This window comes from Anabrus simplex, chromosome 10 (genome assembly GCF_040414725.1).
Source record: "Anabrus simplex isolate iqAnaSimp1 chromosome 10, ASM4041472v1, whole genome shotgun sequence".
In the NCBI taxonomy this organism is placed as follows: domain Eukaryota; kingdom Metazoa; phylum Arthropoda; class Insecta; order Orthoptera; family Tettigoniidae; genus Anabrus; species Anabrus simplex.
The window spans coordinates 49,995,571-50,283,928 of NC_090274.1; the positions used below are offsets into that span (position 1 = coordinate 49,995,571).

Here is a 288,358-nt window from a genome sequence, read left to right on the forward strand (position 1 = left end):
ACCACTTATCAACCGGTTGAGGGAGATCATGTTAAACACTTACTGAAATGGGGTAAGTATTATTGTTTTTCTATCGGACTGTCCAGTCGTCAAAGTTGAGAGGTTTCCTGTAGACTTATGGAAACGGTGTGATGGCAACCGCGATCTCATTTACCAATACGCAGCATGCAGCAAGGACAGCAACACTTGTGGATGCCCTTATTAACCTTTTCACTCCAGTGAAACAAGAACGAGCGCGAAGCCTCGGCAACTAACTGTGCCCGCTGTACGGAATAGTTCCGGATCTCCACAATCTCTCGCATTTGTTCACATTATTGAGACATGGCAGGTGTATTTGCGCATGCATTATTCATTTTCATTCATGCAAACCTTCCCATTCTTCCTTTAGATCCATGGCTTTGGACAAAGCATTGGTAGTGCTAAATATTTTCAGTCTTTATTTTCTTTGCGATCATTACCCGAAATGAGGATAATTGGTATACAGTTTCTCATGCATTACGAAGTACGGTACAACAATCCATTGTAGCTACCTGTAGGAGCGTTAATATATTGGCAGTGAACAGCAATTACGCGTCAAATGACAAGCGTGAAAGTCACTCGAACCTTGCCCGACATCTGATGGTCCTATGAGTAAGCATAGGACTTGCAAGACACCCACTGGATATTATGACAATCGAACTTCTCCAGCAGTCTAACGTAGCGGAGCACAAAACTGCTTCATGCAGAAATGGCCTTAGTCTAAGTTTTCTGTGAAACATTAAAATAATATTTGGAACAAATATATGACCCAAATCACATTTAAAACAGGTACATTAGGTAGGTTGCTGGTCCTGCAATGTATGGGTAGCGTGTCCACCTCTTACCTGGAGGTCCCGGGTTCGATTCTCGGCCCGGTCAGGATTTTTTTACCTGGATCTGACAGCAGGTTCGAGGTCCACTCAGCCTGCGTGATTACAACGGAGGAACCATCGGACGGTGAAATGGCAGCCCTGGTCTAGGAATCCAAGAATACTGGCTGAGAGCCCTTCAGGCTGAGCAATGATCGCTTGGCAGGCGATGACACTTCGGGGTGTTGCGCCATGGGGGAGGGGCATTACATAAGTTACAGCTCAGTTATGATTGTGTAAGAGTATGTAGACGTACAACTATGTAATTTCCATTTAGGGGCTGTAAAATTCACTGGCCCTTTCTGTACAACTCTCAGACAGTTATAGGCAAACAGTAAAGAATATTACAGAAATGTCATGGTTAACACAACCATGTATTTTAAAATGCTAATTAGATAGATTAAATATGATTTCCAGTTACTGTAAGTTTTCAAGTTCCCTGAGTCACTGTACAAATCATAAACATATGCAAACAGTGAAAATATTACAAATATATCAAAGTTAACTCCTTGTATTTTAAAGGACTAATCAGATACATAAAATATGTTTCACAGTTAGAGTTATAAGCTGCAATGTCCGGAATGTGGAAGTCTGAAATATCTTGGCTTGATTGTCTCAGAGGGAAGGAGTGCCTTACACAGCTATCAACAAATGGAGAGAAATAACTATTGCACTGAGATATTATACCTAACCTGTCATAGTGAACAAAACAATTGGTTTCTATTATGTACATCTGCTGATAGGTAGATAATAATGTTATTTGCTTTACGTCCCACTAACTACTCTTTTACGGTTTTCGGAGATGCCAAGGTGCTGGAATTTAGTCCTGCAGGACTTCTTTTATGTGCCAGTAAATCTACCCAAATGAGGCCGACATATTTGAGCACCTTCAAATACCACCGGACTGAGCCATGATCGAACCAGCTAAGTTGGGGTCAGAAGGCCAGCGCCTCAACCGTCTGAGCCACTCAGCCCGGCTAAGAGAGAGAGAGAGAGAGAGAGAGTGAGTGTGTGCAGCACCTTGGTTTTATGGACAACAGGCTTCAATTTGTGACTGAGAGCTTTTTTCCTTGAACAGTGCTCATCAACTCCTCGTTTATTAACTACCGTGAAGTTGGACTGAAGCCTCTTTGACATGAATGCTTGCATTTAGGAGTGTATAGCATGCTGATATGAATCTTGTTTTTGTAATTATAACAAAAAGTGGACTGAGGCCCTTTATGCATGAAGCAATTCATTTATAATGTTAGGAAAGATTATAAATTGAAAAATACTGTAAATGGGTCTGGCACTGAGAAGATTCATTAAACAAATCTTTTCTGAGCTATTTCTGACCTGCACGAATGAAGGATTTGGACTGGGTTGTCCTTTTTAGCTTCCTGACTTTGTGTTGTGTGCATTTTGCATACAATATTTGAGTCATAAAGAAGCTGTCCAGGAGATAAACGTTGGCCACAGAGTCATTTCACGGCTGTGGAGAAGATACCAGGAGGGAGGAAACATTCGACGGTAGTGTTATCCGTTAATTTCTTTTTGATCTTTGTTGAAAGCTTTGATTCTGATAGTTTCCGTCTACTTTGTTTCCTTGCTTATTATAGAATAGTACTGGACCCAGTAGTTGTTGATGAAACTTTCAAATAATTCAGTTTAGTACTTACAAAAATTTTACAAACCGCACAATCAATAACCCATACTTAAAAGCAATAATTTTCAGGTTAATTTTAATGTTATAATAAATAATAATGCAGGACATATGTTGAACTAGTCTGGAATGCTTATGGTTATTATACAGCATAAAGAAAAAATAGCACACACGGATCATGCAAAGCAATTAAGGAATCAACTTTAAGAAAAAGTTTATCTAGCAAAATAAATTTTGGTGTATTAGAAAACACAATTAAGCAAAGAATGACCTGGCAACACTGCTGCAATGTGCACCACATCGGATTATAAGTAATAACGTGCATCATGACATGAAACCACAGCGGCTACAGTAGCTTGGTGAGTAGGCTGCTTAATCAGCAAACCAACCGAAATTTTTCCACGTTTGTTCAGTTCACTGGTTAGGTCACGTCATTAACAAAAGTACAGAAATTTATTACATCACACGAATACCTCAACCGTCTGAGCCGCTCAGCCCGACAAGTACTGGGAAGAATGCTTCTGGGTCCTTACTTTTTGCCAGACAAGTTAAATCTGCCACTTTATCATACATTTCTTTGCAACCATTTGCTGGACGCACTAGAAAATGTGCCACTTAATGTTTGGTGATGACTACAGTTTCAAAATAATGGTGCACCCCCACATTTTGGAATGAATGTGCACAGATATTTAAATAGAAGCTTACCAGGGAAATGAATTGTTCATGGGGGTCAAATGTTCTGGCCTCCATGTTCTCCAGACCATAATCCACTAGATTTTTATTTGTGGAGACACTTAAAGGAGCAAGTTTATACTCTTCCACCTAAGAATGTACAAGACCATATACATGCTACTTCGGTAATGGTGGATGGAGATGTGTTGGCGAAGTCCAGCAAAGCATGATTCAGCAAGTGGCCAAATGTTTGGAAATGCAGGAAGGTCACTTTGAACATCATCTCTAAACAGATTGTTGCTCATAAGCATAGGTAGCGTCTCAATGAGAAAAATCTGGACTTCTAAAATAAAGAACAGAATTGGACTGTACAGTATGTCTCCATTTGTGCAATGTGCCTAACCTACCATACTCCATTTTTGTACCTTATTTTATACAGTTGATGTTACTGTATACCCTCATATTCTCCATTGGATTTGTGTTATGAATGAAAAAGTGTCTTCGTTTATATCTGTAGCACGTTAATCTTATGTTTCAGTGCTGAGATAAAGGTAAAACCATAAAAATACTGCATTGTACATCATGAAATTCGATATACTGTAATTCGATGTGTTAGGGGTAATAAAAAGTCAAAAAGCACATGTGCTCACGAGGCTCAATACTGGTGCTTTTGTTTACTGCTTCTCTGCATCCAGCACTCATCTGACCGTGCTAACCAGACAGCTCCGGTATAGCCTTGTTTACATGATATCTGTGTTTAGCCATGCCACACGCAATTACAGTGTTCCCAGCCCCTCTGTTTATAAATCCCTGTTCTACTAAACTTGTGGGCCAGACAATATTTTGCTAAATCACCTTTAGTTTACAGGGTAATACAGAATTACATATTGTATTCCAGGTGCACCGACTTTTATTTACTTGCATATCGTTCCTGCCATCTGTCGCTTCAGTTGAGAACATTATCCTTCGAACTTTGAAGCCAGATATTTTTCAAACTATATTACACTATGCTAGATCATATTTAATAATTTCTAGAAAAACCAATAAAGGTGTTTCATGAATATCAGTATTTTAAATTTCAGTGTACATCTTGTTACAAGGTATTTCCTGTGAAGATTCTTTGATTTTAGGTTGTCATCAAAGTACTTGTAGATGGTATACATCAAGCGGTGTGGAGTAAAACTCTGCATTTGGGAGATGCATGGGTTTGAACTCCATCTTTGGCTGTCCCAAGTGGTTTCTTATTTTCACTTCTGGGCAAATGCCAGGATGTTTCCAATTCATAGGTCACAGTCTATTCCTTCCAGCTTCTTACCAAATTTAATTCACAATCATTCATTAGTTCCTCATTTGAGGATACCATAAGAAAGGGCATCTGGCTATAAAACATGATATATAAATTCAACCCATCCCATATCAAGAAACAGGATTAAGGGGTAGACAACAAACTCTTAGGTGGTATACACTAGTCCTTATCAATAAAGTATGACTGAGCAGATCACTATGGTGCAACTTTGCTCTAGGGAGGTGAGTGGGTTTGAACCCCACCCATTGGCTGTCCTGAGAATGGCTTTAGTTTGTTTTCTATTCTCACCTTCCAGCAAATAGTGGGACGGATACCATTATAGGCCACAGCTAATTCTTCTCCTTCACTGTACTGCAAATCACCTCACACACAGCAACTGGCCCCCTTATCCCTCAGGATAAGGAATGAAAGCATAAACAGGAGTTCGAATGAGCTTTGCATTTGGTAGGCTGTTCTGAGAATAGTTTTCTGTGCTTTCTCATTCTTACCTCGATGCAAATGCCAGGACAGTTACTATTAAAGTCACAGCTGATCCCTTCTCACCCTTCATTGCAGTTCATATCACCACCACACATTCACACATTTCTTGGCCAGAGAGAGAGCATCACCTTTGAAGTGGCCCACCTTCCCCTTTATGATAAGGAAGAAAATCTTCATAAAAATAGTAGATACATAAAGATATAATTCAATAAAGTAACAAGGGTGGATACATTCATTGTAATACCAATATAAATGGTCTGTTATTGGTATTATAAATTTGCTCATTCGGGACAAATATTTCAGGTTCCCTACGGGAATCAACATCTATACATTAATTAGGGTCGAACAAAGACAGTCGTATGCATCTTGTCTATAATGGTGGATGACACTTGTATGGAAATTAAAATACTCACATCTTAATAAATGCCATTGTAGGCTTATTGCAGAATATATTATTAAAGATCTGTTATTATGAAGATCCTTGTCCTACTTTATAACCTTACGATTTCTGCAAACTTGATTGGTTCATAGATAGTAATGCTATTTTTTTCACAACTGCTTATTTTGTTAATGGTACTTTTAATCAGAGCTACCAGATAACCATTCAGATTGCTTGGCAGAAGCCTTCTTTTTCACCTACATCTTTCAAAACGACCTTCTTGAGAGCACGCTTGTTCATACGCTGGGCATTGGTCTTTGCCCATTATTGTTGCATATTTTCCAGTGTTGCTTATTTCTTTCCTCTGAACAGGGAGTTCCTTTCTATATAAGAAGATTTCCTTGAGAATTACAGACCTCCTTTAGGATCTGTCTCACAGCCTGTCTGTTTTGTAAGTATGTAAGCCCCAGTTCTTTTATATCCTCAGCCTGTTAGCTAGGTGGTACAGGCACTCTTGTTTCACCACAGAGTGAATAAGCAATTGGTCAGTCTGTTGGGAGACAATCTTGCCAAATACCACTCCTTGTCATGGCACAGTCTGAGACCCTCTCCATCTATAAAGCAACCTTTACCAGTTCCGATTCAAACTATCAGGTGAGAACTAGTTATTCAACTATGTATTTGATGGCTTGTCTTGTTGCCTATGTTAGCCCAACTGGACAGTCTTTTCTACAAATAACTTTAAAATGAGTAATGTCACCTTACTACAGGTAAGAAACAGGTGAGCGTCCAGTTTATTTGCTCCCACAAAACCGATCATGTTTTTTCCCCTTCAAAATTCACACTGCAGTTCTGGCAGTTCTCTGCTCTAGTGTTAAATACAGCACTTAAACAGAGCACCATTTCCTGCATGAAAGAACTTAAGGAGCCTAAGGTCTGACAGGTGACCAAATTTCATCCCGTAACCTTGATAAGAATAAAGTTTAGGTTTATGAGTAGTGTTGCCACCTTCTAAGGAACTGATGCTCAGTCAGCGGGTTTTGATATTGCACCTCCGAACTCCAGTTCAACTGTAATTTTTCTGGGTGAAATACTTAATGGTGTTAGACATAAAATAAAGCAACCTCACAAACAGCTGGAAACCGCATATTGTCATTGCACCTAGAAAAACCGCTATGTCATAATATTACAGCTTAGAACTTGAACCAGAAAGATTCTGTCATCTAAGGTTCAGTACTGCATAAACTTTATCAACAAATTTTTGTCCTAAGCAAAACGTGCAATATTTTTGTTGCTGCGTGGAAAAGAAACTTGCTCACTTCGAACATTAATATAGGAATTAAAAGACATTTTTTAAGACTTTCATCTGGACTGTGGCATTGTATGGAAGTATAACATTCGATAATGTTGATTGGACCAAGCTGTTTGAGTATTTGAAGGTGATCGGGATCAGATACCGAGAAACGAGAATAATCTACAATCTATACAAAAATCAGTCTGCAGTGATAAGAATTGAGGGCTTTGAAAAAGAAGCACCAATCCAGAAAGGAGTCAGGCAAGGCTGCAGTTTTCCCCTCTCCTTTTTCAATGTTTACATAGGACAGGCGATAAAAAAATCAAAGAGGAATTTGGAAAGGGAATCAAAGTCCAAGGAGTGGAAATCAAAACCCTTTGATTTGCTGATGATGTTATTTTATCTGAGACTGCAAAAGATCTGGAGAAATTGCTGAATGGTATGGACAGATTCTTGGAGGAGGAATACAAGATGAAAATAAATAAGTCCAAAACACAAGTAATGGAGTGTGGTCGAACAAAGTCAGGTGATGCAGGAAATATTAGATTAGGAAATGAAGTCTTAAAGGAAGTAGATGAATATCGTTACTTGGGTAGTAAAATAACTAATGATGGTAGAAGTAAGGAGGACATACACTGCAGACTAGCACAAGCAAGGAAGGCCTTTCTTAAGAAAAGAAATTTGTTCACCTCGAACATTGATATAGGAATTAGAAAGATGTTTTTGAAGACTTTCATCTGGAGCATGGAAGTGGAACATGGATGATAACTAGGTCAGAAAGAAAGAGAATAGAAGCTTTTGAAATGTAGTGTTACAGAAGAATGCTGAAGGTGAGATGGGTGGACAGAATCATGAATGAAGAGATACTGAATCGAATTGGTGAGAGGAGATCGATTTGACTAAATATGACCAGAAGGAAAGACAGAATGATAGGGCACATTTTAAGACACCCAGATCTTGTTCAGTTAGTTTTTGAGGGAATTTTAAGCAGTAAAAACGGCAGGGGTAGGCCAAGGTAGATTAGATTAGAGTAGATGTAGTGGTTATGTAGAAATTAAAAAGTTAGCACATGATAGAGTGGCATGGAAGCTGCATCAAACCAATCAAACAACATACGCTCATAATGATAAGTTGACTGTCATCATCTTAATAGTACTGAAATTGAATTAGTAAAGTTGAGTACACTCAACATAGATATGGTGCATTTTGTCAGAACAATCTGGTACAATTTTATGAAAACTGATGGAACAATTCATCACTAATTTTAGAAAGTTATATTCAACTTTATATTTTTAGGTTAAGAGCACCAAAATAGATAGAGGAACAAATGAGTAATTTTTCCATTTTTAATATTATTGCTTTGGTGAAAACCAACTTTATAAAGATTTGTCAGCGAAGATACATAACTTTTCTGAAGAATGTTGTAGGTGAAATATCCAATTTTCTGTAATCTTGTTGGAAAAGAAACAAAGAAACCCACCCTTAATAGCAGGGACACCATAATTTCATAAAAGCAGAAACCAATTTCTTACATATTTTATGCAGAAGAAAAAAAAATACATCACAGTCAAAGAACTTTCAAAAATGTGTCCTGGCATTAATCATTAACACAGTTCCAGATGTATAGATGGTGACATAAATATGAACTCTTTGATGTAGATTTATTCACTTATGTATTTATTGATTTATTTTATTTATTTATTTGAAGAAGTACACTGTGGGCATACAAAAAGTGAACATTTTCTGGAGAATATTCTTAGACCAATATCTGTGATGGATTGTTTCTTAGAACTTGGTGTAAATAACAGTTATACAACTCTATTTTCAGTTTTGGTTGATATTCCAAACTAGGGAATGAAAAGGTCTTTCCAATTGCAATAAACTATTTCAATGCCAAAAATGGAATACAAGGCAAAATAATAGGAATAGTAAATGAGAGCGCATGTCTCGAATTTCTAAATGCTTTTCTCATAAAGCATGCCTCATGAGACACTCTGAAACACAAGCACATTTCTTACCTGAGAAATGAACAGAAGTTTGGCCTTCTATTCACAGGGAGTAATACATGAGCAAGCTAGAGGAAGGTCTGTAAAATCAGTCAATACACAAGGAAACATTCGTCATTTAATTTGAGTCTAATCATTCAACCCGCATGAATGCAATACTTTCAGTGCATATTGATCGCTATCAAGGGGAAATTATGGCCCCAGGAATGTTTCAAGGATATCCCAGAAAACGAACTGCAATATTGTGTTTGTTCCTGGTGTATTAGTTTTGAATACCAAAATACAATAAGTATGATTCACAATTTAAAGAGCCATGAGATATTTCAAGGCAGTCAGGCATCGGCTGGTGGCTCTTGTGTCTTGCCCCAGTATCCTGCTAGTGCAGATATGACTACTTACAACAGGAGATAACACTTTTTCTGGGGTTGAAAGATTTCTTTTAATATATACTGTATATATGCTCAGGACAAACCCATTTGATGGTATCATAATATGAATCCAAATACATTCTTTCTTTCATTCTACTCACTTCCCTATACTATTTTTGAAAACTTAACTTATAAAAAGGGTGCAAAATATACAGTGGTGTAGTTGCGCCTGGCTGGTGCCACAGCACATTTTTGTGAAACTTCCTAGTGTCCAGCATTTTCATATCCATTGAGCAAGCAGGATTTGTTGCAGGAAAAGGAACACTGAAGCTGACTTTTAATATGAGGCAAATAATTGAAAAATCTTGTGAGTCTTTCTCCCTGTGTTAAAATGTTTTCTTGACTACAAGAAAGCTTTTGACTGTGTTGTCTAGAACAAACTATGGCAGGTTTCTGGTGAATTTGTCATTCTGCAACATCTAATACCATTACTGAAAAGTCTGTACAAAAACAGCATTGCAGCTATAAAGGTATATGGCAACATTTCAGAATTTTTCAGTATTTCACAGGGTGTCTAACAGGATTGCATATTATCAGCTATTCTATATAACATCTATGCTGAACATAAGATGAAGAAAGCCCTCAATGACTGGACTGGAGGCATATAAATTGGTGGATGAAAAATCAGTAACCTGTGCTAGCAGTGAAGATGAACTTGCAGAATTATTAGCAATGGTAAAAGATGCAAGTTTAGAATATGGGCTAGAAATCAACCTCAGCAAGTCCAAACTAATGGTAATTGACAGAGTGGCAGAGATCCAGCTGACAGGTCGATTAAGGGAACTGGAAGTTGTAAATGACTTTATATACCTTGCCTCAACCATCTGTGATACCAGGCGTTCTGACAAGAAGACATTACCTTAGGGCACATTGCCATTCACAAAAATATGACAGAGCAGAGCAATAACAAACCATACAAAAATTAGACTAGTTGATTCACCTGTGTTCTCTGTCTTCCTTTATAGTTCTGAGACCTGGACCCTCAAGGCAAGAGATAACTACCATTCGACGCCTTTCAGAAGTGGTGTTGGAGAAGGATATCCCTTGTATCTTGGATGGAAAAAAGAACTAATGCATCTATTATTCAAGAACTGAATATCTCCGAATGTCTCTCTTGTCCAATTCATCGGGCATAGTGTAAGATGGGATAGTGAAAATCTGGAGAAGTATATCATGGAAGGCAAAGTTATCGGCAGAAGACCGCGAAGAAAGACATCGAACAGGTGGATTGATCAAGTTCTGCATATCACTGGTCTGACTCTTCAGCAGGCTTCAAAAGAAGCAGAAAATCATCAAAGTTGGTGCTGCTTAATCGAGAATATTGTGTGAAGTCAAATGGGATCATAATGCTCAGCAATGAGTTACATGACTCATGAGAATGAAAGTACCTGTTTATATTAATTTATGAGAAAGGATTAAAATGGTTAAATCAAGGTGGCCTGCAACTGTGTGTGTGTGTGTGTTCATATAATTCTTTGTATAGAGGAAATGCTTGGAAACAGTCATGTATGATTAAATTGTTTTCATTAAAAGCTGCATTTGTAGTGTAAACTATATTCTACTTTGTTAAGCTAATTAATTTTAATAATAAATACAAAGTTCAGAAGAAAGAAAAGATAAATTGCCTAATTAAAGGGAAGAGCAAATACACCTTCACTCAAAGGGAAACAATACATTGTGTTTGTTTCTGAAGGCTATGTAAAACTAAGTCTGTTCTGTAATTACTTTTTGTAAATGAGCAGCTGTATTCATATGAAGTGAAATGTAAGGTCAAAGCAAATGTGTGTTCCATGGCACATCAACTAAAAATGCATTGAAAACAACCTAAAGTTGTCTATTGAGAGCCAAAATATACCAAGGAGAAATTATAACTGTATGATACACAGTGTTGGAGAAATGCATTAAGGCACTGTTGTATAAATAAAAAAAAAAACACAGAGTTGAAAGTTTAAGTTTTCTAATTCATAAAAGTAAACTGGGGAGAATTTTATTTTATACAGGGTGGACAAAACATTCATTTACATTATATACAGTCAGGTGCAGACAAACCTCTGTATCTACAACATTTGTGTTCTTTCCTCCATATTCAATGCAGAGGATGATTCGTTGACATGTTCTATTGTACACCTGCGGCTGGATAACAGGGATAATAATTCGATTTGCTACACAAACTTGTCTTTTAATGTGGATTGTCTTTCACCAAAACAAAAGCAATAAGTAATATAACCAATAAATAATATGACTGCATGAGCTGTAAGAAACTGCACACTCATCACAGACCATCTTTTGCACACAGTTGCGGGTGACTATCATTTGTTATAATATTAAAATATCAATATACACTGACTTAGTAAATGTCATGGTATAGTCACCTAATAGCGTGTGGGGCTCCCTCTGAACCTGTGAACTGCAGTGAGACGCCATGGAAGTGAGTCGACAAGTCCCTGGTAGTCCTCTGGATGCAGCTGACACCAAATTGTTTGCAGAGCGGCCGCCAATGCTGGTTTGTTTGTGGTGCAAATTCCATGGCACGGAGCCTGTGTTCCAGGACATCCAAGATATGCTCCACAGGGTTCATATCAAGGCTCCTGGGTGGCCATGGCAGTCGTTGGACCTCCGCTGCATGTTCCTAGAACCATTCCCGGGTGATGTGGGTGCGATTTGGCGTTATTATCTTGATAATGAGACAAAGTCTCTTAGTGCATTGGCACTGCCGGTGGCTCCAGTTAGCCTACGCAGTGGCCTCCACGGTATGCACTAGCCAGCGTATTGGTAGGTGTGCTAGGTACCAACTGATAAGCCCACCCCAGCACACGAGGACGAAACGCTGGCAACCAACAATGAGTTAGCTGGAAAATTTATAATGTCCAATAACAGACCATTTATATTGGTATTATGAATTTACTCATTCAGGACAAATATTTCAGATTCCCTATGGGAATCAACATCTATATCATCTGATGGCCAAGCAGGCATCAATTTTTGATAATGAGACAAAGTCTCTTAGTGCATTGGCACTGCCGGTGGTTCCAGTTAGCCTAAGCAGTGGCCTCCACGGTATGCACTAGCCAGCGTATTGGTAGGTGTGCTAGGTACCAACTGATGAGCCCACCCTAGCACACGAGGGTGAAATGCTGGCAACCAACAATGAGTTAGCTGGAAAATTTATAATGTCCAATAACGGATCATTTATATTGGTATTATGAATTTACTCATTCAGGACAAATATTTCAGATTCCCTATGGGAATCAACATCTATATCATCTGATGGCCAAGCAGGCATCAATTTTTGATAATGAGACAAAGTCTCTTAGTGCATTGGCACTGCCGGTGGTTCCAGTTAGCCTACGCAGTGGCCTCCACGGTATGCACTAGCCAGCGTATTGGTAGGTGTGCTAGGTACCAACTGATGAGCCCACCCTAGCACACGAGGGCAAAACGCTGGCAACCAAGAATGAGTTAGCTGGAAAATTTATAATGTCCAATAACGGACCATTTATATTGGTATTATCATCTTGAAACACCGCAGAACCATCTGGGCGCTGGAAGGCCAAAAATGGGTGAAGATGGTCTCCGAGCAGCTCAACATACTACATTCCATTCAAAGTCTCTTCCAGAACAACTAGGGGGCCCATTTCATACCAGGAAAATGCACCCCAGACCATAAGAAACACCAGTGCCCTGGACCACACCTTCGAGGCAGATGGGATCCATCGCTTGATGTGGTCTGCGCCATACAAGGTGCCTCCCATCGGCGTGGTGCAGTTGAAATTGTGATTCATCCGACCATATCACGTTACATCATTGTTCCAGTGTTCATCCCTGGTGACTGGCAACAAATATGCGTCGTTGTGCCTAATGACATTGGGTTAACAGTGGCACCCGTGTGAGGCGCCGGCTCCCATACCCCATAGAACCCATGTTCCTACAGAGTGTCCACTGGGAGACATGTCAAGTATGGCCTGTATTGAATTGAGCTGTGATTTGTTGCACGGTTGCCCGTCTGTCACTACTGACAATCCATCTCAGATGTCGCCGGTCACGGTCATCGGGGAAGGCTGAACGGCTGGTTGTTCATCTGTTGTGGATGGTGACACCCGCATTCAACCATTCTCGATATAACCTGGACACAGTTGAATGTGTGAAGCCGAATTCCTGCACCTCATTCAAAATCGCACTTCCCATCCATCGGGCACGACCACCATACGCCATCCGAATGGTGTCGGCTCACGACGACATTCCATGTTACACCTGTCACTGCTCACAAGGTCTCCTATACAACTGCCGCCAGCACAGGGGGCGTGTGATGCGCAGACAACACACTTGCGCATCAGTGCTCCACTATCCCATGACATTTGTTCAGTCAGTGTATTTTTAAAAGCATTCCACCTGTTCAATACAATATATTGTTTCTTATAGTTAGGATTTTACATCATTCTCAACATCCTTATTGGGACCTGTTTCGCCCCATATATTAGGCATCATCAGCCAATAACACACACCTCAAAATCATGAATAATCAGGATCCTGATTATATTTTAATGACCTGCATTACTTTTATAGTACAATGGATGTTGATTAAAAGGTACAATTTCATTTAGTGTTTTTATTTGACTATTTAAAGATTGCTTTCTTGGTTATAAAAATGCATAAGATAAATATTGAAAACTGGTGTAAATAATTATTGGAAACAGATTAAAATGTTCTTAAATTAAAATTGTTTGACTGTATTATCAGGTTCTTATACTTGATCTTGTTGTCCATTAATTAATATTTAATTCACATTTGAACACTTATACATGAAATAACAAAATATGTTACACAGTATGATCATTTACGAAGTTAAGAATCTGGTTAAAATTTCATAATTTTGTTTACTGTCGTAATTAAATGCTATTGTCGTCTTGAAATATTCATATAACTAAGCTTTTTTGTTGCTTGTTGATGTTTGATTGTCAAATATAACAGACCTATGTTTAAGGGTATGCCCTAAATTGTGGTTTGTTTGAAAACTACAAGTAATTATGGAAAATGTGAATGGTGTAATTTCTTCCACGTGTTCTTGCATGGTTGATCACATGCTGCCTATCTCCACAGAACATTTAGAAGTTGATTTCATTAGCAATCGTTCAATTGATTCTTCCATAGCAACACAAGTCTCAGTGCAAGTACTTCATCTCCCACTACATGGTGCATGATGAACACCTCCCATTGCAAAGGCTTTCCTTTTCTATTTGAATAACTTTGCCAGTATGGCTATGGTTTTCCAGCAATGCCTTATGCATAACTTGATGTTTGTGAACCCAAATGCAAGCCACCAAACACTTCCCAACACTGAAATCAGTGGTATCCTCCATTGCGCTACTGTCCCAAATAAACTGAGCAGGTATAATGAAAGCTGCTTTGTACTTATTTTATGATGGGGTAGTGCAAAAGTGACATTTTGTCAACCCTATATGAAGACATAGTTACCACATACTTGTCCTGTTTAAATTACATACTGTAAAATTTTATTCTGTTGAGTAAGGAGAATGTAACTGTCATCAGTATGTGTGAATTCATGAAAACCATATAAAATATATTGGGTGATGTAAGTGGAAGATTGTATCGCTGAGTATTAAATATATATAGTTCATCATTATATCGGCATCTAACAGACATTTTTTGTTGAAACTAGAAACTAATTCCTTCAGAACTTCAGAAGTCAATTTGGTAAGTACTAAAAGCATTACTTGGCACTAGATTAAATTATAATTATTTGGTAGTAAAGCTATGTCTATTGAAAATGATGTAAGTGGAAATGAAAAGGCTAACATTTCTTCAAGAAACTTCTCAAGTTGATCAAAATACCTTAAATTATTTAAATAAATACTATGAGCTTGAAAACTTAACTTTACAGACTTTGCAATAATAAGGTGATTAAAAAATCGGACTAAAGGGTATATGCATATACATAATTTTATTCAACACAAGTATTACAAGGAAATGTACGTGAAGATAGTCTGTATAATATAATCATCCTTTTAAATGTGGATTAAAATACGACATGGTGTTAAATGTTGTTGAAAATAGTTCAGAGCTATTCCTCAACTTCCATAGGTACTGAACAAAGTGTCCAGACATACTAGCAATGCCTGTGTTCTATTTGATATACAATCTGTGTAAATGAGATAAAATTTTAAATGTAAACATACAGGAAAATGATGCATTTTGATATGCTGGCAATTTGCAGAATATTTAGACCAGAATGACCAAAGAATCTGTGCAAACTGTTGTCAACAGAATAAATTCAAAAGGAAAGCAATGTGAAGGCAAGTATATTTCACAAATAATCAATTCTACATTTGAGAAAGTATTGAGAATAATAAAAGGTAAGTGGTCTTTCTAGGGGCTGAGGAAGTCACCCTATTAACGAATTCTCAAGTGCCTCTTGAGAGCAGGTCAGAAAGTCTGTATGACAAACTGCATCTGATCCAGAAAATCCTTCATGGAAGAATTCATTGATTCATATGAAGTAAAACATGAGCTCTCAAGGTATGCTTCGTTTTAAATGCTCTGCCACATGTTGCACAGGAATAAGATTTCTCGGCTACGTGTGTTGAGGAATGTCTTTGAAGAGATATCTTACTCCGAAAAGCTTTACTACATGTAATACAAGAAAATGATAAGCTATCATTATGAATTAGTATATGCTGATTCAAATTGGAACGGCTGGAGAATGCCTTACCACAGGTGGAACATTGGTGTGGCTTCAGACCTTTATGGATATAAACCTTATGTCGTTTAAGGTCGAAGGACCGTGCAAATGCTCTATCACACATGTTACATTGGAAAGGTCTAAGTGCAGTATGTATTGATAGATGATCTATTAATATTTCCCGGTTCCTAAAAGCACTGCCACAAGTAGAACAAGAGAATGGCCTACTATCTGTATGGGTGGTTTGGTGTCTTCGGAGGTGCGACGACTGTCTGAAAGTAGCACCACAAATCGAACAGGAGAACGGCCTAACTTCTGTGTGCCTAATCTTGTGTTTTCTCAAGTAAGATGCCGTTCGGAAGGTTTTCTCACAAACTGAACACCGATAAGTCTTCACTGCTGAATGAGTTAACAAGTGAGTTTTAAGATGACATTGTTGGGTAAACAACCGTGGGCACAGCGTACAGGAGAATGGCCTGCTATCTACATGAGTAGCTTCATGTCTTCGGAGGTGCGACGCCTGCCTGAAAATACTGCTACAAATTGAACAAGAGAACGGCGTAACTTCGGTGTACCTAACTTGTATGTGAGATAGCAAATGACGCTTCAAATCATTTCTTCGATTAAATGTCTTACAGCAAGTATCACATGGATACTCCGTCGCTCCATCTAATAGTGCAGTATTTTCCGCACTGAAATATACATAAAACTTAGTCCATTTCAGAGAAGTACAGAACATAAGCATAAGTTCACAAGAGAAAGTCAACATAATTAACAGTAAAAAGTGATTCTAGATTGATAATATACCCTAAAACACATACCTCCTAGGTCAATACTTTGAGTTACAGACATTACAATGCTGTACTGGAATTATTGTCTATAGCCCTACCTGACAAATTCTATGCAGAGTAGAAGTAATGTTCAAAGAGCATCAACATTTAGTGGATTTTCTGGTAATGAACACTAAATTTTAAAAATTTGTTGAGAATGGTGCATAGCATTGTCAATCCAAGGATCTTCTCTTATTTCTGGCATTGAGAAATTACAGAGATTACAGAAACTGTAATAAGCAGATAGTAAATTAAACAGTAGGACATTTCAAGACTGAAAAATTAATGCAAAATTTCTTTCTATTCCAGGCGATAATATAACATTTTATAACCTGTATATAATCAACCTTATGATGCAGATCCATGGGGCCACTTTTATTTTGAAGTGCATAATCTATACCTTTACTACTTCCCACACTTTTGGGAACATGCTGCATGTTTCTGATGTTAGTTTAATATACAGTAGTAATGAAAAGTAAATTGATCATAATTTACTATAGACCCATTTCTTTCAGGGTACTATAGCATATTATTTATTGTTGGTTATATATATTTCACTGGGGTTTTGTCAAAAACACCTTGATATGCAGCATGACATTTTGAAGGCAGCCTAAAACAGTATGAGGCATAATGAACTAAAATCAAAACAGGAATATTTTAGTTCTTCTTCTCTGATCCTCAATCAAAAGACAATTTTTTCTCTTTACTGCCATTTTTCTTCCCATAGGTGTTTCCTTTCTGCATGCGATTTTGCATTTACATATTCAATGATTTTGTTAATGAACTGAAATCTTAGCACGCTTATTCCTACTTTGCCCGCTCTCAAAACATTCAACTAAAGGCTTTGTGACTGTACAGGAGTCAAAAAGAGTGTAATGTATCTTCAGATGGCATTTTTCTTCGATATTTTCATATTTGAGCAGTCTCTGATGGATCTAGTGGGTCTGATCTGAAGCAGTGACAATTGAGCTGTTGTCTTATGGTTCACAAGTTTGCTAGATAGAATTTTAAACCATTAACAAAATCTTAAAATAACAGCAGAAGGGGTTCCTTTTGCAAAAAATAACTATGACATAGTCTTTAACATATTAACCACCACAATACTAGGTAGAAGTTAGTTCCTGGGGCTTAAAAATTATTTTGGACAATGTCAGGTATGGCTTAATTTTACAAAGAATAACATCAAAATGGTAAAACTGTAAATCTTTGCCAGAGTCTTTTTTGAGAAATGGCTTACAGTTCAAGTGGCCTGACTGATGCAAAACACTCACAAGGCCACTATACTCATACTGTGTGTTTCAATAATGCTACATGTTGTGGTGCCTGTATGTTATTGTCAGTCTTACTGCTGGTTCCAGAGTTAGAGTTTTATAGGCTTTATATGAAAACTTATGAAGAAGGGCAGTGCAAAACTAGATAACTGAAATATTGGCCAAGGATTCCTCTGGGATTCCAAATCCTCAATCCTCAGATGATGATTAAGAAAGAAGTTTTGAAATTTAGGAAAGTGGGAAAATATATCTAGTTGCTGGGCCTTATGGTGTTTGTCTGACTGTAGAAAAACCACTAGACAGATTCATGTGTTGGCTTCCAGACTACAATAGATGGATGTGGGTTTTATAAATAGTTAACAACAGACAGAATAAGTACATTCTTACCTCCCTTCTGGAATTGTATTCAATTTAATATAGGGGAGTATTGCGTAAGGGCCAATTTCAGAGTGCTAGAATTTCTCAAACATGATCTCAGAATGTGGTTGCCTTTTTGTCAGATTCACAAAAATATACTTGTGTGTGAAATTTCATGGTATTATTTCAATCAAAACAGTACAAGTCTAAAGGACTGAATGTCAAGAATGGAGTAGTGGACTCTTATGCCTGTTCTACATACAGTGCAGGATAGATTGTTAAAAATAATAATAATCTGCTATCACATTCAGTGCCAAAGTGTGGTTCTCGACCAAAAGCTAAATAAACCAACGTCAAATATCAGCCAAGGATGAAAAGAAGGCTATAGCACATATATTTGAGGAATCTTAACTGAAACATGATAAGAAGGCAAAGAAATGGAATACATGTTAAATGTCCAGAAAAATAAAGTATGCATGGGCAAACAGCATGCAATAAGAGCTGATGATCTCTCTGCTCATGAAGCTGGGAAGCAGATAGGAGATGTCAGAGGCTAAGAAGAAATGGTTCTGATGAGGGAACTGTCAACATCTTTCAAGATGGCAGGGTATGGAGATGAGGAACTTGCCTGTGTTGTTTTGGGCTTTCAAGTTTTTCCTTATCTGATCTTCCTGGCATTGCCTCATTATCCTTGAGTTTTTCCTATTATGCGTCTCCTTTCAGGCTTGTGTCTTTCTATGTATGACTGCCTTTATATTGTCTACATGATATCAATTACAGAATTAGGCTTACAACATAAAGTAAATTCATTGTCACATAGAGCTTTAGTGACTGAAACATGTGGTGTGTGTAAAGCAGGAGAGCTTAGTAATTAGAAAAGAGATCCACAGAAAATAATTGGGCATAGTGATAATGGGGGCATTAAAAGGTGCCCAGGAACAATATGACTCATGACACAGGGTTACTCATACCAGGAATACGGGAAAACCAGACATGGACAGTAGGTAGCTCTCAGCATGTGGTGTCTCTTCGCCAGTGGTGCACAGCACATCAATGCGGGGTGTGATGAACTTGCAAGGCATTACAGGATGTGCAACAGCTCCCCATACTCTGGATCAGACCGTCCAGCATGGCTTGCAGCAACACATCCCATTGGTGGACAACCTTACTTTGGAGGTCAACATTGGTTCCTGGTGGTGAAGTCAGGGCTGCAATCCTTCAGCCTAGAGCGTCCCATGCATTTTCATTGGACTTATGTCTGGGGAGTGAGATGATCACTCTAGATATGTGATACCTCATATTGTAGGTACTCATTCACAAGGTCAGCAGTGCATGGGGGTAGGGCATTATCATACACTAGATGGAACCAGCTCCATGTGCACCATGAAAAAGCTGCATATACTGTTGCAAGATGTCATTCCTACAGACAGCACCCATCACAGAACCCCTAGAAAATGCATGTAGTAGGGTATGTGCTCCCAACATGATGATGCCCCAGATGAGAACTTTGGTGTTGCCATATTAGTACCTTTCCACAATATTAGCAGAGTTGTAATGTGTCACAGGGATATTCCAGATGAACAGACTGGAGTTACTCTCCACGATAAACCCAACTCACCTGTGAAATGGACACTACCCCATCATTCCTGGGTCCAATCACAATGAGCAACACACCATATTTGACAAACCACGTGGTGTCTTTTTGAGAGGGGAATGTGTCTGGTGGTTCGCCGAGCATACAGACCAACCTTTCAAAGCCAACAATATGCAGTCTGACGGGAAGTCTGTGACGTCTTCATGCACTTGAGGCAAGAAAATGACCCTGGTGCTGAGATGCAGCATGCCCGTACTACCATCGAATGTTTCCTCCCTCTTGGTATCTTCTCCACAGCCGTGTAATGAATCTGTGGCCTACATTCATCTCCTGGCTCACACGGTGTTGACTGTGGTAAGCCTCTAATCTGCTGATGATTCGACCATGCGTAATGTCATCCAGATGTGTTCTCTATAACATCCAGCTTCTTTATGACTCAAATATTGTATGAAAAATGCACCGAACACAATGTCAGAACAGCTGTGTCCAAGATTAACACACACACACACACAGTTTAAGGCACACTAATTAGTCTTGTACTGAGATAACAGGTTTGTCATGTATTTTCATATTATCCAGTCACAGTTCAGTCCTTACATCATTACCATAATGCAACGATTTCTCATGGATCTCAAAGATCTCTTAATTTATGGACATGAGTGTATATATGAATATATTTCATAGAAATAATATACTGTATGTATATACTGTATATAAAGATTCATAGCCAGTAGTAGGTCCATTATCTCCTTACAGATATGCACAGGATATTCAGTACACTGGCATCATAAACAAAACTTGCCATACCAAAGAACAACACAGAAATATAATTTGTGCTTTGCAAACTTTTTGTTCTAAACATATGCTCATTAATTTTCTTGTACATTAATTACTGTTACAAAAATGTCCATTCTCTAAAAGGCAGGAAAATCCTTGGAGTATTGGATGGAAGGTATCCACTAAGTTCGCTAGAGTAGTTATTTGTCCCCAGAGATTGACCTAATACTAATTTGTGGTGTAGGATTGGCGAACCTCAATAATGGCAACATGCCTCTCCAGAAAACAAAATATTTATTTCTAAAGTTAGTAATTTCCTAATAGTGGACTGAATCCATACCCTTCCAGATAAATTGACAAAGTCAATACCACCTTGGTTAGGATACCAGAAATTTCTGTAAGACACTTCTAACTACCAAATGTACAAATCCTGTGGGCTGATGGATTTAAATTTAAGCTGAATACTGCATTTAACAACATGACCATCTACTGCCCTCTATATGGATGCTTTAAATTTTATTATAGAAGTCACTTACTCCTGTAGTGAGTCCACCAGTGTGTTGCATGCTTCATCCTGTTTTTCTATCTTCACATCCTGTAGGAAAAAAATATATTCACTACATTCTAGCACAAATTCATAATATAGATTTTTAAAGAACTGAGAACAATATGTGATACTTGGAAGAGCTGGATACTGATGTAAGATGTTGGTGGCAGTAATTATTTTTTTTCAAGATACTAATGCAAGAAGAGCTACAATATGCATCAACATACATTAACTTCAATATTGCTACAAACAAGAGTACATGGAGAGCACATGGCACAAATTGAGCTGATTAGTTAAGGTTCTTTATTATTTTCACAGACCTTCATAACATGCACTCATTGTTAAGGCAACACTCCAGAGATAAAAGTCGATATTTTGGTCAATTTGGTGAAATTTTTTAAATCAATGAAATTGAAAGGATTGAGTTTCTTTATTCTTGTCACGAAGTTATTCTGCTGAATTCAAACAATTTACCACTGTAATAATGCTTTGTTTGCCAATTGTAATTTTACATTTAAATCCTACTTTCTCCTATAATATTCTGGCAAATGTAACAAAATTTGTATGGTACATGTATCACAGTTATATTAAGAAACCTGTGTATAGAATTTTTGATTGTAGAATTTTTTAAGTAGTATGGATTTTTAACTCCAAAATTTTAGAACGTAAAAATTACACAAACATTAGTATGATATATCTCCTCATATAAATTATGTACAGAAAAATCGATAAGTAGTGCTTTTAAACGACGTATTATCTACCTAATTACAAATTTACATTAACATATTCATTACATTTAATGAAAACATCACCCGTCCACCTCCCGAGTCCCAGACTAGCATTTATCTCAGGGGTGTCGGTTCATTATTTAAGTCATCAAATATATATATAACGGCATAAATAGAACACGGGGATGAACGGAGCAATTTAAAATTAAAATGGGGAAGGCTCGATTGCAACTTGAATTTAAGGACTCCATGATAGGACTAGGAAGTGACTGTTACTTTAAAAAGGGCATCATCTAACTACAATAAAAAGATTATGAGAGTGGTTTCCTTTGAATTAATTTGCCAGAAGGGGCGGTTTATTACGCCATCTGACGTATGAAACTTTGATACATTTGGCAACGACATTTAAATTTCCACACATGTTACATACACAAATCACTTGCCATACCGCAAGTGGTATCAATATCTTGCTGGGTTGCTTCTGAAATAAAATGACATTTTGGAGGTATAATTTACGGATCGATTCCATTTGAATCGAACCGTTGTTCAAAGATATAGCTTCCTTCTATCGGGAGCCCGAGCATAACCCATGTTACGGTCGGCTTCCCGATTTAACTAAGATGACGTACTCCGGCTATATACATTTTTCCGAGACCGGTGCTCGGACTGGGTAATGTTTCTCGTGAAATGCGAAAACTGGATTCCACGGACAGTTCCTATCTTACGATATCCAGCTGATGCCATACCACTGAATCAGCATTTATATTTTATTTACATGTGATTTGAAATGTTGCAAAGTAGCCTCAACAGACTACTGACACAGATGAGATAACGAGAAGCAGTTGGGAAATACCGTGGCAATGGCCCCCCCTCGCATCGCGAGCGAAGTAAACAAACACGCAAGTATGACTGTAACATCGTCCCATACGGAAACCGTACAATAACGAGGTACCAAATGACTCTAATATTATCATTCTCATTATTCAACATACGAATAGAGGGATGTTGTCACCAAATAATTAACTCCACCGTCGTCACAATATTCATGAAATTATCATCCTTGAAATTATTATTATTATTATTATTATTATTATTATTATTATTATTATTATTATTATCAACGGTTCCTGGCACTGTCACGTTTGATTAATATCGTCATTATTATGCGGGATGCAAACACAAATGGTTATTACTGTTATTATTAGTATATCCCTCTCGTGGTTATTATTATTATTAATGAATAGGTGACTCAAGATTTTATTATTATTATTCACGTCACTTAAGAGGTTATTATTATTAATGGACCGGTCACTTCCGCCAAAATATATACAGATATCGGTCGCAATTACAAATATTTCACTGATCAACCAACGACATCATTACTGATATTATTATGACAATTATTATTAATCTGACCGTGATGATTTAACATCGTCCTTACATTATTATTATTATTATTATCGGTTGCATATTATCATTTAGATTCCCGTTTAACATCTTTATCAACGCTCAATTAATTACGGCGGTCCAATCCTTTATCTGCAATATTTATTATTATTATTACTACGACATCATGATTATCATCGCTCGTCATTACAATGATTACAACATACGATCATTTATGTGGAATCTGAACTCTCCTTATCCTTAGATCCGTTGTATCTCAACGAATAGCTGTGCAGTCTATTTATTTCGTACATGCTGTCACGGGTTCGAATTCTCCCCGCTATGTAACTCAGTCTTTCTCTGTGACACTGCCCGTACATTTTACACTCATATCAATATCCTAAGTGTCTCTCGTACGGAATTTATTTTCCTTTCTATCTCAATATTCCTTGATTCATTTATTTATTCCTCACAGAATTATCAACTGACTTATTTATTCCACTTTTGACATCGTACGACCTTTTATTATCTGACTGCAAATTCTTTAACATTTTCTATCTCATTCTGATCTACGCTTTAGTTCATTCTCCACAAATAATCGTAACATCTTGAAATTATATTTACCAAAATTTGACAATCATGGTTTCGTAATATTAGTCCTACGTGTTCCGGCTAATGAATCGCAACTTTAAGACACGACATTTATACGCAAAAAAAATATTGGACCGTAATTTAAACCACACGTTCATAACATGTACGGATTATTAGCACCGATCTACATTTCAATATTATTAATTGATCAAATTAAATTACCACGCACTTTAATTCCGAATTAAAAAACGACATCCCGTCATTAAATGATTCCCAATAAACTCAACACCGGATCACATAAATTTATTATTACGCACTGCTCACTAAATAATCCAATATCACATGAATTATTATTATATCCAAATTATATAAAAAATATCTTCTTCAAAAAAAGTAGTTATATTATTTATTTATTATTATTAATAAAAAAATAATTATTTTCGCCTGTTACACGGTAGTCCACTCTTAATATGTTTAACGCATAACCCCTTTCACAAACTCGATTTATTCTGGCACTAATCAATCCCAGATATGATTTACTTGGAAATTATTATTATAATCGCTTCTCACAAATTTAACAACTTCACTTTGAAAATATGACCATATTAATTACAACAAAACACAACTGGTATGGCGAAGCTGGATTTTCCTTCAATGTCATTACATAGCTCGTTAAAATGATAAAACAGAAAACACATATCGGGTCTTATTTAACTACCATAACCAAAATCAAACGTAAAGAAAATTATTGACTACAAAGAAATATGAATGCATGCATGACTTAACGTACTACACTATATATACAAATTTACATCTCCAACAAACTGAATACATAAAAGACCCGATTATTTACATTATTATTATTTACTACTGTCCGTGCTACAAATTTAGGATGGGGTCGTTAAGCGACCCATCTTGTTACAGAAGGTAACCAAGTATAATCAAATTATTCCCATTTTCCCCATCACGATAACATTTCCCAAATATTATTTACAGTTTAGTACTCATCTTAGTTATCGGTATTCCATTACAGCTTTGCAGATGAGAGGCTCCTCCGGCCCCTCTCTGCGTTTTACTCCTCCATTCTTGATGGCGTAGTTCCACAAAAGATTTCCTGGCACATTACCATTTTACACTCGTATCTTAATTTCCACAAACCTTCACCATTTACAAAGTTAACACTGAATACTTTAACTTTGATACAACAAATTACTATCCTAGACCCAAGAATTTAATATTTACACTCTTTAATCTTCGTCCAACTACCGCACAATGGACCTGGACACGTACGACGAGGTGTCAACTTTTACGCCCGTCGCGATACGCCCGATTCATACGGCATTCTTGACGTGTTCAAGATATCGGTTCGATATAGCAAAGTACAGGCTACTATTCCCTGAAAGTACTGTTCGTCACACAGTCTGTTATGTACGTACTTATGGTGATATACTTTATACTACTCTCTTGCAGTGTAATTACTTTACATCACTGATATTCATAAATGACAAACACTGTCCTACGTTAACTATTTCTAGTTCATTTTGCTTGAGCGCGATCACATTTTACAAACACTGGCGGATGCTCGCGCCATTAAATGACTGTACATCCGTAGAATTCTAAGTTATCGGCGACCAACAGTTCAGCTCCCGATATTCAATTCAAGTGTACCGCGACCGTCAATTCAGCTCCCGAGATTCACTTCAAGTGTGTTGGCGAGGATCCCTTGCCCCGTATATATGGATGAAGCCTTTTTCCCGCGGATTCGTTGACGTCATACCCCTGAGGGAGGGGGTGGATTTTTAATATCGGTGCTTGCACTCCGAATTGGAAGTTAAAATTTACATCAAATTAATCCACTCCGCTAGCATATCTGCTGGATTAAATATGAACTCCTGGTGATCACAGATTTAGGAGATACGGGTGGATTTAGCTCCTCACATTTCGCGCCTTCGTAAGCGTCCCTTACAACGTGGTCTTTGTCCAGCCAATGAGATTCAAGCTGTCTGGTTTCCAAGAAATCCAGCCTTCAATTTATTTAATTTGCCAATAATTATTGATTATTTTTCCATGCGTGACATCTAATAAATTCATTACATCCATCCGTGTACTCACAATAATTTATTACTGAATACTTTTGTAGTTACGAAAATATCTCATCCATCATTCCTTAAGATGGTATCCCTGAGCCTTCCATTAAATTTTTACGATTGGCCGGCAAGCGGTCACGTGATTTAAATCTCCACCTGCTCGAACTTAGGCTAGCGAACGTACACGCAGCCGCTGTAATTTTCCACGAGCTCCCGGAATTTCCGTCCTGCCAAAAATATCCCAAGGTATTACTCATGTGGTGAGTTTCCTTTGTATGACTCTCCCCCTTCCTCTTTCTGACCAAGACTTATTTGTGGACTCTGTATTTCCTTGTTCGCCAACTAATGATATTCCCTGCTGTGAAGTAGCTAAAAGTTGTCGTGTTGAGCTAATCCGTCAGGCTCCAGTCTGTCGTCCTTCCTTCGCTCCGATTTCGACATTACATAAACGAAATATTTTCAACTACACTCCTGTATTCCAATAAATGTACCATATATCATTTTATCAATCAAATCATGACTGACTATGGGCCTAAGTCACTCGGGTTCAGTATTATCTACCTAATTACAAATTTACATTAACATATTCATTACATTTAATGAAAACATGGAATTAAACGTTCAAAAGAAAAAACATTTTGAAAATATAACTGTATATGAAAGAAATGTTCGTGATATTTCTACTTTTATGTAGGTGAGATTCCCACAAAGTTTCATGAAAATCTATGCATTTGGTAAAAGTATCTTTTTATATCCGGAGTGTCACCTTAAGATAAAGCATGCTCCACAAAAGAGTTTTCATAATTGCATGGAACTTGACGTGGGTGAGTCGTATGTTGACGCGAGTGGTTAAAATATCATAATTTTTATATTGTTGTCGACAGGGTAGCTTCTTGTGATGAAGATCAGAGCGGAGGTGTTCTCTGTGACGATTCCCCTTCAGTGATGATTGTGCTTTTAACCTTTTCACGGCCGGGTTTTGATGAACAGAAGCACTTTTACAGATAATTTTTCACTGATACTTTTAATGGAATGCATATCATCCCCTTAGCCCAATACGGAGTCGGGGATGATGTGAGATTATATCTTACAGCGTATTTTTACAGCCTGATGCCCTTCCTGATGCCAAGCTCAGTTGAGAAGATAATGAATGTCAAATTAATGATGGGGAATGAAAGCAGGTAAGAAAATGGAAGGAATCCGCCTGTGGCTTATGAATAGGAACTGTTCCGGCATTTTCTTGGGAGTGAAAAAAGGAAACCACAAAAAAACTTTTGCTGGGACAGCTGACGGTGGGGTTCGAACCCACTCGCCTGCTGAGTGCAGAGCTTGGCTCCATAGCGGTAGCATGTTAATACGCATGGCTATTCCGCTCGTTGATACTATTACTGAAATATAATGAAAATAATTGTTGATTCAAGAACTGGTATTATCAAAATCATTGACATTCAGGGAAAAATAATTTAATAATAATAATATTAATAATAATCTTATTTGCTTTACGTCCCACCAACTACTCTTTTACGGTTTTCGGAGACGCCAAAGTGCCGGAATTTTGTCCCGCAGGAGTTCTTTTACATGCCAGTAAATCTACCGACACGAGGCTGGCATATTTGAGCACCTTCAAATACCACCGGACTGAGCCAGGATCGAACCTGCCGAGTTGGGGTCAGAAGGCCAGCGCCTCAACCGTCTGAGCCACTCAGCCCGGCACACGAATTTCTAAAAAAATCACTAAAATGAATTTACTTAACCTCTATAATTTTGTATCCTTATTGATAATTAAGAACTAAATATTACTGTTTTTTTACGTTAGTGAGATCTTTTTTTACAAATTTGAGTACTATATTAAACATTTCCCTTTAATGAGCCTCTGATTGTGTATGCCTCTAATTTTCGCTGGGATTGAGTTCCAGACATGTATGGTAGCAGGTATGAATGAGTCATCGTACAAGTTACTGTGATGAATGGGAATGGACAAGAGGGAACGTGTGGATGATCTTGAGCGAGCTCTATTGGAAGGGGAGAGGTATTTAAAGTCTGTTCCAAGATAGTCTGGTTTGCTTGTTTGCAGAATACTTTGGAGAAGGGAAACAGCGTGGTATTTACGCCGTTCAGTTAATCTTAGCCATGACAGCTGAGAGACGAAAGGACTAATATGAGCTTGGATTGGGATATTTAATACAAATCAAGCACAAGCATTGTAGGCTCACTGTAGTCAACATGAAAGTGTTTTGCTCATTATAAACTACATCTCCGTAGTCAAATATTGGAAATATTAGAATCTGAACTAATAATTTTCTTTTGCTTCTTGGAAGGAAGTCCCTCATCTTTTTTGCAGAATGTAATGAATAGAATACTCTTTAACAAATTTTTGTGACAGGTCCCAACCAACTTAAATATTTATCGAATATTCCAAGGTTCATTTCATGATCGCTAAATGTTACTGGTATTCCACTGAGCATAACACTGGGTAGAGATGTGTTTTGTATTTTAGCATGAGACTTATACACACCAATTATGATAACAATTATGGTTGGTGGTGTAGTGTAGTGTGTTGTCTGAATATGAAGAGAAAAGTGTTGTGACAACACTGACACCCAGTCCATGGGCCAAAATAACTAATCAGAGGCGATTAAAATCCCCCACCCATCCTGTAATAAAGTCTCAATGCTAACCATTCAGTCAATGAGTTGGACAGCAGTACAAAATGTTCATTGCAAATTAAATGTAACGGAAGACAGGTATGCTATGAAACAAGTTGTGTACTTATTAAAAACACTTCATACATTTATACTAGGGATATTTGACAACCACATTAGAAAAAATAACAATCTCGACAACCAGGGTCAAATGGTGTAATGGGATTTCCAGACTACCAGGTTAAATTGTTATTTCATTATTATGGGGCTTAATTCATTCATGATAACCAATAAGACATTTCACTGAAATGGGTGTTATTTTGCCTAGTTCCTTTATATAAATTAACATTTAATAATATTTTTACATTCTTATATACTTATTTTATCATTATTACAATTAAACTTATGTTATACAATTCACTATACTGTATACAAAAGAAATAGTACATATTGCACGTTCGAATTTGGCCCACTTATATATGGACAACTCACTCTAGTGAGTGCGCTCAGTACACTTTGGTGATGTCATCGGGGAACTGATTCCTCGCATGCGACATTGAATGCGACCGCGGAGTTGTAGGAACCGATTCTCACGATTCCAAGACTCATTCGCGCACATCACTCTCTTAAACTGTTTGAGAGTTACCTGAGGTGGATATCTTAGCTCAATAACCCTGTATAATTTGTTAATAAGTTTAGACAGGATGTACACCTACCTGGACACCTCGGAATTGTTGTCAATAGGGTAGCTTTTTGTGATGCAGACCAGAGCAGAGGTGTCCACTGTGATGATTCCCCTTCAGTGAAGATATGTGTATTTATGTGCCGGTTCATCCCAGAAGTATTTCTGCTGATGTATTTTACTTCTTTTGAATAAACAACGCAGCAGACTGAACTATGCAACATCTCTTCAAGTGGTGTTGGAGATAGTCTACTAATTGTGAAAAATATGAGGGTTATTTATGTGACTTACTTCCTCGCTTTCTGGGCTGGTTGCCTGTGACCCTGTTGGAGGTGCTCTGTGTACTGCTTCCTCCTCGACAAGGGGTGATGTTGGGAGCAAGGAATTGGAGGCTGGAGGGGAAGTTTGGAAGGGTAGAGTGGATGGGAGGGGGTTTGAACCTGGGGGTGTTCTGAGTACATGTTTCTGATATTATCTTTCAAATACTGATTACTGATTAAGGGAATAGTTGCATCATAAAGAACGTTATACTCCGCACGGCTCTACTTCTAAATTGGTGTTTTAGCAGATTTTGGCTGTCTGGTGATTATGCGCTGAAGCATAGGCATCCAACCAATCCCAATCTGCCATTCATATCGATTTATATCGGCAAAGCACGATCTCGAAACCCAGCTGCCAACTCTAATATTAAATTCGCCACGTGGTTAACCTATCTCACACGAAGCCCATCAAATTATCAAGACAAGACAAGACAAGGCAACCTATCTCGCTCAGCGTGTATGGTATTTGGTATGCTTCGCGATCTTTTGGATTTTCCTTCAGTAATTAGTGTGTTTTTCATATTGTTGGAGGGTTCTAGTGACTGAGATCAGTGGAGTGTTCCCTCTGTAGGCCATAACCTCCTTTCTGTGCCAGCCATTAGCGGTGAGTGATGTTTTATTTCCTCAATCTCTTTTATTCTTAATAGTATATTCTCTTATTAGTGTCAGATGTTGTTAGTAAGTGTAGTTTTTGTTTTCAATCCATATTCATAAGTTTTTCTGAGTATGGTATTACATTTTACAAGGGCTGTTTACCGCGGTCGTATTGCATCAGCTGTTCTCGCGGGCGTAGCGCGCTGGCAACAGAGGAAAGGCGATGCTCATTTGTTTTGCGAAACTTCAATTTAGAAGTAAGGCCGTGCGGAGTATAGTTTCTTCTGTTATTTCAATAAGGTTATGGTTTAGCTTGGTGTACTGTTCCAGATGTATGTAGTGTTCTTCATTGATGTTGAGCAAGGTACTTTTGGATGTTATTTTGAAAATTTTCAAGTCACCTTCGATGTAGGAAAATTTGTTTAGAATCGACAATGTGTTGCCTCATCAAGGGGCCAACATCAGCCTTTGTCAAATGAGCAGTACACAGGGCACCTCCAACAGGGCCACAGACAACCAGTCTAGAAAGATGAGAGAGTGAGTCATGTAAATAACCCTCATATGTTTTTCACAATTCAGTAGACTATCTCTAACACCACTTTTATCTTCTTTCATTTTAGACACCCAATGCTACCACTACCAACAGATCACAATCAGCCAAATTACTTGAATTAAGGGACGTTCTCTCCTAATCAAAGTCACATAAATACAGTAATAGTCCACATGAGGCAATACATCAATGAGAGGACACACTCAAGTTTTATATCAATGTAGAGCTTCTTTTTGAAGTGATTAAAACAAATTTTAATTGTGATGACAACATTACTCATTTACCAATTTTAAGTATATTTTTTTATTACAGATGCTGATCTAAGCATGCGCACATTTGACTGGCACAAACACATTAAAAAATATATATATATTTTGATATTTCTCACCAAATCCTGACAAACAGTATTAGCATTCAAACATAAGACTATGCATGTGAACTTCAAGTTAAACATCATCTAGTGTAACATCATTATTTGAATATAAGATTGTGCAAGTGCACCTCAAGCAATAATTTTAGGCATGAAATTCACCATTCCAATCTGTTATTGTTACATTTTACTTTTAGGATTTAGAACTGCTTATGAATCTTGGATAAAGTAATGTTTCATATTGGTGTATCTGCTATGTTGACAACTGATCTTAACCCATGGTTACTCGCTAGGTGAGCGCGGTGCTCACCTCCGTAGTATATTGCTTGTTGTTGGAATGATACACGACCTTTTCTTTTGAAACTCCCTATACCTTTCAAACAGTCTGTTCGGAAGTGAAGGTGCCAGTTATTTCAGTTATATATGTAAACAAAGACCCTCAGCCCATTATTAGATGCGACAGTGCATGTCTGGTGAGCGGAGCGCTCAGTAGCGAGTAACAGTGTTACTCAAATTTTTCGCATTGTAGTAAGTCGAGTTTTGTCTTAAGCTTGTGTTAGTGTGAAATATTTATACTGTAACTGTTGTTGGTGAATTTATACAAGCTATAATGGCGTCCACTGAAGATACTTTCGTGGTTGAGTGAAACGGAGGAGGAAGTGGACTTGAACAATGAAAGTGATGGTAGTGAAACAGATGATGTTTACGAAAGTGATCATAACTCTGAAACAGAAGTGTCTGCATGTTCTGAGGAAGATGAAGCAGTTTCGTTGATTGAAGACCACATTCCATTCGTTCTCGGAAGGGATGGAAGTACCAAGTGGGGCCTCCATGCACTCCCTACAAATATTCGAACATGGAGACATAATTTGGTGTCACATTTACCTGGAGTGAAAAGGAAAGCCCAATGTGTCAAAACACCTATTGAATCGTGGCAATTGTTTTTTCCTACGGAAACTCTGCAGAATATTGTCACATATACGAATGCATATTTAGCTAAAATGAGGGTAAATTATGCTAGACCTAGGGATGTTCCGGATACAAATATTGACGAAATTAGGGCTTTGATAGGCTTACTGTATATGGCTGGCGTGTTGAAATCGTCACATGTCAACCTGAACGATCTCTGGGTAAATGATTCAACTGCTCCATTATTCTTTCGCACTGTGATGTCCAAGAATTGGTTTTGCACACTGCTTCGTGCTCTGCGATTCGACAGTATCTATGATAGAGAAGAAAGAAAAAGAACTGACAAACTTGCTCCCATCCGGAAGTTGTTTGATGATTTTGTCTTCCGCTGTTCAGATGTGTACCAAGCTGGTGAATATTGCACTGTAGATGAAATGTTGGAGGGCTTTCGAGGGCGATGTAGCTTCCGGCAATTTATGCCTAGAAAACGTAATAAATATGGAATTAAGAGGTTTGCTTTGGTGGATTCCAGGGTGTTCTATACCCTGAAATTGGAAATTTATGCAGGACAGCAACCTGATGACCCATATAAAATGGATAATAGCGCAAGCAGCGTGGTGAAATGACTAATTGAGCCAATTGCCAGCACAGGGCGTAATATTACAACAGACAATTGGTTTACCTCTGTGCCATTAGCCATCGATCTTTTGGAAAATCACCGTACGACGATTGTCGGCACACTCAGGAAGAATAAACGTGAGATTCCCCCTTCGTTTCTTGATGTCAGAGGGAGACCAGTTTATAGCAGCATGCTTGGGTATGGAGAAAAGTGTCTCTTGGTGTCGTATGTTTCAAAAAGAAACAAAAATATTCTCATGCTTTCTACAATGCACGATAGTGACAAAATTGATCCACATATTGAAGATATGGAGAAATCGGAGGTGATAACTTTTTACAACCTTACTACAGGCGCAGTTGATGTTGTCGATGAAATGAAGAGTCTATATTCAGTAGCTCGAGTAAGTTGTAGGTGGCCCCTCACTATTTTCTTTTCACTGTTGAATATTGCTGCTATAAATAGCCAAATCATTTATCGCAGCAACACAGATCATACGGCGCGAGTATCTGAAATGTTTGAGCAGAGAGCTGGTAAAATCACACTTAGTTACATGATCATCAGTTGTAAATCTGGATACAATTTTGAAAATGCAGATAAGAAGAGAAGCTGGTTTGCCTGAAGTGGAACAGCAGCAACAGCAGGGTCCTCATGGGGTAGAACGTCAAAAGTGCATGTATTGTCCATGCAAGAAGAACAGAAAAATGACCGCTCGATGTGTGCAGTGTGCTGCGGCCATTTGCAAAGAACATACTGTAATAATGTGCAAACAGTGTTCCAAAAATGGTGCTGAGTTCAACGAAAGTGATGAGTGAGTGTAGTTCGAATGTAAAATGTGAAATGATGACTAAGTGTGTAAAATATTTGTTTCCTGTTATGTTGATTTATATGTTTGAATAATTTATTTTGTACTAGCATAATCCTCCTACGTCAAATTTGTTTAATTTAATTATTAGGGTTTCTAAATAAATAACTGTTTGTTCAAATTTAAGTATTCGTGTTCCTAGCGCTGTGCTCAGACGGTTCAGGAACTGGCGCTCCGACCCCAACTTGGCAGGTTCGATACTTATTATTATTATTATTATTATTAGACAGAGGTGAAATGGTTTTGAGAAGTGAGGTTGGACTCAATTTGATGTATTAAAAATACCTCCATCTTTATATGGGCAAATTTTGGCCTTTTAAAATGAAGGTGAGCGCTGCGCTCACTAGCGAGTAACGGCGCTTGTAAAGACCTAGCGAGTAATGCCGGGTTAATGACATGTTCAGCAGCTGAAGATGATCCCCAGCAGGATCAAAACTAGTGCTGTGATTGTAATGTATTTTTAAATTTAAATACATACACTTGTAATTATAACAAGTATTGATTAGGTGGAGACTCTCAAACCTGTAATTCTGTACCTTTAGATGTAAGTTTTCCAACTGCAGCTATTGCCACTTAGAACAACAAACTAATGCCCACCTCTTGATGTGTACTCTTGCAGCAATATAAGATTTATATGAAAAGGATTGCTCATTTTGTAAGACTGTAATGTGATAAACCACAAGTACAATAAATTTTCTACTTCAGCTTATAAGCCAATTTTGCAATATGGCTGAAAAAAAAAAGGTATGATATTGACAAACACATAACATTGCTTAAAAATGTAGATAATATGGTTTTTAATACTGAACTGCTTGAATGTGAAAGTGATGTCACATGTAAAAGTGTGGCATTATGACATTTTGCTTTAACCCTAGAACTGGCATTGTTAAATCTTGTGGTGGCAGCCATATTTGGCAGCTTTTACTTATTTAACTAAAATACAAAATATCCACAAGATACAAAATAAATCTACTAAGCTTTATATATCCATGTATAGCTAATACACTGAGGATTTCGTGGTGACACAAAATTGCAAAAATGTTTTGACAAGAAAAATATACAGTCTGTTCAAAAAGTGTAATTGCTACATTCAAAGTAATACAATTTTCAATCATACAGTATGCACACAGAACCGGAACATGTCGCAAACAAACTGAGATATACAGATCGTTAATAATATATCTGTAATACACTAACAAAAGTTTTGTTACTCTGAGAGGTATATTCTTGGAAAAATTAGGGAAAATGTACTGGCACACATTCATTTTGAGGTGTGCCCTTATACTATGTTGCCATGGTAGGTTCGTCACCACTTTCAATTTCCAATATGCGATGCAAAGAAATAACTGATAAACATTCCAAATCTGACTCTGAATATGTTGGTTCATTCTCAATAACCTCAAATTCAGATACGCTATTCAATCTTCTAATAAATTTTGCACTACTTCATTACTAATTTTTCATAATGAAGATGTCATATTTAGACACACCTGTACTAACAATGTATATAATCAATGAAATACAAATATATAAATCCCACCAAATGGAAAACTACGAAATAAAAGGAAATAGAATAGCAAAACATAGCCTGTTAAGGTTTGTTTAAAAACACTACAAAAAATGGTTCACAAACAGTTCGTCAGAAAACTGCACTCATTTTTTCCTGTGAAATTGCGCACAAAGAGATCATAAATATGAATGAAACTGAACTCACGGCTGCTGTGGACATCGAAAACGAGAAGTAGACTGTCACGACATCTGTTGAGTAATAAGGAAATTGCGAGAAGAAATATGAACATGCTGAATATTTGACAGTGGCACTAAAGCAGGGACCAAAGTGTTGAATATTCAACAGTTTCCAGTTCTAAGGTTAACCACTGCATTGAAATATCATTCCTACACTTTAAAGACTAATAACATCACTATTGGGTCAGTAGAACAAATGTTTTATGTATCACATTAGAGGTGGACAAATCTGAAATAATACTGATTTTTAATTTTTTCAATTAAAAATTAACTCTTCAAAGCAAACGCTTATTTCAACTCACCCTAGAAGTGGAATTATTGCTATTTTCGTATGCACCTGCAGAAATAGTAGACATGGCCACTGAATGCATTTGACAGCTTTTCATGACTTTTTAGCAAATTACTTGATAATTTTTAAGCTTTTCACTGCTGCGATTGAGTATACTTGAGCTACCTGAAATGGCCCTCGAGTGCTGCAATAGAGTATACTCGAGCTGGACTGCGCCGCCAGTGCTGCAGTCGAATATACTCGATCTAATACCAATATAAATGGTCTGTTATTGGACATTATAAATTTACCAGCTAACTCATTCCTGGCAGCGTTTCAACCCAGTGTGCTAAGTTGGGCTCATCAGTTGGTAAATAGCACACCCACCAAGATGTATGGCTAGTGCATACCGTGGAGGCCACTACGTAGGCTACTTGAAGCCATTGGGAGTGCCAATGCACTACGAGAGACTTAGTCTCATTACCAAAAATTGATGCCTGCCATCAGATGATATAGGTGTTGATTCCCATAGGGAACCTGAAATATTTGTCCTGAATGAGTAAATTCATAATACCAATATAAATGGTCCGTTATTAGACATTATAAATTTTCGAGCTAACTTATTCCTGGTTGATAGCGTTTCACCCAAGTGTGCTAAGTTGGGCTCATCAATTGGTACATAGCACACCCACCAATTTGCCGTATAACTGTGTTATACGCTTCTGCCATCTACTAGTCACACTTTAAACTAAGTGGTATATATTTTTTCTGCAAGTAGTTCTGCAGGAAATTTTTTTCTTTTGTCATAGTTGTAAACATCATGTTTGAATGATAGCTGCCATGTACGAACGTAAGATGCACCCCAAGGAAATCTTACACTCTTAGAGGAGATTGAGTCTGATGTGCATTTCAACAGTGACGGTACTGTTATTGAAGATATTAGTGAAGTGACAGGGAGTGATGATAACGTTGATAGAGATGATGATTTGCTGCCAAAGAGAGGAAGAAATAACACTGACCTAGGTGTGCTCACATGGTCGGACGACGAGTTTATGCCGAAGGAGCATGCATTTCAAGTGAGAAACCTAGCTACTTCAAATAATAAATAGATTTTTGAATGCCCTGAAATGGATTACTTTGAGGTATTTTTAAATGATGTCGGCGAGGGTAGCGGACAAAGCAAACAGATTTTATAAACAGACAGTTGATGCTAAGTTTATGGCAAGTTCCGCTCTATTATGATCAATCTTGTGTTTAAATAATCTTTCTGCTGTTAATTGTGTGTATGGTTTGGTATTGTGTGTAAATATAGCAGGCATAGCTCATAATGCAAATGAAAATTTCTATGCATCTTCCTAATGGACAAAATTTTTGCCACCTCATGAGGATTCAAGCCACGGATCCCGAACACGAACTATCTCCAAGAGTGTATAAATAAGGGAGTAAATTAAAATATCGTATTACTTCTTTAAAATATCGTCTCAAAATATTATTCTGTAGTTAGTGTTTGTATTTCGTTTAAATTGGCAATAATATTTGAAGAGTTGTTGGCTGAAATAATCCAGCACTGGGGACCAGCCTGACTGAGAATTCAGCAGTGAAAAGGTTAAAATACATTTCTTAAAAAAAAAAAAAATTCTTATATTGGACCAACTGATCCAAACAATTCAAATGTAAACCACACGCATAAAAACTAGTGATACCAGGACACGTTTTGACCTAACATGGGTCACCTTCAGCTAGTATACATGGGAACAAGACAACTTAACATATCTGAAGTGAGAAATATGGATGAAAATAATAGATGGAAAAATGCAGTGTGACATATTTTTTTTTTTTAAATTACCACACATTCTGTTTAAAATCATCTTCACGAATACCACAATAAACTCTTCCAGCTGAGCGTTTTTAATTGTTTTTATCAGTATTGGACTGTAGGCATCTAGACAGACTATAATGATCATCATCCCCTTGTTGAACTCATTTTAGAATTTCATCAAGATTGTAAAACAATGCATTATGTTCCCTTTCAGTATTAAATTATCTATTATTATTATCAAACATTTTTGGTAGGTTGTCTTAGCTATCATGAATATGTGATAACAGTTCTTGAACTCGGAAAGCTAAAATAAAAGATTTTATTGAACAGAACAATCTTGGTACTTTAAAGTATCATCAAGCCTGTAGGTAATTATCTAACAACACATTTATAAAACAATACATCTTTTTTTTTCTGTTCATTAGTTTCTTGCTCACAACAATGCATACTTGCACTAAACAACATGATGTTAAGCATGATGATAATCATAAAAACAATTCTTTTTCTCATTTACACACAAGTGTATATTGCAAAGAGAGCATTTTGAGTGAGGCTTAGACTGAATTTTATTTGCTGCACAAAATTCACACCTTCTTCTGATTGCTTCAAAAACAGGCCAATGAGCTCCTCTGTTCTGAAGCCTAATGTCATTTGACACAGAAAATCTGCCTTTTCTTCTCAGCACTGGTGGTAATGCACTGGCAGCTCCTTCGGTTTCTTGTGGCCATTCTCTTTTTCTTTGCAGCACCCTTGCTTTTGTGAGTAGCCCTTGGGTAACCTGACGTTTGAACTGAAGCATAGAAATTTGACCATTCAATTCATGATACACAACAAATGCATTCACCAGAGCCATTTCAACAAAAGCAAAAAAGAGGTGATGCCACCATTTCATGGCCTTACGATCTCTATCATAAAATGACCTTAATATGTCTCCCTTGTTGATACCACCCATTTCCTTGTTATAATCCAGTACTGCAGTAGGAACCTCTATTTCTAAGTTAGAACCATCCTTTTGTGTCCTACTAACATTCGTAACTTCAGTTCCATGATAGTTTGATAATAAATGCACACAACGGTTATCTTTCCACTTGAAAAATATAAGGCCTTGATCTGTCACACTGTAATAAAATTCACCATGTTTCAAGTCCTTATCACCACGAAGAGTTGGCAAATCATTGCGATTCGAGCATACTGTACCACAAGCATAAATTTGAAGAGTTTTTAAATACTCAAACAATTTCACTGACGTGAAAAATCTATCCATAAAAACAATGTGATTTTTACCACTCAGATCTCTAGTCAAAGTTTCAACCAAACTTCTGCCTAAACCAAATTGTCTTTTAGAATCCTCAGAGTAGTGTGATTTCCTTTGGTAGACAGAAAATTCGTATATATAACCTGACTTGTCTGACCGACACCATAATTTATATCCTTGTTTGATTGGCTTCTTCGGATTGCACTGGTTAAGAGTTGAGCGCCCTTTGAATAACACTATACTTTGGCACTGATTTGGAAGTCTGCATTTCCGGAACTTATCATTCAGGTCAGTAATCAATGGCCTAATCTTACAGAGTTTATCAGTATTATTGAGTGGAATGGAAGAATTGTCACTGATATGAAGATTGGAAAGTATCTGGCGAAATCTGTCTCTCGGCATAGTCTGAGGCACAATCGTCACTGAATAATCAATGTCATTAGACCAATAATTCACCAAATGCGGTAACTGATGATAGTCAAATAAGAACTGCAGGCCAATGAAGCCGTACATCTCCTGCCTTGTTACTGGCTTCATACTTCTTTGCTTCTGCTGAGAATATAAGTTTGTCTGGAACACTATTTTATCCAGGATGTCATCACTTAGGAATGTTAAGAATACATCTGAGAAGGTAGACTTATCCCTGAACATATGCTGTACAGGTCCTTGCTGTAATGAAAAAATAGGTACAATAGTCTGTACTGGCCTTTTTCTCCAATTCCGTTGTTGCAAACTGGAAGATGCAGTTTCTTCGTCATCATCTTCTTCTTCTTCTGAATATCTATTACTATCATATATGTCACTGAAACTGGAAGCAGGTACACTTTTGGGCTGAGAAGAATTGTTGGAAACAATAGATGATCCTGACAAGCATTGTTCTGATTGCTGATGTGGTATGTCATCATCGCTTTCACTGTCTTCTATGGGTGTATCTATTTCAGAAGGATAATCATCCAGCAGCGTAGCTATTTCTTCATCTTCTAATGTTTCTACAGCTGCCATTTTCTGGAATGAAATAGATAAATTTCTGTCTGAAATTTTCCTGGTGAAGGAAGTTATAGCTGAATTTATTAAAGTAAACAAAACCTAAACTGCATGTATAAATGCAAGACATGAGTAGGTGGATTTCATTTTGAAATATTCTCGAATGTATCACTAACGAACGATTCATCAGTGCTTCTAAGTACCGGTCTACATTTTGTATTCTGAGATGGTACTTGCCAACTATAAACAGAATAATACTGTACAGAACACATCTCTGCACTGTTAACTACCAAGGAAAGAATATACTGGACACTTACCACGTGATATAGACATTAATTTGCACCTAAACTGTGACCCTGTAATTTATATTGATATATATACTGTATATATTTATATTGACGTTGATGATCAACCCAACCTGAATAACCATATATGGGGTTGGAGAAAAAAAGAGAATACCTGATCAACATTTTTATTCCTCACTGAAGAAATTCGGTGCTTAAATTTCACTCTGTTCTGACTCCGATGACCCGATAATATTTGACATTTCCATTGTAAACAGTCCCACTTGATTTCAGCGGTACTCCTCCAGTCAACTACTTTTTGTTCGACTCTGGACTTATTTCTACTCAAATCAGCAATAATTTCGATCACAACAAGACTAGAGAATGGTAATTTATTATTAAACTGAGTTTTTATTGTATACTGTTAAATTCTTTCTTGTTAATTTTATTATCATTTGCTACTGTTTTATAGGTACTGTATGTATGTCTTATTTCTTGTACATCACGGTGAAGATGAACTTAACACAGGTCAAAACATGTCCTTAGATATAATCTTTGGATAGGCCATTTGATTTAAGTGGTAATATTGTATTAACTCTTACAGTGCCAAGATGCCAATGCATTCTTACATTCTGTAGGAAAAATGCCAGGATGCCGATTCGATCGGCACCCTCTTTTAAGTGGTGTAGTGATACAGTAAGGTGCTAGATTGCGCTACAAATCAAGCAGAAAGAAGGTAGAATGTTTGTAATTCCTTCTTATGTCATTAGATGGCACTGACATAGCTTCATTTCTGCTAGTTTACTCATCAATTGTGAGTGTATGATCTGTGAGCACTTGACGTCTCTGATCCAATATGGCAGCCTCCTTGTTTGTTTATGTCTGCATGTTGTGATTTTTTCAATCATTTTACGTTCTAATTGACACACTTTAGTTATTTATCATAATATATTATGTTTATTATTATTTCTACTGTAGTTATAGTTATATAGCAATTTATTTAGGCCGTAAAGTTGTATATAGTACATTTATCACAACAAGGCATGACGTCACGTAGGCCTATTTCGGGAGAGGAAACTGAGGAACTTTGAAGATGTAAGCGACTGTAATTTTAGTAAAAATGATGATTATGATGTTTCTGGGTCTTCAGATAACGCACCAGAGAATGATGGAGCCGTGTCATTGGCCAATGGGCTTACAACATTTCGTGAAATGTCAAAGATTTATCGTAACAGTGCTAATGAAAATGACAGTGACAGTGAATTAGATGATTGTTGGACTGAATGCATATTCCCTGCAAATAATGCTGTCCATCCCCATAATTTTTATGAAATCCCAAGGCCAAAATATGTACCTCAACCTGACACTCCACCCATAGAATATTTCATTCTGTTCTTTACACTTTCATTCCTGACACTGTTAGTTGATTTTGTATGTTGTACTGATCTTCTGAACTGTTCTGTAGTAACAAATACGGCTACTACACAGAGTCCTCTGAAATAATTACTATTACTCTCCAAAATTTCATAAAATATCCAATCATTGACTGTTAGTGTCTTCCCCTCCACATCTTCAATGTTTTTTGGACCAACATTAACAATATAAATTGTTACATACGATCCCAGACAAGAGTTAAGATTAAATATCTTCACATCTTCACTTAGTCACTTTGTATTTAGTGTAAAATGTACTAATTAATTTCTAATTATGATTTTTCCTTTTAAAAAATAAAAAAGAATAATATTTTTTGCACAGTAATCCACGAAATTTTGTTTTTTGAAATGCAAGTCACATGTTTATATTCCTTGGAATATATCAAGCTCACATACCAAATTTCACCTCCATATCTTTTAAACTGAGACGTAAATAATTTCTTTTATATAGTGATGCAAAATCCCTTGAAACAAGCTTGGCATTTCATGCATATGATGCCCTATTATGGGTCGGCATCCAAAGGGTTAAACAAGTGAAGAATATATGTAAATTCTTTATTAAGAATTTTAAAAATATATTTGTCAATGCAGAACCAAAAATGAAAGTTATCACATGTATTCACAACATGTAATACACATACAACTTCCAACTGTCCAATTCTCCCCCTTCACCTCTTTCACCGTTTTCCCCTCACAAACAACAGCACAAGGCAATTGCCAATCAGTGCTCCTTTCAACATCAACTCAACTTGAGTAGCCCACTCAAGGGGCTGGAGGAGAGAGAACGAGTACTTGCCTTGGCATTTTGACTACCTTACTGACTGAAATAAGTTTCTCGTTGTCATCCTTTTTCAGATCAACTTTAATTTTCACAGCAGAGGAATAACATCACGGTACATAAACTTCATACTCGTTTTCCATGTTGATGGCCACATTTTACCACACACTCTCTTTGAAAAAAGGAAGTCCACAAATACCACAAGAAACTCCTCCAGCTGGGTATATTTTAATTATTTTAATCAGTATTGGACTGTAGCCTTCTAGATGGACTATAATGTTTTAACAATCCTTCTATGTTCTTATTTTAGAATATCATTATGACTAAAATAATGCATTATGTTTAATTTTTTTTAATGTGTCACAATGAATTTTTCCATCAATCATTTTCATCCATATTCCTCACTTCAGATATTTTAAGGTGTCTTGTTCCCATGTATACTAGCTGAAGATGACCCATGAGGTCAAAACATGTCATAGTCTCAATAGTTTTCGTGAGTGTACAATCCATATAGTTTTACTGATTTATATCTGAACTGTACTGAACAGATGGACCAATATAAATTCAACTAAGAATTGTATTTTAAAAATTAGGTAAATTCAGAGCCAAGTACGAAATTCATCACTTGTAAAACTACTTACAAGGGACACCTTTGACCTCGAACGCTTGGAACTACATGAAACCATGCTTAGAATAACAAGCAATCATAAAAAAAAACAGTGTGTGCTTCATTTCAATGCAAAACTCCGCACTTGTCTGCTAGCGCCACTAGACTGTGGCATAGTGTAGCTGCACTAACCAGTGCTCCAGTTGCGTGAGAGTTATAGCTGCAGTACGTATTTGTCTCTGGGAGTGTTCGGAAGTGAGTTATTGTGTAAACTGTGTGCAGTGCAGTGATATCATGAAGAGAATTAATCCTACGCATGTGGTCCAAATATTAGGGACCAAGCTGCGACGTGCTGAATATCGAAATGACATCGGGGCCAAGGATATGGAGTTCGCGGATATATTATATAACATAATAATTCAGAAATATAATGGCGATGACACAGAAATACACGACATTATGCTGGATTTTGAAGGACAGGAGGAACCTGAACCTGGCTCTTCAAGTAGTACATGACATTCATCTCCAGAGCAACAGGAACAGTCAAGTCAAAGTGAGTACAAACTCTCTCCACCCAAAAAGACGATGTCCAGTATATTAAAAGATACTGAGGACAGCTTACTAGAGAACATTTATGAAGACTATTACAATCGTGGCTTCAATTCCTATAGCAAACTAACGAAGCACCATAATTGCATCAAAAGTAAATCAAATTGCATATTAATTCTAAATTATGTGTCTAGGAAATGGGGAGCAGGTGCTCATTTCAAAGGAAACAGACTGTTGCAATTACAAACTATAAAAGAGTATGTAATATCGCAATTTGATGGTGCAAGGAGGTATGGATCTACAGTTCACTACTGGCATCTGCAGATATGGGCTCTAGAAGGGGCTAAAATGGTTTGGCTTGGTCAATTTCAAAGCTTCCATTTCCTTTATCGACCATCTCAAGGCTTAAAAGATATTGATGACAGCCTACTAGAGAACATTTATGAAGACTATTACAATCGTGGCTTCAATTCCTATAGCAAACTAACGAAGCGCCATAATTGCATCAAAAGTAAATCAAATTGCATATTAATTCTAAATTATGTGTCTAGGAAATGGGGAGCAGGTGCTCATTTCAAAGGAAACAGACTGTTGCAATTACAAACTATAAAAGAGTATGTAATATCGCAATTTGATGGTGCAAGGAGGTATGGATCTACAGTTCACTACTGGCATCTGCAGATATGGGCTCTAGAAGGGGCTAAAATGGTTTGGCTTGGTCAGTTTCAAAGCTTCCATTTCCTTTATCGACCATCTCAAGGCTGAATATGGCATTTCATCCAGGCATATTATTACATTTGTCACATGTAAGGACATAGTAGACAATAATATTATACGTCAGAAGGCACAACAGTTTGTGGATGAAGTGAACATGTTTACAACAGAGGAGGGTGTGGAGAAAGGTAATGTTTGGAACAGTGAACAGAGTCAATTCCAGTATGAAATGTCTTCAGCATCAACACTGCCCTACAGAGGAGAGAAAACTACAGGTAGTGTGTTGCAGCCTGTACATAGCTCTACCCAATGCTACACAATTGATGTGGCTTTATCAATGGCAGGCAGATTAGCAAACAAGTTGTACATCTGTTTTCAAGAGACACAAGGCACTTTCGGTCCAAATATTTTAAAGAAAATTGAAACCACCTGTCCACGAAACATTCATGTGGAGGCAAGCAAAAGTGGAAAAATGACTAAAGAACACATGAAACGTTTTCTAACGTCAGTCCTTGGCAAACATGTAACAAATTAAAAGAGCCTATTGTTGTGTGATTCTTGGGCAGGTCATACAGATTGTACCCTTCTACATGCAAGTCTTCCAAACAAAGATGTTACGCTGAAGATATCACTACCGAAAACAACAAAATATTGCCAACCCCTTGATGTTTACTTCTTTCGGCAATATAAACTCTATATCAGGATTACTGATTTTTGTAAGACTACAAGGTGCCAAACCACAAGTGAAGGTACATGATCTTTATTTCATCGTGAAACTTCACTCTGTGATTTACAATTAATTTGCTACACCTACGAGTAAGCCCATGTTGCAATATACTTGGTGAAAGCCAGGTTATGACACTGACATACCATCATCATTTAAAAATGTATTTAGTGTGGCTTTTGATATTAGACTGCGTGAATGTGATTTGGAATGTGATAACATGGCTTTAGTGAGGTGTGCACATTGTTCTCTCCCACTTTGTTTTAACCATTTCATGGAAATCCCACACCTGCACTTTGAGGACTAATACAAGCACTTCAAGTGTGCGGTACTGCTGTATATGTGTGTTTTGCGCTATTATAAATACTTTAAGCAGAGAGGTTTTGGCGCTGCTGATTCAAAATGTAATGATACACTGACACCATTAAATTACATGTAATTTCCTTCCTATGGTATTGATATCTTGTTACTTTGTTTCTCTCTAATACAATGTTACTTGAGGTAGAATGCAATGTTTTTCATGGAAATGATGCACACCACTCTTTTGTTTATTATTGCTTGTTATTCTAAGTATGGTTTCGTGCAGTTCTGAGTGTTCGAGGTCAAAGGTGTCCCTTATTAGCATTTTCTCTTCCTGATGTTGAATGTTTCCTTATGTTATCTTCGAGAGTGTGCACTGTATTTTTGTGACATAGGAAGCATCAAGAATGTGAAACCTTTTAATGTTTATTATTGTTTACTTCAAAGTACTTCAGTGATTGTAGCTGTTATCAGGAGTGTTACACTTCTTGTGTGTTTAAGCACAGGAAGAATGTGGCGGAAAGGAAAATTAACAACGATACCAAATTGTGATGTACTCATGGAACCAATAAGCACTTCTGCTAATTAAAAAAGGCCTGACAGAAGTATAGAGATATCTTCTAGCAAGAAATTGAATGGACACGATAGATTTTGTGGGAATGTGAGAGACAGTGGTAATATTAATACAGTATTGAATATTGGATTGTTTTCTTCTCTGTTGTAAGAACATGTTTCATGCAAAATGTGTACAAGTTTAAGAGTGGTACAGAGAATTCTACAGTACTTTGGTTTATTGTATGACATGAAAATAATCTCTACATGATGTGAATATGAAATACTACATAGCACTCTTTCTGGTAAAGATAGGCAATCTTAAGTGTTCAATGTGAAATTGACTTGTGTATGGTCTGTAATCCATCAGAAAAGGATCCACTGCTGGCAAGCTCTTTTGTGGTATCATGAACTTTTCATCACCTCCAATCAAATTTGGATACTATTGTGAGCTGGTAGGATCCTCTATTGAAGATATCACTCTGCAATCAATTAAGGTAGCAGTGAAGGAAGTTCTAGAAATGAATGATGGTTGTAGGAGTGTAGAATGCACGAATCTCCAGTAATGGTTAAGCACTCCACCAAGTATGTATGTTGGTTATTCAGCCCGAAGGCTGGTTCGGTCCCCCACAATTCAGCCAACAGCTGTCATCACTCAAGAGGCATACTAGGGAAATGAGGAGTGAGGTAGTTTCCCGTTGCTTTTCTCACTGAGTCAGAAGTTGCTATTACATATCAGCCTGCCAAGCTCACTGAAATGCATGCACCAACCGACCCTATGAGTGATATTTTCACAGCATTCATAACAGGAACTGGCAGCATAAGGAATGGTACAAATACTGGCATCACACATATCTCAGTCATTTTCATATTGTCAAAGCCAAGGATGAGACTGAGACAGATCAATGATAGTAACAAATTTATTCTAGCCCATACCAAAAGACATAGTGCACTGTAAACACTACATCTTGCCAGCAAAGGCAAGTGATCATTAATAATTCTGAAATTATTTACACAAAATTCATATTGGAAAACATACTTTCAAACACATATGCTGATGCAAATATTGTTGGAATATATTTCAAAATGTTGCAGAATTTAGCATTAGAATCTCTAACAAGAGAGGACCGGAATGACACATCAGCCTTCCTTGCCCCTTCTCCTGTCGTCCGGTTCCCTGGCTAAATGGTTAGAGTGCTGGCATGGTCGGGAATTTTAACCATAATTAGTTAATTCTGCTGGCATGACTGCTAGGTGTATGTCTTATCTTCATCATAATTTTATTCTCCTCATGACATGCAGGTCGCCTGTGGGCATCAATTCCAGGGACCTGCACCTGACAAGCCGAACCTGTCATTGTACACTCCCGGCACTACAGGCCATTTGTTCTGTCAACTGCAACCGTATCATTTCCATCTGTGATTCTGTCATGTCAAAGTTTTACAACTGAGTTGCTTTCATACATCATTCTCTCCTCAAGAATCGACGAAAATGGTTTTTCGACAGCCTGAAAAATGTCTTCCAGTTTGTTGAAGTGCATGAATTGCTCCTCAAATTCTGTCGTCAGTTGGTATAAAAATGAACAGTTTTACTACAAACCTTCATTATAAGATACTGAAGGAAATTCGGGAAAATGAATTCTTTCCTCCAAGTCTTGAATAAAGGCATCTAAGCAAGTTTTAGCTCCGCACACAAATTAAAAAATAATGTTAACTACTAACTGGAACACGGAGGTGGCCGGAGGCTAGAGTAAAAAACAAAACAAAAAACAAGTAAACACTCACTGTCATTTTTGGAGCAAATAAAATTTACGTTCACTCTCATATCTTCAAAATACAGTATTGCCATCTACGAAGAAAGTACTGTTCTAGGCCACGGGATGTACAATTTGTATATTACTACATAAAATATTTCTGGTATTTTAATAATAATTTCTATCTTATTCTTGACATTGTGTACAGTAAATCGAGCAGGTCCGTTCGGGTCCAAACCTAGATCGGACCCACTATTTGAAGACTTCTATGCTAGAATGAACCACTATATATGTTAAAATAAAATGTTTCTTTGTGTCTAAATTTACACTTACCATGTCATTTAATAAACACTTTAAAATATAATCATTTTCAACTTTTAAAATAATAAAACCATTAAGTTATTCACTATATGTTGATTTTAAAATATTTTCTGCTCTCTTCTTGAAATTTCTCCTTTTTAGTCTGTTATATTCCTCTGAGACCTTTCACATAAATCGGAAATTTCTCCTCTTAATCCCGTCCAACCATGCGAGCCATTTTAACAGTCAATCTCTTCAGTTTCAGCTGGTACCAAATTCATCCAAAAATTAAAATAACATCACACCAGTTTGACCTGAACGAACATGCCCTTGCTCCTTTGCTTGCTGTCAATGACCTTACAAGGCTAGCTGCTACTTGTCACTCTTTTATTCATTTTATATTATATTTTAAAGTTTTTACTAAATTGACATAGTCATTATTTTAGGTGTAAATAAGGATTTAAGTTCCAAGAGCAGAGCAGATTTTAAATTTTAGCACATAGTGGCTAATTTAATAGGTTTTATTTATCTTAGGATTTGAAATTATTATATTTTAACTTTTTTAACTAAATGACATAGTAAGTAAACAGTTGAGTCACAAAGAAATATTTTAATGATTTCAAGCTTTATATATAATTGTTCTGTTGATAACTGTATTTGTACAAATGTATCAAGTCCAAAGATTTAGTTTGATATTTTTTTTTTGCTAGGGGCTTTACGTCGCACCAACACAGATAGGTCTTATGGCGACGATGGGATAGGAAAGGCCGAGGAGTTGGAAGGAAGCGGCCGTGGCCTTAATTAAGGTACAGCCCCAGCATTTGCCTGGTGTGAAAATGGGAAACAACGTAAAACCATCTTCAGGGCTGCCGATTGTGGGATTCGAACCTACTATCTCCCGGATGCAAGCTCACAGCCGCGCGCCTCTACGCGCACGGCCAACTCGCCCGGTAGTTTGATGTTTTGGCACTGCTGAAGAAGAGAGTAGTTGGCTTCCAAAACATGTACGGTAATTAAGTATAATGACATGTAAAGTCTTGACAAGGCAAAAAAGTGTTTTATAGAAATAAATTATCCATATACAGTTTGTTAAATATTTGTCCTAATCTAAACATGCGGTCAGTTTGGAAAGCGCCATCTTACCCACCACATAGCTCTTTGAACGACGTACACGAGGTCGGAAAACTAAGAAAATGAAGCATAAAACAGAAGAACAAAAAGTAAAGGTAGCAGGTAGGTAAAGATATACACCCTTCAAAACAACATGAAATCTGTATAAGTTGCTGTACACTACTTGACCGATGTCATTGCTACACAACTTATCAAACCAGAAAACATAATTAGGACTCCTTCAGAAGGTTTCCAGTAAATGTTATCACAACAGTACAAGGTTAGGGAAGCCAGGCTCATTTGATTCTATGCATGTACTTTTGCATTAAGTTGCTCAGGAAATGGCTAGGCACAGGGGATGGGCAGTGTGAGGAGCATCTGGTCAGCAACAAACAAAATCTTCAACAATGAGATTTGTGATTATAACAGTCTTGACCACTATCTAGTTTCATAGGTTCCAAAATATGTCACTGAATGTACAAGTCTTATCAACATGAGTTAACTTGGGAACCGTCTTAAACATCCAACCAGCCAAACACAAGTAGACTTGGGTCCCGTCTGTAATGTATTAAGCAAGGGGTTTGTGACACTCTTGATGGACAACGTAACATCGTACTCACAGTATTGAAATATGTGTTTTTTCTTCATATATATATTTATATTATGTTTCCTTGCATTAATAAAGTTCCTTTCTTAGGACTTGAATAGACTGTTATTCAGAAGTCTTTTGAAGTGGAATGCACTTTTTTTGCATTGAGATAGCTCAGTCCACTGTTATTGTTGTGAAAGATGACATTTAAGTGTTACTTTCTGTAAAACAAATGTACTGATTTCACATTATTTGTCACTAGGCTATTTATGTATTTACAATGTTTTGATAAATAATGTACGATGTTTAAGTGATATTTAAGTGTTACATTTTGTTTTCATAATTCCCTAAAATTACTTTGACTGAAAGATTAATACGTTATCGATATACAGTAAAACTGTCCAATTAGTTGCTCAAGAAACAAAAATAATGATCTATAGTGAAATGATTTCTCTATTTAATTTTACTTCAATATTATCTTTAAACTGAATTTAACAATTCTTTTTGCTACTGGTTTTATGTTTCTCCAACACAGGTAGGTCTTATGGCAGTGCTGGTATAGGACAGGGTGAGGACAAAAAGGTATCAACCATGGTTTTGACTAATGTACAGCTCCAGTACTTGTCAGGTGTGAAAATGGGAAACTATGGAAATTTGTCTTCAGTGGGAATTGAACCTACCATCTCCAAAATGAAGGTTTACATCTTCATTCATGAATTTTTAAAATTTATGTCAGTTGTATCTTAGTGCGTTTTGAGGAGAGTACGTCTCAACTGGGCCACACAATAATTTTGGCCTTTTCATTTTCTTTGGTAGTCTATCAACAGCTTGTGTAAAAAGGATATGAAACTTTCTCCAGATTTTTGTATGAAATTAGGGACTCAGCTAAACTAATGGCCGACATCAGTCTACTAACAGTCTGGTAATGACTTTGAGGGGTTTAAATAAACATATCACTAGTGATCATAAATCCTAAAAATGGTGAGCCATCCTGATACTGTTTTAAAAGTGCAGCAGTTTGGCTTTAAATGTTGGATTTCTGTTGTAATTACTCCCAACAAACTAGAATGCTTTTTATTGTTCTACAGTATATCTTTGTATTATCAAAGATTAAATACCGACAGAACTCATAATTTTCTTGAGGGAATTTTGCTACATTCTGCTCACTTTCATGAGCTGGTTTTCTATAGGTGAGGATTCCTGTTTATATGTCATGAGCACAACTACACCCAGGTTACTAAATTTTTCAATGGCATTCTTCTTCTTATTTCCTGGTCGTGTGTTCACAATGGACACTTCCAAGTATCAGTCAGGGTCGGCTCTTCTGATCCTTAGAGAGTACTCCCTGTGGTTGGATGTCTTTGCCACTGGAATGCCATTTCTTTAAAGGCCTTTTTGGCTGTACGCCACTATGTTGTTCTCAGATGCCTGCGTCCTCTCCTTTGTTCCTCTATTCCAAAGAGCTCTCTTAATGGGATGATCTTCATCTTGATATTGTATGCGTGTCTACCAGTGCAACTGCCGCTCTTCCGATTTCTCACTGATAGGGACTGTATCCTCGTATATGCTCACTGTGCACTCGGTCCAAGAGGGTGACACCCGCTGACCATCGCAGCATCAGCATTTCCGTTACAGGCATTTGCTGATCATGTTTCTTTTGCCTTGTCAAACATTCGGAGCCATAAGTGAGGGCAGGCCAAACAACAAACGTGTGTATCTATCCTTTGAGCTTTATAGGCATCTGACTGTCACATAAGACGCCTGTCAGCAAACACCATTTCGTTCATTCAATGTTGATGCGATGCATCACGTCATCATCAACTGTCGTATCGGTGGTAATAACTGAACACAAGTACTTGAATTTATTCATCATTACCAGTGGTAGACCCGCTAAGAAAATTGTATTGAGTGGACCTTGAACTTCTGGCTTGGCAAAATTACAGAACATATACTTGGTCTTCTTGCAGCTTGTTCTGAGTCCATTTCTTTTACTATGAGTTTTTGTGGAATTTTAATTCCCAGCCTGAAGCAGTAGATTCATAGTTCACCAGACCTGGCTCTACATGCAATCTTCAGGGCTGTCAACAGTGGGGTTTCAATGCACTATCTCCCAAAAGCAAGCTGACAGCTAAGTGACCCAAACCATGCAGCCACTCACTCTGTGAAAGTGAAAATACTGTCTTGATTTCACACAGACAATGAACCTGATGAAGTATTTACTTAATTAATATTGTGTTTTATTTCACTACCCATATCACCTGGCTTTAAGTAATAATTTGTTCCTGTTTTTGGTGATTTTCACCTAATTTAACTGACTTGTTTTCACATTGTGAAGGTTCTTCGTTAACGTAGCAGGTTTCCTCTTGAAATAATGATGTAGTAATTCGCTACAAATTTATACGAACTATGAGTACATCAGCTACATTAGTCACATAAAAGAAAAAGCAGAGTATACATAAACTAAAATTTAAACGTACCACACAAAAATGAAAATCATGCACCTCTGTTAAAAATCTCACTATTTACATCTGTACAACTAGAGCTTGCAATGACCTACGTATGAGCAGATACCTCTACAGAACATGATACAGCTGTCTCATCCCCCAACTTTTCTAACACCGATTAAGAGGCTTTTGCTACACACTCTTAACAAAATCCCATTTTTAACGAACTTCAGAGTCCTTGCTACCCATTAAAAGCACAAGGTTAAGTAAACCTATTTGTAATGAATTCCATTTAAAGGAAAACTCTGCTTTTCAGGAAAAGATCTGACATAGATTTCAACATGAGTGCATTTTACTAATAGAAATCTGAGAATTATTTAAATAATTGATTACAGTATATTTTTCATAAGCTGAGGGATGATGATGGAAAGATGATGGTAGAGCCATCTCTGAGCAGGATTTTGCTATGTCATAGCTAGTCTCCGTACTGATGAAGGAATAACATCATGCATTCTGTACAGTGTACAAGCATAATATAAAGCTAATGGCTCATATATAACCTTGCCAAAACATTGAAGAAAGTGTGTTCACAGAGCACTGGTATATTTATGCTACTGCTCTACAAGTAAACTTGATTAATATAGTATCCTCACAAACATGTGACATTACAGGGCAATGAGTTGTGGAACACAGATTGACAGCTACTGATTGTGGACTTCACTCATCCAGGATGCTCATGAAAGTACAAAACTGCGTACCAGTACAACCTTTCAATACAACATCACAGGACCAATGAAAACACCGCACTGAACATGCACTCTCCAGGAGACCAAGCCCTTAATACTGCACCTTCTATCAAAAGGTTGAGAAGTAGGTCATCATAGTGGATGTCTGAACCATGATAGCATAAAACTGGGTTTGTACTGTCCGGAGGAGGGAGCAGTTTATGGACGACATTGTTGGTTATATCCTTCAGAATGTCAAATTTGGACTAGAATGAAAAGACATTTGCTGGCCTAGGCAGCTTGGATTGTAGAGCGCTGGCTTTCTGAGCTGATGTTAGTGGGTTCAATCACGGCCCAGTCCGGTGTCATTTGAAGGCGCCCAAATATATCAGCCTTGTGTCGACAGATTTACTGGCACATAAAAAACTCATGCAGGGCAAAATTCCAGCACCTCGGCATCTCCGAAAACCATACAAGTAGTCAGAAGGACACAAAGCCAATAACATTATTATTAAAGGACTTTGCCGAGCGAAGTCCAATATACAAGGCATACTAAGTTCATTGGAAGTCCTTACAGGATGATGACTGCCTGCTGACATGTATAATGGAGACTGCTGATAGCAAGGAGGTTGCCCAGCTGGTAATTATCTGGAATAAATGGGTGGAACTAGTGGCTTAGGTACATGGAGGCACCATGGCAGGCCATCTTGGGATAATACCTTATATCAGGTTTTGCAAAGCTATTATTGGGTGTATCAGCAAAGGATTGCCAATACAAGGTGACAAATACAGGATCTCTGTTATAAACCAAGACCAAACGCACGGTGGTTGTGCTCAGGGCTACGGCAGCTGCAGTATGAGAGGTACGTGCATAGTTCTTGACCTTGCAAGCAGCCTGCACATGTGCGACCTGGCAAACATGAGTCACGAGTCTGAATCTCAGCTGTTAACATGGTGAGACAATTATCATTGCAGCACCATATTTTTGTGTGTAAAAGTTCTGGTTACATCTTAATGGTCGTGTGAACAGTGCAGGAACTCCTAATGGTGTTTATCAAGTCCATCATTATGATAGGAAGATTGGTGTTCGGTGTGCTGTTAGTGCAAGACAAATGATTGGGACTACTTTCTGTGTTGAGATAACAGTAAATGCACAGAGGTACCAAGATGATACTTTGATACCTTTCTTCCATCAGTTAACGGAAGAAGAAAAATCACATGGGTGGTTTCAACAAGAATCAGCCCCCGCTCATAGAGCAGGAGATTCCCTTCTTACAATCTCGGAAGTCTTTACAGACAGAGTGAGCAGTGATCCCCCTCATTTTCCAGATCTAACAATGTGTGATATTTACTTGTGAGGTAAACTGAAAGAAAAAGTGTATCAAACAAATCCTCACACATTGGAGGAAATGAAAGAAAACATTACGAATGAAATCAGAAACATTACATTGGCAGAACTCACTCGTACCAGCGAGAATGTGGTTACCACATATAATGCCGGTATAAAAAAGGAAGGAGTAGAACCACAACAGATAACAGTCACCGTAATATAACAAAGTCCACAAGGTTTCGTAGTAGCAGTCTAAGGGATGCACCATCATTCAAATATTATGAAAGAAATCAACTCCTCAAGATTTTGGATTGACGTACCGTTTGACTAAATACCTCATAAATACAAACTACTAACAACGGAAAATCTGATCGTAAAACCAAGACTAGTTCGATGAAACTAATTCAACATTTTACTGCCCAAAACTATTAAAATTACAGTAGCAAGCCTCAAAATTAAAACAAGAAGCTGAATTCCAAACGGATCCAAGATTTTAGTCTTAAGACACCAATAAGTTTTAACTATAATTACGACTAAAGTTTTAACATAGAAGTCAAATTACAATTGTTTTTAATAAACTAGAACTTTGAGAAAACAATTTTAGCCAAATTTTCAACATTTGAAGAGACTGTGTTTTGGATGTCAATATCTTTAGAATTAATGGCTATTCCAATTTTAGTATAGCCATTCATATTGTTAAACTATTAATGTGTTCATAAATTCCTATGTTTATATATTTTATTACTTTATTGTTAGAATTATAATTAAGCACAAATTTGTCAAAACTAACCAAATACGACAGGTCTTAACCTTGAGATGATTATATAGGCTGAGGATGCTTGAAATTCAAGTGAAACATGTCCCTATAAAACAGTGTTGTAGCATTATGATCTAACAACATACAACCAATTGTATTGAAATGGTGGGATATAAAAAAATCAATCACAATATTGTAAGCATATTATAGCAAATTCAATACGGGTCTAATCATGAGATTGGTTACATGTAATAAAATAAAAAAGGAAGGACAACACTTCCAGCATCTTTCATAAGGTAAGATTTCATGTAGGACTGTATAAATACTTAAAGCAGAGCAGCCACACGCGACATAAGTTTGGCTGAGGCTGGTGACGTAGCGTTGAGTACAAACACTGTGTGTTCGGTTTGGGTTTATGAGAGAGAGAGAGAGAGAGAGAGAGAGAGAGAGAGAGAGAGAGAGAGAGAGAGAGAGAGAGAGAGAGAGAGAGACACACACACACACACACACACACACACCGACCCTGTATGTGACAACTCGACAGTCAGCTGAGGCCTGCAAACCCAGAATAGGGGCAAGATGGAACAGTACAGTTTTTTTGAAGAGGATAACCACTGGCATCACAGGACCATTTCTATAGTTGGATAGTGGAATTTGCTAAGTGCTTCCAGCCATGGATTATTTCACCAATTTGCCTGAGGTGTACAACACTCCCACTTAGAAAGAATCAACAGCAGACAATGCCCTTGTGAACAACTACTTCTCTTGCTCTGGCATCCCGAGAGAGGTGCACAGTGAAAAGGCATGTCCGAACGACGTCTTTCATGCACAGTTGGAGAGTATGCTAGAGTGTTTTGTGAAGACTATTGAAGAGCACCTGAGGAAGATGGTGTTGGCACAGCATGGAGACTCGGATGGTCATCTCTGTGATGGCCTACTGTGCATTAACTGCGAAAATTACATCCTGAAGCTGGCAGAAGAACTTCGTATGGAGTACGCGGGATCAAAACTGAAGTCAGTGGGAACAGGACTGTAATTTGGAGAGCATCCAAAAGGAGATAAACTAAGGTGGTATGCCAAATGAAGAAATGTAAGAATAAGGCATATTTAACCTGCAGTAAGTGCAAACAGCAAGAGTGTTGCTCTTGCTTGAAGGAAGTAACTAAGGTTGTTTTATGTAGTTCCTGCATCTAAAGAGACAGGATTTATATAAAATGTGCAAAGAATGCATTTGTATACTTCATGCACAAAGAAGAAATAATACAACAGTTGTGTAACTGTGACTGTGGTTTGTAGTTCCAGCATATAAAATAATTTAATCAACTGAATATTTCACGGCTTAGTTTGCAGTAAATGAAATCATACAGTGTTTTTTTTTTTTTTAAATACTGAGTGACAGTTACATTACAGTTGAGATTCACACCAGGTGAGTTGGCCATGTGGTTAAGGGCGAGCAGCTGTGAGCTTGCAACGAGGAGATAGTGGGTTCGAGCCACAATGTCGGCAGCCCTGAAGATGGTTTGCTGCGGTTTCCCATTTTCACACCAGGCAAACACTGGGGCTGTATGTTAATTAAGGCCACGGCCACTTCCTTCCCACTCCTAGTACGTTCCTATCCCATCGTCGCCACAAGACCTATCTGTGTCGGTGCAATGTAAAACAAATTGTAAAAAAAAAAAGAGAAAACGCTGAGATTCATGGGCATTGAAAAAAATGTCTTTCTGTTTAGTAGATACTATCTTTTTGGTGAAAAATTGCATTTGTATTTCTAATAAACTAGGAAAATCTTACATTTTGAACAAAATAAAATAACTTCTCTCCCACTGAGTGTTACATTCCATAGTTAACGTATTCTAAACTTAGTAATACACATTTCAATCAAGAATAATTTATAACTATGCAATTTGAGAATGAAAATATAATTTCAACAGCAATCAAAACAACCACATTGGTGCTTCTACGTATATAATAAATTCCAGCCATTGTAGTGTTAATACTTTTCAGCACCATTTCCTACTATATAATAACTACACCTCGTACAATATGATAGTGATTTCTACACAGCAAACACCAATATAAAAGATTTTAAGTTAGGTAATAAAATCCAGAATAGAGCTGCAATACCGGTAACAACACAGCCACCTAGGTTCCAGATATTTAAAAAAAAAAAAAAAAAATGCCAAGAAGCAAATGCTGTGGATCACCAGTACAGTGATAATCTCTCAACTGAAGGATTGTGGGTTGAAACCAATGGAACCAAAGGCTATGTAGTTTGAGTCACATAGTTGTGAGCTTGTATTCAAGAGATAGTGGGTTCAATCTACTGTAGCACCTCTATAGAAGGTTTTTTCTGGTTTCTCCACTATCACACCAGGCAAAAACTGCTGCTGAATATTAATTTAATTAAGGCCACTATGGCTTTCTTCCCAGTGCCAGCCCTATCCTATCCCATCACTGTTGTAAAACTTATGTATGTTGGTGCGATGTAAAAATAAACAGTTTAAAAAGAAATTCAAACCAGGTAAAGATAACAGGATTTTTGAACAATTGGAAATAAATTCATAGCATATATACTTGTAGGCCATTAAGGCCTCTAGCCTGCCAAGACAACTGCTGCTCAGCCTGATAACCTGAAGATATTAGAGTGTCATGTGATTTGTGAGACGACATCCCAGCTGTATTGCTTGGCCTCCATGTTCAGGGTTGCCTCTCTGATCAGACCACACCTCCGTAGTCTCAAGAAAATGAATAAACTTTGCTCTCGCCATCCGTCCAAAAATAAATCTTTTGAAATGCTTGGATTCTATCTGGATTTTTGAAGGTTTAGAACATCCTTGGCAGTCCATGTGACATGAAGTTGACAAACAATATATTTGGTGTTCATCCACAAAACTAATTAAAATTCACCAATAGAACATCAATAGTGTTTAACCCTAGAACTAGCAATGTTAATTCTTGTGGTGGCAGCCATATTTGGCAACTTTTACTTGTCTAAATAAAATACAAAATATCCGCAGGATATGAAATAAATCTACTAAGTTTTATATATCTACGTAAAGCTAATACACTGAGGATTGTCATGGTGACACGAAACTGCATAAATGTTTTGACTAGAAAAATGTAAAGTCTGTTCTAAAATAATCTTTCGAATCATGTGCACACCAAATTGGAAATTGTCACAGAAAACTGAGATATACAGATTGTCAATAATATATCTGATGCACTATCAACAGTTTCATAACTATGAGAGGTATATTCTTGAAAATATTAGCAAAAATGTACTGGTATGCGATCATTTGAAGGGGCGCCCTTAGACCACACTACTATGATAGGTTGCTTTATGAGAGATTCGTCTTCACTTCCACTTTCCAATATTTGATGCGAAGAAATAGCTGATAAACATTCCAAATCTGACTGCTCTGAATCTGTCGGTTCATTCTCAATAACCTCAGAGTCAGATCCGTCACTTTCATCTTCCAACAAATTTTGCACTACTTCATTACTAATTTTCCCTAATGAAGTGAAGATGCTATATTTGGACGCACACTGTACTAAAAATGCCTATAATCAAACAAGTAATAAATAGGTATATACAGAAGTATATAACTCGCACAAAATGGAAAACTACAAAATAAAATAAAATAGAAAAGCAAAGCAGAGCCTGTGAAGGTCTGTTTACAAACACTACAGAAATAGCGCTCAAACAGATGGTCAGAACACTGCACTCATTTATTTCTGTGAAATTGCACCCAAAGAGGTTGTAAATATGAATGAAACTGAAATCACAGCCGTTGTCGACATCAAGAACTACAAGATGAAGACTGTCATGACATCTGTTGAAGAAATGATGAAATTACGAGAAGAAATACGAACATCTTGAATATTCAACAGTGCCACTACAGCAGGGACCGAAGTGTTAAATATTAGACAGTAGCCAGTTCTAGGGTTAAGTTCCTCTGCCATTTGCTCGAAGTTAATAAAGAATGCAGGCCGCATAACTGGCGTTAAATCAAAATGCCTGCATGCCAAAGCTGGACCATACATGATTGTAATTATTACTGGGAAAAAATATTCACCTGGATTTCATATTCCTCGTTTACTGTGCTTGCTTCAGCATCATCAAAATTTCCATCAGGAAACACATGGCATGGTTCAACCTTTATTTCAGGTAATGTGTCATCAGCAGTAGGAAGCAGAAGATTTGGCACCTGAAAAAGTTTGATAAATATAGGATCAATATAAGAATATAATCTTCACAGTGACCTAGAAAAGGTAAAAATGACACATCTAAAAGGGTGTAACAGGAAACAGTCTGTAAATTTATTTTATGAAGAAATAAAAATATATATTACACTTAAAATCATATAAGTGTTTGTATAAGTTCCAGTATGTGGAGACCCTCCAGGCAGAGGAAATGGGCAGCTACCCAAGCATTATACCAATGTGTGAGTTTGTAACTAGTGATTTATCATCACTGCGCTCTGAATATTTAATTTGCATTGCCTTCTGTTCCTAACGCTATCATGAGCCAATAATATCTCGCCCACCATATATTAAATATGACAGATGAGTGATGACAAACATAAGTACAACCTAAATCAATCTGCCACTTTATGTCTTGTTTGACCAGGCTTTGATACAGTAAATATTATGTGATTAACTATCTTTAATACGTTATTGTATAAAGTACTGAAAATCAATTTCTTAGCTTCTTTTTTTTTTTTAACCCTAGAAGTGCCGAGTGTTTTTCCCTAAATGCCAGCCATTTTCGCATGTATTACACATTTATGTTTTAACAAATGAAAGCACGTTTAAATGCAGAAACTTTAGGCATGCAGCACACCATATTACTCAGAAAGCTGTATTTAAGATGCTTGTATAAGTATTAAATCATTCACTTGTTTATCTGACGCGTATCAGGCGATCAAAAATTTGGAAAACTAGAAAAAAAAGTTTTTCATATTTTCAAGTTCACCATTAGTAATAAATAACCACTCATTTAAAAAAATCACTATATACAAAACACGCGAAATTTCTTCTAATTTAAAAAAATATTAAATTCTCAAAAGTAAAAACAGAAATAAAATCACAAAAGAATAAACATTTCCGGGCTGCACACAGTTCCGTCAGACGCCGAGCACTACTGGGAGTCATTCTCGGAGAGATATATTTTCCTGCCGTGCCTCATAGGCCTCCAGAAATGCTGCAATTTATGAAAACATTCACGGTGCACCGTATATTTATTAGGATGGCAATTTACTTTTTTCATTTCGGAGACAGTTACATCAAACCAGGTTTGCATACGAGAAAAGGCCGCCTTTTCTCCAGAATGTCTTTTAGTTGTTTTTTTTTCGCCGCATAGCCATTAGTTTCTTTCACTAAAAGCTTCCAAATCAAATCCGTAAAGAACAAGTAGAAATACATAATAGGTGTACTGTTTCGGGGCGGACAGATCCTAATGCCAGGATCCCTTACGTGGAACTTCTCGGAAACATCGAACTCCGGTTCGGGTGGATAAACCCTGCACCACTTTGGTGTTACGGAAACAGTGTCATTCAATGAAACGTCGTCAGGCCTGCTCTCTTCATCGGAATCACTTTCAACTTCAGATTCTGGAATATATTCTTCTCCGCTCTCAAAAGTATCATCAACTAAAGAAAATATATCGCTGGAAGAGGAAGCATCCCAATCATTTCAAGAACTTTGAGAATATCACTTGAATCACTTAGTTCATCATCCATGATGAAAGTTTACACTTCAAAAGAAACAATTTAAGAATAAACTCAATAATATGTTGAAAGATAACGATATATATTCACAGAAACAGAAACAGCGAGCGAGCAACTGAGATCACAGGGGGATGATGAAATAGTAGGTGACTTTATACCTACCCTGACCTTGACTGAGTCATTTCCGGCTAGTGAGGAATGTGTGATGGAAGACTTGAAGCTTCTTCTTCAATGTCTTACTTATTAAAATAGCGTAAGTGAAAAATAAATGATGTTATGACTGATTAAGCGAATGCATGTACTATGCGTGCGACGTTGGCATTCTAGTGACACTCTATTGAGTTTGGCAGTTATAGGGTTAATCTGCATGAAATTACAGAGTGATCAAGGATTCAGAATCTCAAATTTATAAATTAACCGTCTACAGCAATTATGAACAAAGTTAACCGGCATTACTCGCTAGGTCTTTACGTGCACCATTACTCCCCAGTGAGTGCAGCCCTCGCCTTTATGTTTAAAAGCTGTAATATGCCCATATAAAGATGAAGGTATTTTGAATACATGAATTTTAGATAGTTATATATTTCGGATCATGAGCGAGTGGAGTGGCCGCGCGTGTTAACGCGCCATGGCTATGGAGCCAATCTCTGCATTCGGGAGATGCGTGGTTTCGAAGCCCACCATCAGCTGTCCTGAAAACTGTTTTCTATGACTTCCCGCGTACACTTCCAGGCAAATGCTGGGTCAATTTCTATTCAAAGGTCAGAGCTGATTCCTTCCACCTCCTTTCTCAATCTTATTCACCATCATTCATTTCATCTTCATTTGCTCCTCAACTGAGGTTGGCAGCAGGAAGGGCATCTGGCCATAAAACATGCAATATAAATTCACCTCCCTTTAACCCAGACCACGTATAAAGGAACGGGACTAAGGGATAGACAAAAAATTCCTTTAGGAACACAAATACTTATTTACAGCTTATAATTACTTAAATTTAAACAAACAGTCATTTATTTAGGAACAAAAATATTTAAATTTAAACAAATTTGAGATAGGGGGAGTATGCTCAGTATGAACATAAATCCAGCACAATAGGAAACAAACATTTTACACTGGCAGTCATCACTTCTGTTCCTGTCAGCATCCTTCCTGGAACAGTTTTCGTGTTCGAAAAATTGTAGCGGGAGCATTGAGCCTCATTTGGTAATTTCATCCTTTCCTAAAATGAATGGAATCAGCAAAAGCGCCTCTTCATCCTCAGAACTTGCAAACACTCTGTTTCATTACCATCACTTTCGGTGTTCAAGTCCACTTCCTCCAACGTTTCATCACAAACACGTAATTATCTGATAAGTGGATGCCATTATAACTTCACTCACTAAATTCACTAACAACAGTCACAATACAAACATTTAAAATTAAACACAAGCATAAGACAAGGCATGACTTATTACAATGCACAAAATTGAATAGCACTGTTGCTTGCTACTGAGCGCATCACTACACAAATATGCACTAATAATGGACTGAGGATCTTCACTTTCAAAGATAATGGAAATAACAATCTGTTGGAAAGGTATATGGAGTTTCAAAAGTAAAGGTATTGTAATATTCGAACAACAAGTAATATACTATGGAGGTGAGCACTGCGCTCACTATGCGAGTAATCATGGGTTAATGAAAAACAAACAAGAAAAAGGAACTTTTGTTATTTGCGATGTAACGGATCTGTTAATGTGAGGATGAATGTACCTACTCATGCCATTTCTATTCCTACCCTTCAGAGGTAAGTATAATATATAGGCCTATGTTTGTATTGTTATTTCCAAAAAAGCTGCAATAATTCAAGCTTTTAGAAAGGAAGAAGTTGAAGATAATTCGCTGCATAGTGAAGATGTAATGGGGAGTAAAGAGAACTGTATTGCTGTATTTGCAGGATAAAGTGCAACAAGACTCCAGTGAAAATTTTTAATTTGTTACAACTGCTGTAAGTAACAAGGAAATTTATGTATGCAATACTGAGGCTATGTCTGCAAGTAGTTCACCATTCGCACTAAGCACATTAGTAACCAGCAGGGAATTGTTGCACAGAAATTAAGGACCTTGAAAATTGAAAAATTGATGCCATGCGTCATTAAAGAGAACTTCAGGCTTGAAGTGTACAGAAAAAGCTCAGGATTCTGGCTGACAGAAGACTCGTGTCACATAAAAGTCAATGGAGGAATATACAAATTGCAGGTGAGAAATTGGACAACCACGATGACTGTATGTGCGTGCCCACAGCACTTGGGAAGCTGATACTAACCTCCCCAACTTGAACGAGGACACCATCCACTGTCACTGCTTGGTGGGAACAGTTATGTGAGGGCGACATATCATTACAATTCTGGGAGACGGCAACTAATTCTTAAAGCAATTACCACCCTTACGCAGTGACTTCTACATAAGTAAGCTCTGGATACTGGAGTAGGACTAGTTACCCATTCACAGGCCTTGTCAACACAATGCTAGCTGGAGCACAATGTACCCAATACAATACCACTCACAGAAATTCTAACAATATTCTTTGGTTTGCCAAATTTACCAAATATTTTATAGGAAAAGGCCTGCTCTAAACCCCATCAAAATACAGTCTTTCAAAGATGATATGATGAATTTAGCAGCCTACATAATGCTACCAGTGTTTGTGCAGCGATCAACAAGTGGGCAGTTGCTTGATGAAGTGTGGGTGGATATTCTGAGTAATTTTTGTATGGTATGTGCAATAAGTAACATACATGTAGTTGTCATTTTTCCATGCACTACCTGCCTTTGTATGAGGGACAGAACTTATCATATGGCTAGGTGCATGGTACCTCAATATCCAGAAGGATTCTTGTGACAACTAAAACACAGATGACATTTTACCTGATTCTGAGAATATTGCAGAAGTCATTGAAGGTGGTTGTATATTTTCCCTTTGTTGACTACTACTGGTAGTGTAGCACTAGTTGGGAATCACATGATTTGAACAACTATACAATCAACTCTTGTTTTCTCAATGAAGGAGATGATGTCTATAAGTAGTGGATATGCCAAGAACTTTTGTGGAAAACTGTGCTGGAAACCTTCAAGCCTTGACAGGAGATATGAGAGAGCATTTTGATTTTGTGTGACAACATTATAAAAATATAGTCAACAGCAATAAACTACTTAATATTTTAATTCCATCAGTAGGACTAAGTGCATCTCCATAGTGTAACAGCACTAGCAGCTGCCGTTCTTTGAGGATCGGGTTTAATTCTGGATAGTACCAGGAAGTTTAAGATTGGCAGATCTGGTATGTGGTTAAAAAGGTACATGCAGCTGACCTCCATTGTAGGGCTGTCAAGAAAGAGTTGCAGAGGATGGGGACTCAAATTTCCATTAGTCACATAAGAAAAAAGGTCCTCTCGATGGGAGGTTTTACAGTTCAGACATGTCTCTAATTAGATGTTCACTTACACAATTAGTAGTCTCTTCTACCTCAGCCGGCAATCCTGGCTCACATTTGATAAAATGTGGCTCCTGCATGCTGTCTCAGTAACCTATAAAAGAAACACCACCTTTAATGATATATATATTAAACAATTAAGCAGCATCTTGAATAATGTTATGCAAGCCTTTTCTTTTACTGAATTAAGATATGAGAACAATACACATTCACAAATGACTGGATTTCTAATGTATACGAAACAAGACAAATTAGCCAAAATATCCATTATTCTTGAGACTTCACAAATATGTAAATGTAAAATTAATAGCCCTTCAGTCTGTTCAACACACAGGTTAAATATAATACCACAACATACCTGTAAAAAACATTATTAGACAAGGGATAAAAATATACACTATTAAACAAAAATGACATGTTTCGTTCTTAAAACCTCTATGAAGTCACAACAAAATATTTGGAAAGAATATTTATGTTTATCTCTGGTTAATATTTAGGAATTTAAATTCTAGAACTTGTCGTAATAATGTCCTGTTTTATCTCCACTCCACCATTAACTGTGAGGTGTTTGGATAACCGCTGTTCTGTCATTGGCATGGGTTCAAGCTGTAGTCAATTGACCTACTTTTGCCACACGTCACATCCCTTTACTTCTCATTTTCTAATTAACTCCACTATTACACATAAAATGCATATTGCAGAAGTTGCCTGGCTAGTCCTCAGCCCAAAAGCTGTTCAAACGCCCAAGAGTAAGTTCACTCACATATTTAGTGGCAATCTTGACTCACATTTAATAAAATGTGACTCCTGCATGCTGCGTATTTCTGTGTAAGAGTAGGATGACCAGACATCCCTTATTTTACGGGACTGTCTCTTATATCTCAAAAGTGTCCCATTGCCCCAGCAAAAAATATATGGGATGTATATTGTCCAGTTTTTGGTGAATCATCCCATATATTTCGAAATACTGTGTTTAAACTGTATTGATCACAAAGTTCTGATGTATATTTCTCATTGTGTAAAGTAATTACAGTTTGATTGCTTGGCACTAAATGTGACAAACCAGTGACACATGTATATAAAATGTACAAATGGCAACTTACAATCCTGCATAGCGACAAAATGTGTGACGGACCGTAAGTCTTGGGCCTGAAATGCTCTGTGAAATGATTCAAATAAATAGTTTGTTATCAATATTTGAGTTTCATATTCATGATCATTAGCTTTTTGCCAAGGGAAAAGTGTCTTTTCTTGCAACAATTTATGTACTGGAATTGGGCTGCCTCATTAATATTATATATAATTCGCTGGGGCCATCAAGGACCACATTAAGTCTTGTTGCATTTGACACTGAAATTGGCCTTCTTTGGAGTCCAAATTTCCCTCATTCTTTGTGGGCTTGCTTACACTCCCCTGTCCAAGGGACACCGTGTCTTCTCTTTGGTTGCTCGTCTCGGTTTAGCCCGTTCGTCAATATTTTCTTGCGGAAGCGACCTCTGTTAAGGGCTGAGATATGTAGCATTTGCAAGTTTTCTTTGGTATTTCTAAACCAGGGAATTGTGGTCTTAGGGTTTGAATCAAAAAAGTGAAAGATCTCTTCAGTTAACTTTCTTCCGGCTATTCTTTTCAGATGACCGTAAAATTGTGCATGTCCTTTTTGGATTGTCATCAATATTATTATTATTTTCTGTAAAATAAATGGTACTCTTTGTTAGGCCTGTGGCTCATGTTAAGAAATTCGAAGCTTAATAGGCTAGGATCTAATAATCAATGAGAGTCTAAGTGTCCTGTATGTTCATGCTTATAATGCAGTCACCCTATGTTAGAGCGAATTCCCAGCAGTCGGATGAGTGTGAAAGGTCTCTATATCACAGCAGGCTTGGGTTTCCTACATATGTGCCTTGGCTGCCTGCTAAGTGATTCATTTAAATTGGGCAGCCAGGGATAGCAAATGAACCATATTTGAAGACGTGATATTTCTACTGGAGATTCTTGACAAACTTCAGAAATAATCACATACCTGAATTTGCAATAACCAGAACTCATTAAAACTTCCATTGACCATTTGCTAAATATAGGTTAGAGATCCGAATATGGCATGGCACAGACTATGTCACATGTAATAAACAAGGCTTGACAATGTTGGCAAATTAAGAGCCGGCATGGCAAAGCAGCACATTCCCTGTTTGAGAGTGGACAAAAGTGGGAATTATTTCTTGCACTTTCTAAATGTGAGAAACACTGACAGTGAAAAGGGCACAACCATTAGTCTGAGGGCAACCAAAGGTGGGTTGTGGTCGTTTGCCACCAGATGACTGCTGGAAAGAGGCCTATGGACCTCTAGCATCTCCTGGAGACCTGCTAAAATGTTACTTTTTATCACTTCATTACTTTTTGTAAGGTAATGTTGCAATCATGTCTAGTGCAAACCATGGCAACTCCTAACCATGCAGATTTATGATTTTCACTAAATGTGGCAGCCCTGCAGCACAAAATGATGTGAACACCATCAAACTGCTCTTCATCATAGTCGGACAACAGCAAACTGAAAATGGTCACATTTCTCAGATTTACAGAATCTCCATTTTAATTCTTCTCTGTAAGAATGCTTCTGCAGCTGGGTTGGTGGGTCCCTGGAAAAAATAAAGGAAGGACCCTTCTTCTATGCTACTTCAGCCATCATTTTACATAATTTTTCTGTGTTTTTCCACTTTCCAGAGCACTGCATAGTTAATGGAGGTGCCACAAATTACTCTCAAAGCTATGTGGAGAAAACAGTGTTCTTCTATTAGGAAAACAAAGTTAATATGCCAGTTATATCAAAGTTATTATCACAGCAGATACCGATAGCACTGGTGTAAAAAAAAAAGCCTCATTTTAATAACAGGAGATAAAATTATAATTTTCTAGACCATTTTTTCATATGGATTACATTTCTTCATATCACATATGCATTGAGTGGCCAAAGTCATGGGAAGACATTAAATGTAATGTTAACAAGAAGTTGCTCCTCTGCAAGCCCACAAATGGCAGCAATATAAGGCATGCACTCTACACGGTGTCCTGTTGAAACAGGGCAGCTCCATCACGGTCCTCTAGGGCCAGAAAGGGATGCAGATGATCTGAAAGAATGTCCGCATAATGTGCACCAGTCAACACTCCCTGCAGGCAGACAATGGGGCCTAATTGCGACCATTAGAACACCACGCGGACCAGAACTGAGCCACCTCCTGCCTGGACACAACTGTGTTGATATGCAGGATCCATAGCTTTATGGGACATACACAACACACTGCCACTGTTTGATGGTCCATTGTTGATGTTCGTGGGCCCACGCACGTTGTTGAGCTCTGTGTCAAGGTGTCAGCAAAGGGACAGGAGTTGGTCGTTGGCTGGTAAAGCCTATGTGGTGCAGTTGCCTCCTTACAGTAGTGAGCATAAGGCAGTAGCAGTTAGTGAAAAATTGATGTTTCAAACAGGTGGTGGTAGTAGTAGTAGTAGTAGTAGTAGTAGTTTAGCTAGTCTCATTAAGCATTTCAGTGAGAAATATTAAGTAATAAGCATCTTCTTCCTCACTGGGACATTCTATGATAAATAAATACATAAATCAATCCATCATAATACAATTATTATTAAAAATAATAACAGGCTAATGACAATATTAGATGATGATCATGAATTTAGGAAAAGAATTAGAACCAAATGGGGGAAGAAAAACAAGTGAGAATTTTTTTAACAGAGCCTCAAATTACAGACCCTCAGTTGCCTTATCTGCTAATGTGTACTACTGAGAATGTAAACCTTTTACATTACTTAGGATGAGTTTTACAGATATAGCCCACGCTATGTCAGGGTTTAAATCCTAAGCACAGAAAAACTTGGAAGAGAACAATATTTCACGCTGGTGTTATTCCGGAGTGCTAAGAAAATCAAATCAAAATAGTAAGGCACACACAAAAAAAATCTACCAGCTAACACAGAAAACAATTACTAAAAATTTAAACAATTAAAATAATGGGTACATATCGTCCCATCTCTAGCAAACTAACAAATCTGCAAATTGTCAAAAAATTAGGGCTGGGGCTGTACCTTAATTAAGGCCATGGCCGCTTCCTTCCCACTCCTAGCCCTTCCCTGTCCCATCGTCGCCATAAGACCTATCTGTGTCGGTGTGACGTAAAGCACTTAGCAAAAAAAAAAAAAAAAAATTAGGAGAGCTGAAAGAAGTGATTATTCATGTAAAATCAATTTTTATATTTAATGATTGGTTTTATGTATTAGCCATACAGAATGAGCTGCAGATGCGAGACTTTGCCAGACGGTAGAAATTATAAAATTAATAAAATCTAGACCAAAACTTCAGAACTAAAGATTTCCTAGTTTTTCACTTTCGCTAGTTTACCATAGTGGGGACGATATTACCTGGAGACATTCTGAAGTCCAATTTTCACATTTTTATATTAGGTAGAAGTTTTGAATTGTGGCTTATATGACCCTTGAACTGTTTGATTAACAATCTTCTCGACAGTTCCCACACCCTATTATACCAGCACGTGCTACCCACTTCTGTGCTTAGGCAACAAAGTCCACTGGTCCATGTGAGCATATGAGGCTCTATGTGAGCATAAGGCAGTAGCAATTAGTGAGACACTGATTTTCAAGCGGACAGTGTCCGTCAACATGGGTAGGTGTAAGGATGTGACAGAGTGGCAGAAAGGGGCAATCGTGTTTGGCTGTGCCCGTGGCCGTACAGTGCGTGAAGTTGCTGGATTTGTTAGTGTTTCACAGCAGACTGTTCAGCATGTCTACAAGCATGTCTATGGTATACTACATGCGGCCATAAAACACATCAGAATTATTGTGGGTCAGAAAAGAATCCTCACTGAGAGGGAACGGAGATGTGTTTCACGGCTTGTGAATCAAAATCGCTTCCAAACCAAACAGGATTTGCTGCAGTCAGTGAATGAAGGTCTGTCCCAACCTGTTAGCAAGAGAACATTGCAACGGGAACCACATGCTATAAACATTTGGACTCTGTCACCTCGCAAGAGGTCATTGTTCACAAAGGCATGTAAAGCTGCGAGTCTTCAATGGGCTAGAAACCATCGAACGTGGAAAGTAGCTGACTGATTTTATGAACACTCCCCCACCTTATTACATCTCAATTGGCCTGCAAAATCACTTGACTTGTTTACATGTTGGAACAGCGGGTAAAACGCCGATTCAGCATCTCCGCAATTTGGTGGAACTGCGCAATCAAATCCTCAATAAGTGGCTTAACCTGGATGCGGCATACCTGAAGAACCTTGTGGACTCACTTCCTATCCGTATCCAGGTGGTTAAGTTGTCCAGAGGTGGAGTTTCATGGTATTAAATGATGCTTATAATGATTTCTCCAGGGAATGACTAATATTTTGTCCGGTGTGTTGCAATTGTGCGTTTTTTTTTGTCATCGTTATCGACTACAAAAATACGCTTCTTTGTCGCCAGCCCGACCACTTCTGTAGTTCAGTATAACCACATTTTATGGCTAAATCCAGTGTCAAAATATGGTCCGGCCAGCTTCACCGCGTATGGAGTATATTTATTATTATGCCGTATGTATGAATAGTGCTTAACGTGATTAAAATAAACAAATATGCAACGAAATAAAGAGCATATAAATGACAAGAGAAAATCGCCATATATAGTAGGTACGTAGATATGAAGTTAACATAATTATATATTACATATCCGAAGTGATCATAAACCGATGGTTCCATTCGCTTCTATGTGGCTGTGACTTGAGTGCGACTGAATTCAGTCGACTTGTTTTGTGCTGACTGGACAGTGAAACGTGGAAAGATGCGTGGCGGGAATGCGACTGAATTCAGTCGACTTGTTTTGTGCTGACTGGACAACGAAACGTGGAGAGATCCGTGGCGGGAATGCGACTGAATTCAGTCGACTTGTTTTGTGCTGACTGGACAGTGAAACGTGGAAAGATGCGTGGCGGGAATGCGACTGAATTCAGTCGACTTGTTTTTTAAAGCAGTCGACTATTACGATAGTTTAAACTATCGACTAGTTCGATAGTTATCAGTCGATAGTGCCCATCTCCACAGCGCACAATAGGCCAAATTCGTCCATCTTTTGTTGCAATAGGGAACATGCATGATCCGGGGTTTTAATTAAAAGTATGCTAATTTGATTCAAAATTGCATGCAGAATTCAAAAATGTGATCAGAATGTACAAATAATAACTCCAAACATGATAAAAATCTACGAAAATGTCACGTCACGCAAGTACGCGATCTCATTGGCCTGACGTCATCGTACAGGTTGACTGAATTAGCAGACGAAATAACACAGTGTGCTGTGAGAAGCAGGATACACTTCGCGTATTTCTACTTTACGTTAGTGTCTAGTATGGTTAAATTCGAGGTCTATACATTGGATAATAATCTGAGTGGTATATTTTAGACTTAAAATGAATCCTGCGCAGACAGTGAGGCAGAAAACTTATAAATGGTGTAGAGTTCTGATGTGCAATAGCACATCGCATACCATACCAAACAAATTGTTTATAAACGTTCCAAAGACGCTAAAACTAGGGAGAAATGGATTTTGGTGAGCTGGAGAAATGCTGGTGATATATCGGAAAAGTCTACAGTTTATTTGTTTGAAGATTTTTTTTTTGCTAGTTGTTTTACGTCGCACTGACACAGATAGGTCTTATGGCGACGATGGGACAGGAAAGGGCTAGGAGTGGGAAGGAAGCAGCCGTAGCCTTAATTAAGGTACAGCCCCAGCATTTGCCTGGTGTGAAAATGGAAAACCACGGAAAACCACCTTCAGGGCTGCCGACAGTGGGGTTCGAACCTACTATCTCCCGAATACCGGATACTGGCCGCACTTAAGCGACTGCAGCTATCGAGCTCGGTTTTGAAGATTTTAACGTAAGATGAATTTGTTTGAATTTTCAAATCACTTTTCCATGTCAGCTGTTCTAGTGGTAAAACTTAAAAAAAATGTTAATGTATGATGCTTTATTTAAATGCTTCAATTACATCTTGGAATATGAAAGTAATAAAGAGTGCATTAAATAATGCTGATTATTAAAGTATTCTCCAAACCTAACCTATGTTTTGGGTGATCCATGTCAAGATAATAAATCAAAGGGGTTATGAACCATTTTGACAGCTCTAATTCTACCAATATATCTTGGCATGGGACAGTTATGTATGTCTTTATTGAAGAGCTTCATTGGTAAAGAAATTTAAGCTATATCTAAATACTCTATAATGTAACAAAGAATAGGCGTGTACATCATGAAAGGGAACAACGTGAATTTAACAAATGTATAACTCTACACAAAACCAATGCTTGTCTGTTGGGGTCTTATAAGTTAACAATGCTCAATTATAATAATTATCATAATATTAATGAAATAAATAACATAATTGCACACAGGTGAAAATAGTGATGTAGGTGTTTAAAATATTATCCAACTTAGCCTAAGTTTTAGGTTATACAAGCCAAGTCAATAAACCGAAGGGTAAAAATACCGCGCGAGTTGGCCGTGCGGTTAGGAGCGCGCAGCTGTGAGCTCGCATCCGGGAGATAGTGGGTTTTGAACCCCACTGCCGGCAGCCCTGAAGATGGTTTTCCGTGGTTTCCCATTTTCACACCAGGCAAATGCTGAGGCTGTACCTAAGACCATGGCCGCTTTGTTCCCATTCCTAGGCCTTTCCTCTCCCATCGTCGCCATAAGACCTATATGTGACGGTGTGACGTAAAGCAAAAAAAAAAAAAAAAAAAGGTCACAGCACCCAAAGACATTCCTGTATTGAGCGACTAAAATGTCACCAGAACACTTTTCTTTCCTGATATGCTCAGCTTGTTAAAAGCCAAATGTAATTAATGTTACTGGCTTCACGTCCCGCTAACTACTTCTACGATTTTCGGAAACGCCGATGTGCAGGAATTTAGTCCTGAAGGAGTTATTTTACGTGCCAGTAAATCTACCGACACGAGGCTGACGTATTTGAGCACCTTCAACTACCACCGGACTGAACCAGGATCGAACCTGCCAAGTTGGGGTCAGAAGGCCAGCACCTCAACAGTCTGAACCACTCAGCCCGACTTGTGAAAACTAGATGAAGTCATATTTATCTTTATCATGTTTAACTTTTTCCCTCCGCAAATATATTTAATTCTCTTTCATGGGCCCCAGAAGTGGGTAGGCCAGTTGTCCCAACCATAAATATATATATTTTTTGGGAATGATAGTACTATGATTTTTCTTTCTTTCCTTCTTTCTTTCTTTCTTTCTTTCTTAATCAGTTTATCCTTCAGGGTTGGTTTTCTCTCGGACTCAGCGAGGGATTTCACCTCTACCACTTCAAGGGCAGTGTCCTGGAACGTGAGACTTTGAGTATGGTGATGAAACTGGTGAGGAGGGCCATTACCTCGCCCAGGCGGCCTCACCTGTTATGCTGAACAGGGGCCTTGTTGGAGGATGGGAGGATCGGAAAGGGTAGACAACGAAGAGGGAAGGAAACGGCCGTGGCCTTAGGTGCCTGGAGGAGAAGTAGGAAAATGCGAAAAACCACTTCGAGGATGGCTGAGGTGGGATTCGAAACCCTTCTACTCAGTTGACCTCCCGAGGCTGAGTAGACCCCGTTCCAGCCCTCGTACTATTTGTTTTCAACTTTCATGGCAGAGCCGGGAATCAAAACCGGGCCTCCGGGAGTGGCACACATTAACCACTACACCACAGAAGCGGACTAGTACTATAATGCTACCTATTTGTTTATGTTAGTGCTGAAATCCGATTTCTTACTTTACTAATGCTGAAAGCCCGAAAATGTAATGTTATTCTTTAACAGGGGAATCAGTCTAGAAGGAAATGTTGAAAGTGATGTGATATCTATCCAGGTTCGTTGTTATCCTAATACTATGGGTTACAGTACATTGCACGTATATAAAAGACGCCACTTACAAACTTGCTTGTTAATATCCGCGAATTTCTGCGGCCACAAAAGTCACTATTTTTCAAGAATGATGACATTTACACATGATAGATTGTCTGATTGTGCTGTTTTGAACCTTTCTTCTGTCATTTTGAAGTTATTCGCGATCATGAATAATAAACAATCGGCTTTTAGCAACGGCTGATGCACAACGGCTGGTAGAGCTCCGTGCGGTACTGGATCGTGACGTCACAGCGCGCCGCTTACGTCAGAGGCCGTTTCACTCGCCTTGCGGAAAGGCACTATTAAATATTTTTTTAATGGTAGAAAACAAGGCAACATACCACAATGTAATACGTTTACGTACTATTTCATTGGTGTACTTTTCAAAAAAAATATTTTTGAAAATGATGCATGTTCCCAATTGTGCGTTTTTCTTGTCATCGTTATCGACTACAAAAATACGCTTCTTTGTCGCCAGCCCGACCACTTCTGTAGTTCAGTATAACCACATTTTATGGCTAAATCCAGTGTCAAAATATGGTCCGGCCAGCTTCACCGCGTATGGAGTATATAATTTCGTTCGGCAATTGGAACTTCAGTTGTTCACAGTATCGTATGAATTCTTACTCCCAACAAAGATATCAGGCTGAAAATTGCACCAGGTTTGGGGAAAAACGAGCCCATTTTCCTCTGTTTTGGAGCTACAGACAGCAAACACGTTTGTGCAATAAAACCAACGGAGAGTGGGTCATTACTTTTTAATTACAAACATTTATTTTCTCTAACCATAACATTTTACAGAGAACGGAATTACATTTTTTTCACTTACCCTGCATTCCTGAAATAGATTTTAATAGTGGTCTTCTTTTCACAATCTCATGCATTTATTTTTTTTATTAACGCATTTCACGTTCCACACGGGAGGCACTCAAATGTAAGCAACCGAGGGAAGCCACGTCTACGAAAGATTGTAAACCTGTAGCGTATTATAGATCGCATAGTTCAAAAGAGATATCACATTATCAAATGATAAAACTCGTAGCACATGCATAACATTTCAGGAACTCAATCAAATCAGTCATAATGATCTGTGTTTAGGGCTGTCACGCAGGTGGGAAATACGCTGTCAATTGTTTACCTAGCTTTTTCTTAAGCGTTTTCAAATAACTTTGAAATTTCTCGAACATTTCCCCTGTTACATTATTCCAACCCCTTACTCCTCGTCCTATAAATAATTATTAGCCCCAATTTGTCCTCTTGAATTTCAACTCTATACCTTCATATATTTTCTAAAGTAACTTTTAATACTTGAATATGTCTGTTAAGTCCTGAGCCTAGAGGCTGGTTGGATCCTCAAAGTTTACATGCGTATAGGGAAACCGTAACAACCTAAGGCATTGGCGGTAATGGGGCTTACAAGACATGGTGAGGTAGATTCAGTATGAATTACATTACTTTTATAGCATGATAAGGATGTAATATGTTAGAAATCTTAAGTGGAATATGTTGTAGAGGAGAGATGTGTTCACTGCGACAGCTAAAGACCTATCCGCCATCCCCCAGAAGTAATTTGCTTTTATAACCTAATGCAATTTATCACACGCCATTGTCCATCGCCTAAATACGTACCAGCATTTCCATTGGGTGAGAGACAATGGGATATGACGTCACTCCCAGCAATGAATTTCGTTACCAACCTGCGCACAAGAAATACACAACTTTGTCACTAACCTACCCTAATGTATCCAGATCAATGGAGGTGACGTGGGATATTAGAGGTCTAGGGCCGCTTCGCGGTTTCCCTTTCTTGATCCAGACCAATGGCTTTATCACTGACCTACCCTAACCAATCCAGACCAATGGCTTTGCCACTAAGCTACCCTAACGTATCCAGACCAATTGTTTTCTCACTAACCTACCCTAAAGTATCCAGACCAATGACTTTGTCACCATACGAGATTAGTAAATTCAAAAGTAGCGCCGCTGCACTAGGACTAGTTCTTTAGATGAATAGTTAGCAGCCCTGTCCACCACATGATCACGACCATCGTGAGACGTGAGTGAGAGAGAAACAAATGATAGTGCAATCACGCCTAGATGCATGCGCTGAAAAATGGTAAGTCTTACTGAACCTTTGCGCATGGCGAGGAGTGGAGTATTTTTCCAGTACTTTCTGTACTGGCCCAGAAAGTGCAATTGTAGGACTACTGGCCTCATGAGTAACATCTTTCATAACACACCACATAGATATATTAGCCATGCACAGAATGTTATTACTCAGCCCCATCAATTCCTCAGCATCTTCCATATTGTCACAATCGCAAAGGAGGCTGGGTCTTCTGTGGAAACTATACTTCTTTATTTTTCCTATTGATTTTAGGTCACAATGACACAGAAAGCTCTTTGCGATAGTATTGTACAGGGTATTTTCCATAAATTAGACTGAATGCACGGTGTTCCTAATCTGCGCTGCGGCAGCTGTCTCAGACGTACTTAAGTTACACGCGGCCGCCCTGCTTTAAGCATGTATACAATCTTAAACGAAGTCTTACTATATAAAAGATGCTAGAAGTGTTGTCCTTCCTGGGTTGTACAGGCACTATATCTGGTAACCACATTCTGGCTGTCGCGAGTAAGTTCTGCCACTGTAATGTTTTTGATTTCATTCGTTGATATGTGGCCCCAGGATTACCACATTCAGTGAAAAGGAGGAAAGAGTGGTAGGCTATTTGATTCCAGCATTTTAAAGAGATCTTTTCTTGATGGACAAATGGAGCAAAATTTACACAACCTCGTGAAACTACTGAGGTGTTGTGGGATGAGTGAGGCAGTGAACCTGGTCATAACCCTTGCTAATAAAGGTAAGGTAAGGGTGTATTCTGCCTGAAGGCAGGTCCAAACCTCCGCAGAGGTGTGCCTGAGCCGGAGTTTACGTATGGCAGGGTGGCCAATTCCTTTCTGCTCTTCCATTCCCTTACCCCCCACCAACAGCGCATGGCAAGGCATCCAAATATTGACCACGCCCAATGTTGCTTAACTTCGGAGATCTCACGGAATCCGGTGTTTCAACACAGCTATGGCTAATGGTGTGCAGAAAATCTTAATGGGGTTTATAAAGTCCCTTATTATGGTAGGAAGATTGGTGCTTGGTGTGCTGTTAATGCAAGACAAATAATTAGGTTTGTCTCTTAAACAGCTACCCCTACACTGCATATCACACCCAAACGATGTCCTGGAATATATACCTCTGATCATAGCAGTAGGAAGCATCAGCTTTGGCACCTGAAATTTTGAAGAATTTAAGAATTAACATTATCTCCACCTTGACCTATAAAAGGTAAGAAGTCCACATCTGAAGATATGTCAGAGATTTTTACTTTGTTCTGAGGGCTGGTTTGAAGTCTAATATGCCTATTTGGTTACTTTTGACGATCTATCTAACGATGACATGGTGGCCCCGGTCTAGAAAGTCAAGAATAATGGCTGAGAGGAGGTTGAGTCTTTGGTGGAAGCTACACTTCTGTTTTCCTATTGATTTCAGGTCGCACTGACTCAGAAAGCTCTTAATGATAGTAATGTACAGGGTCTCTCATATAAACTAACCACACGACACCTCATAATCTGTACACCCACGGGCTAGGTAGTGGTGTGAGTAGGCCAAGACCTTCGGGGCTGTTGCATCAAGGGGTGCAGGTGTGAAGTTGACAAGCAACGCATTTGGTGTTCATCTAACAAAACCAATTAAAATTCAACAATAGATCTTCAATAGTGTTCAAGTTGCTCCGCCATCTGCTCAAATATAATAAAGAATGCAGGCTTTGTAACTGGCATCAAATCAAAATGCCTGCATGCAGTAACTTGACCATTGTTATTTTACTGGGAAAAATATTCACCTGGATTTCATATTCCTCCTTTACCGTGCTTGCTCCAGCCTCATCAAATTTTCATCAGCAAATACATGACATGGTTCATACTTTATCTCAGTTAATATATCATCAGCACCACCAAAGGCTATATAGTTACAGTGGCGGGTCTGGGCATTGCCTGTGGTTAGTACCAATATGTGTATCCCACTGAGACTGGGGGTGGGGTGGGGGCACTCGGTTGTGCGGAGTAATGTCCATGCTGTGTTGGAATATGTCGGATTCTCTGTGTTCAGAATGGGTCTGCATTATCTATGAGTAGTATTACTTTATGAGAAACACCATGGGTCTATGTTGGCTGTGATTAGTACCAGTATGTGAGAATCACCACAGGCTTGGTTGGTACCCGTGATGAGTACCATTATGTGAGGAAAACCATGGGCCTGCATTACCTGAGAGTAGGAATATTATGTGAGGAACACCATAGGTTTTTGTTGCCTGAGGGCGTTACCATAATGTGTCAAACACTGCGGCTCTACATTGCCTATGATTAGTACCATTATGTAAGCAACACCATGAGTATATGTGCCCTGTGATTTGTTCCACTATGTGAGGAATACCATGGGTCTCCATTGCTTGTGAGTAGTACCCTCATGGGTTTGCATTACCTGTGAATGGTGTCATTGTGTTTGACATACCATGGGTCTACAATTACATGTGATTAGTACCACCATGTGAGAAACATCATGGGCATACATTACCTATGATTAGTACCACCATAGAAGGAACACTATGGTCCTATTTTACCAGTGATGAGTACCGTTATGAGGGGCCGGTGACCTGGATTGTGGATCCCTTTAGATAATATGCATCATCCCAATAATCATGGCACTGTGAATTGCATCTATTGATTGTTTTTATTTCACGTACCCTAATTAAGGCCACAGCCGCTTCCTTCCAACTCCTAGCCCTTTCCTATCCCGTCGTCGCCATAAGACCTATCTGTGTTGGTGCGACGTGAAGCCACTAGAGGAAAATATTAAAAATTGCAATGTATATTTTAATAACTTCTCCACTATGGCAAACTAGTGAAAGTGACAGATTAGGAAACATGCCTTTCTAAATTTTTGGCCTAGATTTTATTATTTAAATAATGCCTACCCTCTGACAAAGTCACACATCTGCACATAAAATCAATCATTAAATATATATATTAAAAAAAAAAGATTTTTCATGAGTAATCACAATTTCTTTCAGCTATCCTAATTTTTTGACAATGTGCACATTTGTTAGTTTGACAGAGGGGGGACGGAATACAAGGAAAATTAATATATTTTTACAAAACCAGATCTGAAAGTTCAGATCCCATTGTTAAAGATAACATATGGAATATACTCAGAATGTATGTGCTTACAGCGCAAATAATGTCTGCCTCCATAGCATAACGGTTAGTGTTATTAGCTGCCGTCCTTGGGGCCGGGGTTCCATTCCAGTACTGCCAGAAATTTAAGACTGGCAGGAAGACTGGTATGTGGTTGAAATGATACATTCAGCTCACCTCCAATGAGGGTGTGCCTGAAAAGAGCTGCACCATCTCGGGATGAGGACACGAGTTTACTTTAGTGCAAATAAGGCAACTGTCAATTTTAGAATTCTTCTTCCCCTGCCCCCAAATTGTCTACTTATATATTTATCGTATGGATTTTAAGTGCCGGGAGTGTCCGAGGACATGTTCAGCTCATCTGGTGCAGGTCTTTCATAGGCAAACTGTACATCTGAATGTGGGATGATGATGAGGTAGCCAAAGGGTGAAACCCAGAGGGGGGACAGTATCAATAAAGGAATACACAGAAAATAATATATTTTTACAAAAACAGATCTGAAAGTTCAGATCCCATTGTCAAAGATAAAATATGGAATATAGTCAGAATGTATGTGCTTACAGTGCAAATAATGTCTGCCTCCATAGCGTAACGGTTAGTGTTATTAGCTGCCATCCTTGGGGCCTGGGTTCAATTCTGGTACTGCCAGAAATTTTAAGACTGGCAGGAAGACTGGTATGTGGTTGAAATGATACATGCAGCTCACCTACAATGAGGGTGTGCTTGAAAAGAGCTGCACTATCTCGGGATGAGGACATGAGTTTACTTTAGTGCAAATATGGCATCTGTCAATTTTAGAATTTGTCTTCCCCTGCCCCCCAAATTGTCTACTTATTTAATCGTATAGATTTTAAGTGCCGGGAGTGTCCGAGGACATGTTCAGCTTGTCTGGTGCAGGTCTTTCATAGGCAACCTGTGCATCTGAATGTGGGATGATGATGAGGTAGGCAAAGGGTGAAAGCCATTGCCAGCATGTAGCCTTCTCTTATCGAATTATACCAAGGAGTCTGCCCAAAGCATTATGTCCCCACTCAACGGACGAATCACCATTGACAGTGTCATATAACCTCACTCCATATAAACACTACACAGAGGATTGGAATTTAATGCAGGTGTTTGGCATGCAATCTAGTAATTAGAAATTATATTCCACCATCTCCGCTATCCTGCCATCCAACATTCTGATATTACATTTTTTTCGATCAACAGGATTCGAACCAGCTAACAGTTAGCTTGCCAGACCATATAGAGTTCAACACCTTAATGATCATGGCTACCAGCAGGGCTTGTTGTGTACTGAAAATTGAAATATATTAAGAGCAAATTATAATTGTTTGATAAGACACAATAATGGTAGAAATGCATGTAAAATATTGCTATACAACATACACACAAAAATTGGCGCTCAAAGTGTTCTGTAAGTTCTCGAAAATTTTTTTTTTACAAGTTGCTTTATGTCGCACCGACATAGACAGGTCTTATGGTGGCAATAGAATAAGAAAGAGCTAGGAATGGGAAGGAAGTGGCCGTAGCATTAAGTAAGGAGAGCCCAGCATTTGTCTGGTGTGAAGATGGCAAACCATGGTAAACCATTTCAGGGCTGCCGACAGTTCAAAACCGTTATCCCAAATGCAAGCTCACAGCTGCACGCCTGTTACCACGTAGCCAACTCACTCAGTATTCTCAAATTCATCAATGAATTGGGGAGAAATATTAAATAATGGGGTAAGAATTTCAACTTTTGCAGGTTGGATAAACTGTCATTTTACAGTGTATACTGTTAGGTGCAGACAAACATTTTTGTGGATATATACAACATCTGAGTACATCTCTCCAGGGTCAATGCAAGGGATTATGCACTGCCGTGTTTTTATACATCCAATACAGGGGCCTGAAATTCTATGCAAACTTGTTTTCAGTGCAATGTTCTTTGGATTCAGGCAAAACCACTGCTGTCAGAGTAAACTGTCGTTGTATATGGTACAATGAAGATGGATGGTCACTGACAGCTCGCTTGCATCATAAGAACTGAGAACAATTTAAAATGAACTTAGAAAAGGGTGAGGAAAATTAGGTTGAGTGCTCTGTTTTAAAACAAGTTGGGGCAGAAGATATAAACCACAAACACCAAAACACACTAGCACAATTCGAAGGAAGAAAAATATTGTATGCATAACAATTACCTTGACCTACCAAAATAACATATACCGGTAAATTATAAAATACATAGTTTTATTTATATTGCATGTATTTACATTACATGGGACTAGTTTCAACCCAACTCGGGATCATTATCAGCCATATTTAAACAATACATAGTATTTGACAAAATCCTAAAACATGTTTCTAATGAGCAGTAAGAACAGTATGAAACAAAATATATAATTAACACTAAGATGTGTGGTTGAATTAGGCGAAGTACCCTATGGTGCTAAAAATGTTGCATATGAAAGTGAAACATTACGTGTGACAATAGGTGAGCAATATATACTACAAGTACACAAATACGTTGAAAAGTCTGGGCATAGGAAGTACAAATGAGACTGCGCACCGCGCAAGGTCCCATTTCGTTCTGCTATGATCTGAGAGTTCCATCCATTCATATCACCATGCGCAGTGTCTACTTACAACTCCAGAAGAATTCTAAAACTACATATTCAGTCTGCACAGTTCCAACAATCAATCCTGCAGTCATATCAACATAGCTTGGTTACCTAATACACCAAGTATAAAAATTTCTGCTTAAGCTGATATAGTGTATAATCTATTCCTCATAGATTGTTCTAGAGGGAATCATGTACACATTTATTACTCAAACAGTTGTACATACTTGTATACTTTTATTATAAGTTTCACGATATATTGTGTTCAGTCTTAGTACCGTAACACTCGGTCCACAATCGTAATGTATTGCCAGGACCTACTGAATTGTATCTGAAACACCATGCGTCTAATAAATTTGACTCAAGTTGATCCACATATCATTTTTACTTCTATACCCAGACTTTTCAATGTATTTGTGTACTTGTATTATATATTGCTCACCTATTGCCACATGTAATATTTCACTTTCATGTGTAACAGTTTTAGCACCATAGTACTTTGCCTAATTCAGCTACATATCATAGTGTTAATTATATATTTATTTCATACTGTTCTTACTGCTGTTTCTAATAACATGGTTTAGGATTTCTTCAAATACTGTGGATTGTTTAAATATGGCTGATGATTACCCCGAGTAGGTCTGAAACTAGCCCCATGTAGTGTACATACACACAATGTAAATAAAACTATGTATTGAATAGGTGGAAAACTTTTTATGTTTATAATTTATATGTAACAAAGGCTTTTCAGACTGTCAAACACACAGCAAATACAATGTAAATTAAAACACTAGAAACATATCTGTAAAACACACACTAACATACAAAGAATGACATGTTTCATTTTACAAGAACATCCTCAGATTCTATCAAATCACTTAAAAACAAGCTTGTATATGTACAGTATTGTTTACGTTTATTGTTTACTAGGACCATACAACCTTCGACATCCTTGCACTTCTCCTTCAGCCAGTCTTCCTTAGCTTCCTTGCACTTTCTATCCATTTCATTATTTAATTGCCTGTTTCATTATGGACATGACAAGTATATACAAACTCGTCTTTACCGCTAATATCTCCTGGGTATGATGAGCTACATTATGCGTCGTGTATTGTTGTCTTAACTGATGTTTTTCGTGCACGATGGCAGCAAGTACCACATTCACGCTTCTTAAAGCTTTTTTGACTTTATTTTACAACTGTGCAGTGCTACTTGTCCGCAGTAGGGCAAATATGGCAGCCTCTAGTTCAAAGCGTAAGTCCAAAATGCTCGAAAAGATGACATTATTCAACACTTAGATAACGATTGTGATGATTTAACTTCTCAGAAATCCAAAGATGAGTGGATTGATACAGATGAAGGTGAGTCTGGTAGTGAAAGTGGTTCAGAGAATGAGAATGAAGAACAAGATGAACAACATGACGAACTGGATGAGGGTGAAGTGCTAGACATGTTTCAACCTTTTCCGCCGCATGGTATTTCACATCAGAAATTTGTATTTTCTGGCGGTAGTGGTGTAAATGTGGACTTTGATAATGAATCCAATGTGCTGGAATATCTTGTACAGTTCATAGGTGATGATATGTTTCAACTCATTGCCAAACAGACCAGTGTGTATGTTAAACAGTTTTTAGAAGCCCATTCAAACCTGAAACCACGGTCATGAGTGAGAGATTGGAAGGATACAAATCCAACTGAGATAAAAACTCTAATTGAACTTCTAATGCTGCAGGGGATAGTAGATGATGATGATGCTTTTTGTTTAAAGGGGCCTAACATCAAAAGTCATTGGCTCACAGGGGATAGTTCATAAGTCAGAAAACAGTATGTACTTCTTAAAATGGGAAAGTATCACAAACCCTTACTTTTCAAAAATTATCTCTGAGACAAATCACTGCAAGTTCTAGTGAGGTAAATTATGTAACTGACCATAAAGTTAATGTAAAATATTTCACAATGTCACTAGCATGATGTGTAATTCGTAAATATTGCTTTCTTTTATTTGTTTTAATTTTACGTGCTAACATATGAACATATGACCAAAATACTCAAAATTCAACCAGGTAAATGACCTTGCAGTTAATGAAAAATGGTTCAGAATGTCACATGCATGATATGATATTTATAAGTACCCCTTGCTTTTATTTGTTTCAACTTTTGTATTTAAAATATGGGCCAAACTCTCAAATTCTAACAAGGTAAATTACCTTGCAGTTGGTGTAAAAGTGGTTAAAAATTTCCCTAACATTAAAATTAATTAATTAAAACTCCTTTATTTTACTTTTTGTATCACAAATGAATAATATTAATGATATTACTAACTTTTCTGCCTAACATGCCATGCAACAACAATCTGCCAAAAAAATATACAGGGCAGGTTACACCAAGCACATCATTAATAACCAGTTAAGAGGTTAAATTATGAATCTTCAAATTATTTACAGGCATTAAGAATTAATGAATTTATTATAGAAAATCAAAAGACTTATGAATTAAGAATATTATCAGTTATTGATGATGATGATGATGATGTTTGTTGTTTAAAGGGGCCTAGCAACTAAGGTCATCGGTCCCATTATCAGTTATTAATTACGTTGTAGTTTACACTCAGTCATTAATATTTAATACGTTCCTTGCAGCATTGAATTTTGATGACTTAATTTTATGTCGTATCGGCCCACCGGTGACCCGATGCTGCCTTTGGTTATTATCGATTCAGGTCAACGGTGACCTGACGAATTTGACCTTGGTTAGTCCCTGCTATGAAATCCAAAACAATGCTGGAGCACTTGTTGTGCATGTTATTGTTGAGGAGACATTCTGATGTATTTATCCCTGTGACAGTTTTCCGATTCAAGAAGTGTGACCCAGAAATGACACCAGAAGTAAATGTTAGCTTTTCGTTCATTGATCTGTTTTTATGGGAGTATTATAAGCGTATGTTAATTATTTTCATATTATGCTTGGTAACAAAATAATAGCACAAAAGAGGAGACTGTACTTAGGGTCATCATCAGATACTGGAGAGAAATCACCATCACTGTCATCACTTTGTTTCAAATCACGAGCAATTCGTCCGGGATCCAGTGCTGCCTCAAACCTCTTTCTTTTCCATGCCATCGGTGTGTCAGAATGTGAAGGTTCCATGCCTAAAAAGGATGAGAACTTGCTTGTAAATATTATGTATGGAAGATAATAAACATATCAGTAACTACCCCAATAAATAAAAATCTGAAATCTTATATCCGCTTACCTGAAAGCAATGTAGAAAGGAATAAGTTACAGCAGATATCCGAAGGGTGGTACTCCTCGTATTAAGCAACAATCTGCAATCTGAAGGCAGTAAGATTGTAGGCTTCATTCACCATAACCGTGCAAGCGATTCCTGCATAAAAATATAGGTCAGACAACAATCTGAACACATGGTGACCCGAAGCGTTATGAATGGAAGATGCAAAAAGATTCCTTCGGGTCACCGGTGGGCCGATCGGAACTAGCGGTATGCCTCGATCCTTTACTTCAATAGGAACACTATGTTGCCATTAGTTATCAGAAATTAGTAACTAGGATGTAGTTATTTACACCACAATTTTGGAAAGTTCGCACTGACGGATAAGAGTAACATATTCGGGACACATGGTGACCTGAACTGCAAGGAATGTGTTAAAGAGAAGAATTCATGAAGAAAATAGTAATTCAGGAATAATGTATGCATGCCAGAAAATAATTAGCAATGCCCATTAGAAACATACCAGGAGAAAAAAAGCAAGTTACAACAAGGCATGAATAATGACTTACACAAATAGTTCTTCTAGGATACCTGTTTTGCAATGTCTTTCAAGGTACTAATAATTCTTGTACGAGACATTTTTTACTATTCCATAATTATCACTTAAAAACATTAACAGAAAAGGAAACATTAAATAGAACACACTTCCAATACCATACTTGAAAATAACTTACAATACCAAGAATTCAAAATTAAATAATTTATTATAGAAGATAAGTGAATTATCTCACAATCCACAAACAGTTTTGACCTCTGTTATAATCCTGATCAGCAATTAACAAATCCTAAATGAAGGATACTATGTTGATAATAATCATGTATGATTCAAGAACAAAAATCTTTGTAATTATTCTTCCCTATATTAAAAATCCCCTAACTAAATATTAATACAAAATTTTAAAACACGAATTGAGAAGTCAGCAGCAATGACATTAATACAATATGTGAGGGACTAAAATGCGGCAATATATAAGGGCAGAGGGAAACAAGTAATAGCCCATCACCAATTAATTATAATTACAATACATTTTTATATGATAGTACAATTTGGTGAAGCCTTTCCAAAAACTATAAATAATTTAACAATAGATAAGCTATTTGTCTCAATCTTGACCTTTACATTGCTGCGCTCGCAATATTGTGAGCGCGGAGGGTGACCGCTGCTCTGCTGCGCCTGTAATATTGCGAGCGTGACATTCTTCTGACTTTATCAACGCAATACTTCCGATGTTGACATAAGAAGTCGTTCAAACTCCGTGGGCAGATACATGCATCTCTCTGCAGTAGATATGAGCTCACGAAATGACAATCTGTTGATTCTTTCATGAGTTATTGAGATAAATATGACACTCTGCTTTACGAGCTGCTCTGCGGTATGCAAGCTAGCAGTGAGGCCTGCGTCAGGGATGAGTAAGTTACAGTATGTCGATCGCCAGTAAAGCGAGTGATCTTACCGAATCCGAGGTTGTAAGAGTACTATCCACATTAGAATCGGAAGATGAATATTCCGATTTTAGTGTTTTGGAGAATAATGATGATAGTGATGACACCGATTATAATGAAAGTACAGAAGTTGTCCAACCACTTGTGCAAACCATGAGAAAGAGAAGCTGTACCTGTTCTCCTATGTTGAAATGGCAGGATAATGTATTTACTCCAGTTGTGCATGATTTTGATGATGCAAACAGTAGTATTATTCTAGGTCTCTTACAGAACGAAACAATAGCTTTGAACAATTTTCAGTTATTTTTTACACCAGTTCATTTTAGACACCCCTGAAGTTAATGTCTTCAATTTAGTTACATATCGGTGCTTGGAAGTGGACAGCTAGGACCACCTGTAGCCACTGAAATATGTAAGTTGAGATTTTTACTGTTATTTTTAATTATTAGTTCGATTTTTGTTCAATTGTTGGCCTTTTATGTTGGACAACCTTGAATTTCCTGCACAACATATAGCTAATTTTGTGTTAGAAAAATCAGTTTAGGACCTTCCATATTTAGTAGAAAAATATATGACAAGCAGGCAAGAACCCTCTGTTTTTCCCATATTATTTCTGACTTTTATATATTGAAGTTAATTATTAAAAATAATTCTGCACAGGGCTTTTACAAAAGAGAATTTATCTCAGCAATGAAAAGGTTAATGAATTTATAAGTCAAACACCACATAACTAAAATCGTGTAGAGAAATGCCACCATCTACCATATTTAATATTTGCAAGTAGTAAAGAATTTTATCACAATAGCACCAAAATTCTCCTAGATGAATCCAAAACTGGTACAAAAATAATACATAAACAAGATTTGCTTGATAGGTGAGTAAGAATTAATAACATCAAGATAATATGATAATGCAGTTTACAGTTCAGCTGTGATTTGTAAGAAATTATAGAACGTTCATTCCATCCTTTTGATTGAATAATTATTCTGCAGAGGATAATGGACAAAGTGACGTCTTCAGCCATGGTATACCGAGACCCTTATGTTGATTAACTTTTCCTTCCTAGGAATAGATAACATGATGCAGAAGAAATACATCCTACTTGCAAAATGACCTAACAACTGATGATGTTTCATTATCAAGCTGTGCTAACAAATAAATTAGATTCTGTGCACATTAACACTTGCATATTACCAAAGAAAGGCAAGAGATGGCACATAAGACCTATCCACTGCCCAACAGGATACAAGTCTCACAATAAACAAACTGACCAGCAAAATTCATGATCACTTGAATTTTCAAAGGGTAGCAACAACAGACAGATAATATTACTTGAATAAGTTTTTCATGAATAATCAAAGTAAAGAGAAAACCAAATGCTTTTTCCCATTGAAAATTTAAGTGATCCATTTGTAGCACTTAGAGCAATTAAAGCCGCATTTACCCCAAGTGACAGCACCAAAGGTCTGACCATGCACCAAAAGCACGGTTCAGATACATGGAAACGTGCTAGACTAACACTTTAAAAGGAAGAAAGGCACTTACCATAAGAAAAAGAACAGAGCCCCCAGAGGAGCGGATAAAGTGCACCTGGTCATATCAAATTATCACCCCTTTAAAGGAAAACACCAACACCTTGGGGAACAAAGAGATATTTAATCAGCAAAATTAAGTAATTAACGAAATTGAAAGGAATATCCTTGCTGGAAAAATAAAATAAAATATAAAAACTTAAACTCAAACCAAAACCCTACGGTCGACCGTTAATAAAGAAAATATTTATTTAATTATTATTTAGGACTTAGTAAGACTACGTAGATTAATGAAACACCTCATCAACTCAGAATGTTTCTTACAAACCAAAAGGTTTCTTTGACCAGTACCTAAGTTTTTCAAACATCTTTTCAACCTTGAAAAACAACCTTGACAGAAAGAGCTTTTTTTAAAATTGATAATGAAAACCTTGTTTAGGATGTATCCAAATGAGCCCTTACAAGGATGGGTAGGTATCACGTACACTTTTCTCGAAATCAAAATAATAATAATAATAATAATAATAATAATAATAATAATAAAAAGGTGTGAGACACCGGGAAGAAAAAACTGAAGGAAAAATTAAAATGCCCAAGAAAAATTAAAGGGACCAAGGTAAACCACCCACAAGGCAGAATTCATAACAGGCACACCAATACAAGTCATCAATCCCATCACAACCACATCAACAATCTTAGCATTGCCATGGCAACGAGCAACAATGGGTCAAGGGAAGGAAGGGGCCAATCACAAGCCTCAAAACAACAATAGGGGAATACTTACAAAGGACAATAGAAAACCGGACCCAGAAAATTACCCAAATATCAATAAAAGAAAAATTTAATTTAGAAATTAAAATTAAATAGAGAAGCAAGAAAAGAAGAAAGAACCGGAACAGAATATACACGTAACCCCCACATCCCTGGAGCGACTCGCTTGGTAAATTATTCCAGTTAAATAATAGCCTTTAACCACAAAACTTTTAGGCCTAGAAAGCCATTAATAAACATCAAGTTTCCAAATTACGATTTCGAAGAATCCAAAAAATTCGTTCACATAGCATGTAAGTCCCAAGTTGTGTATGTATGTTTAGTCCTCAGCCCGAAGGCTGGTTGGATCCTCAACAGTTCCGCCATCAGCTGTCATAGATGGCCTAGGCATCACTGAAGAGGCGTACTAGGGAAATGAGGAGTGAGGTAGTTTCCCGTTGCTTTCCTCACCGAGCCAGAAGTTGCTATTACAAATCAGTCTGCCAAGCCCACTGAAATGCATGCACCAACTGACCCTATGAGCAATATTTTCACACCATTCATAGCAGGGACTGGCTGCAGAAGGAATGGCATTACTAGCATTACTCATACCTCAGTCACTTTCATTTTGTCAAAGCTACGGATAAAGCTGAGACAGATCAATGAAAGTAACAAAATTGCTCTAGCCCATACCAGAAGACATAGTGCACTGTAAACACTACGTCCTGCCAGCAAAGGCACAGTCCCAAGTTAACAGACGTAAATTACACATGCTATAAGTTCCAATTAACAAGCCAAAAATTTGAAATTCCACAAGGCAAGACTTAGTTTTTAGATGACGCAAATTACATCGTGTCGCACACACTTGGTGAAGCCTTTCCAAAAACTATATTGAAATTTTCAGGTCTTTCACAATAAATCAGGAAAAGTTTAGTTGGAACAACACTTACAGTTTCATCTAGATGAAGTTGTGAGGATGCATCGGTAGTACATTTTACTTACGTATTTTGCATAAAATACAATTTCCAGGCAAGGAATATTAAACAAAAATAACTTGCAGTTTTTACCAGGGCAAAGCCCTACCAATGTCACCTTAACCAGGCTCGAACATTTTAGGAGAAATCATCTCACTAGGGAGAGAGAATTCCCACACATCCATCTCCTTCTTCTCACAAAACAGCAATGGCGTCTTCCCGAGATTCCACAGTGCATAGCCACAGTGATCACATGTACACAGAGGGTGAGCGACCGAGTGGTAACGTACTTTGCGAGGTAGTACATACCTATGCCACTAGAGTGCAGGAGAATACAGTAAGGCACAGACAGGACGTGCATACAGTCAGCTGGACAACAAATAATCTTTTCAGCGGCGAAGTTTCCAGATTATAAGTTTTGAAAAGAAGGAATAACGAAGCGGCGAACCACTTTTAAGAACACAGTTTTTCTACAGCCATGTGGCTAGTTCAAAAATATTTACCGAGAGGGAAAAATTGTTACGCAGGTAACACATTTGTTTTGCCTGTCAGTGTATTATAGCAGAATACAAGCTATTTCAGTAGCTGGCAAATTATAAATACTAAAAATATAAAACAAGATGATACAATTTTCAAATTAATGCTGAAAAGCAGCCAGTCTGCAACATCATTGAAGCAATTGTCACAGAATGGATCAACAAGCCACAGTGCAGTGGAACAATTATCAGTTCAATCTTGACAAAAATGTGTAAATAACCATAGCATCCAGAATCATCATCTCGCAATGGGGTACCAGTTAAAATGTCCCACAAGGGTATCTCTCATATATATCCAACACATGGCACAGTGACTGACACGGGAAAAGGAATACCACCAATGTCACTGGACAGATGAGTAGAGATACCAGCTATACACACCAATGACCAGGTACAAATCCATCATCAAGTACATGAGGCAATGGAACACCCTTGTCAATAGGTTACACTTCAGGCCAGTGGTAGTGGTACCTTTGTATGGAGATCATTTACATGGGATGAAATGGGACTCTGGGTATATCTGAACATGTTCCTCAAGAGGCAAACATTACAGGAACCTGCTGGCAAATCATGTTTACCCCTTTCTTCATCTTGAATTCCCTGCAGGAGACCTGTACCTACCACAAGACTATGCTCCAGTCAATTGCTTTCAAACTGAGGCTGACTGGTTCAATAATCACTGCACTGATGTGAAAAACATGCCTGGCTCCCAAGGAGCCCTAATTTCATTACCAGATAGATAGATAGATAAATGTCTTTATTGGCATAGTTAAGGCCATTGGGCCTTCTCTTACACTAAACCAATTGGTATACATTAAAGTCATAAGTAATACTACCATAATTAATACTACAAGACACAATTTAAACACAATCAAAATATTACTGAAATAAAATTTCACCACAGTGAGACGTACATACAACAGCAATAATAATAATAATAATAATAATAATAATAATAATAATAATAATAATAATAATCGCCAGCAGAACTGGCTTAAGAATTTCTCCAGAAAAAACAAAATTTTTAACAAATATTTGGGATGCACCAAAATTTCTGAAAACAGATATTGGCCAAATAGAGAGGGTAAAAAAATTCAAATATCTAGGGGAAAGAATCCAAGAAAATGGTTTAGAAAAATCTGCAGTAGAGGACAGGGTACATAAAATGGAGAGAGCTTATGGTGTCACCAAAGATATCTACAATAAAAGATGCCTATCCAAAAATAAGGCATTACAACACAGTAGTGAAGCCAAAATGCCTACATGCAAGCGAGTATCTGGCATTAAACTATAATTTAGATAAACTAGAAATACTAGAAAGGCGAATCATGAGGAAAATATTAGGCCCACAAAACACAGCAGAAGGTTGGAAATTATGAAGTAATGCTGAAATATATAAAAAAATAGAAAATATATCAGATGTAATAAGGAAAAGGAGACTTATGTTTTTTGGACATTTATATCGAATGCAAGATAGTAGGTTAACCAGTAAGATTTTCAGATATTTGTGGAGTAAGAAATCAACAACAAGCTGGGTCAATGAAGTAAGAAAGGATTTAGAAAAAAACAATATAACAACAGAAGAAATAAATAATAGAGAAGGCTTTCAGGAAAAGTAATGAAAATAGAAGGATTCCAAGGTAGGAAAGTAAAAAAGACTGGTACAAAGTGGTCTGAAGACAGAAAGAAGAAACATAGTGAACAGATGAAAGCGTACTGGAAGAAAAGGAAAGAACAAAGAAGAAGGAATTGAAATTGGCACGTGGTCCTCTGGTGACCCATTCGAAAGAATAATAATAATAATAATAATAATAATATTGTAGCAGCACGATCACTGAAGGGCCACTCGCATCTTGCTGTACCTCTTAACGCTCTTTTAAATGACACTATAGTTGTTATTCCTATGACGTCGTCTGATAAACGATTCCCCTGTGATGATGTGGAGAGGGAAATGTGCATGCCCACAATGCTGACAATGCTGCTCCAGACAGTATTAGTCAATTATGGGAAGCTCTGCACAATCACATATCACTGTGGCTCCCCAATGCTTCCAGAGTCTTGTGGAGTCCATCGCATGCCAGTATGCCACCCACATAATGGCAAAACTGGGTGCTATATGCTAATGGCCAGTCACCACTTACAAAATAGTTTACAAGCGTAGGTGTAGTTTGAAATTTTCCTCAGTGTCAGATGTACTTTGTTCATTATATCGCTATATCAGCATGTTACATACAATTAGAAAATAATAACTTGACCATCTTGGAAGTTGATTTGGTAGTGGAAGAAGTGAAAACCAAACTTTGCTCAAGATTACCATTTTCTTGGAAGGAAAGCTATGTCCATCCAAAAATTTTAAAATCAAAATGAAGAGCAAACACATCTCAAGTACATCAGTGGTCATTGAGTTATAATAATTACAATTTAGAAAACCTTACATTCATGATTTCTAATAATAATATTGTCTAATTCATACAATAGATTATTACGAGTGAATGTGTATCAAGGCAGTCTTCATGATGTTATCACCCTCTTAAATAGAGTTTTCATTCCTTAGAATATGGGTAAAAAACAGTTCTAAAGCTGCAATTTCCACATACACTTAGTGTGCATTAATTAGCGATGACTATGGTCAACATATATTATTTATGATGTCCAAACTATGGACTGACAAGAACATTTTTAGAATTAGCATATATAATGAAATATAAAGGATTAATCTGAAGTATAAGGACCGGATTGTGGCGACGTTTAGTAAATTCTCGGTGGCTTGCAGACTGAATGCTGAAAGGCATAACAGTCTATAATGATAATGTAATGTATGTATGTATATATAAGGACCCAATATGAAGAATATCCATACCATAAAGATCAAACAGACCTTCAGAAATGTTGTTGAAGGAATCAGTTCAAAAATAGCATAAGGTGAAGGCTACTGTTTTTGCTATCAATAAGTTTGCAATTGTAAATATATCGAGAATATTAGTTAAATTAATTTTCTCGGGGATGAGGTCACCTCATTACTGACAAATCAGAAACCGGTTAAGGGCAGTGATAACAATTTTCTTGAAAAACTGGACGGTCAAACTCCACCTGATCCAGAATAATCTTGTTGCATGGAAAAGATCACAGCTTCATATGAAGTAGCAAGTGAGTTTTCAAAGAATACTTCAATTTGAATACCTTACCGCACGTAGCACAAGAAAATGATCTGTCCGCCACATGACGTCTGAAATGTCTTTGAAGATAGGCATTATTTTTAAAGGACTTACCACACATAGTACAAAAGAACGGCAATTCATCATTATGAACGAACTTATGCTTGTTCAAATTAGACCGACACGGAAATGATTTACCACATATAGTACATTCATACGGCCTGAGTTTTGTATGCATAGACACTTTGTGTTGCTTAAGTGTAGCAGGTCGAGTAAATGCTTTATCACAAATTTTGCACCGGTATGGCTTTTGAGCTGTATGCGTTTCGATGTGTCCAATGAGTACTTGTCTCTTTCTAAACTCAGAACCACAGATAGAACAAATATACTGCCCATTATCAGTATGTCTTTTTCTAGGTTTTCGATGGTCTGAGGACTTGCTTACTGGATTACTTTTGGTATGCGTATACTCGTGCTTTTGAAGATGTGTTAGCTGTTTGAACGTCTTTTCACAAACCGAACACTGATGGGGCCTAACATTGGTGTGTCTAATTTCATGCCGTCGTAAATAGTTCGGTGTATGAAAAGCCTTCCCACATTGTGAACAGGTATACTGTTTCTCTGCTGAGTGAGTTAGCATGTGCGTTTTGAGGTTACCTTTCTGCGTAAAAGATACCTTGCATACAGGACAGGAAAACGGTCTTCCTCTTTTGTGACACCACAAATGGCGAATGAGATATTTCCTTTGATCGAATCCCTTACAGCAAATATCACACCAATACTCCGTCGGTCCACGTAACACTGTAGTTTTCTCCACACTGAGATATACAGAATAAAAAACCTTAGGAACAATGGGAAATAATCAAGAACAGATTCACAAGAGAAAATCTATATAGGTACCAATACAGTGCTCCCTGAAAAATGTGGCAAGTATCCGGGGCATGGTTCGTTACCCTAAAACATAGAGCAAGTTTGTTAGCACACATCCTGTGGCTCAACGGGGAGTTATGGACATTGCAATGTGGTACTGATTTATTTGGAAAAGCCTCCCCTGAAAGAAATGCAACTTCGACTAACTGTAGCAGAAATTGTGCAGAAATGACCAAAACCTGATAAAGGTTTGAGAGTATTCTGCTAGTAAATACAATATGAATCATGTATATGATATTCTTACATTCATTTTGGAATGGAGCAATTTCAATAATTTGGTCAAAAATTAAAAGATGGGGGACTTTAATCCATATCCATATCTGCCCACTGTCAACATAAATATCTGAATACTGTTAATTTCAACAGGAAGAATAATTCTGAGGTGCGCTTCCTGTTAGTCGCTTACTGCACATCATGTAAACACGAGACACTAAATTTCATGATGTGATAGTGTGAAATATCATTCCTTATACCGCACGCAAGATGCTTCCTGTCACAGCAAGTGGTTATGAATTTCTTACTTTTATACGTAAAATTGGACTGCTGTGTTGAATGTAATAACTGAATATGAATTTAAAATATTTTTTAATTACTTTGTGTCATATTGATAGCTGTCTCTCTCGATCAGAGAAAAAATGTTCGACATCAACATATGTTGACAGTGGATGTGAATGGGATTACCTCAGTAATTATTTAAAAAAATTAATTTGTTCTTTTCAGATTGACTGTCAAACAGATCGTTGGCATCCTGAAAGATTCAGAAGATATCATGGATCCTAATACATACAAAAACACCTATAAGTGCTTTTCATGGTGACAGGGATAGCAATGGTTATAAGCCATGTAGGGATATAAACAGTCTGACTGGCAATCATTTCGATGTGGTGCTGAACTAGCACAATAAAATTGAAAATGGTACCGTACCATTTATGTGTGGGATGGTATAATGAGTGAAAAGTAAGTCATGTTTGTAAAGAAGCAGCTAGTTCAGTACCATATTCATCATCAAGTTATTCCCATGATGGGCATTCCAAACATAAGCAGAAATAATCAGCAAACAAGGTCACGTATGTCTCATCACATGAAATCAAAACTCTTTCTCTGTGTGTGTGTGTGTGTTTGTGTGTGTGTGTGCAAGGCATAGCACTGTGAACAATCTAACCATAGGAGTTAACTGAGCTTTCAAAACAATGAGTATTTTCCAACCAAATTATTTGAACTTTTAATTGACAATGATGTATTTAATTATATCATTCAGAGCACAGATTAGTGCTCTGTTGAGAAAGAAAATATCTCATTTTCAATGGAAAAACTGAGCTTTTGCTATTCTTTGCAATAATGTTACCCTCCTATTAAAATGTGATGGTGACAATACAAAACTAGATTTTAATGACAGTTTTAAAAATATTTATCTTATTTGGACTATGGAAAATGAACCCTTGCTACAGTACTATTCTGATAATACATATCTTTATGTGGACAAGCAAATGATCCCTTATTATGAAGATATGGCTCCAGTCAACATATTCTTGGCAAACTGATACATTTTGGGAATAAAGTCCCATCCCTATCAACTTGATTGGGTATCTATTTAAAGGAGAACCTTAAGAAGAACTGGCTCCTGGAAAGAAAATATCAGAGCTAGGTACCTCTATAATGTTCCCTTCCATCATCAGCTTCATTAAAATTATTTTGAGAATTGTGTTAAGTTCTGTAAATGCACACTAAGGCAGGATAACCAAATTTATCATGTAACATGTTTAGTTATGATGCAACTGCAGATTAGAAGAAACATGTGTTATCAGCAAGATGGCTGTCCAGCACATAGTGCACAATGCACTACAGCCTATCTTCACAGAATGTTTCCAAATCATTGGAATGGATGAAGGAAATCTGTACCTTGCCCACCTCATTCAATAGATTTGACCTTTTAGATATTTTCTCTGGGGATAGCTGAAAGTCACTGTTCTTTGTATTTCAGATAATGTCTGTCAGAGATCTGTCCTGTTGCCTTCTTTCCATTCTTAGCTGATATTTGAATATGGTTTATTTGTTTTTTGTTGAGAACCAAATCCTTGCCACTGTACATAAGAACATGCAAGACACAAGTGTCCACTTCACCACTCTTGTGTTAAGCGGAAAATTGTGCTTTGGAAGAAAACCAAGTGATCAGTACTTGCTCTCAGCAAAGATAAGGCAATGAACTGTCATATACATGGAATGTCCGGAAAAATGAAGCATGTGTGGGCACACAGCAGTCAATGATTGCTGATACCCTCTCTGTTCATGATGCTGGGAAGCAAATGTGAGGTCATCGGGAGTTAAGAAGAGATGAGTCTGAGGGCAAAGCCAATCTCTTTCAAGCCAGCGGGGTATGAAGATGTGGAACTTGTTCGTATCATTTTGTGCTTTCAGGTTTATCCTCAACTCATCTTCCTGACATTCCTATCCCCTGTGGGTGGGGGACGCAGATGAAGAAAACACCCACGGTATCCCTACCTGTCGTAAGAGGTGACTAAAAGGGGCGACCAAGGAACGATTGAATTAGAACCACGAAACTACATGTGATTAGTACCATCACACGGGGAACACCACGGAATGAGTGCCTTTACTTGTGAGTTGAACCACTGTTAGGTACACAATAGGTTTGTGATTAGCAGCAGCAGCAGCAGAGAGTGGCTCACTGTGGGTTTACAGTACCTGCTATTAGTACCAATATATATATGGAACAGCCTGGGCTTACATTGCCTGTGATTAGTACGCAGTATGTGAGGAACACCACGAGAATACCTGCGCCTGTGATTAGTACACCTAGGTGAGGAACACCATGGGTTTGCGTTGCTTACGAGTGGCGACAATACGTCTATATTACCTGTGTGATATACAATATTTGTGAGTAGTACCATAATGTGTGGAATACCATAAGTCTACACTACTTTTGTTTAGTACCGCAACATGAGGAATACCACAGCTATACTTTACCAACGATAAGTACCATTCGAGGGGCCGCTGACCTGGATTTTGGACCCCTTTCGACAACAAGCATCATCGATTCACGATTGTACTTTGAAAGTAGTCCCTTGGTTAGTAATATTATTGATACCTTCTGAGAATGTGGGGCATTGTGGGTAGGATCCACTGATTGTTTCAAGTTCGTAATTTTTGTTCACCGTTGTTATTTTGAATTGATAGTCAGTGGATCGATTTTGGAATTACTTTTAACTTTCAATATTTTGCATAGGATCTGCTGGTTATTTTAAATTCATATTCATCCATTCATTCTTCACCATCATGTTTTGAATTCTTGTCAGGATATGAATTTTGGACTTTTAAATTGATATTATATTTCGTCTCATTTTGCACCATTAGGCACTAATGACCTAGATGTTAGGGCCTTTTAAACAACAAGCATCATCATCATCATCATCTACATCATCACCACCACCACCACCACCAGACATTCCCTCATTTCACACTTACCTGTCATCGAGTTTGTCCTATCATGTGTCCCATTTCAGGCTTGTCTTTCTCTGCCTTTATAATATCTACGTGACATACATGATACAATTATGCTTACAGAAACATCTCCGTGATATATTGACACATAAAGCTTTCTGACTGAAACACGCGTTAAGCAGCAAAGCTTAGTAATCAGCAAAATCTTGGTAACATCCTTATTCTGGTTAGTGTTCTGTCAGGATAGAAGTTGTAGAAAATCAAAAGGAAGGAGAAACACTGAACCATATGGAGCCCAACACATAGAAGGGAATGAAAAATTGGGTTTTAAATGTAAAAGAAATATATAGTTACAAGTATTCCTGCCAGAAAAGGAAATGCAATTTTTTTGCCCCCACCCATCCAAAGCACAGAATAAGAAGTAATGGATAAGTTACTACTTTGTCTAACTTACATCAGTGTGTGATGTTTACGTTTGGAATTCTACTGTCATTAACTGAGAATATCAAACTCATACACAACAAAAATGGTGCTAGTATGTAGGGATGTACTGTGAGAAACACACACACATATATATATATACAATTTAATAGCACATGGTACATCCATGATATTTTCCCACATAATGTAGGATGTAAAATATGCTAACATCATTAATAAGGTTTGAAATACTAAGGAACAATGCACAAATTGCATTTTCATGAATACACAAATTTTCATCAAAGACATTTCCTTTGTACACAGGGTGCTTGTGATTCTAAACACAACCTTCCTACTTTTCTGGGGCATTAATTACCATTGCAATAATACCCCCTCTCTAATGGTCATGAAAACCCTTGGAACAGTGGAAGATGAAGGCTAGTTATTGTTGTATGCTGGGTGAAACTCAAAGGTCATGTTCCTTTCCAGAAAACAAAATATTTTTCTAAAAATATTTCTGACAGTTAATTGAATCATGCTTTTTTACTAACTGTTTTACATTGCACCGACACTGGTAAGTCTTTTGGCAATGACGGGATATAAAAGGACTAGGAGTGTGAAGGAAGCAGCTGTGACATTAATTAAAGTACAGCCTGGTGTGAAAATGGGAAACCACAGAAAACCATCTTCAGGGCTGCTGACAGTGGTGTTCAAACTCACTACCTCCCCAATGCAAGCTCACAACTGTGCGACCCTAATCGTATGGCCAACTTGCTTGGTGTTAATTGAATCAACGTCCTTGCAGGTGTACTGACCAAGTCTGTACCACCTTGGCTAGGATTCCAGAAATTTCTGTTAGACATCTTGTAAATACAAAATGTAGAAATCTCATCAGCTAAATGACATTTAATTTAAGCTCAACACTGTGTTTATCAGTATGCTTCAAATGTTAATTACAAAAATCACTTACTCTTGCAACGAGTCTGTCAGGGTGCTGTGTTCTTCATCCTGTGCTTCTATCTTCATATCCTGCAGGGAAAAGGATATTGACTTCAATTGCAGGGTACCATCTAGCACAAATTCATAATAGCTGTTAAAGTACTAAGAATGATATTTGATATTTGGATGTGCTGAATATTAATGTAAGAGGAGCTACAACGTATCTATTGACTGTTATACATTAAATTCGACACTGCTGTAAACAAAAGCAGATGGAACAAATTGAGCTGAATGGCTAATGTTCTTTCTTGTCTTCATACACCAACATAACATACATGCATTGTTAAGACAAATCATGCACCACAAAAGAGTTTTCACACCTGCATGAAACTTAACACTGGTGATTCCAATGTTCACGTAGGTACATGATTGCTATTTGTTTTTATACTGATAAGGCAAGAATGAAATAGGACATATCTAGGACTGGGAAGGCAGCCAAAAGTAAGGTACATCCTCAGCTTTTGCCTGGTGTAAAAACATGAAACCATGGAGAACGAACAACAAAGTTGCAGACAATGGATGTTTGAACCTATCATCTCCCCAAATGCAAGCTCACAGCTATATGACCCACTTTGCACAGTGAATTTACTTGGTGATCACAATATCAGAGCAACGGTGGCGGCACATGGGAGTGTGTTGGTCCTTCATTTTTTTGTAAAATGAGTGGAAATAAGTGCGGTTTGAACAAGAAGCCTCTGAGAAATGGTGTACAGTGTAGACTTTGTTCTAGATGGTATCATTTGGAATGCATTTCAGTAGATAATGATAGTGTAAATAGTAACGCATGGGTTTGTCAACACTGTGTGGACGAGGCATCATAAGACATGTTGGATGCTACAGATGGCGCGTGTACAGCGTGTGAATTGCTATTAGACTGTGTAAATAAGGCAGTGATAATCAAGGTAATGGAAGAGGACTTAAACACTGCACAAATGGAAATCGTTTGACTGCAGGCAATGAACAACGATCTTACACAACAGGTTAGTGAACTTCGTAGGGAGACCGAATTGAGGCCTAGGTTAAGCCAGAAAATTAGGCCCACGACTCTAGCTACAGTGGACTCAAATCCAATTAAACTTTCAAACAGATTTGTGGTCCTTAGTGTGACAAATATCGAACAATTCATTTTAGAGGACAAGAAGACGACAACGACGATGACAACTTCGACAAAGAAAGGATGGAAAACATGCTACCGAAGGAGCCACCAACTACAGCGAGAAATACAACCCAGATGATGAAGATCTTGCTGCTCGTTAACAGTCACGGACGGGAATGTAATGGAATTCTCTATTCCCAAATTAGTCCCAGGTAATGAAGTCCAAAGTATTGTTAAACCGAATGCACCTTTAAGGGAACTTGTGAAAAACAATGAAAGTAAGACAGAAAACTTAGGAGAGAAGGATGTGCTAGTGATAATGGGGGAATAAATGATGTAGGCCTAAATGAAAATGTAATTACTGAGGAACTGGACCATGCCATAAGTCATTTACTAAAATTAACACACAAAACCAACGTAATTTTGCATGCTATACCACACAGACATGTGAGCCACCTTGCATTGGCTATTATTGTGTTGACATGTCAGTTTGGTTTATTCTGAACAAAGTATTACTGTAATGGTGTCTTGCCACTTCACTTGATATGAGTTTAATAGTACCATGTGTGTATGAGAGATGGCGGATATCTTGGTATTCATCGTCGGAGGACTTCCTGCTACGTGGGAATCTTTTATCTCCTTGACTGTTTTGGTGGTTGTTATTTTGGGGACTGGAAAAAAATGGCTTCCTTGCACATAGGAGCAGCAATTTTGACTTATAAGAACATTTTTAAACATTTTAAGTACAACTGTAACTACTTTTCATTTTCCTGTTTGAGTTCTTGATGATGATGCTTGTTGTTTAAAGGAGCCTAACATCGAGGTCAGTGGCCCCTAATGGTACGAAATGTGACAAAATGAAATGACAAAGTAAAAGTCCAAAATCCTCCACTGACCAGAATTCAAAGTGTGAGGATGAAGAATGAATGGATGGATATGAATTTAAAACGATCAGTGGAACCAACCCACAGTGCCTCAAATGCACAGAAGCTGGCACAAAACAATAGTATTACTGACCAAGGAACACTTCTATAGCACGATGCTGAATTGATTATGCTTGTAGTCAAAACGGGTCCAAAATCCAGGTCATCGGCTCCACATAATGGTACTGTACTTATCGCTAGGAAGGTGGAACCATGCTATTTGTCACGTTGCGGTACTAATCAATATTTTTTTGCCAGTTGTTTTACGTCGCACCGACACAGATAGGTCTTATGGGGGCGATGGGACAGGGAAGGGCTAGGAGTGGGAAGGAAGCGGCCGCGGCTTTAATTAAGGTACAGCCCCAGCATTTGCCTGGTGTGAAAATGGGAAACCATGGAAAACCATTTTCAGGGCAGCCGACAGTGTGGTTCGAACCTACTATCTCCCAAACACTGGATACTGGCCGCACTTAAGCGACTGCAGCTATCGAGCTCGGTCGGTACTAATCAAAAGTAGCGTAGACTCGCGGTATTCCACACTTGATGGTACTATTCACAGGTAGAGTAATACGCACATGTAACACAGACCTATGGTGTTTTGCACATTGCGGCGCTATTTACAGAGCATAGGCAAGGCAGAACCATGGTGTCACCCATATAGGGGTACGAATCACAGGTACTGTAAGAACCTCATCCTGATTCACACACCGTCGCTACTAATCACAAACCTATTGCGTACCTAACACAGTGGTACTACGCGCAAGTAAATGCGACCCATGGTGTTCCCTGCGTGAAGGTACTAATTACAAGTAGTCTCATGGTTCTAATTGGATCATCCCTTGGTTGCCCCTTTTAGTCACCTCTTACGACAGGCAGGGGAAACCATTGGTGTATTATTCATCTGCGTCCCCCACACACAGAAGGGCCTGTTTGAGTCCTTGATAGCTCCAGGTATTAGTAAGTTATCTTAAATTTAATATCGGCCCTTTTTTTATTTTCCAAATACAATGTTTACTCCGTTATTTGAACGGACTGTGTGCATGTGAGTTTTAGTACTTGGTTGATATGCCTTTTAATTACAATATGGTCCAGTGTATACTGTATATTTGTCAGTCTTCTTGCTTGCCTTAACCATCAGATTGTGATTGCCATTTGTGTCATTGCGAGAATTCTCTTGCCTTGTACGAATCACGGTCGTGATGGAAATTCTTTGGTGCGTTGTACTACACGGTCTTGTTACCGTATTCTTTGTGCATGCACCATATGCATGTTCCTGTGCCCATCTGTGTAACCCTTGGGTGACCTTGGGGCCACGGTAATTATGAAATTATGTTACTATTGGACCTGTGTACCCTGCCTAATATTTACATATCAGTACTGAAATGTATGGTGGTGTGGATGAGTGCTTATGTGTACTGGAGGACATGTGTCATAGTTAGACAATTAGAAATAGGAAAGGATATCCACGTATCAATACTTATTTATACATGTATACTTATTTATAAAAAAATAAATAAATAAAATAAATAAATAAATGTATACTGTCAAGGGAATTTAGGATTGATAGGTAGAAATCCTTTCCTATTTCTAACTGTGTAATTCGTCAATATGGAAATGAAGATTATAGATTACGGACATGTGTCATATCGATTGCCTGTTTTGTTTATTCATTTCTATTTCATCTGTGTTTGATGCCGGTTCGAGGCTTGTAGTTTCGTACCCGTGTTGGCTTCTTACTATATTATTCATTTTTATTGCCTACATGTTTAATTTCTTCGATCCCTACGTTGTTCGCACAGTTTTGACCTCAGTCATTTATTTTGCTTTGTCTTTGCTGAACGAGCTTGCTTACCCCTTTTTAACTTCCTGGAGCTCTCGGAAAAAATATTACTTTTTCTTGGTCTTTGGTGTGCGGGCGGATAACGACGGGGATAGGCTGAAGTAATGGCTATAGGACTGGTGCCAAAAAAGCTTATTAAGAGGGTCACACAAGATAAGAAATTGTACAGGAAAACTAAAGTTGAAGAATTCGGGGCTTACCTTAAATCACAAATCAGTTGTTGGATAAGTGAAGGGAGTAATGTGGATATACATAGGGCAAATTTTAAAGGAATTATTTGGGAAGGACAGAGAGATTTGTACCTGTTAAGAAGGGTAAAAATGACCTCAGAACCTGTTCATTATACAAAGGAAATAAGGAAATTAAAAAGAAAATATAAAATTGTAAACAGGAAAATCAAAGAGGGTAGGTAGAATAGAGAAACTAGAAAATAATGGAACTTAAGAGAGTGAAGAAGGAAGCAAAAGAGAATTACATGAACGGCATACTTCATGAGAGTAATAACCATAAAGTGAAATGGAAAAAAGCTGTATTCATATATTAGGAATAAAAAAGGAATAGGAATCCAAATCCTTACAATGATGGGAGAAGGGGATGAACAGTTTTTAACAGATAATGAGAAAGCAAATCTGTTTAGTAGGGAATTCATAGACTCAGTAGAAGATTGTCAGGAGTTGGAAACCAAAACAGAAGATAGAGAAGCAGACACACATAAGGAAACAAGATGCTTCTCATTCACAAATGAGGATATTTTCAGAGAAATCCAACTGCTTCAGCAAGGAAAAGCAGCAGGGAGTATTCACATTACTGGGGAGATATTAAAGACAATGGGGTGGTACATAGTGCCTTATTTAACATTTCTCTTTGTCTATGTCATAAATAATAATGCAATACAAAAGGAATGGAAGGAATCTATAACAACACCAATTTATGAAAGAAAGGGTGATAAAAGGAAACCTGAGAACTACAGACCAGTCAGCCTGACCAGTAGAGTTTGTAAAATAGTGGAGAGTTTAATAGCAAAATATATTAGAGGGGTATGTGAAGATAAAAATTGGTTCATTAGGAGCCAGTATGGATTTAGACAGAAATTTTCTTGTGAGGCACAACTGGTGGGATTTCAGCAGGACATATCAGATCAGTTGAATTTGGGTGACCAGTTGTATTCAGTAGTGGAACATGGAATATTATTAGAGAAACTGGAGGGAATAGGATTGGACATATGGGTTATATGTTGGATAAGAACATTTCTAAGTTCAAGGGTTCAAAAAGTCAAAGTAGGAAATTATGTACCACAGGAAGAGAAAGTTAGGAAGGGAATTCCACAGGGTAGTAATATTGGCCCATTACTATTCTTTATACATGCAAATGATTTAGGGAACAATATAACATAAAAATATGATTGTATGCAAATGATATAATTGTTTATAGGGAAATAAATAACATAGAGGATTGTACAGAATTACAAAGGGACATTGACAGTATCCAGCAATGGATTGAAGAGAATAATTTGAAGATTAATGGAAGCAAATCAATTGTCACAACACTTACAAAGAGGAGCTTAAAAACTGAATTTAATTATATTTTGGATGAGGTAATTGTCCCAAAATATGGCAAGTGCAAATACTTAGGTGTGAGATTTTAATGTAATTTACACTGGAAGGGCCATGTTGGTGACATTGTTAGGAAAGCATACAGATTGTTACATGTCATAATGGGGCTACTTCAAGGATGCAACAAAGAATTAAAATAGAATAGTTACTTAAGTAGGGTTTGTCCATGATTGGAATATGCAAACAGTGTTTATGATCCTCACCAGGAATACCCAATAAAAGAAATAGATGGTGTGCAGAGGAAAACAGCAAGATTTGTAACAGGAGAATTCAGGAGAAAAAGTAGTGTATCTGAAATGTTACAGAAACTTGGGTGGGAAGCTTTAAGTAAGAGAAGGGACAAAACTAGACTTATAGGTTTATATAGAGCCTATACAGGAAAGGAAGCATGGGGAGAAATATGAGAGAGGCTTCAGTTGGAAAATAATTATATTGGCAGGGCTGATCAAAAGTATAAAATTAGACAGGAATTTACGAGAGATGATTGGGGTAAATTTTCATTTATTTGGAAGGGCGTGAAGGAGTGGAAGAGTTTACCTGGGGAAGCATTTGATCCTTTTCGAAAATCTGTACAGAGATTTAAGAAAAGAATAAATGGCAACAGAAAAAAGAAACGTTAGAGGGCATTTGACCTGTGTAGGTTACTGTAATAAAGAAATTTTGTGAATAAATTAATTCCATCCCCTTGTCTATGGAGACTGAAATAGGGGACTGCTTGTAGGGGTGAAGTACAGTGGGGACGTTGAGGGTCCTGGGACCGCTACGGTAGCTGTGAAGGCCCTTCAGGAACTCTGAAAAGCAGTGTCAAAAGTGGCTCTGGTTAAGACGCAGCAGGTTGTTATGCACGTTACATACCAAAATGGGGGAGGAAAAAAAAGCAATGTACATTTAAATGTTATAGCAATATTGTATAGTATATTTGATGTGATTCCACATACTGTATATGAGTTGATTATGTGTGTAAGTACAGGAGATATTATGAGTAGAATTTTGTAAATAATATAAATTTATTAAGGATAAGTTGTGTGTTTAATAGAAAAAAATGTTAATGGATTCTTTTCTTTTTAACTTAAAATGTAGTTATTGTCACCAAGGTAGATACCTTGCAAATGTGCAAATAAGGTATTTTGATTTGATTTGGATAGTCCACTGTTGACAACTTAACACTTCATGGGATACCTTAATACACTCTAGGTACATAAATGAAAGAAACAGAGTGAAACAAATAGTTGCTGAATCCAAAAAGAAGTCGTGGGAAGATTTTGGTAGTAACCTAGAAAGGCTAGGTCAAGTGGCAAGGAAACCTTTCTGGACCGTAATAGAGAATCTTAGGAAGGAAGGGAGGGAAAAAGGAAATTAGTAGTGTTTTGGGTTATTCAGCTGAATTCATAATAGATTCCAGGGAATCACTGGACAGGTGAAAGGAATATTTTGAAAATCTTCTCAACGTAAAGGGAAATATTTCTGGTGATGTCACGAACAACCAAGCTCATGGGGAGGAAGACAATAATGGTGGTGAAATTATGCTTGATGAAGTGGAAAGGATGGTAAATAAACTCGATTATCATAAAGCAGCAGGAATAGATGAAATTACAAATGAAATAGTGAAATATAGTGGGAAGGCAGGGATGAAATGGCTTCAAAGAGTTATAAAATTAGCATGGAGTGTTAGTAAGAGATCTCCTGATTGGACAAAGGCAGTAATTGCACCTATCTACAAGAAACGTAACAGGAAGGATTGCGACAACTATTGAGGTATCTCAATGATCAATATACCAGGTAAAGTGTTCGTTGGCATCTTGGAAAGGAGGGTGCGATCAGTGGTTGAGAGGAAGTTGGATGAAAACCAGTATGGTTTCAGACCACAGAGGGGCTGTCATGATCAGATTTTCAGTATGTGCCAGGCAATTGAAAAATGCTATGAGAGGAATAGACAGTTGTTTCGTAGATCTAGAGAAAGCATATGACAGAGTACCAAGGGAAAAGATGTAAGGTTTTCTAAATTGTAATTATTATAACTCAATGACCACTGATGTACTTGAAATGTGTTTGCTCTTCATTTTAATTTAAATATTTTTGGATGGACATAGCTTTCCTTCCAAGAAAATGGTAATCTTGAGCAAAGTTTGGTTTTCACTTCTTCCACTACCAAATCAACTTCAAGATGGTCAAGTTATTATTTTCTAATTGTATGTAACATGCTGATATAGCGATATAATGAACAAAGTACATCTGACCATACTCAGGGACTATGGCAATGAAGAGTAGATTCACCAAATTGGAAAGAGCTTATCATCTTTGCAAGAACATATACAAGTCTAAATCCTTCTCGTTGAATCTTAAACTTAGCCACTACAACACCGTAGTATGACCATCTATACTGTAAGCCTCAGAATGCATAAACATGACCTGGAAAGGACAACTCAGAAAACTGGAACTGAAACAGCGAAAGATCCTCAGAAGGATTATGGGTCCCATTAAAGAAGGAAATGGGTACAGAATCAGGCACAACAAGGAACTGTACAGTAAAATAGTGAGCATTACAACAACTATGAGGAAGAGAAGATTAATGTTCTATGGTCACATAGTCAGGATGGACAGCCAGAGATTCACTTCAAGGATCTTCAACAATGAATCTAGAGGGAAAGCAATAAATGACGTGTGGATGAATTTAGTTCGGAAAGGCCTATAATACACAAACATTGATCACACTGACATTTACAACTGAGATAAATTCAGGAAGTTAATCAAGGCATTTGAATTTTCTCCAGTCACTAACAGCTAAATCACTGTGTCAAGGAGTAGGAGTGAAATGGACTCAAGGAAAAAAAAAAAAAAAAAGACATCCATAGTGCTAGAATGAATACTGGGCTAAGAAGAAAAAGCTCACCAGATTTAATAACCACGTGGTCCATTGTAGGCCTAAACAAATAATAATAACAATAATGACATGTGCCCTATGGAGAGGCCTCGTGCAGGTCTTTCGAGATGACGATGGTGTCCTAAAAATGAATTCTAATGATGAAGACAGCACAAACACCCAGTCCCCAAGCCAGAGGATTTAGCTAATTACAGTTAAAATCCAACCCGGCCGGGAATTGAAGCTGGGCAACATGCTAACCATTAAGATGTGGAGGTAGACAGTAGGGAGACTGATTAACAATGAAAGATCCACTCAAAATGATCTGAAAGTAGAAACTAACTACAAGAATCTTCTACAGACCTTCATAGAGCAAACTTGGCAAAACAAATCAGTCTTGGGTGAGTCAGTGCTGCATCGGTCATGAGCGAGCGAAAATAAGCAGACGGATGCCTATATAAGCATGGCCTGCTGAATAAACCTGGAAGGGTGGTTCAATAGAGTTCAAGTTCATCTGCCCATCCACTCAAGTTAAATAAAAAAGACAGGCAGCCTAAATTACATCAAATTCAAACACCTGGCTGCCACAGTTGAGCAATACAATATTATATATACTGGGAAAAATATTCACCTGGATTTCATATTCCTCCTTTACTGTGCTCGCTCCAGCCTCATCGAAAGTTTGATCAGCAAACACATGACAGGGTTCAACCTTTATTTCAACTAACGTATCATCAGCAGTTGGAAGCAATGGATTTGGCATCTGAAATATTTTTGTAAGAATCAACATTATTTCCACATCAACTTTACATTTACATTTGAGTGTGTTACAGAGAAAAGTGTAAACTTAATTGTACTGAAATATAAGGGGCAGTCAAATGAAAACCAAACACCCATCATAATACACATTCTGCACGAAAGGTAGTAACACTTGTTACTTTCTGATACTGCCATCGCTGTGGTAGGAGAACTGCATAGTGACAACTCTCAGGTGCGCATAGTTGTTGGGTTATGTCTTTGTTGGTGCATGGACTAATCTAGTGTCTTCTTCCAGCTGTAGGAATGCAGGCAATCAATGTAAAGCAGAGAAGTGTAGTTCGTTTTCTGATTGCGCAGTGGTATGAAGACACTGTACAGGAACTGCTACACGTCATAAAGTCAAAACTGCCTGCAATGCTGTAGGATGGAGTCATCCTGTTGCATGATAATGTTTGCTCCCATTCTTCCAACCTGGCAAAGCAATTTGGTTGGGAAACACTTCAACATCTTCCGTACAGCCCAGATATTTCACCTTCTGATTTTTCACATTTTTGGCAATCTGAAGAAAGCCATTCATGGACGTCAGTTTCATTCGGACGAGGAAGTGCAAGAGGGAGTGTGGTTGTGGATCCATCAGAGACCTACCTTTTTGTACAAAACTGGTATTGATTGTCTCATCTCCCAGTGGGATAAATGCATTAATAGTAGTGTTTGGTTTTGATTTGACTGCACCTCATCTATAAATCAGATAACATCATACAATATACAAGTTTCCACGAAAGTTCCAATAAATGGAGATGTACTAACCAGACAAATGAGCAGCTACAAAGGCAATATTTTGCGAGTGTTTGCAACCAATGATTTACAACCAAAACCATTTAATTTTTAAGACCACTTGAAATTAAATTTTGATATGTGAAATTTAATTTTGAGTACAATGTGTTAGTGAAAATTAAATATTTCAATGAACTGGCCAACATCACGATTTGTAGGCACTCTATAGTTTTGACAGCTAAAATGTCAGACTTATTTGTTGTTTTGGGTAGGAGACAAACTATATGAAGTAGCCAACACAGCTCAATGGGTAAGAATATTTGAAGTTAAATAGAAAGGATCGCACTGGGGACTAAATGCCATTGAGTTGTCTAATTAACATCTCCGCAATATAACATGTTGCAAAACTTTGAATCACAACTCCTTGTTGTTAACCCGATCCTATCATGATCATGTATTTTTCACCCACTCTACACTAAATATGACAGATCAGCGGTGATAAATAAATATATGGACAACCTAATCGAACTGCAACCTTCTGACACTTTTGAATAGGTTTTCCATAACTAAGTGACATGTAATAAGCAATCATCAACAAATTATCGCAAAAGTTTGACAAGTTGATATTTCTTGCAAACCATTTCAGAACCTTTTTAATGGCCCAGCCGTTTTTACAGACCGCCCAGGTAACCTAAGCTAGCTATGTGCTATTTACATAATATTAATACATATCTAAGTCAGTGGGTGCTCCAAATTAAGAAGTAACATGACAATTCTCACCACTCACTGTGGATGGTGTTGTCCTTCCACTTTGGGGGGTTAGTATCAGTTTCCTGATTGCTGTGGCCATGTACCCAATCATTATGATTGTCCAGATTTTCACTTGCCATTTTAAAATTTCTGCGACAGTCTTATTTTTGCTTGACATTCCTGTTCAGTATGGAAATGTATACAAACTGATTCATTTTTGTGTCAATGAAGTGCAGATTACCCAATCCAGAGGCAGACATGCAGCCCCATACCATTACAGAACCATCACCAAGTTTCACAGTCAGACGTACCTTGCATTTTTTTTTTTTTTTGCTAACTGCTTTACGTCGCACTGACACAGATAGGTCTTATGGTGGCGATGGGACAGGAAAGGCCTAGGAATGGGAAGGAAGCAGCCATGGCCTTAATTAAGGTACAGCCTCAGCATCTGCCTGGTGTGAAAATGGGAAACCATGGAAAACCATCTTCAGGGCTGCCGACAGTGGGGTTCAAACCCACTATCTCCCGGATGCGAGCTCACAGCTGCACGCTCCTAATCGCACAGCCAACTCGCCCGGTCATGCCTTGCATTCTTCATAGGCTGTATTAGGTTGCTGCCACATGTAACAACGGCCATCTGATCTGAAGATGTTACATTTACTCTCATTGCTAAAAAGCACAGAGTTCCAGAAACCACCTGAACAATTGCTGTATTCTTTAGCGAACCTTAGTCTTTTCCACCGGTTCATCTCACTAAACAATGACTTCTTCCTTGACACTCATCCATGGAAGTTTGCCAGTCTTAGTGTCCTTCTAACGGTCTCACATGACACTACCTCAGACATCAATTTGGAGATACTTGCATGTGGGGTCTTTGCGGAGTTGTTGGTTGATGATATGTTTGTCTCGATCCTGTAACACTGGTTTCCGTCCTTTTCCTGATTTAGTGTACACCCTTCTTTTGCATTTATATCTGTCGACAATACCTTGGATTTTTTATCACAGTCTTCCTATTACATGTGCAAACATGTTCCTTGCTTCTGCATAACTGGATATACTGGGAAAGCAATCTGTCATGTACGTTCAATTTTGTGGTGTATGGAGCAGGGTGGGTCCTGGACAGAGGAATGGGATTTCTGTTGAGACAGATAGTACGGCAAAGCTTACTACTAGATTTCCTGGTATGTCAGTAATACGCCACTTGTCAAGCTTGGTCTTTATCTTTGACAGTACTATTTACTTTCAGGTGTACACTCAATTCTGTGAGCAACTGTATATCGAATCATGGCTTATGCAGTAATAATATATGTGTTTTTAAATTTACAAATACTTTTTGTCATCCAAAACTAATGGAAAATATATCAAATTAAAGAGAAAACACCAGATAATTATTTTTCGTAAAAAACTAAAAAAAACCCCACATTTTACCAATACCACATTTTGTACTCCCCTTAAAAGCAGATCTGTGAAGGAAGCAGTTTCTACAATGCTACAAGTGTTTCCACAGTGATGAATAAGTGGCTTGTTGCTTGAGGAAGTGTGTGGGTGAATAATTTAAGTAAATTGTGTATGTCATAATATGAAGGGGTAATTTCCAAAGTAACGGATGAGTTAGCCATGCAGTTAGGGGTGCGCAGCTGTGAGCTTGCATCCGGCAGTCCTGAAGATAGTTTTCCATGGTTTCTCATTTTCACACCAGGTAAATGCTGGGGCTGTACCTTAATTAAGGCCATAGCCGCTTCCTTCCCACTCCCAGCCCTTTCCTATCCCATCGTTGCCATAAGACCTGTCTGTGTCGGTGCGACGTGAAGCCACTAACAAGAAAAAAGAAAACGAAACTTATTTTCAATATGACACATCTCCAAGAAATGAAATTTTTCAGGAAACACATTGTTTAATAAATGGATTCCTAATAAGAGACTTCACTTTTTCCATGCAGCTACAACACTTTAAACAAAATATGCTTGCCATGGTGGCTAAAATCCCAGTGCAGAGAATACACTGAAAATGGAGAGGGGAGGGTCTTGAATTTACGTCACTTTGGAACTAAAGCGGGGCTGGCAATGCAAATTATGCAGAACGGTGTAGGCTAGGTTGCATTTTAGGTGCTAAAACTTCCAAATATAATGCTTAATCAAATACTTCACAAAAATGCTGTATTTATTCACAACTAGCTGATATACCCGTGATTTGCTATGGAATTCTACATTGTATACATAATTCTAGGTTAGGTAGCTTACCCGTTGTGAGCAAGACTGTATTAAATAGCATAGCTCTTAACGTTACACTAGAAATGCGACAGGGAAGTCACCAAACGTCTTTTCTCATATGAAGACTGGGTTGGGGAATTTTCATTGCAATGGTAGGCTCCTTCCACACCATCAGTCACAATCAAGTTGGGGGTGTTTTCATTATAATGGCAGACACTCACTCACCACCTGCCTTTTTACATTCTCATAAAGACTGTCTTAGTAGTCCCAACTGAAATGAACATACGTCATTACAATGGCTTCAGTAGGAATGGCACAATTAAAAGCAATGCTTTCATATGAAATAATCAAATGGAAAACCACACATTTTCTCACTTTTAACGAACAGTACTACGCTGCTAATCTTAACAGTCCAAAGTTCCAAACCTGGAAATACCAAGCCGCAGACAGCCGTGATCCGTGAACACACCTCGTCTTATTTCGGTGAGTGGGGGAGTGGAGAGTCCCAGGGCAAAATCTATGTATGCCTTTTTAATAATCTGTTTCCTAAGAGTACCCGATGAGTCGGAAAATTTCAATTCACTCCACTGGGGGATGGGGGGAAACTATCTGACGTGGAGGCAAATTTTTCCTCCACGCCAGAGGAGAAACCCCGTCTTCGCTGTAAATTTAATAAACGGCTCTTTTCAGGGTTGAATTTTGGGTCATTTAGTGAACTGTGGTGCTATAATTTGAAATAGGCCGAAATTGTAATTCTAGACCAGGCCATACATCTACTACTACTACTACTACTACTCGAGCCTCTGCCAAAAGTGTGCACACTGCTCATTCCAATCTTCGCGTCAGAGTAGGGATTGAATAGCAGGAATACTATGATACTAAAGAAGAAAGTTATCCAATTCCCCAGCTATTTCCCGACAATTATTGTCAGGCTGTTATACTTGGTATGCCGCAATAATCCCATCTACCGGTGTTGAGTGGCGGCACATCACAACAATCAATGGTCAATGTAATGTTATTGTTGATCAATTTTATGTGCTTTCATATTGTAGGCCTTCAGATTTAGTTATAGTCGGTATGGTAAAACTGAATAAAACATAAATAATTGGAAATTGTATTTTCTATAACTTTTGTTATGTAGTACTTTTCGATAGGACCAATAACATAAGTATTTAAAAATTAAATTTTTGTTGCCTTCCCCTAAAATACCATTTTATACCGGGTGAATAAAATTGTTTATAGCTTGAACTGCATTTTCTTATTCCCCAACTCTGTATACTGATATTCATTACATTCTGTTTACCTATTTTCTCGTGGCTCGGCGTTGATATGGACTTAGCAACAAAAATACAAAATCATAAATATCTGTGTTATCATAGCTGGTATGGTAAAAATGTATGACATAAATGATAAGAAATTTAATTCTGTATAATTTTAGTTATGTAGTATTTATTGATAGGGCCATCAATAATATAAATATTTGAGAATTAAATTTTAGGCCTTCCCCTAAACTACCATATCACTCAGCGTGACTAAAATTATTTATAGCCTAGATTGTAGAGGTTCATCTCCCAACTTCACACACAGATTTTCATTAAATTCTCTTCAGCCGTTTTCTTGTGATGCGTGTACGTACAGACAGACAGAAATTACGGAAAAGTAAAAAGTGCACTTCCTTGTTACTGTGGACATGACCGATACAGAAATACCATTCTTTTTAAATTCTGAGCAATGTACAGACAAAACTCTTATTTTATATATATAGATTTACAAATTTCAAAATGCGTGTAATATGAAGAGCACCACTTATTATGATTACACATGACCACTGGCTGCCGACCGTCACATCCACACCTCTAATTTTGTCCTGATTTTTCTCCCATTCTGCTGGTATTTGTTTCCTTTTCTGCCCGTAATGATTTGCCTGTCACTTAATTTCTTCATAAAACGTCACCATTTGCACTAATATTTAGCACTATAACTGAAAACTGCAGAGAAATTATGAAACGAGTGAAAGAGCAGAATCCTGCCACAATTGGCAAGCGGTAACGCGATACGTGCATCCCGGGCTATTGGTCGTGTGGAGTTGTGGTACTTTGCAAATAAAAACAGTGGGAAGCTGTATCACTTTGGAAATAAATACAACTTTTAGAGGCCATTTTAACCAAGATATACTCCACCTTGATAATAAATACATTTCCACATGATAAAGAACTATTGTGGGAATAGATACCCATGTTCAGCTTGAAATCAGAAAAATGTGGAGTTGCATCACTTTGGAAATACGCCCTTCGTATGTGCATTCAGTAATGAATAAGTAACTTAAAAGAATTTTTTATTTTCTACAGGCTATCTGCCTTTGTATGAGGGACAGAACTTATTACATGACTAGGTAGATTGTGTTTCAATATACTGAAGATTTCTTTTAACGGCAACAATACTGGATTCTGAGAATGTTTCAGAAGTCATTAAGTTGGTTTTATATTTTCTCTTTGTTGACTTCTATTAACTATGCAGCACCAGTCCGTAATCATATGGTTTTACCAATTGTACGCTCATTTTTGCTTTCTTGTTGAAGATGGTGATATCTATTGAGTGGTACCAGTATTGGAGATGCCAATAACTTCTTGGTGAAAAATCATGCTAGAATTCTTCAAGCTCTTCAAGATGGAGTGAAAGCTGTTATTTCAGGCATCAATTAGAGTTCAGCCATATGTGCAGTGATAGAAGACATGAGAGATGACTTTGATCTTGTTGGGACAATTTTAATATAGTTGATACGAATTAACACACAAATATGTACGTCTATCAGTAGCACTAAGCACATCTCCACAGTGTATTAGCAATATTAGCTGTAGTCCTTAGAGGACCTACTTTTTTTCCTGATGCTGCTAGAAATTACTAGACTTTACAGCAAAAACTTGCTATGAAGACTCATCTGAATTCAAAGCCAACTCTGTAGAGAAATGCGACAATGGTTGTTTAAACACTGCTAAAAAGTTTAGACTAGGAGGTTTAAAATGTGTTTAAGGTGCTACATGCAGCTCACCTCCACTGTAAGTGTACTGGAAAAGGACTACTCTACTGCAGGATGGGAACGCAAATTTATATTAGTCGCACTATGAAAGAGTTTTCTCAACTGTACATTTTTTAACATTCAGACATACCTCTAATTAAGAGTTAACTTACAAAATCCGTAGTATCTTCTTCGCCTCCTGGCAATTCTGACTCGCACTTGATAAAATGTGGCTCCTCCATGTTGTTTCAAAAACCTACACAACAAAAACATCACCTTCAATGATTCAAGCCTTATTGATTATTACATTCACAAATGAGAACTGTAAACAAAACTGGCATTCTTATTTATACGTTATGAAACAAGAAGAATTTGATAAAAATAATCATTATTCTTGAAACTTTACAAAGTTCTTTGGTTCAATTTATATTCTCCACAATTACACAAAAAATGAAGAGGATACCTCGTTTCTAGCAAAATAATTTCCTTCAATATGCACATGTTTGTTTGGACAGTCCTTGGCCCAAAAGATTTTTGGATGCCCAGTAGATGAACCATCGAACATCATAGTGTATTTACATGCACATTAGAGCCATTTCCTGGCTGTCGGATGAGCATTAAGTATCTCTGTATTTTAGAACAGGTCTGGGATTCATATGTAACATGTGCTTTGGCTGCTTGCTATATGATTAATTCTAATAGGGCACTCACAAAGAGTGCACATGAAGCACATCTGAGGATGTAACATTCCCCCCCACAGATTCTTGATGAACTTTAAAAATAATCATGCCCCTGTCCAGAACTCGGTAAAACTTCCACTGACCATTCAAAAAAGATAGGTTAGAGATTCAATATGGCACAGCACAATTGATGTTGCAGGTAATAAACAAAGCCTGCCAATTTAGCAAATTAAGAGGCAGCATGGCAGAACAGCCCATTCCCCCATTTTAGAGGAGACAAAAGTGTGAATTATTTTTTGGACTCTCTCAAGATGACAAAAAGTGGTCTGGATAGGTTAGAACAAGACCACTGGTCCAAGGGCAAGCGAAGGCTGTCTAGCATCCCCTGGAGTCCTGCTAAAATGTTAAAATTTTTTTACAAAATGATGAAAAGTAAGGTTATGGAGCATACACATCCAGTTCACACTATTACAACTTCAAATGGTGCAGTTTTCTGATTTGTGGCAGTCCCGTGGTCAGAAATGATGATGATCGTGATTTAAGCGGGCCGTGCAGTTAGAGGCGCAGTTGTGAGCTTGCATTCAGGAGATATTTGGTTCGAACCCCACTGTCGGAAGCCCTGAAGATGGCTTTCCGGGGTTTATCGTTTTCCGATCAGGCAAATGCCGCCGATGTATCTTAATAATGGCCACGACTACTTCCTCTCCGCTCCTACCCCTTTCCTATCCCATCGTCACCACAAGTCCTATCCTTGTCGGTGCGGTGAATCAACTTGTAAGAAAATCTAGGTCATCGGCCTCGTGGCCAGAAATGATCTATGCTCTATCAGAGATAGGAACAAACTGATCTTCCTTCGTCACAACCGGCCAATTGCAGCACTACGAATGGTCAAATTTCGCAGATATAGACAACTTCCGTTTTAACTGGTCTTTCTAAGTAAGAATATTTCAATACCGGGTTGGTGGGACCCCGGCAAGCATGGAGGATGTGGCTACTTCAGGTATCGTTTCACGCCATTCTTTCTACGCTTTTTCTTTACTCATCGGGCGAATGGTCAACGGAAGCGCCACCAATAACTTTTAAAGCTATGTGCAGAAAATATTATTTTATCAGAAAAACAAAGTTAATACTCGGCAGATACTGAGTCGGGATAAGTACAGCATGTTCTATTCTGAGCCCCTACGTAACATTACCAAGAACGAAACTTAAGATTTTTGAATTATCTTTAATGGTTTACGGGTAATTAGAAATAAACATTTTAGCTCACTCACCTTGTACACCTGAAATAGATTTGATGGTGATCTTCCTTTCACAATCGCATGCATTTGTTTATTAATACATTTCACTTTCCGCAAGCACTGGAACTGAAGGAAGCCACGTCTGCAAAAGGTAAAAGTACAGGTAGCTGTCCTCACAAATCGCATAGTTCGAACGAAGAAATACCTTATCACAGGCATGTCGAGGCGAAACTGGCTGACAGTTTTGCGTGCACGAGAAACAGCTGTTACGACCGCTGGTCCGGATAGCGCAAGCCTGGAGGGATGCACATTTCACTCTCATAACTACGATACACCGTAGAATACATGTGTATATTCTTTCATATAAGGAGGAACATAATTAAATGTGTTCAATACGGCGTTTATATAAAATTCACGAATCATGCTTTGTAATCACCGTGTGCCAGGAAAATAAATAATTACTCTAAAAGTTGCCATAAGCAATGGTAATTTAAATATTAGGGGCTTTATATGCTCAACTCTCGTATGAATAATTATCAGTCAGCATAATACCCAATATTATGCCGTTGCTATATCGCTCGTATGGCAAAATGTCATGCTTTTAAAACCTTAAACAAAGTAAAATAGGCTACGATAAAAATTCATCCCCTCAAGTAACCGTGTTGATCCAAAAGTACACAAATACAAATACAAACACACACTAACAAATTATTGGGTCAATCCGTAAGCCGCAGCTGAAAGTTTCAACCATATCTTGTAGACCAAAACGGGTAACTTGAGCCTATCAACGATAGGCGTACTCAGCCCTGACTCGGCAACGTGGGGAAGTACAAGCAAATACTTTAATACACCAATACCGGACAGCTGTATCTCAACAGCATTGAGTGGAGTGCGAACAGCGATGGTGGTGACATCTAGCGTGTTGGTGTGAACTGCATACTCGTCTATGCTACAGCTGAGAGGAATGCACTACACTCATTGGAAATATTTTTGTTAAAATAATTGAATAATCACAATAATTAAGAATGAAATCTTAAAATATGAAATTTCTCCTTCATAAACCTTCAAACGAGCATTATGTTAGCCGTGCCTTTCGCTATGTCTTAAAAATTATAAAGCAGAATCTGTTTGAGGATCCACCCAGCCTCTGTGGAAATACTTAATAATTACACTCTCCTCTTCCTTCTAACCTTTTCTCAATTACCTAGCGCAGGATTTTGTATGGACTTAGCCTAGTTTTCCGGCCGGATGCCTTTCATAACAGCAATCATATGTGGAGGGATATATACCGTACTCACTAGTATTTTTGTGGGGTTTTTTTGCATGTGTTGTATATACTTGAGGATGCGTATGAATACGAACACAAACCCATAGCCCTCGATCTACAGGAATTAACAGACGCGATTAAAATCTCCGACTTAGCCGGGAATCGTACCAGGGCCCTCTGAACCGAAGGTCAGTACGCTGACCATTCCGTGGTGGTGATTATTTTAAAAGGAAGTACAACTGGACAGTCATCCTCTATTAACACTAATCAGAAGGGAAATGGGCCGGCCCCGTGGTGTAGGGGTGGTGTGCCTGCCCCTTACCCGGAGGCCCCGAGTTCGATTCCCGGCCAGGTCAGGGATTTTTGCCTTTACCTGAGGGCTGGTTCGAAGTCCACTCAGCCTACGTGATTAGAACTGAGGAGCTATCTGACGGTGAGATAGCGGCCCCGGTCTAGAAAGCCAAGAATAACGGCCGAGAGGATTCGTCGTGCTGACCACACTACACCTCGTAATCTGCAGGCCTTCGGGCTGAGCAACGGTTGCTTGGTAGGCCAAGGCCCTTCAAGGGCTGTAGTGCCAAGGGGTTTGGTTTTAGAAGGGAAATGGAAGAAGTCCAACACTCAAAAGAATGAAGGTATCATAAATGGGGGGGGGGGGGCACGAAGAGCTAACCAATCAGCCAAAGAGCCAACGGGGACAGATAACCTAACAACATCCATGATTTATTAAGATTTTGGGAAAGAGAAGAAGCTGTAATTAAGAAACAGTAGTTTGGTCCATTATGTTGACTTCTTTCTTCTTCTTCTTCTTCTTCTTCCTCTTCTTCTTCTTCTTCTTCTTCGGTACGGCCGATCTTTCCGAACTCTACAGAGCAACTCAACCTCACGCTGCCATCTCGCTTTTGCCGTTCTTTGAATTTTCTGTTTTACCTCTGAAGACAAAAATACATACCGGTAATATATAACACATATTGGGGTTACGTGAGTGAACTACGATGTTCCTGACAAGGATGAAGGGTCCAGAATTTCCTAAAGTCTCTTTCACAAATTAATGCATGAAGAATTAGCATACACACGTTTTAAGTTAATTGGACTGGTGCTCAAGCCTATGCCAATAATGCACTGAAATAATTTTCTTGCGCCGGGCTGAGTGGCTCAGACGGTTGATGCGATGGCCTTCTGATCCAATTTGGCAGGTTCGATCCTGGCTCAGTCCGGTGGTATTTGAAGGTGCTCAAATACGTCAGCCTCGTGTGGGTAGATTTACTGGCATGTAAAGGAATTCCTGCGGGATTATATTCCGGCACCTCGGCGTGTCCGAAAACCGTAAAAGCACTTAGTGGGACGTAAAGAAAATTATTATTATTTTCTTACAGTAAAAGAAAAGGTGACTGGATTCGAAACTCATGGCTTTAAATTTTCAATTTCAAGACTACCACGATAACCATTACGCTACAGATCCGCAAGTTTTCGATTGAGAAATTTATGGCACTATTTAACAAGCTTCAGTATACTAGAGTTGCATATTTGTTAATATTATTGGTTTTACGTCCTACTAACATTTCAGTAGGGTATTTGATTGAATTTCTTAATATAAGGGGCATAGAATGTAACCTCAACACAGATGGAAGGTCATTACTTTTTGTAATACTTGCGGTCCTTATCATTTCCCAAGCCCATTATCTTGCTGGGTAATTTTTTTCAGCGCATAACACTTTTCTTGGAATATAACTGCAATGTAAGATTATTTAGTGACAAACACCGATACATTATAAACAACACGGCAGTGCGCCAAGAATCATGCAGATGGCAATATGGTTTTGAAGAGTTGGTCACACCAAGCCATGTAGGTAGCAGCACTATCGGCTTTCTCGCTGAAAACAGCAAGCTGTCCGGTATTATCATATTAAAGTATTTGGTACAAGCCGACTGAGTGGAAGCGAAGTGCGCCTTAAGGCCATCGTCGTCGTCGGCAGTTACTCGTTTCCGAATTTACAGATTTCCTGGTTAATAGCTCATTTCAATTCTCAGCAGTTTGTAATTATACTTCCGGTGGCTGTAGAGGCCAATTCTTGTGCAGAACATACGTTCACACATCGCGCAGCTGAGGGAGATCGGGGCTGGGTTTGGCGAAGATTGCGTTCCTGTCGCTTATATCTTCATGTCTGCGGCGTTCTTGTTCGAAGTGTTGAGCTGAGGCACAGTCACTCTGTCGCCAAAGTAAATGGTCCTTGGCAAGTGTTTCCAGGTTTGTGGGTTTATTTCTGCCATCTTTAATTTTTGTTTCAGTTGGTCTTTGAAACGTGGTCTTGAACCGGAGCTAAGTTCACCATAGAGGATTTGGTGCGGTAGCCTGGTGTCATTCATAAGCCGCACATGCCCTGCCCTTCTGAGGCGATGGTCAACGACGAATGCTTCTAAACTTTTAGCACACTCTAAAGGGCAAATGGTTGGAGATAAGTGTTACCGTGTTTTAGCGGTAGGTAGAGGTGAAAGAAGGTGCGGGTGTGAACGGGTCTCAAGCTACGAAAGTAAAATTAATTTAAAATTTAACAAGGTTATATTTTCTTTTCAAAATAAGGAAATAACAAGCATGGCAGGTACAAAGTAGCAAGTCAAAAAGGGTAGTTACAATATTTACAGGCTTTGGGCTTCGCGCCCTGACTTCACAATGCTTGGGCAATCAGCTCAGTTTTACCCCAAACACAAGTTTCAACAGAGGGGCAGAAAACCCCATTCATGCCTAGGAGCCCTTGCTCCAAATTACACTGAAAAGCCTCCACGAGGCATACAACACTCAATTTTCAAAAAGAGCCACTCGCTCTCAACTTTAAGCCTCTCAAAGGCCACACCAAACTCCACCTTCGAGTTGTCCTCACTGGACATAGACACAGGGGTAAAATACCCAACCTACTGAGGTCTATTAAATGAAAAGAAGGTTGATTACATGACCTCCAAAATAACAATTTGAGAGGAGGCGATCTGCACTCCTAATACACTTTGTTTTTAAAACCTAATTTGGCTCTTAGGCCACTGATGCAAGGGCTAATCCCATACTACGGAGGTGACTTTAGAAAAGAAACAAATTTACATAATGTTAAGGAAGAATAGGTTGAGAAAAAAAGTTCACCTCAAAACAATATGAGTGGGAGATCGAGAGGGTTAAGCACTCTCTATCCCAATACGTAGTTTAAAAGATAAAATAGATACCAGATTCTTTACATTTTTAAGGAAGGTTACATAACGGAAAAACTTCGGACCCGCCCCGAGAGTTAAACTGCTGAGCTAGCAAAGAAAGAAGTTATTAATTGGCCATTACCTGGTTGTTGACCGCAGCCGGAGAAAGAGGCGCTTCCCGCCCCCTGCTATGTACTATACACACTGAAAGATGGAACAGAAGTGGCCCGGAGACCCTAAAATCAGCAGTTTATATCCTCTCGCGGAAGGTTCGAGGCGTTAGGGGAATGAAAACACCCTCCCACAAAGTCTTTATTGGGTAGGATACAGCAACATATTCAAGTTGGGGGAAGATACCTCGGATTGGTCAGCAATTAATAAAAGAAATTCGGGATTGGGTAAATACAAAACAAGGGGAAAGAGAGGGGTATACAGCCAACTTAAACAATAACAGAAGGAAATTTAACAAGAAACAAACTTTTGAAATAAAAATTTCTCCAAAAAACAGTTCTTTCACTCCGCACTAGGGTGCACTATTGTTGATCTTCAGTAGTGTCCTCTAGAAGAGAAAGTTCACACTTCTTACTACAAGCAAAACAAAAATACGTCGAAAATGACACAGTTCAAAAACTCCAAAATTTCCAGGTAGTGACATCTTCTGAGAAACTTGAAAATTAATACCGTCAATAAAGTTCAGACTTCCTCCAGCAGAGGAGTTTCAACAGGTGCAACTTTTAAATTAGCGGCGTGGAGGTGTACCGCCCGGTACAATAAGAATATGTCCTCGCGGAATTTTCTTGCAGAGCTTGAATAGCTCTACATTTCGTATGCTTACACTTGGGGTCTACTGATGATGGTTCAGACAGCGTAAGCCATAAATGGACTACTTTCTACTTATTCCGTATATTTTTCGAGAAAACATTTTCATTTTTTATTCAATATCCATAGCCGTTTTCAGTTTAATCTTCTGAAATATATCTTTCACTGTTAATCTCGTGAAGTTTGCAAGAGACCTTCCGGCTAATTTTTTATCTTTACCGGTACTGAAGTTACTTGTGTCTCCCGGCATGTACGCCTATGTCAGTCTTGCCTCTAGTCCGTAGAGCTAGTCTCACCGGAAACCAGTTGCGGTGATTAGGAGGGGGGGGGGGGCGTGGGGGGCAATCTCCCCCACCTACTTTTTGGAGAAAATATTATATTTTTAATCGTATTTTAGTCGGCTAAGAATAGGAATTATTTTTAAAAAAGTAATTCGTACAAGCCCTGTTGTCTTATCCGCTAATTCTTTCCTTTATTTTCTTTTATTATTAACAAAATTATTAGCGGAAATACGCAAAAAAAATGTCCGTATCGGCTAACGAATTTGTATAGCACAACAGCAAGTAGTGGAGACTTCGCACGTGCTGTGAGGAAGGGTAGTAGTATATACATTTCTCTATACCAAGGTCATGGACACTGATTTATCCAATTGCCGCGCGCATTCATCAGTCTGGCATTCTCTTTAGTGTCTTCAGGGTCTTAGTGAGTAGTCAAATACTGAATGATTTTTATTGTATATTCACGCTGTATTTCTATTTAATTGTAATAAATGTGTAATAATGTCCCTTTGGTGAAAGTTTTATTGTGTAGTATTGAATCAAAGTCTTAAAAAAATATTACTACCGCACTTAAATTGGTAAACTATCAACCTTCACCTCTCTGTCGAAATTAACTCAGAAAGCATCAGGAAACTTACCATTTTGGCTTGTTTCTTCAGTTTTAATGTATACACCTCACCACTACCACCCCCGGCCTCTATATACCACAAACCCGGGTTTGTGCTTCACAATATTGAATATCTTGTTTTTCAATCCAGCGTGCAGCATCTGGAGTTACAAGTAGGAAGTCTTCATCACCGTGATGGGCTTGAATCTTGCATTCCTTGCCGATATGATGAATAGTCTGATGTGGAGCTCCGTAGTCAACAAACTCGGGTTCTGATTGTTCTCTGCGTATTTTTTTGCCCCAATCGCCGCTACTGCCGGAAACCGCACTTCGCTCCCATATAGCTGTCATTCCAGTGTCACCTACAGTTCAACAACAGTGTCTAGCACGACACTGGTTGCTACTTGCCGGTATCAGTTCAGAGGCCGCGGCGGTTACGCACATAGCTAAAGGAGCGCTTTCATGTAACGCGTTAACTTCAGACTAAGATTACATGAAAACTGAAGTCAATTACCGTAACTTTTAAAACAAGTTTAGAAAAACTATCTTAACGCAAATTTTTATTACAACGGGATGTGCGATTGTAATTTATGTGAAATGTATTCCTTAGAAGCGGACCTTTCCTTAAAACGGGCTTCGTTAAAAGAGGGTTTAAATAACATTGTGCTTATAGCGATTTGGTCGGGCCTTATAAGTTATGAATTTCATTATGATCCGTATTGACAATCGAACCATATCAAAGGGTAGAGAAAGGTCCACCTATTCACTACTATTAAATTAATATTGTATCTTGTATTATTGGTACTGGTTTCAACCTTGCTACATTAGGTCTGTCGTCCATTTGCAGAAGGGAACAAGCCCAAAAAATCCACTTTTCTAGGTGTTTGTGCCATCTTGTTTGTCTTTCCAAGACGGACTGAAGGATATATCGAGATGCTGCAAATCATAATAAGTCTAGCTTTAAATTCACTTAGAAATTTACAAAAAAATTGCGGGATGGGACAAGTCCACTGCCAATTCTGATGCTGAAGGGGACAAGCGCACACACAAAACATCTAGGCTGTAAATACAGATAAGTCCTTGGATTAGATGATGTATTCTTAGAAGTGAGGATGCAAAATGGGACAAGTGGGCCGATGCCCTTCGATGTTAGGCCCCTTAAAACAACAAGCATCATCATCATATGGGACAAGTTTATAAGCAAGTCCACTATAGTGAATCCAGATTATTATTTGGAAATGTACAAAACAAAAGGAACCACCATACTACAGTCTCATCTGAATGAAAATGTCCTGTGTATGATTGGAAAACAGCTGTCAAATCAGTTATCAAATCCCCAGCTTCGTATCTTTTTCAGTTCGCTCTCTGCAAGAGGTTTAAACTGATTAAAGGTCCTCATCCAAGGTGTAGTAAATTATTGCCTTGCTGTTGGCGTCCCCAAATCTGTATTGAAACGTGGCGTTTCACTCAATTCTCTTCAGCCAACGAAAGTTAATACCAGAGTGGTGACGCAAAGCAGATAAGAAAAAAGATGTTTGCAGATTTACTTGCTACATATTTAGGAGAAAATTGCGCCTCACTACCAGAACGTTATTATTGTAAGAGAGTTGTGCAAGAACCACAGAACAATGTAGTAGATGATCGTCTTTCTGACTTTGAGAAAGTTATTGAGGGTGAGCCTAGTGGTATTCTTTCAGTCTCTGGTCAACTTACTGTAAATAGGAGATTTAATAGTGTTCGTGCATAAGTGTTGAATTTTGAAGATTTTGTGTGTGGCAATGGAACAACTATTAGCAATTAAATAAAATGTCAGAACAGTGTTAATCGAAAGTAATACTATACTATATGTTCGACTTTAATTTGTATGTTAACATAATAATTTGGATTACTGCATACTTATTTTGTATGAAAATGTCCTAAATGTAGTTAATATTCTATAGTCTAATAAAAAAGTTGCATAAGGGGATAGGTCCAATTTTTTTTTTTTTTTGAGAAAAGTACTAATACACGATTTACGAAATTACATTCCTTGAATGTACAAATCCTAAAGATTTATGTAGGAAGAAAAGATTATAATGAATTCAAATTCATCACTCCGATGTAGTTTTTTGCGTTTTGCCAACATTTTGTTCTGACTTGTCCCAGTTTGCAAATGGATGAAAGAGGTTATCTTTAGCTATGATCAAATTGCAAATATATGAATGTATATAACCACCAATAAAAAGTTTAAAATTGATAATTCTTAAGTAAAGTCAATCTAAAACAGTTATGAAATGTTAGACTATACATTTAAAATTTTAATTAAAATAACTCATTAAACTGTTGTGAATGGTGTTGTTGGACTATGCCAATGTAGTTATAATAAACAAGTATTCTTGAGTCTTGAATTGATCTTGGATTTGATATTCATTGTTTGTATAGAGGACCCATTTGATCTACAAAATACGCCGTATTGAATAGAATATATGAGTAACAGTTTATATAGGTTTGAAAGGGACGTTCACAACTTGAATACCGTACTTGATCGCATATCACTCGTACTTTTCTGTCCAAAAATAAGTGTGAACATTTTCGTTGCATGAAATATGCGTGGATTTGTGTGCGAAAGATCTTATCCCGAAAAAAACGTAAAATTTGCATTAGGCTGTTGAAACAAGACGACTGGCATACTTACCCTATTCATTGTCACTGCCTTCAATCTCAGAGCACCAAGCTCGATAGCCGCAGTCGCTTAAGTGCGGCCAGTATCCAGTAATCGGGAGATAGTGGGTTCGAGCCCCACTGTTGGCAGCCCTGAAGATGGTTTTCTGTGGTTTCCCGTTTTCAGAACCAGGCAAATACCGGAGCTGTACCTTAATTAAGGCCACGTGAGCTTCCTTCCAATTCCTAGGCTTTTCCTATCCCATCGTCACCATAAGACCTATCAGTGTCGATGCGACGTAAAGCAAATAGCAATCTCAGAGCAATTCTCCAGTTCATTATTCCGGTCACCATCCGATACTGCACCATCCTGACTTCCATCCAACGCATTTGCGATGCTCATCTTCAAGAAGCTCTTCACAATAATGTCTGTCGATACTATGGCCAAATTACACACGAGTTCAACTGACGGCCTCTTTATTTTGCCTGCCGGCTCGTGCTCCTCTCCTGCTATCCATTCGGGGTACAATTTTTGAAGGGCTTGTTGACGGAAACATCTAAGGGCTGCAGACAATGCGTGAGTATACCAGGAATTACGATATCAGTTTTCATTTCCCGAAGTTGTTTCTTTGTGTCTTGCACCAAGCGTCCGTGGAAACTGTCCCACACTAGCATTGCTGGACGTCGAAGGAGTGTCCCTGGCCGTGCTCCCCACACCGTATGGACCCAGTCCTGATAAAAAAAAAGCTGTATCCATCCATCCTTTCCCTTGAACCCGTACATGAGTGTATCTGGGAGACTTCGCTTTCGGCACTGATTTTCTTTCGAAAATAATGTATGGTGGCAATTTTCTTCTGCCTGCGGTTATTGCTAGCATGACAGTGCAACGCTGTTTTTCACACCCAGTTGTACGTAAAAGCTCACTAGATTCTCCCTTCTTGTTGATGGTGGTGTTGCATGGCATGCCGAAGTTCATCGGGGATTGATCTGCATTGCCAATTTGAGATAAGAGGTAATTTTTTCCTCCTCATTGCTACCATATGGCGATGAAAATCAATGATTTTGTCACTGAAATCGCTTGGCATTTTCTGACAGAGCGTTTTTCGTCTTTGCAGACACAATCCCTTTCGTGTCCTGAACCTGTGGATCCAAACCCGGCTCACTTTCAGATCCGAGCAGCTGATTTCGCCTTTAATCGCTAGTTCACGCTCTTTAGAATGTAGCAGCTCGTGCGAGATACTAAAGCCATAATTTCGCAACTCGGTAACGTAATGAAGCAACTCGTCTTCCAGCTAAGGAAACTTACGAGTTTACGACCCTCCGAAAGCCTTACGTGATCGTTTGGTGGATTCTAGCACGGCTTTCTGTTTACGACAGTAGCGAACATTAAACTCGCTCACACCGAATTCTCGACCGGCAGCTCTATTACCATATTCTTCAGCATATTTCATTTTCAGTTTAAACCCAGCCGTATAACTCCCACGTTTATCCATAACTTAAAGATCGACCTACACAGGAAAACTTAACTGAGAAACAACAATGAAACATGAAGACAGAATACTGGTACTTGTCGACAATACAACAGATGGACTATACCTAATACCGTGATTACTTGACTGCCTGGATAGGGAAATACTTTCATTTCACATGATCAGCTCTGCCGATAAGAATATTGACAATGACGGAAGAGTGCGAGTGATGGCCGAGTGTGAATGACTGGCTAGGAATGCGGCCTCGGGCTGGGGTTTTACGAATTAGGTATTTTTGTTACAACAGCTAGGCTTCAACCGTTCTGCAGGTAGAATGTAATGTAGCTTCTTCCTGTACAATTGGTACAGTAGCAATTTTTAATGTAGGAACGTCCATGGAATACACATACTTCATTTTATGTTGCTTGGAGTTCCCAAGACTCTCCCTACTGAGTGTCCGACTCGTTGAACGGTCAGCGTACTGGCCTTCGGTTCAGAGGGTCCTGGGTTCGATTCCCGGCCGGGTCGGGGATTTTAACCTTAGTTGGTTAATTCCAAAGGCACGGGGGCTGGGTGTATGTGTTGTCTTCATCATCATTTCATCTTCATCACGACGCGCAGGTCGCCTACTGGCGTCACATAGAAAGACCTGCACCTGGCGAGCCGAACCCGTCCTGGGATATCCCGGCGCTAAAAGCCATAGGACATTTCACATTTCATTTTTTCCCTACTGAGTTACATAAAACAGAACACAGCGGTCTGAACGAACAAGTGAGCAGAAGCGAAGGGAAGGAGAAAGAAATGTGGCAACACCGTGCAATGCAATAGAAATATGCAGCAAGAATATATGCATGATTTATTTCAAATGTTATAGTTTTATGGCTGTAATTTCGTGTTGAATTCCTGTGAAAATTGACAGTTTTTGCAAAAAATCTAAAATAAGAAACGCCATTCTTGTTACAATTTTATTTTACAAAATATATTTGTTTTGAAGATGTTGGCTACAAAGGAATGACAAATTAATGAACTGATATAATTAAATTATTTTTCCTTCTAGGAAACTTATTTTTTGAAGTAGGCCAAAGGCAGGTATTTATAAACGCGGAGGCACTTGCATCCCCTAGTGCACCGTCATTGCGTTGTTCTGCACAGGAGACTTGCAGTGGTGTCTGAACGGCGCACCAGCGCCAGCGTCTTGGAAAGGTGTAGTATTCCAACTAATGAGCCCAATGCTACACTGGGGCGAAACGCTGGCAAATTCACGGTTGAAAAAGCCTAAAGACTTAAAGAGCCTTGAATTAGAAACTGTTTGAAAGGTACATTATACTGAAAGACGTTTATCAAATGTTAGTGACAGTGACATCCTTGGATGAATGGTCAGCTTTGAAGTCTTCCTTTCACAGGGACCCGGGTTCGATTCCTGGCCGGTTCATGGGTTCTAATCGCTTCTGATTAACTCTTCAGTCTCGGAGACTGAGTGTTCGTGTTTGTCCCAACACTTTCCTCTTCATAATTGAGACAACGCATTACAATACCGGTATATACCAGGCAAATGTCTAAATTAAAATCTATAATACTGGTTCAATTTCCAAAATGTGTATGACAACAAGATGTTAAATACTTCTAGTTTTGTGCCACCGGTATCAGCATATCTTGATTGTTTTGTAGGAACAGAACAACTGTACAAATCGGAAAACATGAGGATGTCCAGTTCATAGCCAAGTCGTCGTGCATCATGATTGCGGGCGAGTTGGCCGTGCGGTTAGGGCTGCGCAGCTGTCAACCTGCCTGCGGGAGATAGTGGGTTCGAACCCACTGTCGGCAGCCCTGAAAGTGGTATTTCGTGGTTTCCTATTTTCACACCAAGCAAATGCTACGGCTATACCTTAATTAAGGCCATGACCTACTATTCTCTTTTATGATCTGCAGGACCACCGAAGACCGGGTTTTGCTGATCCTTTGAGACATTCTGTTTATTTTGAAATAATGGAAGGCATGACCGCACACAAGCTGACTGAGGAGGCACAACATCATAAAGACAAAGAAGCCGAGAGAGTCAGCAAGTGTTAAGAGATTGGTCTGCATTTCAAAAGTACGATTAAAAAAAAGATAGTGTTCTTCTCCTTGGAGAAAAATTCCGGGAGCCAACGACAAGTACGGCAAGCAGAATATATGATTGCAAAAGTGGCCTTGACTCATTTAATCGTTGGAAAAACACATGGAATGACAAGTCACAAGCAATGAAGGGAAAATAGAAAGTAAACTCACACACATGACCCACAGCAGATTGAAATGGAGAAATAGGAGCAAAATAGCAGGCCCAGCCATTAGAGAGGACTAACTCTTTTGATGATGATGATGTTTGTTGTTTAAAGGGGCCTAACATCGACGTCATCGGCCCCTAATGGTACGAAAGGGAATTACAATAAAAACTTCAAAATCATCCACTGACCAAAATAAAGAAAATGTCATGAAGAATGAATGGATGGACATGAAACAAAAAACAAAAACAAACAAAAACAGTGGATCCAACTCAAAAAAAGATCATATATAGTAGTATTACTGACCAAGGGACCACTTATAAAGCGAAATCTTGAATCGAGGATGCTTGATGTCTGAAGGGGTTCAAAATTCAGGTTTAAGGCCCTTCAAAATGGTACTTATCGCTAGTAAAGTTGAACCATGGTATTTGGCATATTGGGGTACTAATCAAAAGTAGCGAAGACTCACGGCGTTCCACACAATGGCGCCACTTATAGCCAACACAAACCGATGAGCTTCCTCACCTAGGTGTACTAGGCACGGGTGCCGGTCCCAGGGCCCCGTGGTGTTCCTCACATAGTGGGTATTAATCACAGGCAACGCAGACCCACGGTGTCGCTCATATAGTGGTACAACTCACAGGCAACGCCCAGACCCGTGGTGTTTCTCACAATGGTACTAATCACGGGTACTGGAAACCCACAGGGGAACCACTCTCTGCTGCTACTAATCACAAACCTATTGTGTACCAAATATAGTAGAACTACTCGTAAGTAAAGGCGACCCATGGTGTTCCCCGCGTGATGGTACTAATCAATAGTTTCATGGTTCTAATACCAGCACCCTTGGTCGCCCCATTTAGTCGCCGCTCACGACAGGCAGGGGATACCGCGGATGTATTCTACATGTGCGTCCCCCACCCGCAGGGGGTAGTGTGTTTGGTCCGCGAGAGGTATTTTATTTCCCTCAAGTCCGCCGGCAAGCCGGTTAGGACCCCCCTAACCGCCACCTGGGGCGCGCCACGTGGGAGTATCACCTCTCCCCCTGCTACGCCAGCGTAGTAGGTTCGTGGGGACTAACTCTTTTCTAGTGTAGTGTGTTCTTTTCGGATCAATAAATGCTGTTTACTCGATCACATGCAATGCTTGTATCAATGTAATATATAGGTACGTTATAGGGTAATATCTATACTTAACTTGTGAGTTCGACAGACTGAAATGGTTTTAAGTTACACTTAACTGAGTCGCCACTGGAAGACAGACAGATTTGTAGCCATAGAATCAATACTTTGCTTCCTTTAGGTCTCCCTGAACACTTAACTTTTTCTTGAGCGTGTCGATCTCTTATTACAGAGGAAAATTACATTTCACCGCCAGTACGACTACTTACGTTAGGAGAAAAGCAAGAATTAGAACGTGCAATGTTGATGTTCTCTGATGGTAGCTTCCGTTGCCTCAGCTTTGTTCTTTATACTTCGCTGAAATTCTCTCCGCTACGTCCTGTCTTACGTTACTAGTTTGGGACTCCATGCACATTGGATCAAGGGTTGACACGAGAATAGGGAGTAGGAGGCAACTGTTTTCCGTCAGGTGTGTTCATTTTCTGCACTCAAATCCAAGATTTCTTTCTCAACTATGTTGCTCTTAATCTGGAAACCTAAAATCCTGGTTACAGCTGAACTATCCGGGCACGTAATGTTGAACACGACTTAAGCACATTTGCTCCGATTCTCTGAAGGGTTCTTAACCCTTGTGTGGTCGCGCGGAAAAAGAAATTTATTTGGTTGCATACGGTCAAAAAGATCGGGCATTATTAGAAGCGTGCTAGAGTTACAGATTCCTCGTTTTTATCCATACCAGATGATAGGTAGCGGACCTAAGTTTCCTCCATGGCATTATGGTTTTCAAAAATTGTCGAGCGCCTCTTCACGTTCTAAGTTTTTGTCTGGGGAAGAAGTTAGAGATTTTTGTCTTCTTTCTGTGCTCTCTTGCTGCTCTCACAACAGTCCATTGTATTCTTCAGTGTGTGTGGCTTTGCAGTTCAGTGGCTCTTCATCCTGACAGGAAAAGTGTATGTCGGAGTAACCCACAGGGTAAAGTAATAGCGTGGTAGATTAATTTTGATTTGTTTGATCCTGTTTTGGTCTATTGGTATTTGAAGATGCTGAAATATGTGTGCTTGTTGGTAGTTATACAGGCCTGTAATGAACTCATACACTACAACATTATGGCACCTCGGTGTCTTTGAAAATCTTACAAGGTGGTAGAGGTACGTTAAAAGAAATAACTGTGACTTGACAGTAACAATCTGCTCCAAAGACTAGTAACTGCTACTTGATCAACTTCATCTTGACCAAAAGTTCCCTATATACACACTCTTCTCAGAATAAATATACGCTGGAAGAGTGTGAAGCTACAAGAGTGATGTCTAAGCAAGTTCGACATATGTGTTCAACATATCTGCGATTGATATTCCTTTTTAATTCACATGCAAGCCATTATGGAAGATACGGCCTTCGTCTGGATTTCTGACGTAATCGATAAAGCTTTGAGCAAATTTGTCCTCCAACCACAGTAGAATATGAAAGAGTTCTCTACTGGGCGGAATACATGTGACACAGAGGAGCGCCAAACTATTCACCTGTGGTATTGAGATTCATGAATATTTTCATTTTAAAGTAAAACACTCGCTCTGTACTGTCATGTCGATTCTGATACATTTGTCCTGGGATAAACGATTTTCAGTTACTTCAGGCAAGCTCGTGTTGCATGTGTTACAGATCAGGTCACATGAACTGCCCTATATAGGTCATAGCATCGTGTGTGCAGTCAAACCAAGAGCTGGGACCGGCAGTAAATGGCACGGTTCTAGAGCATTCACGCCATCTTTACGTCGGTGCAGTTTTTGTTTGTATTTCCTAGTACACCTAAGCCTTACAGTTTCAGCGTTTACGTACATATCGAATAGGAACTGATTTAATCAGCTGCAATAGTACCTAGAGCCAGAATTTTTGGGTATCTTCTCTTATTATCAAACGATATGAGCAGCGGACAGAGTTTTTAATAGTGTCTTCTGTGTGAGGGTCAACTTGAGGCAATGATATCCTTCACGTGGCAAACGCTAAAGGGATATTGTAAGAAATCTTACGATCGCTGAGTCTTGCTTATCCTCTGAAATTTGGTACCGGTTTTCAGTTGTTTGTCCAACAATAGAAGTGCTTTCAACGGTTTTCAACTTTTTGACGTGTGTTACAGTTATGGAGCAGTCGCTGTAGGAAAATAACTAAGAAATATCTCAGAAACATCTTCAAGCTGCCTCAGTGTTCTCGTCACCTAAGAAGTGTCAAACTCGAATCTGCGAAGTTAGCCCGGGTGTCGAACTTGATAATCTGAGTTAGACAGTTGGGTGAATTAAGCCAGGTGTTGAAAGCAAGCCTGTGAAGTTAAGCTTGCACTGCAGTCTCATGCTTCACCGTTAGGTTATGACGTCATGTGGCGTTATGCTAGGGCGCTAAGTCAGCACATCTATGAGGAGGAAGTAGCGTCTCAGGCGCTGGTGGAGATGGAAGCCTCCGAACCCGTGCATTAATACTACTCATAATATTGTAATGTTGTGGGAGTTGATAAATACACACAGAGCCGGGTAGAGACCAAAATAAACAAAACACATTTACACACACACACACGCACACAGACACACACACACACACACACACACACACACTTACTAAGAACACACGTTAAACTTTGGACACACAGTTACACAGATAGTTTCGTACTGTTTATGTAGAGTTATACACACAGTCTTCGATTACTTTCGCCACAGTCTCACACAGCTGCGTCGTCTCAGTCCACATTTCGCAGCCTGTGCACGACAGTATCGCTGCTCAGGATGATGTTCGATGTCCACACTCCGATGGAACTCCGTTCGCAGCCTGCACACGTCGGCACCCAGTGTTCCCTTCACGCTGCAGCAGAACACCCAATGACCTTCTACAGCAGCCGGCACCAAGACGACAAGCAAACAGAACGATCACGTCACAGATGCCCTTTTCAACTCAGGCTGTCTCTCGCTCTCGGCTACTGACTGACTTCGTTCTCCTTCGCTTTACTAAGTCCGCACACTCACTGAACTACGGCAGCTCCAACTAAACTCCCAGCCGAGCTCCTCCTTAACTCAGTCACTCCTCCGCTGGTTCTCCTGCCTTATAAAAAGCCGGGGCCAACTTTCGAGAAACGTCGATGAATAGAACGCCCTGGAAATATCGAGATATGGAGGGATCTCGATCCGCGGAACACATAATTTCTGTAGTCCTTACGCCGCGCCACCACGGACGGAAGAGGGAGTGTGCCGACCTAACACCTAAGCCTGAACATGCGTGCTGTAGCTTGAAGGGTTGGATGGGTCAAATGGTGACATCGTGCGCTACCCTCGTCCATCCTGAAGGTTGGTATGGCAGATGTACGAGGCCACGCACGTAGCAATTTCTTGGAGCGCCAGTGTCGAACAAGACACGTACTCCCTTCGATTTATTATTTATCACTATTTCAACCCTAACAATTTGCAGAAGAGTGAGACCACCTTCCTGAGACAATACCCGGGACTCCTTGCACTGATCTATGCTTGGTTCACTCTTCCTAACCATGTGTAGGCTTGGCGTATCAGGACCATTATCATCAAATACACTTAATACGAGCAAGACATTCCACATAAGTCTTACATCTCTTCGGCCTATTACCGGTATATGCCTTTGAACACACAAAGCAGCCCCTTTTTTCTAAACAAGTACTTTTTATCGCCTAGTGACTCTTCTCTGACTGTTAAACATTCTGATTCATTGTAGGAGGTTTCTTCACACCAAATGCACTTCTAGTCCTGTTGATTGGCTTCCGCTGAAATAGCCACCTTATTATTTTTTAACACCCTCTGACGCAATGTCATTGATATAACCGCTACGAGTTAGCTGGCGGCACACTTCACCCTCTACCTCAAGCTTCAAAACTTGGAGTATATTAATGAAGACGTTACTCGGTTTCAGCTCTGAAGAAAACATTCTTCCTCATGTTCTCAGGAGACCCCCAGGCAATTCCGACTCAACCAAAGGATATATCATGGCGGCATATAATTTAAATGGAATCCTAATGTATCAAAGGCTCAGACCTGCGTTTAGAACCTGTTATATAACGCACCGAAGGTCACGCATCCCTGACCTCTAGCATGAGTTATGACCGGAACTAGGTTTGAGAACGTATATTACTATCAGCAGGTCATGACGGCCGAATCTGGAATTTAGCCTTTCAATGGCTTTGTTATATTCACGTCCCAGGCAGTGGGATGCTATCCACAAGTTCCTTGTAATTTGAACTTCGTACTATTGCCTATGTGAAATATTAGAACGTGTCCTCATCGTGAATATTTTAATCAGCACTAACCTTCCAGAAGTGACCCCAGAAACCCAATTATTTTTTACAATGCTATCGATCACTTTCAGTTTTAACTTCAGCAGCGTCAAGTTTCTCTTATGAGAGGCTTAGAATTCACCAGTTTAACTATTTTTTGTTTAAACACCAAGAGACTCAATACGCAAACTCTCATACCAGCTATTTGCGGTTATCCACTCGTCTAGATTGATCTCCTCCAGGTCGCAATCCATTTGGCGTTTCTCTTCATCAAAATATTCCTACGGAAACAAAAGGTCTGTTCTATCCTCCTGATTCTCGAATAGACGCGATGCATTTTCTTACAATAGTTGAAAAGTAAGATCCGTTCCTAAATTCTGATTGAACACGCCCAGGGTAGTCCTAAAGAGGCGTCCTAACTACGCTCGCTTGTTTCACACTTCCTCCATGGAATTTTTACTAACAATCACCACTGATCTACATTTAGGGCTGTCACCCAGGTAGCAGACACCCTATTATTCCTTACTCAGACTGTTATTAAATGATAAAGAAGTTATATATTTTTAAAACATCTCATATGATAAATTATACCAATTGCTAATTCTTGTATTTTAAGAAGTATGTGTCAGAAGGAAATAAAAGGAGATTAGCACTAACTAAAAGTAAGAAAAGAAACCAAGAACACAGTCAATGCTTAGAATCATGGCTGTAGTGTCATTGTAACTGTTAATATGTTAAACTGAATATGAATCTGCTTAGCTTGTACTTGATGAACTGTGTCTTACTCAGCTGCCTGAATTCCGTTGCTGTAGTTCGAGAATTCATGGCGTCTATTGTAAGCTAAAGAGAAATATGTTCGGACTCGTAATAAACAAATACTCGCACCAATTATCAATAAAGGTAAGATACATGTTGTCCTAGACAATAAAACACTGTTAATGCCTAGGACAATGATAAATATTTTCTTTCTTTGTTAACTACAATTTAGAAATCAGATGGAAGTAGTAATTAGGTGTAAGCGTAATGTTTAAGGAAGTAGTAGATAAACTTAAATTAAATAAGAATATTATGCATGTATCAAAATAATGAATTGCAAAAATGATTTCTCTCTCTCCAGTTGGGAGTAATCTATTCTAATTCCTGTTCACTATTCACAACTGGCGAGAAAAGGAGTGAAAAACCATGAAATTATAAGTTTAAGATGGCACATATTACCTATATATAATAAGAGTTTTGTCTGTACATTGCTCAGAATTTGAAAAAAAAAGGTATTTCTGTATCGTTCATGTCCACAGTAACAAGGAAACGCACTATTTTCTTTTCCGTAATTTCTGTCTGTCTGTATGTATGTATGTATGTATGTATGTATGTACACGCATCACTCGAAAACAGCTGAAGAGAATTTAATGAAAATCGGTATGTAAAGTCAGGGGATGAGCCACTACAATCTAGGGTATAAATCATTTTATTCACGCTGAGTGAAATGGTAGTTTAGGGAAAGCCTACAATTCAATTCTCAAATATTTATATTTTAAGTGGTCCTGTCGATAAATACTACATAACTAAAGTACATAGAATTAAATTTCCGATCATTTATGTCTTATACAATTTTACCGTACCGGCTATGATAACACTGATATTCATGAATTTCGATTTTTGTTGCTAAGTCCACATCAACGCCGAGCCACGAGAAAATGGGTGAACAGAATTTAATGAAAATCGGTATATAGAGTCGGGGAAGAAAGAACTGTAGTCTAAGCTATAAACAATTTTACTGAACCTGGGTGAAATGGTAGTTTAGGGGGCGCCTAAACTTTAATTTTTAAATACCTTCGTTATTGCTCCTATAGAAAAGTACTACATAACAAAAGTTATAGAGAATACAATTTCCGATCATTTATGTTTTATTCAGTTTTACCGTACCGACTGCGATAAGAGTAGTATTTCAGAGGCGGAAGAAAATTAAATGCGAAGGCCTACAATATGGAAAGCGCATAACATTGATCAAAAATAACATTACATTGACCATTGTTTGTTGTGATGTTCTTTGCCTCTTATCGTGCCCTCAACTCTGATAGATGGAATTACTGTTGCGTACCGAGTATAACAGCCTGACTCAATATTGGCGGGAAAGAGCTGAGGAGTTAAAAACTGTTTTCTTTAGCATGCCATTCCTCTGGTTCAGACATTGTCTGATACTGCTGGTACGTAACACACTGGTTCATCAGTATTCCAGCTATTCACTCCCTACTCTGACGCGCTGTTTTGAATGAGCGGTGTGCAGATTTGGCAGAGGCTCACTTAGTAACAATAGTATGACCTGGTCTAGAATTACAATTTAAGCCTATTCCAAATTACAGCACTGCAATTCATTAATAATTCAAAATTCAACCCTGAAAAGAGGCGTTACTTAAGAAAAGCGTCTTCCTCTTCACTTTTATTAAATTCTACATTAATTTTGTTCGAAATTAGCATTGAAGAGGGGTTTTCTCCTGTGGCTTGGAGGAAAAATTTGCCTCCAAGTCAGATTTTTCCACCACCAGTGTAGTGAAATGAGATTTTCCGACTCATCGGGTACTCCTAGGAAAGATATTAGTGAAAGGGCATAGATTTGTCCTCCTGGGACACCCCGCTATTCGACTCCCCCTCCCCCCCGAACGAAAAAAGATGAAGAGTGTTTACGGATCAAGGCTGTACGGCTTGGCCATTCTAGCTCTGGAACTTTTAGATCGGCAGCGTAGTACTGTTTGTTAAAGGTGAGAAAATGTTTTTCATTTGATCGAGTTTTCATATTGCTTTTAATCGCGCCATTCCTACTGAAGTCATTGTAATGACCTATGTTCATTTCACTTGGGAAAACCACTAAGGCAGTCTTTCTGAGAATGTAAAAAAGCAGGTGGAGAGTGAGTGTCTGCCATTATAATGAAAACTCCCCAACCTGGTTGTGACAGAGTAGGCAAGTAGACCTACCATCACAATGAAAATTCCCTAACGCATTCTTCATATGAGAAAAGACGTTTGGTGACTTCCCCATCACGTTTCTAGGGTAACGTTGCTATGCAATATAATACAATCTTGTTCACAACGTGTACACTACTTAACAAAGAATTCTGTATACAATGTAGAATTCCGTAGCAAAGCACGGGTACATCAGCTAGTTTAGAATAATTTCAATGTAATGTAATCAATCTCAATAGAAATGTTAACATCGCCCATCATTAATTAACAATCAGAATACATAGAGAAACCATAAATAAAAAACAAGTCACAAAGTAAATCATAAAGTACATAAAAAGATGCAGTTTTTTCCCATGATACTTTTACCAAGACTCAGTGGCTGCTATCTTGAAGTGGGGATAATTATTTCTATCAATTAACATCATAATGGTATGCAAAGGTGAGGAGGATTAGGAAGAAAAATATAAATACACACTGAAGATTTACTCAGTGTTATTTTTTATTTTGTTCATCATGGTAAAAGCAACATCATACAACAGCATCAGAATGAAGTGCAATATTTGGTACAAGATTGAAAGATAGCTTCTCCTCTGTAGAGTTATAACAGTCCAGAATTATTTAGAAAGTTGGAGCAGAAAGATTTGACACAAAACTCTTCCTGTGCATCACAATACCCAGTTATTTAAATAATTAGTGACATAAACGATCTTTCAAATTTACTAATAACTAAAGATCACGTCAAGTAAATGCAAATCAAAACAGCTGTTATGATGAAACTGTTCAATTTTTGGGTGACTTTGCTTACCAGGACATAATTGCTTTAATGGTCTGTCCTGAGACCAAATTTGGGTGAAAATGTTTTAAATTCTACTTTCACACAAATTCATAATTAGTGCCCAGCAGAGTGTACATGTGTTAATGGCCACTCTGTGGACTTGAACATGCATTAAACATTAGTAACTTCGATAAGTCACATTACCCTACTTGACCCGAATGGTTACAATTGGAATCACCAACTTTCATACATTTATGTGATTTTACTAAGCAACTCTTTGTCAGTTATCTTCTTTGCTTGGAAGTTGTCAGGATGTTCTGCACAAGCATTTGTGTCTAATGACTGTGAATGTTATCTATTGGTTCTTGATTTCTAGTGTTCTATGTTTCTTCTACAATTAATATATTATCTCTACAGATCTATACAAATATTAACTGATGATTTTCAGCTTCGATTATATGAACATCATCTTATTTTACCATTATGTCAAAACAGGAATGTTATACTGATCAAAGAGTTTATGATTCCAATTGGAATCAATGGGCTTTTCTGGCGTGTGGTATACTATATAATGTTCACGTAGTGTTGTCAAATTCTATGACTAACTGCTGTCATAAGAGATTGAAAGTTGTTTTCTCTCTTTGGATGAGTGCTGTTGATTCACGGATCCTTTACAGGAGACATTGCAAGCACAATAATTTCAAAAGGCATGTAAATCCTTGAGTGCAAAGTTTCCATAGCACCTGCGTTGATGACTGCCGGAAAATTGAATCAAAGGAAAAAGGGCATCCTTCTTCAGATCAGTTATCTCCACCAGCTCCGAAACTTTCATTAGTGGACAAACAATTTAATCAGATTGGTCATTGGCCTGAATACTCAAAGTAAAAGAACAGAAAAGCTGTTTATCAAGTCCTATTCTAGGTTCTGATGCTTAGAATGTTGTGTTCCTCTCTGTTGTTCAGACAACAAAATGTGTTTTAAAGACTTCCATATGAAGGCAATATGGGTGAGAAATGACAAATTTTGCATTATTTCTGAATTTGATGTGCTCAGGTTGTACACTGCATATTGCAACTCTTCATAACATATTATGAAATGCTATTACATGTTTAGAACATACTCTGACATTGCACGTAATACCACTGTCTAATACATTACATATTAGGTTCCGCACTGCCTGTTATTTCTGTCGCCCAATTATTCTAATAGAAATAACTTTTTATATTTTCCTCTTATATAGGCTTCTGATAAGTACACCTGCAAACACCCCAGCGTCAGTGGATAGGGTCTGACACATTGCACTCTGATGAGACTAGTGTCAGACCTAAGACGAAACGCTGGTTAATAGAGCAAACGCCTGAAAAGCCTTACATCTGATATGTTTTTGATATTTTTGACATGCTCTATTGGTGAAAAATATCTAATTCCCTCCATGGGAATTTAGAATTATCCACAAACTTTATTCATACGTATTTGAAGGGGATTTTCAAGAAAAAGATCTCTTCCTCGATTAAATAAATTAGGGCTGGAGAAGGTGAGTGCCATAGATTGAAGAGGATGTGTCCAAGATTAGCAGCATTATAAAAGTACCATGAAAAAATGAATGTAAAAATTGTTAAAATATATATTCTGAAGGGCAATATTTGTACATAATCATTAATTAGCAAAAATTAAATATATCATCATTTATATTGAGAATTACCGTAGTTAACACTTTAACGACCAATTATGTAACTAGTTTTGAAACACCCTTTGAATTGCACACTACGGTGCTCTGAAAGCGACGTTCTAACTATACTTGATGTTGGAAACCTTCCCTCAAGTATTACATACAAAAGACAGATAAAGAAAACTAAACTCGTATCCTCAGTAGTACATCTCTTTTTTGGGTGAGTTGTATGAGCCATTCCAAACACAAATGAACTATCCTGCCGTTCTGAAATTTCTGGCATTACGGAAATCGAATCCAGGCCCCCCGAGGACGACAATTGACATTTCAAACCATCACGCTATTGAGGCAGACATGGAAGAGATGTTCCCCATGAACTTAAGGATATACTCAGAAATTACTGTACACTTCATCAGTTCTTTTCTACAAGCAACGAAGAATGTTTCTCCGCTACGTGTGCTAAGAAATTTCTCCGAAGGCTGAACATTTCCAACAAAGTACGCTCACATGTAACTTTCGAGAATAAACATTTGAGAGAACACAGACTACTATTGCAGAAGTTCCAATGGTGCTACCTTGCTAAGGAGTGTTGACATCCGAGGTCAAAGAGTACTTCGGTGAGCAAAATACAATTGCATCCTGTTCAATGCTATGGCCTACGGTGCTGCCTTGCTAAGGAGGGTTGACATTCGAAGTCGAAGAGTACTTCGGTGAGCAAAATACAATAACATCCTGTTCAATGCTACGACCTTTCTCCGGAGTGAGAAACCACTTGATATCAGAAACGATTGCTTTCCTTAAATATTACAACATTTCTCCACAGTGCATTTGGATATGCTATCAAAAATTATCACCTTTCTGTGTACGCGTACTGTTGCATTCATTAGACTGGCACGAATTTTCTAAGGACTGTGTAATACTGTGCGTTTATGTCTACTATTAAAAGCAAATGGACCAATATAGTCTAGGCATGAGAATGGCATTTCCTAGAGTAAACACCCTGTCATAACATAATATACAGGGTGAACAAGAAATGCCATACATGGAGTTCGGCACAATTGATTATTTTCACCATGTTGGTCCGTATGGACTTATATTCAAATCTCAAGGCGGGAAAGTGTTCTATAGAGATTTGGAGGTCGGCATGCGGTTCCTCGTGAAAATTCACGACGAATGTTTACCTTGCAACACCTAGTCCCACCAATAGTTTTAATAGAAATGCAAGTTCAGAAACGAGGCTCTGGCAATGCTGTAATGGCATGCAGTTTGGCTAAGCAATGGTTGCATGATGCTATTCCAGAACTGTCTCATTAGCTCAGTGAGACGAGGTAATGCCATAAATGTCGGTCGTACGGACGCCGATGTTCTAGTCATATTCTAGCCAATTTTTTTAAAGTTAATGTATAAAATTGTATACAATGTACACCTCCACTATGCAATACACTGTGTTCTGTTTTACTGTTAGAGTAACCTTTAAACATTCAAACATAACATGAACTTCTTACAGGCGTAAACGACCACTTTGTTTCGTCCATGGCACAAATAAAGCCAATACATAGAATAGTGGATACAGTAACATTGTCTCTATCCAGTGCGGTACAAGGACACATAATACGGTACAGTAGGTAGGCTACACTGGGTTGCCCATTATGCTACACACAATAATTCAATAGTGTACATGTGATGTCCAGTCTTATCTTCAGAGCCGGTATGTACACTTATGAGCAACGTTCACTTCACAGCAGATGTTCAAAGCGACCAAGCAGAATTTGCAAACACTTCGCCACTCGCTGGAGCATACTTTGCTGGACCCTATGCAACATACCTAAATCGACCATTGACGATGCAACATGAATGCAAGCTATTAGGTCTTGTACATCCATGTGTGGAGGGCTATAAGCATGTTCCTTTAAGTATCACCACAAATAAAAATCCAGTGGATTAAGGTCCGGGGAACGTGGAGGCCAGAACATAGGACCCCATGACCAATCCATTTCCCTGGAAACGCTTCATTTCACCAGTTACACACAGTCATTTCAAAGTGTGGCGGTGCACCATCATGCTGAAACCATAGCTGTCAACGAACACCAAGTGGAACATTTTCTAAAGCGTCAGGCAAAGTATTGCTCAGAACGTATGGTAGTGGAGTGCATTCAACTTGCCCGGCAATAGGTAAGGGCCTAAAAGCACTCCTCCCACGATTCCAGCCCACAGGTTTATGCCACAGCATGCCTGAAGGTCACGTTTACGGGTGACATGTGGGTTGCGGTCTGACCAATAATGGCCGTTGTGATGGTCGAAAATACCTCCCTGAGTGAAGCTACATTCGTCAATCCATATCACATTCTTTATAAAATGTCTGTTATCTTCAACTTGTTGCAAGAGTCATTCACAGAACTTTACTCATTGAATGCGGTCTTCTGGCCGCTGCTGTTGAGTTAACATGTAATGATATGGATGCAGTGATTCATCGTGCAACACGTCTACTACCAGTATTTGAGATACCTCGAATTGCCTTGCAATATCATGGGTACTTTGCCGAGGTGATTGGTGAACGGCTTCAAGAATGTCGTCCTCTGCTTGTGGAGTACGTCTAGTCCTTGGACCTCTGTTCATTACTTGTGGATGAAGATTACCAGTTTACCGCAAGGCGTTGCTCAAAGCGACGAGAAACATTTTTATCACGAGGGCGACTTTCAGGGTACCGTGCCGCATACTCACGAGCAGCAGCAGAAGCTTGGTTATTGGATGCACCCAACACTAAAAGCATATAGACATATTTACCGTTTGTCTACTCGATTAGAAAGCCGCCCTACATGCACCTGACAGGACCAGTTATCGCTGTGCACTGCATGATTAGTCGACTCATGCATTCAGTTGAATGGATCACACTGTCATCTGTTCGACTATTGTCATGTGGCAAGAGGATGTCATACTTATGACTAGCACCTGACAATGTGCAGCCACTTGGACCAACTTGGCTAAGTTCAGTCCATCACCTATAAAATACAATATGGCCGGCAGATAAGCAGCTGACGGTGGTCGGCAACACAGCTGACTGGATCCCTCGCTGCGCCCTAAAGCGATGCACCAAGTCGGCCGTGTGAGCAAGCTAATTGTTCGACAATCACCCACCACGTTTGCAGTTAAGCTCCCTGCAATGCCCTACTTCCTGAACTTTCAAATGTGCACAGTTCGTAGAATTTAAGTATTTTCATCTTAAATCCCCTCATAGCTCACACCCATATTGACAAATCTTAATTTCTACACTACCTTCTTAAATCAACCATGCAACACCAGTGTGCCAAGGTTTTTGAAAGTAGGTAAATTAATAAAAAGTTACCATATTCATGCTGCGTATGTTTAATAGATTGCATTGAAGTTCTAAAATCTTAGAGGTTTCTATTGAGTTGATTTGTGACAATGTTACTTAAAAGTGGCCATAAAAATATTTATAAAAAGGGCTGTGAAAGCCCATCATTACAAGTGTCACATTTTATTTCTCTTGTGAATTTATCTTTCAAGAGACTGGAGCAGTTCAGTAATTCATTTTGAGGAAGGTATTGCACAGCTGCAGTAAGAAAAGCAGAGACAATTGTCAGAAGCGATACAAAGGATGACTAGAGACATAACAAAAAAATAGTGACCTTCCATTATCGGATGGATGTATTATTTCATGCCTCAAAAGTACAACGTCCCCCACATAATATTTCAAACATTGAAATATTAACCTGGTAATTATCGGTTACTATTCAAAGAACTTGAAAACCACCAAGGAAGTTGGCCGTGCGGTTAAGGGCGCGCAGCAGTGAGCTTGTATTCTGGAGATAGTGGTTAGAACCCCACTGTCGGCAGCCCTAAAGATGGTTTTCCGTGCTTTCCCATTTTCATACCAAGCAAATGTTGGGACTGTACCTTAATTAAGGCTACGACTGCTTCCTTCCCACTTCTAGCCCTTTTCTATCCCATCGTCACCATTGGACCTATCTGTGTCGGTGCGACGTAAAATGACTCGTAAAAACTTGAAAACCATGTTCGTTGACTGCTTCAATGGCATCTAATGTAAATTTTGCCACCTGCTTTCCAGTGAAATATTACATGTAATTAATCTCATAATAGAACTGTATTGATGATAATATATTAAAATTGTAAAATCCTTTTATTTACAACCACCTACTCAATACAATACACTCATTGAATTATAAAATAATCATGAGGTGTCTTGAATAACGGGACATGTTATGTTCAGCATAGCGAACATCATCAGCTGTTAATGTAAAAAGACTAGGTCAGGGCCCTGAAAATGATCATAATTGTGTCCTCATATTAAAAGAATAACAGTGTCATAATAAAAAGTAATAATATAATATTAGACTTGGATTGTAGCAATATGTACACTATAAGAAACGATTCCTTACATCCGCAATCTCATAAACAGGCTGCATTTTTTAGTCTTGTCTATAGAGCATTAAAAATCCTGCTCACAACTGAAAATCGCAAAAAAGAACTAAACTATATCAAGGATTTGGCCAGAATTAATGGTTATAATCTCTTGATGATTAACAAAATCTTCAACAAGATAAAATTAAAAACCGTAAACAAGTTGATTCCAGACAAGCCTAAAAAACGAAATATGCTGCCTTTACCTACACAAACCCAGGCCTTTTTCAAGTTACTAATCCCCTAAAGAAATATGATATCAATATCACTTATAGAACCCGATACACAAACCATAATATATTCTTCAATTCTAATATAGTTAACATTAATCACAATAAATTCTCGAACTCTGGTATCTATAGGCTTAAATGCACCCATTGTGGGTTTTCTTTCATTGGCCAGACTGGACGTAGCTCTTTGACCAGATACCTTGAACACTACAACTCTTCAAAACATAAAAAGTATTCCACCATGAGCACCCATATGGAAGAAACTGGTCACAGTTTTACGATAATTGAAAAACCTTCAAATCTTAAAATACATCAATAAAAGGAAACTTATAACAGAGTTTGAGAACATTTACATATTCTTAGACCAGCACTTCAATGGAAATCGAAATTTAAATGATACTTCAGAAATTAAAAGTCCAACAATCGAAACAATTCCAGAACTACTCTCTTTTCAATAAAAATAATTATAACTTTATGAGAATTTTCAATTATACAACCGCTAATAATATTTCCTCTGTAACAACAGCTACTGCTCTACTATGCTTTCATGCAACATCCGACCCACACAACGAATCGGTCGCCCCTCCGCCTCACGACTCACTCCCCGCCTCTAAGTATACATACATACAACACAAGAAGCAGTAATAAAGCTACTCGCCAGTTTGCTTCACGCAGCCAACGCTAGCGGACACCTCACACTAGTCCTAAGGGTAAGCCTCCTCTTTCAATTTTCTTTCTTTTCTCCTTCTTCTTTTACCGTTAGAACATAACTTAATTTCCCCCCTTTTTCTTTCCATTTCAGATTCCAAACTCCAATTTGTGCCATAATCTGCTCTATTCATCTAAGAATTGCTAGAACTCTCCTTATATTCAAGATCGTCGTTACTCCATTACTCGAGTCCATTATTGCTGTTCTAAGTTACATACAATTTTAGTTTTACTGGTAGCACATGAATATGGACTAGTTAACTTGTATTTCCTTCTGGCGTCGAGATCATCTCTCCAAAGAATTCGCAACTGTTGGAGATCACGTCATATCAACCTTAGTTTCATCGTTATGCGCCTTTTGACTGGTTCAATCTGGACTCTTACTATGCAAAGAACTTCATTTCAACTTTTGTTTTTGGATAATTGAAGGAACTCTATCCTCAATAATTATTCCAAGCTTCACCCATTGACGTATATTTTAATGTCCACAATACCTATTTTTTACTTTAACAACCTGTGATTGTTTTTAACTTCACAGACTGTCATCGTTCAATGTATTCCATGACAAATTCTTGCTGTTAATCTGTACATATTGCTACAATCTAAGTCTAATGTCATATTATTACTTTTTATTACAACACTGTTATTATTTTAATGAGGACACAATTTTGATAATTTTAAGCTCAGTTCCCTGACCTAGTCTTTGTACATTAACGGCTGATGATGTTGGCTATGCCGAACAAAACATGTTCCATTATTTAAGACACCTCATGATTATTTCATAATTCAATGAGTGTATTGAGTATGTGGTTGTAAATAAAAGGATTCTACAGAATAAGTGAAATATAACAAAACTGGTAGACTATTTTATAAAATGTTGGCAATTCCTTGAATGAAATAAACAGTAGTTTGTTAGCCAGCTTGACTTCAATTCCCAGTGCTTCTCTGTCGACAGCTCTCATGCCAAAACATATCTCAAGTTTCTATCATATTGTAGTAATATTTTAATATTGGTGTCCGATTGTTATCGGAAAGGTGAATATTACAAAGGGCATAAATTGTAATGACGGTATTGCCTAATATTTGGACTCTGATATTCCATTACTATCTTAATGCTTGCCAATAGAACATAGCCGACAGATGTCACCCGAGCACGGCCGAGTGTAGTCGACAGATCTCACTCGAGCGCAACGGAGAGGCTTCACATATTCAGGCGCTAGGCACAAGTGGATGTCATGTTTACAAACGCAGTTACACGACGGGAACCAGGGACCTGGCGTCATACACACAAAAGAAAAAAAAACTGTCGTAGATTCGAGCCGTAGCTCCAGGGCGCACGTGGGTTTGATAACCAAGTATTCTACGCAGAGACCTGCGACTGCGGGTACGGTTGACTGCGTGATGCATGTTTCTCTATTACATTCTGATGCGCTGCAGCGTGTGACAGTGTTGTCTTGCAGTGGGATGAGGAATCGCACTCCGACCTACAAGTGCGGCATTTTTTGTTCAACCTGTAAAACCCGTGTTCAAACAAAGAGTTTGCCGTACATTCTACGCCGGAAGTTGCACTGTTAATAAAAAGTATGGTCTTCTGCAGAATGGATTGTCAGGTGACTACGGAGAAAACACTTCGGAGAAATCGAAAGGTTGCATTCGTTATACTATTACAGTTCTTCTTGTCGCCATAAGACCTATCTGTGTCGGTGCGACGTAAAGCCCGTAGAAAAAAAATTACAGTTCTTCCGCGAAGTGAATTAACTAATGACTACAAAGGTCATTCAAATGGGTAAACGAACTGATGCATCCGTTAGATAGTACGATTTTTACCACAGTGAATTCTCAAGTGTCTACGGAGATGGTATTTCTGAGTGAACGAAGTGTCGCATTCGTTACATTTGTATGGTCTTACTTTGGAGTGTATAAACTTATGTCTACGAAGAGCACCGACCTCATTAAACGAACTTATGCATTCGCTACATTGGTACGGCTTTACCCCAGAGTGAATTCTCAAGTGGATAAGGAGATGGTTTTTCTGATTGAACGAAGATTTGCAATCATTACATTGGTAGGGTTTTACTGTGGAGTGCATTCTCACATGAGTAAGGAGATGTATTTTCTGGTTGAACGAAGAATTGCATTCAGTACAGTTGTAAGGTCTTAGTCCGGAATGGATTAACTTGTGTCTACCGAGATGACCCCTCTGGGCAAACGTACTTAAGCACTCGTAACATTTGTACGGTTTTAACCCAGAGTGCATTCTCATATGCGTAAACAGATTGTATTTCTGATTGAAAGAACTGGTACATTGGCTACAGCAGTATCGTCTTGCATTGGTGTGAATCGCCTTGTGTTTGTGCAGATTATTTTTCGCGGTAAACGATTTGTCGCACTCATGACATTGGAATGGTCCCTTTTGCGAGAGAACAGCCGGTTGAGTACGGATATTACTTTTCCCAGTGAACGAACTGGTGCATTCTTTAAATTGGTACGGACCGTTCGCAGAGGAACGTGAACAATGTTGGTCGGTACATAAACTGTTAGGAAAAGTCGAGTTATGCAGTTTACTAGCATGGATCTCTTCTCCAGTGTGCATGGGCACAGCATCATTTCCAAAACTGAAATGAAAACAAAAATATCTGCAATTTAAGGGGGTGGGGATAATCACAATTCTACCTGGCAGATCAATGTAGGTAAGATAAATTTGCAGTAGAACTGAAAATTCTGCACATTTTGCAGCCCCCTGCAGATGAAATGACCATGTAATACCATGTAATACTCATAATGATGAGTCTTGTAATACCATTTAGTTGGAGTCAACTGAATAGTTTACCTACTGAAGGGTAATTCTGTATTATATGTGGTCTATCTCACAGTATTTAGTACCTTACCTCCTATACAGTACGTTTTGGTACCTCCTGCAGCTTATTATCCTACTTCCTATACATTATGAAATAGCTGAACAGTGAAACAAAGGCTTTGAATATATCAAACTTTAAAAAACTTAAACCTGGCATTCATGCAATTCTCTGACATGAAGGAAATAATGAATTGGGCATTTAAAGATTTAAAACTTTTCAGCAGGTTCCCATGGTAACAGAAATTACATAAGAATATGCTGTTATGTATTATCTCAAGTAGCCTATCATAAAGTATTTGCAAATCTTATTTTTCCACTGGCTCACATTCTGGTTTCCTGCTTCTATGGCAGAGTACTGACAAACTTATGTCACCACAATATAAGATCACTGATTGCAGACAATACCTCCATGTACGTGCAGAAGTCCATGGTTTGTCTATGACACAGAACTGACATAACTGCCTCCAAAGATGACGGCCAGAATGACTTCACTATCGATCTGACTATCCAACTCAAGCACCATATAGGCGAGCCTACTGAAGTTCAGTTTTAGAAGTAGAATATTTAAAAAACAAATACCAGAAAAAGGAAATGGATTTTATCGGCCTAATTTTTCATGCTTGTGGCACAATATTTGCCTCCTTCATGGAGTTCTCGAAGAAGTTCGTGCTAAGACCAGCATTGAAAGTATATTTACCACCACCATACGTGGATTTATACTCACTGTGAGATCTCATTTGTTTGGACGTCCATATCTGAAAATACATTACCACTGTATTTCTACAAGGTGAAAATTTCTGTAACCTGATATGTTATACTTTGGCCATTATGGCAACCCATAATTGTGGGAAGCCATTGATTTGTTCAAGAAATATACATGCTAAGCATCATAAGCATATTCCTAAAGGTTCAAATAGAACATTTCATTCCAATAATGGTAGATGTCTTCAGAACGTGCTGAATTCGATAAAAAATCAATAATATTCTGTGATGATCCCTCCGGTAACTGTTATGAAGCCAATTACTGTCTTTGACTCAAGATAATATTTTAGTCAAAAAAATCAAAAGTGGCTTGTAGATGTGATTATTGGCTCCGCCAGTATTCTCAAGCTGGCATCCAAGTGACTAAAACTTGATGTTGGGATATACTACATAATCAGGAGGATTGATAGGCTTATCAGCAATATCAACTCTAGAACTGTTGTTGGGATATCAAAGCCTATGCACATCTCCTTCTAGAATTTGGCAATCACAGGTAAATGTTGGGAGTAACTATGATGTTATCTGCGGCAGTTTCATTTAAAATTGTATTCAGCTCCTCTTTCTGTGCTAAGTACATTTTGATATTCACCAGAATATTTAATTCTAAACCCCGATTGCATTTGTAAATAAATTTCGTATCTTTTTCATGCCATCAAGTTTGAGATTATTGCTGTATATGTGTTCAGCAAAAGCCAAATGTTTGTTATGTTGTACTGCTTTACAGTTTTCTTGATAACACGGAGCAAATTTTCGGAGTGTCTAGCCTTTATAAAACATCTTACGATCTTTGCAAGTTAACGTCTATACTACAGAGTTGTTCCAGGAATTATTTATTAACAATGCTGGAGTCGCAAAATCTTTTGTGAAGCACTGACTTTAAAATCAAATTTCTTAATATTTGCATTTTTTATACAGTTCCACAAAACAAAAAGAGAAAAGATACAGGAGGGTTGTGAAATCCTCCTCCTCTACTCCTTTTCTTCTTCTCCTTCACTGCCTTCCTCTACATCTGAACAGCTGAAGAATAAGAAGAGAAAAAAGAGGAGGGCTTTGAAATTCTCCCTACCCCTCTTCCTGCTCTTTTTCTTCATTATCTACTTTTACCTCTCCTTCTGAGGGAAGCTTGAAGAATAATAAGAGAAAAATGTACAGGAGAGTACATAACTGCTCCTCATTCTTCTTTTCGTATTTATATATGCCAGTGTGCGTAACAATGATAATAACAATATTGCTCGGTACAGGTAGTGAGAAGAAATACAGGTAGTAAATGTGGAAAATCTTACTACTTCTTGAAAAAGATTGGAGAACAAGAAGAGGAAAGATATAGGAGGGCCTAGACATTTTTCCTCCTCCTCTTCTTCCTCTTTGTTACCTTTTTCTACGTCTCCTTAAGGCTAACTTAAAAGATCCATTTTCATTTTAGACTACTATTAAGAGGAAGTCGCAAAACACAAAATCTTTTTAAAGCTACTGCCAGCAGGTTATTAGGCTGCTCTTAACATGGAGTCCAGACACCTTTTGCAGGCAGGGGTGAGAGGCTACTCAATGGATTCCAGCGTAAATTCCTGCACTGAGGGGGCCATCATACCATCTAATGAAACTCAACCGCCCAAAGTCACCTTTGAGGATCAGGTCCAAAACTCAATGTTGAGATGCTGGGTGTACCATAGGGGAGTAAGCAGTCCAAAACTGCAAGCACATGATGTATGCATTTTAGTATGCATGGAAAATCAACAGAATATGATTCTTTAACAATCTGGAAGTATTGTTCGTAAACGTAGGACAACACTCGGGTGGTCAAAGAATATGAGTTAGATCACAACAAGCGAACAGAGCAGAGCAATGAATTTGCGGAGCAGAGCCTGTCGACACCTAAGATTCACACGGAAGAACTGTTATCCCGGCTTTAAATTCAATTCCAATAATGACACAAACATCACATGGTTAAAAATAACAATCATATAAAAAAATGAGTTATCGACTATCGTGGACTTGCCTTCGACCAAGACAGAGAGTGCTTCGACCCACGCAAACAATTGATTATATGGAAGTGGAGCGATTATCTTATGTTGTTTCAAATTTTTGACAGCGAAGTCATAAAAGGAAGCCGTCTATCCGTAAAACCGTAAAATGCAGCAATTACCGTAAATTTTACGGATAAACTGTAAAAGTTGGCAAGTATGCATTGGTATCAAATTCGCTTTTTCCATCAAGGCCATAATTTAAACTATTCAGTTAAATCTAAGTGTTAATAAATATGGAACAATGAAATAGGGCTGCACCATTACAGAACAGTGGCTCAGCAAAAAAGTTATCCCATGGCAAATTAGTAAAATGAAACCTCGTCAGCAGGATATTTTGAAGAAGCAATGTTCTCTGTGACTCCTTTTACTAAAAGATGAATCAGCTGACTAATGCATACTAGCAGTTTGCTACAGTTACCATCAAATGCAAGGAAATCCAATTTGTTTACTCAATTATGTTTTAGCCAGTTAGCACAAGTAACTACTTCATATTTATTCATCACCCTATTCATGTTTTAATCAGTCAAGCACAGCTGACCTGTATTTAGAGCAGTGTCCCAGTTGGCCAAATCCCCATCTGTTGTTTACCTATTTTTTGGAACATACTCCAATTGGGGGTCTTACCAGTGACTCATACATCCTCTCCTTTACATCCTTAACATGATCCCTAAATCCTCATAACCATACGAGGAGATCCGTAACCATTATATTTACCATCTTCTTTATGTGATTACTCAAATGAAGATCTTTTCTTATATTAAACCCAGGTACTTACAATTATCCCCATGAGGTACATTCACCCTAACAACAATCATTAAAACTGAGAGGACATATCACACTGCTAAATCTAATAACCTGCCATCACACAGATCTTCCCAACTCAAAACATCTATGAGGTCATTCTGAAGTTGCTCAAATCCTGTAACTTATTTTATACTCTATAGCATACATCATCATCTGAAAGATGAACTGATTCCAGTTTTGTATTCGCGTCATTTACATACGTAAGAAAACAAATGGGTACAATAATCTTGCCTTGCATAATTTCTCCCTAAATAACTCAAGGATCACGTCATGCTTAATATAATTAAGAACATTCATTCACTAATGCTTCTCACAAATGTTTGTTGTTCTGTTTAACAAATGCCTCATTCTACATTTCTTTCCTACTTCCTGGAAACTAGCAATAGTTAAAATAATTCCCAAAGGTAGTTCCTTAGTATTAGGCACAATTAAATCATTCAGACCTATTTGCCTCCTTCCAATACTAGAGAAAATTATCGATCAAGTTATGTATCACGTGTCATCGTGGTCACTTAAGCTAAAAGGAATATTGTTTCACACCTCAAAAATCCATTGAAGATGCACTTCTGTATGCAGTTCATTGGATCAAAAACATCTTTAAAATTAAGAAGGTAGCTGTATTGATACCTTCAGATATTACATGTGCTTTTGCAAATGCCTGGTCACCTAAAATTTTATCTCAGTTGAAAGAGAAAAGATGCCCAAGAATTTGTATAGATTAATACAAGCTTACTTCAATAATCAAAAAACAAAAGTTCAGATTGGAACCTAGAACTCTGGACAAAATATTAGCAAGGGATGCCTGCAAGGATCAACATGCAGCCCTGGTTTTTGGAGCACCTTATATGACGAACTTTTACAATTACCCCTTCCAACGGGGTGTAATATTATTGCTTATGCAAATGATGCCCTTCTTTTAGTTGAATCTAGCAAATTCAGCTTTACGCACCGTATCTCAGTGGGGCTCTGTAAACAAACTTCAATTCAATCCTTCAAAAACCAATGCCATGTTTGTCACAAGGAGAAGAAAAGTTAAAAAACACAAACTTGTTATGAATAACCACAGAATAACACCAGATGATCTACTTCTATATTTAGGTGTTGTACTTGATAAACAGTTGACTTTCAAGTCACATCTAAATAGATTAAAATTGAAATCAAACTTTTACAAGGACTTGCGATTGCTTGTAGACCTTCTTGGGGACTTTACTCTGAGGTTTTATGAATAATATATCATACAGCTTTTGTACCTTAAATACTGTACTGTGTGTCTGCTTTCTGTAGTACACTGGAAAAGAAATGAGCTCAGGATAAGCTGTTGCAAATTCAAAGAGGGTTTGCTCTAAGAATTCCTCGTGCATATTGCACTTCATCTACTGATGCAATGCTTGCAATTGCTGGAATAGAACCGTTGTTTTTAACAGGAATTGGCAAAGCCGAGCTGTCGTTACTGAAGAAAAGAGAGTATCACCTTTGCCAATTTTCAACATTATTTTAGAGCATAAGTGTCACTTTTTGGAATCTGCTCATCCAAGTCAATTCAAGAAACTTACGTGTAAAGTTTGCTATATCACACATGACTGTATCATATACACTGATGGCTCCCGCATACCAAGTTGAGAATGATGTTGAAATATTTGCAGCTCAGTGTACACTTTCTCCCAACTGCTCAATTTTTCAGGCAGAACTTTGGGCCTTAAAGTTTGTGTTGCAATGATGCAAAACTAACAACAAAAGACTGGGTTTAATGGTAATAAAAAAGCAGACTCATTAGCTAAATCAGGCTGCTACGTCTCTTTTGGATATAAATCTCCAAAATATGTTCAAAGACAAATCACTGGAAAATGTTATGGACATGTAGTTTTAAAGGATCGGTTATGCGAGGAATATTTTTTCCGGAAGTTCAAAGCGACTATTATGCAAAGTATTAGTGCCGAACTTTGATTTAACTAAATTTTTAACTGGTCATGAAAAATTTAAATCGTATTTAAAATGCTATAAAATTAATGTTACAGATGGCTACTTTTCTTTCGTGGATCAGTTCAGACAGTGCATCATTTGATATTTGAGTGTCCAATGTTTGAAATGGGAAGATATTTTCTGCAATGTCACCTGAATGGTTGTAACCTGGAATTTTCTAAACCACTGTATAACGTACTCAAGAAACAATGTTATTATGTGCAGTTTCTCACATTCATTAACAAAATTTTCTGTAAACTAAATGAATAAGAAAATCTTTGTTGTGATTTTAAAATATAACCCTGATATACTTATGGTAAAATAGGGTTCCTGTATTGTTTTTGGATATTAAATAAATAATAAATGTTTGAACTACTCTAATTCTCTGAGTTCTATTTTCTAGTAATTTAGCCATTCACTCAGTCATAATTTAGCCAATTCCAATAGCCCTCATTTTTGTCAGCAGTCTCTTATGATCCACACTATTAAAAGCTCTCGATAATTTTATAATGATACATACCACTGCATCAACTCCATCTAAAACAGCTGCTAGTTCATTGTAAATGGAATACAGTTAACTTCTTTCTATGAAACCAGGCACTACTTATGCAAACGTATCAGATATAATCAAAGCTCGCATATAAAGCTGTCAGGCCTGTACTTAACTGATTTATGTTTACCACATTTTTTCACATGTGGTTTAACACATTGAAGGATGAGAAATGACTAGGTTTGGGAAGGTACAGTCCAAGGCATTTATTGAGGTACAGCACTAGCATTTATTTGATGTGAAAATGGGAAACAATGGAATAACATCATCAGGGCTGCGGGCAGTGAGATTCGAACTCACAATCTCCCACATGGAAGTTCACAGCTACACGACACCAACTGCATGGCCAACTCGCTCGGTTACCACCCTTTGCTCTGAACACTGGTGCTACTACAGAAACTTTCCATTTGTTTGATATAGCTCCTTCATGAAAATGGTAACCTAATAAGTACTTCAGATATGGTAATATACCCCAACACATTGTCCTTAGTATACCCCAGTATCTTGTGAAGTACAGCTGCATTTTTCAGTTTTTAAACTTCTGTATCTATGTTATTACTGGTATAGGTAAATGTCAGTACCTTATTGTCCTCAACCTGGACACCACAATCTTTACATATTCCTCAATAAATAATTCTGTAAATCATCATATTAGCTCTCCTTTTCACCACTTATGATTTCAGAAATGTCCAACTTGGAACCTATTCCTGCCTTAAGTTATCTATACATACCCTTGCATTTTGCACTAAAGTTTATAAGACTGCCAAGTATGCTTGCCACCAATCCTAACTCTATTTCTTACAAATCCTTCCAAACCTCTTTTTTTCTGTTATAGAATTGTGGGCCTTTACCATTTCTTACCACCTTTAAATGTACACAGCTGTCTTTGCACCTACGGACAATAGCTTTAAAGCCATTACATGGGTAGCAAACTTCGCTATTTACCACTTCCCACTGAAGATGATTGCCACTTAAAATCTACCTCATATCTCTCGTATCAACCACGTGGTACCACCTAACGTTCCTATTTTTGCACAATATCTTTCTGTCACATTGGTGATTAACCAACACAGTTCCATGATTACTTCCACAACGTAGAACTTCAGATTCTCTATACAGCTTATCTGGTTTTATCAGCACCATATCAAGATCATTTTTCCCTCCAGCAGGTTCCATCACTACCTGATTCACCTGTTGTTCATAGATTAACTTATTTACCATTCATTGGTCATATATTCTGTTATTCTAATTTGCTTCACTCTTTTTCCTTTCCATTTTGTTTCCCACACAGCTGACTAACTTATGTTACCCCTCCCAGGTCTGTATACTCAAAAAATATCAAGTTGACAATTACAGTATTTTCAGAGGTAAGTTTAACAACCCAAATTCCATGTGCCTTATCAATAACATTTTTCTAGTTAATTTTGTAATGCGGTTTATGAACTAAATTCTTGTAGAATATACAAATATGTATGATTCTTAATTTTGTATTTCTTTGCTAATCCCTACTATGCTGAGAATTACAAACTGCAGTGCATTAAATTTAACAGTCAAGAGATTTTTTGGAGTAGAAATACAATTACAATGGAACATTGCTGCGCAGGGAGTGAGAGCAGTAGACATATTTGCGCTGGCCAAGATAGCCCATGCAAGTGACAAGACTTGTCACGCTATTCATTGGGAATTCTGCGAGTGTACCCGCTTGCAGCATGAATGCTAACATAATTTTTCAACTATCTAAATGTATAGATCCCGATTCAAATGACCATATCAACATCTCATGATGACAGAAAGTGATATATCAATTTGTATTCTGTTTCTTTGATAATGATCTCATAACCTAAATCTGTAGTAAAGAACATCTCTATAGTCAATATACTGCCATCACATTCTTACGTGATTTTGGACAGTTCATGGAAACATCAAGAATGAATTTCTGATGCAATATAACTTTAAATTTGAAAATATTGTAATGGCATTTTTGCGAGCTTGATGAGGACATGTTGAAATTTTATGCCAGTTTAGTTTAATTAAATACCAAATGAGGTGAAACCTATTTTTGAACTACCAAGGCTACGTTACATAAAATTTTCTGAATTATCTAACTCTATACCAGTATTTTTGACTTACTGTGCTCTGTTGTAGTTGTTCTTGCAAGTCATTATTCCATAGACTGGTTTGATACAGCTCTCCAAGCCACCCTATCCTGTGCTAACCTTTCATTTCTACACAATTACCACAACCTACATCTGCTCTACTCTGGTCCGCCAGTACCATTCTAATGACCTACCCTTCCCTCAAACACAACTGAACAAGTTCTGGGTGTTTTAAAATGTGTCCTATCACGCTATCTCTTCTTCTCGTCAAACTTAGCCAAATCAGTCTCCTGTCACCAATTCGATTCAGTGTCCATTCATGATTCGATCTATCCATTTTGTGTTCATTATGTAGTCCCCTGTCCAAATACTGAGCTCTTTCTGGCTACATACTTCAATTATATAAAGCACACCTAATTTTAGTCTATCCATTTGCCATTTTAGTTTCCCCTAACATACCACAACGATTCTAACTACTGATATTCTATGATCCGACTCACACAATGTCAGTATCCATCTTCCTAATGATTGTCCCCAGTTGTGCAGACCACACACAGAGATGTGAATGGGGACTATATAACCATCGGAGTATTTTAGCCGGGAGGAAGCTATCATCAGTATTCATTCATATAGTGAGAGCTGCATGTCCTCAGCAGTCAGTTATGGCTGCTGTTTCCCGTTGTTTTCAGCCGAGTAGAAGTATCTACATAGCAAAGCCATGTTAAGTATTATTACAAGGCCATATCAGTAAATCATCTAGAATGCTGCCATTGCAACTTTCAAAATGTTGCTATCTCCCTTTTGATGAACCATTCAGTATTATGCCATCTCGACAATACCCATCCGATATGGCTATTTGTCTCACTGGGACACACAAGCCTCCCCACGATGGTAAGGTCACATGGTTAACAGGGGAGGACTGTCCTTTAGGGAATTAAAATAATTTACTTAAATTGTAAAGCAAGTTACTGAATTACTATATTTCTGAAGGCCTGGTATAGAGACGAGAATAACGGCTATGAGGAATCATTGTGCTGACCACACAACACCTCGTAATGTGCAGGCCTTTGAGCTGTGCAGCAGTCACTTGGTAGGCTATGATTCTGAAGGAGCTGGGCCAGGGGCTAATGGTTAAACATTGTTCTTATAGGCCAAACGCTACAGAGCTATCCTGTTAAGTATGACCTATTAGCTTTATCAGCTTAACATTCGAGAACTGAGGCAAGGCTGCTATGCAAGATGGCTGCTAAACTACATTTGAAATGCTGGGGCTGTACCTTAATTACGGCTACAGCCACTTCCTTCCAATTCCTAGGCCTTTCCTATCCCATCATCGCCGTAAGACATATCTGTATCGGTGTGACATAAAGCAAATAGCAAAAAAAAACTACATTTGTATAGACCTAAATAGAGAGCGGCCTCAGGGGATCACAAACTGCAACTTATGACTTATTGGTTTTATCAGCCTAACGTTCGAGAAGTGAGGTAAGGGCCTCTATGGATGGGAGCTGCTATACTCTATTCATATACACCTAACTAGAGAGTTGCCTGAGGGTCTCACAATGAGTAACACAGGCTAAATTCCAGCAACTGAGGCAAGTACTATTATGCAAGATGGCGCAAATCGATAAATGGCTGACACCATGGTTAGCCAGTTGGAGTTCCGATGATCAAAACAATTTCACAATCAGAATGTTGGCCGGCAGGGTAGGGGAGGTGGTGGTGTACAATTTCTGATCACTGGATTGCACGCAAGCCTGAATTCAATTGCAAATCTCTCTACATTGTTCATATGGAGTGAGGGCATATGATGCTGTTAATGGTGATTCGCCCTTCAGATAGGGATGTCAAGCTTTAGGTGGATCCCTCGCAGCTATTTGACATAAATAAACTATGTGTCGGCACTAGGTTTCACCCTCTCCCTTCCTATTATTATATATCACGTGATTCATTTCATCCCATTAACTCCTCTGATGAGGCAGAAGTCAGGAAGGGCAGCCGGTAGTAATAACTCACTACGATGATTCATCTCACTTCCTACCTGAATCCATAAGGAAACCAACCGGACAAGGGTTGGACTACATGAATCTTAAGTCTGAAAGAAAATTAGATTGTTGGACATCTTAGTCAATATAGGAGTGTGTCATAAAAGAAATTTGAGGAAAACCACTAAGTATGTACATCTTTCGGCCTCCCTGGGCCCTCTTCAGCCTCAAAAATAAAACATAATGGTAACAGAGCACTTCACAATACAGAACAAACACTATCAGTCCTATAAAAATTAATCTCAAATATCTTACTGCATCATTAGACACATGACCATATGTACCGTATAGAACACATAAAAGCACTCTTCCTTGAAGTCTTGAAGTGAGAAGTTTGAACTGTGATTATTGATATCAATTTTTAAGACATATAAAAAATAACTGTCATGTTGAAATTCTCTTGTAATTGACAATTAGAAAAAATGAAATATGCTGTCAATGCAGAAAATAAAAACTTTGTATATAATGCACCGGTAGCAAATTGCTCTATGCAAAAGTTGTTTACAATGAGAAAGGGAAAGTAGAAAAATATTTTTTTAAATGGAGAATTATTGAATGACAAGTGAAGAGTAAATTTAAAATGAAATACATGTGACTCACTTCATGTGGTGTCAGGGTTGTCCCCCTGAAATAATGAATATAAAGAAAAAATAAGTATCGTAATCTGAATTACTTTAATGAATCATGCACGAAGGCATTGTCTACTTTCCCGTGTAGGTGAGGGGAGTGGGTTGAAGTGGTGTGAAGTTCGTGTCAGATTTCACTGACAATTTGATTTTTCTGAATACCGGAAGCTCCCGCTCCCGCCCACCTATCTGTGCATGCGCGGACAACTGAACTACACGAGTCGCTGCCAGAGGCCAGTACAACGGGCGCCAGGGGTGTGATGAAATGTTCAGTGGCAATCATTGGTTGATGTTTACGTTTGTTCGTCATCTGTTGTACTGAAGCATGGTGCTTTTTTAAGTGTTAATGTTTATGTACTTTATCAGTTTACTGAAGTTGGCTGCAAGTGAACCACAATCGTAATGAAGAGGCAAGCTTACATTCAAAACTTTTTCGCCAAGAAACAAGTGTCAATAAGCCTGTTGGTAATAATTCGGAAGTCGGTAGTGTTACGAATGGACGAAGTGCAAGTGGGCATGATGGTGCCAAGGCTGAAGTTGGCTGCGTTGGTAGAATTGATTCTTGTAATGTCGCTACTTCAAGCTCAATTAATGTAGTTCCGGTTAAGGAGTATATTAGGCCTAACCAAGTAAGGAAAAATATCTCTGATATTGGAAACTATTGTCAAAACAATTCCGTTCAGTCTTTTACAAATGAAAAAAAAAATTATGTTAGAAATTGTTTGGAAACCTCAGCCTGGATGCAAATTTCCCTCCATTACTAGTTCAAATCATACTACATCTTTTCAAATGAAGTGGCTAGAAGAATTTACGTGGTTAGCTTATTCAGAGGAAAAATCTGGATATTTTTGCAAGTACTGCGTGTTATTTTCCCATACCGAAAATGTAGGGAAAGGTGATTACCAAGTAGCAAGGACGTTGGTCACTCAGGCTTTTACCAATCTTAAAAAAGCCAGGGAAATGTTTAGCAAACATGGAAACTTATCCTATCATAAGAAATATGTTTTGATCACTGAAAATACAAAAGGTATAGATAAGAAAAAGGCTGAAAGTATTATCAATCAAGTAAATGCCCAAAGAAGACTGGATAATGAGAATAATAGAAAACGGCTAATCCCTATAATAAAAAAAATGACTTTGCGGGAGGCAGCAAATAGCTCTAAGTGGTCATCGTGACTGGATAAATAAGCCTTGAAGAATCAGACCAAAATGATGGGAATTTTCGATCGTTGTTGAGATACCGAGCCAACAGTGGAGATAATATTCGTAAAGACCAATTAACGACCAGTGGTAGGAAGCCGATGTACAGAAGTTTTTTCATTCAAAACAAACTTATTAACACATTGTCACTTAATGCAATAAAAAATTGTAGAAAATGTCAGAAAGACTGTTTTTTATTCCGTTTTAGCAGATGAAATCACTTACATCAGCCAAATCGAACACTTTTCTCTCTATGTACATTACGTAGAGGACCAAACTTTCAAAATCAGAGATTTTCTGACATTCAACCTCGTTTATGACGTCACTGGAGCAGGTTTGGCCAACACAATATTGGAGACCTTGTCAACATTAGGGCTTGACCTAAACAAAATGAGAGGCCAAGGGTACGATGGTGCTGCCACGATGAGCGGAAAATTCAGAGGAGTACAACAAGCTTCCACCAGAGAAAAGCTATCGTTGGCCTTGTTTACATATTGTTCTTCACACACTCCGAATTCATGTTTGTCAGATGCAAGCAAAATACCTTCTATAAGAAACTGTATGGGTGTCATAAAAGAAGTCTTTGGATTCTTTCATATGTCAGCCAAAATGATCCATGATTTCTGAATATTGTCTAGAACAAAAAGAAACTTACTTCACTGTGCGAAACCCGATGGGTAGCAAGGTATGACTCAGTAATTTCATTTAAAGACATTTTGGAGCTTATCTACCTCTCCCTTTGCAAAAAAGAAGATGAATTAAATGATTCAGCATCTAAGGCTCACACTCTAAGTAGTGCTATTTGTCAATTTGCATTTCTTGTTAATCTTTTTGTTTTGAGCCAGATTCTATCAACCACGCATAACTTATCTCAGCAGTTTCAAAACAAAAATATAGATCTTCAACAGGTCTTGACTAACCTTACTAGTGTCTTACACCTTCTGTCGAAGGAGAGGGCAAATGCTGATGACTCATTTAAAGCCTTGTATAATCAAGTAAAATCATTTGCTGCCAAACTTGACATTAAAGAAGAGATTCCAAGAATTTGCTGCTTTCAAACAGCATGTAGCAAAGTCCCTTACACCACAGAAGAACAAGATGACTATCGAGTAGCTGTTATGTGCCATACCTGGATGATTTTTGCAACACACTAAAAGAACGCTTTGAATTTCACAAGGAACTAGTTAGTTGCATCCTTACAAAACATCCTTCAACAATTGTGTATCATAACAGATTTCAGTTCACTGGAGGGTGCTTTCAGTGTCTACAAAGATGATCTGTCAAATAAAGAGATTGTGCAGAGTGAGTTTATGTTGTGGAAAGAAAAGTGGACTGAGGAAAATCCTTCAAATCTTCCATAAACGGCTGTAAGTTCTATAGAAAAAGACATCTTTATATCAAAACGCATGCGGAGCTGCGTGATGGATGTCCAAAGTTGTCAGTGCGCCAAATACATGAACATTTCTTTTTCTCCACTTTGGACCCAAAAATATTGGGATGGATAAATTATGCAAGGGCGTTAATTATTCGAGAAAATATGGTAGTTTCCTCTATCAGATGGTAAAATGAACGGAAATTTGTAGGTATCTCTGAACACTTGGAGATAATGTTTGTTATATTTTTTGGCCATAACGAGAAGAGCAAATACCAGGAACTGTCACCAACACAACCCCCTTAAAAACATCCAACTCATTAAAAATATGCACTTAAACACGCAAAACTACCACAACAAAACAATTCAATATGTCCCATACATTATTAACATATAACTTTGACAGAGGGGGAAAGCATAGAAACGCAAGAAACACATATTGTGTGAATGGACGGTTAAAGACTTTTAAGGAACATATTTTAATGTGTATCCACAATAGTTTTGATTATTATGTCATTGCTTATATATCTGTAATTTATTTTATGGCTGATGATGACATTTTAAATGTCGAAACCGGTCCCATCTTATACAAAAGTTACTAGTAACATCAACACGTAATTAGTATTGAATAGGTTGAACCTAATAGATATCTCATCTCTGTAACTGAGTCGCTAGCGCGCCCTAGAGTTTCCTGCTTACAGGGAGATTGCTGTCCAGAATCTCCAGCTGTATAAAGCGCACATGCTGCTGTGGTGAGCGGGAATCATGATACATGAAGGCGAAGGACGAAACACTCATGAAATACAGCATCAAATAAATATGCTTGAAAATGAGGTTTTGTAAATTACACAAGCACATAAGAATTTATCCTTTATCCTAGGCGAAAAGTATTGGCCGTACTGGACGTTATATTGGTAAAAAATAGGAAGAAGTAAAATAAATTGGAAAATCAGAAGACGAGTTAAAAAATGGAAAGTTTCCGGGTAAATCGGAAGAGTTGGCAGATATGCTCATAAATACCACTGTTTATCCTAGGGGAAAAGTATTGGCCGTACTGGAGGTTATATTGGTCAAAAATAGGAAGAAGTAAAAATAAATCGGAAAATCAGAAGACAGGTTAAAAAACGGAAAGTTTCCGGGTAAATCAGAGGGGTTGGCAGGTAATGCTTATACATACCACTGCAGTTGAAGTAAAGGCCATTAGACCACAGATTCCTATATCACTGCCAGTTTCACCAAATAATTATTCCATATATTCACTTAAATCTCGATTCCCTTCCAGTCAGTATCTCGCCAACACTGTTTTCCACCGATAACAATCTCCACTCCCTCATGCAGCCATGATCACTGTCACTTTTTTCTCTTCTATCATCTAACTCTTCCTAACTGTAGTCCCATTAAGCTGACCATATACCTGATACATCTGGTCTACCATTTAAAGTCATACTTGTTCCGAGGCGACCTATTCAAACATCTTTTCATCCCACTGGATATCTGATGCGTGGTTTAATAATACCAGCATCATCTTCTTCGCCAGTTTTAAGCTCATCCCATCCATTCACCTAACAACATTATCCAAATATTCTAGTGATTTCTTATAATAAGGAATGATGTCATCAACAAACACAGGAAACTGAATGCATCCTGGTTTTATCCTGAAGTTTAGAACCTCGTAATGCGTGGAATCCTCACTTACATGACATGAGTATTTGCAAACATTATCATTAATAAGAAATTTTGTACAAGATATCATGGCACAGAGAACTGTCTGAAACCATTTTAAAGATTGATACTCAGCTAACAACCACAATAAAAACACAGTAAAAAATTAACAGACTTATGAAATTCCTCACTACACTGGTTCTTTTAAATTGTGAACATGGAAATAAATGCACTCTAAATTTAAGATATTTGTACTCAATATGAGAACATTATTTCCACATACCCCAATTAACTTATTCACTACCATGCACAATGATTGTTCTTTTAAAGGACTGATTGAAATAGTTGCTTATATTTCCCATTAACAGCATCTCAGTACCAGAAAACTTGCTATACAAGATTAAAGATAGTGCCCTGAAACAGGAGTGCATAACAGGTCCACTCTGTTTACCTGCAGGGACCACAGAACCAATCACACATTAAGCCTACAAGCATGGATAGGTTACATACAGCATCATAATTTATCACCCCATAATTCAGTTGTAATCTATTACATGCTGAATGAGTGCTTTTAATGTTACTCTGAAAGCTTTCAAAACAAGGGTGCAACACGCTACCAGTAATACCACTAAGTGTAACTACTGCACGAGACCCTAGACTCGCTTATACATAATTTCCTGACCTGAAAGCACTAAAAAAAAATTGTTCCAGTTAAAAGCTAAACTGAATGGCAAGACAATCAACTGGATGAAGCCAACCAATATAGAGACCCAATATTACTCAGACCTACCTCGTTCCAATCACACAGGCATTCCTTAGAAACAAACAATTTCCTCTATACTGTGTTGTTTATAAAGGTGCCTTATAAATGCTCTCACTTCCTGCTCAGACTGAAGAGATACATGCAATTGTTGACGATAATAAAATACAAGTTTTATTAGGGTGGCTCACATCTACAATGTCATCGTCTACCGTAGCACCTGATCACTACAAGCCAGACCACTGGAACTGCTCTGATGGTAGTAACCCTTTATTACATAAAGCACTTTGAATATAAAGTGATATGTCCGTCATTACATGGTGCTCAGCCAGGACGTCAGATAATGATGAATGAGATTATTGTTAGTTTTCTTCAAACCTCTTGGTGTAATGAACATGTCTGTTTTGGATGTTTGTTTATTTGAACTCAAGTCTTTCTATAAGCATGTAATAATGGTGACTTCAATATCAACCTAATGAACAATTCAGCCCACACCAAAAAGCAACTAGACATGATTTATTCTTGGAACCTGACTCTTCTTCCTTTTGAACCTACTGATCACATATATACAAATACAGTAGAACCTCGATAATTCGAAATCGGTTAATTCAAAATCTCACATAATTCGAAGAAGCTCTCGTTCTCAGAAACATGAGATACAGTTTTGCATGTTATTTAAATTGTTTAATTCGAAACACGGATAATTCGTAATTCGAAGTACAATGTCGGTCCCATTACCGAAATTCAGACTTTTAATTCAAAAATGCCTTTACATTTTAAAACAATAGTATGTTACAGAGTAATTTCAACTCGAAATTTATCTGCGTCATAATAGAACGCATGTTCCGGAACGTGGAGGGGTAGCTTTCCGCACTTACACTCTGGTGGGTCTACAGTGCACTTCATAATTGCCAAATTGAATGAAATCGGAATTCTTTTGTATTCAACCTTTTAAGGAATGCCGTAATATCATGCAACAGGCCGTGTGCGGGGAAAACAGAAGGCGCGAACACTGGCGATGCTGACAGTTGACGAAAAAGCGTGGCTCATATAATAAATTCGTAGGCACCGAACAATACTGTCATTAACTGTATATAGGATAATATTTTTTGTTTATTTCCACCTATTCAATACATTACAAGATGTTGGCATTTACTTTAAAACATTATTCAGATGAGACATGTTTCGCCTCCTACTGTGAGGCATCCTCAGTCATTATCAAAAACCTTATTATTTTACCAGGCATCTGGTTAAAGATATTCAAAAATGTGTTTGATGATTATAAGAGAGGTAAGATTTACGTTTGTTATAAACATGTTCATGAAGTAACTAAATATCTAATATATTGATAAAAACATATGTAGTTCTTTGTTGAATAGGACTTGTTTGATTGTACTATAGTAAAAGAAGGTGGCTTGAAGCCGTAGTCATTAATAGATGTCTAATACATAGTGGAAGGCATAAAATATCAGTTCTATGAGAATATACATTACATTCAATTGATACTAAAAACTAGTGGATTTATAGGTAGTACATATAAAATGTTCAATGAAATAACTAAAGATCTAATAAAATGATAAACACATATGTAGTTCTTTGTTGATTAGGACATCGTATGATTGTACGGCTTAAAGACGTAGTCATTAATAGATGTCTAATACATAGTGGAAGGCATAACAAATCAGTTCAATGAGAATATATAATATAATCAATTGATACATAAAAACTGGTAGATTCATAAGCAGTACATTTAAAAATGAAGGCGTCATGTGACTATAAATGACAGTTGATGGCTTAAAGCCGTAGTCAAAGTTTGAAGTATAGGTCAAATAACTGCTAATATATGGTAAAAAGATATAAGTCAAAATTATAAAGCTTAGTATAAAAAATATGAAGGAAAAACATTCCAATTGCTTGACAAAAGTTACTTGACGTTGGCATGCATTTGTCCGTGATATTTATTGGTCAACAGTTCGTAGGTTATTTTAGATTTATTCGGCAAGATTGCGTTGACAAGAAGTTCACCAGATGTTTATAGTTGGCCTAATTTGTATTAAGTCATCAAGAAAGTTGCAGAGATGATGATGGGTGGAAATTCTCAACGTTGGAATGGTTTTTTTGACGTGAAGGTTGGAGAGCTGTTGTGTTCTTCTTCGATGACAATATATTTTATAAAACGTTGATTTTAATAATTTATACTATTGAAGAGTATTATGGAAGTTTGATGAGGCTGTTGAATTATTGTTGTTATAGATTGGTTCTGAAATGAAGAAAAAACTGTAGTTAATTTTGACGAGAATGAAAGAAAACATGGGAAGGTTTTGTTTAAGTGTTGTTAGTGAGAAAATGTTGGTGCTTACCTATGGCGTTGTAGGCCACTTTGACAAGCTGTGTGAGGCGCTATTAGGATACTAATGGTCACTAACGGTTTTTACTCCTTGTGTTGTACGTATGTCGTCTGGCCAGAGGGGGATGGGTAGGAGGGGGCGGAGTTGTAGGCTTGTGATTCGTGAATGGGAGGGAGTTGTGAATAACAGGGGAAGCGGAGGGGCGTGTATCATTTATTGGTTTATGAATGGCGCGTGGAGGGGAATTACGTAAGATGGGAGGGGGAGGGGGGTATGATGTATTTGTTGACGTAGGGGTGTTTGTTGATACTGTTTTGAAAATATTAAAAAACTTTTTGTCCTGAAGGTTTACATTATTGAATAATGTTACTATTTGGTCATATAAAGGGCTTCTATTGTCTATTGGATCATTTAAATTCTTATTAGCATTGAATTTTTGGTCCAAAAATATGTATAAATTTTCGAATTCGGTCATAAGTCTACCTTTTTTTAATGTTTTTAAAATTTGAAGGTCCTGTACAATTGTGGTAAAGTTGTGCCCCGTTTCTTTCATGTGATTGCTCATTGCTGAGTGTTTATTATGTTTCTGAGCATTGAAATGTTCTGTGTACCTAGTTATGAAGCTTCTTCCTGTTTGTCCGACGTATGAGCTGAGGCACTCATTACATTTTAATCTATAGATACCGGAGCCTGAGTATTTATTATTTTCTGAATTTATTGTATTATGGTTGAAGAACATTTTTTGGTTTGAATTTTGAGTTTTGAAAGCTATTTTGATCTCTTGATTTTTTAAGGTGTTGGTTACTTGGTGTATGATAGGGTTGGTGTATGTAAAGGTTGCGAACTTTGATTTTTCATTTTTTATTGGGGAGTGGTTTGTGGATAGTTTCAATTTAACTTTATTAATTAGTTTGTCTATGATAGAGGGATTATATCCATTAAAAGTGGCTATTTCTTTTATTGTATTTATTTCTTTTTTAAAATTGGTCGCTGAAAGGGGAATTTTTAGAGCTCTGTACACCATACTATAAAATGAGGACTGTTTGTGTGATTGTGGATGAAGGGAACTTTGTTTAATAGTCAAAGGTGTGAATGAGGGTTTTCTGTAAATTTGGAAATCAAACTTATTGGAAGTTCTTGTTATTGTGATGTCAAGAAAATTAATTGATTTGTGGTTCTCGTCCTCTTTAGTGAATTTAATATTGTTATCCAGATTATTTAAATAAGTTAATATGTTTTCACTATTGTTGAGATTTTTGTCAATTATTACTAGCGTGTCATCAACATAACGTAGCCAGAGATTTAATCCATTGATGTTATTTATTATTTTGCTGTTTTCGAGGTTTTCCATATAAATTTCGGCAAGTATTCCGGATAAAGGGTCTCCCATGGCTAAGCCTTCCTGTTTGTATATTTTATTGTTGAAAGTGAAGAAGTTGTTTTGTAAGACGAAGTTTAGTACTTTTAAGAATTCTTCTATTTCTATTTTGCTTAAATTGCTATGTTTGGAAAGATTGTTTTTTATTATTTCTATAGTTTTTTTAGCGGGAATGTTTGAATACATGTTAATGACGTCGAAAGAGCACAATGTGTGATTAGGTTTTAAGTTAAATTTTTTGAGAGTTTCACATAGTTCAATTGAATTTTTGGGGTGTTTGTTATGGAATTTGAAATGTTTTTTGAGAAATTTCTGGAGGAATTGTGAGGTTTTATATGTCGGGCTATTTTGGCTGTTTATGATTGGTTGAATGGGAACGTCCTTTTTATGTACCTTCGGTAGTTATCTGACGGTGGGTAGTTTGGGGTTCATATTAATGAGACTTTGGTATTCATGTTCATTAAATAAAAATGAAGAGTTTTTTAAAAGTGTTTTTAGATTACGTTGAGTTTTTGTAGTGGGATCCTTTGAGATTATTGTGTAGGTCTCATTAGAGAAGAACTCCTCTGTTTTATGAATGTAATCTTGTTTTTTCATTAAGACTACAGTATTGCCTTTGTCGGCTTTAGTTATTATTATGTTATTAGTGTCCACTTTTTTTCTTAATTCTTGGATCTGTTTTAGTGAGGACGAGTTATTTTTATTAAAAATTTCTTTTACAAGGGCAGGTAATTTCTTTTTAATTTCGTATTTTATGTCATTTTGTTTGTCTGTTGGAATTAATTTATTTATGTTTGTTTCAGCTTCGGCTATTGTAGTGATTATATCTTCTGCTTTATGTGGGTTGGGACAATTATGTTTTAAGCCTTGGTTGAATAAACGTGTTTCTTTATCTGTGAAGGTGACGTCGGATAGATTAATTGTAGTTGGAATATTGTTCTATGGAGAGGGGGATATTTTTATATTACTGTTCCGGTTTATTGATTTTGCTTTTTCTTCTTTTAAGTATGTCAATTTACGATTTAGTGTTTCTTGCTTTTTTGTTCAATGCAATCTGTATTTTATATGTAATGTGTTGTTGATAAGAAATCCATTCTAGCGGTGATAACGATTGCGCAATAATCAAATGTTCGCGATAAAGTTGTGTATTTAATAAGGATTTCTTTCTATACAATAGTTTTATCTCATTTTTGAGCCAAAGGTTGTTGATTTTGTTTTGAATATCGTTAGATTTATGTTTCGGAATGTTTTTCCTTTGAGTCGATTTTAGAAATTTCGGCACTAGATTGGATCTTATACATTCTTTTAGGAATTGAATATCTTTTGAGATCTTGCTAATTTTTGTTTTAAGGTTTAAATACTTGTTTTTATTAGCCTGGTTGGCTTTATTATTACAAGTGATGAAAATCATTTTTCGTCCGTATTGAAAGTTTCATAAACTGTATATAGGATAATATTTTTTGTTTATTTCCACCTATTCAATACATTACAAGATGTTGGCATTTACTTTAAAACATTATTCAGATGAGACATGTTTCGCCTCCTACTGTGAGGCATCCTCAGTCATTATCAAAAACCTTATTATTTTACCAGGCATCTGGTTAAAGATATTCAAAAATGTGTTTGATGATTATAAGAGAGGTAAGATTTACGTTTGTTATAAACATGTTCATGAAGTAACTAAATATCTAATATATTGATAAAAACATATGTAGTTCTTTGTTGAATAGGACTTGTTTGATTGTACTATAGTAAAAGAAGGTGGCCTGAAGCCGTAGTCATTAATAGATGTCTAATACATAGTGGAAGGCATAAAATATCAGTTCTATGAGAATATACATTACATTTAATTGATACTAAAAACTAGTGGATTTATAGGTAGTACATATATATATTTGTTTACGGCCATTAGAGACCACGTTAGATAACAATTACATGTTTCTGGAAGCCTTCCTCACAGCCCAGAACTTCAGCATCCTCTCTCTGGCAGCCTGTCTTCTTTCGTCCGTCCACCCACGGTTAAGTTTTGGTTCGTCATGGAATCCCTGAAATCTGTCGATCACTGACATAAACTTTGTTCGGTTTGAGATGTCTTCCGAATTTAGTCCCACCTGTCTGAGATCCTTTCTCACCTCCCTGAACCATTTGTCCGACACTTTAGGTCTACTGTCTAGTATTGTGAAAATCCTTTTCGTTAGTCTCTTCTCATCCATTCTAAATAAATGCCCATAGAATTTAAGTCTCCGTTTTCTCATGCACTCAGTTAGCCTTTCATTGTCTTGGTAAAGTTCTTCCCTTCCTCGCAGCCTATACTGTCCATCCACAATCTTTGGACCCATTATTTTGCGAAGGATCTTTCTTTAAAATTTCTCAGCTTCTCTCAGTCCCACTTTTCCTGTCATTTGGAGGCACTCACTAGCATACAGACATTCCGTTTTAATCACTGTATTGTAGTGCCTTAGTTTAGCTCGTCTGGAGATGGTTTTCTTCTTGTATATAGGATATGTCCTACGAAAAGCCGCAGCCATTTTCTCCCGTCTGGTGTTGTTTGCTTCTCTTTCATTTGTTTTCAATTGCACTATTTCACCCAAATACTGAAAGCTATCAACTCTTTCTATTTTACCGTGTTCTGTCTTCAGGTACCGAGGGGCTGTTTTGATGTTTGTTATATATTTAGTTTTTTCGAAAGAAATCTGTAGTCCTGCTTTTTCTGCTTGTAGTTTTAGTACATTCAGCTGTTCTATTGCTGTGTCAGTATTCCTAGATAGCAGCGCAACGTCATCAGCAAAGGCAAGGCAATTAATCATGACACCACTTTTTGACCCTCCAATGTATACTTGGTTAAGTAATCCTTTTCTGTCCAGTTCTTTTTCCCACTCCCGGATAATCTTCTTCAACACACAGTTGAAAAGAATTGGTGACAATCCATCACCCTGCCTGACTCCTGTTTTAATTTCGAACTGCTTGGAGTTCTCTCCCATGAACTTAACTTTCGAATGTGTCCCAGTTAAAGTCTGCTTAATAATTGCTGTTGTTTTGGCGTCAATTCCAAATTCCACTAATATATTGAATAGCACTTCTCTGTCAACTGAATCATACGCCTTTTTAAAGTCTACAAAAACGACTACCAGATCCTTTGAGAGACGATTCTCTAGTACACGTTTCAGACTCCAGATTTGATCAACGCACGATCTTCCCTTCCTAAATCCCGCTTGATATAGGCAGTACATATAAAATGTTCAATGAAATAACTAAAGATCTAATAAAATGATAAACAGATATGTAGTTCTTTGTTGATTAGGACGTCGTATGATTGTACGGCTTAAAGCCGTAGTCATTAATAGATGTCTAATACATAGTGGAAGGCATAACAAATCAGTTCAATGAGAATATATAATATAATCAATTGATACATAAAAACTGGTAGATTCATAAGCAGTACATTTAAAAATGAAGGCGTCATGTGACTATAAATGACAGTTGATGGCTTAAAGCCGTAGTCAAAGTTTGAAGTATAGGTCAAATAACTGCTAATATATGGTAAAAAGATATAAGTCAAAATTATAAAGCTTAGTATAAAAAATATGAAGGATAAACATTCCAATTGCTTGAAAAAAGTGATTTTCATCACTTGTAATACTGTCATTGCCGATGAAACTGCATTGCTTTATTTTAATGCGAGCCCAAATGGTCTTATGGTTTTAAAGGAGGAAGTGCCAGCCGGTGAATCGTACAAGGGTCGAGGATGGGGGTCATTGTAGTGCGTTGCAACGCACATGGAAGCGAGAAACTTTATCCCCTCATCATAGAAAAGTTCGATAAGCTACAATGTTTTAAGGGCGTCGGGCACTTTCCATCCCAGTACAAAGCATCTAAAAATGCAAACAGTACAGATATCCAAAAAATAATGCATTTGCACAGGGGAACCATCATAATTTATCCTCGTCTTTGAATTGTGTGGGGTTTTTTTTCGTTGCGTGAGGTATTGTTTGTCAGTGATTTATCCAAGTGCATTATTTGAACACTGTAAATGCACCTTGTTGGATACATTTTGGAAATAGTTTTTCCATGGCATTGGAAAGGTTTAAACTGTGAATTGAGATGATTGCATGTATTAATGGGTCTTAGAATACTTTGTGATGTGGCATGTGTTTACATTTCTGAAGTACGAGAGAAGTGCCATGGCGGGAAATCGTACAAGGATAGAGTCATAGGAAAGTTTGATTTTAAGGGTATCGGGTACTTTCTGTGTAAATACAGGGCAACTAAAATGCATACAGTATAGTACTCCAATGAATAAAGCACTTGCACATGGGAGTCAGCATAGATTTCTCCTCGCCTTTGAATCGTGCTTTTTTTTTTTTTCTTTCTTTCGTTGCGTGAGGTTATATTTGCCAGTGAGATATGCAAGTGCATTATTTAAATACTGTAAATGCACATTTTTGGATAAATTTTGGAAATATTTCTTTTTTCATGGCATTTGAAAGATATAAACTGTGAATCAAGGTTAACTGCATGCAGTAATGGGGCTTAGAATATTTCGTAACGCGGCAAGGGTTGGTACTTCTGAATTGCGAATTGGCGGTTAATTCGAAATCACGTAATTTGAAGTCCAATTTTTGAGTCCCAACGACTTCGAATTAATGAGGTTTTGCTGTAATCACAATTCACACATATTAACATATCATAACTAATAATCCTCATGAAGTTCTAAATCATGGCTAAATTGTTGTTCCAGTCATCTCGAACACCCTCCTATCATATCCAAATACAAGCTGAAGATCAGCACCTGTAGAAATATTAATTTGGATCACCTGAAGTACGAAGTCTACAATGTACCCTGGAAAGATATTCTACTACTAGACAATACTGGTTCTAAAACTGACAGATTTAACTTGCTTGTAACCAGACTCTATGACAAGCATCCTCCCAAATGACCTGTGGAGGTTAGCTGCCTTCCTTGTCTGAGGTTAAATGACAAAAACTGAAAATATGATGGGTCACTGTGATGCATGTTTCCATTGGTACAGGAGAAATAGCAAAGAATGCTCTTTCAAGAATTCAAAGACTATTGTGCACTTAGGAACAGAATCTAGCAAGTCCTAAGAAATATAGACACTAACTCTCTTTTTCAGGCAAACAAAACACAAGTAATTCTTGGAACCAAATCCATTCACTGGGTATTATGAAAGGACATGAGCAACAACTGGAACCAAATGTAACTGTAATCGTAGTAACTATGAGAGAATTTACAGTACATATCTGAGCTGTTAAACATCTGTGGCATTGTTGGACTGAATGGTCACTATGTAGGAAGATGAGGGAAATTATTCTGTTGAGAGGGGAGAAGTAGGGAGTTGAGAGGAAAAATGTATACACTAACTCTGTTTCATTGAGAGGGAAGGGGAAATGCTTCTTCATCATCTTTCAATCTTTTTAGTCTATTAGGGAGTAAATGTAAACTAATAATAATGATGAAAAAAATATGGAAATGAATTGAAGAGTTTCATGTAATACATAATTGTTACCCTTAGTGATAAATAACAAGCTAATAAAACCTCTCATGTGGTGAGAATGCTGTGTAAATTCAGAGAATTTACTACATTGAAAGGTACTGTGTTATAATGAACCCACTCCAGATAGATCTCAGTTCACCTTAGATTTTTTTCAGTGATGTATTCAATAAAAGTATATTCAGAAACACATTCAACATGTTTTAAATGACCTGAAATTTCACTTGACTCCAACCACTGGTTTTTGCTTTTACAAATTAAAAAAAAAAACTTATATAATCCACCTTAAGGTGGATAATCGTCAATACGGAATGAGATTTATAACATGCAGTCACTAGTTTTTTATGATATTAAAGACTAAATTTAACCTTGGAAAGATATGATTAACTTGACAAAAAAGAACAGTTCACAGAGATAAAACACCCAACACTGAGCATGACAGTGAACAGGTAAGCAACACATTTCATATTATGTAGGTTAAGCAGTATACTTACTTGTTTTCTTTTTTGACACATGGGACCAGTTCGTCAACTGTATCTTGCTCTATGGATATTTCCTTCTTAATGTCTGGTAAAGGCTATGAGTAAGAAACAAAAAATGTAGGTAAAGAGGTAAAGAACCAAAATATTAAAACCAGAAACAGCTGACAAAATACATTTCAAAATGGCACAATAAAATGATTATCAATTATTTATCTTCCAACGTAAAACTATAAGACATGGAAATGAATAAGAAAGTTTTAAATCAAGTCATAATTACACAGAGATATAGGAATATGAAAATGAACACACAGTAGGATAGAACTACAAGAGGTAGGAACAGAAAAGGAGAAACTTGAAAGGACAACGACATTCTGCATATCTTTACACAATATCATCCCTTGCTTTTTTCTTTCCATTCTTCCCTTTCTTCCACACTGACTAGCTATTTTGTTTATCCTATTATATGCACCTTTTCCTGTTCCAATCGATGATGATGATGTTTGTTGTTTAAAGGGGCCTAATAGCCAGGTCATTGGCTCCTAAGGCTATGAGCTACAACAGAATGAAATTATAATTAAAACTTCAAAATATATCATCTGATTATACATTGAAATGAATAATAATGAAAAATGACCATGAATGCAAAACAATCAGAGGATCCAAAGTGGAATATACAGTGTGAAGAAGCAAGGTGCAAGGCATTAAAAATCCTGGGGTTCCTATAGAGCAGGGATGGCAAACTTATGCCACGCGTGTCATTAGGTGACACACGAACGCGATTTCGGTGACACGGCACATAAACATAACCTATTAACGTTTTTATATATGTCTTGTGCTATAGACTATAAATATCTCATGCACCGCATGGTCACAGTGTTTCACGTGTATAAATTATTCAAATCTAAATTCTAATTCTATTCGAACGTGCAGTATGATACGCTGCGACACTGATAGGTCCAGAAGTCAAGTGCGATTGTGTGTGGTAGCCAGTAGTGCTTAATTATTCTTATTGTTGGTGTATAACTGGTTACTGAATATCTTTTTCTGGTGCTTTTGTATATGGAACTTGCAAACTTGTTTCGGTGCCGGAAAAACCAACAAAGGTAATGGCTGGATGTTTCAAGAACAGTGGATAAGGGAATTCATAGTGACAGGAAGAAACAACAATGCTTTGTGTTGCCTGTGTTTGGAAACAGTTGTATCCCACACATTTAATGTAAACTGTCATCTCAAATGTTTGTTCCATGCCAAATGAAGAAAGAAGAGAGTTTGTTTCACAAAAAAATCGAACAAACTTATTCTTTTGTATCATCTTTCAGGCCAAGGAATAATATCAGTGCGGCTAGTTTCCATCTGTCTCACTCATAGTACAGCACAGGAAACCATTTTCTGACAGTGAGTTCTTAAACAAGGCTTCCATATTGAAACCTGACACATTATTAATTTCAGAAATTTTGTAACAAACAACAAATAACAGAATTAAATAAATGCAACCAGCAGAAATACTGCCAAGGATAGAATAATAAGAATGAGTGAAGATATTTCAGAGCAACTGACAGCTGATTTGGATAACTCCTACATGTATTGTAAGTCTTGATGAAAGTATGGATGTGACCTTACTAGTAAGGTTAGCTGTTTTTGTTCGATTTCCTTGTGGAAATTTGATAAGGGAGGAATTAGTTAAATTTCTTAGCATATGAACTACAACAAGAAAAGACATAATGAACTATGTGAAACAAGAACGTTTATTAAAATAGGGTTTGACTGACAGAAAATTGTGTCTATGACAACTGATGCTGGCCAAAGTATGGTGAGTATTCATAACGGATTTGTGAAATTTTTTAAGTAGGTAAATAAACACCCTATTTTATGTTTCTGTTATTATGTTTCACCAGGAAACCCTAAGCGTGAAAGACGGTATGGATTCGTGTGAAAGTGTACTCTGGGTGGTAACTAAAATTGTTAACTTCACATCTGCTCTAAATAATCACCAGTTCTCAAAGATGTTCCATGAAGTGGAATCTCAATATGGCGGATTTGTAATGTACAATAATGATGTAGATGTTGATTCCCATAGGGAACCTAAAATATTTGTCCCGAATGAGTAAATTTATAATACCAATATAATGGTCCGTTATTGGACATTATAAATTTTCCAGCTAACACATTCTTGGTTGCCTGCGTTTCGCCCTCGTGTGCTAAGTTAGGCTCGTCAGTTGGGACTTAGCACACCACCCAAGACGCAAGGCTAGTGCATACCATGGAGGCCACTGCATAGGCTACTTGAAGCCACCAGCAGTGCCAATGCACTATGAGAGCTATGTCTCATTTTCAAAAATTGATGCCTGCCTGGCCATCAAATGATGTAGATGTTTATTCCCATAGGGAACCTAAAATATTTGTCCCGAATAAGTAAATTTATAATACCAATATAATGGTCCGTTATTGGACATTATAAATTTTCCAGCTAACTCATTCTTGGTTGCCTGCGTTTCGCCCTCGTGTGCTAAGTTAGGCTCGTCAGTTGGGACTTAACACACCACCCAAGATGCAAGGCTAGTGCAAACCATGGAGGCCACTGCATAGGCTACTTGAAGCCACCAGCAGTGCCAATGCACTATGAGAGCTATGTCTCATTTTCAAAAATTGATGCCTGCCTGGCCACCCAATGATGTAGGTGTTGATTCCCATAGGGAACCTAAAATATTTGTCCCATCATTTGATGGCCAGGCAGGCATCAATTTTTGAAAATGAGACATAGCTCTCATAGTGCATTGGCACTGCTGGTGGCTTCAAGTAGCCTATGCAGTGGCCTCCATGGTATGCACTAGCCTTGCGTCTTGGGTGGTGTGCTAAGTCCCAACTGACGAGCCTAACTTAGCACACGAGGGCGAAACGCAGGCAACCAAGAATGAGTTAGCTGGAAAATTTATAATGTCCAATAACGGACCATTATATTGGTAGTACAATAATGTTTACTGGCTGAGTCGTGGGCAAGTATACTAGAGGTTTGATGACCTCTTGGATGAAATTTCTTCATGACATAATGAACAAAGTGAAGCAAGAACTTGTATTAAAATGGGGTTTGACTTATAGAAAATTGTGTCTGTGACAAATGATATTGCCCAAAGTATGGCGGGTATTTATAATAAATTTGTGAAATTTCTTAAAGAAGTTGAACACCCTATTTTATGGTTGCATTGTATGTTTCACGAGAGGAAGCCCTATGCGCAGAAAGAATTCCCAGAACTCATGGACCCTGTTTGGCTGTGCGATTTAATGTTTCTCCATGATTTTACAGCAGTATATAATGCTGTTAATAAGCAACTGCAAGCAAAAGGACACACTCGAAATAGATTATTTGAGTTCATAAAATCATTCCAGAGAAAACTTAAAAGTATTCGTCAGGGATGTTGAAACAAAGACATTAGTAGTTCTTCCCTTCACTTTAAGTACAACTTGAATTGATGCCAAATTTTCCAGATCACGTAACTTCTGAAGGCCCAAAAATTATTATAAGAATGATGTGGATGTTTTACAAAATTCAAAACAAATAGTTTCCAAGAATTTTATCAATTTCAAGACTTGGAGAAAACATTCCTCTTCATTTCAAAACCTCATACTGCACAAATTAAGGTTAGATATTGTTACATACCGGTATTGTTAGATATTGACCATTTGGAAATGGAGTTCATTATCGTTCAAGAAACCAGTACATGGGTGAACAAATTTGTACAACTTGGGGAATCATTGGTGAAAATCAAGTGTGTTGTTGATGGTGATACTCTGATAGCGATAGTTGAACAGCGGAACAGCTTTCCACAAAAGTTTCCGGCCACGAAGAAAATTGCTACAGCACTATTTATTTTGTTTGTGCCATGATACACATGCAAGCAGCTATTTTCTACAATTTACATTGTGAAGTCGATGGTTAGAAACCATCTTGGTTCAGATCTAAGTGCATTTTGTATGGTACTGAAGACAAGTTACGAACCTAACATAAATGACATTGCTACTAAAGTTCAGCAACAAGTTTCACACTAAATGTGAGAATGATATTTCACTTACAGTCCATTGGCAATATTAGTATTTTTTTAAAAAAAATTATGTCATAATATTTAATGACAAGGTGTGTTATGGTGTAATGGGCACCTTTTATAATTTGCTTCTTTTTTTTCAAATAATGTTAGCTATTCTTAAAACTTAATATTTAAAATTTATTTTTGCAGTATTTGCAAAGTCTGACCACAGAACATGCAATCATATGCATTTACAAGATATATACTCTGAAAATATCTAGTAAATAACTACACAAATAACATAATATATATTGTTCTTATGAAACATAACTGGAAATTAGAAAAGGAAGTCGGGATGGGGATAGGGTTGTATCCAATTTTTAAAGGAAAATAACAAGTGGCACAGCATACACTTGAGAATAATAAACTAGACTTAAAACGGCACAGTGGTTGGAAAAGGTTCGCCATCACTGCTATAGAGGAATTTAAGAGGCTTCAATTCATGAGCCATAAGGTCAGCTATCTTTGCTTGGTTCAACCCATAATTGTGTATGGCCAACCTGTTTGGCATCCCACAACAAGGGAGAACATGAGCAGGCTGCAGAGTATGCAGCGCCGCACCATAAGGCTAATTAAACGTCACTCACTCTTCCATCCAATTAGGTTACCTTCCATTGAGACAACAGCCAAACAAACTGACCTGATCTTTCTCCGGAAATCTCTTTCTGCCTCTATAGAAATTAATCGCATCCCGATCATCACTCAGCAAAAAGAGATACCCTTTGTCCACCTTTTGACCGTATCTCTACCTCTCAGAAGGGCTTTTATTAGAATTCCGCAAAGCTATGGAACTTCTTGTCAGGGAAATCAAGAACTTGCCTCTTCCAAAATTTCAGAGGTATGTAAAGAAAATGTAATTTAATGGAATTGCTGCATGCATCCGTCAGTGTGTGTATGAATCAGTGAATGACAGATTGGCAGAGTGAAAGGAAGGATGTGAACACAGGAATTACAAAGTAAGTGGCGATGATGGGATGGGAAAGGGCTAGGAGTGGGAAGGAAGCGGCCGTGGCCTTAATTAAGGTACAGCCCCAGCATTTGTCTGAATTACACAGAATTATTCAAATATTTTGTAAACTATGTACGTATTGTAAATAAGATCTAATCTTAAGATAGGTCTAGGGAACATTTTATGTGTACATGGGGCCTCACCCTTTTTCTCTAGACATTCCATATTTCTGTAACGAAATTGTGGTAAATAAATACTAATGCCTTCTTTTCTGAGACGATGCTTGTACAAAAGGGTCAAAATCCAGGTCACCAGCCCATCATAATAATACTAATCACTGGTAAAGCAGGACCATGGTGTTCTTCTTACAGTGGTCCTGGTCGCAGGTAATCTAGACTCATGGTGTCCCTTGTATGGTGGTACTAATCACAGGTTGTATAGACCCATGGTATGTCACACACAATGGCACTTTTTTTTTCACTAGTTGCTTTACGTCGCACCAACACAGATAGGTCTTATGGCGATGATGGGATGGGAAAGGGCTAGGAGTGGGAAGGAAGCGGCCGTGGCCTTAATTAAGGTACAGCCCCAGCATTTGCCTGGTGTGAAAATGGGAAACCACAGAAAACCATTTTCAGGGCTGCCGACAGTGGGGTTCGAACCTACTATCTCCCAAATACTGGATACTCACACTGGCACAACCCACAGGTAACACAGACCTATGGTGTTCCTCATATAAGGGCAGTACTCACAAGCAAGACAAACCATGGGCTTTCTCACATTGTGGGACTAAACATGGGCACCGGCTAGATCTGTGTTGCTCCTCAGATAGTGGTACTAATCACAGTCAACATCAAATCTGTAGTGTTCCCCACATAGTGGTACTAATTACAGGCAACGTAGTCCCATGACATTCCTCACATCGTAGTACTACTCATAGGTAATGGAGACCCATTCTGTGCACAGTGGGTCCAACAAATTCAAGCACAGTGCTCGCTCCTTCTCCAACTAGACACTAGTCTGTGCAGTTGAGTACCCGCTCTCCCTCGATGGTACTAATGGGCCCAGGCCCATGGTGTTCCTCATATAATGGTACTGCTCCTAGGTAACACAGACCCATAGTGTTCCTCATATAGTGGTACTGCTCCTAGGTGATGCAGATCCATAGTGTTCCTCATATGGCGATACTAACTGCAAGTAAAGTTGACGCATGGTGTTCCTCAAGTAATTGAACTAATTATAAGTAGTCTCATGACTCAAAGACATTCATCCCCTGGTTGCCCCTTTTAGTTGTCTCCTATGGCAGGCATGGGATACCATAGATGTATCCTTCACCCGCATCTTCAACCCACAGGGTGTATCCAATCTTTGATTCATTACTTGTAACTTTCTTGTACTGTTCCACTGTGATGAGGAATCTGATCATTTTACAGAGAAGTAATACCAATATAGTTTGTCCATTATTGGACATTTATAAATTTTCCAGTTAACTAATTCCTGATTGCCGGTGTTTTACCCCAGTGTACAAAGTTGGGCTCAGCAGTTGGTAAATAGCACACCTACCAAGACGCATGGCTAGTGCGCACCGTGGAGGCCAGTGCGTAGGCTACTAGGAGCCACCGACAGTACCAAAGCACTATGAGGGACTTTGTCCCATTTCCAAATGTTGATGTCTGCCTGGCCATCAGGCTGTATAGATTTTGATTCCCATAGGGAACCTGAAATATTTGTCCAAAATGAGAAAATTTATAATATCAATACAGTTGGCCTACTGGACATTACAAATTTTCCAGCTAACTCATTCCTGGTTGGCAGCATTTTGCCCCAGTATGTTAAGTTGGGCTTATCAGTTGGTAAATAGCACACCTACCAAGACGCAGGGCTAGTGCATTCCAAGGCGGCCAATGAGTAGGCTACTAGGTGCCACAGGTAATGCCAATGCATTAAGCAGGGAATTAGGACTGTACTTCCTGGGTATACAAATGCACCTTAATGTCAAAATACATGGAATAAGAAGAAGTAGGTCTTATAGTTATTTCAGATTATTGGGGTATAATTCTAAATTACACGTTAATGGCATAAATTAAGCTCATGTACTTTGATGGTTTCTATTTCTGTTTCTATTTGTTATATTTCTAGCTTCGTTCGTCTTTGAACGACATAATTTTTTCCATACTATGATGTAACTGCCTCCTTCTCGTACTGAAAAGAGTATGGAAAATGAAACCTGACCTTATTCTAATTACATTCTGCTTTGTTTTATTAGAAATCATCTCTGATTGGTTGAACTCCGCGTCTCAGTAATGAAACACGGATAGTCAGAGAGATCACGAATCAAGGAACACCTAACTTTACCTTGTTGAATTGATTCTCTGCATCATTGCAGCACTGTGAATCCACCACTCCCTTTCTTCTTCTTCCAGTATTTCTTCTGTTTTACTCATCTCTTCACTATAGTCTCCTTCACTGTATTCATCCACCTCTTTCTTGACATTCCCCCTCATCTTCATCCTATTATTTTCTCCAGAAATACCCCCTATCGAACTCTATCCTCTTCCATTCTCATCATGTGCCCATACCATTTCAGCTTATTGGTCTCTATCTTGCAGTTTAGATAATGCAATTGTCTCTCTTTGATTTCTACGTTTCTGAACGTATCCCTTTGTGTCTTCCCAATTATTCCTCATAGGAATTTCACCTCGACTGCCTGGATTCTGCTTTCATCCTGTTTTCGTGTTGTGCACATGCCTGCTACGTATGTCAAAATTTGTATGTAATACACTGAGTAGAGAATTTTCTTGCATTTCTCTTTGGGATGTCCCAGTTCCACACTATACATGTGACATATTGGGAAAACCTATTGGCTTGTTCAATTCTCTTCCCAATTTCTTCATTAATTTTCCAATCTTCTACATACATTTTCCCCAAATATTTAAGTTTTTCACACTTTCTAACAGTCTCCCACTTACTACAATATTCCCTCTCCCTCCTGTATTACCTCTCGACATCACTACTATCTGTCTGTCCACACATATTTTCATTCCATATTCCAAATTGGAACTGAATATACAAACATTGACTGAAAAAGCACGAGAGGTTGTAGACATGATGGAAAGAAGAAAAGTGGATATATTAGGGCTGGCAGAGGGGGGAAGATAGGAGAGACCTGCAGAATGGTTTTTGGTTATACTGTGATAGCAAATGATGAAGGAAAGTGAAATGGAGTAGGAGTGGTAGTAAGAAATGGACTGCAAGAGGATGTAAAAGGGATAAGTGACAGGTTGATTAAAGTCAAAATAAAAGTCAAAGAAAAAACTTGGCAAATTGTATAGGTATATGCTCACAAGTAGGATGCATGCAGCAGGATAAAGATGATTATGAGGAAGAATTGGATATAGTTGAATGGCCAAAACAATGTAGTAGTGGGGGACTTGAATGCCCATGTAGGCATGGAAAGAACAGGATATGAGAACATGCTTGGAGCAGAAGTATGGGGAAATAGAAATAAGGAAGGGGAAAGGCTACTGGTTTCATGCAAACAAAATGGGATGATTGTTGGGAACTTGTGGCTCCAGAAGAGAGAAAGCCATAACATTAACCTGGTACAGCAGAGACTGGTCTAAGAAATCCATTGTGGATTACATGATCTACAACAGATGGAAGGATAATACCATCAGAGGCCCTAGATGATGACCACATACTATTGGTAATGAAACTGAGAACATGAAGGAAAGGAAAGGGAAAGACAAGCAAGAAAGACTATCAAAATATGGAAACTGAAGCAGAAGAAACCAAGGGAGAATATCAGGAAAAATGAGATTGAACTTTCCAACAGATTATACAAAGACAAGAGAGGAGGAATGGAAAAGGTTCTAGAGGACATTAGTAAAAACTGCAGAGGAAGTTTGTAAGAGAACTAGTACCATGAAAAGATTCAAAGAGACCCTATGGTGGAACAACAGAGTCAAATTGGTAGTTGGGGAGAAAAATAAAGCTTTTAGAATATAGTTTCAACAGAGGACAACGGAGACAAGTCAGGAATATAAGACCAAAAAGGAAGAAGTTAAAAGGGTTGTAAAAAAGAAGAAAACAAGGATCAAAAAGTGGACAAACATGATGGAAGAAGATAGCAAAGGAAATGAAGTTCCATGAAGCTGTCGGATAATATGAGGTACTAAAGGTGTAGTCAATTTTACGCTTGAGTGTTGAAACGAAATCTAAGTTGAAGTTACTTCATGTTTATAGTTATTAATGTTACTCCACTTGATACCTAAGCACGTTTGCATTACTTTGCTTTTCGTGGCTCAAAATCGAGACCTAACCATGTTCGTGCGCCAACTATACACATATTTGGCATGGCTCCAATCAGGGCCCCACGTTGGGCGCCAACTATACATTTCCCTCTCTGTACCAGGGAAAGATAAGGAATAAGGGCATGAGATTCAACAAAGGGGTGAATGGTCCTTATGGAGCAGGTAGTGAGAGAGGTATATGCTGATCGAAATAATAGTTGATTTTTTAAAGCAAAATGTATTCATTTCATTGAGTATGACTTGCATTTTCCCTAATATTCGCTTGATCAAAGAAAATATTTTAACAAACAGACTCACCTTCGTCTTGAAGTTTTAATATCAAATTAACTGTGATGAATGCCTGTCATTCCAAGATGAATTTCATTTGAAAGTACAATCCCTTCCTTTCAAAGTTTTTGAAGTTCTTTCTTGAACTCCTTTGAATTATGTGAAAAGAGAAAATTATTTAAGTTTCCCTCACTTGAAAATATGGACATTTTTCCTAGAGTATTTTCTAAATATTTAACACTTGAAATTGTGGAAGTCTCCTCTAGAGTCTCTTTAAATGTTTAACACTTAAAACTTCGCAAATATCACAAAATAATTCTTCTTAAAAAGTTCCGTCTTATTGTTTCTTTACAAACTGAAGTTTAAACATTGAGATAATACTCCTAGAATATCACGATTCCCAGTGAGTCAATAAATTGTTCGTTGAACTGCCATACATAATCACTGATTCTAATATTCCGCCAATGAAAAGTTAGTCTTGTGGAATTTTAAAAAGAGCCTGAAAAACAATCACTTCACCTGTAATCTGGAACTCAGGACTGGATGGTAAAGATATGTGGTTCAGCGAACAACATGTTTAACTTCCTTGGCAGTTTGTGTCATCATGTCATCACCCATGGTACCACGTTCAACTTCCTCAATGAGACCATGTCCCTCGTTGAGATTACGTCTGATGTCCGGTGTTGAAACCACGTCTCCAATCCCACGCTGACAGGTAGATGTGATTATAATAGGCACTCTTCATGTTTTAACACTTTTTGTGGGATTTAAAAACATGAGAAAGTTCAACTGATTATTAATGATTATTGAGTGTCCTACCTAACCTACTTCAGATTTGTGAATCAGATGACAAGCACAGTATCATCTTAAGTGCACACGTACAAAGTGTGGCAGTAAATTGTTAAGTATTATTGCTTTGGAAATTGCAGTTTATGAAAGCACAGTTTGAGAATATATACAAGTGTTTTCACACGTAGATCACAGTCCATTCAAAATGATGAGATGTCATTATCTCGTGAATATTTACAAGTATTGTCATAAGGAGATCACAGTCTATTCAAAATGACAAGGTGTTACATCTTGCAAATGTTAACAAGTCCTGATTGCGGTAGAGTAGAATGCGGTACAATATCACGCACTCGTGATGAAATATTAAATACGTTGATAGTTCAAAATTGTCACTAAATGTGTATTTTAAAGCACTATTATGAGATGGTCAACTTAAGTAAACGAAATATTATTTCACAAGAAAATGTCCTTAAGTTGCACATGTTTATCAGTTGTAAATGTTTTAAGTTATTCTGTCTTGAAGAAAATTACAAGTTTCAAATAGTCAAGTTCACTTGAATTAAAGTCAAAATACAAAGTAAGTTACTTTAAAATGACGAGATTAACAAGTTTTCATAGTCATAATTGGAAAGTTTCCAAGTCCGACACTGTTCAGTGGACTACCAGTCCGAAGATAATTGAAGCAGAGTACCGCTACGCGCTCACTAAGTTCGACTTTTGATGTGTATATCCGCGATCAGTACTATGCTTACAGAATTGCTGTGAGTTGAGAACTGTCTGACCAGGACAAATGCCTGCTCTTTTATATCATGCAGCTCTGTTAGCTTTCCTCCCCTTCTGACCAAAATTATATTTCTTTACTAGGCAATAACCTTTAACTCCGTGGGCCGATTTTAATAAAATTTACAAAGGATAACATTGAAGTCATGGGATACAAGATGGTGCAGGTCACTATTTGATATTTCCACAGGACAAAAAGTTAGTAAAAATACTTCTCGTGTGTTCTGAAGCAATAATGCGTTGTTCACGTGATCATTACGTCGGTTTCCAACGTGGAAGTTCTGACGTAGATAGCTCGCTGTTGCCTTCCTGAGCCATGCCACTGCAGTTCTACACACGTTAGGCTAGGCCATGTCATCGCAGCTATTTGACATCACAAAATAATGTTCCAGGCCATTAATGGTTCCTGGTACAGTACAGATGACATTTAAGTTGATTCTGTGGATGTTGTAGAAGTCAATGAGTGTTTTATAATTTTCTGTTATTTTTTGTCTTTATTAGTGGCAAGGTTAAGACTCATGGTCCTCTCTTACACTTCACCACATCATTCTACAGAACAATTATGGAGAATATTAAAATATTTTAAATAAGCTAATTTGTAATATAAATTCAGAATAAATGCAACATAATAATTATATTAATATGAACATATCGTTTATCAAACTTCAAAATGAAATTTAATGAAAATAAAACTAAATTATTTTAATGAATATTAACAAAATCACACACTCTCTCTCTCTCTCTCTCTCTCTCTCTCTCTAATCATCATTCACTCATCAAGATTCACACCATTGGTTTATGCATCTAAGAGGTACTTTCTGTTCCTGCTATGGATGTTATTTGGAACAGAGTTCCATAATTTAACTCTCATTGCGTTAAATGAACAATTATAGGCAGCTGACCTGCTACAGGAAATGACAACGGTAGTAACAGAGCATGTATTATGCTGGTGAAAAAAGGAAAGGTATGTGAAGTTTGATGACAGGTACTGGGGAGTTCTCTCAGTCAGCAGTCTGAACACCAACATAGCTACATGAAGATTTCTGTTTTCTTCAATAAGGTGCGACATAAGAGTCTTAGCGTAAAATTTTTTTAATCTCATGAAGGAATTCATGGTCTTTTGTACCTTTCTAATTTGTTCTTTTGTTGCATCTATAAATAGAGCACAGCCGGCCCCGTGGTGTAGGGGTAGCATGCCTGCCTCTTACCCGGAGGCTCCAGGTTCGATTCCCGGCCAGGTCAGGGATTTTTACCTGGACCTGAGGGCTGGTTCGAGGTCCACTCAGCCCACGTGATTAGAATTGAGGAGCTATCTGATGGTGAGATAGTGGCCCCGGTCTAGAAAGCCAAGAATAACGGCCGAGAGGATTCGTCGTGCTGACCACACGACACCTCATAATATGCAGGCCTTCGAGCTGAGCAGCAGTTGCTTGGTAGGCCAAGGCCCTTCATGGGCTGTAGAGCCAGGGGGCTTGTTTCTTTGTTTATGAATAGAGCAAAACAGTAATAGAATATAGGGAGAACTAATGAAATGTTTTGGTGTTATTTCAGAAAATGGAGACAGATACAGATACAAGTGACATGTTCATTCCAATTTAGGTTTTCATTTATAACACCACCTAGATTATTTACTGAACTTTTATATGGAATCTTGGTACCATATAGAGTGAGTGAAGGGATGTCTGAAGTTCTCGTCATGTTTATAAATTTTGATTGCCCAACTATAATGGCTTTTGTCTCGAAGGGATTTATTAACATAGAGTTTTCACAAGCATATTACGATATATTTCATAAGTCAGCATTTATTCTGTGAGTTGCTACATGAATATCTCCCATTTTTGTGTGATAATAATATATTTGAAGGTTATCAGCATATATATGATAAAATATTTCAATCGAGATGCTATGCCATTTATGTAGAGAACTTTGGGGTACTCCTGTGCGTTTCCTTGCCCATTGAGATGTCTCATTCTTTATAACCACTTGTTGTTTGCACTTTGGTGTGTGTGGTAAGAGCTAAAGACTTATAAAGCAGTCTGTTTTAGATGAAGGAATTTTAATTTGGCCAGCAATATGTCTATGTTTAACATGACAAATGCACTAACAAAATCAGAAAGAGTAAATAATTTGAACATCTGTTACACTCATTGCATATCTAATGCCATCTGTAACCGATCGATTATCCATTCCAAGGGTTTAGAGAGAGATGAAAGTACACACAGTGGTCGATAGTCTGATAGGGAAACGGATGGAGACTTTTTTGGTACTTGTTTTATGATGGCATCTTTCCATATTCTTGGATTTGTTCTAGAACTGTGGCAGAAATTATATATACATTGTTGTAAGATTTCTCTTTGTTGACTTCTATGACTACATAGCAACAGTCCATAACCACATAGTTTTTGTTTTGGTGTCTGTCTAACGAGTGCTACCGGTAGTAGAGTTGCAGACAACTTCTTTGTGGACAACCATACCGGAATCCTTCAAGCTCTTCAAGATGGATTGAAAGCTGTTATGTCAAGCATTAATTAGATTTCAGTCATATGTGCAGTAACAGAGCTATGAGAGAGTATTTCGATCTTGCTGTGACAATATTATTATAGCTGATACCAATAAGCACTTAAATAATTACATTTTATCATTGACAATAAGCACATCTCCACAATGTATCAGCAATATAGACTGTAGTCATTGGAGGATCTGCTTTCATTCCCGAAACTGCTAGAAATTGCTAGACTGAAAAAGCTTGCTAGGAAGACTCATCTCAAATCATACCCAACTCCATAGAGAAAGGCGTCCGTGGTTGGACAAACAATGCTTGAAATTAAAGATTAGGAGCTGGAATGTGGTTAAGGTGCTACATGCAGCTCACGTCCACTGTAAGTATGTTCGTGAAGGGCTACCCTACTGCAGGATGGGAACTCAAATTTCCATTAGATGCACTATGAAAGTATCCTCCCAACTGAAGGTTTTACCATTCGGACATATCTCTAATTAAGAGTTAACTTACAAAATTAGTAGTCTCTTCTTCGTCTGCCGGCAATTCTGACTCACACTTGATAGGATGTGGCTCTTCCATGTTGTTTCAAAAACCTTAAAAACAAAAACATCGCCTTCAATGATTTAAACATTAAAAATTAAACAATATTTTGAACAGATTTCTTTCAAGCTGTTTTAATTACTGAATTCACATACAAAAACATAAAAAAATTACTGGTTTTCTAATTTATACTGTATAAAATAAGAAAAATGTGCTAAGATAACCATTGTTCTTGGTACTTTACGAAGTCCTTTGTTGTGCTTTATTTTCTCCACAATTACACTTAAAATGAAGAGGAAGCCTCATTCCTAACAATGTTCTTCAATATGTACATGTTTGTTTCAACAGTCCTCAGCTCAGAAGTAGCCATCTAAGACACTAACCACCAAATGACATTGTGTATTTTCGTTCACATTAGAGCCAATTCTTGGCTGTCGGATGAGCATTAAGGATCTCTGTAGTTGAGATCAGGCTTGGGATTCATATATAACATGTGCTTTGGCTCCTTGCTAAGTGATGCATTCAAGCAGGGCAGCCGAGGGATAGGAAATGAAGCACATTTGAAGATGTAACAAATCTCTCAGAGATTCTTGACATATTTTAAAACTATTCACACCCCTAAATTTGCAACATCCATAACTCAGTAAAACTTCCATTGATCATTCGCAAGAGATAAGGTTAGAAAACCAACATGGCGCAGCACAATTTACACTGCATATAAACCCAGACTGACCAGCGGTGTTTTTACTCTCTGAGACATAAGCAGCAGTACGGGAGGTGCATGCATAATTCTTGACATTGCGTGGAGCATGCATATGTTCGACCTAGCAGTCGCCTGCCTGGAATCATCATTTGTTAACATGGTGAGACAGTTATTTTCGGATGTAAACATTATTTTAAGTACGAGTCTGCTCGATGGGTATGTGATGCATTTTTTCAGTGATTTCATGGTGATTGCCACCTTCCCGAGCTCAGATTCACATAACTGTAAATAAATATGAAACTACTGGCTCAGTGCTCAATAAAAGACCATGTGCGAACAAAAACAGTTTTAACATTGCCAAAAATATGGCTTCCATTTGAGAAAGCTAAATAAAATTCAGGAAACTCAATCGTCAAAAATTACCAGTTACTTTTTGGTCAGGCCAGTGTGGGAGGGCATATATAGCAAGTGGGAATGCAATTCTCCCCTAGTACATTGGTACTGCTTTGTCTTATCACATTTATAGCATGCAGTGTTGTTGCTACCAGCATGCTAGCCAGTCAGGGTCTTGGGAATATGTGGTATGCAACTGATGAGTCCATGCCGTCCTGGTGTGAAACACTGGTAATTTTTGATGATTAGAAATCAACGTTGCATGAAAATAGAAGATTGTTCCATTTTGAAAACTTTTAAAATTCATGTGGACCTAATTTGCTATTGTAATTTTTTCCGATCGCCCATAAAAATGTGACATTCATTTCATTCTGTGCAGAGTCGAGTCACCTTTGGATTGAGTACCACAATTAAATAAAATCAAAATATAATAATAAAAATTAATATTATTACTTATTTATTATTACTGAATGTACCAGTACTAGAGTTTTAAAAGTGTATTTTCAATAATGTTATTTTAAAAGCGGCAAATTTTAGAATATTTTGAAAATGTTACCAAAAAATTTCAAAATCCTATTTATTGTCAAAATTTAATATTTTTTACAGTCATAAATGATTTCATATTTCTAATTTTTTTGGGTCATAAACATCCAGGCCCTAGTGATGATGGTAATTATGATTGTGGTTTAAACGGGCTGTCCTATTAGGGGTGCAATTGTGAGCATGCATCTGGGAGCTATTTGGTTCAAACCCCACTGTCTGCAGCCCTGAAGATGGTTTTCTGCCATTTCCTATTTTCAGACCAGGCAAATGCCACAGCTGTACCTTAACTCAACGTCGCTGACTTACGGAACTGTTCCATACGCCACCATTTTGGACCGAATGCCGACATACGGAACTGTTCGTACCAACTTATAAACGTCTGTAGTTTTAGTTACTAGTAAGTGATAAGTCTTGTGCCACATGCAGATTACTCCTTGAAGTTCAGTAGATCTTCTAAATGGAATCTACCCTTTTAACTTCACAGACTGTATAAAAACACAATATGCTATCTGCTTCTGCTTGTTATTATGGCTGATGATTATGTAGATATTGTAAAGTGGTTAGAAAGTGATAATGAGAATGATTTTTCTTCAGAAGACAGTGATATTTCTTACACTAAGGCAGCTGCATTATACAGACTTCCAAACAGCATTTGTCGAGCAATTGTTGCAGTGTTGCTCTCCCGCCTAAAACAACAAAAGGAAGTAAGCCCAATCAAGACAGCCTCCTGTGGCTTCGTGCAAAAGTATGGGGACATTTTTCAGTGTCTATTCCTTCAATAGAAAGGAAGAAACATCCTTCTAGACCCCGCAAACTGTGCAAGGCTCATAAAATAAGGTCCGAAGTGAGATGGCTATGTGAAAAATGTGGTGTTTCACTTAATCTGGAGAGCTGCTTCAAAGAATATCACACGATGATTCACTACTGAAGACTGAAAAACAGTTAACGAACACTTAGACATGGATATGTGATGTATGTAGCTTTGTAAAAATGCCATTTTCTAACCAATTCTCAATAAACAAAATTAAAGCATAATTCTGAAAATTGCCTTTGCTGGCAGGACGTTGTGTTTACAGTGCACTATGTCTTCTGGTATGGGCTAAAGCAATTTTGTTACTTCCATTGATCTGTCTCTGTCTTATCCTTGGCTTTGACAATATGAAAGTGACTGGGGTATGAGCAATGCCAGTAATGCCATTCCTTCTGCAGCCAGTCTCTGCTATGAATGGTGTGAAAATGTTGCTAATAGGGTCAGTTGGTGAGTGCATTTCAGTAGGCTTTGCAGACTGATATGTAATAGTAACTTGTGGCTCAGTAAGAAAAGCAACAGAAAACTACCACACTCCTCATTTCTCTAGCACGACTCTTCAGTGATGCCTGGGCCATCTATGACAGCAGATGGCATAGCTGTTGAGGATGCAACCAGCCTTAGGGCCAAAGACTGAACATATACATACACAATTCTGAAAAATAAATAGAATTTTCTGTCCCTGCAGGTTAGACTATTAGTCAGGTTCCAGTGTGTTAATTAAGTCCATGGCACTTTCTTCGCACTCCTTGCCCCCTCCCTATCCCATGTCGCTGTAAGACAAATCTGTGTCCGTGCGATGTAGAGCAATTTGTAAAAAGAACCATCTAGGTCATCGGCCCCATGGCCAAAAATGATTTGGTATCGATCAGGGACAGTAGCAAATTGGTCTTCATCACAGACGGCCAATAGCAGCACTAAAAATGGCCACTGTGTCGTGTAAAAGCTGTTATTCTCCCTGGTCTATACTTACTTCATCTTCACGTTACTGTATGTGCTTGCAAGCTGTGTTATGTATTGTGTATTTCTTTGATGTATTTGTATATATTTTGCCTTGCTATGCTTTATCCCTGTTAATGAATACATTTTTCGCCTCCCTTCCCATATGTCTTCAGAAAACGTAGTTTTTATCTCGCTCTGAAGTGTCCCTGCCTGCTTTGCGAGGCCTCCCTCTCTCTCTCTCTCTCTCTCTTGCTTTGAGCCCCTCCGCTCCTCCAGAGAGGACCCTGATACCCTTAAGATGTTGTTAGTTGGAAAGGGGCCTGAAGTAATTTAAAAAAATTATTATGAATGTGTAACGGTAGGAGCCTTGTGGTTTCGATATTATCTTTATTTAAGGTTTCAAGGTGATGTGTTCGATCGAGTTGGCAAATAATGTATTTTCTTGGGTAAGATGTTTTTCCCTTCTGGGAAGGGCTCTACGTAGGTAATCATGTACTTCATTTGCTCCCAATATTAGAAATAGTTAAGACGGGCAAGTCCCCGATAGTGAGATCAGATTGGTGTAGCTTACCAAAGGCACTGTAATTTGGTGGACATTTTCTATATGCCTTGAAGCATTGCCTTCTTTTAAGGCAGTAGACGCCTAATTTTACCTACTCTTAATATTACTGCAAGATTTGTGAATTTTTGTTGTGTTTCTCTTATATTTTGAAAGCGTCTATGCATTTGTCCTTTATACTAATTGCTGTTCGATCCCCGGCTTGCATTCGGGGTAGTTAGCTCAAGAAACCTTCCACAAAGGATATGAACACGTACCTGATAGGGTCACCATGGTTGCAATAAATATGTATCTGATACGTTTAACAAAGGTGTAGCTATTGAGCATGTAATACCTTCCCTGATAGTCAGGGCTGGTCCCTTCATTCTGATTCCGCTGTTGTTCTGAAAGTGTATACGGGTGTGATCTCCTTTAATTGTGAGTTGTTATTGTTAAATAAAGTTTGACATTTAATACGACTTATTATGCAGCCCCCTGGGCCGCCGCTTTTCCATCCGTCCTATCCCCACTGCTCAGCTGTATTTCCCAGATTTACACAACATCCATTTTAACTCTTCTTTTGAAGGTCTGTATTCACCAACGCGCGTAAAAGCTATTATCTTGGTGGACATAGTTCGCAAACCAGAAGAGAATCCTGACAATGAATCACAAATAAGAACAAGAAATGTGATAGAAAGAACATTTGGTATATGGAAGCAAAGATTCCCAGTTCTTGCTTTGGGAATGATTGTAATGTTAGATCGTGCATCTCCTGTGGTAATTACTACAGCTGTTCTTCATAACATCTTGCATCAAGACAGAGAAGAGCTGCCTCCAGATGATCCACATCTACAGCTACCTACACCATGGGATGAACTCTTAGAAGGAGGGCAGATTGATAGATGAATGGATCAATAGGGCATCCCTCGCTGTGAGAGTCTTGTTAGATAAACAAAAATAGATACCTACTTTAGAAGTCTTTTATGGCAATAGCAACACAGTACTGTCACAGTGATAATCCTGTGTACTGTTGTAACTTCACGAACATAAAGATGTAAGTAGGAAAGAAACTTAACACTGCTTTCTTCTTGCTTACATACAGCATGTATTAAATGAAGTATATGTTGTATTAATTAGATTTTATTATCTAGCCAATGTTGATGTTTTATAGTATTCCTTTGATTTTCAGATGGCTTCAAAATGCTGTATTCCAGAATGCTACAGTAATTACAGTAATTTTGAAGAAATAGAATAGATGCCTTCTCAAATCAAAAGTGATTTCCAGACTATTCCCAGGTCTACCAGAATATTTGAACTACATACTGAGCTGGAAGAAATGAAGACAGATATTGGGGACGAGTGGAAGTTATTTATAAAGAATGTTTGTATTTCTTAAACATTTAGAAATGTGATCGTAGTGTGTGAAAATAGGTACTACTTTGGGAATCCAAGTGTGTGTGAATGGTCATATAATGAGTTATTTTCAATTGTCTTGGATAAAGTCAAAAGGGAAGCAGCAGAGATGGTCGCAGCTACAAATTTTGTTAGCAAGGTATGTTGATAGGAGCAATGATTCTGCTGAGAATAATATTGAATTTGAGAAAAGATGACTCTTTAGAAATCTGTCATTAATAATAATGATGACTGCATTAGAAAAGATGATTGGGTCACTTGGGCAATTTGTAATTATGGTAATAATGATTTACATGAAAATCTACAGAAACAGAAAATAATGCAATTGGATAACTCGCTACCAAACATTACCTCAAGCAATGAAAGGGAAAAATGATTCAAAGACGGGGAGAAATCTATGCTGGCTCCCCTGTGCAAGTGCTTTATTCATTGGATTACTGTACTGTACTGTATGCATTTTAGATGCCTTTTACTTGCACTGAGAGTACTTGATGCCCTTTAAACCTCATGACTTATCGAACATTCCTATGATGAGGGAAGGAAGTAGGAAGTCTCTTGCTTCCATCTGCATTACAACACAAGACTGTGGCTCTATTCTTGTACAATTTCCTGCCATGGTATTTCTCTAGTAATTCAGAAATGCCAAATCTTCCCATGTCACAGTGTATTCTAAGACCCATTAATGCATGCAATCACCTTGATTCACAGTTTAAACCTTTCAAATGCCACGGAGAAAGGCTATTTCCAAAATGTATCTAACAAGGTGAATTTACATTATTCAAATAAAACACTTGGATAAATCACTGGCAAACATAACCTCATGTAACGAAAGAAAAAACCAAGACTCAAAGACAAGGACAAGTTATGCTGGCTCCCCTGTGCAGGTACCTTATTTTTTGGATTACTGTAATGTTTGCAGTTTTAGATGCCTTGCACTTACACGGAAATATTGTGGCTTATTGAAAGCTTACTATGACGAGGAGAGGAAGTCAGTATAGTGACCCCATCTCCTTTAAAACCATAAGTCTGTTATTCTCGGTATTAAAAATAAATGCAGTTTCATTGGCATTGACAATATTCATCGGTGAGTACGAATTGATTATAATTGTGAACCACGCTTTTTCGCCAACTGTAGGCATCGCCAGTGTTCATGGATTCTTCTTCTACGCATACTGCCTGCTACGTGAATATGTGGCATATCTTAAAATGCCAACTACGAACGAATTACGATTTCACTCCGTTAGCAAATATGAAAAACACTGTAGACACACCGAAGTGAGTGAACGTGCAGAAAGCTACCCCCACATGTTCCAGAAGACACGTTCTATTATGATGCCAAGAAAATTTGAATTTAAATTACTCTGTAAAATACTATTTGTTCAAAATGTGAAGGCAGTTCTGAATTGAAAGTCTAAATTGTTTTCTGTTTAAATATGACACAGGGGCAGTTTCCTTCCACTTGCGGTTACACAAAGCATAACTGTACACCTAACATCGAAAACTAACGTGAACCAGATGCGTGATGCCAACATTGACGAAAAAACTTGCGCCCCAATTTCGTGCCTTGATTTTTTAAAAAATATGCAGGGATTATTTGTGTAAATACAGTATTAATAATATCACAGCAGAACAAAAGTACGAAACTGAACTGAACAAATTATAGGATTAAGAATTGCCTTAAAGGGGTGAGGCCAGGTCTGAACTGGCTTTGTTGGAGGAGGATAATTTATTAGAATCTCGCTTGCTCCTGTTAACTGCGTTACTGATGATGGTTTTATCCATGACTTTTTCAATAATCCTGTCTCTCTGTCAGTACTACTCTTCTTCCAGCTTCTGAAGATGACAGCTATACCCCAAGTAGACATCTTTTGATACTGCTGGTATCTTGATACCGTTTTTGGTTAGCTCTAAAAATGATTCACACCAAGGTAGCTAACATCACAAACATACTGTTTTACTTTAGCCAATGCAACTACTGGACTGAGTTTGCAGTTGACGTGGGGCAGACCAAGTACAATGTGGCTATGAGCAGCTATAAAGTTGAAGAATTCTAAATAGCTATCAGTTTCATCACCAGTCCAAGTCTCATACCTGCACTCTGTGTATTTTGACACAACATCGTACCTATTGTCATCGTATCCAGTGCGCTCAAACCTCCCAATGTTTTCCTTGAGGGTGGTATCAGACATCCCTCGCTGTGAGCCAATAACAGGTCATCTGCCTGCCTACTGTTCCTCTACATATTCAATTTCCCCCCACCGTGACTTCACTTTCAGGAATCCTCTCTTCTCAGCTCTGTACAGTAGTAAGTGACCTGAAAGGGAAAAGTATGTAAAAATGCAGCAGGATGAAATTTATTTCCACGAAAAACTAGCCATGTGTGTTGGTATGTGTGCTATTTACTGAATGATGAGACCAAATTAGCACACTGGGGCGAAAAGCTGGCAACGGGAATGAGTTCGCCTGAAAATTTATAATATCCAATAATGGACCAATAAGATAAAAAAAAACAGTAGTTACGAAAATGTTGCAAACTTTAGGCTGGGGAGACTTGGGAGTAAGGAGATGAGATGCTGGACTAAGTGGGATGTTACGAACTGCCAGTGTAGAGACAGTGTGGAATGATAGGAGTAGACAAATAAGCTTGAGTGGAGCTCTAGAAGGCAGGAAAGAGAAAGATGAATTAATGAATGGAGGGAAATTTATATAAAGACAAGATTTTAACATGTGCAGAATGACTGTCATTTGTTTACTTCTCAAGGCCTTCACAGGAAGGATGCTGTCCTATGGTGCATAATGCTGCCAACCTCTCTATGTACGAACTAATGGGTGATGCTTGATGAACTAACAGGTGGTGGTGGTGATTACTGTTACACCTTTGGGCTGGAGTGATTATTGTCGTGCAGGCGGTTAGGATATGACCTGGACAAAATAAGTGACATAGGGTGAAGCAAAGGGAATTTGGGGGCACAAGCCCCAGGTTACAGCTGCGAAGTGGCCCTAGGCCTCTACTTTCGTGTTTAAACACCACTGGTCTGGACTGGTTCCTACTGTGTGGATGGTTAGGATAGGGCCTGGAGAAGACCAGTGATATAGGGACAAGCAAAAAGGCTTGGGGGCATAAGCCCCCAGTTTACAGCTGCAAAGTAGCTGGAGGGCTCTACTCTCCTGTGGAAACGCCATTGCTCTGGACTGGTTCCTGCCGTGTGGACAGTTAGGATAGGACCTGGACAAGACAAGTGATACAGGGACAAGCAAAGAATAGCGAAGTGGCCTTAGGCCTCTCCTTTCCTGTGGAAACGCCATTGGTGCCTTAATACGTTACATTTACTTGTGCTTTTATTGTCCTGGACATCGCAATGAACACATCTACACTCTGAGCCGCATTCCAATTAAGATTTCATTCATTTCCACTTACTTATAACATTAGAAAAATCTTGTCTCGAAGTGTCAATTCTTACCAAATTTATCGAGGGAACTTTCTGTCTTGTTTGAAAAAAATTAAAAAAGTACTAGGTTAACAACTGATCGGGTATCTATAACATGGGTGACAAGTTTCAATGCAGATCAATGATTAATTATCTTTACTGGTTTACGAGTAATGGAAACGAACATTTAGCTCACTCACTCTGTATGCCTGAAATAGATTTGATGATGGTCCTCCTTTCAGAGTCACGTGTATGTAGTTATTGACACTTTTTCACTTTTGTCACGGGAGACGCGCTAATTTTAGCAGCTGAGGGAAGTCACGGCAACAAAACATTTAACCATTACGAAGCAGTCCCCCGCATATCGCATGGTTCGAAGGAGATCTCCACACAAGCATAAAACTAATAATGTTAAACGTTGCACTTTTTTCTCTACTATTTCGAATTAAAACAGTACCGAATGAAGGATAAATGGTGAAATATATCAGTGCCCTTTTGAAATTTCCACTATACCGGTACTACATAGCACGCTGACGCTACTTAGGCCCTACAGGAAATATAACCATTTATATTTACTTCTTTTTTAAAAATTCATTTAGTCTCCAACCATTTTCTTCTTCTTCTTCTTTGTTTGTTTGTTCTTGGACTCTGCGCAGCGCACTACGTCCAGTCACTGGGTTGTTTTAAACTTCACCAATCAAAGTGTCTGTTACAAAAAGGGATAGATTTGAGGGTAGTGGGAAACGGAAGTACACACTAGTGTATTGGGAGAGGTCTCCAACCATTTTAGCTTCATCAGTGACAAGAAAATATGGCTTACGTCATGGAATAAACAGTCTCATTACAGATAATCCAGGTTCCATTTTTTTTTCTTTCTTTCATAGAAACAATAGGCGACACTTCAGAATTTTGCTTTGTTAAAATAGGAGACAAGTCCCAAGTGGCGCTCCTAGTAGCTTGATCTGAAAATTCGCGCCAAATTCAAATATCAATGGAAATATATATACGGTAATGAATAAATAAATTACGTCTAGAAAGAAAGTGTTAATAAGATATTAACTTCAAAGTTGCTAAAGCTATTCTGGACAAATGAATGAAGAATTATTTAACAGGTTATTACTTAAAGACTGAAATTAGACATATAATCAATACATGAAATGAACTGCTGTGAAAGGGCTTGATCCTTCATTTATGCAATAACTATTTTAGCTTTAGAATTCCTGCCTGAACGTTCAAGGCTAGATTTTAATTTTTTTTTCTCATTTAAAAGCATTGTATCGTCATATTAAAATACTTGTCAACAAAAATATCGGCATATTCCTTACACACATGATTCAATGAATTTACATATAAGAGCTGGACAATTTTCCTTTTAACTTGAAGCCTACTAACAGAAAAAAACCTATAAATTTCGCCTCAAAAACATTCAACCTTTCCCTATAAGCAATACTTGCCATAACGCCATTACATTTGTATAAAGCAAATTTGCATCATCATATTGTTTCAACAAAATATGTACATTTCTTAAATCACCCATATTTTCTTCAGGGCTTGACAACGCATTACGGCATTCCAAATAGGGTAACTTGGAACACAACCAGCCACACGCATATGCATATGTATTTTCTTGAATTAAATCAAACCCACTGATCACACCTGCAACAACCTATCGGTATTGAAGGTTAACTGTTGCACTATACAATAAAATATGCATATTATATTTTAAGCCAGTTAAAATATGGGTCGAGCAGGTCAAAAGATTATGAAGTACTATAAAAATATCTTTGTCACTGGAAGAATATATATGCAAACAGAATATTACTTACATTTTCTTTTGTCATGAGGGAAACTGAAGAAAGACCGCTCATTCTTCTCTACATCATATTTACTGCAGCCAAACATAGCACATGACACATGCTACTATTTAATTATGTCAACTCACTGAACACGCATAAATAACACCAAAAACTTCACACACAAATACACGTGCTCTTATGACAGAATCAGTAGTTCTCAGGTCAATCCGCTAGAGAGAGCTCTAATAGCTGTCCCTTCATATCTCACTGAGTGTCGCGTATTGTCTCTACTGTATTTAGTTCTATCCTCTTTGATAAATATCACCAAATAGTGTCTACTTCTTGTAAGTGCTTGTAAGCAAAGAGCATGATTGTATCACAGACATAAATTTAACCTACAACAACACAGAAAAAAAAAACAGTAAATGAGGCTCGAGATATTCTTCAGTCTGCGCCCTCCGCGTGATTCCTAAGCAGCGATTGGAGCCATGAGACGGAACTGCCTTGCTGGTGTAACAGCGCTGCGGCAATAGGTGGAGACATAACCAATGCAATATAGTTAGTGAAGATTCTCCTTTTTCAGATAAAGACTGGACATAGGATTTTCATTTACATGGGATAATTTATACATATTTAAATTTATTATTATTATTATTATTATTATTATTATTATTATTATTATTATTATTATTATTATTATTATTATTATTATTATTAAAATTATCATAGTTGTTATTGTTATTTTTGATTGTCATTATTATGGATGCAGTAAAATATGATGTTAGAAATCTCGCAAGCTTGATGTATGATATGAAATTAATAATGTTTTGTGGATATTTCAAGGTTAACCTCTGACCCTCCCCGACTAAATCGGTCCTAACTCCCGAACCGTTCATGCAAATTGTGTACCGTACTTCAGAGGTTATTTTAATCCTTAGCGAGTCCTAGAGGAAGTAGAATTATGAGAAAATCTCTATTTATTTAGTTATTTATTTATTAATGTATTTATTTACTTATTTCTTTATTTTTATTATTTATTTATTTACTTATTTTGAAAGTGTTTTTTTTACAACCACCTATGAGCTAATATCGCTCTAAAAGGCAAATAGTTGGAGATAAGTATATGTCCTGACGGACATTTCTGCACAGCTTTAATAGCTCTATACAGTGCCGGATTAAGGTGTTTGGGGGCCCTGGGATATTTAAAAATGTGAGGCCCCTTCTTCGTAACATCACGTATGACTAGAGAATAGGGAAGTGTTATAGACTACAATTTTTCTCTATTTTTCATGTTAATATTTCATAATCCGAAAACATACTTTACACTTGTCTCATCATCACTATCAAATCGACATACAAAACAGAACTTACTACGATCTCATTCTCATTATCTTATTGGCATTACATGAATTTAAAGTCTAAAATTTAAAACTAAATCAACATGTAAAAAGCTAGCACAAGTGGTATTATGAGAAAACGAAGGACATTATAGTACGCATTATGACTTGTACTACCTTTTACAAGTCATAATACTAAACTGTTCTTCGTTATATTATTGGTAAACTCATCCCTGCCTGCAGTAAAGTATGATTATCCGAATGTCGATCACTAGAAATATCGGCTAACAGAAAGCGTCCCAGTCAGCAAATTCAAATATCTGCGTTATGTACATCCGCAAGTACTGTGACAAAGTAATGTATTCTCCTTCCTGCGTCAGCAGCCTCACATCCGAAAATACAGAAATATCGTTAAAATATATTATATGTGTAATCTAGGTCCATTTCAGCCAACTGTAAATCTTTTCATACAAAGCTTACCTATTTTTTACTCCGACGTAGTTAACAATACTGCCGTTGCCGTCAGTGGCACGTGAATCTTCGCTTGTGGCAGGTATTGAAATGAAATGAATGATTGTCCAGTTCACAATGATGTCTAGAGGAACACAGGTCATTTTCTGTTTTTCCGATACATTCGTGTCTCCGGACGGTAACTGATTCTAGCAGTAATGAAATACTAACGCCGACAGCTGATAAGAAGGAAGGAAGAGTGCGTGTTCGATATTTTGTGAGCGTAAATACTCATATACATGCACGGAGGTGGAGCAGCAGAACTTTTTATACAACTTTAGATTCGGCCAAAGGCCGGGGCCCTTGGCACGCGGGGCCCAGGGCTGCAGCCCCTGCAGCCCCTTTAGCACCCTCACCCCTTAATCCGGCCCTGGCTCTACATTTCCTATGCTTACACATGGGGTCTACTGATGATGGTTCAGGCAGCGTAAGCCATAAAAGGCACTACTTTGTACTTATTCAGTATTTTTTCTAGAAAAATAATTTTATTCAATATCCACAGCCGTTTTCAGTTTCAAATTGTGTTTAATCTTCTGAAATAAATCTTTCACTGTAAATCATATGAAGTTGGCAAAAGACCTTCCGCGTAACAGTTTATATTTACTGAAGTTACTTGTGTCTCGCGGCCTATACGCCTACGTCAGTCAGCCTGTAATCCGTACAGCTAATCTCACGTGAAAACTTAAGTCAATTACCGTAACTTTTAAAACAAATTTAGAAAAAAACTATGTTATCGCAAATTACTACTACAATGGGATGTGTGATCATAATAAATATAATATAAAATATTAATTAATAGGCGAAATCGAAATTGTCGTACAAGGACGAGACAACGCTCATTTTAAGCCCCTTGACGCAAACAACAAAACTCGGTAAACCCTTCGGGCCGGGAAACATTTTTCAACGCCCTAAAACCCACCGTTATAGAGATATTGGAACCGCACTACCCCTGCTGTAGGAATCGGATAAAGAAACGAACGTCCGTAACCATGGCAACATCAGCTCCAGGATTCTACAGCAGCTAGATTATGCATGTACGTTTGGGCATAGCTGCCAACGAAAATTGATACACGTATGACTTACTACCTGGAAAAAATACACTGTTGTGTAGGACGCTTATAGCACTCTTTTGGGCGGGGATGGAAAGGGAGTGAAGTATAAAAACAATAGCCCCGGAGGTCTCCGTAGTACAGCGACCAGCGGTTGCCGACGAGCCTCCGTTTTAACGTACTGGCTTAGGTTTCAGCATTTTGCGGAGTCTGTTGCCTATAGTTTAAACTATTTTCTATCAAATCTTGGAGTAGTAGGATCACTGACGTTATTAGTGCCGATATTTTGGTCCACTTTTACGATCATTGTAACCATGAATACAAGTTATATACTGTACACAATTGTCAAGATGGTGCGCCCATGACTTGAAAGAATGTCTGAACATTTATACTCAGATTCATTATATGATGTGCGACATGAGTGACAAGCCCTGAGAATTATAATTCTCGATAATTAAGTTATAGTAGTTTCTTTTATGCATCGCGTATTTCCTCGATCATATGTAATAGTTACGAAATGTCGGATCAAACAAATACATTCAATAATATGTATTTGTGGTACTATCTAGTGGAAGTATACTTCCACTAAACCTGCAGGTTTGTGAAGGGAGCAGGCATATATAGGTGGGAATGAAGGAAAAGTATGGTTGCAAAAGATCTTAGAGGTCAACGCTAATTAGGAACTAATATCTAGAGGCCCCCATGAAAAAAAGAAGAATAGGATACACTATAATTCCAGCATGACAAATAATTTCTACGTACTTAAGAAAATACACCAGTGATATAAATATCTAATGAAGTTAGTCACACCGATAGTATGAGTAACTAAAGCCAGTTTCTGATAACCCGTGCGAAGAACGGGTACTTCTGCTACTGTGAAATATATTCCTTAGAAGTGGACCATTCCTGAAATCGGGGTTCGTTAGAAGAGGGTTTAAATAACATTGTGCTTATGGCGATTTGTCTGGGCCTCATATTTTATGTATTTCATTATGATCCATATTGAAAATGGAATAATATCAAAGGGTAGAGAAAGGTCCACCTATTCAATACCATTAGATTAATATTATATCTTATATTAATGGTACTTGTTTCAACCTTGCTACATTAGGTCATCTTCAGCCATGATCAAATAGGAAATACATGCATATATAAAACCACCAATAAAAAGTTAACAATTGGTACCGGTATGTTTTAAGTAATCTCTTAATCTAAACCAGTGATGAAATGTTACTATACATTTAAAATTTTTATTACAATAACACATTAAAACGGTTGTGAACGGTGTTGCTGGACTATGCCAATGTCCTTATAATAATCAAGTATTCTTAGGTCTTGAATTTATCTTGGACCTGATAGCCATCGTTTATATAGAGGATCCATTTGATCTACAAAATATGCCTTATTGAACAGAATATACGAGTACAGTAACAGTTTATATAGGTTTGAAAGGGACGTTCGCAACTTGAATACCGTATTTGCAGGCATTTAACTTTTTTGACCAAAAGTAAGTGTGAACATTTCCGTTGCATGATATATGCGTGGATTTGTGTGCGAAAACCGTATTCCAGAAAAAACGTTAAATTTGCCTTAGGCTGTTGAAATAAGACACCGAGCTCGATAGCTGCAGTCGCTTAAGTGCGGCCAGTATTCAGTAATCGGGAGATAGTGGGTTCGAGTCCTACTGTCGGCAGCCCTGAAGATGGTTTTCCGTGGTTTCCCATTTTCACACTAGGCAAATGCCGGGGCTGTACCTTAATTAAGGCCACGGCCGCTTCCTTCCAATTCCTAGGCCTTTCCTATCCCATCGTCGCTATAAGACCTATCTGTGTCGGTGCGACGTAAAGTAAATAGCAAAAAAGCAATAAGACAACTGGCTCACTTACCCTATTCGTTGTCTCTGCCTTCAATTTCAGAGCTATTTTCCCGTTCATTATTCTGGTCACCATCCAATACTACATCATCCTGACTTCCATCCAACGCGTTTGCGGTGCTCATCTTCTAGAAACTTTTCACAATAATGTTTGTCGATGCTATGACCCATGCCCTCATAACCCAATCACACACGAGTTTAACTGACGGGCTCTTTATTTTGCCTGCTGGCGTCAGCTCATGCTCCTCTCCTGCTACCCATTCGGCGTACAATTTTTGAAGGGCTTGTTGACGGAAACATCTAAGGGCTGCAGACAATGTGTGAGTCTACCAGGTATTACGATATTAGTTTTCATTTCCTGAAGATATTTCTTTGTGGCTTTCACCAAGCGTCCGTGGAAACTGTCCCACACTAGCATTGCTGGGCGTCGAAGGATTGTCCCTGGCCGTGCTCCCAACACCGTATGGACCCAGTCCTGGAAAAAAGCTGTATCCATCCATCCTTTCTCTAGAACCCGTACATGAATGCCTTTGGGAGACTTCGCTTTCGGCATTGATTTTCTTTCGAAAATAACGTATGGTGGCAATTTTCTTCTGTCTGCTGTTATTGCTAGCATGACAGTGCAACGCAGTTTTTCACACCCACTTGTACGTAAAAGCACACTAGATTCTCCCTTCTTGTTGATGGTGGTGTTGCATGGCATGCCGAAGTTTATCGGGGATTGATCTGCATTGCCCATTTGAGATAAGAGGTAATCTTTTTCTCCGCGTTGCTACCACATGGCGATGAAATCTATGATTTTTCGCTGAAATCGCTTGGCATTTTTTGACAGAGAGATGTTCGTCTTCGCAGACACAATTCCTTTCGCGTCATGAACCTATGGATCCAACCCCGGCTCACTTTCAGATCCGAACAGCTGATTTCTCCTTTAATCGCTAGTTCACCCTCTTTGAAATGTAGCAGGTCGTGCGAGATGCTAATTCCACCATTTCAACAACTCGGTAACGTAATAAAGCAACTCGTCTTCCATCTAAGGAAATATACCAGTTTTTAGGCCCTCTGAATGCTTTACGTGTTTGGTTCGTGGTTTCAAGTGCAGCCTTCTGTTTACGACAGTAGCGAACATTAACCTCGGTCACGCCGAATTCTCGACCGGCAGCTCTGTTACCATATTCTTCAGCATATTTTATCACCTTCAGTTTAAACACAGACGTAACTTTCACGTTCATCAATAACTTAAAGACAGATCTATACAAGGAAACTTAAGTGGGAAACAACAACGAAACGTGAACGCAGAATACTGATACTTGTCGACAACACAATACACTGACTTATCAAATGACATGGGATAGTCACCTAATAGCGTGTGGAGCCTCCTCTGGCCCTGCGAACAGTCCATTGTAATCTTCTGTGTGTGTTGCTTGCAGTTCAGTGTCTCTTCATTCTGACAGGAAAAGTGTATGTCGGAGTAACTCAAGTAACTCACGGAGTAACGTAATGGCGAGGTACAATAGATTAACTTTGATTTGTGTGATCCTGTTTTAGTCTATTGGTATTTGAAGATGCCAAAATATGCGTGTTTTTTGGTAGTTATACACGCCTGTAATGAACTTCTACACTACAACATTATGGCACCTCGGTATCTCTGAAAACTTTAAAAGTTAGTAGAAGTACATTAAAGAAATAACTGAACAATCTGCTCCAAAGACTAGTAATTACTACTTGAACAACTTGATATTGACCAAGAGTTCCTTAAATGTAGAATTCTTCCGTTAATGCAAACTCTTCTCAGAGAGTATGAAGCTACAAGTGTGATATCTAAGCACGTCCGGTATATGTGTTCATCATCTCTGCGATTGATTTTACTTATTATGTCACATGTCAGACATCCTAGAAAGTACGGCCTTCACCTTGATTCCTGACGTAATCGATACGGCTTGGAGCAAGTTTGTCCTCCAACCACAGCACAGTAGAATATGAAAGAGTTTTCCAGCGAACGGAATGCATGTAACACAGTGGAGCACCAAACTGTTCACCTGTGGTAAAGAGAATCATGAATATTTTAATTTTCAAGTAGAACACTCACTCTATACTGTCATGTCGATTCTGATACATTTGTAATGGGATAAATGATGTTCAGTTATTTCAGGCCAGTTCGTGTTGCATATGTTACAGATCAGGTCGCCTGAACTGCCCCACCTAGGTCATAGCATCCTGTGTGCACTCAGACTGAGAGATGGGACCGGCAGTAAAGTGCACAGTTCTAGAGCATCGTCGCCATCTTTATGTTGGTGCAGTTTTTTTGTAGTTCCTGGTGTACCTAAGCCTCAAAGTTTCAGCTTTTGTGTACATATTGAATAGGAACTGCTTTAATCAGCTGAAATTGTAGAGCCAGAATTTTTGGGTGTCTTCTCTTATTATCAAACGATATGAGCAAAAAACAACAGATAACAGAGTTTTTAATAGTCTCTTCTGTGTGAGGGTCAATTTGATACAATGATATCTTTCACATGGCAAAAGCTAAAGGGATATTGTAAGGAATCGTACGATCGCTAAGTCTTGCTTATCCTCTGAAATTTGGTACAGGTTTTCAGATGTTTGTCAACAACTACATCATGGTTACCGGTAGTATGCTCGATTTTCGACTTCTCCTTCTTAAGACGCCGTCTCCGAACGGAGGTTGGCGATCCACGTAACTAGTTGTGATCTTGACAGCGCAGAATGGAATGCCACTTCTGAAGTACAGCAGTGCCATCTTCGAAGGCCTATCAGCCATGAATTTCTTCTTCTCCCATCAGATCTCTTCCTCTGTATCTTTCCTTCGATAATAAGCTGTAATTATTGATGCCTCTCATGATACAATGAAGAAAATGGAAATTGCAGCACCCAGGAGTGGTGCTACATTGCTGCAATTGAACATGCAAGACGAGGGTTCGGTTGTGATTTGATGATTACACTTTCAGGTCCCTCTGACAGCAAGTTTGGACAACAATCAATACAGGATGTGCCCACCACGAGCTGCAAAACATTGATGAATTCGTCGAGGCATGGAGTCAATAAAGCCATGGATCGCTTCCTGAGGAATTGTGACCCATGCTTGCTGCACTGAACGGGTCAGTCGTTTCAGAGTTGTGGGTGGCTGAGGACGGAGATGCGTGCAGTGTGAACCCGGGCATTGTCCTGCTGAAACATCCCATTTGCAATGTTCGCCATCATAGGGACAAGGACCGGATTGAGTACCCTATCAACGTACTGTCGAGCAGTCATAGTGCCCTCAATACGCACTAATTGTGATTTTACATTAAAGCCAATAGCTCCCTAGACCATGATGCTTGGTGTTGGCCCTGTGTGTCTCTCGACAATAAGATCTGGGCGGCCCCTCTCCCCGGTACGTCGGCGCACACGATTCCCGCGATCACTGCGGGCAAGACAGAAGCGCGATTCATCACTAAAGACGACCCTATGCCATTCGTCGACCCACGTCGATCTTTCTCGATACCACGCCAGCCTTACACGTCGCTGTTGTGGGGTCAATGGAACACCTTCTGCAGGGACACGGGTTCGTAAGCCAGCTGCACACAGGCGATTACCAACTGTTTGTTGTGTAACGTGGGGTGCCACAGCTGCTCGAATTTGCGCTGCTGTTGCATGGGGCTCCATCCGGGCCATCCGAATGATGCGGCGATCCTCTCTCACAGTTGTCTGTCGCGCTGGACCTGTGCCAGGTCTACGAGTGTGGGTACCTTCATTTGACCACTGCTGCCATACACGTTGTACCGTAGATGCCTGTCGGCCAACACGTACAGCGACAGTCCTTAGCGATAATCCAACCTCACACAGCCCAATTATCCTAGCCCTCTCAAACGGCGACAGTTGTTGATAGCGTGCTCTTCTCTGTCGTCAAGGCATGTTTGACGGGGAACACTTCACTGCACAGACTGCAAGTCAACTACGCTACACCAGAGTCCGTACACTGGAGTTGATTCCTCCGCGACCAATCACGTGTGGAGACCTGTAGCAACAATCCAATGGGTCTGAAAGTTTGATCGTTTACATACCTATATGGCGTCGTTCTATATCTTGAAAATCAACACAAACGACCAATGCCCTCATGGTGTTGCAATTTCCATTTTCTTAAGTGTATGTCTTAGGTATTGTATTTTCCTCTGTTTTATGGTGTTTTGTTTGCTTTTTCATTCGACGAAGGTCCTCGGAATGTGAGATTTTCATTACCCAGGATATCCGCAAGAGACGGCGATACAGGAAAATTTCGAAGGCATCAATACTTTTTTCTATGATTGGATCCAGAGTCCAGCTTTCACATCCATATAGGAGAACAGAAAATATATAGCAGCGGATCATATGAATTCGTAGTCGTAGACTGAGATTTGACCTCACAAAGAATCTCTTCATGATAATGAATTGTTTCTTGGCCTGCTAAATTCTAGATATTATCTCCCGTTAGGAGCTATATTGGTCATCCAAGATGGTACTCAGATATTTGAGAGAAGACACTTGCTCAACTATTTTATCTTTTATTGAGAGATTGTCCGAATTGTCTTCTTAGAGAACACCATCAGTTTCGTATTTGAGGGGTTAACATATAATCCAAACTCTTCACTGTGCTGAACTAAAGAGTTTATCATGCACTGAAAGGCAGGCTTGTCATCAGCTATGACAGCAGCATCATCTGCATATCTGATGCGGTTGATGATTTTCCCGTTAATTTTGATCCCACCATAGTCTGCCAATGTTTCTTTAAATACTGCCTCTGAGTAAATGTTAAGCAACAGAGGTGACAGTACACAACCCTGGCGGAAGCCCTTGCTGATCGAAGCAGTTTCTGAAGTTCCTTGATCAGTTTTGTCATTTGCAAACTGATTCCAGTACAGGTTACTGATTATACGTAAGTCACCGGAGTCAATACCTGTTGATCTCAGAATCCCTATCAGCTTATTGTGCATGGCACAATCAAAAGCTTTCATATAGTCTATAAAACATACATAGACATCGACATTCATATCTCTGCGCCTCTGTAACGACAAATTTAACGAGAAGAGTACCTCACGTGTACTAAAGCCATTTCGGAAACCGATCTCATTCTGATCCATGTGGGATTCACATGTTTTGTATATTCTACTGTGAATGATTCGCAAGAATATCTTGAGCACGTGAGACATCAAACTTATCGTACGATAATCATCGCACTGAGACGACTTAGGCTTCTTCGATAGTGGTATGAAGGTTGATTTCAGCCAGTCTGATGATATTTCTCCTGATACATATATTTGATTGAATAATGATGTTAAGATATTGAGGCCGGTAGATTCTTGTTCTGTTATTACTTTCAGAACTTCAGCGTACACACCGTCAGGTCCAGTTGCTTTACAATTCTTTTGAAGTTTTACGGCATGTACAACTTCAATTGTTGTTATTTCAGGGATATTTTCATTTATTCTCTCGTCAGGTGAAGGAGGATCATTTCTGTCATCTTTGAAGAGATTTTCTATACATTCCTTCCATCCTTTGAGTTTCTCTTCCACACCCAAGATGATTTCATTATTGGCATCTCCCAAAATTTGCCCGTATCGTATCTGTTGCAAACCACCAAGTTCTTTCGCTTTCTTATACAAGTTAAAATAGTCGTGCTTCTCTTGAAGGATCTCAATTTCTTTACATCTGTCCGTCATCCATAATTCTCGGGCTTCTCTGCACTTTCTGCGTACAGCATTGTTTAGAATTTTGTATTGAATGTGATCTGTATTTTTGTGTTTTCTCCTTTCATAAGTTTTAGAATTTCATCTGTCATCCAGCTCTGTCTTTTGATGTTATTGCAGTGTCCAATTTCAGTTTCCTGGATTTCAATCACACTATCTTTAATGGCGTTCCATGTGTATACTACCTCTGATGATTCTGTGTATCTTAATAATTCCATCTTCTTTTCCAGTGTAGTTCCAACATTAGTTCTTACTTTGGGATTCGATAGTTTCCTAATATCTATATGCTTGGATGGTTTAAGAATTCTTTTAATTTTTCTAAAACGTATGATTTTAAGGTCCATTGCAACTAAATTGTGGTCACTATTTACATCTGCACCGGGATACGTCTTAACGGATGTCACATATTTCTTTATTTGTTGCCTTACCAAAATTAAATCAATTTGATTTCTTACGATCTTTTCGTCGTTATCGGCGGATGATATCCATGTATAAGGCAGCCAAGGAGGAAGTTTGAAGAACGTGTTAGAGACAAACAGATTGTGCTCCATACAGAACTGAACACGTCTGTCTCCTCTTAAGTTACACTCACCAAGACCATGTTTGCCTACAATATTGCCTTCAATGCCAGCCCCTACTTTTGAGTTAAAGTCACCCAAGACCAATGCTATTTCTTCATTCTTAGTTATTTTCATAGCTTCCTCTAAGGTGTCATAGAATGTTTCTACTCATCTTTATGGCATTTGGTGCATGGACCTGAATAACGTTCATGATCCGATGTTATGTTTGTAACCTCAGCAACATTACTCTACCACTAAGTGGTGCAAAATCTAGAATTGAATTTGCGATCATTGATGAGATAAGCACAGCAACTCCATACCTGTGATTGGTGTCAGTTCCTTCCAAGAAGTACATACATCTTTCCTTCGTTTTCTGAATTCCTGATCAAGTTCATCTTACCCCACTCAATCCAAGGATGTCTACTTTCAATCTACATCTTTCTGCTTCCAGATTTGCTAGTTCTCTACTCATATACAAACTGCGTACATTCCAAGTAGCAACTCGTAATTTCTTGTCATAGATTTTGATTTTTCTAGAACTGTCAAGTACACAATCGTTTACAACTACGTTCGCAGCATTACCCCCCCCCCCGGTGATCCGATTGGGGGAAATAGAAACTCCGTATACTAATTTCCGAGCCATGTTATAAGAATTTACAGGGATGTCCTTCAGGACCTTTAATGCAGTAGTTTCCCGTTGCCTTCTGTATCTACTGCCGTTGACCACACTTGGTTCCTCCACCTTTAGGGGCAAATTCTTGCCCCTTGAACGATAGAGTTCCCAGACCTACACCCGCTCACCCACTCTCAAGGAGACTGTTGCATCTGGTGTAGGGGACCTCATTATACCGGGAGATAATCGGTCCCATTTTAGTCGCCTTTTACGACAACAAGAGGTTATCGTGGGTGAATTCTAACCCGCAGACTACACCTTCCAGAAATTAACTGTAGAGTAGACACTATCAATAAAATATTCTACAATATGAACTTTGATTAGTAGTATCACTTTATAAGAGATAATTTAAATTCTCTTAAGTTATGTTTAATGCTGGTTACAGGAGATATAGCTTTATATCTCTTCAGCAATCCTCGGTATTATCTGAAATGCAACACTCTATTACGCGACATACATTTTTGGCGACGAAATACCTAGCATCCTTCGGAATACGACGTAGCATATGTACATTATTCTTACAAGAAGCCTGTTCCTCATAAAAAAGAAACCCGTAATGTCGTTATCATACCATCTCCTTTAATAGGCTTATCAGGATGACTTTGAGACCAATCAATACGAAGATATTTCGTACCTTTAACGAATTTTTCGCAGATAGGACAGTTTTATTAATTCGCACGATGGACACAACTGCATGTTCTTTAACTTCTTGTAATAGAACACTGAAATGATGGTTTTCTGTAGAAGCACTTTCAACGGTTTTCAACTTTCTGACGTGCGTGTTACAGATAAAAAAACCGTGGCTGTAGAAAATAACTAAGGAATATCTCAGAAACATCTTCAATCTGTTTCAATATTCTTTTCACCGAAGAAGTTTATTCACAAGAATTTATCATCCTCGTTGGAGCGGGTAGCGATTTTTACCTGCGCCATAAAAGGCAGCAACTATCTCTCTGCAACCAAAGAACTTCATTTGGAATCTAACATCTTATTTTCTTAAGTGGCTCAACAAATATCCACGCTCAGGAAGGGCATCAGTCAAGAAATGGTTAACAAGCTCAGGACGCTCCTGCAAAGAAGCAAATTGACTTTTCCCTATATCAATATAAGACCCTCTAAGTTTAGTGACAGTCATGGAGTCGAACTCGAATCTGCAAGGTTAGCTCCGATGTCCAACTTGGTAATCTGAGTTAGACAGGTTATTTCAGCCGGACGTCGAAATCAAGTCTGTGAAGTTAAGCTTGCACTGCAGTCTTATTCGTCACCGTTAGGTTATGACGTCACGTGACGTTATGCTGGGACGCTTAGTCAGCATATCTGTGAGGAGGAAGTAGCGTCTCAGGCGCTGTTGGAGGTGAACGCCGCCAAACCCGTGCATAACCACTGCTCCTAATATTGTAACGTGCTGTGTGAGTTGATAAATAAGTACAGTATCGGTTAGCGTCCCAAATAAAGTACACACACACACACACACACACACACACACACACACACACACACACACACGCACACACACACACACACAGAGAGGCTTACTAAGAACACAAGTTATACTTTGGACACACAATTACACAGATAGTTTCTCACTGTTTATTTGCAGTTATACACACATTCCTCGAGCATTTATACCACAGTCTCACCCAGCCGGGTTGTCTGAGTCCACAGTTCGCAGCCCACGGACGACAGTATCGCTGTTCAGGATGATGTTCGCTTTCCACACTCCGATGGAACTCCATTCGCAGCCTGCACACGTCGGCACCCAGTGTACCCTTCACACTCTAACAGAACACCCAATGACCTTCTACTGCAGCCAGCACCAAGACGACAAGCAAACAGGACGAACACTTTACAGATGCGCTTCTAAACTCAGGCTATCTCTCGCTCTCGGCTACTGACTGACTTCGTTCTCCTTCGCTCCACTAAGGCCGCACACTCACTGAACTACAGCATCTCCAACTCAACTCTCGGCTGAGCTCCTCCCTAACTCACTCACTCACTCCTCCGCTGGTTCTCCTGCCTTATATAGATGGGGCCAACGTTCGAGGTAGGTCGATCACTGGAACCCCGTGGAAATATCGAGATATGCAAGGATCTCGATCCGCGGGACACATCATTTCTGTAGTACTTATGCGGCCTCACCACAGGCGGAAGAGGGAGTGTGGCGGCCTAACACCTAAGCCCGAAAATTAGTGCTGTGGCTCGAAGGGGTGGAAGGCCTAAATGTTGACATCGAGCGCTACCCTCGCCCATCCTGAAGGTTGGTATGGCTGATGTAAGACGCCACGCACGCAGCAATATCTTGGAGCGCCACTGTCGAGCAAGGCACATAATTCCTTCGCTTTATTAATCAGTATTTCACCCCTTACTATTTGCAGAAGAATGAGGCCACTTTTCTTTGACAGCAAGACCAGGGATTCCTTGCGCTGTTTTATGTTCGGTCACTCTTCCTAACCATGTATAGGCTGGGCATATCAGGACCATTATCAAATACAATTAAGACGAGCAAGACATTCCACATAAGTCTTACATCTATTCGGCCTATTACATACCTTTGAAAACACAAACAATCCCCTTATTCTAAGCAAGTTCGTTTTATCGCCTAGTGACTTTGCTCTGAGAGCAAAACATTCCGATGCGTTGTAGGAGGTATCATCACTCCAAATGCACTTCTCGTCCTGTCGATTGGGTTCCGTTGAAATAGCAACCTTATTATTTTTTTAAGACTCTGACGCAATTTCATTGATATAACTGCTACGAGCTAGCTGAAGGCACATTCCACCCTCTACCTCGAGCTTCAGAACTTGGAGTATATTAATTAAGGCGTTACTCGGTTTCAGCTCTGTTGGAAGTAAACATTCTTCCTCATGTTCTCAGGAGATCCCCAGGCAATGCCGACTCAAACAAAGTATATAACATGGCGGCATATATTTCAAAAGGAATCCTACGTTTTCTAAGGCTCAGACCTGTGTTCAGAACTTGTCATATAACGTACCGAAAGTCACGCATTCCTGACCACTAACCTGAGTTATGACCGGAAATAGGTTTGAGAACGTATATTTCCATCAGAAGTTCATGACGGCCGAATCTAGATTTTAGCATTTCGATGGCTTTGCTATAATGAAGTCCCAGGCAGTGGGAGGCTATCCACAAGTTCCCTGTAATTTGAACTTCGTAATATTCCCTAAATCAAATATTAGAACGTGTCCTTATCGTGAATACTTTCAACAACATTAACCTCCCAAAGTGAGCCCAGAAACCTAACTAATACTTTACAATGCCATCGATCACTTTCAGTTCTAACTTCAGTAGCGTCAAGTTCCTCTTATGCGAAGCTTAGAATTCACCAGTTTCCGTATTTATTTTTCAGACATCAAGAGACTCAATACACAAACTCTCATACCAGCTACTTGCGGTTATCAACTCCTCTACCTAGGTACATGGACCTCCGCCAGGTCGCAATCTATTTTACGTTTCTCTTTATCAAAATTTTCCTACGAAAACCAAGTCTGTTCCATCCTCCTGATTCTCGAATAGACGGGTTGCTTTGTCTTGCAATAGATGAAAAGAAAGAAACGTTTTTAAATCCTGACTGAACACGCCCAGTGTAGTCCTAAAGAGTCGTCCTAACTACGCTTGCTCGTTTCACAATTCCTCCATACAATTTTTACTAAAAATCACCACTGATGTGCATTTAGGGCTGTCACCCAGGTAGCAGTTACCATATCAATCCTTACACTGTCTGTTATTAAATTATATCGAAGAAGATAAGACATTTATGAAACATCTCCCATGAAAACGTACACCTATCGCTAATTCCTGTTCATCACACCAGGACGAATAGCAAAGTTTCTTGTATTTTAAGAAGTATGTATCAGAAGGAATTGAAAATAGATAAGCACTAACTAAAAGTATGAAAAGAAACCAAGAAAGAAGTCAACGTTTCGAATAATGGCTGTAGTGTCACTGTAACGGTTAATGTGTTAAACTGCATGAGAATCTGCTTAGCTTGCAATGGATTAACTGTGTCTTACGCAGCAGCTAGTATTCCGTTGCTGTAGGTCAAGAATTCATGGCGTCTATTGTAAGCTGAGGAGAAATCTCTTCGGACCAATAATAAACAAATACTCGCGCCAATCAACAGTAAAGCTAAGTAAGATATATGTTGTCCTCGATAATAAAACACTTTTAATGCTTAAGACAAAGATAAATAGTTTCTTTCTTTTTTAACTACAATTTAGAAAACAGGGGAAAGTAATAATTAGGTGTAAGTGCAATGTTTAAGGAAGTAGTAGATAAACTTAAATAAAATAAGAATATTATGCCTGTATCAGAATAATGAATTGCAGGAACTAGGGGATGGGAGTATTCTATTCTATTCCTGTTCAAGATTCCGAACTGGTGAGAAAAGTAGTGAAACACCATGAAATTATAAATATAAGATCGCACAAGTTATTAAAATAATTTTAATGTACTGTAATCAATCTCAATAGCAATGTGAACATTGCCCATCATCAATTATTAGAATACATACAGAAATCATCAACAAAAATAAGTCACCAAAGTAAATCATACTGAACATAAAAAGACTTAGCTTTTTCTTTTGCCAAGACTCAGTGGCTGCTATCTTGAAGTGGGGATCATGATTTGTATCTATTAACACCATAATGGTATGCAAAGGTGTGGAGGAAGAGGAAGAGAAACGTAAATACACACTTAAGTTTTACTGAGTGATAATTTTAATTTTGTTCATCATGACAAAAGCAACAAAAATTCATACAAATTCGTCAGAATGAAGAGAAATATTTGGTACAAGATTAAAAGATAGCGTCTCCTCATTAGAGTTATAACTGTCCTGAATTATTTAGGAAATAGAAGAAGCAAGGGTTGACAAACAATCTTGTCCTGTGCATGAGAATGCCCAATTACTTAAATAATTACTGTCACATAAACAATATTTCAAAGATACTAAAAACTTAAAGATCACACCCAGTAAATGCAGATCAAAATTGCTGTTAAGATGGAACTGTTGATCTTATGAGTGACTTTCATTACCAGTACACATATGCTTTAATGGTCTGTCTTGAGACCAAACTTTGGTGAGAATATTTTAAATTCTTTCACACAAATTCATAATTAGTGCCATAAAAACGACTCCATTATTAGCAGGGTACATGCGCAAGACGTATTCACCTTAATGACCGACCTGTGGACTTGCATGTGGAATAAACTTTTGTAACTTTTGTAAATCAGATTAACCTTCTCCAGGCCAATGATTCCTATTGGAATAACTAACTTTTATACTTTCTGTGATTTTAGTAAGCAATTGATTGCCATATATATTGTTTATTGTTTGCTTGGAAGCTGCCAGGATATTCTGCACTAGCATTTATGTGTAATGACTGGGAATGCTGTGCTATGTCAAAGTTATCGACTGGTTCTTGATTTATGTTGTTCAATGCTACTTCAAGAGTTAATATATTATCTCTATGAAGCTAGAAAGCCGGGCCGAGTGGCTCAGACGGTTAAAGCGCTGGCCTTCTGACCCCAACATGGCAGGTTCGATCCTGGCTCAGTCCGGTGGTATCTGAAGGTACGTTAGCCTCGTGTCGGTAGATTTACTGGCACGTAAAAGAATTCCCGCGCGACTAAATTCCGGCACCTCGGCGTCTCCGAAGACCGAAAAAGTAGTTAGTGGGACGTAAAGCAAATAACATTATTATTATGAAGATAAAAAGATATTCATATATGATTTTCAGCTTCGATCATATGAACAGCATCTTATTTGACCATTATGTCAAAACAGGAATGTTATATTGATCAAAGAGTTTATGATTCCAATTGGAATCATTGGCCTTTTCTGGTGTGTGGTATACTAAATAATGTTCATGTAGTGTTGTCAAATTCAATGACAGTCTTCTCTCATAAGGGATTGAATGTTTTTTTCTGTCCGTGGATGGGTGCTATCGATGCACGGATATTGCAAGCACAATTATGCAAAAAGGTCATGTAATTCCTTGAGTGCAATGTTTCTATAACGTCTGCGTTGATGGCTGCCGGGAAAATTGAATTAAAGAAAAAAAGGGCATCCTTCTTCAGATCAGTTATCTCCACCTACTCCGAAACTTCTAGTAGTGGGCAGACGATTTAACCAGATAGGTCATTTGCTCGAATACTTGAAGTAAAGGAACAGACAAGCTGTTTACCACGTCGTATTCACGATTCTGATGCTTCGAATGTTGTGTTGCCCTCTGTTGAACAGCCAAAAATGTGTTTTAAAGACTTCTTATAGAAGTCAATATGGGTGAAAAATGACAAATTATGCTTAATTTCGAAGTTGTGTGTGCTCAGGTGACATATCCAAATAAGGTCGTACACTACATATTGCATTATGTAACACTTCATAATGTATTATGGCATGCTATTACATGTTTAGAACATACTCTAACATTGCACATAATACCATTGTCTAATACATGACATAATATTAGGTTTCACATTTCCTGTTATTTCTGTCATATCGTATTCGTATTGCCCAATTATTCCAACACAATCACTAGTATTATCTTCCTTATTTTTCCAAAAAATGCAAGGATTTTGACACAAAAATTACTTCATACGTATTTGAAGGAGATTTTCAAGAAAAAGTTCTTTACCGCGGACAAATAAATTAGGGCTGCAGAGGGTGAATGCCTTAGAGTGAAGAGGATGTGTCATAGATTAGCAGTATGATAAAAGTACCATGAAGAAATGAATGTAAATATTGTTAAAAATATATACTGTATGGCAATATTGGTACATGATCATTAATTAACAAAAATTAAATACATCAACATTTATGTTGAGAAATACCGTAGTTAATACCTTAACGACCAACTATGTATCTAGTTCTGGAGCAGTCTTTGAATTGCAACCTAGGGTGCTCTGAAAGTGACGGTCTAACTACAGTTGATGTTGGAAATCTTTCCTCAAGTATTGCATACCAAGAAACAGATAAAGAAAACTAAACTCGTATCCTCGTTAGTGCAGCTCTTTGTTTTTAGGTTTGTTGCGTGCGCCATTCCAAACACAAACGAAATATTCTGCCGTTCTTAAATTTTTGGCATTACTGAAATCGAACACTGGTCCCCGAGGATGGCCGTTGACATTTCAGACCGTCATGCTCCAGAGGCGGACATAGAATAGATGTTCCACACGAACTTAAATATATACTCACAAATTATTGTACACTTCTTTTCCACAAGAAGCCAGGAAAAACATCACTGTGAAGGCTGAACATTTCCAACAATATACATTCACATATATCTTCCGAGAGTAAAGATTTGACAGAACGTAGTCTACAACTGCAGAACTTCCAACGGTGCTGCCTGCTGAGCAGCGCTGACGTCCGAGGCCGAAGAGCACTTCGGCAAGAAAAATACAATTACATCCTATTCAACGCTACGACCTTTGTTCGGAGGGTGCAACGACCTGATATCTTTAAAATTTGCAGCATTCTCCACAATGCATTACGATATGCTATCCAAGATTATCACCATCCTATGTAAACGTTCTGTTGCAGTCATTTTTCTGAAGAGGGTAATGGTGTGGGTCCGATGTCTACCATTAAAAGCAAACGAACCATTGTAGTCTAGGTATGAGAAGTACATTTTTTAGAATAGTAACCCTGCGGCTACACATATAACCATCTGTACAATAAACAGTTAACAGTATTCTCTACGCCGGAAGTTGCCTTGATAACGAAGTCACGGTCTTTTAAACGGAGTGGATTTTCATGTGACTACGGAGATTACCCTTCCTGGAAAACGAGGTCTTGCATTCGTTACAGGAGTACGGTCTTATCCCGGAATGAAGTAACTTGTGTGTACTGAGACTACTTTTCTGTGTAAACGAACTATTGCATTCCGTGCAGAAGTACGGTCTTATTCCTGAGTGAATTTTTTCGTGCTTACGGAGGTCACTTTTTTGAGCGAATGAACTTTCGCATTCGTTACATTGGTAAGGTTTTACATTTACCCCAGAGTGAATTTTCAAATGTACAAAGAGATGGCTTTTCTGTGTGAACGAACTGTTGCATTGGTCACAAGAGTAAGGTCTGAGACCGGCGTGAATCAACTTGTGTCTACGGAGATGACTCTTTCGTGCAAACGAACTGGAACATTCGTTACATCCGAACGGTCTTGACCCGGAGTGAATTAACATGTGTCTTTGGAGGTTATTCTCCTGGGAAAACGAACTTTTACATTCATTACATTGGTACGGTTTTAACCCAGAGTGAATTCTCATATGTGCAAGCAGATGGCATTTTTGCTTGAACGAATTATTGCATTCACTACATTTGTATTTTCTTTCGTTGGTGTGTGTTGCCATATGTTTTTTGAGATTTGTTTCCGCGGCAAACGAACTGTCGCATTCCTGACATTGGAATGGCCTATCTTGAGAGTGAAAGACCGGGTGTGTTCGCAGCTTACTGTTCGAAGTATACGAACTTTTGGATTCGTGACATTGGTACGCTCTACTTGCTAAGGAACCTAAGGAGTGTTGTTCCATAAATAATCGATTAAGAAAAATATTGTGTTGCAGTCCACTGGCTTGTGCCTCTCCTCCAGTGTGCTCGGGCACAGCCTCATTACCAGGACTGAAATGAAAACAAACATAATTACAATTTGAGTGGGGGGTGGGGTGGATAATTGCAATTCTACCAGGCAGATTATTGTAGGTAATATACATTTGCTTTAGAACATTCAATACTGCAAATTTTGCAGCACCCTTCTAGGATGGAATGACCATGCAAACCCGTTTAGAAATAATGACAAGTCTTTTAATGCCTATTAGTTGGATTCAACTGACCACTTTATCTACTAAAGAGAAATTCTGTATTATATGTAAAATAGCTAAACAGTCAAATGAAGGCTTTGCATTTATCATGTTTAAAACTAATTATTTCTGGCATTCTTGCATCCCTCTGACATGAAGGAAATAATGAATTGGGCATTTAAAGATTTAAAAGTTTTCAGCAGGATCTCATGGTAACCAAGATTACATAAGAACATTCTGTTATGTATTTGCATATGTTATTTTTTCACTGGCTTGCATTCTGGGTTCTTGCATGTATGGTAGAATACTGAGAAACTCTTGTCATCACAGGATGATATAACTGATTGCCTTGAATTAGGCCATGATTTGTCTATGACATACAGTACAAGAGGAATCGACATAACTGCCTGTACGGATAATATCAACAATGGTTTCACTATCGACCCGACTATCAAATACCAGCACCATGTCGGCAAGCATACTGAAGTCCAGCTTGAGAAGTAGGATATTTACAAAAACAAATACCAGCCAAAGGAAATGGATATTATCGACCTAATACCTGCTGCTTTTGGCACAATACCTACCTTGTTCATTGTGTTCTGGAAGAATTCTGAGATATGAATAGCATTGAAAGTATATATACCACCACCATACATGGCTCTATACTCGCTCTGTGATCTCATTTGTTCAGACGTCCATAACTGAAAATATATAACTGTTATATTTCTATCAGAACCTGATTTGTTATACTTTGTCCATTGTTGCAACCCATAATTGCAGGAAGTCATTGATTCGTTCAAGAAATACACATGCTAAGCCTCATAAGCATATTGCTAAAGGTGCAAATAGAACATTTCCAGTCCAATAATGGTAGATGTTTTCATAACATATTGAAATCGATTAAAATCAATAAAACTCTGACAAAATCCTTCTGGTAACGGTTAATAAGCTAATTACTGTCTTTGACTCAAGATGCTATTTTAGTCGAAAAGTCAGAAGTGGCCTGTAGATACAATTATTGGCTCCATCAGTATCCTCAAATTGGCTTCCAAGTAACTAAAACTCGATGGTGGGATCAACTACATATCCAGGAGGATGGATAGGTTTATCAGCGATATTAACTCTATGACTGCTGTTGGGATTTCAAAGCCCAAGCATATCTTCATAGATGATCCCCTTCTAGAATTTGGCAATCACAGGTAAATATTGCAAGTAACTATGATGTTCTCTGTGGCGGTTTCATTTAAAATTACATTCAGGTCCTATTAAATATCCTCCAGAATATTTAATAACCACGATTGCATTTGTGAATAAATTTTGTATCTTTTTCAGGCCAAAAGTTTGTTTTATTGCTGGAAATATGTTCTGCAAAATCTGAATATTTGTTATGTTGTACTGCTTTAGTGTTCTTATTAACACTGAGCAAATGTTAGGAGAGTGCATCCTTTATAGAACATCTTACGGGGCCGATGAACTTCGATGTTAGGCCCCTTAAAACACCAAGCATCATCATCATCAGAACATCTTACAATCTGTGCAAGTTAACCTCCATACTACCAAGATGTTGCAGGAATTATTTTTATTAACAATACTGGAGTTGCAAATTTTCTGTGAAACTTCGACTTTAAAATCAAATTTCTCAATAATATTCACATTTTTATACACTTTCCCAAAACCAAAGGAGAACAGATACAAGAGGGTCGTGTAATACTCCTCCTCCACTCCTTTTCTTCTTCACCTTAACAGCCTTTTTCTACATCTCCTCAAGGTTGACTGAAGAATACGAAGAGAAAAAATAGAGGGTGGCCACAAAATTCTCCCTCCTCCTCTTCTTTTTCAGTATCTACTTTTACTTCTCCTTCCGAAAGAAGACTGAAGAATATAGAGAGAAAAATGTACAGGAGAGTACCGAACTGCTCCTCATTCTTCTTTTCCTTCTTCTCCTATTTACATATGCTAGAGTGTGTAGCAATAATGATGACAATATTGTTCAGTATAGGTAGTAAGAAGTACTGGTAGTAAACACGGAAAATCTTACTACTTTTTCTTAAAGAAGATTGGAGAACAAGAAGAGAAAAGATACAGGTGGGCCTTGACATTCTTCCTCCTCTTGCTCTTCTTCTTCCTCTTTGTTACCTTCTTCTATGCCTCCTTCTTAATGTTGACTTAAAAGATCCATTTTCATTTTAGACTATTATTAAGATGGGGTAGTGACACACAAAATTGTCTTAGAGCTACTGCCAGCAGGTTATCACGCCGCTCTTTACATGGAGTCCAGACACCTTTTGCAGGCTGGGGTGAGAGGCTACTCAATGGATTTCAGTGTTAATTTCTGCACTGAAACTCAACCACAAAAAGCCATTAGTCACCTTAGAGGATCAGGTCCGAAAATCGGTGTGGAGACACTGGCTGGACCATTGGAGAATAAGCCGTCCAAAACTGTAAGCACATGATGTTGCATATCACATGTCGACAGGTATGGATTTCAAAGGTAAATGTACAGACAAACCAGTGCAAAGGAAATAGTCAACAGCACAGATTTGCAGTGGGAAGCAGAGGAGCAGGGGAGTTAAAAAGTTAAAAATTACACTGCTTGGAAATTTAATCCATTTATTTGATGAGTCCAACAATTCATCAGTAACCCCTTGGATGATCCTGTTGTAACGAATGCCTATATCTGCTCCTAAACAATTCTTTAGCATTCATGTGAAATAAGTGTTTGCATTATATGCCTTTCCAAATGGATCTTTGATCATTTTGCTTTATCATGACAAATACAACATTGGTATCAATTTTGCCGCTTACATCAAAGCCATAATTTTTACGGTTAATTTAAGTCTAAGTCTTAATAAACATGGAACAATGAAATTGGGCTTCACTATTACAGAATGACAGTGGCTCAGCAAAGAGGTTATGTCATGGCAAATTAGAAGAATGAAACCTCATCAGCAGGATATTTTGAAGAAGCAATATTCTCTGGCACTCTTTTTCCTGAAAGATGAAACAGCTGACTACTGCATACTAGCAGTTTGCTACAGTTACCATCAAATGCAAGGAAATCCAGTTTTTTACTCAATATATGTTCTAGTCAGTTAGCACAAGAAACTACTTCATACTTATTCATCACCCTATTCATGTTTAAATCAGTCAAGCATGGCTGACCTAAATTTAGAACAGTCACCCAGTTGGCCATTTCCCCATTTGCTGTTTACCTATTTTCTGAAACATACTCTAATTGTGGTCTTACCAGTGACTCATACACCCTCTCTTTTACATCCTTAACATGATCCTTAAATATCCTCATAACCATACAGAAAGTTCCGTAACCATTTTATTTACCATCTTGGTTATGTGATTACTCAAATGAAGATCTTTTCTTATATTAAACCCAGGTACATACAATTATCCCCATGAGCTACATTCACCCTATCAACACTATAATTAAAACTGAGAGGACATATCACTAACAACCTGTCATCACACAGAGCTTCCCAACTCAAAACATCAATGAGGTCATTCTGAAGTTGCTCAAATCCTGTAACTTATTTTATACTCTACACTGTACATCATCATCTGCAAGATGAAGTGATTACAGTTCTTTACTCACACATTTACATATGTAAGGAAACAAGAGAGTACAATAATTTTGCCTTGCATAATTTCTCTCTACATAACTCAAGGATCAGGTAATGCTTAAACTACTATAATTATCTGAGTTCTATTTGCTAGTAATTTAGCCATCCACTCAGGCATTATTTTGCCTATACCAATAGCCCTCATTTTTGTCAGTCTCTCACGATGCACACTATGAAAAGCTCTGGATAATTTTATACTAATACATACCATTGGATCAACTCAATCTAAAACAGCTGCTAGTTCAATGGAATAGTTAACTTCATTCTATCAAACCAGTCACTACTTATGCAAACGTGTCACATACAACCGGAGCTCATATATTAAGCTGTCAAGCCTGTACTTATCCGATTTTAGTTTACCACTTTTTTTCGCATGTAATTTACTGCATCGAAGATTGTCAGCGACACAAAGATGGAAAATGGCTAGGATTGGGAAGGTACCGACCATGTCATTTATTGAGGTACAGCACTAGCATTTACCTGATGTGAATATGGGAAACAATGGAATAATACCTTCAGGGCTGCTGGAGGTTGGATTCGAACTCACAATCTCGCACATAGAAGTTCACAGTTACGCCACCTGAGTAACCAACTTGCTCAGTTACCACCCTATGCTCTGAACACTGGTGCTACTACAAAAACTTTCAATTCATTTGATGTAGCTCCTTCATGAAAACGGTAACCTAATAAGTACTTCAGATATGGTAATATGTCCCAACCCATTGTCTTTAGTATACCCCAGTATCTTGTGAAGTACAGCTGCTTTTTCAGTTTTAAAACTTCTATATCCATGTTATCACTGGTACAGGTAAATGTCAGTACCTTACTGTCTCCAACTTGGATAGCACAATCCTTACATATTCCTGAATAAATAATTCTGTAAATCATCATATTTGCTCTCCCCTTCACAATTTATGGTTTCAGGAATGTCCAACTGGAAACCTATTCCTGCCTTAGGTTAGCTATAGTTACCCTTGATTTTTCACTAAAATTATAAGACTACCAAGTATGTTTGCCACCAATCCTAACTCTATTTTTTACGACTCCTTCCAAACCTCTTTTTATTTTTCTGTTATAGAATTGTGGGCCTTTACAATTTTTTACCATCTTTAAATGTACATAGCTGTCTTCACACCTATGGACAATACCTTTAAAGACATTAAATGGGTAGTTTACTTCGCTATTTACCACTTCCCACTGATCATAACTGCCACTTAAAATCTACCTCATATCCCTCGTATCAACCATATGGTACTACCTAACGTTCCTATTATTACACAACAACTTTGTGTCAGATTTATAATTAACTATAACCAAAGCAGTTCCATGATAACTTCCACAACATATGCCTTAGGATTCTCTATAATGCTTATTTGGCTTTATCAGCACCATGTCAAAAACATTTTCCCCTCTAGCTGGTTTCATCACTACCTGATTCACCTGCTGTTCCTAGATTAACTTATTTAACATTTGTTGGTCATTTATTCTGTTAATATTGTTTGTTTCCCAATCAGCATTTGGTAAATTAAAATCACATGCTACACTCTTGTTCCTTTCTGTTTGCTTCCAACAGAGCTGACTAACTTCTGTTACCCCTCCCAGGTCTTTATACTCAAAAATATCAAGCTGACAATTATCTTCAGAGGTGAGCTATAACAACCCAAATTACACATGTTTTATTCCTAACATTTTCATAGTAAATTTTGTAATGTTGTTTAAGAACTAATCTCTTGTAGAATATGCAAATATGTGTGATTTTAAATTTTGTATTTCTTTGCTAACCTCTACTATCCCCAGAATTATGTACAGAAGTGTGTTTAATCTAACAATCAGGGCATTCTTGTGATTAGAAATTTACATTATATTGGGACGTTGCTGCACAGGAAGAGTGAGCAGTAGACACGTTTGCGCTGGCCATGAGAGCCCATGCAAGTGACAAGACTTGTCATGCTATTCATTGGGAATTCTGGGAATGTACCTGCTTGCAGCATGATGGCCTCTATGCAGCATGAATGCTAACATCATTTTTGAACTATCTAAGTGTATAGATCCTGATTCAAATGACCAGATCAACATCTCGTGATGCAAGAAAGTGATATTTCAATTTTTATTCTGTTTCTTTGATAATGATCTTGTAATCAGAATCTGTAGTAAAGAACATCTCCCTAGTCAATTTACTGTCATCACATTCTTGCGTGGTTTGGATAGTTCATGGAAACATCAAGAATGAATTACTGGTGTAATATAAGTTTAAATTTGAATATATTGTAATGGCAATGTTTGCAAGTTTGATGAGGACATGTTAAAATTTTATGCCAGTTTAGTTTAATTACATTCCAAATGCAGTGAAAAGTATTTTTGAAATACCAAGGCTACGTTACCTAAAATTTCATGAATGTTCTAACTCTATACCAGTATTTTCCACTGTTGTTGTAGTTGTTGTGTCAGTCATCAGTCGATAGACAAGTTTGATGCAGCTCTCCAAGGCACCCTGTCATGTGCTAATCTTTCCATTTCTACACAATTACCACAACCTACATGTGCTCTACTGTGGTCTGCCAGTACCATTCTAACCACCTACCCTTCCCCCAAGCACAACTGAACAAGTTCTAGGCGTTTTCAGATGTGTCCTATCCTGCTGTCTCTTCTTCTCATCAAACTTAGCCAAATCAATCTCCTGTCACCAATTTGATTCAGTATCCCTTCATTCATGATTTGATCTACCCATCTCACCTTCAGTATTCTTCTGTGACACCACATTCCTACAGTTTCCATTCTATTTCTTTCTGAGCTAGTTATTGCCCATATTTTACCTTATAAAATGCCACACTCCAGATGAAAGTTTTCAAAAACATTTTTCTAAATCCTATATCAATGTATGAAGAGTAAATTTTTTTCTTACAAAAGGACTTCCTTGCTTGTACTAGTCTGCTTTTATGTGCCCTTTACTTCTGTCATTGTTAGTTATTTTACTAACCAAATAACAATATTCATCTTCTTCCTTAAATAATTCATGCCCAAATCTAATACTTCCTGCATCATCTGACTTCCTTTGATTACACTATATTACTTTTGTTTTGGACTTATTTATTTAATCTTGCACTACTTCCCTAAGACTCTGTCCATATCATTCAGCAATTTCTGCAGATCTTCTGCTGACTCAGATAAAATAACATTACCATCGGTAAATCTCAGGGTTTTGATTCCTCTCAGATTTTGATTCCCTTTCCAAATTCCTAACTGATTTCCTTTACTGCCTGTTCTATGTAAACACTGAAAAGCAGGGGGGCAATCTGCAGCCTTGCCTCACTTCTTTCTCTATTGCTGCTTCTTTTTCAAAGCTCTCAATTCAATTCTTTTTGTACAGATTGTAGATAGTTCTTTCTCGATATCTGATCCCGATCACCTTCAAAATCTAAACAGCTTGGTCCCAACAACATTATCAAATGCCTTTCTAGATCTTCGAATGCCATGTACGTGTGCTTGTCCCTCTTAATTCAGACCTCCAAGATCAGACATAGAGTCAGTATTGCTTCACATGTTCCGATACCTCTCCTGAAGCAATATAGGTCTCCTCCCAACTAGGTTGCAACTTGTCTTTCCATTATTCCATATATAATACCTGTTGAAATGTTTTAGGCAGTAGGTACTAACGTAATGGTGCAGTTGTTTTCACACTTGTCAGCACCTGCTTTTCTGGAAATAGGTATAACAACATTCTTGTCTAAAATAGGATGGCATTCTCCTGCATGATATATCTTACACACTAAATGGAATAACCTCACCATACAGGTTTCTCCTCAGGCAGTGAGTAATTCTGAGGGCATGTCATCAATTCCAAGTGGCTTGTTCCTATTTAATTATCTCAAAGATCTATCGAAATCTGACCTCAAAATTAGGACTCTTATTTCATCAGAATCAACATCCTCTTTGTGTTCCAGAACATCAGTATCTACTTCATTACCTTGATACAACTTTTGGAAGTTTTCCTGCCATCTCTCTGCCAGTCTTCTTTCCCTAGAAGTGGATTTTCATGTGTGCTCTTAATATTCATACATCTAATTTTCCTATTTTCCATATGTTTCCTTAATTTCCCTGTATGCAGCATCCTAGGACATACAACCATCAACATCCTTGGTCTTCTCCTTTAGCCATTCTTCCTTAGCTGTACCACATTTCTCAGCTGTCCTGCACTTTCTATCAGGATCATTCATTAATCGCCTGTACTCTCTTCTGCCCTTCTCATTTTCTGCATTCTTGTAGTTTTATCATTCATCAATCAGGTCTAGCATCTCCTAGGCCTGGCTGTATAAAACATTTGATCTGAGTTTAACAAGGAAAAATGGCTGCCAGTCAAGTTGAACTTAAATTTTCCGTAGTATAAACGCTAATCTAAGATCATCTCATCTCAATCTAAGTTCAGATTTGACTGCCGAATATTCGTTGGTTTATCTCCGTGAACCTAGATCATCATCATTCATATGAAACATTGAACTAGACCTGAAGACTTGAGAAGTGTTTCCCTGTATCATACCTGCATAAGAATACCGTACCTTAATAATATCAAGGTGAGTTATAAATACCTTGAATGCTAGTAGTTAAATAATATTGCTAAAGATCGCTCAATTTTTTCAGAAGTGAGGTTATGTGAATATCATATAAACAATAACCTACTGCAATACCAACACGTTGTTGTTAGTTTTATGATACTGCTTCAATAATTAATTATTTTAAATTATGTTTCAAGTTTACAAAACAAAGCAATTGCGTAATATATATTTTCTTTAGCAGGGATGTCAGATTATTCCGACTTTTCGTCTGATGAAGAAGAGTTAATTTTACAATGAGCTCCTCGCGTCTTTCGGCACAGACGGAATCTGATTATTGAAATGAGTGATCAAATGTTCAAAGTGAGATTTCACTTATCGAAAGATGTTGTGGAACGACTGGAACTAAAGTTATAAGGGACACACTACAAAAACCTACTCAAAGAAATTATCCCCTGTCACCCATGTGTATGTTACTAATAACTCTTAGGTTATATGCTAGAGGAATTTTCAAATGGTTGTTGATCTCTTTAAAATTGACAAGTCAACGGGTTTCTCTTTCAACTTTGATGTCACCATATCGGTTCTTTTACTTTCTATCATATGTTTGTAGCTTGAGAGTACAATATCCACTGGATTGTCCTTTTCTTTCGGTGTAAAATTCGCAGAATGCTCCTTTGAAGTTTCTTCCATGTTTCCTTTGCGATATTACAATATTATCTCCTTCTCCTTCCTTGACAGTCACGGCAATTTCTTATTTCATTTGTTGACAGTGATGGCCAGGTCAATCCCACTATTTAAGTATTATCCAACCGGCTGAGCTATTTCATATTTTATTTGTTTTGCGGTGTTGCCACGTCCACTTTTTTGAACTCTGAATACATTTGAACTACACATGTGTAAACCAAGTTCAGTTTTATACAACGCAATGAAGTCGTAATCTCAGTTCATTTTCAGAACTAAGTTCTTAATTGATCTCCAGTCAGATGTCTTTATACAACCGGGGTTATCTATTGATTCTTGGTTGATCCTTCCTGCTTCTGCTACCCCAGTGACCCCATTCTTCATGACTGTCCATTCTTCATTAACTGCGTTTTCTTGAGCCTTTTCAATTCACCCTTGTGCAACATGTTCCTTGAAAAAATCCCTCACACTCTTTTCCTTCAACTTGTCTAGACACCATCTGCTTGAATTTCTTTCTTTCTTCAACTTCAGATGGCATTTCATGCCCAAGAAGTGTTAGTCGTAGTCCATGTCTGTTCCTGGAAAAGACTTGCAATCCAACACCTGGTTTCTGAATCTCTGCCCAATCATAATGAAGTCTACTTGATATTTCCAAGTGTCTCCTGGTTTCGTCCACATATACAGTTGCATTTGTGGTGTTTGAACCAAGTATTAGAGAGGATTAAATTAAGATTGGGGAAAAATTCAACCGGTCGACTTACACTTTCATTCCTTAGTCAGAATCCAAATTCTAAAATTGCATTACCTTCTCATCCTTCGTCTACCACTGAATTCTAGTCTCTCATCACAACCAGATTCTCATCACTTTTTTTTCATACTGTATTATGATGATGATTCTTGTTGTTTAAAGGGGCCTAACATCTAAGGTCATCAGCCCCCATACTGTATTAAACCCCCTATCAGTTCATATATCCTTTCGATTTGTTCATCATCCACAGAACAAGTAGGCATATATACGTGCACTATTTTTATGGGCATTGGCTCGGTATCTAGGTTGACAACAGTAATTCATTTACCATGCTGGTCATATTGTCTTATTTGTTTTATAGAAACAACTCCTGCTTTTCCCATTTCATTTTGTGTTGATAATTATGTAGTCCTATGACCAAATCTGTGGCTTTTTCTGCCAATGTACTTCACTTATGTAAAGCATACCTAATTTAAGTCTATCCATTTGACATTTTAGTTTCCCAAACCTACCACAACGATTCTAACTACTGACATTCCACGGTCCGACTCACAAAAAGTCGATATCCATCCTCCTGTGCAGACCACACACGGAGATCCGAATGGGGACTATATTACCATCAGAGTATTTTACCCAGGAGGAAGCCATCATCAGTATATTATTCATATAGTGAGAGCTGCATGTCCTCAGCAGTCAGTTATGGCTACTGTTTCCTGTTGCTTACAGCTGTGTAACAGTCTCTACATAGCAAAGCCATGTTAAGTATTATTACAAGGCCATATCAGTAAATCATCTAAAATGGTTGTTTACTGAACACATGTCTTTTCATAAGCATGTAATAATCGTAAGTGACTTCAATATCAATCTAATGAAAAATTCAGCCCAGACTGAAAAGCAAATAGACATGATTTCTTCCTGTAACCTGACTATTCTTCCTTTTAAACCGATGAATCACATAAAAACCAAACCAAACCCCATGGCACTACAGCCCTTGAAGGGCCTTGACCTACCAAGTGACCGCTGCTCAGCTCAGAAGGCCTGCAGATTATGAGGTGTTATGTGCTGAGTATGAAGAATTCTCTCTGTCACTATTCTTGGCTTTCTAGACCGGGGCCGCTACCCCACCATCAGATAGCTCCTCAATTCTAATAATGTAGGCTGAGTGGACCTCAAACCAGCCCTCAGGTCCAGGTAAAAATTCCTGACCTGGCCGGAAATCGAACCCGGACCTCTGGGTAAGAGGCAGGCACACTACCCCTACACCACGGGGCTGGCTAATCACATATATACAAATAATCACACTTCACACATATTAATATATCATAACAAACCCCACGAAGTTCTAAATCATAGCTAAATTCCTGTTCTATTCATCTCAACTCACCCTCCTCCCATCAGTAGCCAAATACAAGCTATTTCAAGAAATCAAACACTATTGTGTACTTAGGAACGAAGTCTAGCAAGCTCTAAGAAATTTAAATACTTTAACTCCTTTTCAGGCAAACAAAACACAAGTCATTCTTGGAATCAAATCCATTCACTGGGTATTACGAAAGGACATGAGCAACAACTGGAACCAACTATAACTGTAAACTTAGATAATTTACAGTACATATCTGAGCTGTTAATCACCTGTAGAAATATTCATTTGGATCACCTGAAGTCTACAATGTACCTTGGAAAAATATTTTTCTACTAGGCAATACTGGTTCAAAAATTGACAGATTCAACTCGCTTGTTACCAGACTGTATAACAAGCCTCCTCCCAAATGACTTCTGAAGGTTAGCTGCCTTCCCTGTCTGAGGTTAAATGACAAAAACTGAAAATATGATGGATCACTGTGATGCATATTTCCATTGGTACGGGAGAACTTGCCAAAAATGCTATTTCAAGAATTCAAAGGCTATTGTGTACTTAGGAACAGAGTCTAGCAAGTCCTAAGAAATGTAAAGAACAGTAACTGTAACCTTAGTAACTATGAGAGAATTTACAGTACATATCTGAGCTGTTAATCATCTGTGGCATTGTTGGACTGAAGCCCTGGTCATGGTTGCTATGTAGGAGGATGAGGAAATTTATTCTGTTGAGAGGGGAGGTGAAGTAGGGAGTTGAGGGGAAAACTGTACACATTAACTATGTTTTATTGAGAGGGAAGGGCAAATGCTTCTCTGTCATCTTTTAATCTTAGTGTATCAGGGAGTAAATGTACGCTAATGATGATGATGAAATAAAAATACGGAAATGAATTGAAGAGCTTCTTGTAATACATAATTATTTTACTCTTAGTGATAAATAACAAGCTAATAAAACCTCTCAAGAGGTGAGAATGCTGCATAAATTTAGACAATTTTCTACAGTGAAAGGTAATGTATGATAATGAACCCACTCCAGACTGATCTCAATATACCTTAGTTTTTTGTCAGTTATGTATTCAATAAAAGTATATTCAGAAAAACATTCAACATGTTTTAAATTACCTGAAATTTCACTTGATTCCACCCACTAGTTTACACTTTACAAATGGAGAAAGACTTCTATAATTCACCTTATTGAGGATAACCATGAATATGGAATGAGATTTATAACATGCACCACTAGTCTGTTATGACATTAAAGAATAAATTTAACCTTGGAAAGATCTGATTAACTTGACAAAAAAGTACAGTTCGAAGAGATAAAACACCCAACACCAAGCATGACAGTGAACAGGTAAGTAACACATTTCATATTGTCTAGGTTTAATAGTATACTTACTTGTTTCCATTTTTGACGTGTGGGACCAGTTCACCAAATGTATCTTGCTCTATGGATATTTCCTCCGTAATGCAAGCACTAGGCTATGAGTAAGAAATAACAAATGTAGAGTAAACAAGAAACAAGAAACAGCTGACAATAAGCAAATTTTAAATCAAGTCATAATTACATGGAGAGATAAGAATACGAAAAGGAACACATGGTAAGATAGCACCAGAAGAGGAAGGAACAGAAAAGGAGAAACTTCAAAGGACAAAGACATTCTGCACATCTTTACACAATATCATCCGTTGTTTATTTCTTTCCATTGCTCCCTTTCTTCCATACTCGCTAGCTATTTTGCTCATCATATTATATGCACCTTTCCCTGTTTGAATCTTTGATGATGATGATGATGATGATGATGTCGATGATGATATTTGTTGTTTAAAGGGGCCTAATGGCCATTTCATCAGCTCCTAATGGTACGAGCTGCAACGGAATGAAATTATAATTAAAATTTCAAAATGTATCATCTCATTGGACACTAAAATAGAATGAAAACTAAACATGAATCCAAAACAATCAGAGGATCAAATGTGCAATATACACTGTAAAGAAGCAAGGTGCAAGGCATCAAAAATATTGGGATTCCTATAGAGGAATTTAAGAGGCTTCAATGCGCGACCCATAAGATCAGCTTATATTTGCTTTGTTCAACATGTATTCATGAATGGTCTACCTGTTCGGCATCCCACAACAGCGGAGAACATGAGCAGGTTGCAGAGTGTGCAGTGCTGCAATAAAAGGCTAATTGTCACTGTCACTTCCTCTCACATCCAATAAGGTTACCTTCCATTGAGACAACAGCCAAACAAACTGACCTGATTTTTCTCCAGAAATCCCTTTCTGCCTCTGTAGAAATTAATCCTTTCCTGTGCCTCTTGCATGCTTACCACTCAGCAAAAAGAGGCAAATAGAGACAACGTTTGTTGTCTAAAAGGGTCCAAAATCCAGGTCACCAGCCCATCATAATAATATTAATCACTAGTAAAGCAGAAGCATGATGTTCCTCCCACAGTGGTACTGATCACAGGTAATATAGATTCATGGCGTCCCTCGTATGGTGGAACTAATCACAGGTAGTACAGACCCACAGGATGTCACACACAATGGCACCATTCACAGGTAACACAGACCCATGATGCTCCTCACATAAGGGCACTACTCACAAGCAACACAAACCATGGGCTTCCTCACATAGTGGGACCAATCACGGGTGCCAGCTAGATCCGTGTTGCTTCTCACATAGTGGTACTAATTACAGGCAATGTGGTCCCATGATGTTCCTCATATAGTGTACAACTCACAGGTAATGGAGACGCATTCTGAGTACAGTAGAACCATAAGACACTAGTCTGTGCAGTTGAGTGCCCCCTCTTCCACCTTGGTGGGAAGCACATGATGGTACTAATCACAAGGCAACACCCAGACCCATGATGTTCCTCATATAATGGTAATACTCCTAGGTAATATACACCCATGGTATTCCCCATACGGTGGTACTGGTCCTAGGTAACGTAGACACACAGTGCATCTTATATGGTGATTCTAATTTCAAGTAAAGTCGACCCATGGTGTTCCTCGTATAATGGTCTTCATTCTAGGTAACGTAGACCCATAGTGTTCCTCATATAATGGTACTTTTCCTAAGTGACATAGACCCATGGTGTTCCTCATATAATGGTGCTGATCCTAGGTAACGTAGATCCATTGTGTTCCTCATATGGCGATACTAAGTGCAAGTAATGTCGACCCATGGCGTTCCTCATGTAATTGAACTAACTGCAAGTAGTGTCATGGCTCAAAGACATTCATCCCATTGTTGCCCCTTTTAGTTGCCTCTTATGACAGGGATGGGATACTATGAGTGCATTCTTCCTCTGCATCCCCCACCCACAGGGTGTATCCAGTCCTTGATTCATTATTTTACTTGTCACTTTCTTGTGCTGTTCCACTGCAATGAGGATTCTGATCATCTTACAGACAAGTAATACTAATATAGTTGGTCTGTTATTGGACATTATAAATTTTCCAGTTAACTAATTCCTGATTACCAGTGTTTTGCTCCAGTGTACTAAGTTGGGCTCATCAGTTGGTAATACAGAGACAGCTTTTACAGTCAAATCAGTTGTACTGGAATAAAATATAATTTTTGGACCGCAAGTCATTCCGTACCATACAATGCGTCTTCATTCTAGGAGGGGTATCTAAGGAAAGAATATTCTTATGAAGTTCTCATCTAAAAATTTATCATGGATGTTACACTTTAAGTATGGGGACTAAACATTACACTGTAAAACTAAACTACACAGTCCCATCTTTAGCCATAAACATATTCATTTTCACCGTCCAAATTTACACTTCCATAGACCTGATAGCTCAATGTCTTCTATTCACCAGAAGCGAATCAACTTTTCCATGCAAGGTGATCCTAAGTGTCCTTCTGCTGCACTATTCACAATGTTTCTACCACATGCTGAAATGTTCCACTACACAAAAAATTTGAAGGTGCTCAAATACGACAGCCCCGTGTCGGTAGATTTACCGGCATGTAAAAGAACTCCTGCGGGACTAAATTCCGGCACCTAGGCGTCCCCGAAGACCTTAAAAAGTAGTTAGTGGGACGTAAAGCAAATAACATTATTATTAAAAATCTCCTGACAGGTGGCACTCAGTACTTTTCAAAACAGTTTTTGGCACTGTTCACGTATGAAAACCAACAAAATAGTTGAGACAAGAAAAGCCTCTTTTTTCTCTCACCCTCTTTGGTGGCTACTACCCCTACTGCTACCTAACATCAGGTAACTTATCCAAGACCATGATATTATAACAAGTGCATTTCCCAGTGTTTATAGACTTTCAGACCATAAGAAGCAGAGAATTAGCACTGTACTTCTCGGGTCCATAAATGCACCTTATGGTCTAAATACATGGAATAGAAAAAAGAAGTAGGACTTATGGTTATTTCAGGTCACTGGGGTATAATTCTAAATGATAGGTTACTGGAAATGCTGTCAAATAATGTCATAAAAATAAATTTTTCCTTATAAAATATGGGCAAAAATTGAACTAAGGTAAAACTGTGTACACAAAATCCGTTTCCTGGAGAATTTTTTTTCAAAGAATGTCACTGAATCACCTACCATATGTAAATTCAGAGAATCAGTATTCTTTATCAATACTAACTTACAAAGCTGGGCAGAGTGGCTCAATCGGTTGAGACGCTGACCTTCTGAACTGCATGTGGCAAGTTCAGTCCCGGCTCAAATACATCAGCCATATGTCGGTAGATTTACTGATAAGTGAAGGAATGATTGCAAGACTAAATTTTGGCATATCGGCCTCTCCAAAAACCATAAAGGTAGTTTGTGCAATGTAAGGTCAATAACATTAATACTAACTTACAAAGTTCACAACATTTTAATTCAGATTCTAAATGGACTGTTTCAAATAGTTTGCAACCTTTAAAAAACATGAGCATAATAATTAATAACCTAAAAATATGTATAATTTTCTCTGAATGGATAATGATTTGACTTTGTATGTAATGTTTAGATTGATGATATCTAATTGGTTTTTGAGAAAGACAAACTACAGTGGAACTTCTGCAGACGTTAGTTGCAACTTTTTGAATGTAGTTAACCCTCTCTCAGCCATACAGTAGCCATACCGATCGCGACTTCCGATTCTATAATAAGTTTTGAGGCCATTTTTGGCTATGTAAAAATTTGGCCAGTAGTAGGGACTTTTGAGAGTGTTACGGAGTTATCCGTGGAATGCAGAGGTGAAAGAAGGTGCGGGCTGGAATGGGTCTAACTACAAGTCCGAAAGATGAATTAAAATTTCAAAAAAGGTTATATTTTTAATAGACAACAAGATTTAACAAATTTTCACTAGGTGAAATAACAATTAAAAAACACAGGTACAAAGATAACTTTACAAACAAAAGCACAAGTTTCGGGGTCTTTATAAGTTCTGGCTTCGAGTCTCAGTTACACAATCCTTGAGCTACTAGCCCAACTTTTCCAAAGTACACTCATTTATCCAAAGGGCTGAAAGCCCCTTCATAGAAGGAGCACTTGCTCCCAACTTTTAACCTCAAGCCTCCCAGAGGCACTTTTCAAACACAAGAAAGAGCTGACCTGCTCTCAATTTTTCAAGCCTATTAAAGGCAATACCAGACTTTTACACATGATTGCCATCAAGGCACAACTTATAATGAAAGAGGGGTATCTAGTACCCAGCCTACTGGGCCTAAATAGAAAATTAACAGGTTAACTTAAATGGCCCTAAACGCAAAAGAATGGAGGCATGTACTTGCACTCCTACATGAATACTTGTTAAAACCTAAGGGACACTAGGCTGATTAAACAGGGGCTATTCCCACACTAGGGAGGTGACTCGTATAAGAAAATTTTAATACATTAAGATTAGAAAATCGGTTATGAAAATGGAGTCACCTCAAATCAAAAATGAAGGGGAGCTCGAGAGGGTAAAGCACTCTCTATCCCCGAATTACAGTTAAAGATAAATGAAGTTTTACAAAGACTGAAAAAGGTTTACATGTTTCAAGAGATAGGTTACATTAAAGGTTTCGCACCTTCTCCGAGGGTTAAACTGCTGAGTTATCAAGAAATAAAGATGTTAAAAGGCCATTACCTTTGTTGAAGAGCTGCTGCCCGAAGGAAGAGGTGCTACCCGCCCCCTGCTATACTTCCATACACTAAGCTAGGTGTTGAAGTGGCCGAGAGCCAGGAAAATCAGCAGTTTTTATACTTTCAGGGAAGATTCGAGACCTTTCATGAATAATTAAGACACACCCACAGTCGTTTAGGGTAGCTTATAGTTACACATCAAAACTGGAGAAGAAAGACCTCATTGGCTGAAAATTAATGACAGAAATTATTGATTGGCTAACTTCAAAACTGGCGGAAAGAAAATATTTATATTGCCAACCCACAAATGAAAGAACGAAATTTAGTAAGGAACAAACTTATGAATACAACATTTCTTCAAATAAAGTTCTACCACTTCGGACCTGGGTGCATGGTCATATTTTTGTAGAGACATCTATCAGAGAATGTCCACACTTCTTGATAATTAGTAAACAAAAGCAGTTGGAAATTAACACAGTGACATCTTCTGAGAAACTGTTGAGATAATTAAGTTTTTAAAGTTCAGAGTTTCTGCTGTACGGGAGTACTTTAAGGCAGAAAATTCAAAATCGCGGCGTAGAGGTGTACCAACCGGTACAGAGAGAATTTGTTTTTCTTTCTCATTCAAGTTAGTCTTAGAAAGGTTAATTACTGGAGAATAAAAATGCCCGATTAAACCACTGTTAGGAATCTGATTAGTTTTAATGAGGAGTTTGCTTGATGCTGATTCCTTCTTTAATATTTGAAGTTATTCTCTAATGTTGTCTGTTGGGTAGAAAGCAAACAATTTAGTTTATTTTGAACTGAAAAATATTCCATTGGGCTTTTGTAAGCCAAGCAGCGGCCTTGACATGAGTCTCATATGATTGTTGATTCAAAAAAGCTTTTTCTTATGAAAGAATTTTAAATTAGGATTCAGATTATGTACGATTCAATGTTTAATAAACTTTATATCTTAGCCTATTTTCCCTACCTTAATTTTTAAGCCCATATACTGGTTGGCTATTGTTTTTGCCTGGTGGGCTTCTTCATTTAAAGTAATAAACTTCACTTTTATTCGTATTGAACCGAGATTACAAAGCTTTAAAAAGTTTTAGGGTACACCTTATTCAGTACTATACAATTTGTTGTGTAGATGTAAATTACAACATATTATGTTTATTCAGAACTAGTTTCGATACTACAGTATACTGCGTCATCATAAGTTGAAGAGAGGCACTGGAAAATTGGCAACCATATTAATATTATCAACATTAACCTTATCACAAGTTAAGATATTATAATAATATAATTAAAGCCGAAGTGGCCTCAAAAGTTGTTATAGAATCGGAAGTCGCGATTGGTAAATTGCCACATGAGCTGCAAGATGAAATTAGAGTAGATCTCAAAAGAAAGTTGCAAAATTTTGATCAAGAATAACAGCATGATGCCCGCCAGGATTTCTAAGAAATTTCTCACGGAAAAAGCATATTGTAGACCTTAAAAAGGAGGTTTAAGACGAGGAACTCATTATTACAAAGGCCGTTAAGGGTGATGAAATGGTAATTATGCACAGGGATGATTACATCCAAAAGACAAAGAAACTTTTTTAATAATGAAAACTTTTTAGTGACCTAGAAGGACCCAACACAAGTATTTCAACGTCAATTAAAAGATATTAAAGAATGCATCTTTTCTCTTTTCCAAACAGGAGAAACACAAATTAATGTGTATGAATCCGAGCCTACCAACAGCAAAACCACTTCCCAAAATCCACAAGGCCAGGGTCCCCATTCGACCAATAATAAATTACATACCCTGTCCCGTATACCAATTGGCTCAGTTTATCCAGAAATTTCTTAGACAACACTATAGGTTCGCTGAAAACAAGTCTATAAGGAATTCCACAGAACTGGTTAATAAATTAAACAACTTCGAACTACAGGCCCATCATACCATACATTCATTTGACATTGCGAATATGTTTCCAAGTATTAAAACTAATAAGCTGCTCCCTAACATTAATAAGAATTTAAAGACTTACAGTCAATTGAGTGAATTTGAAATACAAGATTTCATGAGCATAATTAAATTACTATGAAATAACAACTACTTTGTCTTTGACAAGGTCATTTATAAATAAGATGGGTTAGCAATGGGTTCTCCAGCCTCAGGGATTATGGGGGAGATATATCTGGATTTCTTAGAACACACCGTAATAGAGAATGGAAATAAAGTTGATACCATACTGGTTTGGACTAGGTACGTGGATGACACATTTGTAATTCTGGATGAACATGTCGCAGATGTGACTGCTACTCTTAATATTCTCAATAGTATAGACCCTCAAATAAAGTTTACTTTGGAACCAAAAAAGAATAAGTCAATTAATTTTTTGGATTACCAATTAATAAACTCAATTCATCTTTTACATACAGTATTTCTAGAAAGAATACACAAACAGTTGTTATTATAAGACAGGAGTCTGAGCACCCACATAATCAAGAAAGCACTGCATATAACAGCCTGGCAGAACGAGCTTTTAGGATCCTTCTGACAAAGGCTAATTTGAACAATGAGTTGAATATCATCCATTCAATATCTAAGGTTAATACCTTTAAAGAAGACTTTATCGAACATATAATCAACAAGTTTAGACATTGCTCATGAACCACGTTACTTAAAGATAAACAAAGTCAAACGACTTTTGAAACATTTACTTTTAATAAGGACATAAATAAGTTCACTAATATTTTCAAACAGCATAACATCAAGGTTTCATTTTGTACTGATAATAGTAACACTAAAGTACTGCATAATTCAACCCTAATAGTTCCAATCCTCATTCCAAATTGGGTGTATATAGGTTTCAATGTAATGACTGTGGCAGCACTTATCTGGGTCCAATAGGATGCAACTTTAAGATCAGATATTCAGAACATGTTAATGCCATAAAGTATAACAAGTTTTCCATGGTACGCCAGCATATACATGAACTAAAACACAAATTTACAACTATAGACCAAGATATGAGATCCTGGAGATTTTAGGTAAAGGAACTTTGCTTACAACTATAGACCAAGACGTGAGATCCTGGAGATTTTAGGTAAAGGAACTTTGCTTGATGTTACAGAATGTTGCTATATACACTTAGATCAATGTCTCAATCCAAACCTTAACTTAAATGAAATTTCTGAAAAATCTAAAGTTTTATTCAATTTTCTTATTACATTTTTTAAAAATGTACAAGTTCCAGCCAATAGTTCAGTTTTTGTGCTATGCGTAATAGCCTTGCTCACAATTCCTTTCTTCCACAACGCCCCCCCCAGATCCCCCTTATACTAGAGTTCCTCAGTCTCTCCTCCCATTTACCCCTATTCCCCCTCTCCGGTCCAAACCCACTGTGGGCACTTGAACTCAATCAGATCGTTCCTTGTAGTGCTTCAATACGCTTCGCTCAGTCAATGACCTTTTGAGGTGAGTCATATAAACACTTACGTTATTGGACATGATCTTATATCTTGCCTTCCCTCTAAGATATTATAACTATTATATTTTTGTATTATTCACAGGCTCCGCATTTGAACTGGGAAACGTAGCTTTTGTTAACTGCTTAAGGACTTCATTTATACGTTTCCTCTTAATCAGGTTTGTTTTCTCTGAACAATACTGTCAAAAAGGACATTACATAACTTCTTGTAAACTGTTTATGATAACACTATATGCAGAATTACGAAGTGAGTTTAATTAAGCACAAAGAGTTTTATGAACGGAAGTATTTTAATAACTATGTGTGAAATTTTAATTTGAGCTTACTGTAGTGTCACAAGTATACCAAATCTGATCGCATACGGTTTTAATAATTTGGTACAACAGACCCACACGTCTTCGACTTGTTGAAAAATGAAAAACACATTATGTTTAAATATATATTCATTTTAACTGTATTATTATAAGATCTAAACTTGTGATAAGGAATGTTGATAATAATTATATGGTTACCAATTTTCCAATGCCTCTGTTCAGCTGATGAAGACGCAGTATAGTGTCGAAAATAGTTCTGAATAAACGTAATATGTTGCCATTTACATCTACACAACAAATTACATAGTATCGAGTAAGGTGGACCCTAAAACTTTTTAAAGCATTGTAATCTCAGTTCAATACAGATGAAAATGAAGTTTATTACTTTAAGTATCATAGAGGAAAGTGGAAGAAATGATAAGGAAATAATTGTGTGTGGAAGAAAAGCAGGAGCATTTCTGAAAAATGTCAAAGCCTGGTTTTGAGCAAGGATGTCCCTCAGAGAAGCAAAAGAGTGATATACAGGACGTACTATGTACTTACTCTAACGCATGTAGCGGAAACTTGGATAATGAAGCAGAGAGCTGTAACTAGGATACAGGCAAGCAAAATCAATTTTTAAGAAGCAGGAGTGACAAGAATGGATAAAGTGAGAAACAAGAAGGTTAATGATATAGTAAAAGAGCCAATACAGAACAGGATAGAGGCATCTAGACTTAGGTGGTATGGACCGCGGGGGTGAGAAGAGTAATGGTGGGGTCCCCCAACACTGCTAGCCTGTGGAGAAGGTGGACCGACTTTCCTGGGTGGGGAAACTCTTGAGGCCATGCCTATTTAGCACAACTGTGCGAGGGAGAAATGCAGTTAAAATGGTGTTTTCTTCCTATTTAAGCACAATGCACCTAATTGTAATACACTACACTGTACACAAAATTGTAACATATACAACTGTACTTCTGATCAAACTAAAGCCGGTCACAGACCACAAATTGATAAAAATAAGCAGTGCAATCATAGTCAAACTTTGAGCATTACTGTCCTTTGAACTGCATAACACTGGTGAAAAGTCTAATTTTTATTCCCTGGATCTTTTCATTTTACACTCTGAATAAGTGTCTTAGTCAAACGCCTCAAATATCAGTAAGCTGAACAGCGCAATCATTTGTAATTAACCGTTTTGATGTCAAAACATGAAATAAAATTTTCATAGTTGCAGTTTTCGTTTTTTCGTCCTAGCATTCCTTCTTCGTAAATTTCTAATGTTCATTCTTGTACGTCTCAATGAAGCCCTCATTTTCCTAATTATCAATTTCAATTTCTCTTCTTTCTTTTGACACTGTCCATGTTCAAAGTTTTCTACATCTTCCACGTCTGGGGTTTGAACATCTTGAATAAACAAGTTAAGATGGGGACTACCGAACTACAATAGGAGTACAGTCTACTATTTTCAAAGGTTTTCCTTTTGCATCTGAACAATATTAACCCATTCGCATCCTATTTAAATTCCGTAGCAGTTCACTGAGAAAACGCATTTAAATCCCGCACTACGGCAGTCATCTGCACAGTAACCTTTTCACTAAGTTATCACTAACCCCACTGTATTCACTAAACATATCTACAACAGGGATATTGTCACTTTTTGTCCAATTCCAGTCATTTGAGTTAGTCTGCGACGAGGTACGAACTTGTTTCAAAAGACATGGCCCACCGTCATCATTTGTAACACTTTCCGTGTCATCAGCACTATTACACGCATCACTCAAACTCGAACTAAGAACTTGAGGGGCTATTTCGTCATCACAAACATCACTGTCTTCATAATCACTCTCTAAAACACTATTTATTAGCTTTCGTATTCAAAATAAGATGAACAAAAATTCTTTTATCTCTTGTTCCAGAAGTGTGTGATAACCTGAGCATGGAGCATGGGAAATAACCAAAGCCACATGTCTGAAATTCAGCTCAGAATGCATACAAGTAGCATCTGTGAGTTAGTAACTGAACTGCATGTATTAATATACAGCAGCGCATTGCCGCGAGCTGAGCTCGTCATTGGATTCATACGCCATGAATAACTTTTGCGAGCCAGGGTCGTCAAATGATGCAATTGGGTTAATGGCACTGACAGTCACCTTCAATACCATATTACTTGGCTCGAGTGTGTCAACATCCCAGGAACGAGGTTCCCTCCTTTTCTGCAAACCATTATTATTTAGAATGTCATCCAAATGGAAAAATAAAGCATATCAGCCACTGTCTTAATTTTAGTCCTCAAGTGATAATAATCTTAGGCGCTGATGGCTGTAAGTAGCTGGGATAGGCAGGGAATATATTTGGGAAGGCATTCTCCCTCAGTCTTGGCCTCGATAAGTATGTGTTATTCACTTGGTCAGGGCTAAAGTGCTCCATACAAATAACGTTATTAACACCAGATGTTCAGTCCTTCCTCTTAAGTGCCTTCGTCCACAAGGCCCAAAGGTCTGGGTTATTAGGGAAACTACACCAATCCATATTTTCAGAAAATGACGTTCTTTCCAACGAAAAACAAACATGTGTGTCTACGTTTGATAGGACTAGCCTACGACAAGAAAAACTTACCGATGAAAAGCAATGCTGGGTTTTCTGTTCTTGTCATGTCTCTTGCTGCATCCATGCACACAACAAAGATCCATGCCAAACAATGGTTACATCAGGCAACATGTCACAGGTAGTTCACTGGATGAGTACAAACTACCTCACACTGCTCCCCAGTTGGTCGTGGTGCTGAACAATATGGCTGCCGCTGTCAAGGTGTGGTCCCATTTTGCTTGGGTAAGGGCCACTCCATTACTGTTCTCACCTCCCTGGTATGGACACATGAAGAGAATGACAGAGGAAAGGATACCAAGGAAGATGCAGAAATGGAGATAGCAGGAAAACAACTGAGAGGAAGACCAAGACACAGGTGGAAAAAAGGAGTGGAAGAGTGTGTATAAAGAATAGGAGAGGACTGGGCAATAGTGACAAGGGAGTAGTGGAGGGAAGAAAAGAGGAGATAGATAGGTTTATGTTCCAAGCAGACTTGCCCAACAGCTGGAAACTGCATATGATCATGATGATGATTCCTCTATCTCCTGATTTCACACAGGAACATGTTCTTGCACTTACATTTCATCTTCTCCTCTTATTACTATGTCATCTTTGTATCTTTGCTACCAAAGTATAGCAGTACACTTGTTTGGATGTCATGCATGACTCTAATGAAGAGTCCTTGTTTCTACAATGAACCAGTCTTAGTCTTCACACTACCTACACACTTTTCATACAGCTTTGATCATTTGTACTGCTGTGGATCAACTTCCATCTACATAAAAAATGGCACCTCTGCATTCCTAGCTCAAGTGAGAGTTTGCCTTCAGAATAGTGACTAATACATAGGCTAAACCATATCCAACAAATAAATATCACAAAGTTTGTATTATCTTCATTAATCCATTACCAGTGGACTGTGTTTACGACTCTGGTAGATCAGTGGACTGCTCACTGTTTCAAATAACATTAATTTTTATGTTTTATTACAACATAACCCCATGTATAGACATCTTATATCATTCATAGCAAGACACGAACAACAAAACAAGAAAAGGTCAATGCACTGATTAAACATGGATGATTTGTACAGTGATGAACAAATATAATTTATAATTAAGTTCATTTAATTCAAAATAAGTAAATTCCCCACAGCATGCAAAAATATACTGTACATAACTGCCACGAAAGTGATAAGTTTACATTACTCATTTTGAAATTCCATCCACACAGTAAACATTTAACTCGTAATGTAAAAATCACTTTCAGTGACGGTTGAGTAAATAACTAATACATTTCTACATTTTCAAGATGAAGGGTAAAAAGAATTAATTTCATTCTGGGGATAAAATGCATTTAAATATGGAAGGGAGATGGTTAACAGTCACACTAAGAGGGTCAGGTATGGTGAATGGATGATATTGCAATGTGATAATGCATGATAATACTGCGTCCATGATCACATAAATAGAGAGACATTTCAAGAAGCACCACAGAGCATCCAATATATGCAGCTGTACGGCCAGTTGAACGTAGTACCTGTCACGACTCGTGTTAAGAGTGCAATGGAGCAAAGCACAAACATCGAGTTATGTAACAAATTGTATACATCTTAGTGCAGAGGCCGTAAGCAGAAATTTTGTTTATGACTGATACAAACAGTACACATTTCTATTTTAAAGTACAAGAATTTACACCAAAAAATTCATGTTGAAACCATGAAAGAATTCTAAAAAACCTAATGCATACAGCATATCAACATATAAAACTGTAATATTTTAATACATCTGTATTGTATGTAATGGATGATACAGTACAGTAGTATATACTGTACTGTTGTGTGAAATCTTCTGTCATTTACAGCACATAAAACATGCATTTTATTAATATAAATTTTATTTAGTACAAACATGGCAAATCATGTTCAAAATCACTCTGTCAAGCTGTGGACACCTTGTGTAACAATGACTGGAGTTAGGTGATATTTGATATCTCCATTGACCATCTTACTTAGATTATTTGTACTGATATCACTGATACTCCATGTTACATTTAAAACTGTGGAAAAATGGTTACTACTCTTTGTCATTTTTAGTGATCATTCTACCATGTCTCATTGCATTCAGTCTGGTCCTCCCAAAACCGTCTCTAGAGGATCAGCTGCATGGATGAGGATGCTCCCTAAGAGGCTGTATTCCAGTACAATTTTTATTATCCATACAATTATTATTATCCCTATTACCATTGCCATTTTGTCTACTGGTATTGGTGTTCAATAGTTATTAACACTACAAGACATAGTAGTATAGGCTACTGATTTGTATATGATACTTTATATAATGAAGACGCTTTGCAAATTTGTAACATCACAACTTCTGGAAAGAGCTTATACAAAATTCACACTAATCTCCTACACCACGTTCATGTGCCACAGCTTGAAATATGGAAATCCTGCAATATTCTACGATGATACAAGGTGCCATACACACTAGGTACATAATGAAGAAACTTGGTACTATATCAGCTGTTGTATGGTGCAGAGTGGAAAGCATTGGAACAATGTTAATGCTTTACAGTACACTTGGAAATACTTGAAGAAAATTGGATTATTATGTAGGATATCTGAAAATGAGGGGTCTTTCACTGAAATCAGTTCAATAGCTTTTTCATGATATTATACATATTGTCAATAACAGTAACAAGATAATAATAACCAAGAGAAACTCTGACTTCAAAGATATTATCACAATCTGAAGTGTTAGTAGCAACAATACCAGCTCCCAGGTGACGTGGTTTATAGTGGTGGTCTTTGGAACTATACCACCTGTCACATGATATCTAGTGTAAGACCTTGGAATCACTTATAGGAAATATGAAAATTAGTTACAAAATATGTCACACATAAAAATTTATATTTTGCCTAGGAACTTCAAATCATATACAGTGAATGCCCACTGAAATTTATTCATCCATCTTCTCACTATTACAACTATTAGACAATATCTTATCAAATTATGTACATTACCTCAAATGCATTTTCCTGTCTGGGTCCTGGTTCTGTCAATTCAGATTTGGTTTCCTCTTTCACAGGTTTCATATCTGAGACAAGCTCAAAATTTTCCTGAGGAAGAGAACATATATTAGGCATGCTCTTCACACACATCTGCCCAGTTAGTCACCAACAAATGAGCATAATATTTAATCACCAGCTGGTATTTGAGTTAACTTCAAAATTTGACTGATGTTTTAGAGAAACTTTCTTCATATAGAGAAACCTTAAAACCAATGGTATAGTCCAGGAGAAGGAAAACATCCTATTTGAATGCTCAGGGACTTTTTTGCTGCACAGCTACTATATCACATATATAAAATTTTAAAAATTCACTGCAACATCAGGAAAAAAGTACACAAATACTGTTAATTATTCTACTCATTCCAAACACATCAACACTTAAAAGTTCAGTACACCAAGCTTAACACCAACAAAGTACAGCTCAGAATGAAATATATCTTCTCTATTTCACCTGTTCTAAGTTACGCCCTCAGCTAAATGACAGAATGTATTACAAACATATTTGCAATCAACTGCCATAGCTAGCCTAGGTGCCATCATGAAGTCATACTAAGGAAATGAGGAGTGAGTAAGCATCCCATTACTATAATTTCCTAGCCAAATAGTTGGTCTATCAAGCCCACTGACACGGTATTTATCTTTATTATTTGTTACACACTGCATCCACAGATCTGTTTTATACTGATGATGGGACAGGAAAGGGCAGAGACAAGGAACATGTGACCATGGCCTTATTATGGTACAGAAATGGAAAATTATAGAACATGACTTCTAGGGCCGCCCTAGGAGTTTAAACCCACTACCTCCCAGATGCAAGCTTCATAGTTCATAATTATAATGCATAAAAATCTGCACATTCAATACAGAAGCGAATGTATAATAGGAAAATAAAGTAATGGAGGAAGAAGAAGATCCATAGAAGGGCAAGGGGAAAGCAATGAGAAAGGGAAAGAGAATATGAAGGGAGCAGAAAGTCTTATCAGTGAGATACTGTGAAAGAGGGACACGATGGAGGGTGATTGTAACTATGGAGTCGGTATGTAGGAAACTGAATGAGAAGCTTAGAAATACTAAGGAGTGGATTGCCTTCATTCGAACTGTAATGATATGTGCAAGCATTATGGTCACCTACAATCATGGAAACAGGTTGGAATAGGAAGCTGGAAGAAAAGAATTATGGACGTCTGTTAGAATAAAAATGCAGAAGTGGTGAAGGAAAGGAATACAGTTAAGCAATTTGACAGATGTACATTACCAGTTATTGTAATAGCAGTTGAAATATGGCTGAGAAGTGATATGCATGTGGAAAATTTCCCATGAACCTGGAGAATATAACCTAGAGACAGTATATGAACTATAGGAGGGAGAGTATTTGCAGGTTATGTTAACGACAGAAAGCATGACCAACAAATGATTTAAATTACATAATCTGGGCAGGAGGGTGATGGAACCAACAAGAAGGAATTGGCACTGATAAAACAAAATAGGATTTATAGAGAGCATGAAGTGATAGATTTTATAAGTGATTGTTGAGCTGCTTGTCTCTCAGTTCAAAATAAATACAATAGAAAGAAAGGATGTAAAAAGAACTTACTAGGAAACTGAATTTAGCCTGGAAAAATACTTGGCAGTCATATGAATTTTAGGGGAGAATGGAAGGGCATGTACAGACACTTTAACCCTTTCACTCTGGCGTAGCGAGTATGGCGGCGAGCAGTGGGTGGTTCACTGAGCCCGGTGTACGGGATACTTGTCTCGCTCCGCTCCCCATTCTGCAGTCGGCACATGATGTGAGGAGAGAACAGGGAGAGTTTAAAAGTTTAATGTATTTTATTTGGAATGCTTATTCGGTGAAATACTGATGACTATATTTTTAGCACTTTTCATTGTCGTCTCATAAACTTTTCAGTCTGGAATTATCTGCATCAAACTTATGTTTCTTCAGATGCAGGTTCTACTTTTTCCACTTTAGTGATGTGCCCGGTGTGGCTCGTAGGATTTGGCCCATGTAGCATCCAGGATAATGATATGGCATAATAAAGCCTCCCCTTTGCGCTCATAGCGATGGAACTTATTGTCAGCATTATGACACACTCATTCAACCAAGCAACTGCGCACGTTCGACTTGAAGAACGACTGGACATCATACGCAGGGCATATGAAACAACACATAGCACATAGTAATATTCAATGTGCAGGCAGGTTCCACCGCATACGTTGCATGAAGCAAGAATGACTCACTTCTACCGTATTCAGACATGCACCAATGAAGGATGTATTCATTTTGAACATTTCCTTCATTAAACAAATGGCTATGCATAAGCCCATCACACCTCTGTCGGTAATAGCTTATTTAACTGCAAACAGCTATTTTAAGAGCTATTTAGAAATGAACATAACAGAGCACATTCAACATGAGAACTGATCATGATTTAGAATTGTCTTCAACAATGCGACTCACATGACCATTTAACAAAGAAATAAAAACTTTTCTATATCACACTGAAACCTCTGACTAACGAGCACTGCTTTCCTCCTCTAACTTCAAGCATGTTCGGCTATCACGAGCTGTAGTTTGGCAGTGTTATATCAACAGTACTTCCAGTCAATGAGACATTATAGTCTCTGAACGTGAAGTTTCTGTGATACAGAATGTTTACAAATCTTTATAATCATTCAGTATTTTATCATTAATGCTGATTTCATTGACATGAATAAATGAATTATAGAAAGCATAGTAAGACCAGACATCACTGTGAGTAGCCAAGGTCAGTGTTTTTAGTTTAGGCTATATTCTGTGTGTTCGATAAAACTGAGTGAATAGGGACAGCTGTACCATTCTGTATGTATATGTATAATTTCTCTGTACACCCTACGTGCCATACAAAATAAATAAATAAATAAATAAATAAATAAATAAATAAATAAATAAATACATAAATAAATTGCTGTAACTGATTTTGTGGGGCTATTTCTAGCCAGGTGCAGCCCTTGTAAGGAGACCCTCCGATGAGGTTGGGAAGCATCTGCCATCTGCAGGTAACTGCCTGTAATTGTCATGGAGGATAGTGTTATGTGCAGTATTTGAGTTAAAGGGATGTTGGGGATAGCACAAACACCCATTAGGACATCTTTCCAGATAACTTTATAGTTTGTTTACGGTGAACATGCTACCCTTGTGTCATACAAGTCCAAACCAAATAAAGTTTTGTTGCTGTCGAGGAGGGAATCCCCTAGCAGCTAGCATAACATATGCAACTCTGTGGTTTGTAGAAGACAGCAATTCAGTAACTGGCCCATTCTCCACACCTTGCAGCAGACTAAAGTGCAATTCACCTCTGAATAGAAGTGGACCAACATATGCTTATGCCACAGTACTTATGTGACTCCTTTTGAACTAGCTCATGCTGCACACAGTCGCTGATCAACACCACTGTTGCTCTTCAGGTGGGTTGCTACATACCGGAGGAAGCCTGTTTTCACCGAGTGTTGACTATTGACCACGGCGATGAAATGTGGTATGGACAAACAGGAATTATATTATTTTCAAATAATTTCACATAATATTACAACATTCTAAAGACTATTGTGACGCTGTGTGGCGACAATATCAGTTGAAGCTGTGCAACAACAGGGTCAGATAAGCAGCAAGTCAAACAATAGATTCAGTGATTTACTGAGCCTCACATCAAGGAAACTATAACAATAATAATAATAATAATAATAATAATAATAATAATAATAATAATAATAATAATAATGACACGCCCTACAGAGAGGCCTGGTGCAGGTCTTTCGAGATGATGCTTTATAGATGACCTGCATGTCTATGAGGATGGGGATGTAAAAATTGAACTCCAATGATGAGGACAGTACAGACACCCAGTCCCTGAGCAAGAGGAATTAGCCAATTTCAGTTACAATCCCCAACCCAGACAGGAATCAAAGCTGTGTACCAGTGGTCTGAAAGGCAGCATGCTAACTATTTAGACATGGAGGCAGACAATAAGGAAACTGATTAACAGTGAAAGATCCCCACAGAATGATCTGGAAGTAGAGACTAACTACAAGAATCTTCTACAGACCATCACAGAGTGAACTCAGCAAAACAAATCAGCCTTCGGTGAGTGAGAGCTTAATCGGTCATGGGCGAATGAAAGTAAGCAGAATGAATAGGCGTCGCCTATGACCTGGAAGGGTTATTCAATAGAGTTCAAGTTCCTCTGCCCATCCGCTCAAGTTAAAGAAAGAACTAGGCAGCCTAAATGGCACAAAATCAAATAACCTGCATGCCACAGTTGGGCAATAAATTGTTATTATTCACCTGGATTTCATATTCCTCCTTTACTGTGCTCACTCCAGCCTCATCGGAATTTTCATCAGCAAACACATGACAAGGTTCAAACTTTATTTCGACTAACGTATCATTAGCAGTTGGAAGCGGAGGATACGGCACCTGAAAAAGTTTGGCAAGAATGAACATTATCTCCACATCAACTTTTACATTTGAGTCTGTTACAGAGAAAATTGTCAACTTGTACTGAAATCTATAAGGGGCAGTCAAATGAAAACTGAACACGTAGCATAACACACATTCCGTATGAAAGGTGGTAACACTTATTATGTACCGATGCTGGCATCACTGTGTTAGAAGAACTGCATAGTAACAACTCACCGGTGGATATGGTTGTTGGGTTATGTCTTTGTTGGTGCATAAACTGGTCTGGTGTGTTCGTCCAGCTGTAGAAAAGGAGGCAATTAATGGATAGCACAGAAATGTGGTTCGTTTTCTGATGGTTCATCACTCTGAAGATTCTACAGAAACGGCTATGCAGCATAAAGTCAAAACACCCTGGAATGCTGTCGGACGGAGTCATCCTGTTGCATGGTAATATTCACTCCCATACTTCCAACCTGACGAAGGCTACACTTCAGCGATTTGGTTGGGAAACACTTCAACATCCTCTGTACAGCCCGGATCTACACCTTGTGATTTTCACATTTTTGACGACCTAAAGAAAAACATTCGTGGTCGTCAGTTTCATTCAGATCAGGAACTGCAAGAGTATGTGTGGTTGTGGATCCATCAGCAACTTACCTCTTTCTACAAACCTAGTTTTGATTGTCTCATCTCCCAAGTGGGATAAATGCATGAATGCTTTTGGCAATTACTTCTGAATAAAACCATTTCATGGTCACATTGTAGCGAGTGTTCGTTTTACGTTGACTGCCCCTTATACATAAATCAAACAATATCATACAATATACAAGTTTTACTAAAAGTCCCAATAAGTGGAGAGGCACTAACCAGATAAATGAGCACCTACTAAGGCAATGATTTACAACCAAATATATTTAATTTTTAAGACCACCTTGTACTTAAAATTAAATTTTGATACATGAAATTTAATTTTGAGTACAATGCGTTTGTGAAAATGAAATATTTTTGTGATTTGGCAAACATCACGATTTGTAGGCACTCTATAGTTTTGATGGCTAGTATGCCAGACTTATTTGTTCTTTTGGGAAGGAGCTAAATTATATGACGTAGGCCACCACAGCTCTATGTATAATAGCATTCAAAGTTAAATGGAAAGGTTGTTGGTCAGGATCGCACTGGGGTCTAAATGCCATTGAGTTGTCTAATTAACATCTCCACGATATACAGTAATATGTTGCAAAACTTTTTGAATCACTACCCTCTGTTATTAACCTAATCCTGTCATGATCCTATATTTTTCACTCACTATACACTAAATATGACAGATCAGCAATGATAAATAAATATATGTACAACCTAATTGAACTGCAACCTTGTGACACTTCTGACTAGGCTTTCCTGCACTAAGTATGACATATAATGTAATGAGCTATCTTTAACAAATTATTACAAAATTTTTGACAAGCTGATATTTCCTGCAAATCTTTATTTAATTTCTTGTATCTGAGATTACAGAATGATAACAAGGCTCCAGAATATTAAATGTATAAATTAATAGTCTACAGTAGTTATGATCAAAGGTAGTGAAAAATAAATATCAGAAAAAGAATTTAGTGATTTTGAATGTAATGAATATGTTAATGTGAGGATGAAAATAGTCATTCCATAAGTTCTGTCCCTAGTCTTCAAAGGTAAGTATATGTTAGCTTCGCACCCCTGCATTATTATTTACAAAAAAGTGTAATAATTCAGGATCCTGAAAAAATGAGGGTTGAAAATAATTTGCTTCGTAGTGAAGATATAAGAGAACTTAATTGCTGCAATTACACGATACAAGTGCAATAAGCTAGCTAGTTGCTTTACGTCGCACCAACACAGATAGGTCTTATGGCAACGATGAGATGGGAACTGCCTAGGAAGTGGAAGGATGCGGCCGTGGCCTTAATTAAGGTACAGCCCCGGCATTTGCCTGGTGTGAAAATGGGAAACCACGGAAAACCATCTTCAGGGCTGCCGACAGTGGGGCTCAAACCCACGATCTTCCGATTACTGGATACTGACCGCACTTAAGCGACTGCAGCTATCGAGCTCGGTGAGTGCAATAAGACTCTAGTACAAGAGTCCGACTTGACTTATCATAATTCCTATAAATCACAAGCACATTTCTGTATGTCATATTTCAACAATAAGAAAAGACTTTCTTCCTCTGTGAACTCTTCTACTGCCAGACAGCCAATCTACCAGCCATGTGAGCTGCTGCTAAAAATGCTGGGGGATGATCTGTTGGCTATGTTTTTTTTGCCTGTATCTTCAATTCCTGCTGTATGAAGGCAGCATAAGCAATGCCACTGGAAATATAAAAGGTTTTACTCTCTGAAATTATTGATAACACGCAATATCGATATCAGTGAAGTTTTATAGAAGCTTTATTTTGACACATTCCAAGTTTCATGTGTGGTAGGCCTGCACTTTGCAACTTTGTGTCACTTAATTGTTAACTCACATGTTTATAAGTTTATTTACTTCCAATAGTATAAAGGATGGATAAGCATATGAACGATTACTAATTTATGCAATGATTTAATAGTAAATGATTCTTTAGAGAATAATTTATCGACTGACAAGTGTTCAAATTAAAGAAGAGGTTATTGTGTATTCAACATTTCTGTGGACAATTTTGTAAAAAAGCATCATGATTCTCAAAAAGTATTATCAAGAATTGATAACATTTTAGATTCTTATTCAAAATTAGCTGAATATTCTCATAAAGGTATCATACTTATAACAAAAATACAGTTATCAAATAAAAAAATATGGTTAAACTTTACAATTAAGTTTTAAAAATAATAATAAAAATGTGTATACTTTTAAATGAAGGAAATAATAATAATGTTGCGTGGTCTCCAGAGAGAGGCCTGGTGTAGGTCTTTTGATATGACTCCCATAGGTGACCTGCGCATCATGATGAGGATGAAATGATGATGGCACATACACCCAGTCCGCTTGCTGGTGGAATTAACCAATTATGGTTAAAATTCCAACCCTGCCGAGATCTAACCCAGGACCCTTGTGATCAAAGGAGAGTGCGCTAACCATTTAGCCATGGAGCTGGACAATGAAGGAAATGAAACTCTATTACAGTTACAGTCATACATGTTCTCTATTCACCGATGTGCAATAGAAAAAAGAACAGGGATTTAACTCCAAAAATGTAAGTAGGAGTACGTTTTCCCTTAGTGTGTGTGATTTCATTAAAATTATCTTGGCATTCTTAGCTCAACCACTACAATACAGTCTGGCATCAAAAGGGTTAACGATATGTAGGCGAGTAGTCCACCAAGTCCGACAAACACATCCATGACCATCAAAGCATCATTTCATGGAAATTAAGGATCTTCCACAATTGATGTGATAAAATGATAAAGAGTACCATGGATGAAGTGTATCGATAAAGCTCAGGATTGTGGCCATCCGTAGACTCACCAAACAGTCACATAAGACTGTTGGAGAAATGTGAAGATGGCAGGTGAAAATCTGGACAATCATAAACCTTTCAAACCTGAAAGAAAACTGGCGGTGTGAATTTTTGTTTGTACATCAAAAACTGACTAAAATGCTCCTAAACACATATGTTTTTAGTTTATTCTACAAAACAAAAATTAACATCATAGAAAAATCACCCACACAATTATGCATGTTAGGACTTAATTTGCTACTTACAAAAAAGAAAAATTACCTCAATGCATGTGAATGTACATATGTACATGATCAAATGTTCTATTTTACAGTGGGGAATAATTTAAAACAATTAAATCTTTGTTCAAACACAAGTAAATATTACATTTTCTATACTGAGGTCGAGTTTTGCTTTTACTGCCCTTTTGGCAGCAGCACCTTGTCATCAGATCTGAAAGAAAACTGGAGGTGAGAATTTTCGTTTGTACATCAAAAACTTACTAAAATGCTCTCAAATACATGTTTTTACAGTTTATTTTACAAAATGAGAACTTTAGGCTAAGAACAGGACCCACACAATTGTGCGTGTCAGGACTTAATTCACTACGTACAAAAAAAATTCAGCTCAGTACATGTGAATATACTCATGTACATGATTAAATGTTCTATTTTACAGTGTGGAACAATGTATTTTAACAATTAAAATCTTATACATTATATTTCTAATGCAGAGTACAAGTTCTGCTGTCAAAGTCCTTTTGGTGGCAGCATCCAGCACTCTTGCATGTATTGCCTGTACGGAAACCTAGCCCGCACACTTTTGTGTACCAACATTCAAAACCTCATGGTATTATGTACGATGTTGTAAGTTCATGATTCACATTCGCTAAACATTTTCATTGATTATACTCCGATATTCAGAAGAGCTCCTAGATTAATATGAATACAATAAATAAATAAATACTTATTTTAGGCATTATTGCTCCCCACCATCTTGCCGATGAACTGTATTTTTAAACTCTTCTTCCTGCCCTCTGGTGGTCAAGCGCTAAATAAAAACAACTGAAGTACATGCTACATGTCCCGCACAAGCACGGCAGTCCAGTATAGCGCCAAGAAAACGTCAAATAAGCTCAGACATAAATAAAATATGAACCCGCACAATTGTGCGAACATGGTCTGAAAGGGATAATGATTGGGTACCTGACCACAGCAATCAAAAAAACTGATACTAACCCCCCTAAAGTGGAAGGACAACACCATCCACAGAGAGTGGTGGGGATTAACATGTTATTGTGTCATATTCCCACATTTTGGGGAAAGACAGGTGAAAAAACCTGTCACCAACTCCCAAAGCAATATTCTGGAATGGGTTATGACCCTTGAGCAGGACCCTTTGCACAGGTAAGCCCTGGATATGTTAGAGCAGCACTTGCTGTCTGCTCACATGGCCAAGTTAACACAATGCTAGCTGGAGCGCAATGTACCTGATACAATACTGGTTGTGGAATATCTGACCATAAATAAATCAACGATCACCTGTTGAATATTTTAGTGGAAAAGTCCTGATCTAAAATCCACAAAAATAGAGTTCTTAAGGGGAGTATCACAGGCCTATCCTGATAATGTTAAATTTAACAGGTTTACATCCCAGTTTGTCTGGAACTGTTGAAGGTAATGTAACAAAATTCTGATAGGATATAGATTCATATCTAATGCATTTGCAGATCTATGTTCTAGAAACCAAGATATGAATTTTTGAATCAACTTCATACATTTTTAAATATTTATATTTTAAAAATATTTTTTGATCAAACTATGTGAGATACCTCTATCACTGTAGATTCATATAAAATAAAACAATGCTGTTAATGAGAGGTACAAATTTCAGAGCACAACCTTAAGTACTTTTGAGAAAATAGGAAACATTCACAAACACAATGCAGCTTCTCAGAAACCACACTTGAGAGCACGATGCCACTTACAAGATTGCATGCTACCATGCTTATTACCACACAAATATCAGACATTAACCTTTTATGTGCTGAGTTACCACCTGACTGTTTGGAACCTCAGTGCTCAGTTTTTTCATTCGTATGTAAAATTTTGTAAAAGACTCAATTTTTAAGTTATCTGTGGGATGATTAGCTTAAAATATTTATAAATGTTGGTTCTTTATAAATTTAAATGCAAATGGAAAATTCTACACTTATGTTCAATATTATTTTGAGACAAAGCAACATTACACTATGTGCCCATGCGTGCATTATCTTTATACAAAGTCAAGAGCCCAAAATAATATTTCCTAAAATCTGTAGGCAATTAATACATGTAACTTCTTAGGAGTTGATGATGATGATGATGATTATTATTATTGTTGTTTAAAGTGGCCTAATATTAAGGTCATCGGCCCCTAATGGTACGAAATGAGACGAAATGGAATGACAAATTAAAAGTCTAAAATTCTCCACTGACCAGAATTCAAAGCGTGAGAACGAAGAATGAATGGATGGACATGAATTTAAAACAATCAGTGGATGTGACCCGCAATGCTTTACATTCACACAAACTGACGTAAAAGAATAGGATTACTAACCAAGGGACTGCTGGTATAGCATAACACTGAAATGATTGATGCTTGCAGTCTAAAGGGGGTCCAAAATCCAAGTTATCGGACCCTCATAACGGTCCTGATCACTAGGAAAGTAGAACCATGGTATTTGTCATGTTGCGGTAATAATCAAAAGTAGCAGAGACTTGCAGTATTCCACACATTATTGTACTAATCACAGATTATGAAATTCGACATTAATACAGACCTATGTTTTTCTCACATTGCGGCACCATTTACAGGCAATGCAAACCTATGGTGTTCATCACATAAGAGTACTAACCACAGGGACCTTCCACTATCCCATGGTGTTCCTCATATAGTGGGTACTAATCATAGGCAAGGCAGAACCATGGTAGCTGTCATCCCATGGTCCTGCTCATATGGTGGTACTAATCACAGGTACTGCAAAAGCCAACCACACAGTGCTCCTGTGTGCTACTAATCAAAAACCTATTTGGTACCTAATATAGTGGTACTGCATGCAAGTAAAGGTGACCCATGATGTTCTCCGCGTGGTGGTACTAATCACAAGTACTTTCATGGTTCCAAGACAATCATCCCTTGGTTGCCCCTTTTAGTCACCTCTTACGACAGGCAGGGGATACCGTGGGTGTATTCTTCATCGGCATCCCCCACCCCCAGGAGGTTGTGTGTTTGGTCTGCGAGAGGTATTTTATTTCCCTCAAGTCCGCCGGCAAGCCGGTTAGGACCCCCATATCCGCCACCTGGGACGCACCACGTGGGAGTATCACCTCTCCCCCTGCTACGCCAGCGTAGCAGGTTCGTGGCTTCTTAGGAGTATATAAGTTGAGTTTAAAAAAATACTTTCTAAATCTGGAATGTGCTGATAGTTCAATGTTTTCTACTGGTTGTTTGTGATGCCGATTTATTCAACTATCTGCACCAACTCCACTGGCAAAAAAGTTTTTAAAAAATCAATGATTTTTGGGGTGTCATCAAACACAACTTGGCCCTCAGAGCCTGTCGAAGTTACTTGAAAGTCTGGTGAAGGAAAGTAATCCATCCACCACAAAAATAGTGATAAAATAGCTTTTGTACTCGCTCTTCTTTCCTTTAGAATGAGCCTCTGTTTCTCTCTCACATACAATATTTTTGGCTCTCTCTCTCTATCACTCTCACTTTCCAAATCACTTAATAATTCATTAAAATTATTATTTCCATCATCGCTTTCCACTGTGGTTAATAACTGAAAGATTCTGTGATCCTAAAAAACATTGCTGCAAGAGCAACTAGAATGTTGTTGCACCCTGTTTGTTTACAACACAGATGAACTCCACAGACGTCTACAAAAAGATCTGTAAGTTACTTCCTGAAGCTATAATCTCTGATCAATTAGTTCTACATAATGCCCAACAGATGGCAGAACATGTCAGAGATCAAACTGGCACTTGAAAGTGAACCAGGAAACTCAAAAAAAATTAAATTCTCGCGCACCATCTATAAATGAGCATAGCAGTGCTGGACCGGCCGTGTCAGCCCATCTATATGCGGGTGTAGCACTCATCGGGTTAACTGATATCACCAGCCACCAATGTAGGTAATTGATGCAGCAGAAGTTTACTATAAATAAACATAAATTACCACCTTCTACAGGAAATAGTTTCTGAGATATCTTGTCTTAGTTGAACAAGTGCTCACAAAATGTGGAGAAATGGCTTGTGCATTAATACATGTTTTTAAATTTATAAATACTTTTAGTCATACAAAAACAATGGAAAATACAGTGGCTCACATATCTGAATGTACACAATTGGCTAGAGATATACTAACACAAAATATTTACTTCTTTCACATTATGTATTGTGAAAAATAAATACATTGTACGACCACCTGGCTACAAAGTATGATAACTGTTCAGTTCATATACGTACTGGCTATACAAAAACAAATGAAAATGTTTTCTATCAGTCACAAAAAAATTGAATGTCCACCAGAAAAAAAAAAAAGAGTGTATAGTGATATTACTTCAGCAATTGTCCACATATTCGGTACTCAGTTGCACATCCTTCAGATCGCAGCACTGCTTCCAGGCTGTTTGTCATAGAGTCCATGAGTTTCTTCATAAACGATGGCAAAATCTTGCTCCATTCCCCCTGTAGGACCCCGTTGAGTTGTTCCTTGCTGGTCACTTTATGTGCTTTGCACTTTCTTCTCCAAGTGCCACCACAAATTCTCAAATGGTATGAGGTCCGGTGATTGGTGGGGTGTTTCCAGTTTTTTTGTTGCGTTATATAACAACCACACATTGTAAATGGTGTGCTTGGCGTAGTTATACTGCAGAAAAAAATAGGGGGCACCCAGTACCAATTTGGCTGCACTTTGTTTGACGTTCTTGTTCAGTATGCAAATGTACATAAACTGGTCCATTTTCATGTCAATAAAGTGCAGATTACCCACTCCAAAGGCAGACATGCAGCTCCATACCATTACAGAATCACCACCATGTTTTACAGTCAGATGTACCTTGCCTTCTTCATAGGCTGTATTAGGTTGCCGCCACACGTAACGATGGCCATCTGATCCAAAGATGTTAAATTTACTCTCATCGCTAAAAAGGACAGTTCCAGAAGTCATCTGAATAATTTCTGTATTCATTAGTGAACCTTAGTCTTTTCCACTGGTTCATCTCACAAAGCCATGGCTTATTCCTTGATGCTTGTCCATGGAAGTTTGCCGATCTTAGTGTCCTTCTAACGGTTTCACATGACACCAATCGATTAATCGTGGACCTACCTCAGATATCAGTTTGGGATACTTGCATGTGGGGTCGTTGTGGAGTTGTTCGACGATGATGCATTTGTTTCTATCCCGTAACACTGGTTTCCGTCCTGTTCCTACTTTATTGTATACCCTGCTTTTGCATTTACATCTGTCAACAAAACCTTGGATTGTTGATCGCAGTCTTCCTATTGCATGTGCAATTTCGCCTAAAGATCTACTGTCCTTCGTCCATTTCACTGTCAGGTGCCGTTCATGTACAGACGTTTCTTTTCTCGGACCCATTATCATCTGTTGACTAAATGAACATTGCTTGCTTCTGCATAACTGGATATCCTGGGAAAGCAATCTGTCAGGTACGCTCAATTTTGTGGTGTATGGGGCAGGGATGATAATATGCAGGATGGGTCATGGACACAGGAATGGGATTTCTGTTGAGACAGATAGTACGGCAGAGCTTACTACTCGATTTTTTGCTATGTCAGTAGTCCACCACTTGTCAAGCTTGGTTGTTATCTTCAACAGTACTATTTACTTCCTGGTGTATGCCTAATTCTGTGAGCCACTGTACATCGAATCATGGCTTGTGCTGTAATATATATGTTTTAAAATTTATAAATACTTCTACTCATCTAAAATCAATGGAAAATATATCGAGTTAAAGAGAAAATAGTAAACAATATTTTTTTTGTAAAAAACGAAATATCAACATATTTTTCCAATACCACATTTTGTTCTCCCTTTAAAAGCAGATCTGTCAAGGAAGAAGTTTCTATAATGCTACAAGTGTTTCCACAGTGATGAATAAGTGGTTTTGTCACTTGAGGAAGTTTATGGGGGAATAATTTGAGTAATTTGTGTATGGCATAATATGGAGGGCTTATTTCAAAAGTACCGGGCGAAATGGCCATGTGGTTTGGGACGCGCAGCTGTGAACTTGCATTTGGAAGATAGTGGATTCGAAACCCACTGTCGGCAGCCCTGAAGATTGCTTTACGCGGTTTTCCATCTTCACGTCAGGCAAATGCTGGGGCTGTACCTTAATTAAGGCCACAGCCGCTTCCTTCCCACTCCTAGCCCTTTCCTATCCCATCATTGCCATAAGACCTGTCTGTGTTGGTGCGACATAAAGCCACTACCAAGAAAAAAAGATAAAACTTATTTCCAAAGTGATGCATCTCCAAGAAATGAAATTTTTCAGGAAATGCAATTTTTTAATGAATGGATTCCTAATAAAATAAGAGACTTCATTTTTTCTATACAGCTACATCAATTTAAACAAAATATGCTGGCCATGTTGGCTAAAATCCCAGCACAAAGAATACCATTAAAATGGAAGTAAAGCGGGGCTGGAAATGCAAATAATGCAGAACGGCGTAGGCTAGGTTACATTGTAGGTGTTAAAACATTCAGATATAATGCTTAGTGATATATTTAATCAAATACTTCACAAAAATGCTGTATTTATTCACAATTCATGCATTTAAAATGCTTATAATATGAATAGCACCACTTATTACGATTACACATGATCGCCGGCTGACAACCGTCACATCCACACCTCCTAATTTTGTCCTTATTTTTCTGCATTCTGCTAGTATTAGTTTCCTTTTCTGTGCATAATGATTTGCCTGTGTCTCAATTTCTTCATGAAACATCGCTATTTGCACCAATATTTGGCACTATTACAGAAAACTGCAGAGAAGTTATGAAACTACGAGTGAAAAAGCAGAATTCTGCCACAATTGTTAAGCGGTCACACGATATGCGAGTGCCAGGCTATAAGTTGTGTGGAGTTGTGGCACTTCAGAAATAAAAACAGTGGGAAGTTGTGTCACTTTGGAAATAAATACAACTTTTAGATGCCATTTTAACAATGATATACTCCACTTTGGAAATAAATTCATTTCCACATGATGAAAAACTATTTCGGGAATACATTCCCATGTTCAGCTTGAAATCAGAAAAAAGTGGAGTTGCATTACTTTGGAAATAAGCCCCTCATATGCGCATTCGGTAATGAATAAGTAACTTTAGTTTTTATTTTCTACACATTATCTGCCTTTTTATGAGGGACAGAACTTATTACATGGTGAGGTAGATGGTGTCTCAATATCCTTAAGGCTTCTTGTGATGGCAACAATACTGATGATGTTTTAATTGATCCTGAGAATGATTCAGAAGTCATTAAAGTGGTTGTAAGCTTTCTCTTTGTTCACTTCTATTAACTATGCAGCACCAGACCGAAATAGTATGGTTTTACCAAATGTACACGAATTTTTGTTTTCTTGTTAAAGGCGGTGATTTCTAATGAGTGTTACCAGTATTGGAGATGCCAAGAACTTTGTGAAAAATCATGCTTGAATTCTTCAAGCTCTTCAGGATAGAGTGAAAGTTGTTATATTAGACATTAATTAGAGTTCAATCAAATGTGCAGTGACAGAAGACATGAGAGAAGATTTTTTCTTGTTGTAACAATTTTAATATAGCTGATAACAATAGACACACAAATATTTACATCTATCAGAAGCACTAAGCACATCTCCACAGTGTATTAGCAATATTAGCTGCAGTCCTTGGAGGACCTACTTTCTTTCCTGATACTGCTAGACTGTACAGCAAAAATTTGCTATGAAGACTCATCTGAATTCATAGCCAACTCTGTAGAGAAATGCGACAATGGTTGGGCAAACACTGCTAGAAATTTGAGACTAGGTTTGAAATATGGTTAAGGTACTACATGCAGCTCACCTCCATTGTAAGTGTACTGGAAGAGGACTACAGTACTGCAATATGGGGACGCAAATTTATATTAGTCGCACTATGAAAGCGTCTTCTCTACTTTAGGTTTTTTACCATTCAGACATACCTCTAACTAAGAGTTAACTTACAAAATTAGTAGTCTCTTCTTCGTCTCCCAGCAATTCTGACTCGCACTTGACAAAATGTGGCTCCTCCATGTTGTTTCAAAAAACCTACACAACAAAAACATCAACTTCAATTATTTAAACACTGAGAAATTAACAGTATCTTGAATAGCTTCATTCTGTTATTATTTATAAGCTTCATATCCGTATTGATTGGTATCACTATATAGAAATAATATGAGTCACCACCTTATCAATACACTATTTTGTTTACTACCAAACTGGTAAATAGGGTCAATACCGGTTTCGACCCCTAAGGGGTCATCCTCAGTTGATACATACAAAATATCTATAAAAACATCACATATAATGGTTAATGTTTAAAATTCATATGTCATTAAAATGCTGGTAAGTACATTTTAGTTTGGATATGCGTATATTATGGGATTTATAAGTTAGCACTATTTGAGCTATTATATAGGTCTTCTGTTCCCTTGTATACAGTGTCACTAGCATTTTGTCAAATGGATGAATTACATTCAATATAATACTTTTGGCACTGTATACAAGGGAACAGAAGACCTATATAATAGCTCAAATAGTGCAAACTTATAAATCCCATAATATATGCATATCCAAACTAAGATGTACTTACCAGCATTTTAATGACATATGAATTTTAAACACTAACCATTATATGTGATGTTTTTGTAGATATTTTGTATGTGTCAACTGAGGATGACCCCTTAGGGGTCGAAACCGGTATTGACCCTATTTACCAGTTTGGTAGTAAATAAAATAGTGTATTAATAAGGTGGTGACTCATATTATTTCTATATAGTGATAGCTTCGTTCTGATCGCTAAATTCACAAATGAGAACTGTAAACAATACTGACATCCTTATTTATACGTTATGAAACAAGACAAATTTGCTAAAAATAACCATTAGGCCTATTCTTGATACTTTACAAAGCTTTTTGGTTCACTTTATATTCTCCACAATTAGACATCAAACAAAGAGGATGCCTCATTCCCAGCAAAATAATTTTCTCCAATATTCACATGTTTGTTTGGATAATCCTTGGCGCAAAAGATGGTTGGATGCCCAATAGATACACCATCAAAAGTCATAGTGTATTTACATGCAAATTACAGCCAATTCCTGGCTGTCAAATGAGCAATAAGAATCTCTGTATTTGGAACAGGGTTGGGATTAATATGTATCATGTGCTTTGGCAGCTTGCTATGCGATTCATTCAAATGGGGCATTCAGGGATAGCGCACATGAAGCACATCTGAGGATGTAACATTCCCCCCAGATTTTCTTAATGAACTTTAAAAATAATCATGACCCTGAATTTGCAATGTCCAGAACTCAGTAAAACTTCCATTGACCATTCAAAGAAGACAGGTTAGAGATCCAATATGGCACAGCACAATCGATGTTACAGGTAATAAACAAAGCCTGACAATTTGGCAAATCAAGAGGCAGTATGGCAGAGCAGCCTATTCCCCCATTTGAGAGGGGACAAAAGTGTGAATTATTTCTTGGACTTTCTCATCATGGCAAAAAATTACAGCTATAAGAGCACTGGTCTGGTAAGGTTAGAACAAGACCAATGGTCCAAGGGCAAGCAAAGGCTGTCTAGCAGCCACTGGATTCCTGCTAAAAAAAAAAAATATATATATATATATATACAAAGTGACGAAAAGTAAGGTTATGGAGCATACACATCCAGTTCACACCATTAGAACTTCACACTGTGCGGTTTTCCGATTTGTGGCAATCCTGTGGCCAGAAATGATGATGATCATGATTTAAATGGACCGTGCAGTCAGAGGCAGAGTTGTGAGCTTGCATTCGGGAGATATTTGGTTCGAACCCCACTGCCGGCAGCTCTGAAGATGGTTTTCCATGGTTTCCCTTTTTCAGACCAGGGGCCTATTCCACGAACGAACTTTGCACTTTTCAGTTCAGATTTTGTTCCACCATCACTTTTCAGATTTAGCTTGCAAAGTGAAAAGTGAGGAATCTTTTCACTTTTCAAGCCTGTTATGTTCCTCCATTGGTACAGAAATGCAAAGTGCAAACAAATGAAGTGAAAAGTTTTCATAAATCTTGCAAAGAGATGATTCCCTTTTCATCCGTTAATTAACAAGTAGATATATACACTAGTTTCTCGGCGTAGAATTTGGGTTAGTGATATAAACACGTTATGACGAGAGCTCTTGTCAGCATCAAGTGAGGACAGTGATGAAAAATCCAATAAGAGAACGTACAAAGACAGGATTAATTTTCATAACCTCACTTCGACGGATTTTCGCGAGTGATATCGTATTACCCCAACACAGGCTGACTATATTCTTGAAATGATCAGTCATTTATTGAAACATGCAACAAAAAGTAGCAAATTCCTTTCCGAAAAAGAACAAATTCTTATATGCTTACATTGGTTAGTAAATGGTGCCCAGCTGCACGGTGCAGCACCATTGCATGGGACATCAAAATCAATTATTTGCAGAAGTCGTAGATATTATAGTAAATGTAATATTTCCTTCATAATCCACATAATATAGCAAGGGGATTTCTAATGAAGGGTGAATTTCCTTCTGTGTGTGGATGTGTTGATGGTACTCTCGTTAACATTGATGTGTGTGATCATTTGAGAGGTTATTTTTAAAGTTGTCAAAAAAGGATGTCACGTTTCTCCTCGACAACTTCCATCACAGCCAGCTTCTTGTAATAACCTTTCTTTCCCATGATAAAATACTTTAACGGTACCATAATTATACCGTCAAGTTCACCGCGAAAAATAAAGCATTAAAAATCATAGAGTATTAGGCCTATACAGTTTGCTCATGGAATAAACTCGATCGGATCACTCATTCGCAAAGACTTTTCATTTAGCGAAAAAATTGAAAAGTACAGCCTAGATCATGGTGGAACAGAAAGATTTTGCAAGAATTGAAAAGTGCAAAGTTGCAAAGTTCGTTCATGGAACAGGCCCCAGGCATATACCGCGGATGTATATTAATTAAAGCCACGGCCGCTTCGTCTCCGCTCTTAGCTGTTTCCTATCCCATCGTCACCGTAAAGTCCTATCTGTGTCGGTGCGGCGTGAATCAACTTGTAAGAAAATCAAAATCATCGGCATCGTGGCCCGGAAATAATGTGGGCTCTATCAGAGATAGGAAAAACTGGTCTTCCTTCGTCACAGTCGGCCAATTGCAGCACTATAAATGGTCGAATTTCCCAGATTTACACAACTTCGGTTTTAACTGTTCTTTCTAAGTAAGAATATTTCTATGCCGGGTTGGTGGGACCCCGGCAATCATGGAGTATGTGTCTACTTCAGGTCGTCACCAATAACTTTTAAAGCTATGTGCAGAAAATATTCTTTTATTAGAAAAACAAAGTTAATACTCGGCAGATACTGAGTCGGGATAAGTACAGCATGTTCAATTATGAGCCCCTATGTAACATTGCCAAGAACGAAACGATTTTTCAATTAGATTTAATGGTTTACGGGTGATTAGAATTAAGCATTTTAGCTCACCCACCCTGTACACCTGAAATAGATTTGATGGTGGTGTTCATTTCACAATCGCATGCATTTATTTATTAACACATTCCACATTCCGCAAGCACTGGAGCTGAAGGAATCCACTTCAACGAATGGTACAGGTAGCTGTCCTCACAAATCGCACAGTTCGAACAAGAAAATACCTGGCATGTCGAGGCGAAACCATCGCCGATGAGTAATCCGGTTGTAGCGGTAGAGTGCACCACCGATCCCTTCCGCTTTACTCTGCAGTAGGGATGGGCATGAGCGCAGCTCGAGCGGCTCGAACTGATGACGTCACTGCTCGATCTAGGTCGAGCAGGAGTATGGCCTGCCATCTATGAGTGATTACCTTGTACTAAATCAGATGAGTGGCAATCTTCTTTGCTCTTTTAATACTAATGAAATGAAACCAGTGTGTGTACAGGAACACAACTGAACTATATCCTCACCCGGCAATTTCAGAAATAGCTTGTTACATTTCGTACCATGAAAATAATATTTATAATGATAACGCCTTAACATTATTAACGGAATACATTGAATCCCTTACACAACATAGGAGTATATGGATTATATGGTTGTTATCCTAGAGTAATATTATCGCCTGAGAAATGATACGGCGTAATATGTAAGTAAGTCCGCCTCTGTGGTGTAGTGGTTAGCGTGGTTAGCCGCCACCTCCGGAGGTCCGGGTTCTATTCCCGGCTCTGCCACGAAATTTGAAAAGTGGTACGAGGGCTGGAACGGGGTCCACTCAGCCTTGGGAGGTCAACTGAGTAGAGGTGGGTTCGATTCCCACCTCAGCCATCCTCGAAGTGGTTTTCCGTGGTTTCCCATTTTCACACCAGGCAAATGCTGGGGCTGTAGCTTAATTAAGGCTACGGCCGCTTCCTTCCCACTCCTAACACCTTTCCTATCCCATCGTCGCCATAACACCTATCTGTGTCGGTGCGACGTAAAACCAATAGCAAAAAGAACAGTTATATTATATCGGACGCAGGACTTCAGGTCTGTTCACATTTTTTTTTTATTATGTAGGAGAAATAGTAAATATGGCACTATAATAAAACTGAACAGAATATATTATTAAAATGATACATACAATGTTCAGAAGAACCAAAAATGGAAGTAACGACCAAGTAACGAAAGGAAAACCACACAAATACTATCACTATGCAGAGCTCATCGCCATGTCGAGCAGTCACTTCCATTTGATTAAAGAAAAGTAATTCTGGGCATATATGTATTTAATAAACTGATGCGTCCACTATGACTTACGGTACGTATGTATTTCTGTAGAATGGACGCTGTCGGTAATGACTCTACTTCTACTCTACGCGTAGTGCCGGAAGGTGAATATCAACGTGAATGAGTGCCGACGGAATTGTGGCTCGAGCCCTAACACACTCCTGCTTAGCGCACATGCAAGCCTACGTCACGAGGGAATTCCGTGTTGCTCGATCTGGCTCGACCACGCTCGACACACCAGTTCGTGACGTCAGCACTCGAGCCTGCTCGAGCAGGAGATCGAGTGGCCCATCCCTACTCTGCAGGTTCTCGCGGAGGACCGAACACAGTGAATCGTTCAACAAACGGAGACCATGACATTCGGATCACGGATTATCTTCAAACTTTGTACACTTTTAGTAGTCCATTAGGACAAGATGATGTTCAAATAGTAAGGCAGTAGTACTAGTACACCTTACTACTAGCACTGATGCGGATTCGGAATTATTTGATAGGATAGTCAGCTATGTGGGAAACGACATGGAAAAAAATGTGATTGTAGCGGGAGATCTGAATTTGCCAGATGTAAATTGGGAAGGAAATACGAACGACAGGAAGCATGACAAACAAATGGCAAATAAGTTAATATGGGAAGGACAGCTGATTCAGAAAGTGATGGAACCAACCAGAGGGAAAAATATCCTGGATGTCGTGCTGATAAAACCAGATGAGCTCTATAGGGAAACTGAAGTAATAGATGGCATTAGTGATCATGAAGCTGTTTTTGTGGTAGTTAAAAATAAATGTGATAGAAAAGAAGGTCTTAAAAGTAGGGCTGTTAGGCAGTACCATATGGCTGATAAAGCAGGCATGAGGCAGTTTCTAAAAAGTAACTATGATCGGTGGAAAACGGTAAATAAAAATGTAAACAGACTCTGGGATGAGTTTAAAGAAATTGTTGAGGAATGCGAAAACAGGTTTGTACCTTTAAGGGTGGTAAGGAATGGTAAAGACCCACCTTATTATAATAGAGAAATAAAGAGACTAAGAAGGAGGTGCAGACTGGAAAGAAACAGAGTTAGAAATGGCTGTGGAAGTAAGGAGAAATTGAAGGAACTTACTAGAAAATTGAATCTAGCAAAGAAGGCAGCTAGGGATAACATGATGGCAAGCATAATTGGTAGTCATACAAATTTTAGTGAAAAATGGAAGGGTATGTATAGGTATTTTAAGGCAGAAACAGGTTCCAAGAAGGACATTCCAGGAATAATTAATGAACAAGGGGAGTGTGTATGTGAGGATCTTCAAAAGGCAGAAGTATTCAGTCAGCAGTATGTAAAGATTGTTGGTTACAAGGATAATGTCGAGATAGAGGAAGAGACTAAGGCCAAAGAAGTAATAAAATTTACATATGATAACAATGACATTTACAATAAGATACAAAAGTTGAAAACTAGAGAAGCAGCTGGAATTGATCAGATTTCTGGGGATATACTAAAGACAATGGGTTGGGATATAGTACCATATCTGAAGTACTAATTTGATTATTGTTTGGTCAAAGGAGCTATACCAGATGAATGGAGAGTTGCTATAGTAGCCCCTGTGTATAAAGGAAAGGGTGATAGATATAAAGCTGAAAATTACAGGCCAGTAAGGTTGACATGCATTGTATGTAAGCTTTGGGAAGGCATTCTTTCTGATTATATTAGACATGTTTGTGAAATTAATAACTGGTTCGATAGAAGGCAATTCGGTTTTAGGAAAGGTTACTCCACTGAAGCTCAACTTGTAGGATTCCAGTAAGATATAGCAGATATCTTGGATTCTGGAGGTCAAATGGACTGTATCGCGATTGACATGTCTAAAGCATTTGATAGGGTGGAGCATGGGAGACTACTGGCAAAAATGAGTGTAATTGGACTAGACAAAAGAGTGACTGAATGGGTTGCTATATTTGTAGAAAATAGATCTCAAGAGAGTTAGAGTAGGTGAGGCTTTGTCTGACCCTGTAATAGTTGAGAGGGGAGTTCCTCAGGGCAGTGTTATCGGACCTTTATGTTTTCTTATATATATAAATAATATGAGTAAAGGAGTGGAATCGGAAGTAAGGCTTTTTTCGGATGATGTTATTTTCTATAGAGTGATAAATAAGTTACAAGATTGTGAGCAACTGCAACGTGACCTAGAAAATGTTGTGAGATGGACAGTAGGCAATGGTATGTTGATAAACGGGGTTAAAAGTCAGGTTGTGAGTTTCACAAATAGGAAAAGTCCTCTCAGTTTTAATTACTGCGTTGATGGGGTGAAAGTTCCTTTTGGGGATCATTGTAAGTATCTAGGTGTAAATATAAGGAAAGATCTTCACTGGGGTAATCACATAAATGGGATTGTAAATAAAGGGTACTGATCTCTGCACATGGTTATGAGGGTGTTTAGGGGTTGTAGTAAGGATGTAAAGGAGAGTGCATATAAGTCTCTGGTAAAACCTCAACTAGAGTATGGTTCCAGTGTATGGGACCCTCACCAGGATTACCTGATTCAAGAACTGGAAAAAATCCAAAGAAAAGCAGCTCGATTTGTTCTGAGTGATTTCCGACAAAAAGAGTAGCGTTACAAAAATGTTGCAATGTTTGGGTTGGGAAGAATTGAGAGAAAGAAGAAGAGCTGCTCGACTAAGAGGTATGTTCCGAGCTGTCAGCGGAGAGATGGCGTGGAATGACATTAGTAGACGAATAGGTTTGAATGGCGTTTATAAAAGTAGGAAAGATCACAATATGAAGATAAAGTTGGAATTCAAGAGGACAAACTGGGGCAAATATTCATTTATAGGAAGGGGAGTTAGAGATTGGAATAACTTACCAAGGGAGATGTTCAATAAATTTCCAATTTCTTTGAAATCATTTAGGAAAAGGCTAGGAAAGCAACAGATAGGGAATCTGCCACCTGGGCGACTGCCCTAAATGCAGATCAGTATTGATTGATTGAATTGAATTATCTTGTCCTAATAGACTACTAAATGTATGCAATGCTTGTAAGTGTATTGTACCACTATTCAGTCTGTGCTTCTGAATTTGCGTCTATATTTCCTCCGCTTGTTTTGTGTTGTAGATAATGCAAAGTATATTAGATAATAATTGTGATATTAGTTTGATATTTAATCCCATTTGTACATGGTATTCATGTTTTGGAGTATTTAAGGAACTGAATCAATTTTTCCAGAAATTTGTACCAGAAATGCCACGAAAATCGTTCTTTGAAATTACTGATGATAAACATCAGAAGAATGCAAATTTTGCGGCCGCATTTACGCGACGGGTGGTGGCGGATGAAATTTGTGGGATCATATCAAGAGGCATCACAAGGATAAAATAAGCAGGTCGGCTGCCCCTGCAGAAAACAACATTGCTGTATTTAGCAAAACAGTTATGTTGTGAGAAAAGGGCATTGAATTTACGTTACCATACCAATAACGTATTTAAACGTGCCGCCACATTACATTCACCCGGTAGTTTACTCGGTACAGCCGGGTGATGACGTCACAGCAACTGCTCCAGAAATGCCACGAAAATCGTTCTTTGAAATTACTGATGATAAACATCAGAAGAATGCAAATGTTGCGGCCGCATTTACGCGACGGGTGGTGGCGAATGAAATTTGTGGGATCATATCAAGAGGCATCACAAGGATAAAATAAGCAGGTCGGCTGCCCCTGCAGAAAACAACATTGCTGTATTCAGCAAAACAGTTATGTTGTGAGAAAAGGGCATTGAATTTACGTTGCCATACCAATAACGTATTTAAACGTGCCGCCACATTACATTCACCCGGTAGTTTACTCGGTACAACCGGGTGATGACGTCACAGCAACTGCTCCGCTCCGCTCCGCACCGCTTCATCCCACCGCTACTTCTCATTCGCCCAGTCACACATGTAAACAAGCGAACACGGCGTAGTTCAGGCGCTTGGAGGGCTGAGAAACTGGCATTAGTCTGCTTGACGAGACACGCTCAGTGATAATTGCTAAGAGTGCTGGTGTAATTAGAGCCTGTGTTGATCTTATTTGGATTGTTTCTTTGGTCGTGAACCGTCTAAATGTGTATGTATATAATATTGTTTACTGCTGTGTGTCTTAATGTGAGATGCAAAGCAGACCGGGAAGTGGCATTTCGTTTCATGAATTTCCTTTCAACGAGCAACAACGTCATAAATGGCTAAATGTTAAAAACTTACTCGCCGAACTTCCATTCGAGATCGTCGAAACGATATGTTTGCGACACCTAATAAATCCACACTTTCACGCTACGTAGGACATATAAACTGCTACACTGAAATAACACTCTTAGTAAAGGAGCACCTCTTAGCAGAAAGTCAGTGCCTAAATGAAGCAGAAAGGTTGTGATTGTTGGTAGTCTATCGAACAGATGTTATATCACAAGAAACTCGACACCTTCTTTCAACAGAGAGACGCTTCATTCCATGTTGAGCGAATAAAAACTACTCAAGATGACTGTCATGCAAGCGAAAGTAGAAATTTCTGCTGTGACTACAAAATAAAGGGTACAGCGGCATTTTTCTTCTTTAAGAGGCTTTTAACACATTAATGACGGGCTACGTAAATTAACGTAGTTCCGTATTGGTGCGCGGGCGACCGGCTACGTAAATTAACGTTTTCTCACATTGCTTGATTCTTGTGTGATTTTATTCTCTCCGCCGTTTATTAATCGAAATATTCCGTGTTGTTTACAAACTAAAGTCTTTGTTAATCGGAATTTAGATAGATATATTCTTTCCTTGATAATGCTTATGGCACAGGAAGTGTGGTTTCATAACACTCAGTACCGCGGGACCGAGTGTATTGTCAGATGTCAGCATGGCGCGCCGTAGCAAAGACAGCTTGAACGATGATGAAATATTTGGAGAATTTCATGCTGATAGTTTTTCTGATGTCCCTAGTGATTGCGGAAGTGTAAGCATTAGTGATTGTGAAGATGTGTGTCCGTCAACATCAAATTTATACGCGCGGAAGCGAATGGGCGACATTCAGTTCAGACAAGTCTGCTGACGGCGACAATAATACGAGTGAAGATGCCTGTGATAGTAGTGACAGTGAGGTTGATGGATGGATATATAAGGATGGAAACCGAGTCCTAGAACCGTTTTCAGGTTTTACTGGTATTTATATTTCATCCTACTTCTCATGCTAGGTGTGCATCTGTTGCCGGTCCACAGGAAAGAATGGAGCAGCGCGCGCCCGGACAACAATGTGTTAAGTACAGAGCTACATTGTTTGACACTCAAAACAATAAAGGAAGTAGAACATTGCAGTTTCTTCGTGTTGCGCATTGTGAGTGACAATTGTATGACCAATGTTAGCAGGATAAGAAGAATGTCTTCTTCAAAACACATTAATCCGAAAATCTGTCATAGTGTTGATAGTGCAATGCCTCTTCTTGCTTTCGATAAATGGCACATTCTGGAAAGTAAGAAATTACATACATACATACATTATCATTATAGACTCTTATGCCTTTTAGCGTTCAGTCTGCAAGCCTCTGTAAATTTGCTAAACGTCGCCGCAATCCTCGATTTGCAACTAGTGTTGTGGCCTCATTTAGTTCTATACCTCTTATCTTTAAATCGTTAGAAACCGAATCTAACCATCGTCGTCTTAGTCTACCTCTACTTCTTTTACCCTCCATAAGAGTCCATTATTCTCCTAGGTAACCTATCCTCCTCCATTCGCCTCACATGACCCCACCACCGAAGCCGGTTTATGCGTACAGCTTCATCCATCGAGTTCATTCCTAAATTAGCCTTTATCTCCTCATTCCGAGTACCATCCTGCCATTGTTCCCACCTGTTTGTCCCAGCAATCATTCTTGCTACTTTCATGTCTGTTACTTCTAACTTATGAATAAGGTATCCTGAGTCCACCCAGCTTTCGCTCCTGTAAAGCAAAGTTGGTCTGAAAACAGACCGATGTAAAGATAGTTTCGTCTGGGAGCTGACTTCCTTCTTACAGAATACTGTTGATCGCAGCTGCGAGCTCACTGCATTAGCTTTACGACACCTTGAGTCAATCTCACTTACTATATTACCATCCTGGGAGAACACACAACCTAAATACTTGAAAGTATCGACCTGTTCTAGCTTTGTATCACCGATCTGACATTCAATTCTGTTGAATTTCTTACCTACTGACATCAATTTAGTCTTCGAGAGGCTAATTTTCATACCATACTCATTGCACCTATTTTCTAGTTCCAGGATATTAGACTGTTGGCTTTCGGCACAATCTGCCATTAAGACCAAATCGTCAGCATAGGCCAGACTGCTTACTACATTTCCACCTAACTGAATCCCTCCCTGCCATTTTATTCCTTTCAGCAGATGATCCATGCAAACTACAAACAGCAAAGGTGAAAGATTACAGCCTTGTCTAACTCCTGTAAGTACCCTGAACCAAGAACTTCTTGCAAAAAAATCTATGTGTGATGATACCCAGGATACAAATGGTGATTTTATCAAGAAATTGTATCATATGCAATCAAATGAAACTGTGAAACCGGTTGATTTTTCTTACATGCAAAAACATCGAGCCGTCTAAGTTTAAGAAAATGAATGTGCGGTGCGCGAAAGATATTTTTGCGACTGAAGTAATAACAGCCTTAGAATATTTAAAAGACCATTCGTATACAGATATGCACGATTTTTTAATGCAGGTACCACTGTCAAATACATGTTATCGATAAAAAGTTGATTCGACATACGTATCAGTAGGACAAATGTAGGAACATTTCAGCCGGACAAGATCCTTGATTCTCTTGACAAGACAAAGACGTTCAACAGTGCTAATGGACTTGATTTATAAAAGAGATTAAAACAGCGGTCTGCAAGGTACCCATCTGATTTGCCACTGTAGATATTGAAAGTTATTCATGATTTTGCATTGAAAGCACAACCATTTGTGCATAAAAATCCTGTTGCCTCTATGACAGACTATGCAGTGCCTGAGTAGCATGATTTTCCTCACTTAAGTTGTCCTGAAATCGGACAAATCGGACGAGTAAGTTTGAGTGGTGTCTTTAAATGTAGGAATGCTCACAATATGAAGATAAAGTTAGAATTCAAGAGGACAAATTGGGGCAAATATTCGTTTATAGGGAGGGGAGTTACAAATTGGTATAACTTACCTTGGGAGATGTTCAATAAATTTCCAATTTCTTAGCAATCATTTAAGAAAAAGCTAGGAAGACAACAGACAGAGAATCTGCCACCTGGTCGACTGCCCTAAATGCAGATTAGTAGTGGTTGATTGATTGATTAATTGATTGACATTCATAGTTATTGAGTGAAGTTATTTGCGAGTGTGCTATTCCTGTATTCTTAAATAACATAGCCACATAATTAACATAGATCTTTGAAAGATTTGAACGCGAGAACGCAAAACACTTAAAAAAACAGTGTGTGAAATTATGTATTTTCTACAGTATTTACCACCTACCGTTAACATTATATTGTACGGTTTTTCCGCTGCAGACGGGTACCTTCTTCACTGAATTTCTTTATTGAGATGTAAGGCGTGATTCAAATATGTTTGAGTGACTAACTATATATTTGAACATGTTGTTGTTGTTGTTGTTGTTGTTTGAGTCATCAGTCCATAGACTGGTTTGATTAAACTCTCCATGCCACCCTATCCTGTGCTAACATTTTCATTTCTACGTAACTATTGCATCCTACATCTGCTCTAATCTGCTTGTCATATTCATACCTTGGTCTGCCCCTACCATTCTTACCACCTACACTTCCTTCAAAAACCAACTGAACAAGTCCTGGGTGTCTTAAGATGTATCCTATCATTCTATCTCTTCTTCTCGTCAAATTTAGCCAAATCGATCTCATCTCACCAATTCGATTCAGTATCTCTTCATTCGTGATTCGATCTATCCATCTCACCTTCAGCATTTTTCTGTAACACCACATTTCAAAAGCTTCTATTCTCTTTCTTTCTGAGCTAGTTATCGTCCATGTTTCACTTCCATACAATGCCACGCTCCACACGAAAGTCTTCAAAAACATCTTTCTAATTCCGATATCAATGTTTGAAATGAGCAAATTTCTTTTCTTAAGAAAGCTCTTCCTTGCTTGTGCTAGTCTGCATTTTATGTCCTCCTTACTTCTGCCATCGTTAGTTATTTTACTACCCAAGTAACAATATTCATCTACTTCCTTTAAGACTTCATTTCCTAATCGAATATTTCCTGCATCACCTGCCTCCGTTCGACTGCAATCCATTAGTTTTGTTTTGGACTTATTTATTTTCATCTTGTACTCCTTACCCAAGACTTCATCAATGCCATTCAGCAGCTTCTCGAGATCTTCTGCAGTCTCAGATAAAATAACAATATCATCGGCAAATCTCAAGGTTTTGATTTCCTCTCCTTGGACTGTGATTCCCTTTCCAAATTTCTCTTTGATTTCCTTTACTGCCTGTTCTATGTAAACTTTGAAAAGGAGAGGGGACAAACTGCAGCCTTGCCTCACTCCTTTCTGGATTGCTGCTTCTTTTTCAAAGCCCTCGATTCTTATCACTGCAGACTGATTTTTATACAGATTGTAGATAATTCTTCGTTCTCCGTATCTGATCCCTATCATCTTCAGAATCATAAATAGCTTGGTCCAATCAACATTATCGAATGCCTTTTCTAGATCTACGAATGCCATGTACGTGGGCTTGTCCTTCTTGATTCGATCTTCTAAGATGAGACGTAAAGTCAGGATTGCTTCACGTGTTCCTACCTTTCTTCTGAAGCCAAATTGATCTCCCAACTCAGCTTCAACTTGTTTTTCCATTCTTCTGTAAACAATACGTGTTAAAATTTTGCAGGCATGAGATACTAAACTAATGGTGCGGTAGTTTTCACACCTGTCAGCACCGGCTTTCTTGGGAATAGGTATAATAACATTCTTCCGAAAATCGGATGGGACTTCTCCTGTCTCATACATCGTGCACACTAAATGAAATAACCTTGCCAAGCTGGTTTCTCCTAAGGCAGTCAGTAATTCAGAGACAATGTCATCAATTCCAGGTGCCTTGTTCCTATTGAGGTCACTCACAGCTCTGTCAAACTCTGACCTCGCATTTCATCAGCATCAACAGCCTCTTCACGTTCCAGAACCAAATTATCTACATCTTTACCTTCATACAACTGTTGGATATGCTCCTGCCATCTTTCTGCTTTGTCTTCTTTCCCTAGAATTGGCTTTCCATCTGAGCTCTTAATATTCATACACCTAGATTTCCTTTCTCCAAAGGTTTCCTTGATTTTCCTGTATGCAGCATCTACCTTTCCCAGGACCATACAGCCTTCGACATCCTTGCACTTCTCCTTCAGCCATTCTTCCTTAGCTACATTGCACTTTCTATCAACTTCATTCTTTAATCGCCTGTATTCTTTTCTGCCCTCTTCATTTCTAGCATTTGTATTTTCGTCGTTCATCAATCAGGTCTAGTATCTGCTGAGTTATCCACTGATTCTTAATTGATGTTTTCTTCCTTCCTAACATATCTTCAGCAGCCCTACTGACTTCATTTTTCATGACACTCCACTCTTCCTCTATAGTGTTTCCTTCAGCCTTTTCATTTAGTCCTTGTGCAACATGTTCCTTGAAACAATCCCTCACACTCTTTTCTTTCAACTTGTCTAGATCCCATCTTTTTGCATTCTTTCCTTTCTTCAATTTCTTCAACTTCAGATGGCATTTCATGACCAACAAGTTGTGGTCAGAGTCCACGTCTGCTCCTGGGAAAGTTTTGCAATCCAACACCTGGTTTCTGAATCTCTGCCTAATCATAATTAAGTCTATTTGATACCTTCCAGTGTCTCCAGGTCTCTACCACGTATACAGCCGTCGTTTGTGGTGTTTGAACCAAGTATTGGCAAGGACTAAATTATGATCAGTGCAGAATTCAACCAGCCGACTTCCTCTTTCGTTCCTTTGTCCCAATACAAATTCTCTTACTGTATTACTTTCTCTTCCTTGACCTACCACTGCATTCCAGTCTCCCATCACAATTAGATTCTCGTCACCTTTTACATATTGTATTAAATCATCTATCTTCTCATATATTCTTTCAATTTCTTCATCATCCGCTGAACTAGTAGGCATATAGACCTGCACTATTGTGGTGGGCGTTGGTTTGGTGTCTATCTTGACGACAATAATTCTTTCACTATGCTGGTCGTAGTAGCTTACCCGCTGCCCTATTTTCTTATTCATTATTAAACCAAATCCTGCATTTCCCCTGTTTGATTTTGTGTTGATAATTCGGTAGTCGCCTGACCCAAAATCTTGTTCTTCGTGCCAACGTACTTCACTTATACCAACTACATCTAACTTTAGCCTATTCATCTCCCTTTTCATATTCTCTAACCTACCACAACTATTCAAACTTCTAACACTCCACGCTCCGACTCGCAGAATGTCAGTATGCATCTTCCTGATGATCGCCCCCTCTTGTGTAGTCCCCACCCGGAGATCCGAATGGGGGACTAGTTTACCTCAGGAATATTTTACCCGGAAGGAAGCCATCATCAGTACATCATTCATACAGAGAGAGCTGCATGTCCTCGGGAGTTAGTTACGGCTGTAGTTTCCCGTTGCTTTCAGCCGTGTAGCAGTATCAACACAGCTAAGCCATGTTGAGTACTATTACAAGGCCGTATCAGTCAATCATCTAGACTGCCGCCCTTGGGTAACTACCGAAAGGCTGCTACCCCCCTTTCAATCAACCATTCGTTAGTCTGGTCTCTCAACAGATACCCATCCGATATGGTTGCACCTGCGGCTCGGCTATCTGCATCATTGGGACACGCAAGTCTCCCCACCGCGGCAAGGTCACATGGTTCACAGAGGAGGGTTTGAACATACATATACAAAACACTTAACGTGTGGGGTAATGAACAATCGTGTTCCAATGCCAGCGAACTCGGTGGTAAAAATTGGAACTAGGCCCATATCGCTCATATTGCTGTAATGGGAAGGCGTATTAGCACAGTCATAGTAGAGGGCGATGGCGAAACCATTGAACTGTAGGTAATTACCTATAGTTCAATGGGCGAAACTGGCTGACAGCTTTGCGTGCACGAAAGCAGTTGTTACGAGCACTGGACCAGGACGATATAAGATAGCGCAAGCCTGGAGGGATGCACATTATACTATAATAACTACGATACTTCGATGAATACATGTGTATATCCTTTCATATAAAGAGGTACATGATTAAATGTGTTCAATACGGCGTTTATATAAAATTCACGAAACATGCTTTGTAATCGCCGTATACCAGGAAAATAAAGAATTACTCTAAAGGTTGCCATAAGCAACGTTCATTTAATTTTTAGGGGTTTTATATGCTCAACTCTCTTATGAATAACTATCAATCAGAATACTACCCAATATTATGCCGCTACTATATCGCTTGTGTAACAAAATGTCATGCTTTTAAAAAGTTAAACAAAGTAAAATAGGCTTCTATAAAAATTCATCTCCTCAAGTAACCGTGTTGATCCAAAAGTACACAAATACAAACACACACCAACAAATTATTGGGTCAATCCGTACGCCGCAGCTGCAAGTTTCAATCATATCTTGTAGACCAAACCCTGTAACTTGAGTCTATCAACGATAGACGTGCACAGACAGCCCTGACTCTGCAACGTGGGGAATTACAAGCCGACTGAGTGGAAGCGAAGTGCGCCTTAAGGACGTCGTTGTCGGTGGTTACTCTTTTCCGAGTTTACACATTTCTTGGCTAATAGCTCACTACAGTTCACAGCAGTTTGTGTTTATACTTCCGGTGGCTGTAGAGACGAATTCTTGCGTAGAACATACGACCACACATCGCGCAGGTGAGAGACGGGGGGAGATCTTGGCTGGGTTTGGCGAAGATTGCGTTCCTGTCCCGTAAGAATCTTCATGTCTGCGGCGTTCTTGTTCGAGGTGTTGAACTGAGGCACAGACACTTTACCTCTAAATAAACTGTTCTTGGCTACTGTTTCCCAGGTTTGTGGGTTTATTTCTGCCATTTTTAAGGTTTGCATCAGTTGGTCGTCGAAACATCTCAGGGGGGCACCCCGTGGTCTTGAACCGGAGCTAAGTTCACCACAGGGGATTTGGCGCGGTAGCCTGGTGTCATTCGTACGCCGTACATGCCCTGCCCATCTGAGGCGATGGCCAACGACCAATGCTTGTACACCCTTAGCACACTTTAAAGGGCAAATGGTTGGAGATAAGTATAATATGCCCTCGCGGACTTTCTTGCAGAGCTTCAGTAGCTCTACATTTCGTATGCTTACACTTGGGGTCTACTGATAATGGTTTAGACAGCGTAAGCCATAAAATCCACTACTTTCTCCTTATACCGTACTTTTTTCATAGATAACATTTCCATTTTATTCAATATCCACAGCCGTTTTCAGTTTCTAATTGTGTTTAATCTTCTGAAATATATCTTTCACTGTAAATCACGTGAAGTTTGCAAGAGACCGCACTTTGCTCCCATACAGCTGTCATTCCGGTGTCACCTACAGTTCAATGGACGTAACTAACCAGCAGTGTCTACCATGATAGTGGCTGCTGCTCGCCGGTGACAGTGATTTTCGGAGGCCGCGCCAGTTCCGCACTTCGCTAAAGGTGCGCTTTCATTTATTGCGTTAACTTCGGACTAACATTACGTGAAAACTGAAGTCAATTACAGTAACTTTTAAAACAAGTTTAGAAAAACTATCTTATCGCAAATTTTCATTACAATGCGATGTGATATCATAGTTTATGTGAAATATATTCCGTAGAAGCGGACCTTTTCTTAAATCGCAGTTCGTTAGAAGAGGGTTTAAGTAACATTGTGCTTATGGCGATTTGGCTATGCCTCATAAGTTATGAATTTCATTATGATCCGTATTGACAATCGATCAATATCAAAGGATAGAGAAAGGTCCACCTATTCTATACCATTACATTAATATTGTATATTATATTATTGGTACTAGTTTCAATCTTGCTACATTAGGTCATCTTCGGTCATGATCAAACTGGAAATACATGCGTGTATATAAAACCAAACCCCATGGCACTACAGCCCTGGAAGGGCCTTGGCCTACCAAGCGACCACTGCTCAGCACGAAGGCCTAAAGATTACGAGGTGTCGTGTGGTCAGCACGACGAATCCTCTCGGCCGTTATTATTGGCTTTCTAGACCGGGATGCATGTATATAACCACCAATAAAATGTTTACAAATTGGTATGTCTTAAGTAACGTCTTAATCCAAAACAGTGATGAAATGTTAGACTACACAATTAAATTTTTATTAAAATAACACATTAAAACTGTTGTGAATTATGTTGTTGGACTATGCCAATGTCCTTATAATAACCAAGTATTCTTAAGTCTCGAATTGATCTCAGGGCTGATACTCATTGTTTGTATAGAGGATCCATTTGATCTACAAAATATGCCTTATTGAAGAGAATTTACGAGTAACAGTTTATATAGGTTTGAAGGGGACGTTCGCAACTTGAATACTATATTTGCTCGCATATAACTCATACTCCTTTGACCAAAAATAAGTGTGAACATTTTCGTTGCGTTATATGTGCGTGGATTTGTGTGCGAAAGTACGTATTCCAGAAAAAAACGTTAAATTCACCTTAGGCTGTTGAAACAAGACAACTGGCTTACTTACCCTATCCATTGACACTGCCTTCAATCCCATAGCTATTCTCCCGTTCATTATTCTGGTCAACATCCCATACTGCACCATTCTGACTTCCATCCAACGCATTTGCGATGCCCGTCTTCAAGAAACTCTTCACAATAATGTATGTCGACACCATAACCCATGCCCGCATAACACAATCACACACGAGTTCAACTGACGGCCTCTTTATTTTGCCTGCTGGCCTCAGCTCATGCTCCTCTCCTGCCATCCATTCGGCGTACAATTTACGTGTGTTGTCCTTGAAGGGCTTGTTGACGGAAACATTTAAAGGCCGCAGACAATGTGTGAGTCCACCAAGAATTACGAGATCAGTATCATTTCCTGAAGATGTTTCCTTGTGTCTTCCACCAGGTGCCCGTGGAAACTGTCCCACACTAGCATTGCTGGCCGTTGAAGCAGTGCCTCTATTGTAGCCGTGCTCCCCACACCGTATGGACCCAGTCCTGGATAAAAGCTGTATCCATCCGTCCTTTCTCTTGAACCCGTACATGAGTGCCTTTGGGGAACTACGGTTTCGGCATTGATTTTCTTTTGAAAAATAACCTAAGGTGGCAATTTTCTTCTGTCTGCGGTTATTGCTAGCATGACAGTGCAACGCTATTTTTCACACCCAGTTGTACGTAAAAGCACACTAGATTCTCCCTTCTGGTTGATGGTGGTGTTGCACGGCGTGCTGAAGTTTATCGCGGATTGATGTGCATTGCCATTTTGAGATAAGATGTATTTTTTCTTCCGCACTGCTTTCACATGGCGATGAAAATATATTATAATAATAATAATAATAATAATAATAATAATAATAATACAACACTGACTGACAGAGCAAATGCAACACCAAGAAGGAGTGGTCAGAACTTTATGCCAATTGCAGCGTAGACTGACGTCACTGAGGTATGCTCATGATGTGAAATGCGCCGCTGTGCTGCGCACGTAGCGAACGATAAATGGGACACGGCGTTGGCGAATGGCCCACTCCGTACCGTGATTTCTCAGCCGACAGTCATTGTAGAACGTGTTGTCGTGTGCCACAGGACACGTGTATAGCTAAGAATGCCAGGCTGCTGTCAACGGAGGCATTTCCAGCAGACAGACGACTTTACGAGGGGTATGGTGATCGGGCTGAGAAGGGCAGGTTGGTCGCTTCGGCAAATCGCAGCCGGTACCCATAGGGATGTGTCCACGGTGCAGCGCCTGTGGCGAAGATGGTTGGCGCAGGGACATGTGGCACGTGCGAGGGGTCCAGGCGCAGCCCGAGTGACGTCAGCACGCGAGGATCGGCGCATCCGCCGCCAAGCGGTGGCAGCCCCGCACGCCACGTCAACCGCCATTCTTCAGCATGTGCAAGACACCCTGGCTGTTCCAATATCGACCAGAACCAGAACAATTTCCCGTCGATTGGTTGAAGGAGGCCTGCACTCCCGGCGTCCGCTCAGAAGACTACCATTGACTCCACAGCATAGACGTGCACGCCTGGCATGGTGCCGGGCTAGAGCGACTTGGATGAGGGAATGGCGGAACGTCGTGTTCTCCGATGAGTCACGCTTCTGTTCTGTCAGTGATAGTCACAGCAGACGAGTGTGGCGTCGGCGTGGAGAAAGGTCAAATCCGGCAGTAACTGTGGAGCGCCCTACCGCTAGACAACGCGGCATCATGGTTTGGGGCGCTATTGCGTATGATTCCACGTTACCTCTAGTGCGTATTCAAGGCACGTTAAATGCCCACCGCTACGTGCAGCATGTGCTGCGACCGGTGGCACTCCCGTACCTTCAGGGGCTATCCAATGCTCTGTTTCAGCAGGATAATGCCCGCCCACACACTGCTCGCATCTCCCAACAGGCTCTACGAGGTGTACAGATGCCTCCGTGGCCAGCGTACTCTCCGGACCTCTCACCAATCGAACACGTGTGGGATCTCATTGGACGCCGTTTGCAAACTCTGCCCCAGCCTCGTACGGACGACCAACTGTGGCAAATGGTTGACAGAGAATGGAGAACCATCCCTCAGGACACCATCCGCACTCTTATTGACTCTGTACCTCGACGTGTTTCTGCGTGCATCGCCGCTCGCGGTGGTACTACATCCTACTGAGTCGATGCCGTGCGCATTGTGTAACCTGCATATCGGTTTGAAATAAACATCAATTATTCGTCCGTGCCGTCTCTGTTTTTTCCCCAACTTTCATCCCTTTCGAACCACTCCTTCTTGGTGTTGCATTTGCTCTGTCAGTCAGTGTAATAATAATAATAATAATAATAATAATAATAATAATAATAATAATAATAAGAAGAAGAAGAAGAAGAAGAAGTTACCGTTTGCAGACATTTCGATTTGATGCCACCTGGCTGTCTGCTCGTCAATTTCGACGTTCCGGTTTACTCTGCCATCTAGCGAACCTAGAGTAAACCGGATCTCTCTTGGGCATCTATGGCTGAGATTTAATTAATTTTGTCCGGTAAATACCAAATGTATCACCAGAGATCTTTTACATGCCGACATCGTACGACATGGAGTGTCGATTGGACTTTTTTCCGTCCTTCAAAAATCCGACTACCTCTGCCGGGTTTGAACCCGCTATCTTGGGATCCGGAGGCCGACACTCTACCACGATGAAAATATATGATATTGTCGCTGAAATCGCTTGGCATTTTCTAATAGAGAGATTTTCGTATTCACAGACACAATCTCTTTCGTGTCATGAATCTATAGATCTCAATCCGGCTCAATTTTAGATCCGAACAGCTGATTTCACCTTTAATCTCTAGTTCGCACGCTTTGAAATGTAGCAGTTCGTGCGAGATACTAAAGCAATAATTTCGCAAATGGGTAACGTAATGAAGCAACTCGTCTTCCAGCTAAGGAAACTTACCAGTTTTAGGCCATCTTACGTGTTCGGTTGGTGGTTTCTAGCGCAGAATTGTTTACGAAAGTAGCGAAAATTAAACTCTATTACTTCGAATTCTCGACTGGCAGCTCTATTACCTTATTTTTCAGCATATTTTATCACTTTCAGCTTAAACCCAGCCGTGTAACTCCCGCGTTTATCCATAACAAGAAACTTAACTGAGAAACAACCACGAAACACGAAGACAGAATACTGGTAGTTGTCGACAATACACGAGATGGACGATACCTAATACCGAGATCACTTGACATCCTGGATAGGGGAACACTCTCATTTCACATGATCAGCTCTACCGATAAGAATATTGACAAAGACGAAAGAGTGAGAGGGATGGCCGAGTGTGGATGACTGGCTAGAAATGTGGTCTTGAGGCGGGGGTTTGCGAGTTAGGTGTTTTTATTACAGCAGCTAGCCTCAACCGTTCTGCAGGTAGAAAGTAATGCAGCTTCTTCTTGTACAATTAGTACAGTCCCTAGAACGAACAAGTGAGCAGAAGGGAAGGGAGGGAGAAAGGAATGTGGCAACACCATGCACTGTAATGGAAATATGCTGCAAGAAATATATGCACGATGTATTACAAATGTGACTGATTTTTGGCTGTAATTTAGTCGTGAATTTCTGTGAGAATAGACAGTTTCTGCAAAAACTAAAAGAAAAAATGACTTTCTTGTTACAATTTCTTGTTACAAAATATATTTGTTTTGAAGAAATGAAGGAATGAGAAATTAATTAATCGATGAAATTAAATTGTGTTTTCCTTCTACGAACCTTATTTTTTGATGTAGACCAAAGGCAGGCATTTATACAAGAAGAGGCACATGCTACTCCTAGTGCACCGTCACAACATTGCCCTGCACGGGAGGCTTACAGTGGTGTCTCACCCTAGCGCCAGCGTCTTGGAAAAGTGTAGCATTCCAACTGATGAGCCCAATGCTGCACTGGGGCGAAACGCTGGTAAATGAACGATTGAAAAATCCTAAGGACATGAAGAGCTTGAATGAGAAACTGTTTGAAAGGTACTTTAAACTGAAAGACTGTTTTCAAATGTTAGTGACAGTGACTTCCTTGGATGAATGGTCAGCGCTTGATTATTCGTTTCATAGTTTTCCGGGGCCGATTTCTGGCCGGGTCGAGATTTTTATCGCTTCTGATTAATTCTTCAGTCTCCGAGACTGAGTGTTTGTGTTTGTCCTAACCCTTTCCTCTTCATAATTGAGACAACGCATTACTCTATATACCAGGCAAATGCCTAAATTACAATCTATAATACAGGTGCAACTTCCAAAATGTTTATGACAACAAGATATTAAATACTTCTTTTTTGCCACCAGTATCAGCATATTTTGAATATTTTGTACGACAGATGTACAGATAACAACTGTACAAATCGGGAACCATGAGGATGGCCAGTTCATAGCCAAGTCGTCGTGCATCAAGATTGCGGGCGAGATCAGGGCTGCGCAAGTGTCAGCTCGAATGCGGGAGACAGTGGGTTCGAATCCCACCGTCGTCAGCCCTGAAAATGATTTTTCGTGGTTTCCCATTTTCACAGCAAGCAAATGCTGGGGCTGTACGTTAATTAAGGCCATGGCCTATTATTCTCTTTTATAACCTGCAGGACCACCGGTGACCGGGTTTGCTGATCCTGTGGAACATTCTGTTTATTTTGAAATACATTTAATTTTAAAATATTAGCTGCGAAAATAATGCAAGGCATGACCGCATATAGGCTGATTATGGAGGCACAACATCATAAAGGCAAAGAAGCTGAGAGGGTCACGAAGTGTCAAGAGATTGGACTGCATTTCCAAAGCACGATTTAAAAAAATTAGCGTTCTTTTCCTTGGAGAAAATTACCGGGAGTCAATGACAATGCTCTGAACAAGTACTGCAAGCAGAATAATATATGATAGCAAAAGTGGGCTAGACACCACCAATGGATTGAAAAACCCACAGGACGACAAAACACAAGCAATAACGGTAAAATAGAAAGTAAATTCACACACATGACCCACAGCAGAAGAAAATGGAGAAGCAGAAGCAACATAGCAGACCCAGCCATTAGACAGGACTAACTCGTTTGACATAGGGCCGCAGGTGTAGTAGGTTCTTTCTGGATCAATAAATGCTGTTTACTCGATCATATGGAATGCTTAGTTCAATGTATTTAACTTGTGTGTTCAACAGACTGAGCAACTGGAAGGTAAACAGATTTGTAGCCAAAGAATCCACGCTTTGCTTCCTTTAAGTCTACCTGAACTCTTGACTTCTTCGTGAGCGTATAAATCTCTTATTACAGAGGGGAAATTACCTATTCGTTGAAAATTTCACCTTCTGTATGACTACTTACATTAGGAGATAAGCAAGAAATAGGACGTGCATTGTTGAAGTTTTCTGCTTGTAACTTATATTGCCTCAGTTTTATTTTTTTACTACGCTGAAATTCTCTCCGTTACGTCCTGTCTTATATTACTAGTTTCGGAAGTCATGTACATTGTATCCAGGGTTGACACGAGAATAGTGAGTAGGAGTCCATTGTTTCCCGTCAAGTGTGTTTATTTTCTGCACTCAAATCCATGCTTCCTTTCTCAACTGTATTGCTTTTAACTTGGAAAACTAAAATCCTGGTTGCAGCTGAACTGTCCTGGTACGTAATGTTGCACGCGACTAATGCACATTTGCTCCGATTCTCTGAAGGGTCCTTAACCCTAGTGAGGTCGCGCGAAAAACGAAATCTGTTTGGTCGCACGCTGTCAAAAAGACCGGGCATTAATAGTAGAGGGCTGGAGTTACTGATTCCTCGTTTTTATCTATGTCAGACGACAGGTAGCTGACCTGAGTTTCCTCCATGACATTATGGTTTTCAAAAAATAATCGAGTGCCTCTTCACATTGTAAGCTTTTATTTGGAGAAGTGAGAGATGTTTATCTTCTTTCTGTGCTCTCTTGCTGCTCTCACCACAGTCCATTGTAATCTTCTATGTGTGAGGCTTGCAGTTCAGTGGCTCTTCATTCTGACAGGAAAAGTGTATGTCGGAGTAACTCACAGAATAAAGTAATGGCATGGTAGTTTTGTTTCGATTTGCGTGATCCTGTTTAGGTCTATTGGTATTTGAAAATGCTGAAATATGCGTGTTTGTTGGTAGTTATGAAGGCCTGTACTTAACTCCTACACTACAACATTATGGCACCTCGGTGTTTTTGAAAACCTTAAAAGTTGGTAGAGGTACATCAAGTAACTGTAACTTGACAGTAATATTATACTCCAAAGACTAGTATCTGCTACTTGATCAACTTGATACTGACCAAAAGTACCTTAAAAGTAGAATTCTTCCGTTAATGCAAACTCTTCCCGGAATAAATGTATGCTGGAAAAGAGTGAAACTACAAGACTGGTGTCAAAGCACGTCCGACATATGTGTTCAAAATCTCTTCGATTGATATTCCTCATTATAGTATGTCACATGTAAGCCATCATGGAGGATATGGCCTTCGTCTGGATTTCTGACGTAATCGATGTGGTTTGGAGCAAGTTTGTCCTCCAACCACAGCAAAATATGAAATAGTTTTCCGCTGAACAGAATACATGTGACACAGAGGAGCACCAAACTGTTCACCTGTGGTAATGATATTCATGAATATCTTGATTTTCAAGCAGAACACACGCTCTATACTGTCATATCGATTCGTATACTTTGTCCTGGGATAAATGATGTCCAGTTACTTCAGGCCAGTTCGTGTTGCATGTGTTAGAGATCAGGTCGCCTGAACTGCCCCACCTAGGTCATAGCATCCTGTGTGCAATCAAACTAAGAGATGGGACCGGCAGTAAATGGCACAGTTCTAGAGCATCCTCGCCATCTTTACGTTGGTGCAGTTTTTGTTTGTAGTTCCTAGTACACTTAAACCTTAGAGTTTCAGCTTTTGCGTACATATCGAATAAGAACTGGTTTAATCAGCTGCAATAGTAGAGCGTGAATTTTTGGGTGTCTTCCCTTATTATCAAACGATATGAGCAGAAATCAACAGCGAACAGAGTTTTTAATAGTCTCTTCTGTGTGAGGGTCAACTTGAAACAATGATATGTTCCACGTGGCAAAAGCTAAAGGGATATTGTAAGGAATCTTACGATGTTGAGTCTTGCTTATCCTCTGAAATACGGTTACGCTTTTCAGATTTTTGTTCAACAACTACAACCTCGTTACTGATAGTACGCTCGATCTTCAACTGCATGTCTTCTAATTTCGTTTATCAAAATACTGAAATGTTATTTTTCAGCAGAAAAACTTTCAACGTTTATCAACTTTTTGACGTGCGTGCTACAGATATGTAGCAATCACTGTAGGAAAATAATTAAGGAATATCTCAGAAACGTCCTCAATCTGCCTCAATAGTCTCGTCACCTAAGAAGTGTATTCACGGGAATTTATGATCCTCGTTGGAGGCGGGTAGCGAAGTCTACCTGCGCCGTAAAAGGCAGCAAGTATCTCTTTGCATCCGAAGAACTTTATTTGGAATCTAATATCGTATATTCTTAAGTGGCTTAACAAATATCCACGCTCAGGACTGCGATCAGTCAAGAGACTCTTGACGGGCTCAGAAGGGTCCTGCAAAGGAAGCACATTTTACCCACATCAATATAAGACAAGAGGCTCATATTTCCGATTAAGACCATCACAGAACTGACAGATCACACTCTGTAAGGTTAAAGACCCTCTTAGTGTTAGTCATGGAGTCGAACTCGAATCTGCGAGTTTAGCCCGGGTGTCCAAATTGATAATCTGAGTTAGACAGTTAAGTTAATTAAGCCGGGTGTCGAAACCGAGCCTGTGAAGTTAAGCGTGCACTGCAGTCTTATGCGTTACCGTTAGGTTATGACGTCATGTGACGTTATGCTAGGACGCTTAGTCAGCACATCTATGATGAGGAGGTAGCGTTTCAGGCGCTGGTGGAGATGGAGGCTGCCGAACCCCTGAAAAACCACAACTCATATTATTGTTGTGGAGGTCGGTAAATAAGCACAGAAGCGGGTAGAGAGCTAAATAAATAAAACTACATATTTACACACACACTCAGGCTTACTGGGAACACAAGTTACACTTTGGACACACAATTACACAGATAGTTTCCCACAGTTTATCTGCAGTTATACACACAGTCTTCGATCACGTACGCCACAGTCTCACACAGCCGCGTTGTCTCAGTCCACATTTCGCAGCTTGCGCACGACAGTATCGCTGCTCAGGATGATGTTCGCTTCCCACACTCCGATGGAACTCCGCACCCTGCACACATCAGCACCCAGTGTTCCCTTCACGCTGCAGCAGAACACCCAATGACCTTATAGAACAGCCGGCACCAAGACGACAAGCAAACAGCACGAACACTTCACAGATGCCCATCTAAACTCAGGCAGTCTCTCGCTCTCGGCTACTGACTGACTTCGTTCTCCATCGCTCCAGTAAGTCTGCACACTCACTGAACTACGACAGCTCCAACTAAACTCCCTGCTGAGCTCCTCCCTAACTCACACTTCCGCTGGTTCTCTTGCCTTATATAGACGGGGCCAAAGTCCGAGATACGTCGATCACTGGAACCCCGTGGAAATATCGAGATATGGAACGCTCTCGATCAGCGGGACACGTTATTTCGCGCCACCACGGGCGGATGAGGGAGTGTGCCGGCCTAAAACCGAAGCCCGAACACGAGTGCTGTGGCTTGAAGGGATGGACGGGCCAAATGATTACATCGTGTGGTACCCTTGCCCATTCGAGAGGTCGGTATGGCAGATGTAAGAGGCCACGCACGCAGCAATATATTGGAGCGCCACTATCGAACAAGGCAGGTACTTCCTTCGCTTTATTATTTATCACTATTTCAACCCTTACTATTTTCTTTCTGAGACAGAAAGACCTGAGACTCATTGCCTTGTTCTATGCTTGGTTCAATCTTCCTAACCAAGTGTAGGCTGGGCATATGAGGAACATTATCATCAAGTACACTTAAGACGAGCAAGACATTTCACCTAAGTTTTACATCATTTCG

General features: G+C 38.3%; 2 protein-coding genes across 5 annotated transcripts; both read right to left on the reverse strand.

The window, feature by feature from the left end:
* Nucleotides 1-15,092: 15,092 nt before the first annotated feature.
* On the reverse strand, nt 15,093-196,220 carry LOC136881750 (zinc finger protein 79). Of its 4 annotated transcripts, XM_067154181.2 has the most exons (10): nt 196,099-196,220; nt 187,101-187,183; nt 172,926-173,008; nt 114,033-114,115; nt 106,982-107,113; nt 97,990-98,048; nt 92,328-93,031; nt 63,741-63,823; nt 58,605-58,736; nt 20,528-21,215 (listed from the first exon to the last, which is right to left on the reverse strand). In XM_067154181.2, the coding sequence occupies exons 4-8, from the start codon at nt 114,099-114,101 to the stop codon at nt 63,816-63,818; spliced, it is 972 nt and encodes a 323-aa protein (XP_067010282.2). In that variant the 5' UTR covers nt 114,102-114,115; nt 172,926-173,008; nt 187,101-187,183; nt 196,099-196,220; the 3' UTR covers nt 20,528-21,215; nt 58,605-58,736; nt 63,741-63,815. The 4 variants fall into 4 exon arrangements, with proteins under 4 accessions (XP_067010280.2, XP_067010281.2, XP_067010282.2 ...); XM_067154179.2 differs by lacking the exons at nt 172,926-173,008; nt 187,101-187,183; nt 196,099-196,220 and adding exons at nt 15,093-16,483; nt 115,811-115,905 and having other exon boundaries at nt 21,157-21,215; XM_067154182.2 differs by lacking the exons at nt 172,926-173,008; nt 187,101-187,183; nt 196,099-196,220 and adding an exon at nt 115,811-115,905.
* Nucleotides 196,221-210,471: 14,251 nt separating this feature from the next.
* Nucleotides 210,472-260,940, reverse strand: LOC136881797 (uncharacterized). Its single transcript, XM_068229326.1, has 6 exons — nt 260,859-260,940; nt 249,042-249,173; nt 244,670-244,765; nt 230,597-230,679; nt 217,882-218,048; nt 210,472-210,482 (listed from the first exon to the last, which is right to left on the reverse strand). The coding sequence occupies exons 1-6, from the start codon at nt 260,925-260,927 to the stop codon at nt 210,472-210,474; spliced, it is 558 nt and encodes a 185-aa protein (XP_068085427.1). The 5' UTR covers nt 260,928-260,940.
* Nucleotides 260,941-288,358: the final 27,418 nt, after the last annotated feature.

What these genes read in the sequence shown, in the direction of transcription:
- LOC136881797 (XM_068229326.1), bottom strand. Translation starts at nt 260,927, where the DNA reads ATGGAGGAGCCACATTTTGTCAAGTGCGAGTCAGAATTGCTGGGAGAC. An exon ending in AGGAGGAATATGAAATCCAG is followed by an intron (nt 244,766 to 249,041) that starts GTGAATAATAAC and finishes TCTCTTCCTCAG; the next exon opens with GAAAATTTTGAGCTTGTCTC. An exon ending in CACGTCAAAAATGGAAACAA is followed by an intron (nt 218,049 to 230,596) that starts GTAAGTATACTA and finishes TTTTCATTTCAG; the next exon opens with TCCTGGTAATGAGGCTGTGC.
- LOC136881750 (XM_067154179.2), bottom strand. Translation starts at nt 63,809, where the DNA reads ATGCAGGAGCCACATTTTATCAAATGTGAGCCAGGATTGCCGGCTGAG. An exon ending in ACGAGGAATATGAAATCCAG is followed by an intron (nt 21,216 to 58,604) that starts GTGAATATTTTT and finishes TTTTTCCTACAG; the next exon opens with GATGTGAAGATAGAAAAACA. An exon ending in CTGGTGGACTCACTACAGGA is followed by an intron (nt 16,484 to 21,156) that starts GTAAGTGACTTC and finishes TGTATATTTCAG; the next exon opens with TGCGGAAAATACTGCACTAT.